The following is a 288,358-nucleotide window of genomic DNA, read 5'->3' on the forward strand; positions in this document are numbered from 1 at the left end:
TCCACAGAAAATAGCATTTAATAATAAAGGACTTGTATGACAGAGAGAGACATCTGCTCCTGGTAGCACTTCCAGTCTAATTATGAGAGCATCAAGAAACAAGTGTGGTAGAATAGCCACTAGACTGAGGAACTTATCTCTACTGCTGATGACAGATTGACCATCCACTATGACCAAGCCTAATACTGAGAAATTGGCTGCCTAGCCTTACAGAGACTGGGTGGGCCAGACATTCAGGATTCCTGCTTCACAGAGCAGTCTGTCAGATGGTTTCGGGCCAGTGGACTGAAGACTGGATGCCCTGATGATGGAGAGGAACCTGTGACTGCCCAGGCAGTCAGCTCTCTCTGTCCTGTCTATACTTTTGGAAGTTGCTTGCCTACACTTCCTTCATATTAGACAGTATTTTCTTCTGGGGTCTCTAATGGTGTTGAAGGCTAAGATAGCCACAGTCTTATTATAAGCTTCAGTTTAAAACAAAACAAAGCAAAAACTTTAGACATTAGGATAAGACTCACTAACATAAAATAGATAGTGGAATAATTTCTCCAAGACTGTCAAATACAAATGGACTGGTCCTTCTTTGTAAATGTGACTTTTACTGGACAATTCTTATAGTTATTGTATATAGTTTATTATATTTAATAGAAAGAAGGAGATGAAAAGGAGATACACCTGTTTTTGTTTTGATCTCAAGTGTGGAAAGGGAAAGAGAGCAGGAGGATGTTTACTACTTAGATGTGAGAGAACAGAATGTTTTTCAACTTAGAAGTCGAACCACTTCATGAGGGAGCTTGGTTGTTGCCAGTTGAAAAACATGCTTGAACAGACTGAGAGGATATATATGTGAGCCCAAAACAGGAGACAGGGCTTTTTGTTGGGAGTTGGTTTTTGGTTGTTCAACCCTGCCCTCCAAGAGACAATCCTAGAGAGAACTGCTCCAGGGAAGGCTTCAAGGCTTTGGACTCCGGCTGAGGCTTCAGGTTCCCGTTGCTCCTCCAGATTCCAGCAGCAACTTTGATGGACTTGCTGGTCTGCTGAAATCCTGATGACAACGCCAGGAGAATTGTTCCTAGGAAATGATATTCAGGTTTCATTCTTGTTTTCCTTAATCTCCTTTCCCTCTTATTTAGGCTAGTCAGGTTGTAAGGCAGGTATGCTTGTTTAATAAGTTCATAATAAAGTGTAATTATTAAGGAAATTGAGCCTAAAGGGAGTGAATGTGTTTGATTTGATGGGACTAGGATTGCCAGGGATGCTTCATTTACATGCAGCAGCACAATCCTATTATAAGAATGGGAACTGGACAATACTTAATTATCCTATGGGCAGTGCTGTGTGTGTGTGTAGAATTCTAGGTACAGTTAGAGGTATAAGAAAAGGTCTTTGGCTGAAAGCTAAGATACAATGCATAGGAAAGGTATTTCCAGGAAGCCCCAGGTCCATACTGAATGGGTTTCTTAGTGGGAAAGGGTTGGGCCTGTAATCTCCCTGAAAGCTATGTGACACTCCTTAGAGGTTCTGAGGTTTCCCCAGATCAGGCAGAGAGGAGGGAACCCAGCTGAGGAAGGAGTCCATCATTTCACACTGAGCTCAGGAGCTTCCTGGCAATGCCAGATTTCCATCTTAACAGCAGGGGCCAACAGACACTTTGTAGAAATTACCCTGAAGTGGGATGGAGAGATGGCTCAGTAGTTAAGAGCACTCGATGCTCTTGGAAAGGACCTGGGTTCAATTTCCAACATCCTTATGGTGGTTGACAACCACCTGTTACTCCATTTCCAAGAGATCAAAGGCACTTTGGCTTCTATAGCTCCTGTATGCATGTGATACATGTAAAAGGAGGAATACACAAGCAAAGCAGAACAGAACTCCAGAGGTTTGAAGGCATTAGAAATGAACCAACAGAGTCAGAAGTTCACCTTAAGAGATCTCAAAGATAAAGAGCCTACAGGAGACACTGCTCAGAGTTTGTGCTGATTCCCCACTACATTCCTCCCCTTCACCTTGAGAGAAAAAATTTCTAGTCCAGCAAAGAGCCGGAGAACTCTTAACCTACTGCACTCAGAACAAAAGCCAGATGACAATCCAGAGGTATTATGGTTTCCTTTGTTTGGACTGGCAGACAAATTTGATATTACTCTCACCACTTTTATAATACTTTAGCTACATTGGGTTTCTTTGTGACTCTGTTATACCGAGATCTTCCAGATCGCAAGACCCCCCCAAAAGACCACCAGGACTCAATACCGATGCAACAAATGCAGGGTCCTGTATTACAGGCTCAGAGCTTCAGATCACAATCCTTCCTGACACAGCAGGATAGGAGAGTGACCCCTAGCTTCAAGGGCAATGGGCTTATAAAGGGAAGCAGGGATTATGGGTCCCAGGAATGTTGATCTTTAGGCAGGTTGGGTGGATGCTGGATCTTCAGGAAAGTTGTAGCTCATAGGAATGTCAACCTTCAGACAGGTTGGGTGGAAGCTGAGTCTGGAGGGGAAGTCTTTTTATCTCAGAGGAACATTGAGATTTAATTGTATGTAACCGCTCCAGTGAAGTTTCTGGGGACTGCTGGCAAGTGTCATTCCCAGAACGCAGGGAGGAGGGTCACTTAGAGGACAAGTTCTCATACAGACCATCATTAATTGCAGAATATACATTAATTTTGCCTTTACAATTCTGCCTATTAGAAGAATGAAATGGGCACAATAAACCAAAGTAGCTGCCCTATGGGTGAAAAAGGAAAAGTTTATTCCAAATTCCCAGGGTTGTCTCTTGAGAAAGCAGTGGACAGTGATGGGGAAGGGGTGTGTGTATGTGTGTGTGTGTGTGTGTGTGTGTGTGTGTGAGAGAGAGAGAGAGAGAGAGAGAGAGAGAGAGAGAGAGAGAGAGAGAGAGAAATATTGGATTTTGTCCATATGCCAGAGGTTGGGAAAAGAAATTTCTTCTAATCTGACATTCCACAAGAAGTTCCTCCTTAGCTGCTTCATAGAGAGGCTGAGTAAGAAAAGCAAAGTTAAGAATTCAGATTTTAAAGCACCCTGCCAGGCCAAGGAAGGAGAGACTCTCTCCCATAATGGCTGGAGATGTGAGGGACTACAGGTACTGTCTATGGTCAAGAGTGAGTTTATGATGGGCAGTGGTGCACACCTGTAATCCCAGAACTTGGGAGGCAGATGGATCACTGCATGTTCAAGACCAGCCTGGTCTACAAATCGATTCCAGGACAGCCAGGCTGCACAGAGAAACTCTGTTTCAAGAAGGAGAGAGAGAGAGAGAGAGAGAGAGAGAGAGAGAGAGAGAGAGAGAGAGAGAGAGAGAGAATGAAAGAAAGAAAGAGAGAGAGAAAGACTGTTGGGGGATAGAAGAAAGCCTAGGTACTTGACTTGAGAGACAAAAAGTTGAGCTATGGAAAGGGAGACTCTGAATCCTTTGTTTCCTGGAAAGTTAAGACACTGAGGAATGTGCCTCACCACTCCAGGTGAGGTTTTAAGTTTGAACAAAGTACGTAAACACTTTGGTGAAGCTAAAGGGTCAGCAGAGAAAGAACCAAAGTGCCTTTCTATCTGTGAGAGATCGGCCAGAGAAAAAGTGACGTCTACATGGAGGAGGCCATTGGGACCAGCCACTTCCCTGAGAGTGTAAAGACTCCAGTGCAGAAGCTCCATTGGTGAAAAAGGGAAAAGTTTATTCCAATTGCTAAGATTGTCTCTAGAGAAATCAGAGAGAAGCACTGGGGTGGAGGTGGGTGTGGAGAGGTGGGGGGCAGGAGTGGGAGGGGGATCTCCAGGGTTATATGGGAATGGGTACCTGGGAAGAATGGAGCCTGTGAACTGGAATGGAGCCTTGTGAGTAAGGTCTGAGGGAACCTAGAGGCTAACATTGTCCTTGACATGCTAGCAAGCACCATAGTTAAATGTTAATGGAGAGCTACCTCTTTTTGCCAGAAATAAAGAGAATGATTGCTTTTAACAAGCAGGAACTATTTTCAAGTCCATGAGGGAACGCTGGCTCTTGTCTAAATGCCAGACTTTGGGGAAAGGAATTTCTTGGGCCTTGACACTACGGTAATTTGAGTTTTCTCCTTGCGATTCCCTTTGCCTGGATTCAGTCCTCCTACTTTCTCTTTTGATTTACTTTAATCCATCCTTAAGGGATGGCTTCCTCAAACTTTCCTAACACTCTCCCTAACATCACCTTCTCTCAGAACCCACTTATTGTACATATCCATCTTACCATTGTATTTGCTAACAAGTGAATGAAAGGCCATTGGAAGGTGACTTTTGCCTCAAAAGGCCACACTCTGGATAAGATTCTGTTTCTAATGATCTTGAATAATTCCTCAAAGGTTTCTTTGTCTCTAAAATAGATATAGTACTTGTCTTACGTAGTCAACATGGTTTCTGTAAAGTAAATTAAATGAGAGAAAACTATGCTTTAAGTTTGAGTGAAAATAAGGACATGATTGCTTCAAGATATGGTTGAAGGGAAGGGTTTTATTGTAGATATGAAAGACAGAATAGCTACAGGCATCTGGAAGGGTCCATACTGCATGAGGTTATGAGAGGAGTGAGAGAGGATGAGAGCAAGAGAGAAAGATAATAGAGAAGGGCAAGAGATGGGGTGAGGAATAAAGAGCAGAGGGGAGGGAGGGAGGAGGGACACACACACACACACAGAGAGAGAGAGAGAGAGAGAGAGAGAGAGAGAGAGAGAGAGAGAGAGAGAGAGAGAGAAGTCAAGAAAATACATAAGCTGAAATGGGAGAAAGACCTGGAGGAGGGGAGGGGAAGGGAAGGGAAGCCCAGCCTCTGGGCTGGAGAGGTATAGAGTAGGGGGTCCGGTAAGAAGTGCTGGGAGGAGCCACAGGTGAGACTTAACCCGTGTTTCTTTGGGACATGACAAAATTCTTCATTATTGTTGCAATGCTACAGTTATTGCCACTGCCAGCAGTACAGTGCTGAGGTTTTATAGCTGAAAGATAAATAATTACAGGTGAAATTTTGTAAAATGGTTCCTATGCTGGCATAAACCCATCTTATTTATATAGCAAATGCCCCTGAAAGGCATTATCTTTTGAAAAGACTAATTTTAGATCCAAGATCTAAAATTTAAGGGCGAGCTAATACCGATACTCTTCAAGCTACTCCAAAAGATAGAAATGGATGGAAAATTACCAAATTCATTCTATGAGGCCATAGTCTCATTGATACCTAAACCTCACAAAGACTCAACAAAGAAAGAGAATTTCAGACCAATTTCTCTTATGAACATAGATGCAAAAATACTAAATAAAATACTTGCAAAACGAATACAGGAGCACATCAAAGATATCATTCATCATGACCAAGTAGGCTTCATTCCAGGCATGCAGGGATGGTTTAATATACGGAAATCCATCAATGTAATCCACCATATAAACAAACTGAAAATAAAAAACCACATGATCATCTCCTTGGATGCAGAGAAAGCATTTGATAAAATTCAACACCCATTCATGTTTAAAGTTTTAGAGAGATCGGGGATACAAGGCACTTTCCTCAACATAATAAAGGCTATATACAGCAAGCCAATAGCCAAAATCAAAGTAAATGGTGAGATACTCAAGGAAATTCCTCTCAAATCGGGAACAAGGCAAGGCTGCCCACTCTCTCCATATCTCTTCAATATAGTACTCGAAGTTCTAGCCAGAGCAATCAGACAACAAAAGGAGATCAAGGGTATGCAAATGGGAAAGGAGGAAGTCAAATTATCCCTCTTTGCAGATGATATGATAGTGTACATAAGTGACCCTCAAAACTCCACCAGAGAACTCCTAAAGCTGATAAACACCTTCAGCAAATTGGCTGGATACAAAATTAACTCAAAAAAGTCTGTAGCCTTCCTATACACAAATGACAAGCTTGCAGAGGAAGAAATTAGGAAAACCACACCCTTCACATTAGCCACAAGCAATATAAAATATCTAGGAGTTACCCTAACTAAGCAAGTGAAGGACTTGTATGAAAAAAATTTCAAAACTCTGAAGAAAGAGATTGAAGATGACCTGAGAAGATGGCGTGATCTTCCTTGCTCATGGATCGGGAGAATTAACATAGTAAAAATGGCCATCCTACCAAAAGCAATCTACAGATTCAATGCAATCCCTATCAAAATAACTACACAATTTTTTAAAGACATTGAAAGTTCAATTCTGAACTTCATATGGAAAAACAAAAAACCCAGAATAGCTAAAACAATCTTGTACAATAAAAGATGCTCCGGAGGAATCTCCATACCTGATCTCAAATTGTACTATAAAGCAATAGTACTTAAAACAGCATGGTACTGGCACAGCAACAGGCTGGTTGATCAGTGGAATCGAATCGAAGACCCAGAGATGAATCCACACACATATGGTCACTTGATTTTTGACAAAGAAGCCAAATCCATTCAATGGAAAAAGGATAGCATCTTCAACAAATGGTGCTGGTCTAACTGGAGGTCTATGTGTAAAAAAATGAAACTGGACCCATATTTGTCACCTTGCACAAAACTCAAATCCAAGTGGATTAAAGACCTCAACATAAAACCAGAGACACTAAGCCACTTAGAAGAAAAAGTGGGAAAGAGCCTGGAACATATTGGCACAGGAGACAACTTCCTGAACAGAACACCAACGGCCCAGGCCTTAATGTCAACCATTAATAAATGGGACCTCATGAGGCTGAGAAGCTTCTGTAAGGCAGGAGACACTGTCAAGAGAACAAAGCGACAGCCTACAGACTGGGAAAAAATCTTCACCAACCCTACATCTGACAAAGGTCTAATATCCAAAATATATAAAGAACTCAAGAAATTAAACACCACCAAACCGAATAACCCAATTGAGAAATGGGGCTTGGAACTAAACAGAGAATTCTCAACAGAGGAGTATCAAATGGCTGAGAAACACTTAAAGAAATGCTCAACCTCCTTAGTCATCAGGGAAATGCAAATCAAAACAACTCTGAGATTCCATCTTACACCCATCAGAATGGCTAAGATCAAAAACTCAAGCGACACCACATGCTGGCGAGGATGTGGGGAGAGAGGAACACTCCTTCATTGCTGGTGGGAATGCAAACTAGTACAGCCACTTTGGAAATCTATCTGGTGCTATCTCAGAAAAATGGGAATAGGGCTTCCTCAAGACCCAGCTATTCCACTCCTTGGAATATACCCAGAAGATGCTCCAGCACACAACAAGAAAATTTGCTCAACCATGTTCATAGCAGCCTTATTCATAATAGCCAGAACATGGAAACAGCCTAAGTGTCCCTCAGTAGAAGAGTGGATAAAGAAACTGTGGTACATATACACTATGGAATACTACTCAGCTATTAAAAACAAGGAATTCCCGAAATTTGTGGATAAATGGATTGAGCTAGAAATGATCATAATGAGTGAGTTAACCCAGAAGCAGAAAGAATCAAATGGTATATACTCACTTATATCTGCATACTAGCCCAAGGGGCATGTCCCACGAAAGCCTTCACTTACCAGGAAACTGGGACAGAGGGGAAGGCATCCTATTAGGACTCTAAATGAGAGACGCATGGGAGAACAGCAAAATAAAAGGATCCAGAGGGTCCTAGAAATCTACAAGTAGAACAATATGATAGGCAGATTTGGGCCCAGGGGTCCCGCTCAAACTAAGGCACCAGCCAAGGACAATACAGGAGGTAAACTTTAAACCCCTTCCCAGATCTAACCAATGGTCAGAATATTCTCCACAGTTGAGTGGAGAGTGTGATACAACTTTCTCACGTACTCTGGTGCCTCACATTTGACCATGTCCCCTGGAGGGGGAGACCTGGTGGCACTCAGAGGAAGGACAGCAAGTAGCCAAGAAGAGACTTGATACCCTATGAGAATATATAGGGGGAGGTAATCCCCCTCAGGAACAGTCATAGGGGAGGGGAATAATGGGAAAATGGGGGGGGGGAGGAATGGGAGGATACAAGGGATGGGATAAACATTGAGATGTAACAAGAATAAATTAATAAAAAAAAAAAAAAGGAAAAAAAAAAAAAAAAAAAAAAAGAAAAGACTAATTTTAATGGGAATAGTATAAAGGTAAGGTTGATCAGCAGACATTTGTTACCAAATCTGATGACCTGCGTGGTAGTAGGAGATGCTCACAAGCTATGCTTTGAGTGCCACAGAAACACTCAATATGGATGCCTTCCAAATAAATAAATAGATAGATAAATGTAATTAAAACTATCCTGTGCCTCCCAAATAAATAAATAAATGTAATTAAAACCCTTATAGTGTAAGTATACTTTGAGTATAATATCTCGTATAATGGAGGTCAACCAGCATTTACTAAGTGAATTTCTTTAACATTTTTTTCTTTAGCATCTGTATCTAATAATAATTCACAGCCAAGATTTTTTCATATTTAAGCCACTTGTTGAGAGAAAAAACATAACAGGACTTCAATATGGTTCCAGTTTAAGGGTTTGGTATGCATACAGGTTGTTTGGAAGAGTGATTTTGAAATTTTGAAATGAGAGGCAGTCTAGGTACTGCTAACATTTCTATACTTGATCTTAGCCAAAAGGCCAAGAAGTGATGCTACTAACATTTCTGAAGGAATTGTCCTGTGCTCATCGCCTGCCTTGCCTTGGACAGTTGGCAGGTGGCAGCAAAAGACCAGACATTGTGCTTTGTAACTAAGCACAAACTAGGTTTGTTTTTCAGATGGGTTTCATTGAACACAGGCTGGGCTCAGTCTTGCAGTGATCTTCCTACTACACTCTCCCTAGTTCAGGGGTTAAAGGCTTGTACCACCTCACCCAGTAAGAAGGGTTCTTTTTAGTGTTATTGTTTCATTAATTTATAAAAGTACAACAGGATATCTGCAAATACAGTCGGCAATAAATATAGACAGTTGCAGCTCTCTCACCGAATTTAGGCTACTTTAGCCCTTGTCCTGTAATATTTCAACAAATTGTTTTTCAAATAGGTAGAGGGTTAGATTTAGTATTCTTTACTCTCCTCTATAATCTACCCCCGGGGTCTGGCTACAAAACCCAAACTGGCATCAAATTCCTGATTCTCTTGTTTTGTTATTCAGAGAGCGGGGATTATAGGAAGGTGCCAACTTGCCTGGCTTTTTGGTTTTGTTTTTTGTTTTGTTTTGTTTTTCATCAGTTTTATTTTGCCTGAAATCGTTAATGCCTCTTAACTGACATGTGAGTGTCGCATATTTGAATTTCCATTCTGTTTAATTTTTTATCTTCTTCTATTGTGAAGTTTTTGCCCCCAAGCATTGCACTGGTTAAGGTTTAAATTAAAGTGTGTATATATAGATCAGAAATGAGTTCAATCTTTAATATTAAGTGGCCAATAGAGGTTGCTGGAAGGGCTAAGGAGAGAGGCTCTGGGTCGCTTGCTCCCAGTCTTAGCTTTTTCATGTCACAAGCATATAAAATACCAGTTCTGGAGTTCACTGCCGATATGCCAAATCGACCTTCACTGGAGAACTGTGTCATTCAGGGAGCTGATGATCCTTGTCATTCAGTGAACTGCCTAATCAGAGGCTGTTGCTCCAACTGCTGCATTTAAAATGAAGCTTCCTTGCTGCCACGGGAGGCTGGCATTAAACTCCAAATTCAGAACCCACCATCCTGGATGTGCTTGTCAACCAGTAAAACAGATTCCTGCACTCTGCCTCTTGGTACCCTAGAAACTACAGAAAAGACTGAGCTCCTTCACCACTCTGTTTCTTATTGCAGAATCACCACCGTGGATAAGCCTTGCTTGTGCTCTCCTCTACATGGCCACTTTGCTGATAGAAACTATTTCATATGGAATCTAAATTGTACAGATGCCTAAATGCTATAGTTAACACTTTCCAGCCCTACAGACAGTAAAGACAAAATACAAAGATTTGAATGGATATGTGCACCAACCCACTTTCCACCACAGGGACAATAAGGAGAAGCCTAATGTCACACTTGAGACTTGCTCTTTCAGGTATTTAAGGCTGTGTATGAACATACATCTGCGTAGTGTGTGTGTGTGTGTGTGTGTGTGTGTGTGTGTGTGTGTGTTTTGGGGTGGGTAAGGAATCAGGATTTCCTTTCTCAACAGGCTTCTTTCTTCCTTTCTTTTGTAGGGAAAGCAAACCTGAAACCTGCAAAGTCTATCCTTGGGGTCTATCAGAGAGGGGAGGTTTGTTGCTGTTTACTAAGTTGGTGTCTGCCCCACCCCTTTCCCAGTATTTGTGCTTAGAGCCATACTTTACTGTTTGTCACTACATATATACAAACTTTAAAAAGTATACTTAAAAAAAAAAAAAAAAAAAAGAACTTCAAACCCCTACCCAGCTCTAGCCAATGGACAGGACATCTCCACAGTTGAGTGGAGAGTGGGGTCTGACTTTCACACGTACTTTGGTGCCTCATATTTGACCATGTCCCCTGGAGGGGGAGACCTGGTGACACTCAGAGGAAGGATAGTAGGCGACCAAGAAGAGACTTGATACCCTATGAGCATATAAAGGGGGAGGAAATCCCCCTCAGTCACAGTCATAGGGGAGGAGAGTAAGGGGAAAATGGGAGGGAGGGAGAAATGGGAGGATACAAGGGATGGGATAACCATTGAGATGTAACAAGAATAAACTAATAAAATTAAATTTAAAAAAAAAAAAAGAAAGGGTGTCAGCAGGGTGGTGGTGGTGCACGCCTTCAATCCCAGCACTCCGGAGGCAGAGGCCGGAGGATCACTGTGAGTTCAAGGCCAGCCTGGTCTACAAAGTGAGTCCAAGACAGCCAAGGACACACAGAGAAACCCTGTCTCAAAAAACCAAAAAAGAAAAAAGAAAAAACGGAAGGGTGTCATACATCCCAGGATAGCCTCAAACTTGCTTTGTGGCTAAAAATGACCTTGAACTCCTTCTCATCCCCCTGCCTTCACATCTCAAGAATCTCGAGTTTTAGGAGTATACCACCACACCTGGCCTAACCAGCAAACTTTTACTTTTTAAAACAGTTTTAGATTTATACAACAATTGTGAAGTCAGTACAGAGCAACTATATACCACGTGCTCTACTCTTTTCACCACTCATGTCTTAGCATGGGTGTCAAATGGCATGCTTGTACCATCAATCATAATAGCAACACTATTACAGGGCATGGACTAATGCTGAGTCCACACTCTGATTCTGATTCCCTCAGTTTTCATTTGGGCTTCTTTTCTGCTTCAGGAGCCTATCAGGGATACTTCATTATGTTGGGCATCATGTCCCCTTGGACATCTGAAAGTGGTTTTTGCGGTGGTTTTTGTTATTGTTGTTGGTTTTGTTTTATGACATTGACAGTTTTGAAGATTTTGTTTTGGTTTGGCTTGGTTTTGGTTTTTCGAGACAGGGTTTCTCTGTGTAGCCCTGGCTATCCTGTACTCACTTTGTAGACCAGGCTGGCCTGGAACTCACAGCGATCTACCTGCCTTGGCCTTCCGAGTGCTGGGATTAAAGGCATGTGCTACCACGCCCAGCCAGATTTGAAGATTATTAGTCAGGTGTTTTGTTTTGCTTTGCTTTGTTTTGCTTATTGGGATAAGACCTTTCTATGTAGACCAGGCTGGCATTGAATTCACAGAGCTCCATCTGCCTCTGCCTCCCAGGGCTAGTATTAAAGGCATGCAGTACTATGCCTGCCTCTTAGGTATTTTACAGTATCCCACTGAGTATTTTTTTTATGTTATTCCTTTTTATAAGTTTCAAACATATACAAAACTAGAGAATAGTACAATGAAACCTCATATACTCATAACCCAACATTAGAAACCATCATCAATTTGTCAAGATTAGCCTATCTAAACTGTCCAGGGCCCCACTCTTGAGGACTTAAGAACAAATGCCAAATATATTCTAGTAATCTTTACTTCAGCATATACCACTAATATTTAGGTCTTCTAAAGATACCTGTTTGTTTGGAGCCAGCCCGAGGTCATTTAAGGCTAAACGTCTACTGGCTATGAAAAAATACTGATGCCCCGTTCCAAAGCATGACTTTCTTCTTTCAGCCTCTGCATAACTTCCTTCTTTCAGCCTCTGCATAACTTCCTTTCAGCTTATGCAGATGTTGTTTAGCAGATTAGCTCGGGACTTCCCGAGAGATAGTTAGCTAAGATAAGATAGAAACTGTTCCCCTGACCTGATGGTATTATCTGGAGACATTCTCAGGCCCCTCCTACTGCTTAGTTCCTGCCTCCACCCCATATAAGCTTTTGCTTTTGCTTCAATAAACAGACCTTAATAGGAACACTACTTGGTCTCTCCTCTTTCTTTCCCATCTCATCATTTTAGGTATGGCTCCCCTCCCGACCCCGTATTTAGTTGTCCTGCTGGACAGGACAAGTGGCGCCTATTGTGGCCACGAGGTACGAGCCCTCTACCGTGACAAAGACCCTTCGTGGGCAAAAGTTGGAAAGCCGCCGCGGTCAAGTTTCTCACCGAGGTCAAACTGAAAGAACCTTCGATCGTCTCCAGTGCGGGCCTGCCGCACACAGGACCTCTGCACTTAGGTAAGTGTTCATCTCTGTCAATATGATGGGTAAAGTCTCTCAAAGGAAGCGTAATTATTCGCCACCTTAAAAGTTGTCTCAGGGAAAGAGGGGTTAGAGTTAAGAAAAAAAGACCTTGTACGTTTCTTCTTATTTGTTTCCCAAGTCTGTCCTTGGTTTGTCATTGATGGTCCTAATATTAATCCTGACCATTGGGACCGTGTTCGTCGAGAGTTAGATTCCTATTCTTCCCAACATGGTCCTGAGACGATTCCTCTTCAAACTTTTAATTACTGGACTTTAGTTAAAGATCTTATCTCTTCTGATGCCCCTGACATTTCTTCCGCGGTTGCTTCAGTGGAGGCCTTCATTCAGCCCTTATCTCGTTCTGCCTCCTTGGCCTCCCTGGAGTCGCATGGCTCCAAGTCGTTACAACCCCTAAAATCCCCCTGCCCTTCTGTTATCGTAGACATGGGGGATAACCCTCCCGCCTCCAATAAGCCTTTATATCCTTCCCTGTCCAAGCTCTCTTTAGCAGATGATGCCCCCACTAGCCAGGACCCTGCAACCCAGGCTTACCCTGTTGTTAAGACAGTCCCCACCTCGGATGATTTAAGCCCCTCTGAGGAAGCTACCTTAGAGGAAGAGGCCGCCAAATACTGTAACCCAGATTGGTAGCCCCTTTCCTGCCCACCCCGTTATCGGCCCCCTCCCTTTATTGCCCCCGCACTTCAGCCTCACCTTCCCGGTAAATCCTCCTTACATTTGGTTAAACCCAACTTAAAACTACAGATTCAAGACCTTAAAGAGGTTCTTACTCTTCAAAAGGAATACTCTGAACTTTCTATGGAGGTCCAATCCCTCCAAGATGCCCTCCAAAAAGCTCTTCTACTGCCCTCACCCATGACAGGGGCCACAATTCAGCGTCCCAAGGCCCCCTCTAAAAAACGCCCTATGCTAGCGTTTCCTGTGATGACCCGGCTTCAAGCCAATTCCAACGAGTCTTCTGGCTCCAAGGCCTCTACTGAGGATTCTCCGCCACAGGGTGACGAGACGGTCAATGATTTAGAAGTTACTGATGGTCATGGCTCAGATGATGAGGAACAGGGGGGCTCTGACCCCTCCCCTTCAGACCCCAATCCAATTTTTAAGCCCCTAAAATTCAAGATTCTAAAGGAACTCCATAGTGCAGTTAAAAACTATGGGCCCACTGCTCCCTTTACTCTTTATCTGCTCGATTCTTTTGCCCCTGAGGGCTACCTTGTCCCAGGAGAATGGCTCAAACTTGGCCAATCGGTCCTCCAGCATGGACAATATATACTCTGGAAAGCTGATTTCATGGACCACTGTCAAGAAACGACAAAAAATAATCAAAGAAAGTCCACTTTCTCTTCCTGGACTTTTGATAAATTAACGGGGCAGGGTTGTTATTCTTCAGAAACAAAGCAAGCGGCATTACCTCCCGGGCTTCTTGCCCAAGTTAAAAATGCAGCCATGGGGGCATGGCGTGCTCTACCAGGGAAGGGCTCTCTCACCACCCCGTTAACTAAAGTAGTTCAGGGTCCCCAAGAACCTTACAGTGATTTCATTGCAGGTCTATTTGAGACCGCAGAGAGAGTCTTGGAGCCAGACGAATCTGAAAATAAGCTTTTAAAACAGCTTGCTTATGAAAATGTTAATGGTGCATGTAAAACCACCTTGCACGGCCATACAAGGGGTACGGATATTAATGATTATATCAGACACTGTGCTGATGTTGACCCCTTTGCCCATAAAGTATCCCAAAGTGTACATCTGGCAATAGGAGCCGCCCACCAGGCAGCCCATTCTGGTCCCAAAATTTCCTTACCCTAGACAAAAATCACAGATCAGCAGGGGATCACTTATGGCATGCTACAACCTCTCAGACTTATACCCAAGCCTTATGGAAAGATCCATTCACCTCCCGGTGGCAGGGTCCCAACCCTATTCTTATTTGGGGAAAGGGACATGCCGGTGTCTATGACTCAAAGGAGGGGAATGCCCGTTGGCTACCTGAGCGCCTACTTAAACAGATTGATTCACCCAGGGAAAAATGCCCTGAGGAAAGGCTTTAATTGTGCTTTGCTGTTTCCTGCTCCTGGCTTGCCTCGGACGCACAGCCTTGTCTGCCTCCTATCAGATGTACAACTATACCTGGGTAATTATGAATGGGGCAGGGGACATCGTTAACTCCTCTTCCTCTACCACTCATCAAACACCCTGGCCTACTTTGGAAGTGGACTTATGTATGCTGGCCTTGGGGGCCTGCGAGGCCTGGGGAACCCCTCCCATTATATGCCCCAAGATAAGCCATTGGATCTCCAGCCTAAGAGTGTCCAACCAGGATGTGGTGGACAAGTGCCAAGGTGCTTTTTGGGAGCAATACCCATTTATGTGTGTCCTGGGGGGACACAGAGACCTCTCCCTTGGTCACAAATGCGGCTTCTCTAGTGACTTTTACTGTGCCGCTTGAGGATGTGAGACCATGGGAGATACCTATTAGAAACCTTCATCTTCTTGGGATTATATAAATGTTAAAAAAAAGGACCCCTCTGGCACGTGTGACTGTAGTAAATGATGTAACCCCCTTGTGATTACCTTTACTGACAAAGGAAGGAAGGCCACCTGGGAGGACCGAGGCCTAGAGTGGAGACTTAGGTTATATACAATTGGATATGATCCTGGCATCACATTTAAAATTAAACTACTCAAGACCATTCCCCATTCAAAACCAGTGGCTATTGGCCCAAATCAGGTCTTACAGAACCAGCGGTCTGTTACGGGTGCACGCCACCCAACAGCCACTGTTACACCCCATACCACCCTGTTTTAACCCACCATACCTCCCGGTCCCTCATCTTCTGTTAATATTATCCTGACCATGGCTAATGAATCCTGGTCTGCCCTGCACTCTATTTGTCCCAACCTTGCAGATGATTATTGGTTATGTTACCATGCTTCCCCCCCTTTTTATGAGGGCATTGCTATCCTTGGCGATCTTACCATTACTAATGACTCCTCCCTGGTTCGCTGGAACCCGGAAGCAAGGGAAGGCACAACCCTGGCCCAAGTCTCAGGCATGGGGCTCTGCATCAGGGGACCCAGGATGCATTTACCCTCCATTATTTCCCCTTTGTGTAATCAGACCCTTGAGTCAGTGGTGGCTCCACCTACCTGGTAGCCCCAAATGATACCTATTTGGCATGTTTCACTGGCCTAACTCGTTTATTGTGGTACAGTCCTTTCTACAACAATATGATTACTGTGTGCTTGTTCAACTACTTTCTCGATTAACAGTTTATTCTACAGATGAATTTCTCAACTCTGGACTCCTCCGGATACACCATCCAGGGTCAAACGCGAGCCTATTACGGCTGCAACCATTGCGATCCTACTGGGGCTTGGGGCTGTCGGAGCCGGGACAGGCATTTCCTCTTTAGTGATCTCCAATCAAAACTATCACCACCTTAGTGCAGCCATAGATAAGGATATTGCTGAAATACAGGTTGCTATGGAAGCTTTAAAGGAATCGCTTTCCTCCCTTGCAGAAGTGGTACTGCAAAATTGGAGAGGGCTAGATTTGCTGAAGGAGGATTATGTGCAGCACTCAAAGAAGAATGCTGCTTCTATACCGATAAAACCGGGATCGTAGAAGATAGCATGAGAAAAGTGAAAGTTTAGAAAATTGTAAGCGAGAGCGAGATAGAGCTGAATTCTGGTATAAAAATTGGTTTTCTGCTTCCCCTCTTCTGACTACCCTCCTCCCTTCGCTGCTGGGACCTCTTATAGGGTTCTTACTTTTGGACCTCTTATAGGGTTCTATCTTTTGGACTGTGGGTTTTCAGAAAGATTACTGACTTTGTCAAACGCCAGATAGACTCTGCCATAAAGTGACCCACCCATGTGGAAGTTCATTACCACAGGCTCGAACAACTCGACCCCAAGCCGGATGACCATGCTGCCCCTGATAATGCGGCTAAAAGTGGCCTCGACTTCAACAAGCTGAAACCTAAGGGCTTGAGTCGATTGTTCATTTGAGAGGTTGGGAGGCTAAGCACTGCCAGACACCTCGGTAGGTTCCTGAGGAGCACGCCTGACTGCATACAGGCTGACACGCATAAAGGATGTTACTATCCTTTTCCTGTCCCCTGCAAACGCGTCTGGGAGGTTGGGGACATGTGAGACTTGAAAAAATGGCCACGCATTGACCTCTTAATGCAACGCCCATTTTGAGGGGTGTCAGGCCTCTACTCCCCCATCTCTCTCTCTGCTTCTACTTAATAAAGAAGGGGGACCTGTTCGTGTGCCAAGGTTGTAGCTCAGCTTGCGAAGTGTTTGCCCAGCACATACAGTGCTCTGCACTCAGCCCTTAGAACCACAGTACCACCAAGCCTGATGAACTGAATTTGATCCCCAGATCCCACCTGGTGGAAGGAAAGAAGCTACTCCAAGAAATTTTTCTCTGACCTCCATACACACATACAAATATGTGAAGAAGGTGGGCAAAGAAGAGAAGCAGCAGTTGTTCAAAGCTATCTTTGGCTATAGAGCTAATTTGAGGCCAGTCTGAGATACATAAGATAGAAAATATATCTCAAAAATTAACCCTAACCAACCACACCAATGCTCACAATGGTTTATTTTTCTTTCTTTCTTTCTTTCTTCTTTCTTTTTGTTTTTGTTTTTGATTTTGTTTTTTCAAGACAGGGTCTCTCTGTGTTAGCCTTGGCTGTCCTGGACTTGCTCTGTAGACCAGGCTGGCATCCAATGCTCACAATGGTATTGCCACATGTAATAAGCCATGTGAGATGGATACTTGCAATTCCAGTACTTGAGAGGCTGCAGCAGGAGGACTACTATGAATTTAAGGCTACATGATCAGACCTGGTCTGGCCAACAAAACAAAACAAAACACCCTAAATACCTCCAAACAAATAAATAAATAAAAACAAAGCTGATGACGACTCTGTTGTATTAAGTAGTCAGCCTGTGTTCAAATTTTTAACACTCCAATTGGGCTCAGACAGGTTCTGTTCAAAACTTTGCCTCCATGGTAGAGCCTTGCATGCATAACACACTGGCCTCAGTTCCTGGCATTGCCAAACCAGAGACAAAAAAGATTCCTAGTCTGTTAGCACATCCAACTTAGGATCTGAGTATGGCTTACTTATTCAATTTAGCTAGTTAGAGAAAGGAAACTTTTAAGTCCATTTTGGGTGAGACCTGAAATAGTAAAACCACTGTTATACTTCAAGATGAAGTGCCACATGCCCCTTGGAGAACACAAAAGGATATTTAAAACCATCTGTAAGGTTGTTGGCCAAGTGCCCATCTCATGCTCCAGAGGGTCACTTTGAGGACTCACTAAGGAGCTGTGTGGGTGTGGTGTGGCGAGGTATTTCCCTTTATCCCAAATCAGTTAGGGGCTCTTTAAAAGAAGCTCTGTGAGAGCTTGGTGTTAATTCTTAGGAGATAGAAGAGACTAGTAGTTGGTTCAACTTAAGGAGAGAAAAGGCTGTGACTGGAGAAGCTGAAAAATGCCAGCAAAGGTAAGGACCAGTTAAGGAACCCAGAGCAGGCTGTGCCTTCATCCATGATACAGCACAGAGTACCCAAAGTCATAGCTCTTCAACTTTTGATATTTGCCATCCTCAGTTCTTTCTAATGCTCAGTTAGGTAGTAGAACATTCAAGAAAGAGGGAGGGATCAACCAAATCTTTCAAGCTAAGCAGTACTGAGTTTTCAAAATTAAATGCAATTGTGATAAAGAAAAAATCCTTCAAATCTGGGACAGAGTTTCCTTCTGGGGAATAATGCCTTCTTGATAATATGCTTAAGCAATTTTCTGATAAATTGTTACAAGAAGAAAACCTTACTCAGCAGACTGGTTGGCATCTAATGATTTTGAGATTAATTTAGTAATAGTTTTGTAACTATATTCAACTATAATGTATTCTTCTGCAAGGTAATCATTGATTGGCTCATTTGGGCCTCTTCACACGTGGATGCTGTTGAGTCTGCTCTTTCAATGATGACAAAAATATTTCAGGGATAGAAATACTGTGACAGTAGAGGCAGTCATTTTGCTTACTTGTGTTATCAGTTATATTTTAGTACCAAACTTCTCACCATCCACTATAGGAATCTCTCGCAGACATTTTGTGGTGATAAGATGATCCTCCTTAGGTCAAATGGTATGTGAACATAGAGATTGCATTGTCTATCGTTATTTTACAGGTTCTAGTATCTGACCATGTGGTATACTTACACTACGGGCACATTTTCTTTCCTGGTAGTTCCCTAACATGATTCTACACCACAAACAAGTTGCTTTTCTTTTACACTCTACAGGCCTCCCTCGTCTCCCTTCTCAACTTCTCTCCTCTCCTCCCCCCCCCCCCCACTTTCTTTTCCCTTTTGACAGGTTCCTTTTATACAGCCCAGGCTGGCCTCAAATTCTACTAAACTAACCTGCTCTATCAGTTACTTTTCTCATTTCTGTGACCAAATACCCAACAAGACACAACTTAAGGTATGTGGGGGGTTCGCTTTAGCTCAGGGTTTGAAGGAATGCTGTGCATCATGGTAGGGAAGGCATGGTGAGAAGCAACTGTAGCTAACAACATATGGCATCTGCTTGTTCACACCTCAGCTGAACAGGAAGTAGAGACATGGAAGCAGGTCTGAACTATAAACCTTAAAGCCCTCCCTCCAGGTTGGCTCCACTTATTGAAAGGTTCCATAAACACACTAAACAAGTGCCTACCAGGTGTTTAAACACATGAACCTATGAGGGATGTTTCACCTTCAAACCTTTAGTGTCTGACATACTAGGATTACAGGGGTGTGCACAAAAATTCCTTTTAAGAAAATCCTGCCAAGGACTGGTTCAACTAAATATTAGTTTAAATGTGTACTAACAGAGAGTCTATCCGTTCCCTATTTATTCTAAAGCTGTTGCTCAGATCATGAAATCCAAACTTCATATAATTTAATTCCACCTATATGTAAAGATTCTGGATACATTTCTTTGTATAATGAGTCAATCATAAAAAGGACTGGCAATAGTCTGTTAGGTACCAAGTTAGGTAGAGATCTTATATAAAACATAACTCAGTAATATGTATTAACAATAAACACAGGGCTAGAGATACGTCTCAGTGCCTAAGAGCACTTGCTGTTCTCACAGAGGACCTTGGTATATGCCTTCAATCCCAGCACTTGGTGGCAGAGGCAGGCAAACCTCTGTGATTCAAGGTTATCTTGATCTACACAGTGAGTTCCAGGCCAGCCAGGGCTATATATTGAGATCCTGTCTCCAAAACATAAATAAAATAAAAATGAAAAGAACAATATTTTAGACAGGATATAGTGGCACATACCCACAATCTCACATTAGGTAGGCTGAGACAGGAGGATTGAGAGTCTATGGCCAGGTGGGTTGCACAGTGACACTTGTCTTCTGGCTACCCTAAAAAGAAAGGAAGCTACATACATATTTCTTTTACAATATTTTTATGATGGTGAAAAATGAGAAGCATCCTGAATGTGCAATAACAGGTGCTTTGTAGGTTAGTCTACAGCTATATACACTTAATAAAAGTATTAAATTATTTATTAGAAAGATTGACATGAAAAGGAGAAAAACCAATGTATACTTAAAGCATGTATGATTTATATTCATGTTATAGTTGAATTCATGCTGTATGGACTTGTATACATACATATGCACACACATGTACACACACTTACACACATACATGATATATATTTATCAGAATGTAGCAGATGTGTTGAGATTATGGATGACTGATTTTTTTTATTCTCTAATTTTTTTCTAATTCTTTCTTATTTAAAATTTCTTTATATTAGAAACAATTGCTCACCATTCTAAAGTCTTAGAATCACATTTTATTTAGCAATCCATGCTGAAATGGTACATAAAGAATTCCATTTGCTAATGTTCAGCTTTTGGCAGAGAAAGTACACTTTTCAGCTAAGCAAATGTCAACTGTTGCCATAGCACTTCTAACACTAAAATACAACTACATAACAGCTGGCAGAGGTACTCCTGGGTAAATGTGGAGAAGAGTTAAGAGTTGACTAAGAAAATGTCATCCTTCCCCGTTGTCAGTGATCTGTGAGACACAGAACCAATGGGGAGGAAGCACAGAATGGGTAAGAGGAAATCTGACAAGCATATGCAAAGGCCACTGAGGAACAGAGGGGAGATCTGGGAGTGGCTGGGGCATTCCAGGTAAAATAGGTTCCAGAGAAGAGCTTTTACTCTATTGTACTGAGAGCTCTCGGCAGTGGGTCATCTTCAGGACATAGGGAAACATGCGTTAACCGGTTAGCGGTGACTGGAGACCTTAGGTTTGGTTCGTAGTGTAATCAAGAGAATTTAAAGATATCTAAGGATGACTTAAATCTATGTTGATTCCATTGCCTTCATAAATTGACTTGGGAGATGAGAGGAAGAGTTAAATTGTGAAGTCTCTGCAATGCCAAGACCTTTATTAGGCAAATGCATCCAGATTAACACTTCTAGACCATATCTTAAGTGGGGTCTGACTTTCACACGAACCCTGGTGCCCCATATTTGACCTCCCCTGGATGGGGAGGCCTGGTGGTACTCAGGAAGGATAGCAGGTACCAAGAAGAGATTTGATACCCTATGAGCATATACAGGGGAAAGACTTGGTCCCCCTCAGTCACAGTCATAGGGGAGGGGAGTAAGGGGAGAATGGGAGGGAGGGAGGAATGGGAGGATATAAGGGATGGGATATCAATTGAGATGTAATATGAATAAATTAATAAAAAGTATATATATTTTTAATTTGACTAACCCATTCTCTGTCCAAGTTTCAGAGCACTTACTTATTTTGATGCAGGGTCTTACCACATAGCCTTAGCTGGCCTGCATCTCAGTGTGTAAACTAGACTAGCCTCATACTCACGAGAGATCAGCCTGCCTCTCGAATGTCGGGATTAAAGGAGTATGCCACCATGCCTTGCCCTGATTGTGTGTGTGTGTGTGTTTCCAGAGAGAAGTAGCACACAGTATTTCATCAAGTTGTAGTTGATTCTTCAACATGAACAGAAACAAAGAAATACGTAAATGTATTGAGGCCAACAAATGAATTGAGAAATGCAAAATCTGACATGTAAAAAGTATTTGAAGTTTAGAGGGCAGATTATCAAAAGTTCTATCCTAATTATTTGGAGTGATGGGTTAGTAGAAGGTAAGACTTTAAATAGCTCACTAGGAAATATAATTCTCTAAATATAAACTGACTTAGTTGTCCTAGGCAACTGAAATGTCACTGAAGACAGACCTGTGTAACAACAGTTAAGATGAATACACGTCTTTCTGTTTCCATTAAGTGAAATTATTAAAATTTCTCATCCTACACAGTACTGCATCTACTTGGAATAGCGACTGAGGCATAAACCTTCCTGATTCAGCAGCCCGAATGAAAAAGTCAAGGCTGATTTATGGCTTAGCTCACTATCACCATAGATTTGGCAGTTGCCAGAACATTACACAATTAATTCACTGTCTTAGTTAGGGCTTCTATTGCTGTAATCAAACATCTTGACCAAAAGCAAGTTGGGGAGGAAAGGGTTTATTTGGCTTAGACTTCTACAACCATGTTCAAGATAGGAAAGGCACTCAAACAGGGCAGGAACCTGAAGCTGACTCAGAGGCACTGGGAGAGGTGCTGCTACTACTGGCTAGCTCTTCATGGCTTGTTCAGCCACTAGGCCAGGATTGGCTGGGCCCTTCCTCATCAATCACTAAGAAAATTCCTTACAGCTGGATCTTATGGAGGCATTTTCTCAATTGAGGTTCCCTCCTCTCAGATAATGCTAGCTTGTGTCAAATTGACATAAGACTAGCCAGCATAGCCAGGCAAGGTCCCAGCACTCTGGAGGCAGAGGCAGAGGGATCAATGTGAGTTCGAGGCCAGCCTGGTCTACAAAGTGACTCCTGGATAGCCAACGCACAGGGAAACCTTGTCTCAAAAAAAGAGAAAAACAAAACAAAAAAGACTAGCCAGCACATTGACCAAATACCCTCTGCCAGTAAGTTAAGCAGGTCCTCCATTTCAAAGGCCAATCTCAGACATAAGTGAGGAGGAGTTGGAAATTCAGATATTGTTTCAAGGACAAAAAATTTATTCATTTGAGGTGGAGACCATATTTACATAACGGTGAGTACAGTTAAGAATGATATATATTTAAAAACTGTTGAGATCTTAGATGAAATCAGATGTGAGATGAATGCTAATTAGCTTGAACTAATCACCTTACAGTGTACTTAAGAGAAAAACACCTTAAACTTAAAGCAATTCTTTGACATTTTATCCTTGAATAAAATGGATTTTGGTAATTTCCATTCCCTATTACCCTCTTTTACCTTGCCCACTCTAGCTCTAACCCTTCCTCTTCCCAACAAGTGCCCTTATTTTCATCCTTTAAAAAAACATAATTTGTGTGTGTGTCAAATAAACGTCAGTGGGTAGATGAATATTTTAGTTGGCTTAATCCCTTCCCAGGACCTCGAGCACTAACTAGGTCCTGGGTGTGCAGGGAGCGCGGTGTCCTCCGCCCTCACCGCCGTCCTCTGCGTGACCCGGCGCTCTCGCTCGTGTCCCCGGCCGCCGCCGCCGCCGCCGCCGGGCGCCAGTCCCAGAGCTCATGAGCATCCTTCCCCGGGCTGCCGCCGCAGTCTCCGCGCCGCACACGCCGATCCGGCTGCTCGCGAGAAGGTTGGCCGCCATGGCGGAGCCGCTCAAGTCTGTGGACTACGAGGTGTTCGGGAGAGTTCAGGGTACGGCCTGACCCTGGAGGCCGAGACTGAGCTGTGCGAGGGAGGGGAGAAAGCTAGCGCCATCCGTCTTAGGGTTGCCTCTTCCCTCTGAGGCAGGGACTTCCGCTCAGCCATGACACAGCAGCCCCGGGTGGGAGGAAGGGCAATGCGCGTGCGTGGCATGGCAGTGGGCGCTGTTGGGGGCGGAGGGAGGTCACCCGAGGTACCCGAAGGGGCGGCTGCCAGCCTAGTGGAAACCGATGAAGTGGGAGGGAAAAGCAGAGGTTATTGGTCGGTCACAAAGGGTTTTCGGGCTTGTGTTTAGCAAGGGTACCCGAATGATACTGGATGGTTTACATTGTCAGAGGTTATGGTCCCTCGCCAACTTATTAGCAGTTTTTCCTTCCTGGGTTTTGGATATTCAACCTTTCATATTTATATAGATTTTTGCATTTGTGCACTATATCACTGAACGACACCACCTGGCAGTTTAATTGAAGTTTTCAAATTTTGTTTGTTTATAAGCTTAAAAAGCACAGAGTATAATGTCTGACTTATTGTAAAATCTTTATATTTATAAATTAAAACGTTAAAACATTCTTAAATTTTCTAACGGGGCTTGACATGGTAGCACACACTTTCGTTAGGCAGAAGCTGGTGGACCTTTGAGTTCAAGGCCAGCCTAGTCTATATACACTTGAAAACATTATCTAATGGAGTAGATAGAAATACTGTAATTATTTAATATAGATCATTATCCATTTAAAAGAAGAAAACTTTTGAGAGTGGGAGCGTAGCTCTGTTAGTAGTAGAGTGTTTGCCTAATATTCACCAAGCCGTGGATTGAATCCTGTGCACTGCACCAAGGGTGTCGTGGCATATGCCTATAAGCCAGCTAGCATTTTGAAGGGACTACATACTGAGATGAGGCCAGTCAAGGCTCTAAGACTCTGGCTTCAAATTTTTAAAATGCTCTTTTACAAGGATATAAATTCCTGTTTCAGTCTGATTTCTGTTCTACCTCTTCTACATAATTTTATCCCATTGTTTGGTATGCATGAGAGTTTCCTACTGTTCATTTCATCCTCCCGCCCAGATGTGCTCAGTGTGTGTGTGTGTGTGTGTGTGTGTGTACATATATATAAATTATATATATGTATATATGGAACATGGGATGTTTTCCTTTCTTTTTTTTGTTTTTGTTTTGTTGTTTTTGGGCTTTTTTGTTTTGTTTTGGATTTTTGGATTTTGGTTTTGTTTTGGTTTGGTTTTTGGTCTCTCTATGTAGCCTTGGCTGTCCTGGGCTCCCTTTGTAGACCAGGCTGGCCTCAAATTCACATCTACCTGCCTGCCTCTGCCTCTCAAGTGCTGGGATTAAAGGCGTGTACCACCACGCCCAGCCAGGAGATGTTTTCTTAACCATCGTTAACAATATGCTTTAATAGTAACCATTAGTAGATTTTTAAAGGTGAGTTTGTATTGGAAATTTATTTCTAAGCAGGAAAGCTGCAATTTTAAAAAATGGAACCTTGTTTAAAGGGGGAGGGGGAATATTATCCTTTTATTTTGCTATTCTATTGATATTTTACATTTTGGGGCAGTATATCCAGGGTAAGGTTAAAAATGGACAAAAGTGTTTGTTGTTTCTTTGTTTCTTTTTTAAGATTTATTTATTTATTTACTATGTATACAGTGTTCTGCCTGCTTGTACTCCTGCATGCCAGAAGAAGGCAACAGATCTCATTATAGATGGTTGTGAGCCACCATGTGGTTGCTGGGAATTGAACTCCGGACCTCTGGAAGAACAGTCAGTGCTCTTAACCTCTGTCTCTCCAGCCCCTCTTTCTTTGGTTTTGTTTGTTTGTTTGTTTGTTTTTTGTTTTTTTTTGTTTGTTTGTTTTTGTTTTTTCAAGACAGGGTTTCTCTGTGTAGCGTTGACCATCCTGGACTCACTTTGTAGACCAGGCTGGCCTCAAACTCACAGCGATCCGCCTGCCTCTGCCTCCGGAGTGCTGGGATTAAAGGCATGCGCCACCATGCCCGGCTCTTTCTTTGTTTTTATAAGGAGCTTTTGTTTCAGAGATTTGCTGTGAGAAGAGAGGTAGGAAAGGAAAACCATAGCAGACCAGTGTAAGATCAGGGATAGAAAAGACTGCACAAGGAAGCTGGACATTTGAAAAGTGATTCTTGAGTTTGTACCTTTAGAAAGGACACCAGAAGTCATGGCCAAAGTAAGTGCCCATCTAACTCTTCCTGATCTCAGGAGCTAAGTGGTTAGTACTTTTGATACTCTGCTAATTTGACTACATCTGGAATGAACTAAGACCTAAAAATGGAGAGCCCACCCAAGAGGGATTGTTGCTTAATTTGAAGTGGGAAGATCCATTTCTAACCTGATCTTTGAGGTGAGAAGAGACACCTTTAATCCAGAGCTTTTGAGATTGGAAGCCCTACTTCTAATCTAGGTCATGCTTTCTGCTGGAAGGCATGGAAGAAGGAAGCTTCTTGTCTTTGCCTGTTTGCCCTCAACGTGCTGCTAGCAAGTCTAATCCTTCACTGGCAGTAGAGTCAACTTCTTTGGGATTCTGGTGTATACTGAAGACCAGTTGCGACATCCAGCCTCCCGGACTAAGCAACTACTGCATTCTTAGACTTTCCATTCATAGGCAGCCATTGTTGGACTAGCTGGACCACAACCTGTAAGTTATTCTAGTACATACCCTTTCTACATAGAGAGACTCATTCTATAAGTTCTGTTACTCTAGAGAACCCTGGCGAATGCAAACTTTGGTACCAGGACTAGTTCTAGGACAATAGAAGTATAAGGATGAATCTTTTTTTTTTAAAGATTTATTTATTATTATGTATACAGAGCTCTGCCTGCATGTACATCTGTAGGCCAGAGGAGGGTATCAGATCACATTATAGATGGTTGTGAGCCACCATGTGGTTGCTGGGAATTGAACTCATGACCTCTGGAAGAATAGTCAGTGCTCTTAACTGCTGAGCCATCTCTCCAGCCCCCATCTTTTAAGTGTCTGGAAGAGGCTTTCCCTTTTGCCAACACATACTATTATTGACGCCTCTCCTGGGAGCCTGGAGAGTACTGAAAGTCCATGGTATGAACTATTTTGCAGACTTACGGAGATATATCATTTGATTATCCTGATTCACCAACTGTGCGCTGCAGAGGACTTGGTGATATAAAACTTTTGACAATTTGTGGAAAAAATAAGGAAAATGATGATGTTGGTTGTTGTTCTTACATCTCTGGACACATTGACAAAAGAAAGAAACGAGTGAGCTCTGTGATAAAATCAACCAACTTCTAGCATCTCAAAATATGGTGAAAGACAAAAGTGAACTTAGTGATAAAATTGACTGGCTCTAGATACACATAAATAGTCTAAATATTTCTAAGAATGCCCTAGAAAAGAATCGTCTCTCCATCAGAGACTTTTCTGAAGCTGTCAAGTTTCAGAAAAATCAAACCGAGGTCCTTATTATAAGGTGGCTGAATTACAGCAATAATTCAAGTCCCAGCCTTGGAGGAGTATTAGCGTTGAAGTAAGATAAAGAATGAGGTGCTGAAGCTTGGCATGGGGATATGTGGGTGGAGCCTCATGAAGCTGAAAAGTGTGAACCCTCTGATTTTTCAAGGGTTTATCTTACCCAAGAAAGTATTTTCTCCACCCTCAGCAGATGTATTCACATCCTACCCTCATCTTCACCTTTGATGGAGGAGATTAATCCTTCATTGTTTACTAAACCAGCAGTGACTTTCTCTCAAGGAGATGCCAGGATAGACAACACTGATGTCCCTCAGTGCCCACCAACACTTGCCTCGAGACCTATAGGCAGACTTAAGTAAAGCAGGCTCCTAGAGCAGAGGTAGAAAGTGCAGTCCATGAGGAGGTATGCTACACTACTAAAGAGCTTAATGAGTTTGCTAATTCATTCAAGCAGAAGTATGGAACTATGTGTGGAATTGGCTTTTAAGAGTAAAGGATAATGGTGGAATGAATATAAAACTGGATCAGACTGAGTTTCTTGATATGGGACCATTGAGTGGAGATTCTAGGTTTAATATGGAAGCTCACACAGGTAAAAAAAAGAAAGAAAGAAAGTAAAGAGTTAGTTTGAATGGTTGGCTGAAGCGTTTATTAAAAGACAGCCTACTGAAAAGGACTTGGAGAAATCACATATCCCTTGGCTTAGTATTGATGAAGGAGTTTTAAGGCTCAGGAACTGCAATGTCAGAGTGGGCACACTGTGCATATCCTACGCCCCCACAGTGGGAAGTGTGACTCGCGTTACCGTCTCGCCAGCAAGAACGACGCTGCACACACAGGATCCTTCTGCAGTAAAGCTTTAATGCGTCTTAAGAGGGAGAGCATAAGCTTACGACAAGTAAAATGGAGACCCCAAACAGCAGAAACCCATCCCTTATATAGGAAACTGTTCTCCGCTTAGGATGTGTCAGTCCCTGATTGGCTGTTACTCATCAGGTGATATGACGCCACGGGAGAGGCAGAGCACAAGTGGAAAGTTCCTTCGCACATGCGCAGATTACTTGTTTACCAGTTTGGGACACAGGATGTCAGCGCCATCTTGTAATGGCAAATGTGAGTGCGGCCTCTCACATCTCTCCCTTCTTTTTTAATTAAAGGCCTAACTAAAAGAATAGGTGAAAACTGGCGCCACATCGGGTTCGCAGCTCGCTACAGTTTGTTGTATGGGCAATGAGCTTAGGAAAAGGAAATGGTCCAATGAAGGCTGGAGCATAACTCTGGACCAACTGATCGAGGACCATTTTAGAGGTACCACTCAGTGCCGTCCCGCGTGCAATGGGCAATTTTCCCTGCGGGGTGCAACGGCCACTGGGTGCGCGTAGATATAGGGTTCCTTTCGACGTGCAATGGCAACTAGGCCCAGGCGAGTGCAAAGGCCACGCAGAGAGAAGAAAGAGAGAGAGAAAACTCATTGCCCTTATTTAGGACTTAAAGGCTGCCCGCCAAGCCGCTGTCTCCCCCTATTCCTTTATTTAGGAAGCAATAAGACACCCATTAAAGAGAGTGGAGACAGAGGTAAATAGCTCATATTGCCGCAGAGCCATTTTACTGCAATGCCTCACTATGCAACTCTCCAGGGCTGCTGAAACTTACTCACTCCACCTCGTGCAATGAGCTGAGACTCTGAGGGTGCAGGAGCTGAGCAGCCAGCGACTTATTGCTTAAGCATGGATAGCCATATATCAGGGGAGGTCCCACTTTCTACTGCTGCAAGTGCTTGGGCAATAACCACCTTGTCTCTTTTTGTTTGAGCCCTGAGTTTACAGACCAACCATAGGGTCAACACTAACCCACAGCAGATCGCAGCTCCAAATAATCCAACCCCAACCCATTCCTTAAAGAAGGAGAAAGCCGAAGATATCCATGACGAAAGTCCCTCTGTAAGCGACAGATCCAGGCATGTGGAATTAACTTGAATGATGGCAGTTCTTAGTTCTCTTAATGTTTGCTCGAATTCTGTTGTCCAATTCGGCATCGGGAGTGGGAATGTTGACATGATCCCCCAGCGTTGTTCCCCCTTTGTTATTATCACTTGGGTCATCACCAGGCTGAGTATCAGCATCTTCTGGAACCGTCTGGATTTTTCTGTTAAGTCTTTCTGGTACCCAAAACGGATTGTCTTCATCCTGTGGAAAAACGCACACAGCTCCCCTGGATCTTATAAGAATAGGATTCGGTCCTTTCCATTTGTTACTGAGAACATCCTTCCATTTGACCATTTCTTTTGGCCTGCGGGGCTCTAAATAGTGTCTTTCTGCCGCAGTATGGCCTTTATCATCTAGATTTAAAAAATTTAGGGTAAAGAGTGCCATGGAAATGGCCACTCTTGGTACCGAGGGAAGAACGCTCTCTATTCCCCTTTTTTGCTTTATTAAATAAGATTTGAGTGTGCGGTGTGCACGTTCTACAATCCCTTGTCCTTGAGGGTTGTAGGGAAGGCCAGTCAGATGAGTCACATTCATCTGATGACAGAACTGTTGAAAGTTTTGTGAGGTGTATGCAGGTCCATTATCAGTTTTGAGAATTTTAGGCATTCCCCAAGCACTCCACGCTTCAAGGCAATGCTGTATCACATGTGAGGCCTTTTCACCCGTAAGTGGTGTGGCAAATATAATGCCTGAGCATGTATCAATGGAAACATGTAGATACTGAAGTTTACCAAAGGAAGAGACATGCGTGACATCCATTTGCCAGATTTGTAAAGGTCTTACGCCCGGTGGGTTTATCCCTACATGGGGTGTAGGCAAAAATTCACAACAATTTTTACATTGAGTCACAATGTCTCTAGCTTCTTTTCTAGTTATAGCAAAGCGGTGGCGGAGAGTTTCAGCCGTCACATGAAAGTGCTGATGAAAATTTTTTGCTGCATCCGCCTGGGAGGACAGTGCAGTGGCTATAAGCCGAGTGGCCTTATCAGCCAAGTCATTGCCCCGGGACATTGGACCTGGTAGGCCCGAATGTGCCCTGACATGGGTAATATATATGGGTGTTTTTCTATTTTGTAAGGCCAATTGTATTTGCTGAAAAATAGAGGCGACTTTACTAGAGGACTTAATGATTCCCGCGGCCTCCAATAAATTAACAGCATTAACCACATAATAGGAATCTGATACAATATTTAAAGGCTCGGGAAAGATCCTTAAAACCTCTAAAACTACCAAACATTCTACTATTTGAGGTGAGGTTTCTTGGTAATCTTTAGTCATTATCTTATCATTAACCACATAGGCACCAATTCCAGTTTTTGAACCATCTGTATATACTATTATTCCATCTTTAAGTGGGGACTTAACGGTCATTTGTGAAAACACCACAGCTTGATTTAATGCAAATTGTAAGATAGGATGTTTTGGGTAATGATTGTCAATTCGTCCTGAAAAGGATGTAATCAAAACAGCCCAATCATTGGAAGTAGCCACCAGGGTTTGAACCTGTGCAGCAGTGTATGGTACAATCAGAAGTCTGGGCTTGTGTTTGAGTGGCCTCATACCAGAGAGCCCTCCATTCCATGTATTGACCCATGTCTGGAAGTGCGGCTTTTGCTACCATCTGCCAATCAGAAGGAGTTAAGGTACCAGTGCCAATTCTATCCAACATTATCAGGGTAAAATTTGCATTAACCCCGTATTTGCGGACAGACTCAGCCAATTCTTTAATTAGGTTATATTCGACGGGGGCATGTACTCGTCCCCCGTTCTCTGTTTCAAAAACAGGAAAAAAATTGTGTAATTTTTTACGAATCTTTTCCGGCCAAAAGGAAAATCCAGACCACAGTTCGTAGGGTGGAGGAGCGGTGGGTGTTACCCTACGAGAGGAGTTATGGGAGGGTTTTTTATTATTTCCTCGTTCGTCTGGGTAGTATCTCTTCTCCTCATATTTGGCTGCCTCCTCCTCTAACTCTGCTTCTTCCTCTGAATCAAGAGCCTCATTGTCAGAGGCATTGGGGCTAGAGCTTGCAGAGCTATCAATATTTAATGCCTCAAGTTCCCTTAATGGGTAAAGTCCTTGTGATGTCCCTTCTGGGGAATCAGGGGACTGCACTCCTTTTACAGGAGGGTTCTTAGCTTCTTTCCTTTTACGGGTATCCCTTTTCTTGCGCGCCCAACCTCTCACTACGTTTGGTTTCTGACATGCTATCCTGAACTTCCTCTAGGGCGACCTGTCCTTCCTCTACTGCCCTCTTGCAATTGTCATCCTCTAGGCAATTTTTTACAAGTAAAAAAATAAAAAATATCACTCCTAGAATCGGCCCAAGAAATTCAGAAATATGCATACCTCTCCGAACTTACCTATCCCTGCAGTTCTGAATCCTCCTTGAAGTCAAGGGGTCTCCGAAGGTGCTGATGATGGTGTGGTCAATTTCCCGGGTTTCGGCACCAGATGTGACTCGCGTTACCGTCTCGCCAGCAAGAATGACGCTGCACACACAGGATCCTTCTGCAGTAAAGCTTTAATGCGTCTTAAGAGGGAGAGCATAAGCTTACGACAAGTAAAATGGAGACCCCAAACAGCAGAAACCCATCCCTTATATAGGAAACTGTTCTCCGCTTCTTAGGATGTGTCAGTCCCTGATTGGCTGTTACTCATCAGGCGATATGACGCCACGGGAGAGGCAGAGCACAACAAGTGGAAAGTTCCTTCGCACATGCGCAGATTACTTGTTTACCAGTTTGGGACACAGGATGTCAGCGCCATCTTGTAATGGCGAATGTGAGTGCGGCCTCTCACAGGGAAGGCCTAGACATGTTCTTCTCTAATCTTATAAAACACAAAACAGTGAGAGGGGCAGCAGCACACTTGAACTTTGTTGTCACCGTTTTCCCTGTGCTGTGTCTTAGGGTTAGAGATGCAGCTGCTCACCGGATGAATTAAATGCCGTGGGCTCAATTGGGACAGTATAGCAGGGGCCATCAAAGGCAAGGCCATCTTGGTTATTGCAATGGGCAGCATAGACATAGCAATGTCCATATGGCCTGACCTAATGGGCAGCACAGCAAAGTGAACTTTATGGTGGTGTGACTTGTATGGACCTTTGGTACTGGATAATCAATCATGGTGTTTCCAGGCATGACATAGGTAAGAAGCCTACTAAATTTTTGTTTAATCTCTCTATATGTGGAAAAATTCTCAAACAAACAAAAGAAAAACCACACTGGATTGTGGCAAAAGGCAATCAATTTCTAAACTTGAACCAGTTAACAGACCCAGAACCCCTTGAATGAAGGGATGGCCAGGTTCCCTTGAAGAAGAACCTCGATAAAATAACTACAAGTTTTACTGTTAGCCTTTCTCTAGTCTTTCCCCAAAAGAACATGTGGCCTGTTACAAGGAAAACTGTACACTGGGGCTAAGGAAACAGTGAGATGTCTTGGGGTCTCTTGGAAGCTGATCCTGAATTGACATTGACTCCAGGAGATCCCAAGAAGCAATGTGGCTCCCCAATTAGAGTAGGGGTTTATGGAGGCCAGGTAATTAATGGGGTTTTGGCAGAAGTCCGACTCACAGTAAGTCCAGTGGGTCACCGAACTCATACTATGGTCATTTCTCCAGTCCTAGACTGTATAGTTGGGATAGATATACATAGAAGTTGGCAGATTCTCACATCGGTTCCCTGACCTGTGGACTGAGGATTACTATAGTTGGAAAGTCTAAATGGAAGTCTTTGGAGTTGCTTTTGTGAAGAAAAATAGTGAATCGAAAAGAGTATTGCATTCCTGGAGGAACTGCATAAATTAGTGCACTATCAAGAACGTAAAAGGTGTAGGAATGTGGTTCCCACCACATCTCCCTTTAGCCTCAAGGATATATTAACTCTCCTACCCTGAGCCATAACTTAGAAGGGATCTTGATCGTCTGACTCTTCTACAAAATATAACATTGATGCATTATATTGATGACATTACGCTGATTGGACCAAGTGAGCAGGATGTAGCAACCTCTTTGGACACATTGGTAACACATAAGGGCATTAGAGGATTGAAAATAAGTCCAGTCAAAACTGAAGGGTCTTCTACCTTAGTGAAATTCTTAGGAGTCTTTTGGTGTAGGACATGCAGAGATATTCCTTCTAAAGTGAATGATAAGTTGTTGCACCTGGCTCCTCCCACGACCAAGAAAGAAGCAGAACATTTAGTGGGCCTATTTGGATTCTGGAGGCAACGTTACTTGGATGTGTTACTCTGGCCCATATGCAAAGTGAATCAGAAGGCTGCTGTGGAGGCTGCTGTATGACTTGGACCATATTATCCAGCAGACCTGATGATACTTGAAGTATTGGTGGCAGATAAAGATGCTCTTTGGAGTCTTTGGCAGGCCCCTATAGGAGAATCACAGAAGACAGCTTTGGGTTTTTGGAGCAAGGCTCTACCATCACTTGCAGACAAATATTCTCTCTCTTTGAAAGACAGCTCTTGGCCTGCTATTGGGCATTAATGGAAACTGAACACTTGATAATGGGCCACCAAGTACCCATCATGAGCTGAGTGTTACGTCACTCACCAATTTATAAAGTGGGACATTTATAGCTACAGACTATTATCAAATGGAAGTGGTATATACGTGATCAAGCTAGAGCGGGTTCTAAAAGCACAAGCAAGTTATGTGAAGAAGTTGCCCAAATACCTATGGTTTCTACTACTGCTACAATGCTGTCTGCTGCCAAGTGTGCTCCCATAGCCTCATGGGACTGAGAAAGAGAAGACTAGGGCAGAGTTTACTGATTACTCTGCATGTCGTGCTAGCAGCACTCAGAAGCGGGCAGCTGCAGCATTACAACCCCTTTCTGAGACAACCCCTTAAGACACCAATGAAGGGAAATCTTCACAGTGGGCAGAACTTGAGGCAATAAACATGGTTTTACTTTTTATTTGGAGTGAGAAGTGGCTAGGTGTGTGATTTTTTTTCACTGTTTAATAGTCTGTAGCCACTGGATTGGCTGTATGTTCCGGGACTTGAAAAAGAGCGTAATTGGAATATTGATGAGAAAAACATCTGGGAAAGAAGTATGCAGATAGATCTCTCCAAATGGGTGACAGATGTGAAGATACTTGTGAACAATATAAATGGTGATTAAAAAGTAAGTTCCTCTGAGGAAGAGTTCAGTAATCAAGTAGATAGGACGACAAATGGCAGGCCCCTCACTCCTCTAGAAAAGAGCCAGGATCTGCTGAGGTACTTGCTGAGGGTTGGAGAACTAGAAGAAGGTCGTTATAAATACCAGCAAGATCACATGACCAGTTACAGAACTAAGGATTTAATTGTCATGAGTGTTTCTGTCATATTTTGTTAAGAATGCATTTATACAGATATTTTTATTTACTTCTTTATTGTATGATGTAACAACAAGTAAGAGATTATCAAAGGTTATCATATTTAAGGTTGAGCTACACAAAAAAAGTCCCTGAAGGGACATTGTCACTTATCCTAAATGTATAATACATTTTTAGTTATATGAGCAGTAATTATAGCATGTTAGGTATAATTATGACCTGGCTAAATATATAATACATTTGTAATTGTATATAGAGTAGCTATAATATGTTTAGGCATAATTATGGCCTGGTTATTTTTTTTCACTTGTAAATTAATCATGACATAAGGAGATATGATCGTGTGTCAAGTTGGCAAGGGTAGACTTGTGTTGGCTATTCTTGTTTGTCAGCTTGAGTACATCTAGAACCATGACTCATACATGCCATAATAAGTCATCAAAACACAGTATATAAAACATGAAAGTGGAGACAAAGACCAGATGAAAATACTTGGTTCTGTGCATTCCATGGCATGTATTTAGAGGACTTGGGGAAGTCACATTTTAACAAAGATTTTATTTTATTTATTTTATTTTGCGGGGGGGGGGGGAGTGCGGGTGTTTTGAGATAGGGTTTCTCTGTGTAGCCCTGGCTGTCCTGGACTATCTTTGTAGACCAGGCTGACCTCAAATTCAGAGATTTACCTGCCTCTGCCTCCCAAGTGCTGAGATTAAAAGTGTGCATCATCACACCCAGCTAAATCATTTTATTTTAAAATGATGTGTATGTATGTATGTATGTCTGTGTATGGGTATAAGCATGTGCGTGCAGATGACCTCAGAGGCCAGAGAGGGCACTGGATCATCTGGCCCTAGAGCTGTAAGCGTTTGTGTGATACTGACCATCTCTTCAGCCCTTGGAGTTGCTGGCCCGTATCTGAAAGTTTTGGCATGAGAAGACTAGGTTATAGATTTGAGGACCGCAGAGGTAATGCCCCATTCTGAATGTATATTCCAGGTCTCAGGGAGACTCATCATAGCTCATGTTGACCTTAATCACCTCAGACAGTGTTTGCCAGTTTCTCTGCAGGAAAGTAACTTTAACATTTTCTCTTTTGCCATCTTTTCTTCTTACACATTTCTACCTTCTATAGAAGCTCTGTGGGTTTTGGTTATCTCTGTGAATTTCTGTTACCAGAGCTGGGAGGCGGGGCTTTCATGAAGACTCTGACAGGGGACTGAATCTTCGTTATAGCATTTGTAGCTGTGGCTTGGCTTGTAATGTTTCTATGGATGTTTAGTTACATATCCCCCACAGAATAATAGACTGAAGAATCGAAAAGGAAACTGGTTATCAGGTGATTTGTTGCTTTGTCATCTTTCTGTCAATGCTAACACTCTTAGAAATGCATTCTGGCCATGTCTTTGTTTACATGGGTTTTAGAAGTCCCAGGGTTTGTTTTGACGGAAGTAACTGGGGTTTAGAAAGCAGTAAGTTTATTAGAGTCCTCATATAAATATATTCTTAAAAGTTTGTTTAAGCTGAATATAGTGATACACACCTGTATTCCCAACACCCAGGAAGTTGGGGCAAGAGGATCTCAAAGTCAAGGCCAGCCTGGACTACATAGTGACAGCTTGCCTCAAAGGAAAGGAAGGTGGAGGGGAAGGATATGGAAGGAGGGAAGAGAAAGAAAAATAAACAGAAATATTACATCAAATGATATGGTAAAATAAAATGGTAAAAATAAACCATGATGGATTACTAATGGCCTTATCACATGATTTATATATGTATATCTTTCCTTGTATAGACAGAGAAATAGAAAACCTGCAATTTAGACATTAGAGTATATCAGAGTCAAAAAGTGTGAGTATGCTGCCTCTCACTCTTGCTCACATTTATGTTATTCGATTTTGTGGCTAGTTCTGCTTTCATTAATGCTATTTTCTGTTGTAGTTATTTGTGTTTCCAGGCCGGTGCCTCTCACTATCTCAGGAAGGATAATATTTTGAAGGTCAGGCTGAGGGCTTATTATATTGCCTCCCACAGGCCTGGTGCCTCTGGTGAAGACTTCAAAAGTGTCTTGAATTAAACTGCACAGCAGCGATGGCTCTAAGACAAGGTAGGATGGGGGTTGTTTCATGTGTTTGAAAGATACTGCTGTGGCACATAGCTCCCTTGACCATGGAGAAGGGTTAGGCAGAATTTTGCTCCTTAACTGTTTCGGCAGTTAAAAATGTTACAACTCATTAGGAAGGGGACCAAGTGGGAAGTCAGGAGGGGACAAGAAAGGTGATGAGGGTTTTGGATATGTCCAAAGTGTGTGTGTGAAACCACATGAGCAAACACATTTTATGTAATTAATGAACAGCGTTTTGAAATCACTACAGGCTGATTTGTAGAGCAGCAACAGGCTCACTTCCTGCATTCAGAACGGCATGTGTACTCAGCTCCCAAGATGAAGGCATGCATTACAGTATGCAAATACGTGACGTAAAACGATTCAGGCATTTATACTTATCATATGGTTTCTTTGGATGGCAGTGTTCCCTTGTAGATTTCAAGTATATTTCCTTTGCATAAGCTCACTTATTTCCTCCGTGTCTTTCTTTCCATTAAGTGAGGAACAGGTTGCTGCTGACTGAACTTGACTGAACAACACATTGTACTTGAGTGTTTCATGGCTGAAGGTGCCTCTATCTGTCCCAATTTCCCAGAGCAGTGTGTCACGTCAGCTCCTTTTCTCTTTATCAAGTGAAGTGGAAGCAGGGCGGGGCCAGGGAGGGATCTGTGAAAGCCCAATAGAAGCCTGTTCATCAACAGAGGCCCTGACCTAGGGTGCTCTTTTCTAGCCACAACTGATAAACTACAGGAAACATGTATCCACATTTGCCTTTTGTTTCTGTTTACATGGCTCCCCACTACATGCCTAGTTTAGGCGTCAGGCCTCTTGGAAAGATTCAAGAAGATTCAAATGGGCTATGGAACTTTGTTGATTTCTGCATGGCTCACTGCTTGAGAAGCTTAATGCGCTGGAGCTCCTGAGACCACTTGACACACATTCATTCTAAGGGTTTAAAATAAAGGCCCAAGCTTGTCAGGGCACACCTGTAATCCTAGCACACAGAGAGGCAGAGCTGGGCAGATCTCTGTAAGTTCAAAGCAGCCTGGTCTACGAAGGGCAGCCAAGGCTACACAGAGAAACCCTGTTTTGAAAAATAACAAAAACAAAAAACCCAAACCAAACCAAAAATTCTAATTAAATAGCTATATGTGTATTTGTAATGTTAATAATGAATTGTTACAACATTTTCTTTTCTTTCTTTTTTTAAAAAAGATTTATGTATTATTTATACAGTACTATGCCTGTATGTGTGGCAGCAGGCCAGAAGAGGGCACCAGATCTCATTGTAGATGGTTGTGAGCCAAGTGGTTTCTGGGAATTGAACTCAAGACCTTTGGAAGAACAGCCAGCGCTCTTAACCTCTGAGCCATCTCTCCAGCCCTGTTACAGCATTTTCTTCAACTAACTTTTCTTTTTTTTAATTTATACAACACCTGTGTGCCCAGCTCTGGTCTAGCAAATAGTACTCTTTTGAGATTTACAGTTTACTATGAAGATGGGAAATAAAAGGTGAATTGCCAAGCCAGGTGTGGTGGCACACGCCTTTAATCCCAACACTTGGGAGACAGATGGAAAGCTGTGAGTTCGAGACCAGTCTGGTCCACAAAGTGAGCCTAGGACAGCCAAGGCTACACAGAAAACCCTTTCTTGAAAAAAAAAAAAAAAAAAAAAAAAAAAAACCCAAAAGGTGAATTGCTAAGTGTGTAGCAATGGTATGTGGTAGTCAGTATGATATGCCTATACAGGAATTGTTGAAGTGCAGAGATCATGTCTTCAAACACGTGCAGAAAGCATAGTGACTGACCTGGAAGTGGAGCGAAGCTATAAGTCCTCCATTACCTGCCCCCTACCCTCATGACAAACTTTCTCCAGCAAGGCATCACCTCCTAAAGATCCCATAACACACTCCCTCCAAAATAGCACCACCAATCAGGGGCCAAGGGGTCAAGCACACAAGCTTAAGAGTTTGCATTTCTTATTCACATCATTTTAGAGGGTAATGGCAAGCCGAGAGGTAAAGGATTGGGAAAGACGTGGAGAATGTGGTGACCAGAATTCATTTTATTTTCCATATCATGAGGAGTCACTAGTCAGTTTTAAGTTTGGGAATGAAATGATTGGAGTTTACTTAGGAAATAAGCCTACCTTGCCTTGTTTGTAAAGAGTAAGTGGGAGGCAGAACTGGATGCAAGGAAGCTGGGAGGTTTTTGCTGTGGATGACTTGAAAACACGATTTCTTCTAGAAACAGCTGGAACACAACTCAGATGTTTTTAGTAAGTCTTTGGTACAGGTTGGGGCTGGGATTTGCTTTTCTGAGGCTGTGCACATCTTTGCATGTTTAATTGTGTGTGATAATCCTAGCTTTGGGCCTTCGAGCATATTTTCCATCTGTAATATCATGTTGCTCTCACCATACTAACTATTGCTTTTGAGTGAACTCTGAACTTTCAAAAACTCATTTAAAAATTATTAGTTTATTTTTAAAACTTTTTTTCCTCTTCCATCTTTTCCAGTTTATTTTATTTATTTTGATTGAGTTTATAATGAATTTGTATTTTATAATTGCCTTTGCTTACTAAAACATGTTCCTTAAAATATTTTTATCACTTTCTTCTGAGTTATTTAATAATTTTCCATACATATATCCTTACTATCTTATAAAATAACAAGTTTCCTTATGGCATTTTCATAAATGTTTCATTTTTAAAACAAATTTTTCAATGAATATGTATCAAAGTCAACAAGATTGGTTTGTCTGTCCAGTGTACTCACATTTGTATTCAGGCTTATGGATATTATTGCTAAAATTTTTTTCCTTTATTTTTATTTCTCCCCATTTGCTTATTTTTGTGTGTTGGTGTGTGTGTGGCAGTCAGAGGACAACTTGTAGGAGTTGGTCCTCTCATTCTACCATGTGGCTTCTGGGGATTGACCTCAAGTTGTCAGGCTTGTCAGCAATTGTGCTTACCCACTGAGCCATTTTGCTGGCCCTGTTTTTCCCTTTTGAAGTGGGATTTCATTCCTACCTAGCCTAGAAATCACTGGATAGAACAGGATGACCTAGAATGTGAATTTTCCTGCCTGTCTTTCAAGTATTAAGGTTACAGATATACATTGCCGTGCCTAGCCCCAGCTGTAAATATTTATTTATAGATTTTTTTTTTTTTTTTAAACAGAGTCTCCTGTAAACCTAGGTTGGCCTTGAATTTGCCTTGTAGCCAAAGAGGTCTTGTACTTCTGAGATTACAGAATCACCACACCCTGTTTGTTGTTCTGTCTCTGTCTGGTGTTCTACTTTCCCTACTATATTCTGAGCTACTAGATGCAGAGACAACTATGTCTTGCTTATTTATCTCATCCTTTGTAATTTGAATTAGACCAAATTTTTTGTTATGCAAATAACTAATACTTAATTATTTTCTTTTTGAATATACTTGAGTTGTCTAATTTTTAGATTTTTATCTGAAATAATCCATTTTAGACTATATATGTAATTTCCTTATCCCAACACACATAATCAGTTGGATATGACTTTGTTGTTTTAAAAAGTACTTTTAAAACTACTTTTAAAAGTTCTTTTCTGAGATTGCAAGTTCAAAGCTGGTGCAGGCTACATACTGAATGTGAGATCAACCTGAACTATACGGTAAGAGCTTGTCTCCAAACAACAAAACAAAAACAAAACAGCAACAACAACCTTCTCAAACTCCTTTGCTTTAAGCTATGAGCATCTATCTATCTATCTATCTATCTATCTATCTATCTATCTATCATCACCCATCTATTCACGCATCCATCCATTATCTAATGTGTGTCTTTGTGGTGTATGTGTAAATGTGTGTATAGGTATTTTCACCTGGGCGTATGTGTGTGGAGGCTAGAAGTTAATGTCAGAAGTCTTCCTCTATTACATCCTATCTTATTGTTTTTTTAAGGATTTAAAAATATTTGTATGTGTGAATATATTGCAATGTATATTTGGGAACACACAGAGAGGCCCAAAGAAAATATTTATTTTCTTTGGTACCCTCTGTCCTTTGAGTCAAGGTATTTTTCTAAAGCCAGGGGACTTGCAAGCTCTAGTGATCCTTCTGCCTCTGCTCCTCTTAGAGACACGTGTGGGATGCCTGGCTTTTACATGAGCACTGAGGTCTGAGCTCCGGTCTTCCTGCTTGTCTGCAACACATTTTACTGTGTTTACTGAGATATCTCCTCAGCCCCTGTTTGAGTTATAAGTCTTCATTTCTCCTTGGTGTTCATATGCCAAAAGGATGTTGCTCTTTGCTAGGGCGGAGGTTGATGTGGACTTCCTTTTCCAGGGTGGTAAGTCCTAAGGGTGGAGGGAATAGCCTGACCTTGCAAAATAGCAAGTAATCCAACACCAGGTCATGATAGGGTGCGGCACTTAGGGCTTGCTCTCCACTATCCAAGGCTTCTTGTGCACAACTGACTTGCAAGCTAGTGAGGCAGATGTGATAAGTGAGCGTGTCATTTCTCATCCACAACAACTGAACCACCCCACTGGGAAACCATCACTGGGGCTTGAACCCAGGGCTTTATTCATGCTAGCCAAATGCTGTACCTGTCCTGTAATGTGACTCCTAACCTGAAGTGTGGAAACCCTTCACAAGCCTCCCTCAAACCTTCCTCCCAGCCACTGGTTGCAAATTTCACTGTGTAATAGCAGATTCCCTAGATCTTAGGTACAGTTTCTGTAAATCTGAGATGTTTTTGGAGAGTCTGATTTTTAAGAACCCCTCCCCTCATAAAAGATGGGTGTGGTGGTGCACGCCTTTAATTCCAGCACTCGGGAGGCAGAGGCAGGTGGATCTCTGAGTTTGAGGCCAGCCTGGTCTACAAAGCGAGTCCAGGACAGCCAAGGCTGTTTCGAAAAGCAAAAAAAAAAAAAAAAAAAAAGAGAGAGAGAGAGAGAGAAAGAAAACTCCCAGTGACTGTTGGTTTGTAGGCTTTTGTGGATGTAAGAAAGAGATCATGTTTTTTTCTTATCTTTTTGTGACGCCGAGGCTTGAACCTGAGACCGGTACCCCAGTCCTCCACTTCCTTTTCACTTCAGTTGCCCGTGGTCTTTCCTTTCACAATACTTATACATGAGGTTGAGTATGGTCAGTACAGCCTGGAGCTGCTGGGCTGTGCACTCAGTCAGCACTTCTGTATTCTGAGCCCATGCCTTGTGCAGTAGAACCTACATATGTGGCTTTCTGCTGTTTCCTTTTATACCCACAGGCTGACATCTTTCCCTCCGTGGAGAACAGATTGCTTTCTGGTTCTCCATTTCACTAATTCTTCCCACTCATCATTCCTCCACATTCTATGTGTATTAAAAGAATTTTTTATAGACTCAAAAAATCCCACTGGTGATATTACACTGTCTTTATTCCCTTGCTGCTCTTTTTGTTCCTAGTCATTTCATTCTACAGTATACTGCCATCAGGAAACACTGTGACTTTATAAAATACCCAAACCAAGCCTTCACGTGCTCCTACCCAGGGTCCCCTGCTGTGTGTAAGCAGCCTTTTTTTTTTAACCTCCTTGGAGATTGATTTGGTCTGGCCCCTGTGACTTCCAGATCTCTTTTTTCCTGATTATTTTCCACCCAACGTATAATTTTTTTTTTCAACGTATAATTTACAATTTGTAATATTTCTACTTTTTTACACTCAGTCTTTTTTTGCATGTATGGGGCCACAGAATCACCAGCACAGTTCAGAGGACAGCCCCATCTCTCCAGAAAGTTCCCTTGAGCCTCTTGGTAGCACACTCTTTCCCAGGTCTTGGCACCAGACAATATTTTTTTAGATAGGGTTTCTCTGTGTAGCACTGACTATCCTGGACTTGCTTTGTAGACCAGGTTGGCCTGGAACTCACAGGTATCCACCTGCCTCTGCCTCCTGAGTGCTAGGATTAAGGGCATGTGACACCATGACAAAAAATCTATTTTCAGTCTTTGTAGCTTTGCCTTTCCAGAATGTAGCTTTTTTGTTTGTTTGTTTGTTTTGTTTTGTTTAACATACTGCATTTGGTCCATATATGGTTGTATGGACGTTCTCTCTCTCTCTCTCTCTCTCTCTCCTCTCTCTCTCTCTCTCTCTCTGTGTGTGTGTGTGTGTGTGTGTGTGTGTGTGTGTGTGTGTGTGTGTGTGATGATTTTTTTTACTTGAAGTTCAGGCTGGTCATTTAAAAAACATCTACATATACTTCTTTTATGTATGTAACTGGTGAGTCTAAATGCTATGGTACTTAGTGGAGGTCATAGGACAGCTTGTGGGTACTGGTTCTCTTTTTCTGTGCACTCTTATTGATCAAGATCTTTAGATTTGCAGTTTGGGGAATACCTGAGATCTGTTGTTTAGCATTACCATAATTCCTAGGAAAGATGTACTAGGCCTTCTCCAGTGAGTCCCAGTCTTCAACATACATCCTTAATAATTTGGAACTATTTAGGCTCTTGTTCCACTTCCATTAAAATACCCAGTTCTTTATGTATCAGTGTTTGGTTATAGATACAAAGCATGTAGATATAAAATTAATGGCATCCCTTTTGTGGTGGTGTGTCTGTATGTATACAGGTCTTCATGCATGCTATTCGAATGCCTTACTGCTGAGCCACATTCCCACTCCCCAGCAGAACAGCTTTGTCTGCCACAGTCTAGAAAGAGAAAACATAACCAACATGAACAATACTACCTAACCCACAGGATCCAAAGAATGCACATAATGACAGCTACACCAAAGAGTCTCTACGTATCATTTTCTTTGACATTAATTTTCATTAATGATGAGGCCCTGGAAGCCCGCATGTTGGCTATAACTGGAAACTATTTAAGCTTAAATATAGTTGTTCTACTTAAAAAATTCTAAAAACTGGGGATAGGTAAATTTCGTACAACTACTGTCCACTGTTCACTAATTAATTAATTCAGTTTTGTGGAATTGGGCACTGTCTAGAGCTTTATACATCCTGGGCAAATGTATCTTTGAGCTGCACACATAGGTTAACTCCTCTCTGTTCTTATCCTTACTATGTTGAAGCAAAATTGCCCAGGTTGGTCTTGAGTTTTTTTATGTAGCCTAGACTGGACTTAAACTTGTCATCCCTCTGCCTCAGCCTTAATTTGCCAGGATTACATGCCTATACCACCAGATAACTGTGTTTTTAATACATTTTTAAAAATATGATGAAAGTGTAATTCAGCATTTGATTACATACTTTGGTTTCAAATACTTTTTCCAAAAAGACCCTGAATGTTTCATTTGTTTTGTTATTCACCCTTCAGTAGATGCAAGTTATGACAGGTAATGCATAGTTTGTAAAAGACATACAAACTGACATTTCTTTTTGTCCTTTCGTTTAGGTGTTTGTTTCAGAATGGTAAGTGAACTCTGTCTCTTACTTTTATTATCCTTTTTTAAACTATTGATTTTCATCGCAGAGCCATTTTCTACCCTGTTCTAATGTACTGTTTGTATCCTGTCCGTTATAGCTGATGATATTTTTCTTGAAAAAAATGTATGGTTTCTATTAAAACTGTCTTTAAAGTTTTTATCACAGCTTTCCTGGGTTTTAGTTAACATTTTCTATGAATTCCAAAAGTATTCTGGCATGTGGTTCTAATCAGGCATTTGCCTAGGTATACTGGATACAAATTATGGGTTCTCTCAGGTTTTCTACATAGAAACCCCCTTGGGCCAGGAGCGTATCTCACACTGTAAAGTGAAGAGGGTGCTAGTGTTGCACATTTTAGCAGTATCTCCCTCCTTCCCCCATTTTGGGTTTTATTTTAAAAAACACTCCTTTCCCAAAAGTTAATTGTAGCTTGTATTTTCCCCTCCTCTCTGAGCTGGTATCACTGTTGTAGATATCTAGCTGCTAACCCTGAGAGTCCCACTGTGCCCCATCAGTCAAGCCTCTGCATCTTGGGATAACTCTGTCCATACAGGTCATTGTCCCCATTTTTCTGATTTTCTTCATTTTCAGACTAGCACCTGCATTTGTGCATAGCCAACTTGACCACTGTGTCTAGTCCAGTATTCTTGCTGGTTTTATTTTATTATTAAGATTATTTCTATTTTTATTGACAATTTTTTGTTTGTTTGTTTGTTGTTTGTTCATTTGTTTTGTTTTGTTTTTAGTTTTTTGAGACAGGGTTTCTCTATGTAACAGTCCTGGCTATCCTGGACTCGCTTTGTAGACCAGACTGGCCTTGAACTCAAAACAATCCATGTGCCTCTGCCTCCCGAGTGCTGGGATTAATGGTGTGCACCACCACGCCCGGCTTTATTGGAACTTTTGAAAGGATTCATTGTCCTTTTCTGCCTGTATCTATTTTATGCTGATCACAAACTGGTATTTTTAAATCAGTGATTGAGACTCCAAGGTTCATCAGTCTGTAAAACCTAGATTAGCAATGTAATTCTTCATTAATGGATGTGAGGAAAACACAGTTGAATTTTATGGATCTGAAAAAACAGTAATAGAAACTATTTCTGAAGCAATTCTCACTATTGGTCTATTTTCTCTACTTCTACTGATCTTATGAACAGTGGTATCATTGTAGGTCAGCTACGCAAGCGCATAGACTTTATTTTATTTTATTTTATGTATTGATATTTTACCAGCATGTATGTCTGTGGGCATACTTAGTGCCCATAGAAGCCAGAACAGATATTGGATCTCCTGGAGCTGGAATTACAGATGGTTATGAGCAACCATGTGGGTGCTTGGAATTGAACCCTGATCCTCAGCAAGATGCTTTTAACCACAGAGCCATCTTTCCAGTCCTTTAGATTATATTTTATAAATAAATAAATAAATAAATAAATAAATAAATAAATAAATAAATAAGAAATAAGCAATTTCTGAATACTAGAGTTCTGTTGTAAGTATAGACTTCTAGTGATGGACTTGACATCTCTTGTTTTTGTTTTTGTTTTTGTTTTTGTTTTTCCCTGAAACCAGTACACAGAAGGAGAAGCTAAGAAAAGAGGTGTGGTTGGCTGGGTGAAGAATACAAGTAAAGGCACCGTGACAGGTCAAGTGCAAGGCCCTGAAGAAAAAGTCGATTCCATGTGAGTAGTAAACCCAGCATATCTACAACATTTAGGCAGCTGTTTTATGTTTTAATGCTTCATTGGATAACAGAAGTACCAATGTCCAGATTCAGTTCTCATGGCTTACAAAGAAGCTGGAGTGTCTGTAGGCAGGCCACAGGTAGGTGGCTTTTCTTTGTTGGGAATAGACTTCCTTCTTGGACAGGGTTCAAGAAGAGCTGCTGCATTGCTTCCCAGTCTGTTCTCCCCAGTCTTCCCCAGCATGGGATCCATATCCAGGACCCAAGTAGTCATTATTTCAAATATTATGACAGAGCACAATGCCTTTAGATGCTTCTTGAAGTTCTTAATGTAGTCTTCAAAGCAAAAATATGGCCATCTTTTTTTCTATTGTGTAATAAGTACTTACCTAATTACAATGAGTTGTTTAGCGAGTGCTCTTGTTGCCATAGTACAAGTCCTCACAGTCTAAAGAGAGCAGATTCAGCAGTGAGGGTGACAATGCCCAGTCTACACAATACCATTTTCAAAGGCCTTGACTTTTCGGCTTCACAGTTTATACACCTTTTTAGAGTGCTTTACTTTTAAAATAAAATACCTAACATTTATTGAGCATGTCCAACATGTTGGGGATGAGCTAAAAACTTTGGATGAATTATTATATATAGTCTTTGCAACAAAGCCTATGAGTTAGATACTACATCATAGTTTATTTTATTTAATAATTATCTTTTTTTTTTTTTTACTGTTTTCCTAATTCAAAAGTAATATTTTTTTCCTGTTGTAATAAGCATAGTAAGAGAATAGAGAGATGGGAAAGCAAAGCGAATAGCCTCTCTTGGTTCTATCTGTGAATGTAACCTGTCCCAGGGGCCTTCAACAGCTTCCTCTTTATTTAAAAATGTGCATTCAAATGATTTCATTATCTTATGTGTATGTGTGTTTTTCGTGGGTGTATGTCTGTGAACCATGTACATTCCTGGTGCCCAAGAGTGCCAGCAGAGGGGCTTGGATCCCCCAAAACTGGAGTTGTGCATGGTTGTGAACCTGCATGTCTGTGCTGGGAACCAAATCTTGGTCTTCTGGAGAGGTTTTTAATCACTGCGCCATATCTCTAGTGTCCTTAAAATATATACTTATAATTAATATATCATTTATTATTACCCACTGGAACTCTGGTACATTTTTAGTAACATGTTTTCATCAGATAGACATTTTTACTGTCAGTAGTAAATTTATAATGACTGAATGCTTAGTTTTCTAATTCATTTGTGTATAACTATGTATTTGCATTCATGTGGAAACTATACCCTCCCCTCTCTTAGTGTACTATTGCTGTGAAAAGACACCATGACCAAGATAGCTTTTCTGAATGGAAGCATTTAATTGGGAGGCTGGCTTACAGTTTCAGAGATTTTATCCATTAGCATCATGATGGGCAGGCAGGTGGATGTGGTATTGGACAAGGAGCTAAGAGCTACATCCTGAAAGGCAGGCGGCAGGTTGAGAGCCACTGGGCTTGGAATGGGCTTTTGAGACCTCAAAGCCCACCCCCAGTGACAGACTTTCTCCAACAAGACCACATCAATTCCAACGAGGCCCAGGGTCTATACCTTCTAATCTTTATCGATACCGCCATTTGAGCAAACATGCAAAAACAGGAGCCTATGGGGGCCATTCTCTTTCACAAAATACCATATAACCCTGACCACCAACTTGAGAAATTATGTCTAAAAGTGGTCTTACATAAAATATGAGTTAACAATGAACCACTAATTAACAATAGAATTCTCATAAAATGCAGAACAGATGTGAGACATTGTACAAAACTGGTAGTTACGGGATGAGAAAATGTCAGATTGTGAAGGGGTTTAAGAGTGAAGACTGAGGGGATGGAGGCTCATGTGAATCATGTGGCATTTCTAGTCCTCATTTAAACACGGATTTGATAATCACTTAACCCAAGTGGACTCATATCACCATCCCCTTTTTTTTTTGAACCCTGTACTCTTTATCCCCCTAGCAAGTACTGAGGGCTAGTAAGCTGCTTTGTAACCTTCTGCACTGTGTCCTGGTCACATCCTCTCTTTCTTTCTTTGTCTCTGTCCCTTACAACCAGACAGACACACAGAAAGACAAAGGCTGACATACTTTGGCACATACACATTCAAGAGTTTTGATTAAGGTTTGATTTTTAAAATTATGTCAGGGTTGAGGATTTAACTCAGTGGTAGAGCACTTGCCTAGCAAGCATAAGGCCCTGGGTTTGGTCCTCAGCTCTGGAAAAAAAAAAAAAAAAAAAAAGACAAAGTAAAAATAAAGCCATAGTTTTCTATATCACATTTTTGTCACTCAAGATGTTATTAAGTAAATCCTTCTGGGCTGGAGAGGTGGCTCACTGGTTAAGAGTGCCACCTGCTTTTCCAAAGGTCCTGAGTTCAGTTCCCAGCAACCACATGGTGGCTCACAACCATTTGTAACGTGATCTGATGCCCTCTTCTGGCCTGCAGGTGTACATGCAGGCAGAACACTGTATACATAATAATAAATAAATAAATCTTAAAAAAAAATCCTAAGTCAAATGATGTATATTCTTAATGTCTGCTTAATAGTACACATGCAGGTATACCATAATTTATTACCTCATTGCTTCAAATGCTTGCTTTTGTTACTTGCTCGTTGCAGTAGGAGGATGCTGCCTTCCACTTATTGGTTATTTTGTTTTTATGGGGTAGATTCCCAGAGTTTTATTCAGTGTGTTTCTGGGTCTAGAAGGTGTTGGGCCTCTTGATGGAGAAGCGCGGCTTTTGCTGGCTCTGCAGTGGGGAAGAGGGAACTTGATCTTGGAGTAGTGGAACTGCTTGACAGCTGGTCAGTGGCACTTGCCAGCTGCAATTTCTTTCACCTTCATGATCTGGATGGAGTGTGGTTCTTTTTTTTTTTTTTTTTTTTTTTCCCCGAATTAAATAGCATATTGTGCTATGCCCTAGGTTTTGGTTGGTTTGTTTGTTTTCCTAACTTTTAAAAAGTTTATTATTTATATAGTATTCTGCCCATATGTGTGTTTTCCCACCACAAGAAGGAACCAGATCTCATTACACATGGTATGAGCTTGTGGCCATGTGGTTGCTAGGAATTGAACTGGGAACTTTTGGAACAGCAGATGGTACTGCTAACCTCTGAGCGATCTCTCCAGGCCTGTTTTCCTAATTTTTTGGTGCTTTATTTATTATACTTATGCATTTACTCTATCTGGATATTTTTTTACTCATAATTTTAGATAAAGAACTATTTTCTACCAGTTGAGTGGTCATTTGTGCCAGCATCATTTATTAACTAATTGTGCTTTATGCCACTGAGTTGACATATATTTTTTATCATATATTTGTCAACTAGGTTTTAGCTTTGGATTCTGTTTCATCCTATTGGTCTATTTATCCCTATACCATATCATTATTGATTCAATTGTAGTCACCTGGTAGCATTTTTCCTTTCACTGTTCTTTTTGGAAAAGTTTTTTTTTAATGATTTATTTATTTTCATATTTTTGTGAATGAGTTTTTGCCTCAATGTATGTCTGTGCAACATGTGCATGCAGTGCTGTAAAAGGCCAGAAAACGCCATTGGACCCCTGGAACTAGTGTTACAGACTGTTGTGAGTTTCCCCATGGATTTTGGGAACCCAACCTGGGTCTTCCCCAAGAGCATTCAGTACTTTTAACTGTTCAGCTGTCACTGCAGTTCCTACTTTTTAAAAAATTTTATTAAAAACCTGCTTACTTCCCCCCTCCCTCTCCTTAAGTTTCTTTTTATTAAAAATAGATTCTTGCTGGGTGGTGGTAGCACATGCCTTTAATCACAGCATTCAGGAGGCAGAGGTAGGTGAGTTCAAGGCCGGCCTGGTCTACAGAGTAATTTCCAGGACAACCAGGGCTACACAGAGAAACCCTGTCTCAAAAAACAAACAATAACAACAAAATAGATTCTTTTCTCATATACTACTTTACAATCACAGTTTCCCCTCTCTCCACTCCTCTCAGCTCCTCCCACCTCCTCTCTCCCCCAAATCCACTCCCCCTCTTCTGTTTCCTCTTCAGAAAAGAACAGGTCTCTAAGACAGGACAGCTAAATAGGACAAAACAAGATACAGTAAGGCAAGATAAAAGCCCTCATGTTGAGGCTGGACAAGGCAACACAACTGAGAGAGAGTCTCAAGAGCAGGTAAACAAGTCAGAGCTAACATCTATAACACATGTAGGGGACCTGGTGTGGACCCATGCATGCCCTGTGCTTGCTGCTTCAGTCTTTGTGAGGCCACATGAGCCCTGCTTAGTTAATTTGGTGGGTCATGTTCTCCTGGTGTTCTCCATCTCCTATGACTCCTACACCACTTCCTCCTCCTGTCTCCGAGGGGTGGGACTTGATGGAGAGCTCCAATTTAGACTTTCTGCATAATGTCTGGCTGTGAGTCTCTGCGCCTGCTCCCCTCAGTTGCTAGAGGAAGCCTCTCTGGTAATGACTGGGCAAGGCAACAGTCTATGAGTATAATAGAATATCGTTAGGAAACATTTCATTGAGTTTTGTTTGGTTGGTTTGGTTTGTTTTTGCTAGTCATGTTTGGTATTACCCTAGATCTCTTGGCTATCCAGTTTTTAGTTCCTGGCCATCCAAGCAGTGTCAGGCATGGGCTCCCTCGAGTGGCATGGGTCTCAACTTAAACCAAAATTTGGTTGGCCACACCTATAAGTTCTGTCCCATCATGGCCCCATCAATCTGAAGGTAGGACAGATTAGAGGTGGAGGGGTTTGTGGCTGAATTAGTGTCCAGGCCCCTCATTCTGTAGCCTGCAGAGAACCTTCTCACACCAAAGAGGCTAAAACATGGGGAGGTGAATGCTCTGTGCCCCGTACCAGCTTGACCTCTTTACATTCAATGAGCTGTGTAGATGTCCTCTGCATTGGGGCCCAGTTGTCAGTTTTCACAGAGTGACCTTGTTGTAATTATTTTTATAAAACTGTGCTTGTTTCTTTTAGTTTATTTCTTAACCCTGCTATCACACAAATAATTGAGACTCTTCTATAATGCAAGGCTTCACAACACAGTCTGAGCAGGTTAAGTCTGCTCTTTACCCTCTATGCTATTTTGTCTCACTCCCAGTGAACATCCCAGCAGTACTTGCACTTTGTAGCTTTCCTAGGCTCCAGCTCCTTCTTCTTGATCTTCCTTGGACCTCTCCTGGCAGCCTACTCTCCCCCTGACTCTTCCTCCCGTGGCTGGCAGGAAGTGCTGCCATATTCTCTCCCCTGCTCATTGATTGTCTATAAGCTGCTTTTTTGACATAACAGGAGGATAATTGGGGAGCAGAGTTTACACAACATCTAGACAGAAAATCAGAATTTAAACTACACGATAACCTTATGCTTAGCATAAGTCTGGATTGTTTAGGGATCTCCACAAGGCTTCCTCGGCTGGCACCTCAACCAAGCATAACCCAATCTCACCACTAGAAGAAGCCTTGGCTCGCTACAAGATAGCCAGTTCAAACTCAGTATCATCTATTACTAGGTACTAGTACTAATACCTAGGGTACTAGTGAATATTAGTATTCACTAGGGTCACTCTTATAGATTACAGGAAGTTTTCATTGCACTAGGTTTCCACACCACACCCTCCAAGCGCTCTCAAATCCCAGCTGTTTGTCTCTGCACTCTCCCTGTCCATTCCTCTCCCCAACCTCCTCCCGTTCCGTCCTGCCCCCAGTCCACCTGCAGAATCTATTCTATGTCCCCTTCCCAGGGAGATCTATGCATTCCTGCTATTGATCCTCTCTTTACCTAACCTCTCTGGGTCTATAGATTGTAGCTATAAGTGAATACATGCCATATTTGTCTTTCTGGGTCTGGGTTATGTCACTCAGGATGCCTTTTTTTTTCTAGTTACATCCATGTCAAATTTCATGACATCATTTATTTAATGGCTAACATCCATCTATAAGTGCATACATACCATATTTATGCATATTTATTCTTTGGGTTCTGGATTAGCTCACTCAGTATGATTTTTTATTATATCTATTTTTTAATTAATTTATTCATATTACATCTCAACGGTTATCCCATCCCTTGTATCCTCCTATTCCTCTCTCCTTCCCACTTTCACCTACTCCCTTCCCCTAAAACTGTGACTGAGGGGGACCTCCTCCCCCTGTATATGCTCATAGGGTATCAAATCTCTTCTTGGTAGCCTGCTATCCTTCCTCTGAGTGCCACCAGGCCTCCCTATCCAGGGGATGTGGCCAAATATGGGGCACCAGAGTAAGTGTGAAAGTCAGTCCCCACTCTCCGCTCAACTGTGGAGAATGTCCTGTGCATTGGCCAGATCTGGGTAGGAGGTGTGAAGTTTACTGCACATATTGTCCTTGGCTGGTGCCATAGTTTGAGCAGGACCCCTGGGCCCAGATACACCCATCATAATGTTCTTCTTATAGCTTTCTAGGACCCTCTGGGTCCTTCTATTTCCCCATTCTCCCATGCTTCTCTCACCTATAATCCCAATAGGATGTCCTCCCTTCTGTCCCAGTTTCCCGGTAAGTGAAGACTTTCATGGGACATGCCCCATGGGCTAGTGTACAGATATAAGTGAGTATATACCATTTGAGTCTTTCTGCTTCTGGGTTAACTCACTCATTATGATCATTTCTAGTTCAATCCATTTGTCCACAAATTTTGGGAATTCCTTGTTTTTAATAGCTGAGTAGTATCCTATAGTGTAAAGGTACCACAATTTCTTTATCCATTCTTCTACTGAGGGATACTTAGACTGTTTCCATGATCTGGCTATTATGAATAAGGCTGCTTTGAACATAGTTGAACATATGTCCCTGTTCTATGCTGGAGCATCTTCTGGGTATATTCCAAGGAGTGGAGTAGCTGAATCTTGAGGAAGCCTTATTCCCAGTTTTCTGAACATAACTGAGCAAGTGTCTTTGTGATAAAATGGAATATATTTGGGTATATGCACAACAGTGGTATAGCCCAGTCTTGAGGTAGATATATTCCCAGTTTTCTGAGAAACCACCAAATTGATTTCCATAGTGGCTGTACAGATTTGCACTTCCACCAGAAATAGATGAATGTTTCCTTGCTCCACATCATCTCCAGAATGAAGTGTTATTGATCTTAGCAATCCTTACAAGTTTAAGATGAAATCTTAAAATAGTTTTGATTTGTATTTCTTCCGATGGGTAAAGATGTTGAACATTGCTTCCCCCCCCCCTCCCCCCCGCCCCCTGTTTTTGGTTTTTTGAGACAGGGTTTTTCTGTGTAGCATTGGTTGTCCTGGCCTCAAACTCACAGCGATCCACCTGCCTCTGCCTCCCAAATGCTGGGATTAAAGGTGTGCCAGCTTTTTGAACATTCCTTTAAGTGCTTTTCAGGCATATGAAATTCCTCTATTGAGAATTTTCTGTTTATCTCTGACCTCATTTTTAAAAATTGGATTATTTGGTTTTTAAATATATAGTTTCTAGATTTCTTTATGTATTTTGGGTATTAGATCTCCACTGGAAGTGCAATTGGTAAAGACCTTTTCTCACTCAGCACACTGCTTCTTTGTCCAATTGATGGTACTCTTTGCCTTGCAGAAACTTTTCAGTTTCATGAAGTCCCATTTACTAATTGTTAATCTTAGTGCCTGCCCCATTGGTCTTCTGTGCCTATACATTCAAAGCTGTTTTCCACTTTCTCTTCTATCAGGTTCAGCATATATGATTTATATTGAGGTCTTTATTCCACTTGGTGATAAATATGGATCAATTTGCATTCTTCTACATGTAGCTATCCAATTTGACCAGTACCATTTGTTGAAGATGCTTTCTTTTTTTCCAGTGTGTATTTCTAGCCTACTTATAAAATAAAAAACAGATATCCATAGGTACATGAATTTATGCCTTGGTCTTCAATTCAATTACATTGATCTATGTGTCTGTTTTTATGCCAATACCATGCAATTTATATTACTATAGCTCTGTAGTACAACTTGAAATCAAGGATGGTGGCACCTCCAGCAGTTCTTTTATTGTTCAGGATTGCTTTAGCCACCCTAGATTATTTTTGTTTTCATATGAAATTGGGAGTTGTTCTCTCAAGGTCTGTAAAGAATTGTGTTGGAATTTTGATGGGGATTGCATTAACTCTGTAGATTGCTTTCGGTAGGATGGCAGTTATTATTACTATGTTAATCCTACTGATCCATGAGAGTAAGAGATTGAAAGATATCATCAGATATCTTTTTATTTCTTCAAAGACTTTAAGTTTTTATCATATAAATCTTTCACTTGGTTGGTTAGACACTTTATATTATATTAAGATATTTTATATTATTTGAGGCTATTGTGAAGGGTGCTGTTTCCCTGACTTCTTTCTCAGCCAGTTTTTCATTTGTATATAGGAGGACTACTGAATTTCTTGAATTAATCTTATATCCAGCCACTCTGCTGAAGGAATTTATCAACTGCAGAAATTCCTTGGTAGAATTTTGGGAGTCACTATTGTATACTATCATATCATCTACAAATAACAATACTTTGATTTCTTCCTTTCCAATTTAGATCCTCTTAGATATGGAGATAGTGAACAGCCTTGTCAGGAGATTTTAGTGGAACTGCTTTGAGTTTTTCTGCATTTATTTTGATGTTGACTCTAGGCTTGCTGTAAACTGCCTTTATTTTGTTTAGGTATGTCCCTTGTATCTCTAATAAGTCTCCAGGACTTATATCATGAATGGATGTTGAATTTTGTCAAACTGGTGTGTTTGTTTGTTTGTTTCTTTGTTTTGGCATCTAATGAGATGAACATGTGGTTCTGTTCTTTCAGTTTATTTATATGGAGGGTTACATTTGCTGATTTCATATGTTGAACCTTCCCTGCATTTCTGGGATGAAACCTACTTGATCATGATGGATAATCTTTTTAGTATGTTTTTGGATTCTGTTTGCAAGTATTTTATTAAGTATTTTTTGGATCTATGTTCATAATGGAAATTGGTTTTTAATTCTTTTTCTTTGTTGAGTCTTTATGAGTTTAGATAGCATGGTAATTGTGGCTTCAAAAAATGAATTGGCCAATGTTCCTCCTGTTTCTATTTTGTGGAATATTTTGAGGAGTATTGGCATTAATTCTTCTTTGAAAGTCTGGTAGAATTCTGTTTAAAAAAATCTCACCCTAGGATTTTTTTTTTTTTTTTTTTTTTTTTTTTTGGTTGGATGAATTTTAATGACTGCTTCTTTTTCCCAAGGGGTTATAGGTCCATTTGAATTGTTTATCTTATCTTGATTTAACTTTGGTCCCTGGTATCTATTAAGAAAATTATGTCTTGTTTTTTAGATCTTCCAGTTCGGTGGAGTATAGATTTTTCAAGTATGTCCTTATAGTTTTTGTATTTTCTCATTGTCTGTTGCCTTTCTTTTTTGTTTGTTTGTTTGTTTGTTTGTTTTGTTTTGTTTTGTTTTTTGAGACAGGGTTTTTCTGTGTAACAGCTCTAGCTATCCTGGAACTCACTCTGTAGTCTAGGCTGGCCTCAAACTCAGAGAGGTCCACCTGCCTCTGCCTCTCAAATGCTGGGATTAAAGGCATGTACCACTACTGCCTGGTGCTATATCTTTCTTTTCATTTCTGATTTTATTGATTTGAATATTCTTTCTTTGTCTTAGAGTATGGATGCAACTTTGTCTGTGTTGTTGATTTTCTGAAAGAATCAACTCTTTGTTTCATTGATTGTATCATTCTCTTTGTTTCTATTTTATTGATAACAGCCTTTAGTTTGGTTATTTCTTAATGTCTGTTCTTCTTGAGTGGGCTTACTTCTTTTTGTTGTAGAGATTTCAGGTATGCTATTAAGTTGCTAGTATGAGATCTTCACATTTTTTTAAAAATGTAGACACTTTGTGCTGTGGCCTTACCTCCTAGCACCATTTTCATTGTGTCATATAAGTTTAGGTATGTTGTATATTTATTTTCATTGAATTCCAGAAAGTCTTTTTTTTTTTCATTCTTTATTTCCATCTTGACCAATTTTCATTCAATAGAGAGCTGTTTTGTTTCCATGAGTTCATAAGCTTTCTGTTTTATTGTTGTTGATATTCAGCTTTAATCCATGGTGGTTTGATAGGATGCAGGGGGTTATTTCAGGTTTCTTGCACCTATTGAGACTTGCTTAGTGTTTGAGTATGTGGTCAGATATTGGAGAAACTTGTGTGGTATGCTGATAAGAAGGTATATTCTTTTGTGTTTGGGGGCAACTTTCTGTAAATATCTGTCAATTTTATTTGGGTTATAATATCAGTTAGCTCAAGCATTTCTCTGTTTAGTTTTTATCTGGATGACCTGTTCATTGGTGACAGTCAGGTATTTAAGCCTCCCACTGTCAGTGTGTGAGGGTCCATGTGTGATTTAAGCTGTAGTAGTATTTCTTTTACAAAGGTAGGTATTCTTGGTTTTGGTGCATAGATGTTAAGAATTGAAATGCCATCTTGTTCGATTTTTTCGTTTTTCCTTATATCTTTTGATTAATTTTGGTTTGAAGCCTATTTTGCTAGATATGAAAATGAATACAGCAGCTTGCATCTTAGAATTGTCTTCTTGGAATATCTTTTTCCAACACTTCACCCTCAGGTAATGGCTATCATTAATGTTGAGGTGTGTTTCTTGTATGCCTCAGAATGATAGGTCCTGTTTTCATATTCAGTTTGCTAATGTGTCCTTTTATTGGGGCAATCCATTAATATTGAGAAATATCAGTGACCAATGATTGTTAATTCCTGTCAACTCACTGTTGTTGGTAGTAGTGGTGGTAGCAGTATATACTTTTTGGCCTACCTATGCAGATATTGTCTGTTGGACCTGCGATCTGTGGATCTGAAAGAATGATGCATAGTACAGTCTAATGTTATAGACAATTTTACTTCAGTTTTGGTGTACTTTTATGCATAAATGAAACAAAGAAAGCAATGAGTCAAGGAAGATTGTTTGGATTCAGAAGAACATGATCAGAAAAACATGTAAATACATGCCAGTAAGCACATACTAAATATTAACAAAGAAAACAGAGACATCTTTCCCCAGAACTTTCTCAGGACAGAGCAATTGAAACATAATTGCCTGGCATGTACTATAGATTATATTTGGGAAAGCATGAAAGCAAAGCAAAAGGAGATAACCAGATTAATGCTGCACTGGCCAGACTGGGTTCTATTGCTATGATCTGTCATCCAACAAGAATAAGCATGTCTTATAAACCAAATATAAATGTTTTCCATGGAGGCATAAAATCACATCCAAGAATAATCCAGGGAATAAAATGCATCTGAGGTAAAAGGCCCTCTGCCTTTTTTCCTGGAGCCTCCCTCACATTTCCCCAAGGCATTGTTCACCATGCATCATTCTTTTGACTGTGTTCCAACAGTGGAGTGTGTGTGTGTGTGTGTGTGTGTGTGTGTGTGTGTGTGTGTGTGTCAGAGAAAGAGTGAGAGAGAGAGAGTGTGTGGGTAGGGGCGGGGAGGGAGCGCAAGAGAGCACTAGGTTATTTTTGTATAACTTGTGTTTGCTTCTCAGTTTCTCTCTTAACCTGGCTATTCTCTTATATTGTTTTTATCAAGCTTTACAAGACAATACTAAGGCAGCTGGGTAAGTCTTTATCAAATTATCACTAAGGTATTTATATTGCTGGTGTCTTGTAATTAGGGATGTGGTGCCGAGTGCAACAGAGCTACCCTTAATCCTACCAGCATGGGTGTCAGAATAGGGGCTGCCCATTTTTGTCTCAAGAGACCCCTGTGGATGCATCCCACAGTAACTTTATAATAGGAAACCTGGTGTAAGACATGTACTAATATGCATAGTTCAGGTTCTTCCTCAATGATAAAATGGCTGACAGGTATGAGTGAAAGGATAACAATTGAGATGTAATCTGAATAAATTACTTAAATAAAAACAATGGCTGACAGAGAGACAGGAGTAAGTCCTGAAGTACAGGCAAATTAAAACCCTCTAGGTGCAGCCAGGAGGTTGTTTTTTTTTTTTTTTTTTTTTTTTTTTTTTTTTTTAATCCAATGTAGTCAGAGGCTGTATTAAATGTATACCAGGATTATGACATATTTGAGAGTAAGTGGATAAGGGTATCCATATGACCTAAAACAAGTTTCATTTCCCCAAGGTAAGGGGATGTCCCAGGGACAAGAAGTAGTATCATTGGGGGGAACCAACTTGAGGTTCTGGAAAGGTTTGCAATCTATCACTATTAAACCTATATTGTAAGGGTTTGGGGGCTGAAACTGAGCCACCAGTCTTCCATCATACTAGGGTGCATATTATTCAGAAGCTTAAAAGTAGCTACAACATGGGTCAAAGGGGACCCATGTAACAGATGGGGTTCATGGAGAAGAAATGAGAAAGGGACTATAAAGGGCAAATTTGGGGATGTGGTGTAATGGAAGTTTCAATTTCTTTAAAAACCCAGTTATGTTATGTAAACATGTTTTTGTTTTAATCCCACGAGTGAGATGTGGAACTGTCTTAGATTATCCAGAGTTTATACTTGCCTCCTGTGACTCAGAGAGGGGCATGGTCTTTGCCAGCTGGAGATACTTTAATTCTGGGGACTCAAAGAGGGTATAAATATGAGAGCCCAGGGAGAGAAAGCTTGGAGGGTCTTTGAGGAGACCAACAGAGGAGGAAGAAGGCTGCTTGTTCGTTCTTCTGTGTTTGCCATTGCTGAAGTGCTAGACATCCTGATGACTGAGATTGGTATTTTCCCAAAGAACCCAATGACCCTAACTGGCTGGAACTAGGTCTACAGAGGTCTATGTCCCATTTCCTTTCTAACTTTCTATCATACTTAGTATTGGGGGTGGTTAGAATAGAGGTAGAGGCTTAAGGAACCCCTAATAAAATAGAGCTAAAACAGTGCCTAAGATGTGGTCTGTGGCCCAGAATGGTGGAGACCTAGTTAGGGAGGAGAGCTTTAGGGACTCCTGCTAAAGGTCCAATGGGCCTTAAATGGTATGCCTTAGCTAGCTTTTGAATTGTGAACATGGTTCCTGGGTCCAAAGCTCTGACTCCCCCAGTGTCTCAATCAGTATAAGGAGGAAACAGGTCCCATCTCTTTTAGGTGATGGTGACTGGGTTGCAAGAAGGAGGCACCTTACAGCTAAGGTTTCCTTCAATTTTTATATTTAAATATCCATAAATTCTCTCAGGTTTCCAATCCTTGACCCAAGTAACACAAGGCCAATAGGGACAATAAAACTCTTCTTTGTCCTGGAAGTAGACCATCTCAGCTCCTTCAGTTGGACAGGTATACTATTGGTCTCCTCCTGGGAGCTTTTCCTCCTCAGTGTGTTTGGGTTGGCACCTAGTGTTAAATCTAGACCAAGGAACTGTCCCAAGACCTGGCCATAAATGTCAGAGGTCTACCTTGAACTTGAACTGGGGAGGTTCATGATAAATGTAATGGTTAAGCTCAGCAATAATTTTACCCATTTTAGTGTTTAAAAGCCGCCATAGCCTGGTTTCATGAGTCCTATGCTTTGGCAAGATACCAGATTTAACAGGCAAGAAAAAAGGTTCAGAGGGAGCCATTGGGGATCAGTCTTATCTTTAGTGGGTCCTCTGGATGTGATCTGAAGATCCATTGTCATCTATGTCCTGGTATCTCCGGGAAGCAGACTTCAGGCAGGAATGGTGGATCCAAGTGTGGATTTCTTCAACTTCTACAGCTGTGGATGTGGTGAGGATCACGATGTAAGGTCCCTTCCAGCAAGGGGCTAAAGATCCCCTCCAGTGGCTCTTGATCAGGACCAGGTCACCAGGCTGGAGCCAATGGAGGTCAACCGGTGGCAATTCATACAAATGTCAAACATAGGTGTAGAGACCAGTTTAGCCCCTCTGAAGTGTCTGGGTGGACTTATGAATGGCATGATTAGAAATGTCTGCTAATAGGTCTGCTCTAATATTTGGGAGGATGGGGGAACTCTCCTGAACATTATCTCATAAGGAGCCACTCTCAATATAGGAGGTGTTCCTGTCTTGTAGGAGGGCAAAGGGAAGGAGGGACACCCAGTCATTGCCAGCTTCCAGGGTTAATTTGGTTAAGGTCTCTTTTACAGTTCAGTTCATCCTTTCTACTTGTCCTGAACTTAGGGTATTGTATGCACAATGTAGCTTCCAGTGTATCCCCAGTACTCGCTCAAGCTAAGGCCTGACTAACCTGGGAGACAAAGGCTGGACCAATGTCTGATACCAGAGTTGTTGGAATCCCGAATCGAGAAATTATTTCTTCTATAAGTTTTTTACTTATAATTTGGGCGTTTTCCCTCTTAGTTGGGAGAGCCTTGGTCCATCCTGAAAAGGTGTCAACAAACACTAAGAGGTATTTATAACCAAATTTCCCTGTTTTTACCTCTGTAAAATCTGTAAAGTCTGACTCCCAGTTCAGTTGGGACTGAACTGGTCATTTGAAAACAGTAACAACCAATTTTGTAGTTTTTTAGGCAAGTCTGAATGTAAAACTTTGGGTGATCAAGTCTTTCATCTTTTTTACTCCCACCCCAAGTGGGTGCTTTTGTGAAGTTGTTTAATCAAGGCTCTTTCTAGGGCCCTGGGCAGGGTTTTTCCCCATCTGCTACATGTCTCCACCCTTCTTTAAGATGAGAATCTTCCTGAAAGTAAGTCAGAGCTTTGGGTAAGACTGGGTCAGGCAAGGATATTGGCAGGAACATGGTTAGTTGCTTCACTGCTTCCCTAGCTGCCACATCTGCCCTATGGCCTGAGGCTTCTGGTGACTGTCCTTTTTGGTGTCCCAGGCAATGTGTAACAACCAATTTCTTAGGCAACCATAGGGCTTTCAAGAGGTCTAAGATCTTTTGTTTATTTTTAAAGTCTATCCTTCTGCTGTTAATAGTCCCCTTTTAACAGTATATCACAGAATATGCGCAGTGACAAATGTATAACAGCTATCAGTGTAGCTATTGACCATCTTCTCCTTGTTCAGACTGAGTGCTTTTGTGAGAGCTATTAGCTCTGCCTTCTGGGCCTATGCCCTGCTCAGGAGGGGAGATGCCCACAAGTTTGACTCAGTTCTGCCACTGCCACCCCTGAAAAGTTTGTATGGTCTTCCATAAAGCTACTTTCATTGGTGTACATGATGAGGTCTGTGTTGGGCCATGGATGGTCAGTCAGGTATGGCCAGGTCCCATGTATATGCTGCAGATCTCCAAGCAGTCATTGGTTGGCAGATTGTCCAAATCCGGGTTAGGTAGCAGGGTGGCAGAGTTCAGAGATAAGCTTGGGGCAAAGGTCACTCAGGGATAGTTCAATAATAGTGACTCAGTGCATGAGCCAAGCACTTGAGATCCACCTATTAGGTGGGCTCTAGAACTCTTTCTATGGCATGGGCGTGGTGATTGTCAACGGTTGTCTCAAAGTCATTTTGTCAGCATCCTGACCAACAGGGCAGTGGCCACTATGATTCTCAGATAATTTGGCCAACCTGCCCCACAAAGTCCAATTTCTTAGACAAATAGGACATTTTGTGTCAGTACCCTTTGGCAATGCCTTGGCTCCAGTCTATATACAAATGGAAAGGCAAAGCTAGGGCTGGGGTAAACAGCAATACCAATTTTAAGTCATGGAAGGCTTTCTCAGTATGCTAAGTATATTCAAAAGTTCCCTTCTGTTCTCTAGTGGCCTCACAGAGTAGCTTTGTTACTTCAGCAAAGTCTGCAAAAGCCTGCCTATCCTAAAAACTTGCTCACTTGGTCAGTTCTCAGGTGTTGGGATATTTGAGATGGTTTCTTTGGGAGCTCAAAATAGGCCTCTGTTAGTCCCCTATCCCACCCCTGTTTTTTTTTTTGTTGTTGTTGTTTTTTTTTTGAGACAGGATTTCTTTGTGTAGCCTTGGCTGTCTTGGACTTGCTTTGTAGACCAGGGTGACCTCACAGTGATCTGCCTGCCTCTACCTCCTATAGCCTTCAGAATCACTACCACAGGAGGGAGGTGGGAGGCCAGGCTGGGAAGTTGCTTTCTGCCCATACTTGTAGTACCTCAGCCATTAGTTCCCCTAGGAGTGTAAATGAGGTGCTCTCTCTCCCTTCCCCAGATTTCACATGGCATTCATCTTGCAAAGAGAGGGTGCACACCAGAACCAATTCTGATCAGACAGTTCACCCTTAGTGGAAAATAAATATATACTTCCATTTTAGTTATGAGATCTCTTCCCAGCAAGGGATTCAGGAATCACTAAGAAAGAATGGGTTACAGTCTTTTTGCCCAAGTCCACATACCATTTGGTAGTCCAGGCATAGGGCTTGATGCCTATGGCACCTTGAACCAGGGTAATTAGGGTAGTCATGGGTCCCAGAGACTTTTGGAGGACCAAGTGGCTAGCTGAAAGTCGACTGGGTATCCCCTACTTTCAAGGTTTCTCAGAAAGGGAGGATTTTGAGCCTTCTAATTATGAATGTCACTAGTAGAGAAAGGCTTCTCATTTGGTGCAGAAGGGGGAGCAATGGCACACAAGGGGAAAGCTTCAGTCAAGGGGCCAAAGTGGGTACTCAACCTAGTATAAAGTAGACTAACCGAAGGGGTAAGGAAAGGGAAAAGAGAAGAGAGGGGGCCATTTCCCTGGCTAGCTTTTAAAGGGGAAAACCACAAACAGGTGCATTTGCAACATTTTGCCTATCTAGACAATGCAGTGCTGTCTGACCTCTAAGCTAATTGGCTGAGTCTAATGTCATAGGAGTCTGGGGAGTCTTCAAGACCTGAGATCCTCCCAGTGGGAAGCTTCTAGGCTAGAGCAAGATGTTTTGGTTAGGGCAAGGAACATTCAGTCAGTTAAGGTTATGAGCTAAAATGACAAGAACCGTTGTCAAGCTTAAGCATAACAATACCAAACTGTACTTGTCACTGGAAAAATTATTTGTATGCTAAAAGAAACTCACATAGGATCCAGAAGCACTGTCTTCCTCCATTTCCAACATAGAAAAAAACTTCTTTAATTTCAAAACCCCTCCCCTAAGGACTTCACTTTCTTAGACCCAGCTTTTCTTTTAGACCTGACCAGTTCGTGTGCTTAAGGCTTCTCAGTCTGTCTCTGCTGGCTCCTGCTTCCAGCGAGAAGCTTTTTCTGCTCCTGCTCCATCCTGACCACCCCCGCCCCGGGAAGTTATTGAGTCCACAAGTGTTTACTCCTCCCGCCTGCAGGTGGTTTGGTCCAGCAAGAGTCCCTTCTCAAAGAGATTTAGCTCTGGCCTTGGCTAAGAAAGCCTGGCTTTGAGAAGCTTGCATGTGTTAAAGAACCACTTTTCGCCCAGCAAGGGCTTCCTAAAAGAACAGCCTCTCTGCTTTGCTTCTCTGGGGTTTGTTTCAATTTTTGTTTTTCTGCTGTGGGCAGGAGGCCTTGCTGCATGGCAGGGGTCTAATTTAGGAAGTTGTGAGCTCTTGCCTTAGAAACTGCAGTTGCTCTCTTAATAAACAGAACTAAGAAACTGCTCTGTAGTTTTATATTCTATGTAACTTCAGGCCCGCTTGATATCATTTTTATCAAGCTTTACAACACAATGCTGAGCAGTTATTACTGTATTCTTAACCCTCTAAACTAGTCTGGTTTCCTCCCAGCATACGTTCCAGAGACACTTGCACTTTGTGGCTTTTCTGCTCCAAGCTCCTTTTTCTTGACGTCACTTAGACCTCTGCCACTGGGTGAATTGTTTCCCTGGCTGTCAGGAAGCCCAGCCCCACTCTCTTCTCTGCTTAGTGATTGGCTGTAAGCAAGCTGCTTTATTGGCATATCAGGGGACAATTGGGGAGCAATGTTTATACAACATTGACACAAGAGATTCTCAGAACGATTGCAACCATATATAGGGGGCATATAGACATCAGCATTTGAATTACACAATAACATTATACCTATGAGAGTATAGGGTGGGAGAGGGAGAGAGGGGGGGGATTCCTTTATTTTCGTTTTGCTGGTGTGAGATTATTTCCTGTGTTTTCATGTATATAGCTAACCACCTTTGGTTGGAGTATTCCTTCTAGAGGCTTTTGTAGGACTTGGTTTGTACAAAGACATTGTTTAAATTTGCCTTTATCATAGGACATCTTATTTTCTCCATCTGTGGTGATTGAAAGTTTTGATGGGTATAGTCATTTGGGCTGTATCTGTGGTCTTTTAGAGTCTGTAGAACATCTATCCAAGCTCTTCTGGCTTTTAGAATCTCCATTGAGAAGTCAGATGTAATCCTAGTAAGTCTGCCTTTATATGCTACATGGCTTTTTTTCTCTTGCAACTTTCAATATTCTTTTTGTTGTTGTTCTGTATATTCAGTGTTATGATTCTTATAAGGCAGGACTTTGTTTTTGGTCCAATCTATTTGATGTTCTGTATGCTTCTTTCTTTCTTTTTTTCTGAGGCAGAGTTTCTCTGTATAACCACTTTGATGTCTTGGAACTGCCTTTGTAGACCAGGCTAGCCTCAAATTCACAGAGATCGCCTGCCTCTGCCTCCCAATGGCTGGGATTACAAGCGTGCACCACCACGCTCAGCTATTCATTTCCTCTCTAAGGACCTCTATCATCTTCATATAGTTGGTGCTAAGGTCTTTTCTTGTGGTTCATTCAACTATGTTAAAATATTCAAAGCCTTTTGTGGTAGGATAGCTGAGCTCCGGTGGAGATGTTGCCCTGCTGTTATTGAGTGTGTTTTTGTGCTGGCATCTAGGCACTCGGTTTTGGGGGTTGAGTACAGATCTAAGTCCTGATTTGTGGGTTTGTCTATGTTGGGCAGGTGTTTTTTGTTCCTTGGTTTCTGTGTCCTCTCTGAATTTTCAGAGAGTATATTGGCTAAGTGTTGCCTGTTTTACTGGCCTGTTTGGGTGCTGTGTTCACAGAGAATTTTTACTGGTGTTGGAGCCTAGAGGAAGGGAAGGCCAGCTGGAGATGGTCTGAGGGATCCATAGGAGATGTGGACAAGGGGAAGAGGAAGCTGCCCCTCGTGTTCTGTTGCCGAGCTAGGGAAACTTTCAGGATTGGGTCTGAGGTAACAGAGAGTAGGGAAGGTCTGCAGGCAGCCTACCTGGTGTTCAGCAGGTGTGGCCTAAAAAACCTACTTTTATGCATTATTAGTTCTGAAGTTCAATATACTCTTACCCCTTCTTCTGGAATTATGTTATCTTTACCTTTTAAATGAATTTCTGTCTCGCTGATATGCTTTTTATGTATACATTAGTTTCAGAAAAATTGTGAAGATAATATAGTCTCCATACATTCCTTACCTAGTTTTCTACTAACACTTTTTATTGCTATGATATAGATGTTATAATTAATTAATATTGACTCATATTAGGGGCTGGGCATAGTAGCATCTGGTTCTAATCCCAATACTGGGTATCAGAGACAGGTGGATCTCTGGGGCTTGTTGGCTAGCCAACCTAGCCTACCTGAGGATGTTTGTTCTTGGTTCAGGGTAAATATACTTTATCACATTGAGCTTTGGTTGTTTCTGACCTCAAAGCTTCAACATTGATGTCAGGAACTATATCAGTCAGGGTTATCTGGAGCAACAGAACTGAATATACATTATAATTAATATAGGAATATAATGAAAATATAAAATATATTTAATAACACATCATTGAAATATTTATCCATTGAATTATATCAATATATGGATATGTGAATATATTAATTTAATGTATTAAAATAATAGTATGTTGTTAAAATATATTAATTGTTGGGTTGGCTTACATTATTTTTTCTGGAGAGTCCAACAATAGCTGTCCCATCACATAAGCTGAGAACCTGGTAGAGCTGCTCAGTCCATGGGGCTAGGTGCCTCAGCAGTAATAATTTGGCTCTGAATGCCTGGAGGGTTCCCGTAGAGCTACTTGTATTCATTCTACATTGGAAGGCCAAATATGGGTTCTAAATTCAGTGAGAAATGCAGCAACAGCAACAACAGCAATAAGATAAATGAGCTTGCCAGCAAAAGTAAAGGTAAGTAAGCAAAAGCAAAGCTTTCTTCTTCGATTGTTTTCTTAGCCACTGCAGGGAGCAGCACAATTTAGACTGGGTCTTCCCACTTCAAATTATCTGATCACAAAATTACCTCATAGGAATGCTTGCCTTTTAGTTATCACAGATTCAGGCAAATTGACAGCCATGGTTATTCATCACAAATCTATCCCTTGTCAACTGGGCACAATATAGATTTACATGGGAAGAGGCCAGGTGAGGGATCATCCAGATCAGGTCGGCCTGTGGAGTTGTCTGGATTGTCTTGATTACTTAATTGATATGGAAGGACACAGCCTACTGTGAGTGGCACTATTCCCTAGGCAAGGGATCCTGGACTGTGTTAAATGTGGAGAGGAAGCTGAGCACTGGCCAGCATACATGCTGGTCAGATTGTGTGGAAGGGGTAGGGATGAGTGGAATAGCCCCGGGAAATGCATCTCCACTGAGGAAAGATCAGGAGAGGTGTTCTTACATTCAGACACTCCTCTGGGTCTTGTGGGTTTGTATCTCACTTCGTTTAATCACTACCAGGTAGGAAGTCTTCCCACCTTCTAAAATGTCATCATAATGTCAGATGTTTTGGTAATACTATGTTTCCCCCAACCCAATTTTTAATATGATTTCTTTTTAGTATCTGCCTAGATGCAAAGAACAGAACAAAGAATCAAATGCCTATTACCCTGTTTCAGTAACAGCTTATTTTTGACATGTTGTTTCATCTCAAATATATATATATATATATATATATATATATATATATATATATATATATATATTTTTTTTTTTTTTTTTTTTTTTTTTTTTTTTTTTTTAATTTTTGAAACCAGGTTTCTCTATGAAGCTCTGGCTGTCCTGGAACTTGCTACTTAGACTAGTCTGGCTCCAAACTCACAGAGAGATGCCTACTTCTGCCTCCTGAGTACTGTTCCACACCTAGACCTCCAATTTTTATTATTTATAAATTAAGGAAGTATATATTAGTGTGTGTTTGAGTATGGAAGTGCTTGCCATGGCAAGCGTGTGGAGGTCAGGGGCTCCCACAGGTCAGTTCTCTCCTTTCACTATACGTTCCAGGGATTGAACTCAGGTTTTCAAGTTTGTCTGCAAGCATTCTTACTACTGAGCCATCTTACTAACTCTAAACATTCTTCTCCTTTTGCTGTTGTTGGAATGTTTACAATATCATATTATCTACTTGTCAATTTCAGTGATTGATGCAATAGGATTGATCAATAGGATCTATTCTAATCCCACTCTCCCTAGCCCTCAGGCAAGAATACAATGGCCTGAATAGCTCCCTGTAAGAACTTCCTATTTCTCTGAGTAGTTCCCTGTAAGAACTTCCTTGATCCTCTGGGTGGTTCCCAGTAGGGACTTCCCTACTTCTTTCAAAGGTAAATAGTCCAAGGATAGCCTACAACAGAAGACCTTCTCTGGCAAAGGTCAGCAACTTGAAGGCCACGACATGCAGGCTAAGCACAGGATTTCTAACATGGCAGAATTTGGCATGGCTCCCTACATCCTTTTCCTATTTTATTGTGTTTCTCTAACTAAAAATCTGCTTACCCATCAATAAACAGTCTCAGCCCCACAGCAGATCTGCCTTGAACTGTCAGAGTGCTCCATATGATCTGTCAGTCATGAGTTCCCCGAGGCATGTCTGTTTCTAAGTCTGGGTCAAGGTTGGCCAGACAGCTGTTACTCTGGAACTTTCCTCTGCCCTTTTATTAAGGAGTAGCTTTTCTTAATCTTGAATTTTCATCTTTGTTGTTTTATCTTCTCCTTTTTCAGAAATACAGTCCTCAAAAGGAGAAAATAATTCTTTCAAGGGAAAGGCATGGGAGAGACAGGAGGTTGTATCATTGTGTATGTTCGCTTGCCCCTCTGCTTGATAGAGACACAAAATTCTATGGGCCGACAAGTTGGCGCAACGCAAAGGTCCCTGGTGCCAAGCGTGATGACCCGGGTTTGCTCTCTGGAACTCACATTGTAAATGAATAATCTGAAAGGAATTTTGAAGACATCATGTCATAACTTCTAGTGTTGTTTTTTGAGGCTTGGTGTCATCTGAATACAAAAGTTTAAGAATCATAACTGTTCCTTCTGCTTATTAGATGTTCAATTTATCCCTCTTTTTTTTTTTTTTTTTTTTTTTTTTTTGCACTTTAATATCATCTGCCCTCAGCCATGTTTTAATTTTCTTTAAATATTAGACTCTTGAAGGAGGAGAATGGCATATGTGTGTATACAAGATAACTGGTATATCTATATTGTAGACATTTATTGTTTCTTTGATGTGGTGTAAACATTAAAAAAAAACTCACTACTAGCTATCTTGAAATATACAACCAATTATCAATTGCAGTTATCAAACTCTGCTCTAGAATATTAGAAAATATTTCTTCTGTCCAGCTCACTCTTATATTTCTTTATCCATTCTTCCTAACCATCTTTCCTCTGTACTAATCGATTTTTTACTTAAAAAATAAATTTATTTATTTATTTGTATGTATGTATGCATGTATGAATGTATGTATGTTTGCAAGCATTTGGACATGTTCATGTCATACCATGCACGTGACAATTAGAAGACAACTTTTTGTTTTGTTTTGTTTTTTTGTTTTGTATTTTGAGACAGGGTTTCTTTGTGTAGCCTTGGCTGTCCTAGACTCACTTTGTAGACCAGGCTGGCCTCAAACTCACAGCGATCTGCCTGCCTCTGCCTCCCAAGTGCTGGGATTAAAGGCATGCGCCACCATGCCCGGCCCTTAGAAGACAACTTTTAAGAGTTACTTCTCTACTCCACCCAATGGTTATCTCTGAGTCTTAACATCTGTTTCAATCCTTTGCTGGGTGGGGCCTCTCAGAGGACAGGCAATAGTCATTAATAGTGTGTTTGCTCCCTTGCATGGTGTGGCCAGGCACTAGTTGAATATTCCCTCAATCTCCGCTTTTTTTTTTTTTTTTCTTACTATATCCCTGCACATCTTGTAGGCAGGGTAAATTTTGGGTTGAAGTTTTTGTAGGTGGGTTGGTGCTCCCTTCCCTCTATAGGAGTCCTGTCTGGTTAAAGGTGGCTTCTTCTGTCTCTATGTGGAAGAGTGGGAGGAAGGATAGAAGGACCTGGAGGGAACAGGAGATCCAGAAGAAGACCAACACAGCCAACTAGCCTGGGCCCAGGGGGGCTTGTAGAGACTGAAGCACCAACCAAGGACCACGTATGGACTGGACCTAGGCTTCCTACATATATGTACCCAGTGGGCAGCTTGGTTTTCATGTGGGTCCCCTAATAAATGGAGCAGGGGCTGTCTATGACAAAGACTTTCTTGCATGCTTTTCAATCAGTTCTCCCTGGTGGAGCTGCCTTGCCAGGCCACTTTGGTAGAGGATCTGCTCCGTCCTAATGCGGCTTGATATGCTGGGATGGGTAGAAGGGGTAGGAAAGGGGGATTTGGGGAAGAGGGAGGGAGGGGGCCAGGAGAAGAGGATGTAAAGTGAATAAACAAATAATTTTAAATTTAAAAAAGACCACACATACACACTCACACAGACACACAGACACAGACACACACACACACACACACACACACACAAACACACACACACACACATACACACACCAAGAGTCTCCTTTTACCATGTGGGTACTCAAATCTTGGCAACAGGCACCTTTATCTACTGAGCCATCTTATTGGGATTATATTCTACTTTTATGAAATCAACTTTTTAGCTTCTATCTGTATCTATATCTATCTACCTACCTGTATGATCATATAACATTTGTCTTTTTTAACAAAACTTATTTCACTTAGCATAGTATCCTCCAGTTCTATACATGATGCGGTGTGTGCCAGGATTTCATTGTGGTTTTACAGCTGAATAGACAGCTGAACAGACAGACCTATAAACAGGCCTTTAAGGAAAACTTCCAACATGTAGTTGTAGACATGTGACCTTGAAGGATCCTGCCAGCTGGAAGGATAGCTGACCTCTTATTTGGGGAACCTCCAAGGTCAGGCATCTCAGGACTCAAGTCTTGAGTCTTGAGTGCTATGGTGTGAGATGTCTTGTTCTTTACAATTGCTGTGGGCAAATGGATGAAACATCCTTTGTTTGACTGTGTGCAACTCTTCTATCTGCTTTTCTGTTAATTAATTTTTGAACTCTCTTATTAAGGCTGTAATTTTATTTCAGCTAGCAGTGTTTTCAGCTTCGGGTTAATAAACTATGCTTAAAAGAGATTAATGCCATAATAATTCATTTATCTCAGTAGAATGAAGCCTGGAGATGTATGGTATTTGGTCTTGGTTCAGCAGCTTAGCAAGGTCAAGACCAACATTTCTATGACTGACTTGGACTTTTCCCCATGTCCCAAAAGGGAAGAGTATCCTGTCTACCTTTATGGTAGGGCAAAGGCAAGAAAGGCGACAGGTTGTTCTACTTTCCCTGGACCATTCCCTAAGTCTTTTGTTTCATCGGACCATATAGGATCATATGGCTACTCCCTGATGTTCTACAAGGAAAACCAGCACATTGTTTTTGGATACTGAAGCTCTGAATAGAATTGGTGACCATTTGGCCAAGCAGAATGGGCACTAAGTAGTCAGTGAAAAAGTATCTGTTGTGTCATATTTTGATTCTGTCATTATTATGGGATTTTAGGCAAGGGAGATAAACACGCAGTCTAATTGCACTGTGAAAATCTAAGGAGAAAATCTATTAAAATACTTTAGCATGACACCTGGAAGATAGCAAGAAACCAACAAGCATCTCCGCTATTAAATGACCAGTGTACTCTGCTTTGCACATACTTACTGGCTGTGGGACTGGCTGCCCAGATATGTTCCTAGCTCCTAGCTGTTTGGATTGTCCTTGTAGAACTGGACTAGAGAAATAAATTTGATTGTCATTAGTATGAACAGTTAATTAGGATTATCCAAGAAGAGTTTGTATAACAATATCCAAGCAGGAAGAAGATGACACTGGAAATGTGAATTAATCTTAAGCAACATTATAAATTGTGATGTTATAACAAATGAACATTTTTAGGGGTAAAGAATGAATTTATTTCTATGGTAAGATACACTAAATTATCAGACCATCAAAACATAGTAAGGGACTGTCTAGAGAGGCCAGGCTAAGTGTGGTCCTGTTCACTGTGTCCCATTGTGTTCAAATTATTGAACAAGTAAAAGGTACTCCCTTGAAAGTTCTGTGGCAATGAGGGACAAGTCATCTTGAGAGGCATGAGTTTGCTTCCTTCTTCCAATGTGGACACCTTAGAGCCCAGCAGGAGCCCCGGCTTCAGAGGCCTGGCTGTGCTCCTGCACCCTGCCGTGTTCTCACTGACAGGCTGCACTCCCTGCACATGTCTGCTTGTTTTCTTCTCCTTCTGTGTTTTATTTTCTCAGAAGGAAAGACCAATGGCTTTATTTTGAAAACTGCATTATATGACTCCAATTGCAGAGGTGGGTTCTGCCAATGTTTTTGATAAGAAGCATTTTGAATCTATAGTTTATTAAACCTTCTTTGGGGACAAATTTTTTCAAATGTCCTATTTTTACTAATCATTTTAAGTTAATATACAGAGTTATGACAGTGGACATGAACCTTTTACTAAATCTTCATAGAATGTTTTTCTTAAATCCCAAATAGTAATCTTGTAAAACAATGAGCATTTGTGTTTAGAGACAGTGAGCCAGATTCTAAAAATTACATCTTGATTGCTACATATTTTTAAAGTCATATGTCACATATTCCCCTCCCACACTTGAAAGGATTATTATCTATAGGAGAGAATGATCAAATAGTTCTGTGGTCTGGAAAACTGCCCCTTGACAGCATGCGGGCTATGTAGCAAGAGAAAAATAAGTGCTTCAGGGGGTCATGCTAGCTTCCTTCAAGTGTTTGAAGAACCGATGCACAAAAAAAAAACACATGTCCCCTGTTGTTCCGGAAGACAAACATTTCGGTGGTCCCAATGGGTAACTTTGCTGCATTCAGTTCCCTAGCAAAGTTCCTATAAAGCTCTCTCCTAGTAGAACTGTCTGATTAACTACTGGGCTAGGTCACAGGTTTGCAGCCTCCAGCCTGTGTCTCAGATCTGCCTTACGGTCTGTTTTTACAAGTAAAGATTTGCACAGCCACAAACATTTATTTATGTTTTGTTTACGGGTTTTTTTTTTTTTTCTTTTCTTTCTTTTTCTTTTTCTTTTTTTCTTTTTCTTTTTTTTTTTTTTTTTTTTGTGTGTGTGTGTGTGTGTGTGTGTGGTTCATTGACAAAGTTGAGTTGCTGCAGCAGTCTAGATGATCATGTTGCTTAAAATATTTACTATCTTGGACTTAAAATATAAAAGCTTCTGACTCCTGTGTAGGTATTTCGTTGTGAAAGATCTAACTTACTGCATAGTATGTTTGCCTGATTGACCTGTAGGATCCTGTCCCCCTAAGATTCTGCACTTTGATGCTTAAAAATATATGTGCACTTACATGAGTTCCCGATTGAAACTAAAATTAGAATGTCAGCAGTCACCAGTGTAGTTGTATGTACCTCTTCCATGGACGTGTCGCATTTGTATAAAATATGAAACACAAACAATATTCTGCTTTAACTAATGTATGACATTGTTTTGAGTTTCTAGCTGCTGCAGTAGTAAATTGGAATTAAGTGATAGATTTTTGTGAACAATTAGATGGTGTCTGATTCAGTTATTTAACATTTAAAAACAAATTTTCCCTGTCAGACTGTTTATGGCATGAGTTTCTTCGCAACTAAACATGCTAATTTTTCCAGGATTTTTCCTTTGAGAAAATCTCAAAACACTTTGCTAACACTTTTTTCCTTATTCTATCACTGATTTCTGTTTGTTTTTCATACAAATAGGTGGGGTTTTTTTTTCTTTCTTCCTTTTTTAATTTGTTCACTTTACATCCCAATTGTAGCCCCCTCCCTCATTGCTTCCCAGTCCCACCTTCCCTTACTCATCTCTCCTCCCCTCTCCCCTAGTCCTCAGAAAGGGGCAGCCTTCTGCCCCATCATCAGACCTTGGCCTATCAAGTCTCATCTGGACTGCCTGCATCCTCTTCTTCTGTGGCCTGGCAAGACTGCCCCACCAGAGGGAAGTGATCAACAAATGGGCATGAGAGTCCATGCCAAAGGTAGCCTCTACTCACCATAATATGGGACCCATAAAGAGACTTTGCTGCCTATTCATTTCTCCTGAACAGAGGGTCTAGGTCCTCACCATGCGTAGTCCTTGGTTGGTGCATCAGTTTCTGCAGCAACACTCCCCCCCCCACCCCCATTTGTTGGTTCCATTGGTCTCCTTGTTGAGCTCCTGTTCCCTCCAGGTCCTTCTATCGCCAACTCTTCTATAAGACTCCCTGCACTCCACCCTAAAGTTTGGCTGTGAGTATCAGCATCTGCTTCCATCCCTGCTGGGTGGAGTCTTTCAGAGGACCTCAGTGGTTGCCTTCCTATCCCTTCTCTTCAACCACTTTCTATTCGATGTTCCCTTCTGAATGAGATTTAAGAATTCTTCCCACGGTGCTCCTTGTTATTTAGCTTCTTTAGGTCTGTGTCTTGTAGTGTGGTTATCCTGTATCGTGTGGCTAATATCCACTTTTGTGTGAGTATGTACATTGCATGTTTTTCTGGGTCTGGGTTACCTCACTCAGAATGCTGTTTTCTAGTTCTATCCATTTGCCTGTAAACTTCAAATTTTCCTTGTTTTTAATAGCTGTAAATGTGCCACACTTTCTTCATCCATTCTCCAATTGAGGGACATCTAGGTTGTTTCCAGATTCTGGCTATTACGAATAAAGCTGAATGTAGTTGAGCAAATATCTTTGTTGTACAGTGGAGCATCTTTCAGATATATTCCCAGGAGTGGTATAGCTGGTCTTGAGGTAGAACTACTCCCAGTTTTCTGAGAAAGTGCCAGATTGATTCTAAAGTGGTTGTACAAGTTTGCACTCCCACCAGCATTAGAAGAGTGTTCCTCTTTCTCCATATCCTTGCCAGCATGTGCTGTCACTTGAGATTTTGATCTTAGCCATTCTGACGGGTATATGGTGGAATCTCAAAGTTGTTTTGATTTATATTTCCCTGATGTCTAGGGGCATTGAGCATTTCTTTAAATGTTTCTGGGCCTTCAATATTCCTTTGTTGAGAATTCTGTTTAGTTCCCTACCGCACTTTTTAATTGGATAATTTGGTTTGGTGGTATTTAAGTTCTTGAGTTCTTTACATATTTTGAATATTAGCCCTCCCTCTGACAGATGTCAGGTTGGTGAAGATCTTTTCCCAGTCTATAGACTGTGATTTTGTTCTGTTGACAGTGTCCTTTGCCTTGCAGAAGCTTTTTGGTTTCGTGAGGTCCCATTTATTAATTGTTGATCTTAGAGCCTGTGCTCTTGGTGTTCTGTTCAGGGTGTTGTCTCCTGTGCCAAGGAGCTCAAGGCTCTTCCCTACTTTTTCTTCTAACAGATGTAGTGTGTCTGGTTTTATGTTGGGGTCTTTAATCCACTTGGACTTTAGTTTTGTACAGGGTGATAAATAAGAGACTATTTGCATTTTTCTACAGGTAGACATCCAGTTAGGCCAGAACCATATGTTGAAGATGCCATCTTTTTTCTATTGTATGGTTTTGGCTTTTTTGTCAAAAAGCAAGTGTCCATGGGTGTGGGGGTTTATTTCTGGGTCTTCAATTTGATCCTATTGATACACCTGTCTGTTTCTATGCCAGTACCATGCTGTTTTTATTACTGTTGCTCTAGAGTACAGCTTGAGATAAGGGATGGAGATACCTCCAGAAGATCTTTTATAGTAAAGGATTATCTTTGCTATTTGGGGTTATTTGTTTTTCATATGAAGTTGAGAAATTTTCTTTCAAGTTCTATAAATTGTGTTAGCATTTTGATGAGAATTGCATTGAATGTGTAGATTTCTTTTGGTAAGATGGACATTTTTACTATGTTAATCCTACAGATCCATGAGCATGGGAGATCTTTCCATCTCCTGATCTTCTTCAAATTCTTCAGAGATTTGAAGTTTTTTGCTTTGTTCTGGTGTTTTCCTACAGTTCTTTCACTTGCTTGGTTAGAGTTACACCAAGATACTTTACATTTTTGTGGCTATTGTGAAGGGTATTGTTTTCCTAATTTCTCTCTCAACCTGTTTGTCTTTTGTATAAAGGAGGGCTATTGATTTTTTTTTTTTTTTTTTTTTTTTTTTTTTTTTTTAGTTGATTTTGTATCCAGCCACTTGCTGAAAGTGTTTATCAGCTGCAAGAGTTCCTCAGTAGAATTTTTGGGGTCACTATGTATACTATCATATTATACTTTGGCTTCTTCCTCTCCAGTTTGTATCCCTTTGATCTCCTTTAGTTGCTTTAGCTAGGACTTCAAATACTATATTGAAGAGATATGGACAGAGTGGACAGCCTAGTCATCTTGTCCCTGATTTCAATGGAATTGATTTAAATTTCTCTCCATTTAGTTTGATGTTGGCTATAAACTTGCTGTATATTGCCTATACTATGTTTAGGTATGTGCCTTGTATCCCAGATCTCTCCAAGACTTTTTAACATGAATGGGTGTAGGATTTTGTCAAATGCTTTTTCAGAATTTAAAGAGATGATCATGTGTTTTTTTTTCTTTTTCTTTCAGTTTGTTTATATGATTGGTGATATTGATGGATTTCTGTATACTGAACCTGTATACTGTATGCCTGGGATGAAGCCTACTTGGTCATGGTAGATGATATTTTTGACAAGTTTGGATTCAGTTTGCAAGTCATTTATTATTTTTGCATCAATGTTCATGAGGGAAATTGGTCTGAAATTCTTTTTTCTTTGTTGGGTCTTTGGGAGGTTTAGGTATCAAGGTGACTATGGCCTCAGAGAATGAGTTTGATAATGTTCCTTCTGTTTCTGTTTTGTGGAGCAGTTTAAAGAGAATTGGTATTAGATCTTCTTTGATGGTCTGGTAGAATTCTATGCTGAAGCCATCTGGCCTCATTTTTGGTTGGCATTTTTGGTTGGCAGACTTTTGATGGCTGCTTCTATTTCCTTAGGAGATATAGGATGTTTTAATTTGTTTACCTGATCTTGATTCAGTCTTGGTAAGTGGTATCTATCAAGAATATTGTTCATCTCTGGTGCCTCATATTTGACCATGTCCCATGGAGGGGGAGACCTGGTGGCACTCAGAGGAAGGATAGCAGGGTACCAAGAAGAGACTTGATACCCTATGAGCATATACAGGGGGAGGAAGTCCCCCTCAGGAACAGTCATAGGGGAGGGGAATACGGGGAAAATGGGAGGGAGGGAAGAATGGGAGGATACAAGGGATGGGACAACCATTGAGATGTAACAAGAATAAATTAATAAAAAATTTAAAAAATAAAAAAAGAAAAGAAAAGAAAAAAAGAATATTGTTCATTTCATTTAGATTTTCAAATCTTGTGGCATATAGGCTTTTGAAGTGAGATCTAATGATTCTTTGGATTTCCTTGGTGTTGTCATTGTGTCTCCCTTTTCATTTTTGGTTTTGTTGATTTGAATACTCTCCCTCTGCCTTTTAGTTACTTTGGCTAAGGGTTTGTCTATCTTGTTGATTTTTCTCAAAGAACCAGCTCTTAGTTGATTCTTTGAATTGCTTTCTTTGTTTCTGATTTATTGATTTCAACCCTGAGTTTGATTATTTCTAGTCATTTCCTCCTCTTCGGTATATCTGCTTCTTTTTGTTCTAGATGTTTCATGTGTGCTGTTAAGTTGTAATTTCTTTATGAAGGTGCTTAGTGCTATGAACTTTTGTCTTAGCACTGCTTTCATTGTGTCCCATAAGTTTGGGTATGCTGTGCCTTCATTTTCATTGAATTCTAGGAAGTCTTTAATTTCTGTGTTTATTTTGTCCCTGACCTAGATGTCATTAAGTAGGGAGTTGTTGGATTTCTATGAGTTTGTAGGCTTTCTGTCATTTCTTTTGTTGTTGAGTTACAGCTTTAATCCATGGTGGTCAGAAAAGATGCAAGGGGTTATTTTGATCTTGTATCAATTGAAGTTTGCTTTATGAACCAAGTATATGGTCAGTTTTGGAGAAGGATCCATGAGGTGCTGAGAAGAAGGTGAGGGGAGTAGAGGTGGGAGAGACAGAGTGAGCCAATAAAAGGAAGTGGCTGTAGAGTTGATTCTGGGTGACAATGGCTAATCCCACTCAGGAATGTTGTACCCAAACAACATTCAGTAGCCACAGTCAGTTATCAGTAACCACAGGGAGCTACAGAACGTGGAAGGAAGGGAACAGGAGAAAATCGAAGACTAATGCAAACAAATGTGTTTGGCCTGGGATGAAGGGGGTGAGAGTCCCTTGTAGCTAGTTTCTCAACAGCATGTAGGAGGTCTTTTTGTAGATATATCGGGAGGGGGGGAATGGAATAAATGGAGGTATTATATTATGAGAGCCATTGGGTATAGGGGAAGCTATGTAAGAAGAAGTCAGGTAAAATCAGGATATAATTGACAATTTAAAAGAGAAATAGAATCTTATTTGAGTCATTTTTATAGGATTGCCTAGCCAAGTTCCAAAGACACCGCTTGGATAGTCTGAATAACTCTCAAAGCTGTAGTTTGTTGATAAAGTATCTGGCAACCTCTTAATCAAAGAACATGCATGGCTGTGTTATAGACCTTTGCTTAGAGGAAGAATTGAATGGCAGTGTAAGGACAAGACCAGTTGAACTAGCATGCAGGTCGATGGTGGGCTGAGGTCCAAGGGTTCCCTGTTCACAACATCTTCCTATGTCAGTTCAAGAGACACTGAGCACAGAGTAATTGTTATCTGTCTCTCTGTTTGAGACATTTAGGATATAGGTGCAGACTCTTAAGATCCTCCTCTGGGCAAGAAAATCCATCCTCCTGTCATGTGAGACAGGTGAAGTAATTCATCTTCTCTACAGATAAGGAGGAGTTTGTTCTGGTTTGGCCTACACAGGCATACTGGTTGGAACTGTGAAGCTGGAAGCAGAAGAAGCAGACTTTTGGCAGGTCTTATTTTCTATTCATCCTTATCCTGTAATGAGGAGAGTGTGCAACTTACTAAGGTGAGATGTCACCTCCTTGGGCCTGGAGACATCCTGCCATGCAAATGTATTGTAAAATTAATCATTTTCACTCAAGCATTCATAACCAGTTTTTATATATACCTGATTTCAAATTTTTTTTACATTAAACTTTACATTTACATTTTTTTACATTAAACTTTGTTTTGAGTTGCTTGCTTTAGGCTTAATGCTGAAAATATACACAGAAGACTATATAATAAGATATATAAATTGTCTTTTCCTTCAAGCTTGGCTCTGTAAGTAAATTACATTTGTACTTAGCATGACTCCAAACATGGTTCTGAGTACATTAAAGAATTTAATTATTTATAGGATGACTGACCATTCATTACCTTGTATATCTTAATTATCTTAACAGTTTATATGTTAGTAACTTTTTAAAATTTATAATATTAAGATTTCATAATTGTATCCCTGTTAACTTTAAGCCTTAAAATTTATAATTTTAGTATCAAATAAACTTTAGTATCAAAATAAACTTTAAACAATAAATACAATCAATGAGAGACTAAAACCTCATTTTGCTGATCTTTTTAGCACGTACTTTTACAAAATACCAGTTTTTAATATGACTCAGTTTCTCCAAATAGCTAAAGTTTAAAGTTAGCAAAGACATAAGTGGTTGGACATATATCTTTAAGTCAGTTTCTGTTAGCATGAACAAATCATTATAACATTAGAAATTTATAAAACTTAATCATTAAACATACACTGTTTCTTAGTTCTGTTTACCATAAACATTGTGCATATTTTTTACTCTCCGGACAAAATCATCATACAAATTTTATATTTAGCCAAAATGTCTTTGGGGCATTGGTCTTGCCACCTTGGTCTAATTTAAAAAGAGATACAGTGATAAGCAGTGGGCTTATTAGAACTAGAAGTTCTATGAGTGCTGCCATAGTTTTTTTTTTTTTCCCCCTATGGTCATTAACCCAGATGGTGGTGAAGTACCATGGCTGCTATCATCCTGATTAGGTCATTAGCCAGGGTGATGTTAAGCCACATGCTTACTCTTACTCTCAGGGAGCCCAACTCCCTGGTATGACAAGCCCATTGAGCACATCCATTTTTCTCCTCCAAAGTTACAAATATAATATATTGTAGCAAATTAAATTATACACATTTAATTATTAACCTTTTTATTACAATTTTTAAGCTAACATCTTTTTTTTTCTGCTTGAAATTTTACAACCAATGATCTTATATAGATCCTGTAATAAAATTTTCATTTCAGCAAAGGCTGACCTTGAGTGGGAGAACAGTTTCTGTGAACAAAACCAAGAAGAAGGTAGAATAGTCAGAGAACTAAACATTTGTGACTACACACACACACACACACACACACACACACACACACACACACACAAAACAGAGAGAGAAAAAAAAGTAGTTTACCTTTTAGCTGCTCTTAAGCACATATTGTTCTCCTTCTTCCTGTCAGAGTCAGGATAGGGACTTCAGAGGAAACTTTTAGACAAACTTCCTTAAGTACAAGGTGGGCAAGCCAAATTCCATCTCCAGAGTCAGCTTTCCACTTTAGTAAAACACCATGTAATGATTTTCTGACATTATCTACACTCAAAAGACTCTCCATAAGATTGAACTGAATCTGTGTATTCATAACCTGTTTGTGTGTGTCTGCAGATGGAGGATTTACAAACTTTTTAGGAATTGGAAAGGTAAAAGCATGACTATCAAGGCTTGGACCCAGTAGAGCATTGTGGCTCTGGGTGCAGTTGTAAGCTGGAGCTGAGTGGTAGGGAGGAGAAAGGTTGCATTGAGCTGAGCATTATATTGAGAAGGGGTAGCACAGACCATATAAGATTCCATTTTATGAAGACCTCTAAATCCATTTAGATATTAAAATAAAAAATTCTGAATTTGGGCCAACAGTGGCCATTTGTCCAATGTCTACTGAGACTAGATTTGGACTTATAGCTAAACAAGGGAACCTGGTATGAGGTCTCTCAAATGGAGCTTTTGTGGATTAGACTGCAGCCAAGATAAGAATGTGTCTTTTGGAATGGGACAATTTGGAAAACATGATGGGTTCACAACCAAGGTAAAACAGAGGTCAGAATTCAGCAATAGAAGGGTCCACAGAGTGTCATATTGGCCAAACATGCCTGGAAAATAAGGGTCAGGAGACTGCAGTGACTATGGAAAGCTTTGTCACACTGTCCAGAGGAAAATTCCCAGAATTCTCAGAGCAAAAGTTCTCACAGCCTGTGAAAAGGGCCAGGTACTTTCAAACAAGTGAGTTTCAAAACGAGATATGGGGAGGGAGCTCCTGTGAGCCCGTGAGACCTAAACTGTGGTATCTCCAACTTATGTCCCACATGTTACCATGTCTTTCATTTTGGCTATCTTTGGTCTTGTTGAGTGGAACATAGCCTCCTGCCTAGAAGGTTAGACTGTGTTAGAGACAGAAAAAAATGAGAGGCGAGAAGGGCAGACATGAAGAGTGAAAAGAAGTGGTTGTCTAGGAGAGACCAGTGGCCTTGCTAGACCTACTCAGGGTCCCAGACTGGGTTTACACAGAACACCAATAAAGTCTGTAAAGCTAGAGGCCCCATCTCCATGAGTTGTATCACTCATAGAGATAGAGGCCATAAAAGCCAGAGGTAAATTGGTGATTGTTTAGCTTATATAGTGAACTTGGTCAGATCCCAGGTGTAGGCAAGGACAATGAAGAAATTAAAAGGTCCCAGAGGGGACTTGGAGCTGCCTTATGTTCCAGATGTTCCAGAAGACAGAAAAGAGGCAACTGACCTTTCATAGGCAGGACTATGTTTATTGATGCACCTAGTGAGGGTCCATATACCCTAGCCTGTGGGAAGCTGAGCCAACTAACAGTGGGAAAAGATGCCTGAAACCCTTCATAGGGGGTCAAGTGAGGAGTGAAAATGATTGCTTCATGAAGCCTCCTTGGTCTTGCCTGGCTTCAAGGGAAGTTGAGAAATGTGGTGTTTTATCAGGCAGCTATCAGTAGGACAAAACACTTTTTGCAGTATAATGTTCACTTGTCTAGTTTAAACTGACTCACCCTTACTGAGTGGTACAACAAGAGATTGTTTGGGAGGATCCAAGTCTGTTATTAACCAGCAGTAAGCACATAAAGATTATAATTTTTTAAAAGTGAGAATCCAACCAATTCATACCATTATGAGCTAAGGGAGAAGATCCTGAGGCTTAGGGGATACTTTCAGACTAAAAGAGGAGTTTTATAAATGTTTGGAACCATTCATTGATTTTTCACTATTTATTGAGCACTTGCCATTTAAAGTATTGCACTACAGCTTTAGGAAGTACTTATAACAAAAATGGCAAAGTCCTTAACTTTGAGGAGATTACAGTGTCCTTGACTAGCCAAGTTGTGTCCAATCAAGGGTCCTTGACTGTAAACGCTAATTACCAGTATTTTGCCGGATAGTAAGGAATCATGAGAATGCCCATGAACTGGAGATTAGCTAAGGGTTGAAGAAGTCTAAGATGTGGAATCTGGCTCAGGCTTTAGGATAGTAGTAAAATTTGGATATTCAAAGAGAGGGGAGAATGGCTATGCACCATAAAAGTGGCATCCAGGAATGAACTTTACATGCATATGGGAAATATTGAGTAAGAGCCACTGAACCTGACTTGTTGCAGAAACACAGCCTACTGCAGCACTCAGGAGATACTTTTCTTCCCGCTGCAGTGTGGGCACTCTTTCAGCAGTATTGAAGCTGCATTTCATGCTGCAGTGCTGCCTCCATGTTCATGTCCTCTCCTGAGGGCAGTCTTTAACATTTTCGTAAATTATATTTTAATGTAATGTTTTATTAATTTTTTTGAGAAATGTATACATCCATACAATGTATTTTGTTCATGGCCTCCCTGAATCCTCCCTCTAAACCCTCTCAGATCCATCTCCTCTACTTTTCCTCACTCTCTGTACTCTTTTATATGAATTATGGTGTCCAATTTGTGTTGCCCATAAGCTTATGGGTGTGGGGCCATCACTGGGAGTGTAGTCAACCTATCAGAGGCCAAACTGTAAAGAAAGTTTGGCCTCCTCCAAAAACCATCAAGTATCAATAATCAGATGAGGCTCATGAGTCCCTCCCCTCTTGTGGTAGTTTGAGAATGGCCCCCATAGGCTCATATATTTGAATGCATAGTTATTAGTTGATTGACTGTTTGGGAAGGATTAGGAGGTGTGTTTTTGTTGGAGGAATTGTGTCACTGGGGGTGAACTTTGAAGTTTCAAAAGCCCACACCAGGTCCAGTGTCCCTCTCTGCCTTCTGCCTGTGAATCAGGATGTAAAGCTTTTAGCTCCTGCTCCAGGGCCATGCTTGTCTGCCTCTCACCATGATAACAATGAACTAATCCTCGGGTACTGTAAGCCAGCCCCCAATTAATTGCTTCTGTTTTTAAGAATCACCTTGATCATACTGTCTCTTCATAGCAATAGAAGAGTAACTAAGACACCCCTCCATCAAAGAATGTTGGGTGGTTTGATATTTTCAGGTCTTATGCAGACAACTACAGCTATACGAGTTGATGAGTAGATGAGCCCAGTCATGTCCAGAAGACACTGTCTTAGTCTAGTCCTCTCAAACCTCTGGTCTTAGAGTCATTCTGTGCCCTCTTCTGAAATGTCGCCCTGGTCTTGAGAAGAGAAGGTATGATGTAGAGTCCCATATATGACCAAACACTCCGCCGACACTTATTCTATGCACTTTGACCAACTGTGGGTTTCTGAGCTCACATGGACTCACAGGAGCTCCCTATCCCTGTCCAATAGCTACATGGTGAACAGAGAGAACCAACATCCATAAGCTGTACTCTGGCCTCCATGTGTGCACTGTGATGAGTGCACATGGATGTGGGCATGAGGGAATACTTATACATAGACACAGACACAGAACAGAAAAACCACAAATAAATGCACAAGTGTAAAAGAAGAATGATCTTTTAAATTTTTCATTGTACATGTTGCATATGTATGTTGAGGCCAAAGGTCAATATTGATTATTTTTCTCAGTTGCTCTCTACTGTATTTTTGGAGACATAGTGTCATTGACCACGGAGCTCAAAAGTGCTGCCAGGCTTCTGTGTAGCAAGCTTCAGCAGTCTGCCTAAGCTCTCCTCAAATCTGGGAGCTCTAGACACAGGCTGCTGTACCTGGCTTTTCATATGGGTGTTTGAGATCTGAACTTAGGTTCTTAACATTTGCACGGAAAATGCTTACTGCTGAGCCATATCCCAAGCCCCACAGTTTGGAGTTGTAGGATTATGTATTGCTTATTACATGAAATGTCATGTTCCCTAAGACAAGGCACTTTCACATCTGCCTGTGTAGGTTACTCTTGTTTCTCTAAAGCCTGGGAAGAGCTACAGTTGTTCATTATTCCTCTGAGATGCCACAAGGAAGATTCTGGCTTATATTGTTCAGTCTTCCTTTGAGAATTTACTAGTACTTGAAGATACATGGTTGCCAATTATAGGTCATAGGGAAAGCGTCATCTCCAGATTCCGTCACAAAAATACTTACTAAAGCAGTGTACATCCCACAGTAAACCACAAATCTCAGGTGTTAGAAGCCTGTTCACATCTCCAGCTAGACTATGAAGTCTCAAGGGCAGAGGATATGACATGGTTCCACAGGGAATAGGGAACCGATGGTAGGCAGTGGTGGCATCTGTAATCCCAGCACTTGGGAACCTGAGGCAGGAGGGTCATTAAAAGCTTGTCCGTTCCCACTCACCCCCCACATTTTTCTACAGATGGAATTGAGAAGGAATGTTTAGGATTGGGTAGGCATGGGAAGGATTGATATGGCTTATGTCCTGGTCTCTGTATCTTACTGAGCCTGGGGACTCCTGCAGAACGTGCTGTAGGACTCAGTACTTCTCCACTGACTGACACAGTCAATGCTTTGCCACAGCTGTGAGAGACTCCTCAGTCCCGTGGGAGGAAAAACCAGGATTCACTGGTGCAGCTGCCTCTCTCGGGATAGAAAGGACATTTGGAGGTCTCTGTGCAGGACAGGTTTTAAGCTGCCTCCTGTGTGGTGCCTTGTGTGCTACAGGTCATGTACTAGTAAGTTAAGAGGAAGTATCTGTCCTCGTTAACTTCACATTGACTCTCTGTCTGTAGCCTGTCAATGGCATGAATGTTTGAGGGCTATTGTGAGGTCCATAGGCTGATTTCATATTCCTAAAGGCTCATGCAAGCTTTCCTTCATATCTGTTCTGTCTATCCCCAAATACAGACCCTTTCAAAAATCATAAAATTCCCCAGTTTGCAGCAACACATTAGAGAATGGTATAAACCTGAGTTAAGTAGAACTCCACTAAGACTTTTCATTCCTGATGACTGAGTATATATCCCCTTTATCAAGTAAACTTGCTTGCCAAGAACTACTATGTTCAGGCCGGGTGCTTGCCTCTGCCTCTCAGTACTCAGGAGGCAGAGGCAAGCGGAGCTGTGTGAGTTCAAGGCCAGCCTGATCTACAAAGTAACTGCAGGACAGGCAAGGCTACACACAGAGAAATCCTGTCTCAAAAGAAAGAAAGAAAGAATGAAAGAAAGAAAGAAAGAAAGGGAAAGAAAGAAAAGAAACAAAGAACAATTATCTTCCAAAGTCTATTATTTGCCATTGCAGTGGCATTAGCCGGATGTCATGGATTATAGTATAGCTGTGGTTGTTGAATGTGCTGTTCACCTATTTAAGAACAGCCTGATAGTCTATTTGTTCATAAAGATCGGCTTCCATGAGTAGAAGCATTGCAAACAAAATTAACCAGGGAATGCTCCCCTTTCCTTAAATTAGTGATTCTAAAAATTTTGAACTGGAAAATTTAATAATAGAGTAAGTAGATCTAAGCTTTTTTGGAAGTTGTACTTGTCAGTTCTATTTCGGGTTTCTTAGGAAACAAGTTAAAAACAGCCTTTTAGTCCTTCATGCATTTCTAATTACACTTCTTTCTCCTCTTTTGAAAGGCTTGTTTTCTTTTTTAAAAGATAAAGGTTTTTTTCCCTGTACTAATTGGAATATTGGTTTTAAAAACTCATATCTTCTCCAAGCATGGTCATTAAAAATCTATATATAAATGTTTTCAAAGAGCTGAAACACAGAAGTCAAGTGCTTTTTTAGGCAAAGCTCTTAGGGTTAAAGTTGTTTAGTGTGATCATGAGCATTGTAAATACATTTTTAGCAGCTGAAGTGACACCTCGCATTGGAATTCCTTCTCCTCAAATCACTGGCCACACTGGTTGATGTTGCACTAGGGTGTGTACAGCCTCTTGCAGGGAATGGGGCAAATCCATTAGCTTAGCTTCCACAGCTGGAGAAGGGACAGGATGCTTTTGAGTAGAAAAGGGAGTGTGAATCAGAATATCATCAATCTCTTATTGCCTGTACTGTATGTTTGTAGCTCAAGGGCCTTGCATGTTGGCAGCTTTACATCTTATCCTAATGGATTCCCACCCAGTTGCATCTTTTCTGAGGTACTTTAGTGATGAAAGCTAGGGCTAGAGAACTGGCCAGGTTGGTAAAGTGCTTACCATACAAGCCAAATGATAGAGACTGGATCCCACGGACTCATTAAAAAGTTGGTGCAGTCAGGCACACCTGGGAACTCAGGGCTGGGGGGTGGGTAGGAGGATCCCAAGGGCTCAGTGGTCACCCAGTGTAGATGAATTGGCAGGCTCAAGGTTCAGAAAGAGATCCTGTCTCAAAACTAAAATGAAGAGTGACCAAGAAAGACACCCAGTGTTGATCTTTGGCCTTCACATGTCTGTACACACAAGTACATGCACATGCACACAGATTGACATATACATGCACACACAAAGAGATGAAAACTTGGGAAAGATTTGCTAAGTGATTGTTGCCTCTTTCTGGGGTGTGAACCAAGGAAAACCTTTCTCTCTTAGCCTTCTTCTTTCTGATGCTATCATTTGCGTTGGCCAAGTGGTTATTAATGGCTCTTCAACTACTCCACCAGTTTTCAAAAACAGTTCTGATTAACCATGGCAATCTTTGGTATTGAGGGGTGTACATGTGTACTCTTCTGCCTTCCGTGTCTTGTGCTGTAACACTCCATGTTTGAGGGTCCCTTTTGAGACTTTACCAGGAACTTTCTCACCCAGCTGTCTGTCATTCAAACCATACATAAGCCCAATGCTCTTGTTCTTTGAAGTGCTTTGATTCATTGCTGGACTCCATTTGTGGTGCTGAAACATTAAATACGTATGGTGGAGTCATTTGTAAAGAACTGAGTGTATTTTCTCATCATTTGGGATGCTGTGAAGTGCAAGAGCAGCTTATGACAGGCTCTGTATTCTGATGGGCTTACTCTTGGCTTCTAATGTAGAGTCTTGTTGCACTGTCCTCTGAAGGAAGGGATCACAGTGTCCTCACAGGGTAGAAGGAAAAAGCCAAGAACATTAAGTGCTGCACACAGTCTCTTGTGTTATGAGGGAGGAGCCTAGTTGCTTGTTAAAGTTTCCAAACTACTGAGCATTATCCATCACATTAGCTCTTAAGTTGTAATGCCTGGATTTTGGAGGGGACAAATTCAAATCATAGCATTCGTCTTGTATGTAAAACTTACCAAAACTAGACCTAACATTGTAGGAGCAAGATCATGTGGTTAGAACCCCTCTGAAACCTCTAAACTTGACCTATGCTATACATACGCTTACATTTTATAATTATAATACTGCTTTTTACTAAATACTGTGCTGTGTGTTTTCTACTTGCCTCTCCATATCCACCCTCCCTCCCACCAGCTCTGTCTTAGAAGGATGACCTCCGTGGACTGTGTCAGTGGATTCACTTTATCATATGCCTACCAATTGAACACTACCCAGGAAAACCACTGATCAGGTAGTGGGAGAATAGAAAGACAGAGGTATTTGTTTCTAACACTCTCCTTCCAGGGTGGAGTTTGAGAGAGGCACCATACTACCAAATCTGTAGCACCTGGCATGAGGCCCTCTGCTGTCTGTAGCCACACAGTATTAGAATATTCCTTCAGGCTGTTAGTCCCTCCTTGCTCTTTCAGGCCTAGAAGTGGTAATGAATCACCACTGTTGTGAGCCCTGGGATTCTTTATTTCAACTGTCTTTATCCCTTGTTCATAGCTCTGCAAGTAGTTTGCTCTTCTGTCACTTGGACCAGATGTGCCATCTATCCCTGTCAGACCTGTGACTGACATAAAGATGTACAGAAGGCATTCCCCATTTTGTAAACCTCCTATGAATGCAATTTATATGACCATGGCTCCAGATGGCTTCAACCTCTCAATCTTCCTACTTCAGTCACCTAAATCCTGGCATTACTAGCCTCCCCACCTGGTCCTATTATTTAATTATACTTTTAAAAAAATTCTTGAATTCTTGATCCTTCTTCCTTCCTGTTTACCACTCTCATTGTTGGTGTGAACTTTAAAGAGTACAGCCTAAAAATAAGGCAGACTAAAGTTTCACTCGATGTCCACTTCATTCAGAGCACCAGACAATTTATCCTCTGAGGGTTAAGAGTCACAGGAGTGAAGTGTCCAAAACAACGACACGTCGCATGAGACAGACAAATAAATTACAATATCGAGTTGTAACAGATAATCTAAAGCAAACTCATTTCTATCCACTACACCTAGGAGGAGGAAAAAAAGCACATTCTAAGAACAATTCTGGAGTTTTGAAGAAATTGAGGTCACAAGACTATTTTTGTCTTGTTTTCTTGGGATTTTGTTTTGTTTTTATAAGCACTTAGAATTTCCTTCTGCATGATTCTATTTGTGGACCATATTCCTACACTCTCCAAATAATGGGATTACAGTAATGTGCCACCGACTTTGACTTTTACCTATAATTTTTGTACTGATTGTTATCACAACATATCAAACACTTATGCCATTAAAAACTCCGAATAACATCTTCTTAAAACATGACTTATTATGGGTTGATCATTTACCTCAAATTGTTTATTCAATACTAACAGGGGATTTGTTTTGTTCCATCTAATTTATTTTGTATAGCATAATTTTTTAAAACAATTGATCATTTTAAGAGTGCCACAGAATAAAACAAGGCTGACTCCCAACTCTCTCTCTCTCTCTCTCTCTCTCTCTCTCTCTCTCTCTCTCTCTCTCTCTCTCTCTCTCTCCCCCTGCCTCTCCTCTAAACCTGCCACTTTAAGATCTTGATGTAAATAAACTTTTTAAAAAACTTGTATCCAATATCTTTTTTATTTTTACTAGGCAAGGCTTTGTTTTAACAGGACCCTTTTGTATTCCTGTATTTAGAAAAAATAGAAAGCATTTAATGGAAAGGCTTTGAAAGATATATCGTTGGCTTCTCATACATCTTCCAAAAGAACAGCACCACAGTTAAAAACACTAAAAAACAGTTTTCTAAGGAAACAGGAAGCTAGAACAAAGCAACCCCATGACCTAGCACACAAGCTCTCTTCATCACTCTCTGACTCCTTATAAAATCTTTCTTAATCTTTATGGGCTGATAGAACTACCACAGACTAGGTGATTTGTAAATAACAGAAATTTGTTTCTTATAATTCTATAAGCTAAAAATCCCAGGATGAAGGTTTCAGCAGAGTAAGGGACCTGCATCCCTCCGTGGAGAACTCTTCCTGTTGGTGCTGGAGCTTCCTGTGGCCTATTCTGTAGAGTTACAGCTCCATTCCCAGGGACACCATCTACTTCTCTTAATCACATCTCAAAGATGTCACCTCCAAATACCTTCACAATGGGGACAAGCTTTTAGATATTTGATTGTGGGGCAAAGGTGGGGATACCACAGAGATGTGGGCATGGAGCGATTATTTATACAATAACCACCTCTTTCTTAGGTAAACCTTTCTTCAGTATTACAGATAGACTTGAATAGATTCATTCATCCATCCATCCACCCATCCGTCCGTTCATTCATTCATTCATTCATTCACATATATTCAAGAACTTACTATACTAAGAGCACCAGGATATGGCTGTAGGGGAAAAAAACACTAATTCATAGCAACAGAAGCTCTCAAAAGAGTCATGCCATAAGCCCCAAAAGAAAAGAAATAGGGTGATAAAAGAGAATAAACTCAGCAGGCCCTCTGGATGGGATGGAAGAGGTATATGTTCTAGAAGGTACCATGTTTTCATGAGCTGAAAGATAATTAGATTTAAAGCCCAACTTCATGACCTTCTGGAAGGTCCTCAGTGTCTCTGAATACTGTGACAGCCTAACAAAGAGACAATGAGGATATAATAACTAATAATTCCTATTAATAGTAGTTATAGAATTAAATTATAGAAAAATCATAGCATTATAATCATTATTTTCTGCCAGGCACCAAATAAATAATAGCTTCCCATTAATCCTTCTTAAAGTTATTATATGACTTTAAATCTAAATTCTGGAATAGCCATTCCCTGGTGACCCGACTTCAGGGAAATGTCCTATACATCTTTTAATCAATTAACTCATCAAATATTTATTGAGCACTTACCATGTGCCAGTCTCATCTGATTATTGATCTTATTTGCTTATGACTCACACAGCCATCTTTCCCCTGAGCAGTGCTGACAGTTGTCCACCCCATTAAGATGCACATAGTATGCTGAATGTTTCCTAGAGCTGTGAAAAAAATTGTTTTCTTTTAGACAGGGTTTTGCTATGTTGTCCATATTGGCCTCAGACTCATTGTGTAACACAGACTGACCCCAATCTCAAAGAAATCTTTCCTGCCTTCACCTCCTCTAGTGCTAAGTCTGCAGGCGTGTGCCACCATGCCCAACCTTGCAATAAATTCAATGCATTAATACCAGTCATAAACCTTAAAATCTCAGTCATTCTCTAATGAAAGCCTAAATACTTACTTATGTGATTACTGAAAGTTCTTTAGTTAAAAACTTACTCTTTGACAATTGAATACATGTATAAAATATCTCGTTACAATATTCATCTTTTTGCTCACTATAAACTTCTGTCATTCACCTAGAAACAATAAAAGCACAAAAACATAAGGTAAAATTCCTGGCCACTACATTCTGTCTAACAATCCCACCTGTCCAGGATTGTCTCTTGCTTAGAGGAACAAAGCAGGCATTTGGTCACATAGTCTTAACTGGCAGTGATGCTGTTTAAAGTTTAACAAAATGCAAGCTTTCTGGTTTTGTATTTTCTTATATTATTGTTTGTCTGTGGTGCTGGTCACGCCCAAGTTCACCAGAGCCTGAGACCTGGCCACAGGGCTTTGGAAAGACTCCATATAGAAATGATGAGGAACATTAACATGGTGTTTAGTGATGACTGTTAAAGCGAAATCCAACAGGCTAACAAAGGTCATCACTGCCGTTTACCTGGGGTTGGAGATTCAAGTGCAATAAAATGCAGCATAAGCAATACATTTTATAATGCAGGAGGCAGGTTGTCACTGTATAGCATCATCTATCTAAAGGCCTCACAAGATCGAACTGAACAATTATTAAAAGTAATAAGAGTTCATATAAACTTGTGTGATTCAGTACCAGCCTGAGGATCAGTATGATGAGTTTCATCTTAATTGCTACCATGCTAACCGCCCATCCAGCCCTGGCCCGAGGTTAAACTCCAGTAGAATGAAGACCACATTGGATATAACTGGACTGTCAACCACCACTGCACCCTGACATTTGCTCTTGAGTCCTGCTGTGAATGGGGACTCATACAACTCTGGATTAGATATCTCCCTAACAATTGTAGAGTTTGAAGAGTTATATTAACTCAGGCCCACAAATGGCCTACATTTAAATGTTGACCTTTTTGTCATAGGAGGAGGAGACAACAAAAATCTCATGTACCCTAGGCTGCCCTTGAACTCTCTGTGTTGCTAAGGATTATCTTGAATTTCTAATCCTTCCTTGTTTCCACTTCCCAAATGCTGGGATTACCAGGGGTACCACAACATTTGGCAAATGTTAACTTTTGTCTGTCTGTCTGTCTGTCTATCATCTATTACATTTATCTATTTATTGGTATGTGTGTGCAGGTACTATGCTGTGTATAGTGGTCAGAGGACCACTTCTGAGAGTTATTCTCTCCTTCCACTGGGGATCAAATTCAGATCAGGAATTGAGTTCAGTCAGGCTCAAGTGGCAAGCATCTTTATTCTTGACCTGCAGAGCCATCTTGCTGGCCCCAAATGTTTACTTTTAAACAAATTAACTGTTAAATAAAACATGTCCTATATTGGTTAATAAGCCTTCTACCACAACAAAACTGAAAATATGAACAAAAAAGTTGCAGTGTCTGTATAATTGTAAGCTAGAAAAAAAATTAAAAATATTAGACAAAAGGTGACCAGAAGGACTCAGCAGGTAAAGGTTTGAGGACATATCAGTCCACATTGCTTCCACGGCCATCCTATATCCATGAGGGGAATCTTGTCCCAGTAGAGGGCAGAGCTGGAAGATGTGAGAGGAGAAGAAGGAGGGTTTCATTAGGTCCGTAAGCCATTGGTCCAAACAACCCTGAAATGTGATCTTATCCTTTACTGTTTATGCACCTTAACTGATGATCATTCTCTTAGACACTTCTAAAATTTCCCTAGAAGAGTTAAACACTTTAAATCCTACATGAATTTTAGCATTTAATGTAATACAAATACAAGCATTTAAAATAGAAAAATACCCTAATTCAAGGTATTTATTCTATGACTGAAGATGGATTATTCAGTCAACAGTGCTGAGAACACTGAAACTGCTTGAAAAGATGTTAGTTTCCTTCCTCCTACCAAAAGTCCCATTTGATTAAATGTAAAAAATTAAATTGTTGTAGTAATACTACAGATACTAAACCTTTGGTGTTTCGGTTTGTTTTGTTTTGGTTTGTTTTATTTCAAGACAAGGTTTCTCTTGTAGCTTGGCTACCCTGGACTCACTTTGTAGAGCTGGCTGGTCAGGAACTCACAGAGATCCACTTACCTCTACTTCCCAAGTGCTGGGATTAAAGGGGTACACCCCATGCCCAGCCAGATACTAAACCTTGATAAGCTAAAAGTCAAATAAAATATGAAGGTGAGGCTAATGTTGAATATTTAAAATTTATGATATTGCTAAGGAGTATCATAAGCTAAACTTATAGAATATATTTTGAGATGCATGGTAAAAATATGATATTAAATATTTTAAGTATAAACTTTTTTGTTTTTTGAGACCCTGTTTCTCTGTGTAGCCTTGGCTGTCCTGGACTCACTTTGTAGACCAGGCTGGCCTCAAACTCACAGAGATCTACCTGCCTCTGCCTCCTTGAGTGCTGGGATTTCAAGTGTGCACTGCCACACCTGGCTATAAACCATTTTTAATAATTCCTAATTGAAAAAAAAATATGAGGTGGTTCCCAAAAGAAGAAAACTTGCCATGTATGGTGACACCCATTTGATCCTAGCACTGTCAAGGCAGAGGCAGACAGATCTCTATGAGCTCAAGGCCAGCCTGGTTTTCAGTTAAGCAAATTCAAAGAGAACTTTTCAAAGATTAATGAGAATGCTGCCTCAACACTATGACCACGCCAAGTACAACTGAGTAAACTGTTCTGTTTAATGGGTTTCATTTTGTGTTGTGAAAAACATGTGTGTGTGTGTGAGAGAGAGAGAGAGAGAGAGAGAGGGAGGGAGGGAGGGAGGGAGGGAGGGAGGGAGGGAGAGAGAGAGAAACAGAGAAAGAGCAGAGACAGAGATAGACAGAGACAGACAGGGAGGGAGACAGAGACACTAGTGTTGGAAGTGTATGGAAGAACTGCTGGTCAGACACTTCCATTTTTATTGTACTTGACATGAGCATTTTGCAAGACTATGCAAAACCCTGAGACCATGCAATTTTTTCATCTGTAATTACATTTTAAAGGAACATATTCTTAAAATGAGATACTAATTGATTTAAACACTTATACACTGATGTTTCTTGCAAATCTGCGTGTGTGTGTGTGTGTGTGTGTGTGTGTGTTTTGAGGTATACAGTATGCAAGTGCACATGCCCATGCGTGCTCCCTTGAGATGGTTTCTCACCAAACCTGGAGTACACCAATTGGCTAGAGGGTCTAGCCAGTGAGCTCCCAGAATTCTTCTGTGTCCACCTCCTTACAGGTTGGGCTAACAGGCACAGCAGTGCCAAGCTTTTAATGAGGATGCTGGGGATCCACACTCAGATCCTCCCGCTTGCTCAGTATGCACTTTACCAAGGGAACAATTTCCCAAGGCCCCTGTACACTATTATTGGTAGTAAAAGCTCCATTATGACAAAAGTTAAATCATAAGATTCATTTATTTAATAAAATTTTGCTCATTATTAAAAACAAACAAACAAAACAGCCTGTAACCTAGAAATGGCTGTGTGACCCTGCGCTATCAGAGGAAGAATACTAAGGATTTTGGATTTTGCTTTTTAGTTTCAGATTTTTTTTTTTTTTTTTTTTTTTTTTACTACTAAAACAGTCTTTAATGAGAGCTGTGCGTGAGAGGCCTCTACTCCTGCATCTTCTCGATCGTTTCCTCCTTGGTATTTGTCCTTCTCCTTTCCTACTTGTCGGGACTTGGCTTTCCTTTCTAGGATCTTCTTCCGGTCTTTGTCCAGCTTTAGCCTGGTGATGACCACCTTGCTGGGGTGGATGCCCACATGGACAGTTGTGCCATTAGCCTTTTCTCGCTGCACTCATTCAGTGTAGATGACATATTTTTTCCTGTATACCTGGACCACTTTGCCAATCTGCTGGCCTTTGTAGTGTCCTTGGACAACCTTCGTCGTCCTTCCGGATGGGCATGGACCGGACGTTGTACTTCTGTCTCAGCTCTTTGGAAAGGGGGGAAGACATGATCTTCCTCCGAATGTGAGAGGGGCCATTGAAATGGCGTTTGAGGTTCTTGCTCCGGTCAGAAGTCACGAAGGGGTTGAACTTCATTTTGGCGGCTTCGATCCAGCGATGGCCGCAAGAGGAAAGAGCTCAGATTAAAATTTTTCCCCTTGAGACAGACAGAGTCTGGGTCCTTTTCTTCCAAAACCTGGAAGAAAATGCCTGAGACTATAAGTTCAGTTCCTACTACTGAAAAAGGGGGATGGAAAAAAAGCCCCAAATTGAAACAAACAAAAAACAAATCAACCCCCCCCCCCAAATATAACCATTGCAATGCAATAAAAAGGAAGGCGGAAAAAAAAAATCCTGCTGTTAAAGGTAGTGAGCAGAAAGCTTTCTCCAAAGCCTTCCTGCCAACTTGTCATGAAGTTTTTGCTTATTTGTTTTAATTTGTTGATGTTATTAGCATTGCTTTTATAATTCATCTATATATTGTACAATTCCAGTTTAAGTGCAAATATTAAGATATTTAATTGTATACGCAAGTTATCTCTTCTCTTATCTTAGGGCCTGTAGCTTCTTTAGAGTTCACAATATGGTCTTGTTTCTCCTCATTATAACTGTCTTGTGTTTGGTTAGTTCCTTTGATTCAAGCACTCATATATTTATCTTTACTTCATAGTTTTGCTATGTGATCATTGCTTCTGTGGTGTTCATTGTTTCTGAGAATCCTGGTGTTTGCATCTTGGATCTGTCTTCTGTGCCTTGTCTATTTTCATGTTTTCACCAGTGACTGAAACTGTGTGTGTGTGTGCGTGTGTGAGAGAGAGAGGGGGGGGGAGGGAGGGAGAGACAGAGAGAGAGAGAGAAAGGAGGGGGCAGGCAGGCAGAGAAAAAGAGAGAGACTGGCACTGTGTATGTGATAGGGTCTTACTATGTACACAGTTCATGCTGGGCTGTCCTTGAACTCAGAAAGAACCCCCAGCCTTTGTTTCCAGAGTTCTAAGACTAAAAAGACATGAGCCACTCCCCCAAGCCTCCTTTGTAGTGTGTTTTGTGACATAACTGTGGTTCTGCTTCGTCTCTCAGTACTTGCCATTCTTTCACTCCCTCTCTTCAGATTTTTGTGTTACTAGTCATTTTCTGTGATCATCCCATTAAACATTCTTACTGTGTTTTTCCATTTTCTTGATTTTGGTTGATCTTGGTGGAAATTGCCTCTTCTGCTTACTCTGGATTTCTGCTCTGGACTTCCAAGTTATACACATGTCTCTGAAGTTTCCTTGCTTTCTTAGGTCAGAGGACATGGACGCTCAAGCATCTGGACAGGTGTGGTGGGGACAGTCTAAAGAGCTGTGCTGATTATTCTTTCTTTCTTTTTTTCTTTCTTTCTTTTTATGTTTTTTATTGAAAAATAAAATCATTCATATTACATCTCAATTGCTATCCCATCCCGTGCATCCTCCCATTCCTCCCTCCCTCCCGCTTTCACCCTATTCCCCTTCCCTATGACTGTGACTGATGGGGACCTCCTCCCCTTGAATATGATGCTAGGGTATCAAGTTTCTTCTTGGTAGTCTGCTATCCTTCCTCTGAGTGCCATCAGGCCTCCCCATCAAGGGGACATGGCCAAATAAGAGGCACCAGAGTTCGTGTGAAAGGCTGATTATTCTTATAACTGGAAGCTGAACTAAAACTGTGTTAGAAGCTGGACATGATAGGGCAGGCCTGTAATCCTTGTACTTAATGGCCGAGACAGAGTTCAAGACAGGAAGCCAGCCTGGACTACACAGTGAGCTCCAGGGAAAATAAGATAAAGTGGGCCTCTGTGTCAAAAAATTGTAAGATTGCCTGACATAATGGCACACGCCTTTAATCTCAGCACTCAGGAGGCAAGAGAAAGCAGTTCTCTGCAAGTTTGAGGCCAGCCCTGTCTACATAGTAAGTTCCAGCCCTGCCAGGACCACATAGTGAGAGCTTGCCTTAGAAATATATGTGAGAGTGCGTGCACTAGAGACCCCTTTGGTCTCAGGCATGGTGAACAACTAGAGGAAGTAAGTCAGAGATGTCAGCCACAGAGAAACAGGTAAGCAGTCTACAGTGGAGAACAGGCCTGAGTCCCGACAGGGCGATCTGGTCTTTTCTGTTATTGTCCATTCCTCCCAAAATCTTTACATATCCTATTATGCAATTTATACTAGTCACATTCCTCTCCTCTCATCTGCTTCCAACACACACAAACACACTCATACACATACCTTGCACAGTCACTCACTCACATTCACACTCATACACAGATACATACACATTCACACAATAATACACATGCACAATCATACACTCATACACCCACTCATAGATACACTCACACACATAGACACACACACACTCACATACTCACTCACACACTCACATACTCACACACACATTTACACACACACCACATCACACACACTCACACACTTACATACACACCACACACACACTCCATTCCCTTTCTGAGGTAGCTCGAGCTGCCTTCTCTTTCCACACAGAACCCCTGCACACAGGCACACACCTGGTATCCAGCTCCTCCACATTCTTTCTAAAGTCATTTCAGGTCACCTGTCCAGGTGTGTCCTTCCTAGTAATGCTGCCCAAATAGTTTTGTTCTTTTATAAATTCCTTTTCTAGAAAGTCCTCTGAAACTTAATTCCGTTCTTAGAGCTGCCAATAAATTCAGGTTAACCAGTGTCCCACATAATTGAATCAGGGACACTTAACCTGTGTTAATTTTGTGCTTTTCATGTAATAAAGGCTTTGTAAAGGTTTAATATATAATTGCGATTATGAATAATATACTTATTAAAAAGAAAGCCAGTTTTAGAGTTCCTTGTTTCATAGATATGCATGTGTATATTCTCTTAAACAATTAACTTCCTTTTTAAAGCATCCCCATGCTCACTCAGAGATCACAGACGGCAGTTGTTTGTTGAGCTCACATCCAGTTGATGCTTTCTTTCTGAGCTGTCACATTGTTGAATTTTTCTTGCAGTTTAAATGTTTTCCTCCTGTGGTGGCAAGAATGGAGACCTGTTTGCTTCTTCTTATACTTGAAATGTCCTAAAATTTTTTTAAAATTTACTTCCATGCCCATGAAGACAATTCAGATCCTGGGTCTTGGGCTCAAGATATTGTTCCAATTTATTTGTTTGTAAATAATGTCCTTGAGTAAATGAATAGCAGGGATTAGAATAGGAGCCATGGGTTGCAATGCAGATTTATTTATTTATTTGTATATTTATTTATTTATTTATTTATTTTTAGGCAGGGGTTCTCTGTGTAGCCCTGGCTATCCAGGACTCACCTTGTAGACCAGGCTGGTCTTGAATTTATAGAGATCCGCCTGCCTCCACCTCCTGAGTGCTAGGAATAAAGGCATGTGCCTTATTCTTTACTGGCGTTGGACATACTTAGAAGCTACTTTGAACTCTTTTCTTTTCCTCTTCTCTTCTTTCTTTCTTTTTGTTTTTTTTTGAGACAGGATTTCTCTGTGTGATAGCCTTTGGCTTTCCTGGAACTCTCTTTGTAGACCATGCTGGCCTCGAACTCACAGAGATCTGCCTACCTCTGCCTCCCGAGTGCTGGGATTAAAGACATGCACCACCACGCCCAGCTCATCTATTCAATTAAGTTTTTTTTCCCAAATTCTACACTGTTTGTAAAATCACATTATCATGTGTTTTTGTTTAATTAGGGTGCCTATCTCTTTGCTAAATGTACAGTAAGTAAATGATACTTCTATTGAAGTTAATTCAAGACAAAATGACACTTCCAAAACAAGATAAATTACCTCTGTTCTTTGACAGATGTTAGGCCTCAGTTTTCATGGGTGACAGTCATTAAATGTACTGAGTGGTTGCTAGCATTATAATCTTCCTGGGTTTGGTGCTTTATTTTCTGTTCCCTTGTTCCCTGTTGACCGATTTTCTTTCTTTCTTTCTTTTTTTCTTTTCTTTCTTTCTTTTTTTTTTGTGATATTTTTTATAATTGTAAATAAAATTCATTTATTAGCTTCAAAAATATAAATTGGAAATACAAATTAAGTGTCCCCCTGCAGAGGATATGGTCTTCTTTAAACACTGTATACAATTAAAAGCTATAACCATGTGAGGGACTATAATAGGCTCTGTCCATGTTGTTTAATATAGATCCTTTAAGTGATTAAAAACTAAATTGTAACAAGTTTTCCTCCAATTATAAATCAATATAATTTTAAGATAATGATATTAAAAAACTTTTTTATTAAAAATTTTTATACAATATATTTTGATCATGGTTTTCTTCTACCCCAATTCCTCCCAAATACTCCTCATTTCTTTACCCATCCAACTTTATGTTATTTTTCTTTTTCTTTCAAACAAACACAAAAACAGAACAATAAAAATAAGGAACCTACAAAAGCACCCCTCACAAAACAAACCAAAAGACAAAGAAGACAAAAACTGTGCCAACCGAGGAACATGAGATCAAAAGTCTACAGTTCATTGTGTGTTGCCAACATTGTGTCTTAAAAAATTATTGTCTTTCATCTTATGCCACAAAATAAAACTCACAGTGCTAGGAGGATTACATTTTGTTGAGTTGTTGGCTGAAGGGGACCCATGGAACCACCAAGTATCATAGACTACTGCCAAAGCTATTGGTTACTCTATACAACCTAATGATAAGGTCCTGTTGCCAAAGACATCGCTTATATATGTCATTGAACATAGAGAGTTTGAGCTGGTACCTAACTAGAAGCTTTACTCATACTGACTACTTTTCATGGTGCTAGAAGACAGTCTGCATACTACCAGAGGAGAAGGGTCATCATCAATCTCTCCCAACTACAAACCCTGAGACATATAACAGTGACCTTCCTGTAAGATATACTGATGCAACAGTGGCACAGATGTTATAGGAGTAACCAACACTTTTCTATGTGGTAGAGGAGGCAGAGAGATGTTAAGAGCCATAAATAATGGATGACACCAATGAATCAGTGTCTTCCAGATACAACAGGGCCAATGCACTTATAAATTCACAGAGACTATGACAGCATTCCAAGGCCTGCACAAGTTCAAACTAGATGGGATCCCAGCACTAAGAGGGATGTATGTGTGTGTAGAATGATTTTAAGGAAATGACGTGTGCATTTTTGGGGATTGGCAAGGTAAAGTATATTGGGCAGGCTACCAGGCTAGAAGTGCAGATAAGATTTATTGTTGAAGACTATACACCCAGAATTTCAATGTCACAGTTTGGAGGCAGAATTCTTGGTCTCAGAAGACCTTCCTTCCTTTCCTCACCCATTGGATAAACTTCTCTCACATTGTGGAGACTTTTTTTTTTTTTTTTTTTGACATTAACTGCCAATGTTAGTCACATCCAAAAAGTGCTTCTACATCAAGATCCAGCCTAGACTTTAACAAAACAATTGAGCACCTTAGTCTAGCCAAGTTGACAAAAATTTACCATCATAAGCATCTTATATACATTGCTGTAAATATAGCAGTGGCCAAATTAAAGGGGTATATGGAATTAATTATTGTGTAAATATTAATATAGGAAAGTTTTACAGCAGCAATTTTGCTTACCAGCTAGTTCCCCAATGAGTGATACTCTAGCATGTATCTTTAAATCTGTTTCATTTGGGTTCTAATACCTCTACCTCTCTTCCAACCATTATCCATCCTAATACCTTCCAACCCCCCAATGCTAGGTAGGAGAGAAAGAAGGTTAGAGGGGAAAGGGGAAAAGTATATCTTTTTACTACATTCTGCTGGTTAGGGATGTAGTTCCTTAGCAAGTCCAATCATCAGACTGCATCAACAGCAACCAGGAATAGCTGAGAGGAACACCAGCCATCTTCTTCCCAAGAGGGTCCTGGCTCTCTCCTGGCTCTGGCATTTATACCTTCTCAGAATCCTCAGAATTAAACTACCTGCAGCTGGCAAAGATCACTCTCCTGGCAGAGCTGGAGACAATCATAGTTAGCAGCTGTGGACAAACTAAAGCAGCCCCATTCACCTGGGATTAAAAGAAAAACATGTTATAAAACATAACTGAGTTTTTAAAGAAACCAAATCCTCCACTACATGACACAGAGAGGCTATGATTTATTATCAAGCTGTAGACTCTATGCTGGGCAAATTTTGAGCTATTCTAATCCTACTACCCTTAAAACCCACATAAAAGCCAATCACTTGCCAATCTGATGACTCCAGCATGGCTTCTGCTCCGTTAGTCTGTCCTCATGACACACTTCCCTAGACTTTGTGCTCCTAGTGCATCCTCTGAGCTCTTTCCTCCTTCTCTCTTCTCTCTGTGTCTGTCCTCTCTCCTGCTACATGCTCTGTTCCCTCCTCCTCTTGCCTCATGGTGGTCTCCAGACACAAGCCCAGGAACCTCAGCCCCACCTACCTGTCTTCTGCCCAGTCACAGACTTCAGCATCTTTGTTAACCAATCAGGGATAATTGAAGAGCATTCTTTACATCACACTGATACAAGAGATGGTTCAACATACATAACCATCCCTGTGGCAGGGCAGTAACCAGATCTTAAGCCAGTGAAATCACCATCTGAGAAAGCAGTGCTCAAAGACCCTCCTCCAACATAAGCTTATGATAGCTAGAGTTTTTTCTAACCCGGATTCAATAGTCTATAAAACACTACAGTAATAAAGACGTGGAATTAGACCTTAGTACTCTGAAGCTGAATGAACACTATATGAAAAACAAAGCATAAACCATAATTCTTTTCAGTTTATTCATCATTTTTTCAATGCAGTATAATACTCTGTTCTTTGAAACTTTGGTTTCATTTTTTTTTTTTTTTACATATCCTGTATTGGCCAATTTTATATACATACAATGTGGATTAAAGAGACTAATCAGTTAGCCCTCATGATTTCTGTAATGCTAAAATTATTACAGCACAGAATGTTCCAGGACCTCACACAGATCCACTCTTATCTAATGGGGCATGTTCCTCACATGGTTTATGTCTGCCTCCAGCCCAGGGAAACGTTGTGCCCTCTCTTCTCTGATCCCTACAATCTAGTTAGGGATCTTTTAGGCACTCTCTAGCTTTTTTCCCTCCACATTATTGTCTTTTGTAATTTAACTCATATTTTTAAAATGCCTTTTAGTCATCCTCATTAATAATAATAAAGCCATCCTCGGTCTTATATTTCTTATTTTCATTTTATCTAGAAGTCTTCATCATATTTTCCTTTTAAAGGTTAGTAGTGTTTTCTTTTTAGATCCTTAGAATGGTGAATGGTAGTTATTGTATGTGTTTCTTTTTAATTGCCAGAGTTTGACTTTCATTGGTATGGCACCATGTGACTTCCATGGTTGGGCAGGAAATTAGATTTTGTCCAGAATAGCAAGATACAACAGAAATGGCTTTCTTAGCTTTGACAACTTCTGACTGCTGACGTCTAAACTGAAATTGTGGCCCAGTGATTGACTTAATTCATTAGATAGCCTGCTGATAAAAAATTATGTTTAGACTTTGGAAGAAAATATGTTTTCTTTTTAGGGTTCAGTGTAGATTCCAGTTAAAAGGGAAAGCAGAAGGATATTGCTACTTGCCTAGGGTGGTGAGTAATGTTCCACATCATAAATCAGCCTTATGGGATCAGTTTTTTGTCAGATTGTGTCATCGCCCCTCACTCTATGATGGTGTACATGGGTGAATATGCTTTTACTGAAGCTATTTCTCATTTTAAAAAAAAAGTGTACTGACTTTCACTTTGAATTCTCTTCAAGAATATTAAAGAAGTAAGAAAACTTCAAGATAATTTTTTGGCAAGCTCAGCTTTTCAAACTGTTTGTTTTTGCAGATGTATTTCATCAGTCCTTAAGAATGAAGCAAGGAATGTTTTCTGGCTTCTAGGTTTGTACCACCCAGAAACTGGAAAAAAAAATATGTTTTCACAAAATGTGGTATTTGGTGATGGGGAAGTACAGAATCTTTTCATTTTTTTGTCAACTGTTAAGTTTAAATTTTTAGGTGACATATTTTAAACGTATAAGTAATATTTAAGTATGTCAAGCAAAGTAATACTGTTTCTTGGTCTATACTTAATTCTAGATTGGCTTTTGACTCTCACTTTGGGTTGATGTATAGTTAATAACTTACATGGAAAGAAGATAAAAGTGATTCATGGTTAGTCTTTCCCTGGAAATTTTCAATGTACTGTTCATATCATTTTACAATTGTTCTTATTCAGAGAGGGTGGGTTGATTCTTAATACTCACTGAGACTTGTGGTTGACTAGTCAACAAGTCTGCTTCCTGGAGTGGAGCATCTCTTAAACAGTTACAATGGTTGCTCCAATGCATTTTCTTTGAATTAGTCTAGAGTAATGTGAGTGAAAAGAACATCCTGTTGCGGTTATTTCCTTCATTTGGCAAACACTTCTGTTGAGCTTCCCAGCTGTAACAAGCATTGACACTGGCCTGTCTCCTTAGAAACCGACAGCATAGCTTAAGAAAATGAAAACAACCCAGTATCATAACTGTTACAGAAGTGGGCGTTTCCCTGGCTATGTCTTTTCCATGTCTCTTTGCTGCATTGAGCTTTGAAGTTGGAGAACACATCAGAAGCAAGGACACAGAGCAATTTACTTTGAAATCAAGGAATAGAATTTAAGGCAACATGGCACCGTGCTTCTTTTCTGTTTCTTTATCTTTTTAAAAAAGATTTATTTTATCTTCATTTCTGTGTGTGCATGTGCCTGGTGAGGCCTGAAGGTCCTCTGCAGTTGGAGCTACAGGCAGCTATGAGCCACCCACTGTGGGTGCTGGGAAACTGGAGGACCAGCAAGCACTCTTCACCCCTGAGGCACCTCTCCATCTTGTGTGCTGCTTTTTCTCTACAATCCTTGATAGAGCTAATTTGTGCCACATAGCAGTCGTCCCTAAGCTGGAAACTGGAGGTTGACAACCCTCACTCTTGAGTAATAATACAATTCCTGTGGAGTTCTAGTATTGACTGAGTTATTTTTACTATTGTATTACTTCATTAAATAGGTGAAATGTTAACAAACAAAAGAGGTTAAATCATTAAACAAGCACAGTTGCCACTAGAATAAAGAGAAACATTTGGTTTGTTTGATTTGTTTGTTTTGTTTGCCTCTTTACAGTTGTGCTTGATTCCAACAAGTTGATGCAACATGGTCTAGACAGAAATGCTGCTGAGAGGATCCCCACTCTCTCTGTTTATTTTGACGATAGGCTCTTCCAGCCATACAGATTCCCATGATGTCAGTTAACATAAACTCAGCTGTGCACACAGACTCCTGCCTGAAAATTTCGCTATACTATACACCAGTTGCATGTGGTCATCTGAACAGTATGGGCTATCTTTAAGTTTTAAGATTTTTATGCAACCCTTAAAATTATACTGAGTTCTTTAATTATTCTAATATATTAGCAAAAAGAAAAAGTAATTCAAGCATTGTTTCCTTATTCTCTTTACAGATGGGAAAATTGTAGCTGAAAAGATGAAATGATGTTTTAATTATAATATATTATATTTTAATAAATGATGTTTAAATTATACCATAGTAAATTACAGTAATTATAGTAAGATTACTGTATAAATTAGGGCACATGATAAAATAGGCATCTTTTGGAGGTAGGACATGGAAAAGCAGAAGCATACTTGTTCCTCTTACAGATGATGTTAATTGTGTTGTTTTAAATGAAAAATCTCAATCGTTCTAGTTTACCAATAAAGACTCAGGATCCAGATGCTGGGGTGAAAACCTGCTAGCTCAGAGAGGCAGAGAAAGTACCCAGCTGACCTTCCTACTCAGCTGATGTCCCAGAAGGAAAAAGGCCCAAAAGGCTCACTAGCTCAGCTAACATCCCAGGAGGAAAAGGCCCAAAGCTGGCTATCTCAAAGCCCAAAAAGCCAAAGGCCAAGGAGCTGAAGACCTAAAGAGCTAAAAGCCTTCTTCTAGTTCAACATGCTGTCTTAAATACCCTTCAACTCAAAGTTCCTTCTATTCTTTAATCCCTGTCAACTGGTTTCTTGCTCTGCCTCTGGACCTAGTGTTAACTTTATTAAATCCTAAGTACAGAAAGCTCTTGGATTAAAGGTGTGTGTTAGGGTTCTACCACACCAAAGGAAAGACAGATTTTTACAGTTCACAATCTCAGGGACCACAATGGGATCAAATACCCTGCAACAGAATTATAGTTTCTGTAACTTCAGCATGAGGGAATCTGATATCCACTTCTGGCCTCTTCAGGCACCTGCAGTCACAGATATCACACTGTCATACATACATACACATTTAAAAAAAAAATGAGCCAGATATGGTGGCACATGCCTTTGATCCTAGTACTTGGGAAGCAGAGGCAGGTGGATTGCTTTGAGTTCGACGTCCACCTGGTCTACAAATCAAGTCCAGGACAGCCAAGGCCACACAGAGAAACCCTGTATAGAAAAAAACAAGAACAAAAACAAAACAAAAACTTAAAGAATAGACCTTCTTATCTGCTATAAGACTTTTTAATAGTATGGTCACATTCATTTATGTTAAATGAAATTAAATATATGTGTTTTAAAATCACTTTGATGTTTACATATTACTATCACTTTTATTTTAAATGTGAGTAAATCAGTGTAAGGAAACCTAAATAATTTATCGTTACGGTGGGAAGCATGGCAATGTGCAGGCAGACGTGGGGCAGGCGGAGCTGAGAGTTCTACCTCTTAATCCAAAGGCAGGCAGGAGGAGACTAAATGTGTTTCACACTGAGCATAGCTTGAGCATTTAAGACCTCAAAACTGGCCTCCACAGTGACACACTTCCCCTAACAAGGCCACACCTCCTTCAATAAGCCCGCAGCTCCCAGTAACTCCCTATGGCCACACATGAATCCATGCGGGGCATTCCTACTCAAATCACTACAGGACCCAAGTCTAACTATAAAATTCAGTGTGGCTCATATATACCTTACATGCATAATCTTACGTTATACAGTATTTTAGTGTGCCTGTATGTTGGCTGTGACACATCACAGAAGGTCAGGTGTGGAAATTTCCATATTGAAGCTCAAAAAGTTTAGAGTTTGGAGCATTTTGGATTTTGAATTTTGAATCAAGGATGCTTAATCTAAAAAGTATAAGAATAAAATGTTAATAGTGACTAAAACATTCATAGTTGCAAGCGATTTTTATTGAATTTGTTTCCCTTTGTAAATATCCCACAATTTAAAAGTCAGCATAGATCAAACACTGAGAAGTAGTCTAGTCATGGTAAACAGACTCAATCTCAGCCTTGGACAAACTATTTTCCTCACTAAACCCAGGGGGATCAGGTATTATCTTCCTGAATGACAGGAAGATTTAGAAATCATATGTCGCAATTTTCTGTTGACGATATTGAAGGTTGAACCTATCCTAATGCTTTAATACTCAGTATCACTTACTCCGGACAATTTGTTTCATTATTTTGTTGTTGTATACACACATGGGGATTAAGCTTTGGAGTTGTAGATATGACTCTGTCAGAAAAGTACTTGTATCAGCATGAGACTGAGCTCAGAACCCCAGCACTCATGTAAAGTCCAGGTATGGTAGCACACATCTTGAACTCCCGATCTTTCTGCGTCTGCCTTCCAAGTGCAGGGACTACATGCTTGTGGTACAGCACTGAGCTCTGGTGCCTTCTCTGGGATACAATACTGTGGCCCATCATTTCCATCCCTATTGGCTGGCAGTGTAATAGACTTGACAATTCATGTAGAACAAATCTGTGCTTCCTGGTACCTGAAGCCTGTATTTTGTTCCTTCTTCCTTCTGTCTTTCTTTCTTCCTCCTCTTTCTCCTCCTCTTCTTCTCTCCACCTAATATATTTTTGTCAAGTTGTGGAAGACAGAGTTCAAAAGTAGGAACATAATGTAATTACAGCAGGATGATTGTAATTTCCTCCATAATGCTTGGCACAGTCAATGTACATTATAGGCAAATTAAGGAAAACACAAAGGAAGAGTGAATGAGTTTCATTTACTAGTTTTGAATTTTTTGGTGAGTGCTTGTTTGTTTTTTAGCAAAGTGAATTAGGATTTTTCCATCTGAAGCTTGAGACTTTGTGCACAAATCTTCACAGTGCCTGCACTTTTACTATCACAGAGAGATGCAAGCATCACTTGGATGTGTTCGTTCCTTTGACTAATCCACAGGTGTGAGCATGCTGTCTGGAAGCCACACTGACGGATTGCTTTTCACATTACAGGAAACAGTTCTAGTAGATTGTATAGCAAACCGCGTACAGACTTTCATTTTGCATGGCTTTCAGCTGTAGCTTCAGTTTATCTGCCACCTTGGCATATCCAGTGTGCTCTGCTTTGCCCTGCAGAGCTGACTGAGAATCACCCCATTCGTACGTACAACATGGTAATTTCATAGGTTGTGCTGCTGGCATCAAGAGCACCAACCACTCAAAGACTAGGAAGAAAAGAGCCTTCTTCCCTAGTCTGTAAATAGATCCCTGACTGTGACCAAACATCAAGGACATGGGACAGAGGAGGTTTTGTTCACCCCGTTAGTCATCACTTCACTCAACCGGGCAGCAAATTCCATTTTATAAACAATTGTGTGATCTGTAGCTGCATAGCCTAAATGCAGTCAAAAAGTTAAGTTTGTTTCACTTTGACAAAAAGAATGAATGCATTTCTGTATAGAAATAAGCCCCCTAAAGTAAAAAACAAAAGATTACTTACATATAACCTGACCATTAAAATGAACAATTTAATAGAAACTGGCAATTTTTTTTTTTTTATTCTTCTCACATTATGTCCTGAGCACAGTTTCCTCTCCCTCTTCTAAGTCCTCTCCCCAACCTCCCATCTCCTCCAGATCCACTTCTCCTCTGTGTCCTTTAAAGAAGGAGGAGGATCAGGAGGAGGAGGAGGAGGAGGCCACCTCCTGGGGATATGAACCAAACAGAGCATTAAAAGTTACAGTAAGACTGGCCACAAAGCCTCATATCAAGGCTATAGGAAGCAATCCAGTAAGAAAAAAAGAGTCCCAAGAGCAGGCAAAACATTCAGTCACCTCCACTCCCACTGTTGGGAGCCCCACAAGAACACTAAGCTACACAATCATAACATATACGCAGAGCGCCTAGAGCAGGCCAGTGCAGATTCATAATTTTCGCTTTAGTTTCTGTGAGTTCATAAGCCCTGCTTAGGTGATCCTGAGGGCCTAGTTCTTCTTGTATCCTCAACCTCTCTGGCTCCTGCAATCCTTCCCCCTCTCTTCTTCAGGATTCCTCTGGCTTTGCCTAGTGTTTGGCTGTGGATCTCTGCATCTGTTCCTGTCACTTGCTGGATGATGCCTCTCTGATGACAACTGGGCTAGGCACCAATCTGTCATATCATTAGTAATCATTTCGTTGAACTTTTCTCCTCTCAGTTATGTTTGGTTCTATCCTGAGTCTCTGGTCTGCCCAGCCTTTTGTTCCTGGCCATCTAGGCACTGGGACTCCCTCTCATGGTGTGGACCTTAAGTTGATGCTGTCATTGGTTAAAAATTCTCAAAAGTTCTGTGCTACCATGATCCCAGCACATCTTGGGCAGATGGTAGGTCAAAGGTTTTGTGGCTGGGCTGGTGTCTCAGTCCCACTGCTGGAAGCCTTGCCTGGTTATAGAAGGTGGTTCAGGCTCTGTATCCTTCATCACTAGGAGACTTCTCTACGGTCACTCTCAAAGATTCCAGAGAATTTGCACTGCACTAGATTTTCACATCACCCCTCAAATACCCCCCAATTTTTTGTCTTTCCCAGTACTCTCTCCTTTCACAAAATTCCTCCCATACCACTTGTTGCCATCCCCACCTACCCTGACTCTACTCACAAAATGTATTCTATTTCTCCTTCTCAGGAAGATCCATGTGTTCCTCCTTGAGCCCTCCTTGCTTTTTAGCCTCTCTGGGTCTGTGGATTGCAGCATGATTATCCTAACTCAACTTATATGCAACTACATACCATTTCTGTTAATATGGCCACCATTTTCCTACCCCAAACCTTGTTCTTACTTTTCTGAGTTTATCTTCTTTGTTTCCTAATATCCAGACATATTTACCCTAATCCTCTTTCCCCAATTACTGTCTTACAAATTCTTTTTTAGGCAGTTTTTTCTCATTTATTTACTTAACCACTTTACAACCTGATCCCAGCCCCCTCCTTCCTCTCCTCCCAGTCCCACTCTCACATCCTCCTTGTCCTCTTCCCCCTCTCTCCTCCTTCTCAGAGAAGGGGAGGTCCCCAAGGGGTACAAACCCATTCTGGCACCCCAACTCACATCTCCTCCCACTGAGGCAAGACAAGGCAGCCCAGCTAAGGGAAAGGGATCATAGGCAGGCAACAGAGTCATTCCCTGCTCTAACTGTTAGGGGACCCACATGATAACCAAGCTACATATTTTCTACATATGTGTAGGGGACCCAGGTCCAGTCTATGCATGCTCTTTGGCTGATGGTCCAGTCTCTGTGAACCCCTATGGGCCCAGGTTAGTTTATTCTGTAGGTCTTCTTGTGGTGTCCTTGACCCTTTCAACTCTCTCAGTCCTTCCTCCCACTCTTTCACAAAACTCCCTGAGCTCGGCCTATTGTTTGACTGTGGCTCTCTGCATCTGTTTTCATCTGCTGCTGGATGAAGCCTCTCAGAAGACAATTATGCTAAGCTCCCATCTGCAAGCAGAGCAGAGTATCATTAATAGTGTCAGGGGTTTGGCCTCTCCCATGGGGTGGGTCTCAAGTTGGGCCGATCATTGGTTGCCATTCCCTGAATCTCTGCTCCATCTTTATCTCTACACTTCTTGTAGGTGAGACAAATTTAGGGCTGAAGGTTTTATGGGTGGGTTGGTGTTCTCCTTCCTCCACTGGCTACAAGAAGTGATGACTTCAGGCTCCATATCTCCCACTGCGAGGAGTCTCATCTAGGGTTACTACCATAGACTCCTGGGAATGCCCCCCCTCCTCCCCACCCCTGGTCCCAGAGATGCCCTGCCGCCTCCACCTCTGCCACCAATTTTTATTTTTTTTCCTGCTCCTCCCTACCCCTCCCCATACCTTATCCCCAACCCATTACCCTCCCCACCCCCTCTCCTACCCAGTTCTTTCCTTCCATCTACTTGAGATGTATGTTTTATTTCCCCTTCTGAGTGAGACTCAAGCATCCTCCCTTGGACTCTCCTTGTCTTCTTTGTGTCTGTTGATTGTAGCATGATTATCCTCTATTTTATGGCTAATAACCACTTATAAGTGAGTACATACCATCTATATCTTTCTGGGTCTGGGTTACCTTAGTCAAGATGATCTTTTCTAGTTCCATCCATTTGCCTGAAAAATTGCATGATGTCTTTGTTTTTAATAGTTTAGTTGCATTCCATTGTGTAAATGTACCACATTTTCTTTATCCATTCTTTGGTTGAGGAACATTTAGGTTGTTCCCATTTTCTTGTTATTATGAATGAAGCTGCTATGAGCATAGCTGAACAAGTGTCCTTTTGATATGGTGGAGCATCTTTCAGGTATATGCCCACGAGTGGTATAGCTGGGTCTTGAAGCAGAACTATTCCCAATTTTCTGAGATTGATTTCCAAAGTGGTTGTACAACTTTGCACTCCCACTAGCAATGACGGAGTGTTCCCCTTTCTCCACATCCTTGCCAGCATGTGCTGCCACTTGAGTGTTTTTTTTTAAAGATTTATTTATTATTATTATTATTATGTATACAGTGCTCTGCCTGCATGTACATCTGCAGGCCAGAGGAGGGCATCAGATCACATTAATAGATGGTTGTGAGCCACCATGTGGTTGTGGGGAATTGAACTCATGACCTGTGGAAGAACAGTCAGTGCTCTTAACCTTTCAGCTATCTCTCCAGCCCCCACTTTAGTTTTTAATCTTGGCCATTCTGATGGGTGTAAGATGGAATCTCATAGTTGTTTTGATTTGCATTTCTCTGATGACTAAGGATGTTGAACATTTCTTTAAGTGCTTCTCAACCATCAAAGATTCTTCTATTGAGGAAAGCAACTTATTCTTGATTTTCTGAATTAAAAGTGTTTTTCTCTCTATTGAAAGTGGTACTTAGAAGAAAAGAAAAAAGAAAGAAAGTGGTGCTTAGCTGGGCATGGTGGTGGATTGTTGTGAGTTTGAGACCAGCCTGATCTACAAAGTAAGTCCAGGACAGCCAAGGCCACACAGAGAAACCCTGTTTCATAAATTAATTAAGTAATTAATAAAAATTAAAATCTTATTAAAAAAGGAAAAGAAAAGAAAGTGGTACTTAATTTGTGTCTTTTAAAATTACTATTTGAACAACCAAATAAAAATTACCATTTGGATGCTGGGGTTATACTTAAAATTTCCTAGCATACACTAGGCCTTGGGTTTGACCTTCAGCATGTATGAACTAAGCATGATGGTACATACCTATAATCCTAGTACTCAAGAGGTAGAGACAGAAGATGGTAAGTTCAGGGTCATCCTCAACTCAAAAGCTGTGTTAAAGGCCCATCATGGCTACATGAGCCCCTGTTTGAAAAAAAAAAAAATCGTTACTTAGCCTGACCTGGTGTCATGCAGCTACTTATGAATATATTTTTCCACTATGAGCACATTGTCAATATCCTAATTGTCCCATTGTCTTATGTCCATTGTCACCAATGGCCTAAGTTTTAAGGCTCTTCTTCCTTTAAGGCATTAAATTAATATTTTACTTCCTTCCAATGAGGAAAACAGTAACTTTTCTGAAGATCTGTATAAACAGACTGTTGAAGCTATTTTTATATAACTGTGTTTGTTTCTTAGTTTCTCTCTTAACCTGGCTATCACACAAATAATTGAAAGTCTTTTATATTTGTTTATAAAGCTTTAAAACACAATGTTGAGCAGTTTAAGAATGTTCTTAACCCTCTATGTTATCCTGACTCCCTCTTTGAGAAAACCGCCAAGTTACTTTATTTCTTTGCTCCCGGCTGGATCTTCTTCATCTCTCCTGAACCTCTGCCTGTGGCTGAATCCTCTACTGAGGATTTCTTATCTAATACCTCCTCTCTTGGATAGCAGGAAGTCCAGCCCTGTTCTCTCTCCTGCTCAACAACTAGGTGTAAGCTGCTTTACTGGCATACAAGGGGACAATTCGGGAACCGAATTTATACAACATTAAGATAGGAGATTCTTGGAACAAGGCTTGCAACCAGACATTGGGGATACAGAAATCAGCATTTCAATTACACAATAACCTTATGCCAACAACAGACTTTTGCTCATCCCTTTAGTCAGCACTTAGAGGCACATGGGCATTACTATTTACCAGGGAGTTTGGAAAGTGAGTAATTTTAGCTGGGTACTTTCCATCTAAGAAGAATCAGGATTTCTTTTTAAGAAAGAAAGAAACAAAGAAAGAAAGTTGAATCTTCAATGTATAACCTGGAATATGTGTCACAGATATGAAATTTATGTTTAAAGATATTAGGACTAGCTGAGAATGGTGGCCTATGCTTAAAATCTCAACACTTGGTAGATGGGGAAGCAGACGGATTGGATGTTTAAAGTCATTCCAATCATAGCAAGTTCAAGGTCAGTCTTGGTTACATGAGGCACTACCTCAAAAAGTCAAAAAATAAAAATAAAAAACAAGTTATGATCTACAATATGATAAGACACATGTAAATAACAATTCATGATGGCTGTGTGATAAATTTCATTGGTACAAATAGCTATTACCAAAGATTATAGAAAGACAAATTACTTTAAAGATGGAGGTCATTAGAAAATCTTCAGTTTAAAAGGTGAGACTTGAATAGACCCTTAAAAGAAGGACCAAAGGTTAAACAAAGGCATTTGTATTATTTTTTAATATAAAATAATAGACTAAAGACATATTTTTGAAGCAGTAGATTAGTTGAGCAAGAATAATGTGCTTGTATCATAAAGGAATAGAAAAAAAATCATATAGTAAGGCCTGGGGGCAGGGTTGGCACAGTGGGTAAAGCTTGCTGTGCAAGCACAAGGATCTGAGAGTCCCCAGCATCCATGTAGAAAAGCCAGACACAACCAGCATGCTTGTAAGGTGCAGAGACAAGTAGATCCTAGAAATTCTCTGAGCAGTCAGCTGATCCAAAACAGTGAGCTTCAGGTTCAGTGAGAGATTTCTCAAGGGAATAGGACAGAGAATGTATGACCTTTGGTATTCTCCACTGGCCTCTGCATGCAATGCACATGCACACAAACAAGTTAGGATACGTGCCTACTCCCCACAAGAACATCAGATGAAATAAGTTGGGATCACATCATGGAAGGTTTTGGATGACACCATGCAGTTTGCATCTGAAGTGGCTTACATCAGCTTATCCATTGGAAAGTCCTAGAAAGAGGGATACAGTAAGAAATAGAATACACATACTATGTTAAAGTCTAAAAGAATAATTTACAGATTCATACATTATAACTAATACCCAGGGGTCTCTCTACCCATTAGTGAAATTCATGACTGGCCATTAGCCATGAGGAGGGCTTTTGCTTGGTCGCCTCTTATTTAATTACAGCCTATACTGGCTGATCTGTGGTCAGATTACAGACCTGTGACCATGAGGATGTTAGTTATTTCAAGTCCCTAAACTCAGGATGTTTTGTTATATAGGATCGCTGTGGCAATAGCTGACAAAAGTTATTAGCCTGAAAAATATGTATATATTCTTCAAGAAAAAAAAAAACATGTTACTAGCCTAACAGGTTTGCTAAACTAATTGAAAAAATAACAGTACATAGCACTACTTGAGAGATTCTCTTAGTGGGGGACAGCTGCAAATTCTATAGAGTAAAATGCCTGAGACACAGTACGCTCTCCTTGTTTTTGCTTGCCTGCTTGCTTTTTGTGAATGATCCCATTCATCAGCAGGAGTCATCCTGTAATGAAGTGGCTTGGAGTCTGTTGCTGACCTTCCCACACATGAGGCAGTTGTCAGCACATGTGTCCTGAGCACTGAACTGAGAGATAGGGTCAGAAGAGGGAAGTGACTGGCTCAAGTTTCATAGGTAAGAAAGGATAGCCATAGAATCTGATAGGATGTGTCTCATTAAAGAGATCGCCCCATTATTATAATTGTATTCTTCTTGTTCAGCAGGGTGGAACTCAGGGAAAATGGAGTTCATACAGGTAACTTCTGAGAGTGAGATTCGTGCTTACTTCCCACACACTCCAGATGACATCAAGAATCACCAGAGCATGGTGGCGCACGCCTTTAATCCCAGCACTTGAGAGGTAGAGGTAGGCAGATCTCTGTGAGTTCCAGGCCAGCCTGGTCTACAAAGCAAGTGCAGGCCAGCCAAGGCTACACAGAGAAACCCTGACTTTGGGGAGAAAAAAAAAAAGAAGAAGAATCTCCTCAGCTTTCAGAACTCTTCATGTTCTTACTGTAACCCTTCAACCTTCTTTACCTTGAGAGCTCTCCTCCCATTTTCACTAATTCTCAGGCCTTATTTTCTAACATTGCTTCTCAGTTCCCCAGGATGTGACCTTAACTTGAGCTGTAATAAAAGTGTGGAGACCCACCCTTTCTGGCTCTTACCGACAGCACCTTGGAGCATTTTAGGTTCACTAAGGCTCCTCTTCTTTATGATCTTCCTCACAGCTCTTCCTGCTCGTGGACCTCACTGCCGTCGCCTCCTCAGATCCCACTGCTGTTTTTCTAGAATAGCTGCCTTGGAAGCCTTGTAGTCTAGAACCCAACTTTAGGGCTGACATCCCGGTTGGAGTATCAGTGTGGATGTGCATTCTCTGTGTATCAATAAAAGCAAAAATAGTGAGACTCGTGGGAAAGAGCGTGAGTTGGCATTAGTCTGCTGGTCTGACAGCTTCCACCAAAACTGAATTGCAATTTTAAAATTGAATTGCCTTTAATTTTCAACATTAACTATCTTGTTAAATTAACCTTAAACGGTGAGAAGTGAAGGCGTCTAATGTAAGAAAGTGCTACTCTGTTCCTAGATTAGAAATACTTGATTTTATGTAACTAAGAAAGGGGACTCTTTAGAATCTGCTTGCTTCCTACCTCTTTTCTAAAAATGTGAGTTATAAAAATTACAGAATTGTTCTGGGTGTCAGCTTTTTCTGTAGCTTTTTCAAGACCACATTCCCCACTAGCTATTCAGACTGGATTTCAGGAGCTTGAGAACTGCTTTGTCTGTAAGACCAGAATTTTAGGCACTGACACAGTTTTAAATACTGTGAAGCATGCTGTGCTACAAAGCTCTGAGGTAGCTCTCTGCCTCTGGACAAGCCAGGCCCACTGTCTTGCCTCACAGCATTTGCTACTGAAATTTTTATTTTTGTCAGGGTTAATTTTTTTAATGGGAGAAAGCTGAATAACAATTAACCAAAAGAACTCAAATTATCTCTCATATCTAATATAATTTTAATTTATTCATATTTAATTTAGGGAGCTATTTACCTGATAATTTTATAGGCATTGCTTTCTTACCAAAGGTACTGCCTTAATGGATTTTTGGGAAACTCATATTTTCCTCACATTCCATGTCACAGAGGCTTGGGTTTTTTGACTGAGCAAATACCATTCTGTGTATTAAATAAAACACTGCATTTGGGGATCTTCATAAGGGAGCCAGTGAGATGGCTTAGCTGTTAAGACACTTGATGACCTAAGTTTGATCCCCAGGATTCACATGGAGGAAGGAATCAACTCCTGCAAGTTGCCCTCAGTATTTCATACATGCCTCATGAAGAGGCACACATATACATATACATGCACACACACATGCACATGCACACGTTCACACAGTGCACACACATAAACACCTAAATATAAAAATAAAATAATTTAAGAAATGTTGGTAAGGATCAGATGAAAATGAGAAATGTGACTGCTTCTGGTGGAAATGAAAGATCATTCTCATAGCCCCTCTTGCAGAGTGGCTGGAGGTTGACAGTCCTCAAATTCTAACTGGTTAGAAGATGGTACAGAGACTGAAGAGATGGTTCAAAGCATATGAACACTCACTGTCTCACACAGGGCCTGGGTACTCGTTCCCAACACCCTCATGTCAGATCACAACTGCCTATAGCTCCAGTTCTAGAGGATCTGACACTGTGATCTGTCTTCCACAGACACCAGGCAACCAGGTGATGCACATACATACATACATACATACATACATACAGGCAAACATTAATACTTATATAAAATAAATAGAAATAACTAAACCTATAAACGATGGCATGGCAAAAACCACCAGCCTGGAACATCAGTGCTTAACTGGCCCTGGTGCACACAGATCCCTGCTGTGCAGGTGATATCTGAGTGTCTTCAGTGTGCTCAGCTCTCTGTGACTGAGACACAGAATGACAAGACCCTGAGGTTGGCCTTCCAACAAGTCTTCATCTGGCCATGGATCTAGAGGCTTTATGCAGGCTACACAGGGTGTGGTTTGAACAGAGAAAATGTTAATCCCAACTGGGTGAGAATAAGGCCACTACCACAAGTTTTGACCGAGATTTGAGGCAAGCTTTATTAAGTACTGACCAGGGTGACGGACACTGACAAGGTCTATACCTCGGATTCAGAGAATGGCCACAGATTATGTTAGTCCAGGGCTCATAAGGCTACCTGCTTCCTACGTTCATCAGATTGGGGGCAAGCATAGCTCCTGATATACTTCCTCCATACCTGCGATCAAGCACATCCTGTGCTGTTAGGGCAACTGACCTTGTTTATAGAAGTGAAAACATGTCAGGGACAATCTAATACTGAATTAAATTCCCCACTGTATCTAGTTAAAGTTGCTACTTTGGTGCCTACTGTCAGTTAAATATTGAGAGAGCACTGGACCCATTTGTGAGAAAATGAAATCTTGTGTAAGTATGCTTATCTTCATTGTTTTCTTTGCTTCAGAAAATCTAAGCATGGCACAAGTGTGGTCAAGGTGTTGCTTAAATTCATATCATGTACTGGCTGCCCACATTCAGATTAAAAACTTCAGAATAAGTCTGGACCCATCTTTGAAGAGGTTGAGCACTGGGAATTTTCATGCATTTGGGAGGATGTGGATTTTTTGATAGACAGTCCCTTGTTATTTCTGGCTGCAGGCTTGAAAGGGCAGAGTTAGGAAGGACAAAGGATTTACAGTACTGAACTTTCAATAATGTGTTGATGTCAGGAAAAGAGTCAGAGCCATTTCTGATAAGAAACAAGTGTTAATTTTAAGCAGCTGTGAATGTACTTTCTGTGATGACTCCTGCAAAATAACAGCAGAGTAATTCATGGGCTGTGAGTCACAAGATTAGTTTTAGTAACCAATCCCTAGTGAAACCAAAGAGAGAAACAGCAAACACTGGAGGAGGTGACAGAGGTCAGCCCTGAAATGGAACACAGAGTCTTTTCAACAACCCTGCCCCAGGTTTAAATTGGGTGGTGGCTACTTCCCCTTCAAGTCCTCAGCCCACTCCCATACTGTGAGTCAACACTTATCAGTACTCCTAGAAGAGCATGGGTCGGAATTACTCCTAAATTGGAGCTTGAGAAAAGGTATTGAAAAATCATGGCTCATTCCTCGCACCTAGCTGAACCTAGGACATCCATTTGGGTGCTTAGAGAAATGTGGGGTGTGTGTGTGTGTGTGTGTGTGTGTGTTCTGCCTTAAATATTTTGTCAACATTTCTATTTTATTGAAGGTGCGTATTTTCTGGAGCATTCTGAAAGTGTCAAATGTTGAGTACTTGCTCCAGGGTTTCAAGTTGGGCAATTAGTGTTGGGGTATATGTAACTTTAAATCCTATGCATTTAGAGTCTGTTTTTTTCAAAGAATGAACCACAAGTTCTTGTTTGCCCAAAGGTGTTACCTGAGCAGAAGGTATTGAGGACCTGGAGTCTTGTTCAGCTCTCCTGTATGAGTTTGCAGTTAAATCACTTCTTTATTTTTAATTGTTATTATTCCACATTCAAAACATACACACTAATTCTGCTTCCTTGTTCTTAATGTGTGTGTGTGTATGTGTATGTGTGTGTGTGTGTGTGTGTGTGTGTGTGATACGACCTTATCACTCTGTGATAAGACCTTAAAATATCAGAGGGAAGTGGTATGTCTAAAGCTTTATTAAACCACAATATTGTTCTCTGTGTGAATGATGGTAGAGGCATTGCATAGACTAGAATCATAAAATGACTATTGGTAGCATTTTATCTTCATACAAATTCATATTTTTAAAATGCATCCATTCATTTTTTTGGTAAGTATTCTATGACATGCTAAAGTCTATTGGTATCTTTATTTTTCAGATTTAATCTCTTAGTCAGAGCTTAAAAACTCCAGGATTTAGACCCAAAATGACTGTGTAGAAATGGACCAGGCCAGTACTCAAAGCTACAATCCCATTTTTTCTTTGATTTTGCGTAACTTTCAAGTCATACACTCTGAATGAAGTTCTAGCTGTCTTTCAAGATAAGCCAAGGTGACAGGGTGCCTATGAACATAGTGTGTCTTAAATACAGAGCAGTATGGATGGGCTCGGATATTTGACTATAGCCTCTTTCTTTTTGAAAGAATAAGAAGATAGCTTAAGCAACAAATTACCTCGTTTGATTTGAAAATGGTCCCATTTTCTACACCCGCATTACAAAGAACAGATTTGTATCTTAGAAGCAGATCTGAAGGGAAGCGATCTAGGGGATCAGGAGATCTTCTTCACTAAGCTAAGTGACAGTAATGCAGCCTGTGAAACAAGATAAGTAGGGACCATGTTCACGGCAGCAGCTGACATTTATTGAATGTTGCCTGTTTAACAGGCATTGTAGATTATCTGTATATTTGTGTATGAGGCAGTCTGCCATTACCCTCATTTTGAAAATAAAAAAAGTCAATATGTATAAAAATGTGCACAAAGCTGTACATACATGTCTAGTTTTCGGGTTTGGGGCCTGCATGCAGAAGCCACTCTTAACCAGTGTGCTATGCTTCCTTTAGGAATTTAAAAATTGATTCATTTATTAGCAGAGCTAGTAGCATCAAGCTTTGAGTCTTGTCTTCTAAATTGTTTAGAAAGTAGCCCAAGCATTCAAGTAATTCTAAAATTGAAAGAATGAGTAAATAGTGGTAAGAAGAAGGATCGGTTCCAACAGGCATTGAGTCCTGTGTACTGTTGTGATGGAGTATAAATCCTAACATATAGACTTAGAGCAAACACAGCAAGTGAAAACTGAGGTACAAGGCAAGGACACCTGTCACCATTGACTGGAATGAAATCAGAGAAACAACAGTTCGGGACAGTGGTGGGGAATTCTTGATAAGGGATTTATGTTATTGCTCCTGCTGAGTCTAGTTTGGCACCATCACATGCACGGCTGTACGTCAGGGTTAATTTAATAGAGTCCACTTAGTAGAAGCAAGGGCATCAGGCCAGGTAGGCCATTAGAGAATGCCCCAACTGGGTTAGAGTTCCAGATGAAAGAGTCGTTTTACGAACATTGGATTTTTTCACCATACCTGCTGCTGCAGGACATGGCATCAAGTAGCAGAGACATTAGATGTCCAAGGGCTATGGAATAGAAAGATTAAGTACATATTTTGATGGGCTTGTTTCACATATATGTTATGGCCCAGTTTAGGTTGTTAGTCCCTTATTTTTTTAAACTACATGTTGCATAATACTGACTGTAGATTTCATATGTAGATATTTTGTGACAAATATCAATAAAACAGATTTAATGCCTAAATATGTATGCCCTTGCTTCATCCCATTCTTCCTTCCAACCTCTTATTTTCTGAGAATCTCAAGCAAGACTATTAACTTAGTTTATGATAAAGACAACCTGCCTTTCTTAAAATTGTGCTCTACAACATTACCTTATCAATTGCAACTATGTCAGGAGTCCCCTCAGGAATGACCCAGCAATGGCATTTGGGCATCTCTTTGAAATCAATTGCTTTAACACTCAAGAGGATCCTGTCTATGGCTATTGTAAAGACAGTAAGACAATTGGAGGTCCTCCTTGGATAGCAATACAGAGCTTAAGAGTGTACCTTACTCTTTCTGAGTGCCTTGTTTCTTTTAACCGTCCTAAGGTCTATCTATATTAAATTTTTCTTCATTCTAGTGAGTCTTCAAGTTCTTTTCTGCACTGAAGCCACCACTCCGAGATTTCCTTATCAAGGTCTCTAACATATTACAGGAATTGCCTTAGGCTCTGGAAAGTGACAGTGTGGAGTTGCCTCTGTGACCTTTTTATTTCACCCATATGTTATTAGTAACTATATTGATTGGTTTATTATAGGTTTCTAGGTATTTCTTGGCACTGATTTTTAGTCTGATTCTTTGCTGTCAAAGATTTTATTTTGCATGGGTTTGAAAGCTGCCTGAGCAGTCAAGAGCACTTGTTCTTGCATAGGACCTGCTTTGGTCCCCAGCACCTTCATGACAGCTCACAACCAGTGGGAACTCCAGTTCTAGAGAATCCTGTAAGAGACAGAGGAAGCCCTGAGGCCATGGGTGAATGTGTAGTTGTCAAGGGCATGTCCCTGTCAAGGACCCTAGCCTCAGACTAAAAAGGGGAATGACAAAGCCTGTCCCCACCGCCTTACCTCACCTAAGACCCAGAGGGAAATAACAAAGCTGTCTCCCACCTTGCACCCCCAGGCTCAGGGAAATGCCAAAGCCTTCCTCTGGTCCTGTGTGGATGTTGATAGCATGTACAGAAAATGTCCACCATAGCTTTCTCTGCCAGATGTTTCTGAAGACTGCTGCTCTCTTTCACAGAGTGCTCCTGCAGAGATGAACTAACCCTGCCACCTTGATCCAGCTGCGTACATGAACCCTGCCTCCCTATTTATCTGTATGCAATAACTGTACTTACTTCAGATGTATGTAATAACCCTGTCTGCTCAACCCCGTAAGGTAAATATGCTGAGCTTCCAGGGTGCTGTGGTTTCTCTATCTGAGTGCACAGACTATTTGATCCCAGAATTTCTGTATCTGTGTGTTATTTCTTCACCCCCTTGTCCTCAGCCATGCTGCATACAGCAGGATCCAATTTCCCTCTTCTGGCCAGGAACACACATGGTGCACATACATACAGGGAATCACTCATACACATAAAATAAATATATTTTAAAGCTTTTATTTTATATAAATATAAAGCAATATATGCGTTCTGCAACTTTGAAATAGAGTATACGTACAAATGACTATTGGGTCAAATGTTCAAATCATTTTCATCCTGTAAATCATTTTGTCTGATGTACCTGAAAGTTCCTCACTCTATTTTTTTACTTCTGTTTTGCTTCATTAATATTATTTAATGTGTAACTTTAGGTCATGATATTAGGTGCATTAAATATAGAATTATTATGGCTTACTGTGGAGCTCAACTTTTTACATTGAAATTTTGTTTTGTTGTTGTTGTTGTTGTTGTTTTAATTTTTTATTATTAATTTATTCTTGTGTTTTGTTGTTGTTGTTGTTTGTTTTTCTGAAACAGGATTTCTCTGTATAATAAACAGCCCTGCCTATCCTGGACTCACTTTGTATAACAGGCTGACCTTGAACTCCCAGAGATCTGCCTGCCTCTGCCTCCCCAGTGCTGGGATTAAAGGCATGCGCCACCATGCCCAGCCTAAATTTTATTTACTATTAGTGTGTGGGGTTGTGCAGAAGCTCAAGTGTGTATGACATGTGCGTGAGTGTGGGCATGAGTGTGCTGCAGCACACATGGGGTCAGAGGACGGCTGTGGGGAGGTTGTTCCCTCCCTCCACTGTGGCATCCAGAAACTGAACTTTTCAAATGCCCTCATCTACAAAGTTTTCTTGCTGGGCCAGAGCTCACTGTTTAACTTTAGAATATACCATGGTCACCTTTTTCCGCCCTATATAAACCATATATGATATTGACATATTTTCTTCTAATATATACTTAAAATCTCCTACTATTATAGCAGTTGTAATAGCCACTTAAATTCTGTTAAGTGTTTCCACATATGCCCTTTTCACTGTTCTTTATTCCTTCTTATGTCTTAGCTTCTTCCACTTGGGAGCTGAGTATTCTCGTTAGTATAGAATATTGACAAAACTTCTCTACATAAAGTAAAAATCATCTGCCCAGTCTTCTTCTAAGGAATAATTTGATGGGTGGGGAATTTAGGGATATATGTGTATATGTGCCTGTGTGGTGTGTGTGTGTGCGTTAACAAGTTTAAAGATATCATTCTATTTTCCTCTGACTTCTCATTCTGATTGCACTTATATTTGTTAAACACTTTTGTTAAGATATGAATAATTAAAAGTATGAAAGAGAAAGCTAGCAGCAGTACTTGGGCACTTACTCTCTGGCCTATTTTATAGGGCTGTCTATGTGTATATATTTAGGGACTCATATGACTTTATTTTTTATGGGAAAGAAGAAAACTCTCTGATGTCGAAAAACATCTTTGTAAATTTCCTTCCCTAAATTATAAATCCACCTGTAGTGCTTCTCACAGGGCGTGCGGCCACTCCTCTCCAGAGGGCTCTGTGATCAAAGCTTCTCGGCGAGCATCTGCTAAGAACGTGTCTGACCTCACTGGCGTCCAGTCTTTGCTGGATTCCCAGAGATCAGCTGCCTTGCTGGTCTTCATGGGCTCTGCTGCTGTTCCAGGAATGTCTCAAAGGGATCCTGCTTGAAAGAAAAGATGCCATACTGTGACATTTTGCTGCTTAAAAAGAGAACAAGAACAGTCTCCGTCTTGTTCTTTTATCTAGCTTCAAACAAACACCCTGTTTAAAAACAGAAATGAAGCTGATGAAGTCATCAACCAGAAAGCCTCACCTACCGCTACCCATTTTTATCTCCTTCTCTCTAGAAAGGGTCTAATGAGAAACACTTCCTAGAAAGGTTAAGGAGCAAAGCATCTACCATGTGTGCTGCAGCACACTCATGCCCACATTCATACACGTGTCATACACGCACACTCCACATCCCATTCTCCACCTCTAAAGTTGGATTGCTACTGTCTGATGGAAGTGAGTGGCGTGTGTTCCAGGATGTGCTATGTTTCCCTGTTAGAGATCCTGAGCTCATAATGATTAAGCTCAGAGGGTTGTCAAAGCCACCAGGTTATAAAGAGTGGGTGACCCCACAGATAAAGTAAGATTTAATATGACTCGACCACCCATGGTGACAAGGGCAGGAGGTGTGGCACGCAGTCTCATGGTCAGCCAAAAAACTAGATGTGCTATTTTTATAACAGAATAAAGAAGAATTGATAAATATGTAATTATTGTAAATGTTATTTATTTTATAATTTCTCCTGATAAACACTTTTTTAAAAATTATATGTATATGCATCATTTAAAAATTAGAGTGATTCCTAGAAGCAAGTTGTCCGGGGGACCTGGAGTTTTGTGAAGCAGGAGTTTCTCTTCATAATGAAGTTATCTATGTTTTCCTCTGTGTGGTCAGTAGATGCTGGGGTTCCTGCAGTGAAGGGAGTGGGATGTGGCTTGCGAGAGTTGTCACTACCCTCTCTCAGTGCTGCATTTCAGGCCACACTCACCCAAGTGAGAAAAGAATACCAGCTTACCAATTTAGATGGACCTCACATAGAAACCTATCCACATTTGGAATTAGTCATCTTGTTAAGAAGAGACTCAAAACAGAAAATTGATAGTCTCCCCAAAGCGGCACATCGGACTCTTGTGCCCTAAGGAACTCAGTCTTCTCCACTCTGGAGAGCTCCCCCACTAGAACTCCTATCTTCACCTAACTACGCTGTGCACTCTCATTTCCCAGCACTGAAGTCTTCCAGTTTTACCGCTCTTCAGAACAGTGCATCGTCACCTCTTTCATTATACCTACAAAGAGCTAAAATTTCTAGGCCTGTGGCAAGATAAAACTTCCAACTGCCCATGGATACATTTGGGTAAGCAACAGTTGACATTGCTTCTCATCCTCCACTCCCACCCCCAGCTTCAGTGGCTTAAACTGCAAAATAACTCATCTATGACACGACAGTTTTGGGACCTTTCCTTTCCTTCAGGAGTTTATACAGGTGCTTACGCTGAGTAGGTGAATCTATTTTTGTTGGAGTAAAGAGTTTGGCCCATTTTTTTCTTCGCTTTTTAATTCAGAAGTCATAATTTGTGGGGGGTTTGTTTTGTTTTTTCATTCTTCTTTTGGCTCACTGGAGAGCAAGCGTTACTGTTGTTGTCTAAAGAATATCTTTTTTCTTTTCTTTCTTTTTTTTTTTTTTTTTTTTTTAAGTAAGGAACCCCAGAATATCACTTGCTGCCCAGCCCAGGACCCACATAGTGGTAGGAGAGAACCTACTCCTGCAAATTGTCCTCTGGCACCTTGTCCACCTCCCAAATGCTTGTGATTGAGAAGTAATAAAAAAAGAATTTTAACTAAGCCAATTTAATTATAAATGAATTAGTTTCTAATTTAGGCATATCTTGGCACACTATAACAGATGACAACTGACCCTCATCCAATCTCTGTGGAACTAACAATCATCTAATACAGTATGGTTTTGAAAAATAAATCTTCTACTAATAAAATGTACTAAAGTATGTACTCAGGTGCTCAGCTCAGGAAGTACACTTGAAAATGGTGCACTGAGAAATATTCACAACATCCTGGGCCCTCTCAGACTGCCTTACACCACATTGAGACCTGGGCTATTATGTTGTTCCTCCAGCATCAAAGAGTGGACTGGAGTATAACAGTTCTATTAGTTTTTTTTCTTTTACCTCCTTTTATTTCAGTATGTTGCAATGCAGAGCATGAAATCATTTCACATTGCACAGCAGGAAATAAGTGATGTGTTCTTACCATATGCCAAATAAAGTGTGTATAACTATTGCATGCTTGGGAAAAGTAAGGGCAGGTTGTTGTGTTCATAACATTTCAGTTACTCTGTCCAAGCCCGTGCACATCATTATAGAATTGTTTTCATGGCATAGTAACCATGGCCCACAGAAGCTATAGTTTTGTTTTGTACACAGAATCAAAAAGGATGGAAACAAGCTGAGGAGATGGCTCAGTGACTAACAGCACTTGCTGCACAAACATGAGGACCTGAGTCCAGACCTCTCAGAATCCACGTAAAAAGCTGGCCATAGCTGTACACACCCAGTTCTGGTGGGAGCAGCGTAGAGACAAGAGGGTGCCTGGGGCTTGCTGGCTGCTAACCTAACTCCAGGCACAGTGAGAGACCCTGGTTCAAGACTGCTATGGGGATGGACACCTGACATCCTCTGTTTATCTCTCCATGGGCATGCACAGCTGCACACATACATGTGCACATAAAATATACATTGCAAGAAATTCCTGTCTTCTTTTTAATGCATACTGTGGAATCTTTTTTATTACTGCTCTTCCCCCAATATTGTCTTCTTACTGTGATTATAATAAACATCCAGGCTCTCTTAGGTAGAACTGAGTGCTTCAAGGCTGAATCTTTCTAAAAGCAGCCATTTCTCCTTGTGCAAGTCTTTGTACCATTCATGGATACTTTTGAAATATTCATAAATCTAGCACATTTCTGAAGCATTTCCTCATGGATTCCATCTTTTCCTGCTGCCATTGTCCATGGAGTCATCCCCAGGTCTTCATCCAACATCTGAAGTTTATTGATATCTACATAGTAATTACTTATCTGGCTACCTTACTGTTATTGCATTTGCATATTTTCTTTTTTTTTTTTTTTTTTTTTTTTTTTTTTTGGTTTTTTGAGACAGGGTTTCTCTGTGTAGCCTTGGCTGTCCTGGACTCCCTTTGTAGTCTAGGCTGGCCTCGAACTCACAGCGATCCGCCTGCCTCTGCCTCCCGAGTGCTGGGATTAAAGGCATGCGCCACCATGCCCGGCTGCATTTGCATATTTTCATAGATTATTATGGTTTATTTCCTTCTCTAAACATTTGTATGTCTAAACAATTTTTATAAATTCAAAATACCACTGTTAATTGTTCATCCATTCTACTATCGCAGATATCCTATTTCAGTATATTTGTGTGCAACCCACAAAAGAATTCTTTGCAATTGGCCTTCTCTGATCAACCTTTCACTAACATTTAAATAACAAATCAAAAGGTGGTCTTCCAGTTAGGTTGAAGCCATAGCCTCACCAGTTAGAAGTATTATTAAGTTGAAAATGTGTTTAGTATGTCTCATCTGCCGTATGACAGCACTGCCTTAAATATGCATAGCATATTTCCAATACCTTCAGTTAGGAAAGTTAGCTGCCACATGTTAAACATCTCATGTAATTTATTTAATGCAGTACAGTAATGTTACTGAGTTCTTTGACATTTCTGGTCACAACTAAAGAGAGGATGGTATGGCATGGCACAGAAAAGACGCAAATTCAGCACGCTGACCCTCTGTCCTATCTTAGGGGAGCTGAATGACACCTCTGAGGCCTAAGAGGCTGTGAGTCCTCCTGCAGACTCCTTGGGGGACCTGAGACTGCTGCAGGCTTCTTGTCAGGAAGCCCCAGCCCAGCTGTCCTGTAGATCTCCAGATGTATATGCCAAAGCATAGAAATGGGCCATAAACATGACAAAGTTCTAAGGCACTAAAGGCTTTACAGCCTACAAGAGGAGCTGGTGAGCTAAGGGAAACAAACTACACTAATGAATAAAGCATACAATTTAACCTCATAGAGAATTAAATGCTGTCATGAGGGATGAAAGACAAACTAATGGAGGGTACTGGGAATATATCCTAGAGGAGATGATCAGAGAAGGATGCTCTGGTGACAGAGCTGAGGACTAAAGAACATAAGGAAGGTAACATGGAAGGAGCTTTCTGAAAAGAGGGCACTGTGAGGGCCAAAGCTTGAGCCAGGAGTAAAGAAGGCCAGAGCGCCTGGAACATTGGGAGGAGGGGTGGTGACACAGGTAAATGACACTTGGAAGTGTGACTCCAAAGAAGTGGGGAGGGAGTCAAATTCTATATAATGAAGACATTTTCAAGTGTGGTTTCTATATTTGTTCTTCCTTGATCTCCATTGCTGTGATAACACCGACAAATAGCAGCTTGTGAAGGGTTTATCTGGTTTATACTCTCGGGTCACACTCCACCATTGAGGAAATCAGGGTAGGAAGTCAAGCTGGATCCCAAAGTGGAAGCCATAGAAGAATGAAGCTTGCTGGCTCACTCCCTAACTACCTTGCTTAGCTAACTTGATTAAACAGTCATGGCCTCCTTCCCAAAGAATGCTGTCATCCACAGTGAGCCCTCAGTGAATTAGCAATCTCAGTGCCCCATAGACATACTCACAGGCCAGCCTGGATCTATGGCATCCTTCAGCTAAGGTTCTCTCTTCCCAAGTGACTCTAGCTGATATCAGCTGACAATAAAAACTAACATGAACTTTTACACCAATATAAATTTGAAAAAAATTTAAGTTGAATCATATAGCAAGTTGGAACTGTTGCCACAGTTAAACTATCCTAAGAAGATTAGTCAAGGCTATACAGCTGTGGCCAATGAGTTAAAATCTCTGCTGTTGATATATCACAGTCTCAAGAAGGAAGGAGCCACACAACGCAATTGCACTGTGCTTTTCAATGTGTGGCTTTTACAGGAAGCTGAAAGAACAGAACTAAGGATCTTGACACTTTAAAAAGATCATGTAATGATTTTTCAAAGACTTCGTACTGGAGCTAAATCTTTCAGGGAACATGCCCAGTACTAAAGGCTCCTACTTACCAGGTAGTCCACTATTTCACCTCTCTGCTCTGTGACCCAGGAAGCAGACTGTACAGGTCAGGGTCCCACCATCTCTGGCTTCTGGTCGCTTAAGCTGATTCAAGGAACCAGACCGGCAGCCATTTACTTTCATTACTGACCAGAAGTTAGAGCATTTACCACTTTGCTGTTCTGAAGGGGTAGCAATCTGCTTTCTTTGCTGTAGGCCACAGCTTCTGTTGAATTATCTTTCACAATCTGTTTAAGTCAGAATCTTCCCAGGTTCTGGAAACTTCCCTGGCCTGGTTCTCCTTAAAGGCTAATATGAACACTCATTTCTGATATTCCTAGACTCATGCCACACACCACATGCGCTTAATGTCATTCATACTTTTGTGAAAAGCACCTTCAACAATCCCAGACCCAGTGTAACTTTTAGTATATCCCCATTCCCTTGAATCCTATCTACAAACGCCTATCTAAATAGCCCATCTTATTAATTGCTTTGTTTAATCTCCTGGGCTTTGGGGTGTGCATTCCTCCTTCACAGCTTGCCATTGCTAAGGAGCCAAGTCTGTCAAAGGAGATTTCTAGACAGTGATATAATCCCTTTCCTACCCCAAAGGGCTTCTTTGCTATTCATTTTTCCTGGATAAAGTGCACTGTCTTTCAAATGCTGTTTGTCTATCTGGAACAAAAGTAGAAGCCCCAACTGAGCCACTGAATGCCTGAAAACCTGCTCTGGCTTTGGTGGTTTCTTTAGCAAAGTGGTTTCAGTGCACAGTACATGTGTTACAAGTACTGCAGTATCTACCCATTTGTTTGTGGGTAGCATCCAGACATCAAGAAGAATTTTGATTACAATATGTTGTAATATTTAGGAATTTTTTATTTTAGAAAGCAAGGATTTGTGGCATATTGCATGTAATCCCAGTACTTGGGAGTGACAGGCTGAAGATCATCAGTTCCTGGCCAGCCAGGGCTACATAGTGAAGCCCTATAAAACAGAATAAAACAATGGCTACCCCCAACTCCAAAAGTAATGATTACATATTGCTAATATTGTACTTCTGGTTTTAATTAACCCACTGTCTTAACTTCATTATTACAGAATATCAAAATTAGTAAATCATTCATGTTAAGAAAAATTGTTGTGTGGTCTGAATGAGAACAGCCTCCATAGGCATGTCTTTGAATACTTGGTCCCTAGCTAGTGTTATGGAACTGTTTGGGAAGAATTAGGAGGTGTGGCCTTGTTGGAGGTATGTCACTCGGGCAGGGTTTGAGGTTTCAAAGCCCACATCATTCCCAGTTAGCTTTTATAAGCCACAAATCAAATGCTTTCTTTTATAAGTAGCCTTGGTCATAGTGTTTTGGTTTTGTTTTTTGTTTGTTTATTTGTTTTTTCAAAATTGAAAAGCAAGCAAGACAATTATTGGGAAACTAAGCCAGCTTAGGAAATTCTAAGCCAATTATTATTTGACTAATTTTGTACTGTAAAACATATGGCAGAATTTCTGTCCATAGGTAGCTGTCACACTCTGGGGTCAGAGAGACTTGGATTCGAATTGAAACTGTCCACTTCTAGGATGGGTGACTGGACCCAAGTTATATGCAGTTGAGTCTCTTTGATCATCTGCAAACTGGAGTTAATACTACCTCATGGAATTATATGAGAACTAAAAAAATGCTCATGAAGTCTTCAGCGCAGTGCATTGTGCCACAGAAAGATCAATGTGTGATAGATATTATTGTGGGTGATTGTTAAGGGCTTTAAGAAAGCCTGTTGGTCTCCTTTAACTTACTCATGTGTTGCTTTAGAAAATAAATGTGACAACTTGACTAATTTTGGGTCTATAATTGCTAAGCAGTTCATTTGTCTACATAGTTAGAACTAACATTTGTTAGAATTTAACTGAGTTCTCCATGCTGGCTCCGCTTTCTCAAAGAATTATCTGAGAAGCTGTGTCAATTACTGTTTCTCTAAGTCCTTAAGGGCTAAAGGTATGGGGCTTTTTGTTTTGTTTTGTTTTTTTAGTTGGTTGGTTGAGTTTTGGTTTGGTTGTTTCATTTTGTTTTTTCGAGACATGGTTTCTCTGTGTAGCCTTGGCCATCCTGAACTCACTTTGAAGACCAGGCTGCCCTTGAACTCATAGCAATCTGCCTGCCTCTGCCTCCCATAGTGCTGGGATTACAGGTATATGCTATCTCACCCAGCTCAGCTAAAGGTATATTAACTTTTGATTACCTTTCCTCAGCCAATTGATATCTGTTGCTCATACAAGAAATGGGGCACAGAAAGCAATAGGACCCATTAGTAAGCTCCAGCTCTCATAACTACTAAGAGCGACCAGGAGAGTTTGCACTGGGAGATATGGGTGCTACATAGTATGGGAGCAATTGGTAACAAATGCTGTAAAAACTTAAGTCTACCCATGTTTCAAAACATTTTAAAAACCGTTGTGCAAGTAGGGCATGGCAACACATGGCTTTAATCCCAGCACTTGGGAGACAGAGGCCAGCAGATCTCTGCAAATTTGAAGCCAACCTACTCTACCTAGTGAGTTCCTGGAGAGCCAGGGTGAAGACTATCTGTACTTATAACACAGATTATCTTTATTATCGCTTAGATACTTCGCTGCAGGGAAGCATAGATGATGCTCAAACGAGTTAAATGAAATTATTTTAATAAAGTTCTGCAGATTCTGTTGCTGTTGACACCATAGTCTCCACTGAATGCGCCAAGTGGGCTGCACTGGTTTTACCTCCTAATATGGGGTTGTCTCAAAGAGGGGGTGCCCAGACAGATTTGAAACTTTGCGAGGCAATACTTCTCTAGAAATATAACTTAGAAATAGCTCTGAAGTTAAGAGTGTTTGATGCTCTTGAAGAGGACCCAGCTTGATTCCTAGCACCCTTTTTAGGTGGTTCCTAACCACCTGTAACTCCAGCTCCCAGGGCCTCCACTGGCCGCCACAAGCACCAGCAGCCAAGTACACTTACTCACCACCACCCCGCAACACACACACACACACACAAGTACACATAGTTAAAAATAATCTTCTTAAAAGTATATGATGGAATCAGGTTTTTTAATGTAATGTTATCCTTGTTGAACAGAACAAAATTATTTGTGGGTTTTATGATTTAGTTAGCTAGGAAACTATTCTTTGAAATGGACAATCACAAGAATTACCAGTGAACCATATTCAACTAAATGAGCAGAGCATGGCAAAGGCTGAAAAATAATAAAAATAAAAAAATAATGGTTCATGTCTAGAAAACAGTTTTAGTCTTACAAAATAGATTTTTAGCCATTTGAATGTGGCACAGTATATGATCATATATGAATCTCATCTGTGGACTATTGGCCTTCCCAAAGAGATCTGAAATGTGGTTTTAAGTTAGCTGTCTTCTGCCATATTGGTTGTCAGAAATAGGTCCTTTTGGTATTTCTTTCCTTACTGAAGTATAATCATACATTAAAAAGTGCGCAGAGTTTCTCAGGCTGAATTGTGTTCAACACCTAAATCGGAATGCCAGAGCTCACCAGCTCTACAGAATCCACAACCCCCTAGGTTCCCTTCCACCCCAAAGATAAAACCCCAAGACAATTCTCCATATGCCTTTCACAAGCCCACACATCTCGTGAGCAGAGGCACTGACTGTGATGAGAACTCTTCAGAGCAAAGAACACATTTCCTTGAAAAATAGATGGTGTCTATGGAGCAAGAGACAGGTTTGCTTATTGTTCAGTATAACAATACCTTTCTTTACAGCAAAGGGTAGTCATGCTTACTGCCCATTAGAAAAGATCAAGTTCCTTAAACTCAGAATTGTTTTCTATAACATAACCCAGTGTACAGTTGTCACTTGGTTTTTATGTAGCCTCGTGAAAGTTACTTTTAGAAACTGAGGCAAATATTAAGTTGTTAAGTTCCTGTCACCCAGAATCCACTAGCTGTCTGACTTGTTAGATTGTTGAGTTAAACCCACACCCTTCATTGCTTTTTCTAGTGATCATGCTTCTGATGTCTAATATCATAAGTTTGACTTACCTGTTAATAAACTTCATGTGAAGTGAAGCTATATAGCACGTACTTGTCCTCATGTGTCCCAAAGCATATTTGTGAGATTCATACCTACATAAATATAGGTTATTTCTCACACCTCTCCATTGTGTGACTATTTTTAAAAACTTACCTCCCCCAATATTGGGGCTGTAGAATTGGCTCAATGACTTACCAGTTCCTGCTGTTCAAGCATGAGGATATGAATTCAGATCCTAGCACCTATATGAAAGTCAGGTGTGGTTGTTTGCATACCTATAACCCCAGTACCTATAACGCCCAGATGGGGAAGCAGGTAGAGAAGGGAGAAATGCCAGGGATTGCCACCTGCCAATCCACTAGTAGAGTGAGAGACTTTGTCTCAAAAAAAATAAGGCAGAGGGACAGAGCATGACACCCAACTGTCCTATAGTCTCTAGGTGCACCGTCATACAAGTGCCTACCCCACGTATCTATACCATATATACACATTTCTTCCTACTATTGATGGACAGTGGAGTTACTTTGAGTACTTGGTATTAAAACTGTATGACTATTGGCCTGAAGTGATTGCTCAGCAGTTATGACCTTGCTGCTCGTCAGAAGATCCAGGTTCAATTCATAGCATCCTCATAATGGTTCACTATAGCTCCAGTTCCAGGAAATCAAGAACACTTTATGACTTCCAAGGACACTGCCTGTATGCAATACATACACATACATGCAGACAAAACATCCACACATATAAAAGATATGTTGTATGTATTAGAGAGGGGAGTATCCAAGGTGTGCCACTGTAGGCGGCAGAGGACAACTTGCAGAAACTGATCTTTCTCTTTGTACCATGAAGGTCTCAGGAATGAAACAAGATTGATCATATATTCCCAGAATTAGAGGATATAAATGCTTTTGTTTGTTTTTTCCCTGCTCAAAAAAAAAATTCTGCCTGTCCAAGGCTTTTCACATTTATATCTGCCATCCATCTGGACTTGATTTTTCTAAATAGTGTGATAAGGATTTTGATTTATTTTATCCATATGAATATCTAATTGAGCCAGCCCATGTTTACTGAAAAGAAACTGCTTTCCTGTGTATAGGTTCTTAAATATTTCTGTCTAAAGGGATATAGTTAATGGCCTTCCCTAACTTTAAGGAGTCAGGGAAATGAAATCAAATCCCCACACTCCAATCGAGTGTGGTAAGTACCCTATGACTCTTTACAGAATATAACTTGGATAATATATAAAAGAAGAACAAAGTGTGGCCAAAGAGAGTAACAGGAGAAGTTTATGAAAGACAGTGCAGAACCTCACCAATAATTGACACTACAAGGAGCAAGAGAGAATACATAAGCAGTGCTTTGAATGGGAAACACAGTCATAGTGGTGCTTTAGAGAAGTTAGAGGACATTTGGTCAGCGTTCATCAATAAATTTTTAAATTAAATGAAGTATATAACTTGATAGAAATGCTTAATTTATCAACACTGACAACCATACAGTTGAAAACCTACATAGACCTAGAAGCAATAAATAAATCAAGAGTGGGAGGGAAAGTCCACAAAAATAACATGGCGATTCAAATGATTTTGTAACAAATACTACTAACCTTTTAAGGAACACATAATGCATTTTTGTGTTTATTAAGCATCCAAAAAGTGTTTGTTGTATAACTACTGTGTGCCCATCAGTCTTCAAAAGTATATGTCCATGAACAGAACAAAATTTTTTTCCTCTTACAGTTTGCGTCTTAGCAAGAGAGGAAAAAATTAGCACATTAAATCTTGTAGAAGAAACAATTTTTAAAAAACACACTAAAATGGTAGAGAGCTCCAGTGGTAAAGAACAGATGACTATTGAACTAGGCCTCATTGTCAGCTAAGGCTCATCTTGGACCAAAGCATTCTAAGAGAGAAGAACTAAGCAGAGGTTGCTAGATACACAGGCCTAGAGTATTCAGAGAACAAGGAAATAAAGTGAATGTGGAAGGTTAAATCAACTGGGGATTTGTGGTAGTTCATCTCCACTGTCAACCTGACTAGATTTAGAATCACTGTGTATACATCTGCGTGTGTCTATGAAGGTGTTTCTAGAAAGATTAAGGAACATATGTCCAAAGAGTGAGCAGTGCCAACCCATGGGCCAGGATCTCCAACTGAAGGAGAAGGAGAATGTGAGGCAAACACTAGCACTCATCTCCCCTGCTTCCTGACTGCAGGTACAGTGTGACCAACTGCTCCTACTGCTGCTGTTGTAATGAGCTGTTTTGGTCCTTCCTTCTTTAAGTTGCTTTTGTCTGATATTTCGTCACAGAAACAAGAAAGTAACACAGGGCTTGTATACTACTGTAATAAATTTGGATTTTTTTTTTTTTGAGACAAGGTCTCTCTGTGTAGCCTTGGCTGTCCTGGACTTGCTTTGTAGACCAGGCTGGCCTCGAACTTACAGCAATCCGCCTGCCTCTGCCTCCCGAGTGCTGGGATTAAAGGCGTGAGCCACCACGCTCAGCTCTTGGACTTTATTCTTAGTGAAATGGGAAAACACTACAGGATTTTGAATAGAGAACTCAAAATCTACTTCATGTTTTGAATGGTTCACTCTGGCTGGTGGATAAAACATAGACTATGTAGAAGTAGTGATAAGTCTCATAGGAGTCTTTTAGGAGATGATTCCAGGAGTTGAGATGAAGCATGTGTCTCCCATCAGATGGTAGCAATAGCAGTGGATAGCAGATATGATTCAGGGGGGATAACTGGCATGATTTTGAGATGAACTGGATAGTTGAGTATAGAAGTCAAGGTTGATTCCTAAGATGTTGACCATAACAGCTATAACAATTGAACTGGTAGAAGAAGAAATGAGGAAAGTTGTGATGGACTCAATCTTTGCAGGATAATCCTATGCTTTGGTCATTCTAAGTTAGAGGTGACTTGGGCCATAGGGTTCTGGTGCCAGTGTGCTTATGAGTTTAGAGTTGAGAGGTTAGAGCTGAGGACATCCATGTCAGAGATAATGGGCAGATGTGACCACTTAAGGTCTGAAGTCTCAAGTTATGAGGTCCAGAAGAGGAAGCAGCAAAACTATCTCAAACTGAGGGGTGATTGGGGAGGTGGGCAGGAAGCCAGGAGAGTGTAGTGGGCTGCAGTTAAGTCAATGAGGAGGAGTGAGAGAAGTCACAACTGGATTTTAGAACAGAAAAATCATTGGTGAAATAGTCTTGGTTCCTTTTCAGTTGTGGTAATAAGACACCATGACCAAGGCAACTTACAGATGAAAGGGTTTGTTGTGTGGTTTACAGTCTCAGAAGTCCATAGCCATTGTGGTGGGGATCGTGGCAGCAGATGGGTAGGCATTGTGATGAAGCAATAGCTGAGAGCTTCATCTTGATCCATAAGCAGGAAACAGAGAGGGCAAGGCAATGATATGGGCTTTCGAAACCTCAAAACCAACCCCCAAGTGACACACCTTTCCCAACAAGGCCACACCTTATAATCCTTTCCAAGCAGTCCCACCAACTGGGGACCAAGTGTTCAAAAATATGAGCATATGAGGACCATTCTTAGGGAGTCAATAGTACTTTCAGTGATGTGGTAGGGATTAGAATCCATTTTTAAAGAATGAAAGGAAAGAAATTGGCAACAGTGTATATTGACTGTTCTTTTGAATAATTTTGTTCCAAACATTAACAAAGAAATGGGGTCATGGCAAGAACAGTCTCAGTGGAGGTGACGGTTTGGAGAAAATAGGTAGAGAAAAAGTGAAAAGAACAAATATAACCAATTCTTTTGAAGATTTTTTTTCCTTCAAAGAAATGGTATGATGGTTGATAGAAAAGTAGGTCAAAGAAAGTGCGTTTTTTGGGGGTTTTTTGTTTTGTTTTGTTTTAATGATAGAACAAAGGCTGGTAAGATGGCTCACTAGATTTAAAAAAAAAAAATCCTGTATAACCCTAACTGGCTCAAGTGCAATCCCTGGGACCCTTGAGTAGAAAAGAAATCCAACTCCTGAAAGTTATCCTCTTGATACTGGTGGTTGAGATCTAGGATGGGTATTTCCAGGTCTATAATCTGAATAATTGGAAACTGGGGCTTATAGAAAGTAGCAAGATGAAGCAAGACAACTTTGTTTGGAGCAGAGTGATAGTGAACATTATAGAAGGAGACACTGAAGATTGATGGAGGTCCCACAAATGAAAACACTCACAGGACCCAATAACTGTTTGGGGCCTTTCTTTTAAATGGTTGGAGAGAAGGATGGGTTCAGTTGCTAAGGGGTGTAGTTTGAATGGCTATTTTGATTGATATATTAGGTCTTGCAGCACATCCTTTTCCCCATAATTGCATGCATACCCCTATTACTCATAGGCATAGATGGTAAATGCATCCTAAAAGATTACTAGAGGGCACCGTGCATGTGAAGGAATAGGGCTGCCAAGTGCATTAGTACAAGAATGAAAGATACATAACCCAAAACTAAATGGAGCTCCTGGGTTATCAAACTCTCTCCTATATTTGTCTGCCTCCCTCTGACTAGTGTGGCACACTGATGTAGGAGATGGAAGGAGAATTATTAGAGGAATTCCTTGGTAGATGAGAGGCGATAGAGTCCATGCCTGAATGCAGCAGCGGTCAGGTGATGACTTCACTGCTTAGAAATGGCAGGAAGGCAGGGTGAAAAGATGGGTAAAGAGGTGACAGAAATGATAATTGAAGTCCACGGAATTGTCTCCAGATTGCTTCAGTACTCTCAGAAAAGGAGAAAGCAAGACTGTGAACTAAGCATGAGGAAATGACAAGAGATTTTGCCAATCTAAGGAGAGAGAAGAAAGTGCGACAGAGTTACAGTGAGAATAGATAAGTGGCTGGACTACGGGGTGATGTTCAGACAATATTAAGCTTACAAATTTAATAGTAAGCCCATCAGCATGTTTGTGAATCTTCCTCCAGGCCCAAGCAGTCTACAGGTGCCGTGTGAAAAAGCAGAGTGTATTTAGTTGGAGCTGAAGCACAAACGGGCAAGAGTATGATTACAATCATTGGTTTTAGAATCCAAACTGGAAGGACACGGATGCACCAAGAAGAGGGCCAGTTAAACGGTGGTCTGATTCTGGAGCAAGACCCAGGATGCTGATGGGTTACAAAGATGAAAGGCTGCAGGAGGTTGGTCAGAAGCCCACTCCTCCATCCATGATAGGTTATTGTGAGGCTAGTTGCAGTCAAGGTCATTGCAGGCTGGACACAAGTGAACTGTGAGGCTGGTGTTGGGAGGATCCTCTGTGCTCATATTGAAATCACTAAAAGAGAAGACGAGAGAGAAGCAGGACCAGATCCAGCGCCAGCATTCTTGATAAACATGGGGAACGACATGTGTCTAGCAATAACTCAAAGAGCTTTGACTCACCAGGACATTCAAAGCTGTGTCTGTGTTGCAGAGCTAAGGAGCAGGGCCACAGCTTCTGGGAAAGCATTGGCTAGTAGGAAGGCAGACACCTGGAATATCATATTGCTAATACCACAGACCCAGGTGTACACTATCTTATTTTCTTTAAAGAGCCTAGAAGACCACACACATATATATAGTAGGTCATCAAAACTAGGGACCATATATCCTTTTTAAAATTATAAAAAGGGAATGCTCTTTGAGTTACCTTTTGGGGTTCCATTCTGCTGATGTCCCAGGGTGGAAACAAGGAACTATTGAAAATAACAGTTGCAAACCATAAGGCTGAAACATGCTTCTCGTGTGTTATTATTCCTGTTCTGTTGTTTTCAGAGTTAGAAATAGAAGTAATGCAGAATTGTCAAAGTGTAGACAACAGAAGGAGAATGGGGCAAAGGAGGAAAGAAGGGAGCTTCTTTGGAAGACTTCAGTTGAGCTACACATCTATTTTAACACAGAATTGTTGGCATATTTAAAATCTCCACGAAACAAAACAAAAGAAACATGATGTTTCAGAAGTAAAGCAAATGTAAGATGAAAGAAAAGAGCCTGTGAATTAAAAAAAAAAAAAGGCCATGTTTTCCTTTGACTTCTCAAACAGTGTTACTTAGTTCTAACGTGTTTTGAAAGAGATCCCTCACAGGCCTCTTGACTTCTTTAAACAGTCTTGTTTGTTCAGAACTATTGTTCATTGGACTTGGCCTTTCAGTTTAGGAAACTGAGAATTGAATAGAATGTTGGTAGGCCAGAGAAGAAACGTGTTTTGAATGTTCTGTTTCCCATAGAAAGTCCATTAAACTGTTTGTAAGGGGAATGATTGCATAGAATCCTTAAGTGGTTTCCTTAGTGGCTTTATAGCTGCAGCAGATGCCCCTGCCTCTTAGAAAGATCATATAACTGCAGGGGGGCGATATTATTTGGATTTGGGTACTGGTTACCTTAGGTAAGTTAATAATGATGACCAACTGTTTTCTAGTGTGCTCAAACAGCAGTGCAGGTACCTTCTCCTGAAAATGTAAGACGCTGGAAGTCTGTGAAGCCTTGGCCCAGTTGACTGGCCCCAAGGTGGCAGCGGCTAGCCTAAGTTGTCTATGGGTAGGCTGAGTCACAGACCTGTAACTAGACCTCTGCCCTGACCAGTGCCAAGGGTCTCCCCATCTGAATGCAGTGGAGTAACAAAATGTCACACTCTTAAATTACTCATGCTACATGGTGTTCAAATGTCCTTTTTTATGCCAGTTGTCCATTTTAGAATTTCTCAGAATTCACAAAAGTGTAACTGAATAAACTAAACAATTAATGCTTTTAAAATAAAACAAAGTATAAGTATACATTTAGATGGCAAGTTGTTTTAAAATGATCTATAATTTTGGTTCAGGACAGGAGGTAGGAAAGCTATAAAAGACATTGAGTGCAGTGGGGAAAATGGGAGTTTTGACTAAATATTAGGTTAAAAAATACTTAGGATGTGTGTGTATGCCTGACTAAAAATGCACGTGCACCATGTGCTGTGCTTGGTGCCCAGGGAGGCAAGGGAAGGCATTGGATCCTCTGCAACTAGAGTTAGTTACAGATGGTTTTGAGCAAACATGTGGGTTCTGGGAACTGATCCCCGGTCCTCTGCAAGAGCAGTAAGTGCTCTTAACTACTGAGCCATCTCTCCAGCCCCAGTGAATATTAGGGTTTTAATCAAATTATATGAATGGAGGAAAGGAAAGCAAATATAGTAAATGTTAACTGGCAAGACACACCCATGCATGGCCGCCTGAATGCATTCACACATAAAACACACTGAGCCATTGAATCTGTCTGTTCTTTCTGTCTTTTGTTATATGTATGAAAATTTGTATTCAAATGAGAATAATCACCATTCTCTTTTTATAGAGCAGGTACTTTTACCAACTGAGCCATTTCACTGGCCCAAAGACATTGCTTTGTTGTTTTAGTTTTGCAAGGTGCTGGGGATTGAACCCAGGGCCTGGAGCATGCTAGGCAAGTGCACTATCACTGTGCTGTGTCCCAGCCCCATAATCACTGTACTCTTGGAAATACCTGGATGAGGCAGACGGTGAAAATCGACAGAGAGAGAGAGGAATGAACATGAGTATGGTCTGGTGGACTTCGGGCAAATGCTTAGCCTATTTGATCCTGAGTTTTCTTCACCTGTTTTATAATGCTGTCTGTAAGGGGTGATATGATGATCAAATTGATGACATGCATTGCAGAGACTATGTTATCTGATTGTATTAATTCTTTGTCCCAGAGCCATTCATTCTACCATTAAAGTCACAGAGAAAGAGAGTGAGAAAGGATGACTCTCAAAAGAAGGAGCATAATTTTAGCAATTTGCTACTAAAAATGTAGTCCAACAACCAGCAGCATTGCCCTTACCTGGAGCTTAGTAAGGAAGCACAATTTCAAGCCTTCTCTGATTTCCTTGAATTGGATCCTGCATCTTAGCAAGGTCTTTGGGCAATTCGCCTATACATGAATGCTGAAAAAACTTGGCCCCATGACATGGCTCAGTGGTAAAGGTGGTAACTGTCAAGTCTGATAGTCTGAATTCAATTCCTCTGCCTTACATGGTATGAGAGAACTGACTCCTGTAAGCTGTACTCTGTAGCACATATGTCCCACCCAAATGCTAAGGAAGCTGAGAGATGCAGTAGGACAGCTTCTTCCTGTGTGAAGAAGAAAGTGGAAGTCAGAGCCGCTGAATTTTCCTGTTCTGGGTCAGACTCAACAGAGGGGATCTAGAGATGGACTAAGAAAGCCAAGAGCACATTTCCAGCCTTAGACCTGTGCTCCCATTTTCAAGAGGCAGCAGAGCACAGACAGAGCCACTGCAGTCTGCAGCTGAACAGTAAGAGCCTGAGGTGCCATGCTGAGCTGTCCTTGATTCTCACCGTGAAAAGATGAAGCAACTATAATTTAAAAGCTGTCTAGTAAGCTAGCACAGGGAGGCGGGCTATGGGTACAAACATCCCCCAGCTGGTAAGCAATGACAGTTACTGACTACCAGAATCCAAGAGCTTCCCTAGACTGTGCAGAGGCATCAGGAAAGGACCCCTGGCCTTCATCAGTCAAGGTCTTAAGCAGCAAGGCCACCAAGGCGCCAAAGATCCAGATAGAGAAAGGAGCCCCATGGAGCTCAGGGCTGCTGAGAACCATGTGATTTTCTTCTCCCTCAGAGCCAGGTGATCACTAATCCATTCTCCTCCAAAGACCCAAACACAATCATTGAGAAAGACTGAGGAAAACATTAAACTTCTGACCATTTATCCAGACAAAAAGAGTCCCTTAAAGAGGTTGAGACAATTACAGAACCACAGTGAATTTTCCATAAAACCTGTAGAAAACACAAGGGTAGATAGAACTCAATAGTAGAATGTGATTTTGTCATTCTTAATACATGACAGAATATGAAAAATAAAATGACAACATCAAACACCCGTAAAACAGCAATACAGTTGATTCCGATGTGTGTGCTTCCCACTGTGATGATAATGGACTAAACCTCTGAAACTGTAAGCCAGCCCCAATTAAATGTTTTCCTTTATAAGAGTTGCCACGGTCATGGTGTCTCTTCACAGCAATAACCTCTAAGAATATGGAGAGATTTATTTGGGGGAAGGAAAGGGAAGAGGAGTTAGTTTCTGAGTGGACCATGAGGGGAGAGAGAGACAGTGGCGGGGGTGGGGGGTATGCAGAGACAGAAACAGACAAAGGGAAAGGGAGCAACTCTTAGAGAAAGCATAAGAGAGATAAGAGAGTGAGAGAGGTAAAAGAGAGAGGGTGGCAGGATTGTCCTTTTATAGTCTGGCACACACCTGGTGGTGGGCAAGCAATAATGTCATAGGTTGCTAAGCCGCCTAGAGATGCAGGCTGGTAAAACCACCCACATACCAACACTAACTAAGGCAGAACTTTGTACCAGTATTGCTTTGATAGGCCTGATCATGCTTTTCTTTGGAAGAATGGGGATTTTTTTTTTTTTTTTTTTTTTTTTTTTTTAGTTTTCTGTGAGGAAAACAGTAAAATGCTCAAAGAACTGGTTAATTGGTCATCCTAGTAGGAACTTAGAAGACAGTATTGCTGTAGGTGATTTGAACTGTGGAGACCTGGCTCAAGAGGTTTCAGAGAAGAATGTTAGCATGTGTCCTAGAGACTATTCTTGTGATATTGTGGTGAGGAATGTGTATATATGTTGGAAGTATGTTATGTGCTTTTTGATTTATAGGGGATTATAGTTGAGATTGCATAAATCTCAGAAGAGCCTTTGAACATTGGGCTTTTAAACAGGATTGAGACTGTGATAGACTAGGGACTTTTGAAGTTGGACTGAATGCATTTCTACGTTATGATATGTCTACAAGCTTATAAGGGCCAGGGAGTGGAACGTGGTGGTTTGAATGAAAATGGTCCCCTTAGGCCCATAGGGAGTTGCACTGTTTGGAGGTGTGGCCTTGTTAGAGGAAGTGGTCACTGGGGGCAGACTTTGAGGTCTCAGATGCTCAAGCCACACCCACTATGACAGTCACTTCCTGCTGCCTGTGGATCCAGATGTAGAATTCTCAGCTCCTTCTGGCATGCCACAATGCTTCCACCATGATGATAATGGACTGAAACTCTGAAACTGTAAGTTAGTCTCTATTAAATGTTGTCCTTTATAAAAGTTGCTGTGGTCATGTTGTCTTTTCACAGCAATAAAACTCTGATACTTGTGTGTGCGTGCGTGTGTGTGTGTGTGTGTGTGTGTGTGTGTGTAAAATCTGCTATCTTTATCTACTTCTGTATTACTTGACTTGTTATAGTCCTTATTTTTGTATATTTTTAATTAAGAAAATGTTTTACAATACCCTATAATAATCCCTGGCTTAGAAATATACCCTGTTAAAGTCATTGTTACTCTGCCTGAAAGCTAACTGAGAGTGTCCATTTAGCTCAGTAGGAATTCATCAGCTCTGGAAGCTTGGATGTAAAGGAAAGAGATAAGACAGAGCAATACTACTGGATAACTCAGTGGAAGCCTTTTACTTTTGAATGAAAAAGCCATGCACATTCCAAAGTAAGGAGAGGGAAGCCATGGGAAGGCGAAATTTGGTTCAGGCTGGTGGGAATTACTTTCAGCCAAACAAGGGCCTAAAGACTTAAGGCTTGGGTGCTAAAACCTTCCTAGAAGAATTGAGTTATTTGGTAGAAGGTTAGCAGTGGCTACTTACTGATAGATAAGCCCTGTAGATTCATAAGCTCTGTAAACTAGTCTCCCTGAGGTAAGAAAATATTGAGATCATTATAGAAAATAAGAAGAATTGAGATCCCTATGGCTTAGTGTGTCTACCCAGTTCTAGGGAATGTGAGAATAGGTTTCTGAAGATGAACTAACAACCTTTTCCATTTGTGGCTTGCACTGGTAAAAGGACTGTGGGCAAAAGCATCTTCTAAACCAGCTTCCTTGGTGTAGGTCATAAGGGCCACTAGAGGAGCTATTTCTGAAACTGGGGAAAAGGCTCGGAGTATCTTCCTGGAACTGGTTCTCATTTCAGAGGCAAAAATATCTTTGAAATGTTGTTCTATTTGGGAATTGGGGTCTATTCATTCAAGGGCATCCATCAGTAGCTTTTGGAAATTAGCTGAAATTCAAATAAAGTCCAAGTAAAGCTTACATTACACTCATCAATTTCTAGTTTAAAAAGCATTCACAAGATCCATACTGCAGTTGCTGTCATAGCCTAAGAGATGATGTGGAAAGCCTCAGTTTTCTACTCACCATAGTTACTTTGAACAGAAACCACAGCAGTAAATTGCTTTAAATGCATTCCTTTCCCTACCTACCTGAACTTTGCAACCAAGCTTCATTTTCGTATTCAAAAGTTTAAATATGAAGAATTCCACCAAAGAGTTCTGTGTCTTGGTTTTGTTTATTCCACAGCTTTCTGAGTTGGAATGCAGCCATTGAACTACTGAAGTCATAAATCCTGGGTTGGGTCCATGAGTCTTCTTTGTCTTCATTCCAATTTTATTAAGTGAGGTCTTTGACTTGTGTACTGCAAGGAAACTTCATCTATTCCTCATATGTAACTCCACAAGGAGCCTAAGATGCCCCTGAGATGGTGAGCCATAGTTTTGCACTTTGCTCTAAGGAGAAAAGGAAGTAACAGATGACTCTGTTGAACCCTGTTCCATAGGCACAGGCACCATCGGGAGCACCCAGCATGGAGGGCTCTGGCATGGTGAAAGAGCTAGCACTAGGAAGCTTCTTACCTTTAATAACTAATAGTCCTCATATCTCTGGTTTTACTTCTTGTTCTACCTTATATGTTGAAAAACACAATAAAATCTATAATATATTAAATACAATAAAATGTGTAATGTTCTGCTACAATTTTTATTTCTGAAAAAAAAATATTAATAGTTCCTTATGTTGTTCCTTATGTGCCTAATTCTCACAGTGAGTAGAGTTACTATTAAGACTCTCTTCCCTCTCTAAATAGCAACCTTTTCCCATCTGGGAAATGTGGGCATTACAAATTTTAATGACTACATGGTGGTATGTTGAGTTATAATTTATTGAATGGGTTGTTTACAGTTTTTGCTGCTATGAATACTTGTTTTATACACCTAACTTAATTGAGTTTCTTAAATGAATGGGATATTTTTAATCCTCAGACTCTTTATCTCTTGGGTTGAATACTTTTAAAATTGATTAATCTATCTGTTATATGTGCTAACTTTCTGTGTCATTATGAATATTTTTCAGTTGTGTCTCATTATAATTCAGCTTTCAATATTAAAATTATTTTTCTTGCTGCTTTTGGACAATTTATTTTTTATTTTAATTTACATTGTTATCATAAATTTTTGAAAGATAATTGTCCATCTAAAGACTTCATAAATATTTGATTTTTTCTCTACTTGGAATTAATTAAAGGAAATATTTCACTCTTTAGTCCACTAGGGGCTTGCTTTGCTACCATTTAAGAACTTATTCAAATCATGTCTTTTATTATTTTGTATTTATTATTAGCTAGTTATTCTAGAAATCACTAGGGAATCATTAGGATATTTCTTTTTTAACAGAGAAATACAATTTTAATTATACAGAAAAGTAAACTTGATACAGCTGTAATCTTTCCACCTAAAAATTAGAAAACACTTGAGACAATTGTTCAAACCAGGCACAATGTTCCTATACTATGACATAGTTCCAGCTAAAAAATTTAATGAAAATGGTAAACACAAAAAAAAAGGTGTCTGAGATTTCTGAAAAATGTATATTAAAAACTCCTAAATGGTCAAGATTGTTCTCTTCCTAGAAAACAACACTAGTAGTTAGACAGTGTTAAGGCCATTAAGACAGCGTTGTGAAATGCAGCTTTCCTTATGTCTAGTGAGGGATGTCCCTTCAAAAACAAAGGTAGCATGGGACAACATTTTCCAGAAGAGCCCCCCCCCCTTTTTTTAATCATAGTTTTCTCATCATGTCTTAGCTGGAGGAAAGAAAACTCTTCTGGCTTCTCAGAAAGAATTAGTGGGGGTGGGGGGATCATAATGAATACTTATCTGGAGACCTGTGCTTGCACAGGGTGGAGTGGGGCATCCATCACTTGGGGAGAAGTGTCCCGGTCCACATGACACATCAAACCAGGGTTCACCTGAAAGAGGGGGTGTGAATTGGAAGAGACAGAGACACATGGGGTATGAGGCCAAGATGGATTCTGATCAAGGCCCACTTTATTAAAAAGTGAGTATGGTTTATATAGCAAGGAGGCCACAAGCTCTGTTACAGCCTCACTTCCCCCTAGCCCCAGGCGAGAGTATAATCCTCTGAGCAGTCCCCTATAAGAACTTCCTTATTTCTTTCAAAGTTAAACAATCCAAAGATAGCCTAAACACAAGACCTCCTTCAGCAAAGGTCAACAGCTCAAAGGTCACAGCATGTAGCCTAAGCACAGGATTTCTACCATGGCTGATTTTCTAGCATGGCTCCCCATATCTTACTCTTCTCCATAAATTTATGAAGCGTCTGTCTTAGGTGAACTAAAAACCTTTCTTAGCCATCATTAAGGTCCCCTTTATAATTTTCACAGGCCTCTGTCATAGGTCGATAGGGATTTAGAATCACTCTTACCCGTCATTGGCTGCCTTCATGTCACACAGGGTTAAGGCAGCGCTTCAGCTCTATACCATGCACGTGTGCTTGTATTGGCTGCAATTGCTGAGACATGAGCTGTGTTAGGCAAGGAAGGAAGGCACAGGTTATAATTTGAAGCCCTGCTGTCCCTGCCATACTATAGAATACTGTTAATTCTAAAGAGATTATATTGAATGTGAACCTAGTTGCATCCTACTCAAAAGGGGTCTAGGGAAATCAAGCATGACATTGTAACTCAAATTGCTAACCTCTTAGCTAAGGCATACACAATATTAGTAAAGCAATAGCAAAAACAATAGTAGATACAAGAATAATAACAAAGATTTTACCACTCAACAGTACTCCACAAGGCCCTTTTAAGTTCTCCACAATCCTGCAGATAAAACTGACACTAACAATTAGGGAGGAAAAGTACTCATAAAGCTTAAAATTTGACCTCCCAGAAGGAAAATATTCCAGAGGAGTCTCTGCAAAGCACTTTTTCCAAAATTCAGTCAGGTCTGTAAGGTGGAGGCCTCATAGGTGCTAGAACACTTCAGTTCTCCTTTCCTCATCATACACAAGCAGTAGAGTATTGTTGACATACATTATCCAAAAGAACGGGTTGAAGAAAAGGAAGATCAGGAATGTGTCCAATGAAGCTTCACCTCCAACCTTGGGATCGTCAGCAGACTCATCCATGCCAGCATCCACTTGATGCATAAGCCTCTCAGGTAGCCAGTGTACAGCATCATGTTCCTGTGAAAAAACACAGATAGACCCTCAACCCCATTTTAATACATGGATTGAGTCCATTCCATTGTCTAGTTAAAGGATCCTTCCATGTCACTCTAGTGAAGGATGACTGAGTGCTAGTATGCCAGAATCGATTGGCTGCAGAATTTCCTTTGGCATCAATCAGGAAAAAATGTAAAATAAAGAGAATGTGACTCAAAGCATTTTTAGGTGACTGGGGGTAGAGTTCCCCCTTCTTTACTTTTTGTAATTAGGTACCAGTAATATATTTTATAGAATAGAATCACAAAAAAATTTGAAAATCTTTGTTAACATATCCTGAGCCATTCTCTGTCTTGATAGCCTTAAGCACACCAGTGTAAGAAAAGGCAGACAAACAATGAGCAATAACATTCCTTGTAGCTTCTCCAGTCTGGAGAGAAGCAAGTACACACCCAGAGTAGGTATCCATGGAAACATGAACACATTTTAACCTTTCAAATTCAGGTGAGCTTGCCAGAGCTCAGAAGAAAAAGAAACTTACTTCTCTGTAAGTAATTTAGCATATCAGCAGGGATCATGCCCTGTGAAGACAAGGTTGGAACTCAAGAGTTCTGCCTGTTTTAATCCCCAAGTGCTGGGATTAAAGGCATGTACCACCACACCCTGTTGTTCCTTTATCTCAGTTCCAGTAAAATCTTTAGAAATCTCAAGCAAAAATTAATCAGGGAAACAAGAAAATTCTAAGTTCTAAACAGTTAACTACATTCCCTAGGCTAGTTTAGAAAACTATCAGCCTCCTAGTTCTACCTCTCCAACCAGCCGCATGTTTGTAGCCGCCTCTGCTCTGTAAGAGTTGAGCCCTGCAAGCAACTAGGAGCAGTGTCTATAAAATTATCTGGCCCAAGGACATTCTAGCCCTGGGCTTGTTTAGATAGTTTGATCTAAGCTGGAAACTCCCAGCTGTAAATGCCTGGTTCCAAGGACAAAACTAGTTTATCTCTCTTTAACTCTAGTAAAAATCTTTAGAAATCTCTCAAGTAAAAATTAAGCAAAGAAAAAAGAAAATTATTTATTTGGGGTGGACCTTTTCTAGAAAGCCCTGATAAACACTTTGTAGCTAAGGAGCTTTAAATTAACTCCATTCCCTAGACCAGTTTAGAAAACTGTTAGTCTCTTACAAGCAAAAATTAAGCAAGAAAATTTTAAGTTTTAGGCAATAAACTCCATTTCCTAGGCCTCAGTTCTCCAATCAGCCACAAGTTTGCAGCCATGCCTACTCTGTAAGAGTTGAGCCCCATAGGCAGCCAGAAGCAGTGCCTGTAAAACGTTTTGGCCCATGGATGCTCCAGCCCTGGGCTTGTTCCCCCCCCATGCCCCCCCACCCCACCCCGGGACGGCTGCTGCTGAGCCTGGGTCCAGGCCCCATGAAGGGCGGGCCAGTTCATGGAAGCATGATTCTCATTGCCTCATATGATGTGCATACCATGCTGGGCCACACTGTTTAGAAAATTGGCCAATGAGTAAAGCTTGGCCCTCTCTCAAAGTATAGAAAAACAAAACAATATTTAAACAATTAAACAAATTTACAGATATAGAGATGATATTTGACATGACGATCATAAAGCAAACAAACAGTCTGATAGGCAAGACAAAAAGAGGCAGTTTTGAAACCTTGACAATAAACGGCATATCTAGGGTCTATACTATCTTTAACTAAAACAAGCTTTAAAAAGAAGAAAAGGAAAAAAAAAAAAAAAAAAAAAAAAGGAGCCTTTTTAGGTCTAAAAGCATAATGCCATGTTTCTGCAATTTTTTTTTAACCAATTCTATCCCACATTTTTAAATTAACCACTTCTTCCTCCAGAAACCATGGACATACTTTATTGACAAAATCTAAAAACTTAATATTTTAGTATCAACCCTGACCCCATGTATTTGAAGTGAATTACTCAGTCTCATGCTTTTGTCACTACCTTACCATCTCTCCACGAAGCAGGTCACTCTGGCCGTGAAGCTTTTTTCCACTTTACTTCCTAAGAGTGCTCTCAAAGTGACATTCATCACCTTGTCCCTCATTTTCAAGTCCTATGTTGGGTACCAAATATCCCTTATTTCAGGGACCAAATGTCCCGGTCCACATGACACATCAAACCAGGGTTCACCTGAAAGAGGGGGTGTGAATTGGAAGAGACAGAGACACATGGGGTATGAGGCCAAGATGGATTCTGATCAAGGCCCACTTTATTAAAAAGTGAGTATGGTTTATATAGCAAGGAGGCCACAAGCTCTGTTACAGCCTCACTTCCCCTAGCCCCAGGCGAGAGTATAATCCTCTGAGCAGTCCCCTATAAGAACTTCCTTATTTCTTTCAAAGTTAAACAATCCAAAGATAGCCTAAACACAAGACCTCCTTCAGCAAAGGTCAACGGCTCAAAGGTCACAGCATGCATCCTAAGCACAGGATATCTAGCATGGCTTATTTCCTAGCATGGCTCCCCACAGAGAAGCAATGAGAATGGTTTCCTTAAACTTCCTCCTTCATTAATTAGGCAATTTCTAAGTAACTGTTTTCTCTACTATGACTACAAGACATATACTAAATTTATTTCTGTATGCCTCCCACCCCTCCAGACTGGGGATTGAACACAGTTTTATGCATGTATAGGCACACACTCTTCCTCTGATCCATTCTCAGTCATGTCTTATTTATTTAATTATTGTAGTAATTAGTGTGCTTTATGCCAGGATTTTCAGGGGGCTAAACTAACTTTAACTCATAGTCTTTTGTTAATGTGTAATTTTATTATTTAACAAATACTAAATAACCTGGTGAAAATTGATTTCCTGTTAACAATGTTGTATACCTAAATTTTCTGTCATGATTTATATATTCCAATAAAACTTGGCAGTTTTACTTATGCATAGCACATAAATTTTTAAAATAATATTTTATAAATGTCATATGTAGATTATCTCCCTATTTAGATTGCTTTTTACATTATGTATATGAGTGTTTTGCCTACATGTACATATGTGTACTGCATACATGCTTGGTGCTTGCAGAGGTTAGAACAGTTGGGTCCTCTGAACAGGAGTTGTGGAGGGTTGTGAACCACCCTGTGGGTACTGTGAACCAAACCTGAGTCCTTTGCAAGAGCAACTAGTGTTCTTCACTGCTGAGCCACCTCTCTAACCCCTATTTTGCTAATTTAGAAAATTGTTCTTAGGGCTAGAGAGATGGCTCAGTGGATAAGGGCACGGTCTGTTCTTCCAAAGGTCCTGAGTTCCAATTCCCAGCACCCACATGGTGGCTCACAACAATCTATACTGGAATTTGATGGCCTCTTCTGGCCTGCAGGTGTATGTGCAGATGGAGCACTCATACATAAAATAAATAAAATCTTTAAAAAAGAAAATTGTTCTTAGCCTTTTTATTGTATTATTTAGTTGGTGGGTATTATGATAAAGACCATTACACTAAATTTATAATAATGCAATCAGTTTTACAAACTAATAAATTTAATAGATGACATAGGATTTCTAGATATAGAATACTGCAGATAATCATGTTCTGTCTTGTCTTTTTATTGCATTACTCCACTGGCAAACAGTGAATGCCCAATGGATGGCTGTGGTCCTTGTTTGTGTTCTGGAAAGAGCACTAGACTGAAGGGTCAGAAAGGTTGCATCTCGCTGTCAGTCCCTTACCTGAAGAGGTCATCTGTGAAATACCTCTTTTTAACCTGTGGGTCAGGCACCATACTGGGCACTCTGTATAAGCCATCATGGTTACAGGCTAAGCAAGCGTGAAGTACATAGACATGCCCTTTGTTAGAATTTTACAAATTGGAGGTTTGTGGAACCTTGATTCAAGTAAGACTATGAGCACCATTTCCCCAAATGATATATGCTGTGTGCATGGTATGTTTGTGTCTTGGTGTGACATTTTGACTTTGTTTTTACATGTATATGTGTTTTGCATATATGTGCACATGCTACAGTGCATATGTGGAGATCAGAGGACAACTTTTACGAGTGGGTTCTCTCTTTCAACCATGTGTATCCTGAGCATTGATTCCCAACTCACCAGGTTTGGTGGCAAGTGCCCTCACTTACTGACATCTCAACAGCCCCAGTGAAACATTTTGATAATTCTCAAAATGCTTCAGTTTTTAAAAAATTATTGTTATATCTGTTATGATGATCAGTAATCAGTGATTTTTGGTATTACTATTGTATTAAAATAATTAAATATCAGAGTAAAGAAAACAGAAATTAATAGGTGTGGCCTGCCCATGATAAGACCAAAGAAACAATAAGAAATGGAATACTGAGGTGTCTCTCTATGTTGGCCTGTGTATGGCTGTGGCTCTATGTTTACCTGCTGTTGCTCTAGACTTCTGTGACCTGGTAGACTTATTAATTCCCAAAAACTCAAGTGACCTTGAATTTTGCTGGTGTCTGTTAGGAACTAGGGAATGACCTAGGAACTGGACCAGATAACCTGCATTCTTATTTTATACGCACATGTCACTTTCTTGATCTCAGTAAATTTAAGGAAGACAGTCCTGAAGGAAGAATGCTTTCTACCTGTCCTTGCCTTTACATAGTAACACATCTTTGAAATATCAGTGGATTAAGTAATTTGTCCAAAATTATCTAAAATGGCTGGCTCTGGGTAGCCAGTAGAGTCTATATTCTGATTATGTCATGCCTGTGACATAGTTTATCTAGGCCACTTTATTTTCTTAATATGCTTATATTAAAGAGTTAAGCAAGATAATCCAGTTTTAACAGACAGATCCTGATGCTAAATGTATGTTCTGCACATCTTAAATATTGCAAATTGCTTACAACAGCCATTTTTTCCTTATCTTGAGTTGTTCCTTTTGCTATCACCTGGGGCCCAAGAATGTTTTTGAAATGTTATGAAAAAAAAAATCCAAAGGAAACACAATTTATCTCAGCCATCCTTAGTAAATATTGCCCAGTCTTTATTCTGAATACTCCTGGCCATATGCCATCCCTCTGTTTCATCCCTAGTCAGTAGAAGCAGGGAAAGAAGGGATGTTTTGCCAGCAGTTACAGCACTATTTTAGGAATTTAAAAACAAGAATTTGCAGCACACACAAGTGTTTGGTTTTGTCTATTGAGCTTTATCAAGATCATCGTACTGAGACCATAAATCATTGTTCAGGGATTTAAACATTTCTTGTTAAAAATGACCTAAATTTAGGATATCATTTTTTTGCTACTGAACTCCTGCATGAAAGGATGGATAATAGGTGGAGCAATAAAGGATCAAGCTGTTTCACATAAGCCACTTCATATGTGGGAAGAGGAAACATTACTCTGCCAGGAGCAGAGTCTAACACAGACACAAAGGAGGAGGATAGCATCACAGAGATGTGCTTCCGCAGGGATACTGCTTTCAGGATCATGAGACAAACTGAAATACTCAAAACAACTTGACAATGGTTAAAAACAAATGGATTTAGTCGCAAAACTTGTTTACCACATTCTAATGGGTTAAACATTCTTGTCTAAGAGTAGGAAAAGAAAAAATGTGGTCATTAAATCTGAATAATAAGGTGGTTACAATGTGGACCAGTTTTATGTTTTCCAGTTTTATATTTTCAATGTTATTTTATGGTACCAAACAAAAGTACAGAGCTTAGCTATTTAAAAATAATAATAGCACCATAGCAACCTGAACTGAAATGGTCCAGAATTCTGTAAACCATACTAAAGGTTCCTAATATTATTTTAAGGTTCTCTGTAAGATAGGACACTAAAAAGAAAATAGAACCTCCCTACCTAAGTAACCTTGATTTTACTAACCGCTGTAATCAAATGTGTTCTGACTTTGATTTGAAATGACCCAGCTCTACTGGATGACTATAGTGTAGCCACTCTTCCTGGATCTACTGAAGTTAGACTTTTGTAAATCCTTAAATTGCAGACCTGACGATGCATGCTTATAATTACAGCACTTAGGAGATGGAAGCCAGAGAATCAGAAATTTAGATTGGCCTTAGCTTTGTAGTGAGTTCAATGCCATCATCGGCTAAATGAGACCCTGTCTCAAAACCAGACCGACCAAGAAACAAAAGGTCCAGACTACTGTTAATCATCATCCGAACATATTTTCCCCAGAACAGTGGGAACTGATGTGGATAAGCCCAACAGCTGTTAACCCTGAGAGGGGAACAGTGTGACTGGACTGCTTCTAGCTTCTGGTATTAAGTCAATAGAAAGGTTTTTTTTTTTTCAAGTTTCCCTAAAATTGTGGAGTAATTTTAGAGTGGCAAATTCTGTGCTTTCTGTCAGCACTGGGGGCTGTGCTGCCGGAGAATCTGATGACTGTTGGAGTTCTAAGCACAGCGATGATGGTACAGATTTACAGCACACTAAATGTACATGAGTGTGGGCTGTCAATATATACTGCTTGGTAGTGAGCATCTAAGCCATGTTTGGCTTGCCTAATAGAATATTTGATAAGAGCAAATAAGTTCTGTCTTACTATAATTTTTTTAATAATTAATCTGTGTATTCACTTTACATCCCAGTGGTAGCATTCTCCCTCTCTCCTCCACTCTCCCTCCCCCACTTCCCCTCCCTTATTCCTCAGAAAAAGAAAGGCCCCCCTACCCACCCGTCTACCTGAGCTCATCAAGTCACATCAGGACTCAGCTCTTTCTCTTCCCCTGTGGCCTGGCAAGGCAGTCCCGGCAAGTGGAGAGTGATAAAGAAATAGGCAACAGAGTCCATGTCAGAGACAGCCCTTTCTCCCCTTACTAGAGGATCCATATGAAGCCTGAGCTGTCTATTGGCTACATCTATGTTGAGGACCTAGGTCCAGACCATGCATGTTCCTTGGTTGGTGCTTCAGACTCCACAAGCCCCTCTGGGCAACTGGCTCTGTTGGTCTTCTTGTGGAGCTCTTGTCACTTCTAGGTCCTTTCATCCTCCCCTGCCCCCCTTCACTCTTCCACTGCTTTGACCAATGTTTGGCTGTGAGTCTCAGGATCTGTTTTGAGGTGCTGCTGGGTGGAACCTCTCAGAGGACAACTCTGCTAGGCTCCTGTCTGCAGCATAGCAGAATATCATTAATAGTGGCAGTGGTTAGCTCTCTTCCATGGAGTGGGTCTTGGATTGGGCCAGACTTTGGTTGGACATTCCCTCAATCTCTGCTCTATCTTCTCTATCTTTATCCCTGCATGTCTTGTAGGATCAAGGTTTTTGTGGGTGGCTTCGTGTTCTCCTCTCTCTACTAGGAGTCTTGCCTAGTTAGAGGCTGTGCTGTCCTCTTCAGTCTCCATGACTCCTGCTGCTAGGAGTCTCAGCGAGAGTCCCTCTCATATCCTCCCAGAGGCTCATTCTGACATAGGTCTCCAGCTTGTCACAGAGAGGCCCCCCCCCCAACCTGCATACAGTTTCTCTTTTCTCTGCAGGCCTTCTACCCTTATTTTTCTCTGCTCTCCTCTTCCTACCTTGTTCCGTTTCTTCAACCACTACCTCTCTGTACTCCATTTCCCCTTCTGAATGAGATTTAATCTTCCTCCTTTGAGTCCTCCTTGTTACTTATCTTTGAGTCTGTGCATTGTAGTATGTTTATCCTGTATTATATGGCTAAAATCCACTTAGAAGTGAGTACATACCATGTATGTCTTTCTGGGTGTGGGTTACCTCACTCAGGATGATCTTTTCTAGTTCCATCCATTTCCCTTCGGATTTCATAATTTCCTTGTTTTCAATAGCTGAGTAGTAGTCCATTGTGTAAGTGTACCACAATTTCTTTGTCCGTTCTCCAGTTGAGGGACATCTATGCTGTTTCCATATTCTGGCTATTACAAATAAAGCTGCTATGAACATAGATGAGAAAGTCTCCTTATTGTATGATGGGCAACTTTTGGGTATATGCCCAGGAGTGATATAGCTTGAGTTTTCTGAGAATGTGCCAGATCGATTTCCAAAGTGATTATACAAATTTACACTTCCACCAGCAATGGAGAAGTATTCCCCTTTCTCCACATCCTCACCAGCATGTGCTGTCACTTGAGTCTTTGATCTTAGCCATTCTGACAGGTGTAAGATGGAATCTCAGAGTAATTTTGATCTGCGTTTCCCTGATGACTAAGGATGTTGACCATGTCATTAAGTGCTTCTTGGCCATTTGAGATTCCTCTGTTAAGAATTCTCTGTTTGGCTTTGTATCCCATTTTTTGATTGGATTATTTTGTTTGCTGGTGTTTAGGTTTTTGTTTTGTTTTGTTTTTTAAGTTCTTTCTATAGTTTGGATATTAGCCCTCTATTGGATATTGGATTGGTGAAGATCTTTTCCCAATCTGTAGACTGCCATTTTGTTCTATTGACAGTGTCCTTTGTCTTATAAAAGCTTTTCAGTTTCAAGAGATCTCATTTATTAATTATTGATCTTATGGCCTGTGCTGTTAGTGTTCTGTTCACGAAGTTGTCTCCTGTGTCAATGAGTTCAAGGCTCTTTCTTACTTTCTTTTCTAATAGATGTAGTGTATCTGGTTTTATGTGGAAGTCTTTTATCCACTTGGACTTGAGTTTTGTGAAGGGTGATAAATATAGACATTGTTTCATTTTTTCTACAGATAGATATTCAATTAGCTCAGACCGTTTGTTGATGCTATCTTTCCCTGCCCCCCCCCCCCCCCCCATTTTCTGGTTTTGGCTTCTTTGTCAAAAATCAAGCGTCCGTTGGTGTTTGGATTTATTTCTGGGTCTTCTATTTAATTCCCTTGATCAACAGTTTATTTCTATGCCAGTACCATGCAGTTTTTATTACTGTTTCTCTGTAGTCATGATGAAGTCAGGGATGGAGATATCTCCAGCACTGGTGTTATTGTATAGGATTGTTTTTAGCTATTCTAGGTCTTTCTGTTTTTTCAATATGAAGTTGAGAATTGTTCTTTCAAGGTCTATTAAAAAATTGTATCGGTACTTTTATGTGAATTGCTTTGAATATGTAGACTGCTTTTGGTAAGATGGTCATTTTTATTATATTAATCCTACTGATTCTTGAGCATGGGAGATCTTTCTAACTTCAGATATCATCTTCAGTTTTTTCTTCAGCGACTTGAAGTTTTTGTCATACAGGTCTTTGACTTGCTTGGATAGAGTTACACCAAGATACTTTACATTATTTGTGGCTATTATAAAGGGTATGGTTTCCCTAATTTCTTCCTTAGTCCATTTGTAATTTGTATGCAAAGGGACTACTGATTTTATTGAATTAATCTTGTATCCAGCCACTTTGCTGAAGGTATTTATCAGCTATAGGAGTTCTCTGGTGGAATTTTTGGGGTCCCTTATGTATTTTATCATATCATTTGTGAATAGTGATATTTGATGTCTTCCTTTCCAATTTGTATTCCCTAGATCTCCTTTTTTTGTCTTATTGCTGTAGCTAGAATTTGTAGTATTATATTGAAGAGATATGGAGAGTGTGGGCAGCTTTGTCTTTCCCCTGATTTTAGTGGGATTGCTTTGAGCTTCTCTCCATTTAATTTAATGTTGGCTATCAGCTTGCTATATATAGCTTTTATTATGTTTAGGTATGGGCCTTGTATCCTTGATCTCTCCAAGCCTTCTATCATGAAGAGGTGTTGGATATTGTCAAAGTCCTTTTCTGCATCTAATGAGATGATCATGTGATCTTTTTCAGTTTCTTTATATGGTGGATTATATTGATATATTTTCATATGTTGAACCATCCCTGCATCCCTGGGATTTGTTTACGTACTCACTTATTTATTTATTTAAAGCCAACTTGATCATGGTGGATGATCTAATTGATGTGTTCTTGGAGACAGTTTCCTAGTATTTTATTGAGTATTTTTACATTCATGTTCATGAGTGAAATCGGTCTGAAATTCTCCTTCTTTGTTGAGTCACTGTGTGGTCTAGGTATCAGGGTGACTGGGGCTTCATATAATGAGTCTGGCAATGTTCCTTCTGTTCTGTTTCTGTTTTATGGAATACTACAAGTATTGGTATTAGCTCGTCTTTGAAAATCTGGTAGAATTATGTGATAAAACCATCTGGCCCTGGATGTTTTTTGTTTGATTGGTTGGTTTTGGGTTTTTTGTGGGGGTTGTTGTTGTTGTTGTTCTTTGTTTTCAGGGTTTTTTTTTTGTTGTTTTCTGTTTGTTTGTTTTGTTTGTTTGTTTGTTTGTTTTGGTTGTGAGACGATTGATGATTGCTTCTATTTCCTTAGGGGTTAGAAGATTGTTTACATGATATTGGTTTAACTTCCATAGGTGAAATCTATCCAAAACAACCATCCATTTCCTTTAGATTTTCTACTTTTGTGGAATATAGGCATTTGAAGTAAGACCTACTGTTTCTTTTGTTTTCCTTAGTGTCTGTTGTTATGTCCCCCGTTCATTTATGATTTTGGTAATTTGGACACCATCTCTGCCTTTTAGTGAGTTTGGCTATGGGTTTGTCTATCTTGTTGGTTTTCTCAAGGTACCAGCTCTTTGTTGCATTGACTCTTTGTGTTGTTCTCTTTGTTTCTAATTCATTAATATCAACCCTGAATTTGATTATTTCCTGCCATCTACTTCTCTTGAGTGTGATTGCTTCTTTTTTTTCTCTCTGTCTAAAGCCTTCAGGTGAGCTGTTAAGTTGCTAGTATTGGATCTCTCCAATTTCTTTATGAAGGCACATAATGATATGAACTTTCCTCTTAGCACTACCTCCATGATGTCCCATAAGTTTGAGTATGTTGTACCTTCATTTTCATTGAATTTTAGGAAGTTTTTAGGTTTTTTCTTTATTTCTTCCCTTTCTCAATGGTCATTGATCAGGGAGTTGTTCGGTTTCCATGAGTTTATAGATATTTTGTTATTTCTGTTGTTTTTGATGTCCAGCTTCAATCCATGGTGATCTGATACTTTTCTTGTATTGATTGAGGTTTGTTTTGTGACTGACTCTATGGTTGATTTTCAAGAAGGTTCTGTGTGGTGGTAAGAAGAAAGTATATTCTTTTGTGTTTGGGTGAAAAGTTCTGTAGATATCTATTAGGTCCATTTAATTCATGAGATATGTTAGTTTCGTTATTTCTCTATTTAGTTTCTGTCTTGATGATCTGTTCATTGGTGAAAGTGGGGTGTTGATGTCTCCCACTACTAATATTTGGAAATCAATGTGTGATTTAAACTTTAATAATGTTTCTTTTACAAATGTGGTACCTTGTGTTTTGAGCATAGATGTTCAGGATTAAGATGGCATCTTGGTGGTTTTTTTGTTTGATGAGAATGAAGTGTTCTTTCCCATCTTTTTTATTAAATTTTGTTGAAAATCTATTTTAGTAGATATGATGGCTACTCCAGCTTGATTCTCAGGTCTGTTTGCTTTGAAAAATCTTTTCCAGCCCATCACTCTGTCTATCTTTGTTGTTGAGATGTGTGCAGCAGAATGTTGGATCCTGTTTACACAACCATTCTGTTAGTCTGTGTCTTTTTATTGGAGTGTTGATTCCATTGATGTTAATAACTATTAGGGACCAATGATGTTAGTGCTTTTATTGTGGTGTTGATGGTGATAGTGTATTTGTGTACTTGTCTTCTTTTGAGTTTGCTATTGTGAAGTTATCTATGTCCTGTGTTTTCTTGGGTGTAGTTGACTTGTAGGGTGTAGGGCTGGGTTGTGCATAGATATTGTTTAAATTTGGTTTTGTAGGAATATTTTGTTTTCTTCCTCTATGGTGATTGAAAGATTTGCTGGGTATAGTAGTCTAGGATGACATCTGTGGTCTCTTAGTGTTTCCATGACATCTTCCCCGACCCTTCTGGCTTTCATAGTCTCTATTGAGAATTCAGTATGATTCTGATAAGTCTACCTTTGTACATTACTTGACCCTTTTCCCTTGCCATTTTTAATATTTTTTCATTGTTCTATAGATTTAGTGTTTTGGTTTTTATGTGGCAAGATTTTCTTTTCTGGTCTACTCCATTTGGTGTTCTGTAAGCCTCTTGTATGTTTAAAGGCATCTTTTTCTTTATGTTGGGCAAATTTTCTTCTATCATTTTCTTGAAAATATTTTCTGGTCCTTGGAGCCTGAAATCTTCTTTTTCTTCTATTCCTATTCTTCTTAGGTTTTGTCTTTTCATGTTGTCCATGATTTCCTGGATGTTTTGTGTCAGGAATTTTTTCTATTTAATATTTTCTTTGACAGATGTATCCATTTCTTCAACTGTATCTTCTAAGCCTGAGATTCTGTCCTCCATTTCTTGTATTCTGTTGCTGATGTTTACCTCTGTGGTTCCCGTTCTCTTCTCTAAGTTTTCCATTTCCAGGATTTCTTCAATTTCTGTTTTCTTTATTGATTCTCTTTCCATTTTCAGGTCTTGAACTGTTTTATTCATTTACTTTACCTGTTTAATTGTATTTTCCTATATGTCTTTGATGGCCTCTATTTGTTGGATTGTATTTTCCTGTATTTCTTTGAGGGATTTCTTTGTTTCCTCTTTAAATGCCTCTAACAACTTCATAAACATAGACTTATGGCCATTTTCCTATGTTTCAGCTGCATTAGAATATCCAGTGATTTGTTTTGTTTTGTTTTGTTTTGTGGGGCAGAGGGAATGGTTATTCTGGTGAAGCCATATTGCCCTGGTTTTGGTTGATTGTGTTCTCATGCTGGCCTTCAGCCATCTGGTTGTCTGTGGCATTGGCTGTTTGTTCTTAGAACCTGCTGGGTTTCTAGGCCTTTGTGAGCCAATGAGGTCCTGCTGGTCTCTTCAAGACAGCTAGTAGAGCTATGAACTGAAGGCTGGATCTGCATATCTCTCAAGTCCAGAGTGGCCTTCAGGATAGTAAGGGTAGTCAAGAAGTTCAAGGTGGTAGCATGTGTGTCTGGCAGCCAGGATTCTCTCCCCTTTCCTGGGTACAGTGTTTGTGTTTCAGAGTCAGTTGTGCATGGACTTCTTCCCCAACCCTGTATGCTCTTATAGTCCAGCTGGTCTTCACAGGGTGACTGGTAGAACAATGGAATGGAGGAGAACAGGGACCCTGTTCCTGGTATCCCAGGCACGGCCTTGGGGAGGCAGGAGGAGTCTGAAGTCTGGATGCTGGAGCAGTTCACCCCTGGAATTGTGCTCAACTAAGTATAAAGTACAAGGTGCTGCATGCCGAGGACCATGCATGACTCCTGGATCCAGGAGTCAGCCACAGGGGAGAATGGGAGGCGGGACCTGGATCTGTGCATCCTCAGCTTCCAAGATGTCTCCTCCCATTCAGAAAACACAGGCATCAGTGTTTTGGAGTTAGCTGCAAGATCATTCACCCAATCTACAGTCTCTGATCTTCTGCCACTCAGATACAGTCAATATAATTTCTTATTAGTTAATACATAACCAATAAAATGCAACATTAAGCATATCCTTAGCTATACATATTACAGTAGCTCATGAAATAATTGCTATATTGCATATCTATACATATGTATCTTATATGTTTACATTTATACAGCATATATCTTTTCTGTAAGAAAAGTGAAGCTGAAGCTTCAATGACTTACATGATCCTCCTCCCATTTTTGTATGCAGAAATCCTTTTAAAAAGTTACAAGCATAAATTCCCCAAACATATTCCTTGTCTTCAAATGTCTTATTTGTCCTCTACAGGAATCCTAAGTTTTTATCCCAAAATAACAGTCTACCAATCTAACTTACTGCATTGAGGAGTAACACCTTGGAGGAAGCTCCCAGAGTTCAGACATGGCATGCATGCTTAGTCATTGTACTCATCTTACTGAACTGTAATCATGTGTCTCTCTCACCAGACTAGAGATCACTGGTGATAGGCAGTCTTCCTGTTTGTCCTGTTTGCCTAACACAGAGTACAGAATAGGTATTTAATAACTGTTACAAAGTAGCTTGCATTTGATGTATCTTCTAAGATAAATTTTCACTGCAATAAAGATAATATACAAATTGTGATTTACAGTTTTTCCTTCATTTCTCAGATTCCACTATAACCCACTGAGATCCAGCAATAAAAGATGTCCAGAGCCAAACACTGGTAGGAAACACACAAATCTCAAATCACTCATAGCACCTGCTAAGATTGCCTCAAGTCATAGAAGCAAGTTTAATTTATATTCCTGGCAAACAGATAAGAGCCAGACATAAGTAAGGAGTAATAAGGATGAAAAAAGAAGTGAGAAATCAAAACCAAATTCAAATCAAAGTTGATTGGCTGTGCAAGATAGCTAACAGACTATAACTACTGAGATTCTGTCAGGGTCCAGGATGCAAGATGGCACATGGGTAAGAGGTGTGTGATTGGGGAGAGGCATGGAAGCAGTCAGAGGTGGTGAGTCTGAACAACCAGTGGACTCCGTGGGCATATGTGTATCTGAAACTTTCATGCTAAATCATTCAGAGAGTAAAGATGGAGACAGACTTAAGCCTAGAGATCACCAGAGGGTATCAGTAGAGTACAAAGAACTACCACTAAGAAGGATCGTCTGGTGCCACAGAGTATAGTTATGATTAACCTTGTCACAGCTTAAAAGGAAAGGTTCAGTTTCCTAAAATCTCATGTTTCACATGTCAAAAAGCTTCCTACCTAAATGTACTCAATTTGTCAAATTGAATAGTCTATGTAAAGTATGTTCGTGGTGGTACCGCAGTCCATACACACAGATGTGCTGTTATGAGCAATATAAATATCTGAATGAGTAGACGATGAGATGTACAACTCCCAAGACTGGTAAAGATGAGTTGACAGTGGAGGCTACACAAAATTTATCTTAGAACTAGAGCAGCAAAGACATAGGTGACAGCTGTCATGGGAGAGTTGGAGAAGCCCTTGTGTTCAGTTTTGTGACTGGGAGTTAATTCTAGACTCTGGAACTATGGAGTAAATTTTAACATGAAAACAAAAAATAGAGCCGTATTCTTACAAACAAGAGTTGTAATGCCTGGTGAGAAAGCCAGGAAGATTTTGATGGAAAAATTAACATGACTGTGGGAAATGCTTCAAGTTCTGCATTCCCCCCACCCTGCACAAATTCAATTAGCTCTATTTGAATAAAAGTTATAAAAATAGTAATTATGCCCTACATGCTAATTATTTTCTTTTTTAGAGTAAGTGAGTTATAACAGAGGCAAGCAAACTTCCTTTTTATAGTTTCCGTTTATATGTTTATTGATTTAAATCCTATGTCTTTCTACAAAGGAGCCAAAATTAATATTGCTATGAATTTGTAGTGTTTTTATTTATACTTTCTACCCAGTAGACCCCAGTTTCCCTGGAAATGAAGCAAATGTTAATGGGGTGGTTTTGTCTCAATGTTAGACTTAAATTGTGTTTTCAGTATTCTATACATTGGGAGCTCAATCTGACACATTTGGGGCAGAGTATGACATTTTTGTCCCGATATATGACACATTTGGGGCTGAATGAATGATTGAAAATAAAAGGATAAGTGTATGCTCATATGATTTTATACAAACTGTTGGGACATAAGATTCTAACTAAAGGGCCAGTGAGATGGCTTTGCACACAAAGGCACTTGAGCTTTTCTTCTGATTCATTTGTCCACACACTATTTTCAAAGTGATTGTCAGGACATGCTTGCAAACAGGCACACCCCCCTCGGAGTCAGTCCAGGCTGACTACCCCTTACTACATATGGGGAAACCATACCTCACTCCAGGGACCCTGGACATCAACAAGATTGTAGTTGCAGAGCCCGTTGGCCTTAAGGTACATATTTTTGTGATAGAAGAACACTGTGCTCCTTCCTTTAATAAAAAAGGGTTTCTAGCCAAGTTGGTAGTAGAACATGAGTCTATAGATAACCTGTCTCCTGTAGTTCCCATTGAGAAAGTCACAGAATTAGTATCAGGGAAGGAGAAAAGATCACAGCTTTATATATTTATTATACTGTGTTTTGTTCCCTACAGAATTTAAAATGATTTGTAAGAACAGATTAATCTGCTAACAAGAGAATGGACATTTAAAAATGAAAATAAGGGTGGAGCATAAGATAGAGCCAGGAAGAAGGTCATAAAAATGCTTACAATAGAACCTCTGCTATGGGTGGGTTGGAGCTTGGCTCTAAACTGTCTAATAGCCCTCCATCTGCTAATGGTATTACCCTCAACGGATTAGGAGCATTTTTGAGGGAAATGGAAAAGTCAGGGTAAAGGGTGAAAATACAAGAGTGTCTGGCCAACTCATTTTTCATTTGGCTTCCTGTAGGAATAGATCTTAACATATTTGGAGCACAGAACATGCTGAACTGTGTGTCCTTAATACAGCCTTCCTCAGTACACTCCTGAGACAGGATGTTCATAAATATCCAAAGGTACTGAATTCAAAATCTAGGCTGGCTGGGCTGGCCATCATAAAGCTCTGTGAAGCTCTTCTGTCTCCCCTTTCTCAGTTAGACATCTCCAGCTCAGTGCCTTTCTCTGTGCTCGCTGTCTCCATTTCTTGTTCCACAATACCCCTAAAATAGTCCTAACATGGCCTCTGCTTCACCCAAATCACTAATGCTGTCTTATTGAGGTTTCCTAGCTACTTTTCAGTTTACATTTTACTTGGCCCCAGCAGCATTTTGAGGTTAAACTTCTGTCCCCTTAACGTTCTCTGCACCCATTGTTTTCCTAATGCCACACTTTTGCCCTTTTGTCTGTTCCTTCACCTGTGTGTTTCTGCTCTTCTTCTGTTGGCACAGAAATGCTGGTGTTCCTTCAGATGAGGAAATAGCTCCAGCAAAACCATAGACTAAAATCGTACACTAGCCACAAACAAAAGAAATCTCCCCCAATCCGAGTCCCATACCATGTGCCTTTGGTAGTTCTTGTTAGTTCTGAACAACACTAACAGAGGAGGGTATGGTGTGTTAGCCTGGTCAACTTCCAGTCCAAACCAGAGTTGAGAGATACATGTCCCTGACTTGCCTTGAAGTTAAGATTCCAAATGTAACTTATTCTTTGCGCAGTCAGTGACAGCTAGTGAAATTTGAACTTTGACCTGAGTTATATGGACCACTGGCAGTGATGTTGAGATGTCCATGGTTCTGAAGCTAAGAGTTCTGGTGGGAGGTTCCTCCTATGCCCATGTGGTCTTTAAATTATGTCAGTGGCTGCCTCTTCACTCCCTGTAGGGTATGTTTCAGGTGGATTCTAGTTATTCCTTGCATTTCCATGAGGATCCCAACATCTACTTTCATTGCTACTATGCTAGCACCTTCTTACTACTGCATAAAAGAAAAGTGAGGGCGTATATGTCACTTTGCCAAAGGAGAGAAATGTTATAGTCGAAGCCTCACTTGTTCTACCTTCTCCATTCTTAGGCCCTTTGACTGGTGACAGTTTCTCAGAATACTGGTAACAGCCCATGCCTGGGATACTTTCCCAGACTTAATCGTTTGAAGAGGTTGAGTGGTGTGACATTCTACACAACAGCTGAGAAGCACTTCTGCCAGGACTAAGATGCCTTATGAATGGAATTTCCCTAGAAGTATGTGACTCTGGGGATCCCAGGGTTTTCTAAATGGGCAAAGGCAGAGAAGAGTTACACTGAGGTAACGGTTATCAAGAGCCTATGATGTGACCTAGATGGTCCAGTAGAAGATTTGCAGCCAGCCATCCTCTTCAGTCTTTCAGGCACTCTGTGATGACAGGAAAGGTATCCTCTTTTTAAAGATAAGGACTTTGGTCTCCAGTTACCAATGCGTGACCTGGGGTTTCCTGGATAATCAGCTGACAAATTTTTAGACATGCTATCAAAATACTATTTGAACATTTGTTTTTATAGTAAAGTATTATTTGTCCACCTATAGCTGAATAAAGAAACCTGTTTGAGAAAAGAGAATAGCACAAATGTCTTTCCATTATTAATGCCAGCTTAAAAGCTTGAGATTGGCAAGCACCACATTAGCTTTTAATTCATTCCCTGTCTTTTCTTACTGTCTGCTTCCTCACTTCAGTCTGTGCTTTATACCAGTGCTGCAGAGATATCTGAAAGGATAATTCCACCCACTTTAGTCCCAGGAAATTGAACTGCTATGAATTATTGATAGTGTTGGCTTTCTCGTGCTCTATTTCACCTCTTTGTTTCAGTCAAGGGTATTAGTTATATAGCATTTTATATCATGCTAGGAACCCCCTCTCCCACTTTCTGCAGGCAGTACTGACTCGAATTGCAAGGGAAGCAGTGCTGCTGATTTGTTTCCATATATGACTTCTCTGGATATTCTGCTCTCTGTGGCTGTGCTCAGTGGTCAGTCGGTAGGGCAGTTTTCAAACTGAGTTTCTCAGAGCCCTTGGAATGCCCCTGAGATGCTTGAATTGTAACTTGAGGGCAGTAAAGCCTGAGGTAAATGGGTTTCCTACATGCACGCACTCACACACGCATGCTTGCACACTCTCATACTCCGTTTTCTTGTATCAAAGGAAAAACACTGTGATGTAGAACATGAAGCTTTCACATAAAATGTTGGAAAAAGAAATCTTGTCTGTCAAAGGCTTGAAAATCCTGAACTTATACAGTAAATACACCAGTGGATGTTTATGTATCTGTTGAGATACTGAGGAAAGTGCCCTAGGAATTTTTGCATCAGCTTTAACAGCCATGCCCTGTTCTTAGAAGATGGCAGCATGCCTGTGACTGGGCTTGCAGGGTGAACTTGTTCCTATTGCCATCCTGTGAGAATCACTCTGGACACCAAGGAAAGTCAGTCAACATGTTGTCGGGTCCCAGCCCACAGGAAATAATTGAATCAGGGTTCACCTGAAAGAGGGAGTGGGGATTGAAAGTAGGATACAGAGATGCGAGAAATAACAAATCAAGTCAGGAAATTTCTGATCAAGATTCACTTTATTGCCGACTAGCAGGAACATATATAGAGCAAGGTCAATAGGATCTATTCTTATCTCACCCTAGCCCCCAGGCAAGAATGCAATAGCCTAAATTGCTCCCTGTAGAACTTCCTAGTTCTCTGAGTAGTTCCTTGTAAGAACTTCCTAGATCCTCTGGGTGGTTCCAAGTTAGACTTCTCTACTTCTTTCAAAGGTAAATAGTCTAAGGATAGCCTAGAACACAAGACCTCATGGTGAGGTAAAGGTCAGCAACTTGAAGGTCACAGCATACAGCCTAAGCACAGGATTTCTGACATGGCAGAATTTGGCACGGGTCCCCACACCATGTTTATTTCTATCCTGTATAAACTCAGTCACAAGAAACACAGCAAAGTTGGAGGAGCTGATAAAAATAAGTGAACCAATTGCAATGAACCATCTTGCTTCATAGGCTTAGCTGTGCGTCATTAGTCAGATCCCAGTGCCTCCAGCTCCCTTTGGGAGAATGACTGTGCCATTACTTGTGTTACTTCATAGAACAATACCATGGACCAAACTTTTTATTTTAGTTTTCAAAAAGTACTTTAAAAGTTAAGTTTTTGTTTCATGTGATATAAAATCAAAGTTAAGTCTATACTCAGTGTTTCTTTCTGCATGTGAATGGTGTAGGGCCTAAGTCACCCTCTCAGGCATGGGAGCTATAGTCCAGAAGAAGGCATACAGGCTGGCAAAGATTCATTCCTTCAGTACGTTACTATCCACTAATGACATCATTATCTAGTAATAAGACTGAGCCTGTCTTAGAACTTGTATACTAGTGTCGAGGCACATCAAGAACATAGAAGCAAATATATAAACATAGCAATTTACAAACAACATTGCCATGACACACTCAACACAGTGGAGGCAGAGTCCTCTCACATTGACCCGGGGAAATCAGTAGCCAAACCTCATTACCAAAGGCCACAGATGGCTGCTCTGCTGCTGTCAAGCCTGTGAATGTGTGGCCCTTACATTATCTGATGGCTAAATATATACCATCAGCCACAAAGAATTACAGAGAATGTTACAGAAAGTCCAGCAGTGATTGCCTGAATGGTCACACACACATGCAAACACACACACACACACACACACACACACACACACACACACACACACACGATGATGATGATGATACATAGCAGCTCTAATTTATTACACAAAGAGATCTTTCCTCAGTCATTTGATAGTCACCAACACTGTGTTTTATTTATTCATAATGCAAAGATGGCCTGAAGGTGCTTAGAAGTTATTCATGCAATATCATTGTGGGTTTTCCTTTCATAAAAAAATTCTTTACACAACATGTATAGTGCTCATGAAACATGTAAGAAATGCAGTATAGTGCTCATGAAACATGTAAGAAATGCATCCATAATGAAACCCTTCTTCTGGTGCTACTGTATCATTATTAAGATCATTATGATTTTGATAAATAAATAAAAAGAAACAAACATTAGCTTCATTTTTTAAACAACACAGGACATTTATAACACATTTAAAATATATTACCTTAAAAAATAAAATTTTTAAAATTAAAAATTAAAAATATATATATTACCTTGGAAGGAGATATATGACTATCAAGTAATATGATTTTGTCAATAAATTTTTTTCCTATTCACATTCTTTTTTTTTTGTTGTTTTTATTACTTGGATTTGGGACATTCTAAAGATCCTAACAAAGGGTAATGTTTCTTGAATAGAAATGCCTGAATACATGTATCTGTGAATAGATTCAAATTTATAGCCAAAGTGTTAGACTTCAGTCTCAGGAGCATAGAATTCACCTGCCCATCCAACAACCCATTCAATATTTAGAGTGTTTACTACCCTAATGGATGAACTGGGAAGGCACCAGAATAATGTATCCTGGCTGTGTTGTCCACTTGTCTCTGCATGTTGACCAAGCCCTTTCTTTCTCTGCATAGTCACTGCAGCAGTTCTTTAGAATGCAGTAAGGGGGAATATCTAACCATTACATAACTTTACATAATTCCTCAAAGACTAAAGGTGTGCTTTTTGTTTGTTTGTTTACATTTCCTTACTGTGTAGGGGAGCAGGCAAGTCCAGGTGCTGTGGGACACACATCACAGCTCATATGTGGGGGTCAGAGGATAAATTTGCAGGAGGCATTTCTCCCTTTTTACAAACATGTAGTTTCCAGGTATTGAACTCAGGTTGTCTAGCTTGGAAGTGAATACCTTTACCTGCTTAGAGCCATCTTGCTGGCCCTAAAGGGGCAAATACAAAGGACAAAACCATGCTTTAAGGATGTTACATTTTGAACACATGCATTTACTCCTACATAAGCTCTACTTAGTAGGAACTTCCACTTATTTGGCAAAATGATTTCCTTGGACGTTTCAACATCCATAAGGACTAAGAATAGGCAAGAAAGTTACAGCAACTTTGAAAACTAAAAAGCATTAGAGCAGGTGGTAAGGTAGACTTGAGCTGCACACCTGTGTGTAAGACAGTGGGAATTCCACAAGACTCAGCCCACAGGCATATGCATGAAGGAAGGGCTAAAAATAAGACTGGCTCCAAATCTTTTTTTTTTTTTTTTTTTTTTTTTTTTTGGTTTTTCGATACAGGGTTTCTCTGTGTAGCCTTGGCCATCCTGGACTCACTTTGTAGACCAGGCTGGCCTTGAACTCACAGCGATCTGCCTGCCTCTGCCTCCCGAGTGCTGGGATTAAAGGCGTGCGCCACCACGCCCAGCTCTGGCTCCAAATCTTAATGGTAAGCACTTACTCTACAGACCATACTAGCTGTTTCTGGGGATCCCAGAGGAAATCAGAGCTTTATGTCCTGGAGTTGGTCCCATGGGGCACAGTTGAGGATGATATAGGACTGAAATAGAAATTCAGTGAAAGTAAATCATTGAATGCTGAGGTCTTGCATTACTCAACTCTCTATTACTATAACAAAATATCAGAAATTATTCCAGCTCCCTCGGTCTAAAGTGGACTTTTCTTCTAGCTTGTCCGTTGAGTTGTCGTGTGTTGATTAGAGTGAGCCAAATAATCATTTTCTTGGCAAGTATCTGATGTTGTTGGTCTCAGAATGTCTTTTCTCTTGGATCTATTTTATTCTCCAGGAAAAACACATCAAATCCCCTGCCCACAGGGGATAAATCTGGCAAGGTTTAGGTTTATAAAAGGTAAAAGTTTGTCTTGACTCATAGTTTGGGGGTTCAGTTCATAAATGATTCGCACCATTATTCAGGGCCAGAAAGAGATGATGGCCCCGCAAGCTCTTCCAGGTAAGTTGGTTTCTCAACGCTCCACTGTCCCCTGCTATCACCAACCTAGGGGAACACTTTAATGAGTGGACCTCTGAGGAGATGCATACGATCCAATGTGCCTGTTTTAGTCAGAGTTTCTGTTGCTGTGATAAGACACTATGACAAATATCAAACTGGAGAAGAAAGGGTTCATTTTTTCTATAACTTGTAGTCCATCCTCCAGGGAAGTTGGGGGAGGAGCCTGAAGGCAGAAACTGATTTGGAGGCCATGGAGCCATGCTGCTAACTGGCTTGCTTCTCCTGGCTTGCTCAGCCTGCTTCCTTATACAAATCAGGACCACTTGCCCACTGATAGCACCATCCACACAGAGCTGGACACTCTCACATCAATCATCAATCAAGAAAATGCACCATAGCTTTGCCTACAGCCCAATCTGGTAGAAATGTTTTCTCAAGCAAGGTTCTCTCTCCCCAAAATGATTCTAACTTGTGTCTAATTGACACAAAGCTAGCCAGCCAGCCTTAACCTTCTCCACAGACTCCGAGAGCAGGCATTGCCAGATTTATCCCCTGTGGGCAGGGGATTTGATGTGTTTTTCCTGGAGAATATAATAGATCCAAGAGAAAAGACGTTCCGAGACCAACATCAAATACTTGCCAAGAAAATGGATTATTTGGCTCACTCTAATCAACACCCAACAACTCAGGGGACAAGCCAGAAGAAAAGTCCACCTTAGACTGAGGGAGCTGGAAGCCTCATACAAAAATATCTGATAAAAATTTTAAATCTCCCCTCACATGGGTTGCCCCTGTTGGGAAGTTATTGGCCCAGACATTGACCCTGGGCTTCATTGGCTTTGACCAGCTTTGAGGACCAGCATCGAAGGAAGCACAAACGGAGCCTTACGGCCTCTCATTGCTCCTTGTATTGCTGTTAGCATTTGTTAACTGGAATACGACAATCATTCCGTCTGTTTCACTTAATCCCTCAGCTCTCTACCTCCCTTACGCTCAGGAAATTATCTGAACTCTCACATTGCTGTGGTGGAGGCTATTTCATGTAAGTGACTCTTTGCATCCAAATTCCTCTTCAATTAAAAAAAATTGTATTCCTTTCTGAAAGGACAAGATGTATCTTCTTTATTACCTAAAATGTGGGCTGACAAGATGGCTTAGTAGGTAAAGGTGCCTGCTGCCAAGCCTGATGACTGAACTAGGGTTTGATCCCTGGGACCTACATGGTGAAAAGAAAGACCTGACTCACAAAGATTGTGCTCTGAACTCCACTCACACGGGTGCCACAGCTTATGTATGTATGTATGTATGTATGTATATGTATTTATTACATATATTTATATATGTACATATATCTGTACAAGTAAATAAGTGTTAAACAAAGATAAAACCTAATGAGCATGCCTATCTTGTTTTATCCAACTTTTCCTAGGCCTTGTCCTACAAGTTATCATACCTTTGTCCTTCCTGCTCAATCATGCTCTTAGCCCCTGAGCTGAGGACATACATAGTAGAGGCTACAAATTGCCACTTATATTTCCTCCCAGGTGCTGGCAATGCTCCTGGAAGACTGGCCTCTCTCATCACCCTCTTCAGACACGGCCTCCATAGAACAGTCTCCTGAGTAAAGGCTACATCCCTTTCTCTGTACAGCACCCCTAAAGGGTCCTTCTGGCTTTAGAGCTCCATGTTGGATAAGCTGCTCAGCATCTCTGTCTAGTTCTATCTTGTTTCTTACTCCCAGGAGCTGTTAAATCAGAGCATACCCTAATTAACATGCTAGTCCCAATCTCAGAGTCTGCATCTGAGTGCATCCTCCCCATGGTGATGTGTCTGGGTAATGCGCACATTTCATCATTGGTTAGGTAAAACCAAACTGCTCTAAACAAACAAAAATAGTACAGACCTGTACTTCTAACAGCACCACAGGAAAATCTTTGCCCGTAGCCTAACTTCCAGTACAACATTTTTTTACAGTTAAGTTCACATTTAAGTGGGAAAAACTTGTTTTGGAACCTACTACTGCCACTTTCTAAAAGCAGTTTAATTCCTAACTAGTGGATTCGAAACACCCCCAGAGGTATACGTAGCTCTCACCTGCCTCAAAGAAGTTTCTTTTTGAAGCAGATGGAGACTATCACAGAGTTCCACACACATGTTCAAAATGCAGAGCACAGCTGACCTCGGGTCCCATCCTCAGCTGATACACCTCAGGTCTAGGGAGCATCTCAGGAGAAAGTGTGGGAAGACTCTGAAGTGTCAAAAGCTCAAGCCATCTCCACTCAGCTTTCTCTACCTCATGCTTATGGATCAGATGTAAGCTCTCAGCTACTGCTCAAACACCATGCCTGCCTGGCTGCTGCCATGCCTCCTGCTATGATGGTCATAACTCCAACCCTCTACACAGTGAGCTCCAAATGAAAATTCTTTCTTTTATAAGTTGCCTTAGTCATAGTGTTTTATCACAGCAATTAAAAAAGTAACTAAGACAGTGCAAAATTTCCATTTTTAAGGTTTTAATTAGATGAGTAAAAGAAAAGAAGTCTGTAACTGTTGTTGATTTAGCCTATTGGCTGGGAGGGGAAAGCAAAATTAAGCTCACCCAGATAAAGTCACAAGAGCCAAGTGGGTGGAGCTCAAAGCATAATGGCAATTTGAGTCATTAGAATTCTTCTTTTCCCTGGTTTAAGAGTAAGACAATCAATTTGACTCATAAAATAGTTTTTTTTAATCCAAGCTTCAATTCATTATGAGATTACATTGAATAGCACAATTCAGTGGTGGCTTCATGGCAAGAAGTAACTTCAAGGATATGAGGAAACTATTTTCTACTGTATCAACTGCTCAAAGCCATCACTTGTATAACACAACCTCATTATTGTGAGGTGGGGTTGGGGGAGGTTGCCTGCAGGCATGAGGACTTGAGCTCCATACCTAGAATCCACATGCAAAAAAAAAAGCTAATCATGCTTTTCCTGGTAATAATCCCAGTTCTGGGGAGGCAGAGACTGGGGCTCACTGGCCAGCCAGGCTAGTCTATTTAGCAAGTTCCAGGCCATCTATAGACCTTGCCTTAAAAAAAAGTGTATGGCACCTTGAGGAATAACACCCAATTGCTTTCTAGACACACACACACACACACACACACACACACACACTGAATCCATCACTTTTTCTCATTGCTATGACAAAAGCAACTTTATATAGGGTTTATTTTGCTTCGAGTGTGAGGGTACAGTCTATCATGGTGAAGAAGATTGGGTGGTAGGGACTTGAAGCAGCCAGTGACACTACATTAGCAGTCAAGAGGCAAGGAGAAGGAATCCTTGTGCCCAGCTAGCTTGCTCCTTTTCATGAAGTTGGAGCTCTAGTCTGTGGAACGGTGTCAGCCACATCCAGAGTGGGCCTTCCCACCTCAGCCTAATTTAGATAATTCCTCAGACGTTCCCAGAGGCTTGTCTCTTCTAGATCTTCTAACATGATAATGTTAACCATCACAACCACTGAATCAGTCATCCCAATTTTCTGGAAAATGCGTAACAGTGTTACCTGAGGTATCCATGATATAGGGGAAAGGTCTGCACTTTGAAGTAAGTGGTTTAGTTAAGTACTTGTCTTAGTTAGGGTTTTATTGTTGTGAGGAGACACCATGAACTTGGCAACTCTTTTAAAAGAAAGCATTTAGTTGGGACTGGCTTATAGTTCAAAGGTTTAGTCCATTATCATCACAGTAAAGCATGGCAGTATTCAGACAGACATGGTGCTAGAGAAGCAGCCAAGAGTTCTATATCCAGACTGGCAGGCAGCATAAGACAGTAGGGGACAGTAGGCCTGCCTTGAGCATTTGAAACCTCAACAGCAACCCAGTGATATACTTCTTCCAACAAGGCCACATCTCCTAATAGTGCCACTCCTTCTGAGCTAATGGGGTCTACATTCATTCAAACCACTACAGTACTCAAATGCGTAAATTAAATCACAGATATTGCTAATGAGTTAAAGATAATCATTAATAAGCTGAATAAGCAGAAAAATGTTCTCAGAACAATTAGATTATTTCATGCAAAGCAATAAGTTTATATGGTAAAATTATGGTATACGGTAAAAACAGAAAAGTTATAGTATATAGTAAAGCTATGGTATATAGTAAGAACACTACTCAATATATAGGAAAAACAGACCATCTAATTTTATTTAATGTTTTACAGAAAATATGTCTATTCTTTTTCAGTAATGTTTTCTATATATATAACGTGTATATACTGTTGTAATATATAAAAAATGATGCCATGCAGCAGATCTGATACAAAGAGGTTTATTGTATGAAGGCAGAGAGAAAGACAGAGATACAGAGATAGAAGACAGGGAGAGGGAGAGATAGACAGGGAGAGGAAGAGGGAGGAAAGTAAGAGTGGGAGAGAGAGTGTGTGCACCAGGTGGCAGGCTAGTTCCTATCTCCCATGCACCTGGCACAGGTGATGACATAGGACCAAGGTGGTGACGTAGGACATTGTCAGGACCCTAAAGGCTCCTGGGGCCAGGCCACTAGAATTGCCTGCACACCGATATAACATTTCTCCATTTTTTTAAATGAGGAACTAGGAAGGGGTAGCAAGGCAGTAATGGGGGCATTGTGTTCAGAAAAGACTGTTTCCCATGCAAGACAAGTTAAAATATATAAATGTAGGTTCATTGGAAGTGGCTCTTGGCTGCCATGCCTGGCTGGGGACAGAGGGTGTGGAGAGAGAGGGAGAGAACCAAAATGCCTGGATTATATGGTAAAGGGGAAGGGAAAGCCACTGCCCTGGAAAGTTCAGGGTAGAGGGCATGGTATGCCACCCATGCCCTGCAGCAGATAGGGTCCAAAGAATGCTGGGAGAACCTGGAGCTGTTTGGCCCAGGTCTAAAGCACATCATTCTAGCCTGTTGTTGATAATAAATGGATAAGGGGTGAAGAAATCAATCATCTTTGGCTACTTCCCGCTGACACTGGAGTGGCAATAGGGGACAGCCAAAAGGCTTAAGTGTTGTCCAAGACTTGAAGGAGCAGGCTGTTGGAATTTCTGTCCAGGATCTGAGAACATCTGTGACTGCAACGGAAATGCAGGTCCAGCTGGCACAATTGTGAGGTTAGACTAGAGCACCCATGGGTAGCTACTCTGGTGCTGTCTTGGATGTAGCAAACATCTGGACCTGACAAGATGCTGGAACATATATATGGGCAGAAGACAAAGTTAAGTAGGTTAAGGAGAAAAAAAAATTTGGTGTGCATTTGCAACTTTAGGGAGAAGGAGCAGAGAGAGAAGGTTTGGAGCAAAGAAGAGGAAAGAGGATGAACATAGGGGACCTCCTTCCATTTACATGGTCACTGGCATTAATTTAAGTTGGATGTCATCTAAGGGATATTGAGGCCAAGTTTGGTTGCAGAGGTGTGTAAGCTTAGAAGCCCTTAAAGCAGGCACTAGGTATAAGGGCCTGAAATTCTCCAGAAACATCCCAGAAGGGAACCTGCAGGGACAGGCAAATGGACTTCCCCTGGGGAGAGTAGAAATCAGTAACATGCCAAAGTGTCCCAAGAGCTAGATTTGACTTGAGGAAATTCCTGCAATCTGTCCCAGTGGCCAATGATCAGAGACCAAGCCCAGGCAGATACAGTTCACCTCGTACTAGTATTTTCGGCAGTGTGTGAGAAGGGGAGGGAAAGACGAAACCATGCTGATAGAAGGGAAATCTCACACAAGGGAGAAGGTCCTAGGTGAAGGATTCAGATGTAGGTTAGTGAGAATGGTAGGAGGCATTTACACCAACCAGGAGGGAAGACTCACAAATTAGCCAGTGTTGGGGGCAGGCATGTAATGATCAGGTAGCCAGAAAGTGAGCCACTGACAGGAAGGCTGGAAATAAGGTTCCAGGGGTGTGATTTCAGCCCACAAGCCAGGAGAGCCTACTGAGTCTTGGTGCATATTTGAAACTTTTGGACCCAAGGTTTTGGTAGTGGGGAAGGGAGTCCCAAAACCAGGGAAAGGGGGAGGAATCCAACCCTGAGGAATAGGCGATAGGTGGGGAACTCAGGCTGTTGATTGGCAGTGCTTGTCTGGGGTCCATCTGACCTGAAAGGTGTTCCGGTAGCTTACAAGAATCCTTTTTAAGATTACAAAGAAGATAAGTTTTAAACATGATAACATCAACACTGGTTGTACTCTGCAGTGAAATATACATTGTAGAAAAGGCGGTAGACATACACCACATATGTTAACAGCGTAAACACTCTGTTTATGAGTGTTTATGAGCTCAGGGAGGCAGAAGGCTTCCGTGAAGTAGAAGGGCCAAAGCTCACTTGATCTTGATTTCTAATGTGACTACACATCATGGAAGAGGGGCTTCTTCCCTTTATCCAAAGGACTGTAAGTAAGACTGTATGTAAGTCTAGCACAATGAGAAACATTTTAAAATCTATACCTAAAAGACAAACCAAAGGAAATTTAAAATCTTGAGCTTGGAACTATGATAGTGGGCCATATAGAGGATTTTTTTTTTTACCAGAGTTATGTTAATAAATCAGAGCTACACTGATTAATGTTAAAACTCTGAGCAGCCTTAATACCACAGTAGCATAGCAACAGGGAAAAATCTGAAGCGTCACAACCGAGGCTTTTACTTGTACTTGTTAACCTTAAAACACCTTCTTAGACCCTAAAGTACTTTTTTAAGTCTTCATAACTTAAGCTTCTGTATTGTTAGGACTTTTCTCTATTTTCCATGAGACACAGATGAAACTGCTGGGACCAGTCACTGTCCTTCAGCTAAAGGAATGGTAAAAGGTTACATCTGAGACCTACCTTTTGAGTCTGGTAATGAGGTAGACTGTGTCTAGACCTCATGGTAGCATCTCTAGGAGAGTGAGGCTTGTGGCCTGATTTTTAAACATGAAGAGGACTGAGCCGGCATCTGAAGCCTGTTTATCTTTAACATGAGGTCTGTGAGGAAGGCAAACCTGTTTGCCTTTTAAATAAGGGAAATGGTACTGAGTACTTTTAAGTAGCTGATGAATTAACTAATAGACTACCCCGGTAGATTACTTTGGAGTAAGGAGCTAAGTGCTTGTTCCCTACCTATCAAGCTATCGTTAGCTTAGCAGTCAATGTGATCAGAGACCTGAGAAGGATAAATTGTAATCAAAATGAATCTATGTATCCGAGATAATTAGTCAGCCCACAGTCCACTACCTAGATAATTGTCCTAGGCTCCTCTGCCTTTCATCACAACATGTACAGACAGTCTGGCTATCAGTCACAGAGGACAAGAGGCTTTTTCTGTGGGAGAGGAACATGGGAGAGACTGACCTCATCTCATTTTCAGCAATGTGAGACAGTAGCTCTCCAGGTGTCCAGTTTGTTCACAGTTCAGGCTGGACCCCTAGCCATGGGGCAGTGTTTCCCAGTAGTTAGAGTACCACAATACAGGATTGAAATGATCACTCATGCCCAAATCTTCTTGGAGAACTTGGGGACCTACTGTTTGTCATGATAAACTTACATTTTATAAATGTCATATTCAGCAAATCTCTGAAAAACTTGAGGGGTAGCAGTCTTTGTCTTTCTTTAGTTATCTGCTTTAAACTACACCTTACAAACATAAAACAGAATGTTATGATCTATAATTATGGCATATTGTGAAGAGTCATGGTACCAATGTTGTAATATATAAAGAATGATGCCATGCAACAGACTTGACACAAAGAGGTTTATTGTATGAAGGCAGAAAGAGAGATGGACACACAGAGGCACAGAGAGACAACGAGAGGGACAGACAGGGAGAAGGAGAGAGAAGGAATAAAGTAAGAGTGGGAGAGGGTGTGTGCTAGGTGGTGCAGGTGGTGACATAGGACATTGTCAGGACCCTAAAGTCGCCTGGATGTAGGTCAGTTGAATTGCCTACACACCAACATAACACATGCACCTACACACACACACACATACACATACACACATACACACAGCATGAGTCTACCATATATTTAGTAATGAAAAGAATGGGAATGACCATTTTGTAAAGATATTTTGAAACTTAAAAGAGCTAGATGATGATGATCTTGAAGTGTTTGTTTGTTTGTTTGGTTGTTGGTTTTGGGAGAGTGGGGAAATAACCCTAATATGAACTAAGTTGCTTAAATTACTACCTTTTCTTTTTCCATGGGTAGCTATATATTATACTTTGTAAGCAAATTTGTAAGCAAATTTATTTGTTTATTTTAACTTAGTTTTGGTATAAAAAGTAATGTATTTGATTGTGACATTTTCATCTGATTGTAAATCAATTTATAAAACACATTATATGCAAAATTTACATTGCAAATATGAACTTCCTTATGGCATATTTTAGCAACTCTGTGTGTGCTATGTGCATTCATTTCTGTTTGTTTCTGTTTTGTAGGAAGTCCTGGCTGAGCAAGGTTGGAAGTCCAAGTTCTCGCATCGACCGGGCAGATTTTTCTAATGAAAAAACTATCTCTAAACTGGAATACTCTGATTTTAGTATTCGGTACTAATGGAGGAAAAATATCAATTGCAGTGCTTACATTGTAGAAAACAAAACATATTCTTCAGTTTATAATAAATAGTAGGCAAGTAGGATTAAAAATGGAAACTTTCTGTTCTGGAAACTATAGAATTATACATTACTAAAATATCTGAAACTGAAAAAGTATGTACTTACCTATGCTTTTTAGCAAGCAGAAACTAAATATAATTTAAAATGTCATAAAATATCTGATATGAACATTCAAGTGAAATGTTGACTTATAGAGTCTCCCTTTCAGAAAACATTGCAGTATAGATGTTATTTGGCTAGACATGAAATAAAATTAACTATCTAAAATTACCTTTGTGTACTGCTGCCTAGTAAGTCTGAATTTTAATGTCCTCTGAATAATAATTTATTAAAGTTGAGTGATTTGTATTGTTATTGACACCTTTTTGTTTTGTTTTGTTTTGAGACAGGGTTTCTCTGTGTAGCCCTGGCTATCCTGGGCTCCCTTTGTAAACCAGGCTGGCCTCAAACTCACAGTGAACCACCTGCCTCTGCCTCCCAAGTGTAAGCAAATTTATTAATTTTAATTTAGTTTTGGTATAAAAAGTAATGTATTTAATTGTGACATTTTCATCTGATTGTAAATCAATTTATAAAATTTATAAAATTAAAGGTGTGCGGCACCACACCCAGCATTATTGAAGTCTTAAAATGATTAAAATAAATTTGTGTGATGATCACCATAACCAAAAAGTAATAGTAATAGAGAGTTAGTGTGTAAAATTCTGGTTACATCCAAGGCTGATTCAATACTAAATTGGAGTTGTTTAGTAGCCTTAATTTCATGTTTTAGTGGATTGGATAGGCAGGCTTGGTGACAGCAGCTGGAAGAGCTAGCTTCAGAATAGCAAGCTCCAAAGCTTTTAATCTACTCCCTAAAACCACTGAGAGCCTAAATAAGTCACCTAAATTTGGACTATCACTTGCGGGTCTTCAAATGATAATCAGGCAACAAAGTATTTGAATAAGTATTGAAATTACAATATGTTTTAGGAAAGACCTTTAACAGAAAATATTGTAGGTAGGCTGGAGAGATGGCTCAGAGGTTAAGAGCACTGTTTGCTCTTCCAAAGGTCCTGAGTTCAATTCCCAGCGACCATATAGTGGCTCACAACAATCTCTAATGAGATCTGATGTCCTCTTCTGGTGTGTAGGTGTACATGCAGGTGTGCAGGTGTACATGTATATATAATAATAAATAAATCTTTAGAAAGAAAGAAAGAAAGAAAGAAAGAAAGAAAGAAAGAAAGAAAGGAAATACTGTAGGATTTTAGTTACACACATATTATATATGTTCTTCAATGATTTCTCTTTGGGGGGTTGGGTTTTATTGCGGTGGGAGATGGTTACAAGATTTCTCTGTGTAATAGCCCTGGCAGTCCTGGACTCCCTTTGTAAACCAGGCTGGCCTCGAACTCACAAAGATCTGCCTGCCTCTGCCTCCCAAGTGCTGGGATTAAAGGCATGAGCCACCATGCCTGGCTTCTTCAGTGACTTCTACTCTTAACATTTGTATTTATTGAGTAGATGCATGTGCATTTCATTGTGAATGCAGAAATGCATGTACCCTGATGTGTGTGTAGAGGTCAAAGGATAACTTTTTATAAGTTACTTCTCTACTTCTACCTTGTATGTGGGTACCAGGCTATCAGGATTGTGTAACAAGCACCTTTACCTCTGCAGTCTGACTTTCACATTTTTATAACACTATATTAAAACACAACTTTCTGTAGAGTTGAGTATATAAAAGAAGCTAGTTGTTGTTTTGTTTTTAGCACAATTGGTGTGATTGAAATAGAATGGAGACGTCCCTCATACTTGGCCTCTCTCTCTCTCTCTCTCTTTTTTTTTTTCTTGGTCAATTTTAAATTCCTTGGGAATGCAGGTTGAAACCTACCATCCTAGCACATCTTGCAGGGAAGGCAAATTGTAGATCAGAGGTTTTATGGCTGAGCTGATGTATCAGTCCCACTACTGGAAGTCTTGCCAAGTTACAGAAGATGGAAGTAGTGGGGTAGAACTTGTAAGAATGACCCACCAATGGCTGGTCCAACTTGAGGGCCCCACCAACCATGAGAAGGATCCTATGCCTGACACTGCCTGGATGGCTAGGAACCAGAGGCTAGATAGTCCAGAAACCTAGGATAGAACCAAACATGACTGAGAAAAATAATAATAATTCCTCATGAAATTCTGCTATATTAACAGATATGTGCTTAGCCTAATTGTCATCTGAGAGGTTTTATCCAACAACTGGTGGGAGCAGACACAGAGACCCACAGACAAACACTAGGCAGAGCCAGGAGAACACTGAAGAAGAGCAGGAGGAAGGATTGTAGCAGCCAGTAGAACAAGACCCACAGAGTCAACTAAGCATGGCTCACAGGGACTCACAGAGACTGAAACAACCAGGGAGCCTGTAAGCGTCTGATCTAGGTCATCTGCATATATGTTATGGCTGTGTAGCTTGATGTTTTTGTGGGACTCCTAATAGGGGGAGTGGGGGTGTCTCTGACTTTTTTCTGCTGTTGGGACTTTTCTTCCTACCGGTTGCCTTGTCCAGCCTCGTTATGAGGATTTGTGCCTAGTCTTTCTTTGGTGGTTGATTGGTTTGTGGTTTTTGGTTTTGGTTTATTTGTTTGTTTGTGCCTAATCTTATGGTAATTGGCTGATGTCCCTGGGAGATCTGATCTTTTCTGCAGGGAAATAGAGGAGGAGAAGATCCTGGGGAGAGAGTAGTTGGAGAGTGAACAAAGAGGAGTAGAGGGAGGGTAAACTATGGCTGGGAGGTAATATATGAGAGAATATATTTTAAAAATAAAATAAACTTCCATTTCATTAAAAAAAAAAAACAAAAAGAAAAATAAGAAAGGAAACTACTATCCTATCTATGTGGCAACTTCCTCTGCTTTGTAGACAAGGCTGGTCTTTTTTTTTTTTTAATTTCAAACAGAAAATGAGATACTTACATTTAATAAGGTAATAATTTACAAATATAAAAAGTATGTAGAAGAATAAAAGTATTGATAATGAATTAAGGATAGTTAAATACAATAATAAAACAAATATTTAAATCCATCACTAAATGCACTGGTGTAAAATATCAGTAAATTCACATCACATTATCCTTTTATTAGAAAATACTATTTAAAACTTCCTGCTTATTACTGTTTTCCTCCTAAAGGCAGATTTAAATGTACACTTATCACTAATATTTTGGTTTACTTCTATTAACCACTTGAATTACAGATTCTATTATATTTAAATATCTTCTATATGCATAGCAGCTTAAGCTTCTAATTCATGCATTTTCAGGGAAAATGGGTAAATGTACAACAATTTCTTAATATTCTGTATTCATAAATATTGTAATTTCCACTTTTACTTAATATTATTAATTAGAAATAATATTATTAGAAATAATTATATCCATGGAAATCCCCTTCCATGTTTCATTCAACTGGACATCTATTAATTTTGTCTTTAAATAAGGCAAGTATTGTTTATATTATCAAATTCCTTCATGAAATGGCTACAGCTAAAGTCCTACTACCTATGTATAATGTTTCCTTCTCTTCAACATCAGTAATTCCCAGCAACCACATGGTGGCTCACAACCGTTTATGATGAGATCTGGTGCCCTTTTCTGTCGTGCAGGCAGAATGCTCTATACATAATAAATAAATCTTTAAAAAAAAAAAAAAAGAGTGAAACCTTCTGGGTATTAGTTCTCAGGGCAAATCCTTTGGTGTAATTCTCTGGGAATCTAGCAGATCCTCTACCTGATAGGAAGCCACAGTCTGTGGACCAAACCTGCCATCCCAGCAGGAATGCCTTGATCCTCTGTCCCTCCTGCGTGTTCCTCCTCCTCCTTGATGGTCCATTTTGCAATACAATAGCCCAGCAGGAGTCGCTGGCCCCCGTCTTCAATCCTGGGCCAACAGAGCTCCTCTGAGTCTATCAGATGCTTATCAGTCTGTAGAAACAAAACCTCAGCGGGGTAGCATCTGGAGGCTGCCTTCACCCCACCCCACCCCACCCTGCCCAGATCAAGGCAAAACCACATTCTCTTCACACATACTCCTATTGTTTGAGACTAGCATCATGATAAGCAGTATATTTGTTAGATAGTTTAATCTTACTCATCTCTAATTCCCTATTCCATGTTAAGAAAAATAGACATGATTTTGTGTTGCCTTTCTTTGGGGAGGATTTTTTTGATGCCAGGTGTATCTGAAGAAAACGTTTCTTCTAAGGTTTTATTTTAAGAGAGCATTGCATTGTAGATATGGAGAAAAATATATGCTAGGTTTTCAGTGGGTAAAAGAGAAGCAGAAATGCAAAGGATTATCTCAGACTTTGGAAATGGCCAAGAGGCTACTCTTTTCCCCTGTCATGAAGATCTGTACCTTTCTTCCTGAAACATCTCTAAGGATGGTGAACCCTCAGAGGGGATGGGTGGGGTGCTAGAGTTAGGGTCTCCTTACTGTAGCAAGATTCCTATACCCAAAGTACTCCAAAGCATGTAGGACCAGAGCAAACAACCTGGGATGCTTTCTGCCCTTAAGGCCTCTTGAGTGTTCCTTCTGTGAAAGAACGCAACACACTGTGATAAACAAAAGTAACTGCCCAGCACACAGACAGGTTGAGGATCCATTTAGTTTAGAAAGAGGAAGATAGGTATGTCTTCCCATTCACACTTGGAATAAAGATGTGTATTTCTCTATACAGAGGAAGGCTCAATGGTTTTAAAAATATGTATATATGATCAAACATGACACTGATACACTATTTATACCCTTTAGTATTTCTCTTAACTCTAAAAAGAAAAATTACACTTTGCTGGAACATTCTTCTAACTGCACAAAGTAAATCATACTAATGATTAATGTATAAATAACCTTTACTGGTGGATAGAAATGTTATAAATAATTATTGAAAAATGAATGCATATGAATGGGTAGAAAGCAAGATAAATAGGATAAAGCAATGTACAAATAGGGTATGGAAACAAGACAGAACACCTTAAATTTTAATTTGTCACATTTCATACTGAATATATACAAGGATTTTTAATTTATATGCAATATCTTAGATATTATAATAAGAAAATGGCTTTTTGTGAGAATTAAACATTTTGAAAACCTAGAAAGAGTTAAGGAAAAGATACTTAATTCAATGACTTTCAGCACCCTTCATACCCGTACCCCCTGCCCCTTAAGCAACAACCAGAATTCCAAGTGGTATGCCTGACAAAAGCATTGAAATCATTTCTTCATATTTATATAAAAGTTTCAGCCAAGGGCCTCCAGCACTAGCAATGGCTCAGCACTTACTATGCTTGTGGCGGATCTAGGTTCCGTTCTCAGCATGCACATGGCAGCTCAGAACTGTCTGTAACTTCAGTTCCAGGGACATACACACAAAACACTCAAATACATAAAACAAGGAAAGCTCAGTATGACCTTGTTGACAGGAGGAAATATGATAAAGAATGGTTCTTAGCCAGCAGGGGATATGCAAGGAACAGAGGAAGAAAGTGCTGGGCTACTTCTACTGGGGGAGGGGTGCAGAGGTGCTTGACCATAGGATTTAGATAAACTCAAGGTTCATCCTTCTAAAACTGGATCTTAAGATCAGAGGAGGATGACCTTACAGCTGGAAGAACCTGAGGTGCCTTTTGTGTTAACATAGGATAGATACACAGCAAAGAAGAGAACTAGCAAGCATAGAGAAGCCAGGCAGCAATGCCCACTAATTTAACTTTGTTGACTCTGCTGGTCATTATGACTTTGTTTTTTTTGGAGACTAATTACATCATTTCTCCCTTCCCTTTCCTCATGCTAAACTTGCCTATGCATCCCTCCCTCTTCTCTCTTCCAAACCCATGACCTCTTTTTTCATAAATTGATGTTACATAAAACATGTTATAACTTTTTTGAAAGTATGTATGTTACCAATATGATTTATATGTTAACTCTCCCCGTGACTGCAGATACAGGTATCAGAGAATGTTCATTCCTCTGTAAAAAGAAGACTTCTCCTATGTGGAACTCACTCTAGGAAATAAACACAGTGTGCCTCAGAGGGAACTTCAAGAGGGTCAAGAGACCTGCATTCATGGCCCAGCCCATCTGCTAGTTAGCAGTGTCCTGGGATCCTCAGTTGCAGAGTCCAGAAGTTAGGTAGTGACCAGATACAGGTGAGCCAAGAGATACCCAGAGGTAGTAGAGGGAAATCACAGAAGACCCATGCAAAAGATGTATGCAGGTTGGTACTTGGCCCCCGGGCTGATGGAACCAAATAGCACCACCCCTCATCCCATCGATGTGTTAGGATTGCTCCTGACATCTTGTAAGCCAATCATGGCCTAGGGGTGCAGCTCAGGTAGAACAGTTGCCCAGCATGTGTGGGCATGAACCCCATTTTCAGTACTTCAAAGAAACAAAGCCAAAACAACAAGGACACAGGGTTTAGTAATGTAGCTTCTGTCAGGCTGGCATGGTATGTAAACTGAACCATAGCCACTGGCATCAAGAACACACATGCTATGATAAAAACACCACAGCAAATAGATTCTTACAAAAGCTGCCATAAAGACTCATGTCTCCAAGTTCATTTTTCTTTTATTTTTTGTATTTATATTAACAAAAGTGGGAATTATGCAAGGAGAAATACAAATATGTAATTAGTGGTTAATTTTGAATTTATAAATTTATAAATTTGTTATTGTCATAGCGATTCCTCCTATTTAGAGTCCTCGATAGGAGGTAGCTTTTCCTCCATGCACAGGTGTCTGTGGGGAATGTTGATTTTTCTGTTTGTTTTATTCCTTGCACATGCTAGGTAAGCACTCTACCATTGAACCATACCTCTGGCTATGGTTTCTGATTGAGAATAAAACCAAGTTCTGATAATTTTTTAAAATAAGGTTTAAAACTCTAGTTCTTATGTGAGCACATCAGCAGGCAGAAAACCGTTTACTCTCCCCTCTTTGGAGAACCTGGTGTATCCTTTCTCCTCTGCTAGAAAAAAAAATCAGTGTGCGTTCTTGGTTGGCTGTCCCAGATGCGTCTTTTATCTTTGAAGTACATGTTTATTTTATGCATTTTATTTCCACATTTCATGTTAGATTCTGAAAGTGACAACAAATACAGTCTCTCTCTCTCTCCCTTCCCTCTGCCCCTGCCTCACCATTCTGCATCAACACTGACAATGTCTGGAGGGAGAGTTGGAGGATTCACTAGACCCACTGTGTCACTGCTGAGTTTCCATTTCAGCCTGCTCAAAAAAGTGAGAATCACCACGATTGCCCTCTGTAAGCATGAAGGCATAATTTCTACCAAGATTTTTGCAGGTCCATTTGAATGAAGAGCATGCCTCCAAAACTCAGTCAGGAAATCTGTGAAACAGTGGGTCTAGTGAATCCTCCAACTCTCCCTCCAGACATCGTCTGTGTTGGTGCACACAACGAGACTTGACCTCTGCAGAAGAAAAGCAGAGAGCCTTTGGAGAGCATGTGTACAAGGTAGGGGTAAACTAGATTAAGAAAATTAGCTGAAGGTGGGGCACAGGGGTACTGCACGAGTTACAGGTCATCCAGGGCTACATAGAGACACCTGATCTCAAAAAACCCACAAACAAAAAGAGATGTAAACAAAACAGAAAATTAACTGAGGTGTAAAGACTATACCTGCAGCACACACACTTAAAATATAGTCAAAGTCCACTGTGGAATTATTAAAACAAATATCAAAAGACTTTACCAGCACAGGACTGTGCCTGCCAAACCAGCTAATCATGAAAAGTATGGGGATGGTGGGGGTAGGGGGACGGGACTGGACCCAAGCCAGATCATGCTGTTCCTTAGTTCAAAATGTTCTTAGTGTCATCTCACCCTCTGTAGATGTCAGAATTGGGTTCCAAGTACCCACCAGGCCTACCTTGAGCTTCACACTCATTTCTTGCTCTGTCTCAGCTTGTTCATGCTATTCTGACCATAGAAAACTCCTAGTAAGGTTACCACCAAGCTTTTCTACTTTTGTGTGAATGCTTTAGGAAAGTAAGTGCAGGCATGGCTCGCTTGATTTCTTCTGTCACTTTACCCATGTGGCCTCCCTGATCACCACAGTTGAATGTAAAGATTTACTCTTTAGCCTCTTATCTACTACTTTACTTTCCACATGGAGCTTATTTATTGCTGTAGGATTAAAAATCCGAGCCCACTTCTAAGTTTGAAAACCTACCAAAACCCACCAATCCCTGAGCCTGACAACCTACCATTCCCTGAGCTCATAATGGCTCCCCATTGGGATGCCTTTTAGAGAACCTCCAGCCTCTCCTGGCCTCTCTCCACCTGGCACCCAACCTGAAGGACCCTAAATTTGTTTACCTTTGCAGTCAAATTTGGTCTCAAACTCCTTTAGATAATCAATCCGAATGGCTAGCTAGCGGCACCCTAGATCGCAGTATTATTCAGGACCTTCACAACTATTGTGAGTAATCAGGGAAATGGAAAGATTCCAAACATCCAAGCTTTCTCTTACTTCTGCTCTAAGCCTTCTCCTGGTTCTTCTTGTTCCCCCACTCAGCTCTTTCTAGCCATCAAGTCTGAACAAAATCATTCTTCTGCTACTTTTGATCCGGTTAATGAACCCTCCTTATCCCACAAGCCCCTCTCCTGGTTTCCTTTTTTTGGTTTCTCTTTCTCCCTCCTCATTGACAGGCTGCCCAAATCAACACTCCCTACTTTCAGATGACCAGAAGCCCACTAGTGCTCCCACTACTCATTACTGCTCTGCCATTGGACATTGGACCCTCTTTACCTCCCCCTGCCTGGCCTAAATGAGACAGGAATTCTCCCTTTGTGGGAGGTTGTCAGGGTGGACAGCTTGTTCAGGGTACCTGTCCCTTTTCACTAAGTGATTGAGGTTATACACTGCTAATTCTTCCACCTATATTAAAGAATTCCAGTATATTACTCAATCCTAAATATCTACTCTGTCTTCAAAACCTCGGGAAACTTAAACCTCTTATCTCTTACCTCTTAAGGAAAACGCCTTCTTTGTCCCTCTTCTTCCCCCTTTAATACTCCCTGGTTTAAAACAACAAAGCAATGGTTCTCTGACTGATCAACTCAGCGGTGGTTCCTGGTCACCCTTCAGTATCCAAACCCCATACTCTCTCCCATCCCCTCAGAGACCTCCCATTTCTCTGACCTAGATATCAAGGATGCCTTTTCTTCATTCCTCTTATCCCCCCATTACAAAATGTATTTGCCTTTACTTGAACTGACCCTGATACTCATCTTTCTACCCAACTCACTTGGGCCATCTTACCCGAGGGGTTCTGGGACAATCCACATGTATGTGGCTAAGGCTCTAGCCTCTGACTTACTCTCTTTGTCTCTTCCTAAACCCAATATTATATAATACATAGATGATCTTCTCCTTTGTAGTCCATCCCTGCAAATTAGCCAGGCTGGTGCCTCTATCTTATAAAATTTCCTATCTGCCAGAGATATAGGGTTTCACCTTCTAAGATACAACTGTCCACTCTTCAGGTAGCTTATCTGGGACTATTACTCCAACTCACAAGGACATTACTCTAGATAGAAAGCATTTAATTTAGTCATTCACAATCCTTACCACCAAGGATGAAATTATATTCTTCTAAGGGATGGCTGGCTCCTTACACTCTTGGATTCCTTCTCTCAATCGCTCTCTCTCTCTCTCTCTCTCTCTCTCTCTCTCTCTCTCTCTCTCTCTCTCTCTCTCTCTCTCTCCTCACCCACCCCCTATATAAGGTGGCCCTAGGCCTTCACACAAACCCCTCCCTGCATCCATTACTAAGCCCTTTTGCAAGCTTCAGAAGGCTCTTCTCCAGTCCCCAGCCCTACACCTTCCAGATTTGACTCACCTCTTCTTGTCTATGCCACAGAGGAGAGATATCCCTTCAGGGTTCTGGGTCACCAACTGGGACCTTTCTTTGAGCCTGTTGCATACTCATCAAGATATTAGATGATACTATCCAAAGATGGGCTCTTTGCCTGCATACTCTGGGCACAAACAAGATTCTTGTGTCCTAATTAAACAAGTCTTCTCTCTTCACCTCCTGCCCCACTTTATAACATACAAGGGTCTCCAAACTCTTCCCAAGTTTAATCTCTTCAGGTGGCATTGATAGAGGATACTACACTTAACATCCAGGCTCACCTCTTAACATTTCAAAGCTACCAGTTCCAGATTACTTCCCATCTCACTCTCTTGCATTAAGACCCTAGAAGAGCTACTACCTCATTCCACAAGTTAAACATGAGGGAACACTACCTCAAGCCACCTATACGTGGTATACAGATGATAACACCTCCCTACATGAAGGAGTCCAAAAAGTGGGATATCTTGTGGTTAATTTACCAATATGGTCTAATAATGTTATTATCAGGCCTATAATTATTATTACAGCAGTATTTTCTAACCCACTAGGAATCATCAAGACACAGACAGACATCTTTTACATTTTAAAATAGGCTTAGTTAACCTGGGTCAGGACAGATATTAATCCCCTAAACTACTTCCCATAGTGGGGCAGGTGTGGGATCCCTGTACCAATCCCATGCCATCTGGTTCTAATAATTTCTATCAAGCGACCTCCCATCCATAATCCTATATACTTCCTAATGTTCTTCATCTAGGCCAAACCCTATCCATGCCAGCCATGCGCTTCTCCTCCACCTAACCCATGTTGGCATAGCCTCCTTCTCCTCTCCTCTCCTCCAGTATGTCTCCTTCCAAGATTCTCCCTCTCCCCCACAACCCTGGAACCTTAGCCACACCTATCCCATTTGCCCTGCCCCAGGTGTGATGGCCTTTTATTGGTCAAACAAGTTAGGCTCTTAGGCAAGGTCCAGGTGGGTCACAGAGACAGCAAGCAGTAATTAGCATCGAAATACATTAGACCAACCTCCAACAGGGATACACTATTGTCTCTGACACTATGGTTGTTGAGTCCTGAATCATGAACCAACAGGCTGAATTCATGGCTGTTGTTCATGCCTTTCAACTAACAAAGGAACAATCCCTAAACCTTTATACAGACTCCAAGTATGTTTTTCACCTTCTCTTGTCACATGTAGCTATTTGGAAGAGTACAGAATACTAACAACAAAAAAGGGGCCGTAACCAATTCAGACCAAATCTTTCTCCAGCCGTGGTATTGTTCACTGTCAATCACACCAAGCAGACAATTCCATTGTCTCCAAGGGAAATAACTGAGCTGGTGAAACAGCTAGAGCTACAACTCTCAGAGATCTATATCTCTCTCACATAGGACAGCCTCACTTTATAGCCTATATGATCTATATGATCATTCTCAGACAACTGAGAAATTTTATCTGCATCAGCTCTTTCACCCTAACATCCAGGCTTTGTCTCATTTTATTGAAACCTAGTTACATCCCACCCCTGAAGATGTGTCTTTTCTAAAAGCTATCAATGCTTTTTATAAAATTTGTCAAACTTCTAATCCCATCTCTGGGAATCAGAGCCCCCCCACCCCCCTTGTCATACTTATCAAGCCAGGAGACCCCTCCCCAGGTCACTGGCATCTCAACTTCACCCCCATGCCCACAGTATTGCAGACTCCCGAGGAACACATTTTATGAGTACACTGCATTCCTCATACTAGAATACCTTGACCTGAGCATGGCCACACAGCCCTTGTGTCTGAATATTCACAATGCCTCAATCCTCTGCTGAGAAACTGTAAAATTGTAAAATTATAAAATGTAAGACCTGAGGCTTCTCCCAGTTCTCGTTACCACTAGCCTCAGGAGTTCCACCCTAGTTCCCAGAATAGCTACATGCAAGCTCCCAACCATCAAAGGTCCCATACAGTTTCCAGTAACCGCCCTAGGGACCCACACCCAAGTCCCCACAAGAGGTCTCCCAACGCTAATGTCCATATGGTCTAACTTGATAAGCAACCCCACCTGCTTTGTGGTTTTAACCTTTAAAAACTAGCCTGTAACAGCTACTCGGAGTCCTTCACCTCCCGAGTGCTGAGGGACCCTGACACATCAACAATTGGGACTTCTGATGTGTCAGTAATAAATTTTACCTATACCTCCAGCCTGTGTGACTTGAGTGGTCTCTCGCGGCAACCCCCTTCCTGAACTGGACTTGAGGGTCCAACACTGCATCACTCAAGTTTAGTACTCTCTACATGATGGGCATTCCCTGATGCTCCTTTTCCCCAAATTAGGAGTGCTACCAGGTAAGGAGCCCTTGTCAGCCTCCATCAAATGGTTTATCGTAACAAGGCATAACAAATGAATTCTTCAGTTCCTGACCCTTTTTGCAGTCCTGGGAATGACTTCTGACATGGCTATTGAAACAGCAGGACTAATAACTTCCCTCTCTGTAAAATGCAAGGTTTTTTTTTTCCATGCCTGTCCTAGCTCTGAATAATAACATGGATACCTTTATATTTATTAAAAAGCTTCAGGCACTATAGCTGGGCAGATACTCAGCTATTCTAATCCAACAATTCTGATCTAGCCTACTTCCTGCCATGTGTACTACTACCTACCATCTTAGTCTTGCCCTGGCTGCTCTTTCTTCATTCACGCTCCAATAATGACTCCCTGCCTTTCCCTCTCTCTGGTTCCCACCTTGGACCCCTCTCTCTTGCCTGGAAGTCCTGCCTTATTCTCTCTTGCCCAGATATTGGATGTTCAATTATTTGTTTAACCAAGCAGAAGGTGATGGAGAACAATGCTTACAACTTACCAATGCCAAAGTCTGGAATGCAACCAGATCTCTGGTATAGAAATAAGCATTTGAATACACAATGCACAGAAGCATTCTCCAATATATCCTTCTTTTAGTCCAATAAAAGGTTCTTTCTCTTACATTAATAAACTATATATAATAAGAACAATCATGAAAAGTATCAGGTAAGAATTACATTTACAATGTCCGGTCCATTTGTATTTGAAAACTTTAGAGAAAGTGCTTTACTATTTATCCTATCTTGGAAACTCCAAAGTTCAGTATTTAAATCACTTTCTATCAAAGCATACTAATATCTTTTTAGACCATAAAACATTTTCTTAAATCCTAAACAACTTAAGATTAATTATGAGACTATAACTATCTAGTCTTCAACCACATCAGAGACCTGAGGTGGATAAATATTACCTGAGTAAACAGGAAGTACAGAGCAAGAAGTCTCCAAAACTATAGAAATGACAGAGACAGCTAGATGCCTGTATAGTCATCCAAGCTTCCTCCACAATGTTGGAGTATCCATCTTCAGCCTTCTGGCCCATTGTATAACAGACTGTTTTGTGAATCAGGAATTATGAAGGACATGCCTAGCTTGTCCTTGCAAAGTTCATCAGTTGACTTCTTCCATGTTCTGTTTGTCCGCAGCTTGGACTGCATGCTGTCTGCAGTTGACTCAAGGGAGTTTTTTGCCCAGTGGCATCTTGACATATTTGAAGCAAACTCTAAGAAAATTGGGATATTTGTCAAATACTAAGAAAGCTAGTTGTAACACTTGCTATTCAGTCTTTGTGTGATGGAAAAGTGCAGGGCCTAACTGAAATCCTGGGTGGAACACTCTGTGAGGCTGGACCATCTTAGCCATTTTGAAGTTGTTCTAGATGCAGATTTTTGAGGAAACAGCTCTTAATGCAGTTTGTAAAGCTGGATCACCTGGGATATTTGTCTTGTTTTCTTTGGTGTCTGTCCTTTTGCTTTGTAAACATATAAAACTTTCAATGGTAATAAACATTTTGGCATTAACATATGTATGGATTGTGCAGTGTGCACTATTCAGCTAAAGATGGTTTTCTCTTCTTTCTTTGAGCAGGTAAGAGACATCAAACTTTATAAGTCTGTTTGAACTATAGAATCAGGCTATCATGTAAATTTCCATCCATGCTACATGAAAGGATGGCATGATAGGTCCTGAGGATCCTGTAACAAAAAAGATTTATTGGCTATGCAAAGACATTCTCAGGCAGTCTCAGCTGTAGCAGGATCAGTAATTCAGGTTACCTGTTTTGTTGTTCTTCTTGGTTTCCTTCTTGATTTTTGCAGCCAAGATTTTCAGGAGGTTTCTCCCAATCCTCTTCAAATCTATTTTTAATTAATTTTGGAGGAATCCACAATTTTTTCTTTCCTGTTGAGACAAAAGCACATTCTCTCCCCCAATGCAACATATTTCCTGATTTCCATTATTAGGTTATTACATATATAGGTTGATCTAATTAATTGGTATTTTCTAAAAATCCAGTGTATTTCAGTAGCTGTCTCACTGACATTTAAAAAATTAAAAGTCAGTAAAGCATTATTTAATCTATCTCTGGGAGATCCCATAGCCCCTTTCTGTTTTATGAGCATTTCCTTTAAAGTCCTGTTAGCTCTCTTCACATCTGCTTGTCCTGTAGGGCTGTAAGATATGCCTATAACATATTTCATGCCATAATGTCTTTTTAAAAATGTTTTCTAATGAATAGATGTGTTGGAGCATCATCAGCTTCCATCAACAAATGCATTTCCAAGATTGCCATCACCTTTAATAAATGTACAATCTCAGTGTCATCCTTTTCAGAATTCAAGGCAAAAGCATATTGAAATCCTGAGTATATTGTATGATATACTAACATATGTACATATTTTAGTTCTCAAAACTCTATAAAATGAAACATATAAGCTATTGCATGACATTGTTCTAAGGTGACATTATTGGACAGAATCTGCATTTTTAACTCAGCATAAAGTCTTTCATCTAGTAATTGATCCTTGAGAATATAAATATAATACTCAGTTTGACCATGTTTGTTTTTAGCTGAATCTTTTTTATGAAGCATCTCTATGGTCTGCCATTCTGTAATCTCTTTAAGCCCACCACTGAAATTCAGGATGCAAACTGGAAACTATCGCCCTAGAATTCTATATCTAGTGAAATTTAAAAAAACAAACAAACAAACAAACAACACCTTTTCCCAGATGTACCAAATCTGAGAGGAAAAAAAAAAAAGGTTTCTAACATATCTGTGCTGTAAGAAACCTATCATTCCCCCAAATGGCACCAAATATAAATTCCTTACAAATAAATAAATAAGAAATCAATGGGTGTTTTTCTCATAAAATTTAAAAAAAAAAAAAAAGACATGTTTTAAGACAAGAGAGCTAAAGCGCCATAGATGGTGGGTTCCTGCACACTGGAACAATTTGCACTACAGTGATGGAGAGTCTGAGGATGCTATGTGCACAGCTCAGGGTCCACACAGTGTGCTAACAGTGGTTCTCAACCTGCTCATATCATATCATACTCATGACTAGCAAAATTACACCTATGCACTAGCATCTAAAATAATTTTATGGTTGGGGGTTTCACCACAAGAAGAGGAACTGTATTAACAGTTGCAACATTCGGAAGGCTGAGGACCATATAATGTGAACTCAGACTATGATAAATTCAAAGAACCCAAAAAAATTTTTAAAGAAAAATATAATTGCTAAAGTTATAAATGTAGATGTCACATCAAACAGAGTATTAGATGAAGAGAACATTAGTAAGACTGAAATGGATCTGGGGAAATTGTTGAAAGACTGTGAATGAGATTAGAAACTCCATCAATAGAATTCTGTTATCAATTTCTCAGAAAGAAAAAGATGAAAATGGTCACAGTGGTGGGTAATTCTATGAAACTGAACTCCCAACCTCTTACCTTCCCAGAAAGCAGAACCGCAATGTAACACTTGCAGGTGAACACAGTGTGATGATGTAAGTAACAGAAAATCTTTAACAGTGACTCAGGCACAGACCAACACTGGGGTCAAAGTGGACATCAGAGAGCAGTGAGGCCATGTCATTTTTCTTAAGAGAAAGTGACAGTCAACCAGAACTTTTAAAGTGTGAGATGACAAAGAAATATGACATTCTCAGAAAGCTTAAATCTGGTGTTATGAACCCATATAATGGGTAAAAACTCAGAGCATACATCCTGGCAGCTGTCCAGAAGGAAAATGGGTTTCCCATCCTTATTGAGCTTTTGAGGATGGATAATGACAGAACCGTCTCTTCTGTGGCCACTGCCTTGAGGAACATGGTGCTGGATGTTCGCAACAAGGAGCTCATCAGCAAATACGCCATGCAAGACCTGGTCAACAGGCTTCCCGGTGGCAACAGCCCCAGCATACTGTCTGATAAGACCCTGTCATCTGTCTGCTGTGCTCTGCATGAGGTCACCAGCAAAAACATGGAGAACACCAAAGCTCTGGCTGACTCAGGAGGCATAGAGAAGCTGGCAAATATAACGAAAGGCAGAAGAGACAGATCCTCTCTGAAAGTGGTGAAGGCCACAGCCTAGGTCTTGAATACATTATGGCAGTATCAGGACCTCAGAAGCATTTACAAAAAGGATGGTTGGAATCAGGACCATTTTATTACACCTGTGTCCACACTAGAGAGAGACCGGTTCAAACCACATCCTTCTTTGTCCACCACCAACCAATAGATGTCACCCATCATTCAGTCAGTTGGCAGCACTTCTTCCTCACCAGCACTATTAGGAATCAGAGACCCTCACTCTGAATACAATAGGACCCAGCCGCCTATGCAATATTACAATAGCCAAGGGGACACCACACATAAAGGCCTGTACCCTGGCTCCAGAAACCCATCATCAATTTACACCAGTTCCTATTTCTCCCCAGCAAGAGAACAAAATAGAAGGCTACATAATCAACAGCTTTACTATCAAGATGACTCCATCAGGAAGAGCTTGGATGCATACAGGTTGTACTTTCAGTCTCCTTGTAGCTATGAAGACCCTTATTTTGATGACCGAGTCCACTTTCCAGCTTCTACGAATTACTCAACAAAGTATAGACTACAGACAGAAATGGAACATAAATTACATAGACCTCTATTCCACTAAACAAACGTCCTTCTTGCAGAGCCAAACAGCACCCAGGGTGCCTGGACTCTTGGGTGTAGCATCAAGGTGCCTGCTGGAGGACTGCTTCTAACTTTGCTTGGGCTGAGGTGGAAAGTTCGTCTTGCTGATTTTATGATGAAATGCGAAGGTAAAATGGAAGGAATGAGTGAAGAGGTTTTTTCCTTCATCGAGGAATGTTCAGGGAAGTGCAGAGGATTTTCTAAGCTCTGTGTGGGTGTTAGGTCTAACAACTTGTAGATTCTAATGGTGAAGGTGTGGGTGATGTGATGAGAGGTTTGTGAAATGGGTGAAATGAGATGGGGTATGTGTAGGTCAAATCAAATTACAGATGATTTTTTATGTGAATTTGTACAGAAAAAAATTAAAATAGATGTCCTTCATGTTTTGTTGCTATTACTAAATGTCAAGATTGTATGCTATTATGTCTTGTAAAAATTTCTTCTGCTGATATAAATATGGAAATACCACGATGGTTAAGTGTCATCATTTGTAATGCAATGTATCATTTAAAAGGAAATTTGAAGAACTGATAGCTTAAAACACAAGTGGGAAGCTCAAAGAACTGTTAACACTTGACAACAAACTCTGGTATCCTCTGTGTTCAGTGGTTAGTGAACTCTGCAAGCACAAAGTCCAGTGTGACAGCAGGGCCATGCTTATCCGCCTCCTTCACAGGACACGTTGCTGCCATTTTCTATGCACATGGAAGACTAATAAATGTGAAACTTTCATCTGAGAGAGAGAGAGAAAGAAAGAAAGAAAGAAAGAAAGAGAGAGAAAGAGAGAAAGAAAGAAAGAGAAAGAAAGGAAAAGAGAGAGAGAGAGAGAGAGAGAAAGAAAGAAAGAAAGAAAGAAAGAAAGAAGAAAGGAAATGCCCCACAGTTGGAACTATGAGACATTTTTTCAATTAAGGTTCCCTCCTCTCAGATGGCTCTAGTTTGCATTGTTGACATAACAGTATCCAGCACAAATGTAGAGGAGAGAGCACACACACTCCATGTGGCTAGAACTGCAGGTCCATGATGATAAAATGTGCTCTGTTCAGGCTGGTGCAGCTACTAGCTGTGCATGACTACTGAGCTCGAAATGTGGACTTGACTTTTTAACTCATGTCAATGTACATAGTCATATGTGGCTAGTGGTTATCATGTTGGACAACATAGCACAGGTTTATGGGAGAAAAACAGAATAAAACATACTCATATTGAGCCAGAGTGACCTCTAGCTAGGACACTTGTTGGCTTACATGCATGTTTCCCAGATTATTCTGTAGTAAGCATATATTTCTTTATAATATAAAAATAACTCATTGAAAACTTTTCATATGTTCCTAATGCCTAATTTGAAAGTAACTATTTCACTAGAATTTTTAAAAATTAAACTCTACCAGAATATAAACCCAATTAACACTTAATCCCTCAAAGGTGTGTTTATTTCTAAATGCTTAACAAAACCTCTACAATCATCTAACTTAAATGCATTTAAATTAAAGTAAATTGCTTTTACAATCTTATGTTGGATTTAAATAAGTTCTTTCTTTTTAAAGTAGTTTCTTTTTTAAGTTTTTTTTTGTTTGTTTGTTTGTTTGTTTTTTTTGTTTTTTTTTTAACATTTAAAGCATATGTGTTTGTGTGTGCCGGTGTGTCACAGTGAACATGTGGAGGCCAGAGCACTGCTTTGTGGAGGGCTGTCTTCTACAATATGGGTCCTGGACCTGAAAATCAGGTCACCAGGCTTAGTAACAATTACTCTTATCTGCTGATCCATCTAATTTGTCCATTAGTTTCTTTATAACAATATTTTAGTATGATGAATCTAAACATGATGATAAGTCAGACATGACCTTTTACCCCAAGGACATAATGGATATTTTTTTCTGAAGGAAAAAAAAAAAAAAGAAAAGAAAATAAGTTAACATGTTTAAATTTCTATTAATTTTAACAGGAAAGGATTTGGTTTTGTGGTTTTATACAGTTTAACAAGTATATCACTAACACAGAAAACACAATCAGATTAATTTAAGTTCAAACAAATGAAAGATTTAACATTAGATTCTTTAAGAAAAAGAGAGGTTGTACAATAAAGACTCTGATTTGTCTATGCCCTCTTTCTTACTAGCCTCCCCCATACCAATTGTTTTAATTTAGCAACAGTAAGGAGTCTCTTCATGGGCCCCATTAGGGCTTACAGTGTGCACAACACATCTGAGGTATCAGCATACTCTATTGAGGCTGTAGCTTAGCTCTGATTAAAGGAGGAATGTCAACACTCTGTCATTTTATTGTTTCCCCAGTAGTTTAAAAGCAGAGAGTTGGGAATTTTTGCTATTCTCAGATGTCAGCAAAGCAAACCTGGGCAACACTGTCTGCTCTGAGCTGTCAATCCTCAGCACATTGTAGGATTTAACCCAGTCCGGGTGTTTATGGCCATCACTGTCACCCGAGCATATGAGGTCAGGAGTGTAAGTTAAATGCTGCCTCACACACCCTTTAGAACTAACCATGTCACATTATTTTTTGTAGCCATGTGCAAAGACAAAGGTTCAGCATATGAAATGCTATTTTTATGACTAGATTTTGAAACATCTCAAATATCAAATGATGTATCAAAATGAATCATTTAATTGTTAGTTGTGTTTTTCCAAACCACAATGGTCATTGTTTCTAAGTAGGAGACTTAAATACTGACTATCTCTGAGTACTCTACAGTTCAGAAAACAAGATATTGACAGACACACCTCAAGTAAAGCTCCAAGGCAATAAATAGATGATGCTATAGGCAGCCATTAGTGTGGAGTGAATCTGAAGTTCTCTTCCCTCTAATTCTGTCCCTGAAGAGGAAAAGATCCTCTAGGCAAATAGTCTTCCTCATTCAAGGACTGTATGTTCTGCCTGCTTCTCACTGTGTAGCAGGCTTCCACTCCTTGTTAGCCTCAAGAGTCACTCAAACAAGCTAACCACATCCTCTATTAGAAACCTGTCCCCTCCCCCCATCCCTTTAACACTGGTCCTGCTTTCCATAGCTCCTGGCTGTTCATCCAGGTCTCGTGTACAACCCTCAAGTAGTGTCCTGTTCCACACCCCTACGAGTGCATGTGGCTGTGAACTGAGCCAATCTCATCTGCTCAGTGCCAAAACGGTGTGTGATTGGCCATCTCCATAACTCCACAGCAAGAATCTTCCACTTCTCAATGGGGGAGCATAGACCATTGAAGTCAGGGCTTATTTCTTCATACTATAAGAAGTTTAAGGAAAAGATTCATAGAGCATGCCTTAAAAAAAAAAAAAAAAGTAGGTCAGCCTGAATGGAGAGTGGTACTAGGGACTTGGTGTTTCTTGTGAATTCTGTCTTACTTTTAGACTTCTTTGCGGAAGGATTCTGTAAACTAGAAATTATAGTCAAATAGCAAACAAAGCTCTGATTTCCTTAGCTGGACAAGAACTCATCTTAAGAATTGAGATTCACACCTTTAATCCCAGCACTTGGGAGGCAGAGGCAGGCAGATTGTTGAGTTTGAGGCCAGCTCTTGGTCTACAAAGTGAGTCCAGGTCAGCCAAGGCTACACAGGGAAACCCTGTCTCGAAAAACAAACAAACAAAAAGAATAGAGATTCAGATGGAAAGATGACAGGATGTGAGTTAGTGTAGAACAGAATGACCTCTCCTACTTTTTTCTTTTATAACCTGTACTGTCCCTCCAAATCTCTAATAGCATGAATATGGCTCCTCAATGACACCAGTAGACAGAATTGAGATCATAAGGCCAGCTGACCGCCCCCACCTGACAATCCCTTTAGAAAGTACAATGTAAATGTCCATCACCTCTGAACACTGCCAGTACCCTACATTAACACAGTCCCAGTCAGAGTCCAGTGCTGCCAGGTTTATTAGTTTGTTCCCCATGGATAGAAGTAGCCAGGCCTTGGGAATATAGCTCAGTTGGTTGAGTGCTTTCCTTGCATACTGACAGCTTTGTTTCCATCCCTAAGACAGCATCAAACTGGGTATGATGGTACAGACCTGTAGTCCCAGGGTGTCGGAGGCAGAGGCAGGAGTATCAAGGCCACATGAGATCTTATCTAAGAAACAACAAAAAATGTAGGTGGTGAGAGGGGTGCTAGAGAAGGAACCCCAGTTTCCTTCCAATGCTACTAAGGCTGCAATGTGTCAGCACAGTAAAGCTGGAATGAGGATGGTTTATGGGAAAGAACGCATCATCTGGAGCCAAAGATCTCATTGGGAGAGATGTGTGGGCCTTTCAAGGCAGAAAGGGCTGAACAGCAGCCAAGAAAAAAGACAGCCTTGGGAGGAAAGAACTTTTTTTTTTTTTTTTTTTTTTTTTTTTTTCCTATCACTAGGGCCTTAAGGTATCTAGGCAGATACTGGAAGATATATCCATTGGACCATTCATTCAGGAAATAACCCCTGAGACCAGTACTATTCCTGGAGCCAGGCCCAGAAGGGAGGAAAGAGACCTTCTAAGCTCTCAAGCATATTTTGATGACAGCAGCTGGTGATGAGCAATGAATGAGCCCTTACTATTAGCTAGGTAGCACACCAGAGCCATCATGCCTGAGGCCCCTGAAAAACCTGTGGGAAAAGTCTACAGTTAGCATCAATTGGCAGATAAGGAAATACATAAAAGGCACTCACTGTTTTTTATTTTCATTTAATAATTCAGATTACATCTCAATTGTTATCCCCTCATTTGTATCTTACCATTCCTCCCTCCCTCCCTCCTTCACCCTATTCTTCTCCCCTAGGTCTGTGACAGAAGGGGACCTCCTCCCCCACCATATGGTCACAGCCTATCAAGTCTCATCTTGGTAGCCTGCTTATCCTTTCTCTGAGTGCTACCAGGCCTCCCCACCACGGGGAAGTGGTCAAATATGGGGCACCAGAGTTCATGTCAGAGTCAGTCCCTACTCTCCACATAACTGTGGAGAATGTCCAGTCCATTGGCTAGATCTGAATAGGAGTTCAATGTTTCCTGCATGTGTTGTCCTTAGTTGGTGCATTAGTTTGAGCAGATCCCCCTGGGTCCAGATCTGCCCGTCATGATGTTCTTCTTGTAGTTTTCTAGGACCCTCTGGATCCTTCTATTTCCCCATTCTCCCATATTTCTCTCACCTATAGTCCCAATAGGAAGTCCCCACATCTATTCCAATCTCCTGGTAAGTAAAGACTTTCATGGGACATGCCTTTTGGGCTAGTGTCCAATTATAAGTGAGTATATACCATGTGTCTCGTTCTGAGTCTGGGTTAACTCATTCGGGATGATCATTTCTAGTTCCATCCATTTGCCCAAAAATTTCAGGATTTCCTTGTTTTTAATAGCTGAGCAGTATTCAATTGTGTAAATGTACCAGAGTTTCTTTATCCATTCTTCAACTGAGGGTCATCTAGGTTTTTTCCAGGTTCTGGCTATTATGAATAAAGCTGTTATGAATATGGTCAAGCATATGTTGTGTGGTGGAGCATTTTTTGGGTATATTCCAAGGAGTGGAATAGCTGGGTCTTGAGGAAGCTCTATTCCCAGTTTTCTGAGAAAGCACCAGGTTGATTTCCAAAGTGGTTGTACAAGTGTGCATTCCCACTAGCAATGAAGGAGTGTTCCCCTTTCTCCACATCCTTGCCAACATATGCTGTCATATGAGTTTTTGATCTTAGCCATTCTGATGGGTGTAAGATGGAATCTCAGAGTCGTTTTGATTTGCATTTCTCTGATGTCTAAGGACGTTGAACATTTCTTTAAGTGTTTCTTAGCCATTTGATATTCCTCTGTTGAGAATGCTCTGTTTAATTCTGAGCCCCATTTCCTAATTAGGTTATTTAGTTTGGTGGTGTTTAATTTCCCGAGCTCTTTATATATTTTGGATATTAGACCTCTGTCAGATGTAGGGTTAGTGAAGACCTTTTCCCAGTCTGTAGGCTGTCGCTTTGTTCTGTTGACAGTGTCCACTGCCTTACAGAAGCTTCTCAGCCTCATGAGGTCCCATTTATTAATTATTGAACTTAGATCCTGGGCTGCTGGAGTTCTGTTTAGGAAGTTGTCTCCTGTGCCAATGAGTTCCACTCTCTCCCTCACTTTTTCTTCTAACAGATTTCATGTCCTTGGATTTGTGTTGAGGTCTTTAATCTACTTGGACGTGAGTTTTATGCATGGTGATAAATATGGATCTAATTGCATTCTTCTACATGTAGATATCCAGTTAGACCAGCACCATTTGTTGAAGATGCTATCCTTTTTCCATTGAATAGATTTGGCTTCTTTGTCAAAAACAAGTATATGTGTGTGTGTGTGTGTGGATTTATTTCTGGGTCTTCGATTTGATTCTATTGCTCAACCAGCCTATTGCTATGCCAGTACCATGCTGTTTTAATTACTGTTGCTCTATAGTACAGCTTGAGATTAGGAGTATGGCAATTTCTCTGGAGGATCTTTTATTGTACAGGATTGTTTTAGCTATTCTAGTTTTTTTTTTTTTTTCATATGAAGTTGAGAATTGAACTTTCAATGTCTTTTTAAAAATTGTGTAGGTATTTTTTATAAGGATTGCATTGAATCTGTAAATTGCTTTTGGTAAGATTATCATTTTTACTATGTTAATTATCCCGGTCCATGAACAAGGGAGATCTTTCCATCTTCTGATGTCATCTTCAAATCTCCTTCTTCAGAGATTTGAAATTTTTTCAAACAAGTCCTTCACTTGCTTGGCTAGAGTTAATCCTAGATATTTTATACTGTTGTGGATATCGTGAAGGGTATAGTTTCCCTAATTTCTTTCTCTGCACAATTAAGTAGAGAGTTGTTTAGTTTCCATGTGTGTGTAAGCTTTTTGTTATTTCTGTTGTTGTTGAAGTCCAGCTTTAGACCATGGTGATACATGGTATTATTTCAACCTTCTTGTATCTGTTGAAAAGACATTGTTTAAAGGACCCAGTGTGTATCTACTATGCTGAATGAGAAACAAGGAGGAATGTTAAAAAATACAGAATAAGGTTTCAGTTCTGTGTTATTCAGTTCAGGGGAGAAAGGACTGCATTTAAGCAAAACTAGCATAAACTTCTTCAGAAAACATATACTAAAAAGTCTGAAGAGAGCAGTAACCATGGATTTTAGCACAGATCTCAAATTACCAAGTAGGAACAAACGTGATAGAAAAAGTTTCTGCTACAACTCTGTGAATTATGACTAAAATGAAATTATGTGCCCTCCGTGCAGCTCAAATAACCTCAAGCATTCATTAGGAAAGTAATATACTTAGAATCGTTATATTTCTCTATTCTCTTCTCATCCAAACTAATGAAACCCATATTGAAATAAAAACAAAAGTCTAAAATGAGTTACTTGGTTCTATCTTCTGTATGACTCAGGCTCATGTTTAGAGAGAAGAATCTGAGTCTGGAGTAGATTATATTGGGAGGGAACTGCCCTCAGCCTTAGATTCTTGCAGCGGTGATATCTAGTTGAAAATGAGGATTAACAACAAGCTCAGCAGACAGATAGAACCTAAGACATAAACAATAAGCAAATGCTGGTTCTGCAGGTCAGTGGCCCATCACCATGCGCATGGATGAGCACGGACATGGGGAGCCTTCCTTGTGCAAGTCCTGCCCAGGAGTATGAGATTAAAACACCAGAACGGCCTCAAATTCGACTAAACAAATGACACCACGTACCTCAGCGAAAGCAGTGTGTGTTCTGCAGCATTATCTTCCAAGCCAAACTGTGGCTGTCTTCAGGAATGCAGCTGGACCTGCTCACAAAAGATCACCACCACAGCATCTCTTCCTGTGTGTCGACATTCTGTCATTAAAGGAGTGGGGAGGGTTGTGGGATTCCACGGAGCATTAAGCCAGTCCTCCCAAGCAGTTTCATATGCAATTCTGCCCTAGTTGCTCATGGTCCGGAGAAGGGGCCAGGCTGGGGAAGGATAAGGAAGGACAGGAAGGACGGCTCCTTTTATGTGTCAATGTGGGATTCATTATCTATGCTGGGTGCAGGCCTTCCCTGTGGCTGCTCTGGCCTATAACCCCTCACCCGTAGCTCTGCAACTAAGTCTAATAAATTCATTGCTTCCCTGAGGGTGAAGTTTGGTGGAGTTGTATCTCGGTTTGTCTGACCTTCAGAGGTTGCAGGGAGAGGTAGATGTTGCTTACATCTCCCCCAGCAAAGGAATTTTAGCAACAATTTCAGAAAGCTCTTCCCCGTGAAACTATTTCCTGAGCTTTACCCAGACAGGCAGGTTAAAGTACAGCACCCCAGTGGACAGTAAAGCCAAAAAGGCTCAGAGGAGTCAGGTTTGCCGGTGGTCTCGGGATAACACACAGGAAGAGCAGTCTGAATTAGCGTTTCCACCAGGGAGGACGCACCATCCTTCACTGTGGCTGCTGACAAAGCTTCCCTGCAGACCCCACTTGACGGTCGCTAACGCAGGGAGCAAGGGCTGTCTGTGATGCTCCCCACAGTGATTCTGTGAGTGACAAAACAAAACACACAGACACACACACACCTTCCTGTTGTTTTGTTTTTGTTTTTCAGGACAGGGTTTCATTGTGGACTTGCTCTGAGGCTGGCCTCTAACTCACAGAGATCCTCCTGCCTCTGCTTCCCAAGTGCCGGAGTTAAGGTGTGCATAACACCGCAACCGCGTTTCTAAGATTTCTTTTCCTGAATCTTATAGCCAATTATTAAATCCTCACTGGTTGGCAGAGAAAGCAACAAAAGGGGCCGGTGATGCCGGCCACATAGTTTACTTCAGGCTTATTATAAGAGGATTAAAATCATGGCTGAGTTTTCAAACTCTGGAGAAGCGTATAAATGCTGCAGTAATTAACTTCAGCCTGAAACACACAATTCCATTACAGTTACATAAAGGAGAAGGGGTAGGGGAGAATACTACTTTAAAAGACTTGGGAAAGCTTAATTTGCAGTGATATTTGCATTGGCCATTTAAAGGTACACATACTACTAATCAAGTGTCTCCCCTTTTCTTCTCAAAGCTCTCAACTGTTAATTCTTTTTTTAGGCATGCTCAAACTTTTAGGCTTGTTTTTTCCCCTTAATGGAATCTTGCTATCTCTCAACTTCACTTGTGCTACAGAAGAAAAGTATCTACCCACACATATCAAAATTGTCACTATTGTTTGCCACCTCAGTGGCTGAGTCTCAAACTGTGGCACCTAAAGTCACAAGCTGGAGTCTCCTGACTACAGGCTTTGCTTTTCTTCCGCTGACTAAAGGACCTGGGTATCTGTAAGTTCATCAGAGCTCATTGTGAATGGTGGCTTCCCACAAGCAGATGCAGCCACTTAATTAACCCTTTGCATCCATCACCAAATAACTACCCGCCTCTACTGTCTCAGCCTTCAGGCCATCCACTAGTCACACAATTTGATTTTAACTGTTCTAAATCTATGATTAAACTGATTTAAAGCTGAATATCACAATACTGTGCTCCTATTATTACCATGGTTTAAAACAAAAGGCAGGGGGCTGGAGAGATGGCTCAGCGGTTAAGAGCACTGACTGCTCTTCCAGAGGCCATGAGTTCAATTCCCAGCAACCACATGGTGGCTCACAACCATCTATAATGTGATCTGATATCCTCCTCTGGCCTGGAGGTGTACATGCAGGCAGTGCTCTGTATACATAATAAATAAATAAATAAATAAATAAAGGCAGACTGTATATATGCATGAGAGGAATGAGGCCTAAAAGGGAGAAAACTGGTGCAAAAAGCAAATGGTGATTGCTTCACTTTCTCATGGGCAGCCTTTAGGCAAGGGTGACAGCAAGAAATGTTCATTGAGTACTTATTTGTTTGGCTTTGAGGTGTGGTTTTACGTTTTGTGTGGTTTTGCATGTAGCCAGTCTTGTGCCATGGTGTATATGTGAAAGGCAGAGGACAAATTGTTGTCTGTGTAGCCCAGGCTAGCCTGAAACTGTCCTCCTGAGCTCAGCTTGCCAGGCCTCCACCCAGTGTTCTGAACACTGCATTTCAGGTGGAAGCCTTGCTGTCGGCTTCCAGGCTTCTTTTGAGTCAGTTGTTTTGAAAACATCATGCATCAACCAACCCTACAAGTTTTTTTTAATACCTTTGATTTTAAAATTATTTTATTTTGAGTAAGCACTGCACCCTCTGGCCTTGATTTTTTTTTTTTTTTTTTTTTTTTTTGACATAAGGGTCATTTAGCTCAGCCTTGCCTTGAAGATGCCACTATATAACTCATGCAGGCTTTGAACCTTTTGCCTTCACCTCCCAATGTTGGAATTAAAAACATGTACCACTATAGCTAGATAAATTTATTTCTTTTTTGGTAACAACCAAAATATTCAAAATTTAAGTCTGGAAGAATATGAATAACTTCTTCAAAGACACAAAGCAAGGATTTCAAACAAGTCTAATATCAATATTCAATAAATAGGAGTTCTCCTCTAGAGAGTACAGGGATGGCATATTTCACCATCAAAGAAAGGACTCAAAGTAGTTTTTATGGGCAGGTATTAGCTGAACATAAGTTGTTCAGCTTAAAAGAGCACTTAATTACCATGTTTAAAATGTGGAGATCCTCTAAGGAATACAAGAAGAGTTTTTATGTGTCTACCCAAAAAACACTGAAAATTTAGAGGCTGTGTAGATTTGGGAGGATACATACTTTCCTACAAAGTAAATGAAATGAAAAATAAATATCTGCAAAAGAAAGGATTTTTCTAAGCCAGTCTATTCAAGGTGTTTTGTTTTTTGTTTTTTTGTTTTTTTGTTTTTTTTTTTTGGTTTTTTTTTTTTAATTACAGAGACTTCTTTCTAGGTCCTTAGGTCTCAGAAGAATAAACAAAAGCCTCACAGTCCTACGAGGATCGATCATAAAGCAGAAGTCGCTTAATAATTGGACAATGAGGCCTTGTAACTGCTGTTACCCTCTGGAATTCCTCAGGCATAACAGAAAAAAAAAAAAACAGCTTTAAAAATACCAAAAAATAACAAAACAAAAGAAAAACCAACAACAACTAGAAGTCAGGTGCAGTACTGCATGCCTGTAATGCCAGCATTCTGGGAGGCAGAAGCAGACAGCTCTGAGTTCAAGGCCAGCCTGATCTACAAAGTGAGTCCCAGAGAGTCAATGCTACACAGAGTAAACCTTGTCTCAAAAGAAATGAAAAAACAAAGCTAGGAGATGCAGAATACCTTTAAAACCTTAGTGAATCCTAACCTAGGTGTCATTTACAGCCTGCCTTCCTCAGGCAGGTTAGTCCTTCTTCACCCATTCCTTCTACACCACTCTATTTACCTTTGGTACCCAAATGGCCTTTTACACATTCTGATCATTGGAGACTAGCTTTTTATTTGCCTTTGGATTATTTATAGCATCAATATAGGTAATTGTAGTTAGGATTATTTTTAAATGAACTTTGAGTCATGAAATGATAGAAGTAGCTAGAACCATTCCAGATTATAAATGCAAGTTTCTCTCTTTAATATGATGGATTTCCAAACTAGTATCTTCTAACAATAACTTTCACAGTAACTCATGTATGGTAGTTGTTATTTCTAGAGATTTAATACAAGATTTTAGGCTTTGTTTATATATCAATATGCCTATCGTCACGCAAACATCCTAATGCATACACAGAGAACCATTGTACCAGAAGTGATCTATTTTACTCCTATGCCAGAAATGATATATTTTACATTAGAAGTTCACCTTGTAAGAAATGTAACAACCTGTCTGTGTGGTGGTGGAGCACACCTTTTAAGCCCAGCACTTGGGAGGCAGAGGCAAGTGACTCTCTAAGGTCAGAGCCAACCTGATCTACAGAGAGTTTCAGAACAGCCAAGGCTACACAGAGAAATACTGTCTCAACATGCCCCCCTAATTAAAGAAAAAAAAAAAAAAAAAAAAAAGGAAAAGAGAGAGACAGACAAGAAGAAAGAAAGAAAGAAAGAAAGAAAGAAAGAAAGAAAGAAAGAAATGTAATACCTCATATAGCTTTGAACTTGATCCAGAGGAAGACTCTGGAACATTTTTCAATCTATGATTCACTGAGCCAATCTATTCTCAAAGAAAAGCCACTCTTTCTTATTTCCATTGCCTTAAAACCAGTCTGTTTTGGTCATAAGACTCTTATAGTCCAAGTTAATAAAGTAAAATCCAGGTAATGCATTTACTTTTGTAGAAGGAATCCCTTGTGCCTGTATGGACGCATCATCTGTTAATTAAAAAAAACCTATAGGAAAGTATAGAAGGTAGGACACCCAGCAGGCATAAAGGATTCTGGGATAGAGCCAGGCATGAGAGATTAGACCTGTGAAGATGTGGAGGACAGATGATAGTACCTGAATGTACGAATGTAGATTAGAAAAAGTGGGCTATTTTAAGTTATGTGCTACTCAGAGAAGAGCCTGGCTATATGGCCTATGTATTTGTAATTATATTTTGAGCCTTATGAGTCATTATTCCATTGGGCCAGGAGGAAAAATCACCGCAACATTATGCTGTACCATAGGTGAAGCATAGAATCAAAACTAACCTGATAAAAAATCCCTAGGCAGAGGCACAAACCCTCCCTGAAAACAAAACAGCTTCAAAGCTCTGCCTCTTTAAGAGTAGAGGCTATGAACATAGGTACATGCCCAGGAGTGGTATAATTAGGGCTTGGGGTAGAGCTAATCCCAGTTTTCTGAGAAAGCACCATTCCAATGTGGTTGTACAAGTTTGCACTACTACCACCGGCAATGGAGGAGTGTTCTCCTTTCTCCATATCCTTGCCAGCATGTGCTTGAGTTCTTGCTCTTAACTATTCTGATAGGTGTAAAGTAGAATCTGAGTCATTTTGATTTGCATTTCCCTGATGACTAGCTACATTGAGCATTTCTTTAAGAGTTTCTCAGCCACTTGATATTCTCTTGTTGAAAATTATGTTTAGTTCTGTACCCCATCTTTAAAATTAGATTATTTGGTTTGCCGATATTTAATTTCTTGAGTTCTTTATATATTTTGGATATTAACCTTCTGTCAGATGTAGGGTGGGTGAAGCTCTCATCCCAGTCTGTAGGCTATCAATTTGTTCTGTTAACAGTGTCCTTTGCCTTACAGAAGCTTCTCAGTTTCATGAGGTCCCATTTATTAATTGTTGATCTTAGAGTCTGAGTTGTTGGTATTCTGTTCAGGAAGTTGTTTCCTGTGCCAAGGAGCTCAGGGCTCTTCTCTACTTTTTCTCTAATAAATTTAGTGTGTCTGGTTTTATGTTGAGATCTTTAATCTACTTGGACTTCAGTGTTGTGAAGCGTGATAGATTTGGATTTATTTGCATTTTTCTATGTGTAGACATCCAGTTAGGCCAGGACCATTTGTTGAAGATGCTGTCTTTTTTCAATTGTATGGTTTCTGGAAATTATCTAGCCCTCAACCAAAGAATGGATAAAGAACTGTGGTACATTTACACAATGGAATACTACTTGGCTATTAAAAACCAGGAAATATTGAAAATTTCAGGGAAATGGATGGAACTAGAAAAGATCATTCTGACTAATGTAACTCAGACCCAGAAAGACACCCATGGTATATACTCACTTATAAGCAGATATTAGCCACATTATATAGGTTAATCACAATACACAGCCCTAAAGAAGTGAAATAACAAGGAAAACCCTAGGGAATATGCTTTATTCTCATTCAGAAGGCCAAAAAGAATTGACACCAAAGCAGTTGAAGAGAAGGAACAGGACAGGAGCCTACCACAGAGGTCCTCTGAAAGACTTCACCCAGTGGGGGATCAAAGCTAATGCTGAGACTCACAGGCAAACTTTGGGGTGAAGCACAGGGAGTCTTATGGACCTGGAAGGGACAGGAGATTCCCAAAGAGACCAATGGAGCCAACAAATTGGGGGTGCCGGAGGGCTGTAGCAGAGACTGCTGCACCAATCAAGCATCATGCATGGTGAGGACCTAGACCCCAATTGTTCAGATGTAGTAGACAGGCAGCACAGGCTCCTCATGGGTCCCGTAATATGGAGAGTAGGCTTTACTTCTAACATGGACTCTGGTGCCCACTCATTGATCACTTTCCTCTGGCTGGGCGGCCTTGCCAGGTCACAGAGGAAGAGGATGCAGACAGTCCTGATGAGACTTGATAGGATGGGGTCACAAGATAGGGAGGAGGGCTCCTCCTTTCTGAGGACTAGGGGAGGGGCTAAGGGGGAATGACAGAGGGAGGGTGGGACAGGGAGGAGATAAGGGAAGGTGCTACAATCAGTATATAGAGTGAACAAATATAAAATAAAAAAATTTAAACAGAAGAAGAAGAGAGACCTGGTCACTTTAAGAGAGCAAAACCAGACTAGAACGGAGCCTCAGGCACACTGCAAAGTTAAAAAGTTTCCCAGAACAGTGGTGCAAAATGAGCCTGGGGTACAAACTGAGAAGCCTCAAGTGACTGGACTGGTAAGGTATTGAGTTTGGAAAACAACAAAAGAGAAAGGAAGCTAGGTACTAAAAAGTAATCATAGGAAGAAGTGTTTGGTTTGAATATAAGAAAGTAAAGTCCTTAGGGAGTGGATTTAAAATTAAAAAGGAAAAAATTATATTTTACATAAAAATGAAGGAAGACACAATGAGAATGTATCTGAATTTCATCTGAGTTTGTGTCTCAGCATATAAATAATTTTTTCAATGGCAATTGCAGTTTTGTATATCCTCTTTGGGAGAGATCAAAATAAGCAGACTTGGAGAAGAAGGATTGGCTACCAAAAACCGGAAATTTTTTAAAAAAAGAGTACCAGATGAGAATAGTCTACAAAGGCTTAAAGAATGAAAATGGTAGCCCATACAGATGCTAGATAAAAAGACTTCAGTTATAAACCAACATGGTCAGACAGATATTATAGTGTATTGTCATGGTTCAATTACTGGATGTAGGATTACATGCTAAATTAGAAATGCAGATCCTCTTTGCTTTGCCTTGGAAAAGGTCATACAATGTCTTGTATGCTTCATGTTACAGAATTTAAAGAGCTAAAAAGTGCCATAGGTTCATACTCAGAATTCCAATGGGCTTTTGCCTTGAATTCTGGGGAGGATGATATTGAGATTTCACATTTGTTGGAAATGCCTTCACAGATTAGAGCTGATGGATCTTTGACATGTATATCCACTGTGATACAACAGGTTTTTGTTTTGTTTTGTTTGACATTCTGACAGAAAATGTTACAGATATAACTTACAATCCTACAATTCAAGCAATTATGGAGAGTCCTAACAAGAATTTAAAAGAAGTCTCATCGAACAAAAGAGAGCTAAGAAATATCACAGGGATGGATTAAATGGTACATTACTGACTTTGAATTTTTTACAACCCAATAGTGCCGGTAATATAGCTGCTGAAAAGCATCGGATTTTAGAAAGGATTGCTAAAGCAGATCAGACTTTCTTTCCACAGGAGAACAAAAGCTATGTATTCCATCCAAACTGTTGGAAATCAGATTTGACATGGGAAGGCCTCCTGAAGATCTTGGCTATAAACAGACCAACAAAGCAAGTAACTTGTACTGCTGATCTCGCTACTTGGGAACAACTTTGAGACTGGCTGAGATGTGAATGCCTTTGCATTGCCAATAAATCTTGTTGTCTACAGAATGTAACTTTTTAGTACATGCCATCCTTTCATATGGCATGGATGGAAATTTATAATGTAGTTTGGTTTTACAGTCCAAACTAACTAGCTTATAAAGAAAAACAGATGTTTTTCATCTTTTCAAACAAGGAGCAAAAAATTATCTTTAAAAGATCCATATACCTTGCACATCCCATGCATATGTAATTTCAGAACTGTGTATTACTTATGAGAGCTTTCATATTTATAGAGCAAAAAGACCAAACACCAGTGAAGTTGGAGTGCGTCTGACAAGACTTATCCTGGAGGATGCTGAGATGCCAACACATTTATCCCAGCTTCCAGGTTGATCCAGCCTCAGACTGTTTTAATTGCTGTTTTATTAAAGATTGCTTCCAGAACAGCTTCAAAGAAGCTAGTGATCCCAATTGGTACAGTTTTTCAGAGTATTTAATAGGACTTCATTGAAGCCTGAATTTTCACAGCAACTAGAGACCGGACAACAAATATTGCTGTTAGATTTTTTTTAACCATCTTCCCAATTTTCTTGGACCCCCAAAAGGGATACTATGCCCTAAATCAGCAGAAAGCAATATTAAGAGAATGAGTCCCATTCCTTTAAGGAAGACTGAGTAGCTTTTGGTCATTCTATTGGGTGATGGATGCTTACTATTAAAAAGGGGTTGCTTAGAAGTTTTTAATTGACCTTGATTGGGGAGGAAACTAGATTAGGAGTTTAGTCTCGGTGATCACTCTCTTTCCTTTTTTTTTTTTTTTTTTTTGGTTTTTCGAGACAGGGTCTCTCTGTAGTCTTGGCTGTCCTGGACTCACTTTGTAGACCAGGCTAGCCTCGAACTCACAACGATCCACCTGCCTCTGCCTCCCAAGTGCTGCCTTTCTTTTTTTTATGTAGGAGGAGACGGGTTGAAAAGAAAAAAGGGGGATGGTGAGATATAGACATGATATAGGAATAATAAGGATGAAAGGGTAGGTTATAGAATCTATTCTTCAACTATAGAGCCATTGTTATTCTCAAATATTTTTACATTGGTTTAGATTATTGTATATTGATACAATTTTAAAGTTATTTTTATGCATATATGTTTTAACTCTTATATAAGCTATTGGACCCATACAACTCATTTATAAATACAAGGTTTACGTCCAGTCCTGTAAAAGCTGCTATTACAAACAGTTTAGAATTAATATTTAGAGTTAGTATTTAGTCAATCAAACTTGTGCTCATGTCAGATACTAGTCTAGTCTATTACAGAAATATAAATCCTAGGTTAAAAGGATAGTAAACAGCTAGAAACAAGCAATATTTGCCTATTCAGATTTACTATAGATAGATGATAAGTAGATAGATGGATAGATGATACACAGATACATAGATGAGATAGAGATAGATAAACAGATAGATGATAGACAGATAGATAGATGATAGACAGATAGATAGATAGATAGATAGATGATAGATAGATAGATAGATAGATAGATGATAGATAGATAGATAGATAGATAGATAGATAGATAGATAGATAGATAGATAGATAGAGATTAGATGGTCTTTAAAAACATGAGACACATGGGGCTGGAGAGTTGGCTTAGTGGTTAAGAGCACTGTCTGCTCTTCCAAAGGTCCCAGGTTCAATTCCCAGCACCCACACGGCAGCTTACAACAGTCTGTAACTCCAAGATCTGACACCCTCACACCAATGCACATAAAATTAAAAATTAAATAAAAATATTTTTAAAAATGAGACACCTACAGGATAGAGTATTTAAAGATGTTTTTATTAATTTAATGTCTTTCGAAATTGAGACATTGTCAGCTCCTGGCAGCACCCCATTTGATTTAAAAGGAGATGATAAGCATACAAATTCTACTTCAGGAGTTTGCTTCAAAAGTAGCAGGTTGCAAAAGGGCAAAGGAATCCCCTGCTCCCGGTGAAGACCGTTTGCTGTCTGAGTTGAGCAAACCATGGACTCAGCCAAAGTCAACTGCCAAGCTCTGCTAAGACAGAGTAAGCAAGGCTTTTATAATTGCTGCTTCACAAAAAGGTCTGTCAGATATTCTGGGACAGAAGGCTGAAGATGATGCTCCAACAGTGGCTGAAAAGCTTGAGTCACTGTCCAGGTAGCCAAATGTCTCTGTGATTTCTTTGTTTTGGAAGATGCTTGCTCTGTACTTCCTACAAACTGAGATAATATTTATTCCTTATCAGGTCTCTGATGGGATTGAGAAGTAAATAGTTTAGTCTCACAATTAGGCTTAAGTTGTTTAGGATTTAGAAAATGTTTTTTAAAAAGATATTTTAGGGGCTGGAGAGGTGGCTCAGAGGTTAAGAGCACTGACTGTTCTGCTCTTCTTCCAAAGGTCCTGAGTTCAATTACCAGCAACCACATGGTGGCTCCCAACCATCTATAATGTGATCTAATGCCCTCTTCTGGCCTTCAAGCACTGTATATATAATAAATAAAATCTTTTTTTAAAAAGATATTTTAGGTCTAATTAGAATTTTTACATTGTTAAATATAAGCAATAATAGAAAATGATTTAGGTATAGAGCTTTGAACACATCAAGATAGAATAAATAATAGAATACTTTCTCCAAAGTTTTCAGTTGCATATAGACTAGACATTGTGAATGTAAATCTTACCTAATATTTTTGTTGTTTCATAATTGTTATTATTGTATATAGTTTATTATTGCAAGAAAAGGAGTGTTTTGTTGGACTGAATGGGGGTGGGGTGGGGGGAATGTAGAAGGAATCTCATGTCTTACATCACCTGTCAATAAAAACCTATGGCCTATATGAAGGGAAAGAATAGAAGGTGGGACATCTGGCAGGCAGAAAGGATTCTGGGATAGAGGCAGATGTGAGAGATTAGTTCTGGGAAGGTTAGTTCAGGGTAGACCTGAGCAGAGGTAACTAGCCACATGGCAGAATGTATATTAGAATAAATGGGTTATTTCTAAGTTATTTGCTAGTCAGAGAGAGCCTAGCTATATGGTCTAGGTATCTGTAATTATATTTTGAGTTTCATGAGTCTTTATTCTAGGAGCTTAAGGACAGGAGGAAAAACCACAACATACTTTTTTAAAGCTTCCATCTCAGTAACCCATAAATGTAGGAAGAATATTGACTGCTAGCTTTGAATGTGTCACCATTTGCTTGGCCAAGTTCTATAACACATGTGTATGAGGCAAATAAATTATCTGAGTTTTTAAAAATAATTTTAAAATTTTTTTTATTTAATTAATTTATTCAGATTACAACTCAATTGTTATCCCATCACTTGTATCCTCCCGTTCCTCCCAATTATCTAGTTTTTAAAAGTAAAATTCAGGCTAGCTATTGCTTGGGTCACACGTTGGAGACCCTCCTCTATATCACAAGCACACTGCTGGAGAAAAGGAAGTGTGTCTTCCTCAGCTGCAGTTTTAAGATGAGGATGGGATACAGCATCACTCAATATTTTTAGCCCTTTGTTGTGCTTAAAAACAATGTTGACAATTTTCTGTATCTCTAACACTGTGGACAGTTGCCCTCTCCTATGGTTCTTCACATGTGCTATGTTAGCTCTGGTGTTTTTAACTTGACAGTACTAGTAAATAAATGGATTTAGATTATTCTTTGTTGAAAAGTATTTCTCCCACACCAAAGGAAACTTCCGCCATTTAGGCTAATGGCCACTGATTTTCTTGGGCATAAATTTCCAACAGAATCACAGTGTCTTGTACCTAGAAAAGGTTGTAAGAATAGTAATCTGTATACCTCTGGGTTTTTTTTTTTTTTTTTTTTTTTTCTGTATAAAAAGTCAATAATCATTATCAAATCCATAATGTTCAGTGTTCTAAAGAGAACACATCAGGATTAATTGGAATACCATATTATTATCAAGACTGAAATGTAATACCCATAACTATACAATTAATTATATAATATTGTTTTATATCCTTGCAGCTTTGCTGTCAAAGTTTTCCTATCTGAATGTTTTAGATCTCTCAAATTGTGACTACCTTGTGGTAGGCTTTCTTTCTTCCTTTTTACTTTTCTTTCTTTTCATAAAGTGGGCTTGGAGGAGATGGCCCAGTGGGTAAGGATGCTTTCTGTGTAAACAAAAGGACCAGAGTTCAAATCCATAGCACCCATATAAAAAAGTAAGGCATGGCAGTACATGCCTATATCCACAGTACTGACAAAAGTGGAGACTGGCAGACTCTGGGAGCCTTCTGGCCAGCCAATACCCAAATCAGTGAGTTTCTTCTTGCTCAGTGAGAACCCCTGTCTCAAGACAATAGAGCCGGAAGACATGGTAGAGGGAGATACAGGCAGGCTTCTCTGGTCTCTGCATGTGAATGCAAGGTCACACACACACACACACACACACACACACTTTGTTCAGGCTTACTGCATATTAAACATTCCCCCCTGTACCTCCTCACCTCCTTCTTATCATCCCCACACTGTCCTCCGGACAATTGTATTTCTACTTTTGTTTTATATATTCGTGCCTTTGTCTAACTGTATAAAATCTAAGAACTACAAATGAGAGAAAATGGATAATTTTTATCTGAGACTGGCTTAATTCACTTATTATATCTCCCCCTGCCTCCATTTTTTCCTTCAAACAATGTAACCTCATTCTTTTTTATGGCTGTAAGGTCCACTGGCACGTGACATACAGGTCATGTGTCTCGATAAAGCAGTACTAGCCAACGGCGACAAAGCATCTACTAAGCATCAGACACTGCTCGTAGTGCACTATACCTATTAAATCATCTATATTTGACAGTTACCCTAGGTGTTTTCAGATTTTGTAACTGAAGAACTTCAGGCTCTGAGACAGTAAATGTCTTCCTTATGTGCAAGAGATGAATCCATAAGGCAAACACCCGCTGCTCTCAAGGTCTATGTGCCTAATCAGTTTGAAAATTAGGATAAAACTAGGTATATCCGTGTGGATACAGGATCCAACGAATGCCTGGCTCAGCAAATGTACATGATGCCCGCTCCATTCCTAGCTTTCCAGTTCTCCAACCCATTTCCCTCGTATTTGGTCACCCACCCACTCCCTCCTCCAGAAACACACACACCATCAAACGTTCACGCATTCTCCCAGCTTTTTAGCAACAAAGTCCACATTCAAATATATAGGTTGCTGGAAGTCAAATCTATCCACAATCTCTTTTCCCTGACAGGACTTTAGGACATATGTACATAGGTCAGGCTCCCCCAGCCCGCATCTGCTCCAAGCGAGTATAAATGTACAAAGACTTTGGCTTCCCGTACTTACGCACACTCCTCTTGGGCTCAGTTCAACAGAAACCTCTCTAATCCCATTTCCTTTCCTATGCAGGAAAACACTTATCACACGTGCCAAAGACACTTACTTGGCTTTGGTAGTGGAAACTGGGAAGCAACGGTAAAATGAAGTAAGATTTTCCAGGGTCGAGGTGAAGAGTGAGTTCCTAGGTCTTTTCCCAGGAGCTTGAGCTTTGGGGGAAGCGCAGGCAGGCAAGGCCAATTCTGCCTAAACTTGAAGCCCACCCCCACCCCCGCACCCACCCTGAATCCTCGCTCAGACCAGGCAGGTGCACGAGCCACAGGGAGCCTCATTTGCAGAGGAGCGATCCTTTGTTCTGTTTTAAAGCTCTCTATGAGTCTGGCGGCAGAGATTCCGTCAGAAACCACAGAAAAGTGACAGCCAAGCTTCCCGGTGGCAATCACAGAAAGCGGGCTTCCCAGGTAGCAGGGGAGGCCTGGAAGCTGCCCTTGCTCACTCCTCAAGATTAGCGGGGCTGACTCCTCGCTAGGGCTAGGACTCTACAAGTTCAAACTCATTGTCCAACCTTAGGGTAGAGTTAGGAACAAGGGACTGGCTCGCTCTTTCCGGGGCCAGACGGCCACGCCCGGCTGCAGAAGCACACTCGTGCGCCATTACTGCGCCCGCGCACTGTCCCCAGCTTCTTGCAGCTTTTTCCTGAGGCTTCTGTCGCTTAGCAACACTGGAGTCACAGTGGCAGCGCTCTGGAACCCTTTCCCAGCAAGGGTAGGTCAGTGTTCTCTCCTGAAACGCCAGGCTGCCACGTGCCAGGCCAGAGGGGGCCATGGAGGCAGAGAAGCAGCAGTAAGTGGCAGGGTTCTGCTTTCTGTTTCTCATTCTGAAAACTATTTCCCTTCTTGCAAAACGTTAACCAAGACCCAAGGAGTGGCTCAGGACCTATGATCCAGGCCAAACACTTCATCCAAGGTTTTTTTTTCTCCGCTGCTCTCCAGGGGTTGAGTGATAACGATGTCGTTTTTTGTTTTTTGTTTTTGTTGTTGTTTGTTTGTTTTTAATGCATCGTTTACTGAGCTCACACCGTGTGCCAGGCTGGTGCTTAAGATTCTTGATGCCATCTTAAAATAATCACTTCTCATATCCCACATTTAGTGCTTCAGCAAAATTTGCTTTAGTGCTGAAATTATCTGGACTCTACTTTTCATTGCTTTCCTCTATAGTCCTCACCTAGTCTCAAGTACCAGCTTTCCATGGATACAACCACCACTTTGTTTCCCTAACCTCTCTGCAACCTTGTCCACGGAGCCTCTTAAAAAATGTTTCTCTCAGATTGCTGCACAGTAAAAGCCAAGGCGCCTCCTACAAGAGTACCGCTCCTTCCCCCTTCTTGCCTCACCTACTGCCTCGCTCTGGCAAGCTCTGCTCACTTGCAGTCACCTGTAGTGATCCTCAGAGTGACCCTCAGATAAGCATCAGCATCACCGAAGAACGAGTGGAAATGAAAGGTCTCAGGGTCTCCCCACACCAATCTGTGGCTTAGCAAGGCCCAGGTGATTCCGGACAGCCTGAACCTTTTGTGAACTGTGGGATGCAGGTAGTATAGCTAGGAGGCGTGATGTGGTGCCAGGGACACCTGCTTGCAAGGTGATATTTCTACCGTTAGGACAGTGGTTCTTACTGTGGGACAGCTAGAAAACTAGCTGAAACAAGTTTCTAGGAACAAGCCTCAGAGACTACAATACTACTACACCTACAGATTTGGGTTTTGATAAGGTCACTACTGACGCTACTTCAGATGGACACATTTCTGTTAGAGTTTTTGACAGTTACAGTTGGCTCTTTTGGAATGTTCTTTCCTCAAATATGCACTTAGTTTGAGCTCATTACTCCTCCCTTTCTTTTTTCAATTACCACCTTCACAATACAGCCCCCACCCTACCTACCAATGCAGCCTCTCCTCTCACATACATGCATGCCTTTTCCTCGCCTGGATATTGTCCTTACCATGTGGCACCATCTAACAGACTATATATGTCCCTTTTTATTTCTCTTCTGCCTTCACTAGAATATAAGCCATGTGAAGACAGGAATTTTCAATTGTTTTCTTCCTGCTCAGCAGCTGGCATGTAAACACCTGCTGAGTGAATTAGCCAGCATTGCTCTTTCTCTCACATCTCCACAATAGCTATTATTGTTCTTTGATATAAATACGGGAATGGAACCTTAGATGTTAGATGGATTAGGGTTCCAATCCAAGCCTGACTGCGTTTAGAGCCTATTAGTATTCTTGCGTTGTTGCTGTTGTCTGCACTGCTCATATAGAACCCAGAGTCTCAGGCACATTAGTGTTTTATTTGGACAGTTTCTTTGTACAAAGATGTCACTACAGAATCATGTATTTCATATTTATTTGTTATCTATAGTCATTAATACCATGAAATGCAGAACAATGTAAATGGATAAATGTGTAAACCAACATCCATAGTCCTTTCCTTCAAGGATCTAATTCCAGTATAAATGTGTTTGGTAGGTTACAAACTATGAGAAACAGATGGAGAAAACTGATGCCAAGGAGTTCACAGTGATATATTAATTGACCAGAAAGTTACAATTTTTAAATAAATACAGATCTCTATGAATGTACTAGAAATGTCTTAGAAGTCATTTACACTTTTTGTAGAAATTAGTTTTTCTAAATCTTTGCAGAGAGACATTTTTTGGTACTAAGATAACAGAGTATAAATAATGTTTTTATGTGGGATGGAGTCAGGGTTAAGAGTATACAGCTAAGCTGGGTGTGGTGGCCTTAATCTCAGCACTCAGGAGGCAGAGGCAGGTGGATCATTGTGAGTTCAAGGCCAGCCTGGTCTACAGAGTGAGTCCAAGACAGCCAAGGCTACAAAGAGAAACTCTGTCTCAAAAAAAAATCAAAAACCAAACCCAAAAACAAAACAAACAAAAAAAAGTATACTGCTAAAGCAAAACCAGAGTAAAAAAATAATTCTAGTACATTCACCTGAACTACATGAAACCATTTACCTAAACTAAACAGGACACACTCACTCACCTGGGTGTCAGGCAAACAGTGATCAATAAAATAGGGTGTTTCTGGTGCTTACTAAGAACAAATAACTAGATGCATATGATCTGAGTTTTAGTAGGAACCATAAAACGAGTGGACAAGCCTACAGAATCATGGGAAGGGGAACCTGGGAGGTGACTTGGCAACTGACACCATCATAAATGATGCTGAAGAGTTGTTCAGGAAGCTAGGAAAGAACATTGGTCCTGGAGGAGGAAGTGCATGAGCAGATGCCCTGAGGACAAGAGAGAACTGAAGATGAGGACAAGGAAGCTTGAATGAGGCTGAAGAGATTTGATGGCTCTGGCCACACTAGGTATGATCAGGAGACTAGATTTTATTGTAAATGTAGTAGAAAGCCATTTGAAAAAATGACACAATAGAAAGGATGGGTTAGCTTTGATTTGAAATAAGGTAGTGGGCTATGAATATGGCAAAGCAGAATTCCTGCCAGCTCTATCCTTAACTTCCTACCTACCAGCATCATGTTCTCTCATACTATTCCTTTTCTTATCTTTTTTTTTTTTTTTAACCCATTGAATCCATTAGTGTTACCCAAATACTCTTGGGTATAGGGCCTGCCCTGAAGCATGGTCATTCTACCAGGGTCACACCATCTTAAAAAACAAAACAAAACAACAACAATAAACAACAGCAACAACAACAAAACCCTGACTCTTCTATCCTAGTAGTTATCATATGTCAATAGCTCCCTGGGTAGGGGTGGAGTTTTGTGCCCATCTGCCCCCTTCCATGCTGGTAACTGCCTGGCTTAATTTTGCGTGAGTCTTGTACTTGCTATGAATTCATATGTGCAACTCTCTGGTTGTGTCCAGGAAGCACTGTTTCCTTGTAGTCACCCAACCTTCTGGTTGTTGATAATCTTTCAAATACCTATGAAGATCCCTTAGCCTTGAGTGGAATAGTATGATATAGATGTCCCATTTAGGGCTGAGTATTTTAAAGTCTCTTATTCTTTCAATAATGACCAACTGTGGGTCTCTGTGCTATGACAGCTATTGCAATAAGTAGCTTCTCTGATGACAGATGTACAGATCTATGGGTTATAGCAACTAGTCATTAGGAATCATTTAACTATTATGTCCATTTAGCAGAATAATAGGTACCCCCAGGGCCTATGATGTATGTAATCATATGTCCTTGGCCCCATTAATGGGCATTAAATCCAACCAGAAAGTGGTCACTCCTTATGTTAGTTACTTTTCTACTGCTATGGCAATAAGGCAACTTCTACAAGAAAGTATTTAATTGGTCTTACAGTTTCAGAGGGTTAGAGTCATTGATGGCAGAGTAAAGGCATAGTTGTAGAAACAGCTGAGAGTTCATATCTTGACCCACAAAGTAAAAGGCAAAACAAGAGCAGACTAGGAATGGCACAAGTATTTTGAAACCTCAAAGTCTGCCCCCAGTAACATGCCTTCTTTAATAAGGCCACACCTTCTAACCCTTTTCAAACAGTTCCAAACAACTGTATACCACATATTCAAGCATATGAGCCTATTGAAGCCATTCACACGCTCTTGTAATGTGTATGCCCTTGAATCTGTGGGCATACCTTGACAAGACAGTCATTGTGGCTCATGGGATTTGCAGCTGGGTGGTATTCATGATTCCTGCTCTCTATAGTGTATATAGCACCTTTCAGCACTATGAAAGCTAGCCAATAGAGATAAAGCTGCAAAGCCAATACATAATTTCTCTATATTTATGACTCAAGTATGTGGTATCTTGAGCAATAGGGTCTTAAAGTTCTGGAGGATAACCAAGAGTAATGGATATAACCTGTAATGCTTGAGGGTCTATGCAATCCCATTGGTGAAAAAAATTTTTTAATGAGAGAATCCATCACTGGTACTGGAGTTTTTTTTGCTGGCATGTGGTGTCTAGTTGGGTCATTGTTCTATCATTATAGGACAATTTCATTTAAACTCTTATTAGATGTGTGTATTTTTGCATGCTTCCACAATGGTAGTGTGCTGGTTAGTTTTGTCAGCTTGACAAAAGTATATTCATCTAGGAAGAGAATACTTTAATTGAGGAAATGACTCCATTGAATTGGCTTGTGGTCATGTCTGTTTGGGTATTTTGTTGATTAATGATTGATGTAGGAGAGCCTAGCTCACTGTGGGTGGGTGATGCCATCTTTGGACAGATGATCCTGTGTTGTATAAGAAATTGGACTGAGTCATGGTGAGTGTCTTAGAGTTTCTATTGCTGCTACGAAACACCATAACCAAAAAGCAAGTTGGGGAGGAATGGGTTTATTTGGCTTACATTTCCAGAACATGGTCCACCACTGAAGGAAGCCAGGACAGGAACTCAAGCACAGTTGGAACCTGCAGGCAGGAGCTGATGCAGAGGCCACGGAGGGATGCTGTTTACTGGCTTGCTTAACATGGCTTGCTCAGCCTGCTTTCTTATAAAACCCAGGATTACCAGACCAGGGATGGCACCACCCACAATGGGCTGGACTCTCTCCCATTGATCACTAAGTCATTTGTTGTTAATGGTTTTGGTTTTGGTTTGTTTGCTTGTTTGTTTTTAACATTAACTATTTTAACTGGGGTAAGATGATATCTCAAATTAGGTTTAGCTGTCTAAAAATGTTGAACTATTTTTTGAAATGTTTCTCAGTCATTTGCATTTTATCTTTTGAGAACTGGTTAATTCCTTGCCCTATTTTTAAAATTGGGTTGTTTATTTTCTTCCTGTTTACCTTTTCAGTTCTTTATATCTCCTAGATAATAATCCTCCATCAGATGTATAGCTAATAGAATTTTTCCCATTCTGTAAATTGCCTCTTCACTTGAATGATGGTGCCTTGTGCTGTACAGAAGCATTTTGTTTCATGTCCTGTTTGTCAGTTGTTGTTCCTAATGCCAGTGCTACCCGAGTCCTCTTCAGAAAGTCTGTTCCTGTGCCACTAAGTTTAAACCTATTCTTCACTTTGTCCTCTGTCTAATTCAGGGTATTAGGTCTTCTGTTAAGGTACTTGATTCATCTGGAGTTGAGCTTTATGCAAGTCTAAAAATAAATAGCTCACATATTTGATCCCAGCACTCGGGAGGCAGATGCAGGTGGATCTCTGTGAGTTCAAGGTCAGCCTGGTCCACAAAGCGAGTCTGGGACAGCCAGGGCTGTTACACAGAGAAACCCTGTCTCAAAAAAATAAAAAATCTGGTTTCCTTCTCTCTTCTACATGCCACTATCCACTATGACCATCACTTTTTTTTTTTTTTTTCAAGACAGGCTTTCTCTGTCCTGGAACTCACTCTGCAGACTAGGCTGGCCTCAAACTCAGAGATTCGCCTGCCTCTTCCTCCCAAGTGCTGGAATTAAAAGCATACACCACCAGTGCCAGGCTCAGTACAGTTTTTAAATGGTACTACCTTTTCTTCTGTGTATAGTTTTGACCCTTTTGTCAAAAATCAAGTGGCTATAGGTATGTGGACTTATATTGTAGTCCTCAATTCTATTCTATCAATCCTGTCTGTTTTTATAACAGTGCTATGCTGGTTGTATTACTATAGCTCTGTAGGATAGCTTAAAATTAGGCACAGTGATACCTCTAGCAGTTCTTTTATTGTTCAGAATTTTTTTACTGTTCTGGTGTGTGTGTGTGTGTATGCATGTGTGTGCATGTTTCCATACATATTTTAAGATTTTTTTTTTTTTTTTTTTTTTTTACTTTCTGCAAAGAACTGGTTTGGAATTTTGATGAGGATTGAATTTAATCTGATTGTTTTTTATAAGGTTGCCATTTTCACAATATTAATCCTGCCTGTCCACAAGCATGAGAGAGCTTCAGTTTCTTTATTCAATATCTTCAGCTTTTTCTTCAATATCTTAAAATTTTTTATTATACAAGTCTTTCACTTAGTTAGATTTATTCATATATTGTTCTACACACAGATACACAGACACACACTTACACATGCACACAAACACACACATACACATACACATGCACACACACACACACACACACACACACACATATACAAAGTAGGAGAGTAGTATTGCTTCCCCGATTTCGCTCTCACTATGTTATCTGTTTGTATATAGAAAGGTTCCTGGTTTTTGTATGTGTTAATTCTAAATGTGTTCATCAGCTTTAGAAGTTTTCTCATCGAGTCTTAGGTGTCTTTCATGTATAAAATCATATCTTCGAATAAGGCAACTTTGACTTCTTTTTTTGATATCCTCTCCTTCACTTATATTACTGCTCTATCTAAGACTTCAAGCCCTGTGTTCAACAGGGATGGAGATAGTGGTCATCCTTGTCATGTTCTTGATTTTAGTAGAAATGCTTTGCATTTATCTCTAACTTAATGCTGGGCAGACTTGTTATATAATACACAATAAGCCCCTATATCCCTAGATTCTCCAAAACATTTGTCATGGAAAACTTTGAATATTGTCAAAGCCCTTTTCTGAATCCAATGAGATGCTCACTCAGTTTTTGTCCTTGAGTCTTTTTATGTGGTGGATTACATTTGTTTATTTATTTCTAAGCTTTGCTTTTTTTGAAAAAGAGCCTCACTATGTAGCTCTGGTTGGCCTGAAACTCATTATAAAGACTAGTCTCCATTAAAAAGTCAGTTGTTGCTGGGCAGTGGTGACACATACCTTTAATCCCAGCACTTGGGAGGCAAAGGCAGGCAGATCTCTGAGTTTGAGTCCAGCCTGGTCCTGGTCTACACAGTGAGTTCCAGGACAAGCCAGAGCTACACAGAGAAACCTTTTCTCAAGAAAGAAAAAAAATGAAAGTCAGTGGTTGTTCCAATGTCCGTGTTTTTGTATGTGACTTGGCTTTTCTCCCTTGCAGCTCTCAATGCCCTTTCTTTGTTCTAACGTATTCGGTGGTTTATTATGTGACATGATGGAGTTTCTTTTCTGGTGCTGTCTATTTGGTATTCTGTATACCTTTATTAACGTATCTCTTTTTTTAGATTTAGTAATTTTTTATGATTTTATTTAAATATTTTCTACGCTAAAGTTCTTCTAGGTTTCTGTTCTAAGTTTTTTCTCACTCTTTTATACCCAGCAGTTCTCAATATATAGATTGCTACCTCTTTAGGGGTTGAATGGCCCTTTCACAGGGATCTCTTAAAATCATCAGAAAACACAGATATTTACATTACAATCTTAACAGTAGCAAAATTAAAGTGACACAGTAGCAAAGAAAATAATTTTATGGTTGGTGGTAACCACACCACATGAGGAACGGTATTAAAGGGTCACAGCATTTGGTTGGAAACCACTGTTCTATTCTTACTATGAATGCATTTGTTCTCTTTATAATAACCCAAAGTCTTGCAAGATGGATTTAACATTCCCTTATACTGCGTGAGTTCCTCTACCTTGTCTTCAAGACCGGATACTCCCTTTTCCATATGGTCCAGGGGTTAAGCTTTCCTCTGAGCCTTTTGTTTGACTTCCTGAGTTCTAAAAGTTTTCAGTTTGCTCTTCTTCAGAGATTCTACCTCCTTATTTAATTCCCTTTTCATATCTTGAATTGTTTACATTATTTTTCCAGCAGTTTGTGTTTCCTAGATCTTCTTTCAGGCATTTATTCATATTCTCTTTGAGTTCCTTGAATATATTTATAATTGCTATTTTGAAATCATTTCCTGTGTATCAGCTACACTGATTTTTCTTGGGGGATTATTATTATGGGGGTTCTAATTTCTAGAAGAGGCCTATCATCTTGGTTGTGTATGTTGTCTGTGTGCTTGCAATGGCATCTAAGTATCTGGAATTTTGTCAATGGGGGTATTTCTTGATTTGGATATGTGACCATTCTTGAGTGAGTGTTTGGATCTTTCTTGTTGTTATCCCAGCTTTGTTGTTGACCTTTCTTGGTTTTCAGCCTTGGGACCACTCTGTGTTGATGTACAAGTTGAGTTTCAGAAGTAGTTTGAGTTCAATTAGGCATAGGCACAACTTCTCAGCCTAGGAGAAAATCTTCCATAGGTTTAAAAGATTCTTGCTGCTGATTTTCAGGTGTCTATGGAGGGCTCACTAGATTCTTCAAGTGGCTTTTGAGTGACAGAGGATGGGGTCATAATGAAAATGGATGTACTCCTTGGGGACAGGGCACAGGATTCTAAATGTTGTTTTTATTTCCTCAGATGGTGAGATGAGATGAGAGCCATACCTAAGCTTTGTGAATACATGGCTTGTGCAGAGCCCAGAGTGTTTTTATCTAAATGTCCCTAGGGCTATGCCTAGAAGCTTCAGGCCCTCATATAACCCAATCTCGTGAAAGCCCAGACCTTGAAGGCTTCAGTTTCCAGCCTCCGTCTGCTAAGCTAGGCCTAAAATGTGCTCAATATCTGAGACTTAGTGCTAAATAAACTTAGCTTTTTCTAGTTCTTTTTAAACTCTGCCTGGCTGGTTCAAATCAGCTGTTCTGGCTCAAAACTCCTATCCAAGCTGACTGATTCAAATTGGTATCTCTTGGCTTGTGATTGTTCTGCTTGGAAAAGCTGCCTCCTCTGAACTTCATGAATACACTGAACTGCCTGCACAAACTGCCTGCACTGAACTCAGCCAAACCACACTCAACTGTACTGTACTGTGTGCACAAACTCTACTGTATTCTTGTACTGTGCCACAAACCCTGTGTTCTCTCTCTCTCTCTCTCTCTCTCTCTCTCTCTCTCTCTCTCTCTCTCTCTCTATCTATCTATCTATCTATCTCGTTCTCTCTCTCTCCCTCCTCCTCCTCCTCCTCTTAAGTAGCTTCTCTTTTCTATCAGTTCTTGTGAGAGTTGGGCACATCCTATCTCTGACTCATTCTATCAATCTTTCTCTGTCACTTTGCCCCTCAATTAGATGTTACTGTTACTGTTTGGGATTAAAGGAATGTGCTAAATTCAAGCCAGAGAAATTAAAAATGTGTCGTGTCTATAATTCAGCCAGAGAGATTAAGTATGTATATTCCAGCCAGAGGGATTAAAGATGTGTACTAAGGGTATGTCTATATTCCAGCTGGATCCAGTCCTAGGTCTTCAGATGTGATCCCTTGCTGGAGAAGCCATGTTGCTGGATTAAAATTCCTCGATTTATGATGCCACACTATCCTCAGATAGTGAGCAGTTGACTTTCTTCTCCTCTTATGCATCTTTCACCTCCTAGTAGCTGCCAAGATTTAAGCTTGTCTCCCTCTTATTTTTCTTTCAGACTCTAATGGTCCTTGAGGTTAGAAAAGTTTTTTTTCTATGGCTTATGAAACATTTTAAGCATATCTTTAATTTTCTTTTACAATAAGTTTTTGGTGTTTTGAGATAGTAGCTCTAACTAGCGTGGGTCTTGCTGTATAGACCTGACTGGCCTTGAACTCACAGAAATCTACATAACAGGTATGTGAAACCTCATCTAGAATTGTTTGCTTGTTTATAGCATAATTATTAGAAGCAAGGAACACTGAGATTGAAATGATTGTTTAACCTGCATAGTTGTCCTTTCTCAAAATTATAAAGATGGTAAACATTTGGTTATATATTTTCCAAATGCACTTTCAAAATTAAGTAATTATCATTGTCCAGATGCTTGAATTATCTAGGCATAGAGTGTGAAAGGCTGCTTGTAACATAGGAACTTTTCACCTTTTTTCATCTTTCTGTCTGTCTGTCTATCTATCTTGTATGGGTTGTATGTACCTATGGTGGAGGCTACATGTGCTAATGTGGAGTGATGCTGGGTACGGTGTCCTGCCAGTCTCCGCTTTCACTGACCTGGAACTAGGCTGGACATCAGTGACCCTCCTGTTTCTACCTCCCACAGCTATGTGGGAGTGATGTTGGGGTGCCCTGTCCTGCCATTCTCTGCCTTCACTGACCTGGAACTACCCTGGCCAGCAGCAGGCCCCAGTGATGCTCCTGCTTCTACCTCTCACATCTAGGGCTGCAGATACTTGCAGCCACACCTTGTTTTTTACATTGGTACTGAGATTTGAACTCAGATACATGTGAGGCAAGTGCTCTTACCTGTTCTTTCCCATTCAGCCATCATCCAAGCCCAATGATAACACTTGTAAAGAAGGTATGTTCAGATTAGCATGTAACCTACCATGTGCATAAATACTTCAAACATGATTTAAGAGCACAAGCAAGTCACTACTCCAAGAAAATGATAGTTTGTTTATTATACTAGTATATCATGATGAATATTCACTATTAACAGATACCTTTATTTCCTACATGATTTAAAGTGAGTAGATATCCCAGTTTTAAATTTTAATAGCATAAGGCTATCAAAACCATTAATAAAACCTAAATTGTCTTCACTAATGCTTGAAATATATTTAGAGCTTATTTTAATTATAATTACTGAGATGCTTATTGGGATAAATGATTTGCTACTTAATTATGTTTTTCAGAGAGCATAAAATAGAAGATGCTGGTATAGCATGCATAACTGAAAAAAAAGAAGAAATCAAACATGAAAAAAATCCGGGAAAAAGCACAAAACACTCAAAACCATGTGTGGACCGAAGACGTGTAAATTATGCTAAATTCATATACACAAATGAAAGAACATACAATGAGCCAGTTCCCTACATTGACTGTAAGGGGCCAGAAAAGCAGGTTGGGATGATGTTTGTTATGTAAAATATAGAGTTAGACTGACTCGGAAGCTGTCTTGCAGGGCAATTTGATCATAGTCTATTTAAAGGGCATGACACATCTCATAGTATGCTGTTGTAACTAGTGGTTACAGCAGTAACCTGGAGCTTTTCCGGCAAAGAGCCAGGCATCTACGTTCTATGTGTGTTTTGGGGGTGCAGGGGGAGGGGAATCCAGCCAATCATGTTTCCAGAGCATCACATTGTAGTCAGTAAGTGCTGCTGGAGGACTGTAGAAGGACCTTCTTCGTGGGGTTGTGTTTGTGCCATGTGCTAACACAGCACTTCCCAAGACGTTCAGATGGTCAGACTTCCTATAAAAGACTAGCTTCCACTACTTAATTTGCATAACTTTCTAGGAATAAGCTAAATTTTTGTATAAATTGTATTCTTTAATCTTTACAACAATTTCTATGATGTATTATTTGAAATATCTTACAGATAATACTCCAGGGCAGTTACATAGTAAACAGATAATCCAGTCTTCTTTCTGACCCCAAAACTATTGGCTTGGCCACACGCCTCTCACTCTATCTACTGTACTAAATATAGTACATTGTTTTTAAGTTGGGTTTGTTGAAGGATAGTTTGTTGTATCCGTCTCCTATTGCTGTTGTTATCAGTTACGAGCTTCAGTACTGACTTGGAGCAACACAGGTCCATGCTCAGGCAGTCCTGGAATTGGGAAGTCCCAAGTCAGTCTCCCCGGCTGTTGGCAAGCTGGTTCTTTGAGGGTCTGCTAAGGGAGAGACCCTGTTCCTGCCTTTCCCAGTGTGGGGAGGCTGCCTCTATACATTGGATCATAGCACTTTCCTCTTCAGAGCCAGCAGCAGCACACCTTCAAATCTTTCCTCTGAATAGCTATCCTACTTTCCTAGTGAAAGGACCTTTGAAATTACCATAGGCCCATCCAATACTCCAGGAGAATCCCCCATCTCAAAGCGCCTGCCTCGGATATCCTTTTGCAGTGTGAAGCAACCATTTGCAAGCAAGGAGTCTAAGACATAAGCATATTTGGCTGACTGTGGTATTTACACTGTAGATCTACCCATTGCTAGTCACCCATCACACATGTCACACAACACACAGCCAGCTGCGAACGCTGTGTCAGCCTGCAAACTTCCCCTGAGCTCACTCGTGCCCACTCCAGAACAACAGTTACAAAACTGACCTGTTTCCTATGATTTTTTATTTTCTAGGGAAGCATACAGATTAATTTGTACACTGCGTGGCTTTTTAAAAAAATCTCATATACTGCTTTCTAGATTTTTCACTCTTTCTCTGTTGTTGTATATTTTCCATGACTCTGGGCAAATAAGCTTTGCTTTCCTCATCTGTAGAGCAAAGATAGTAATCTCTCAGAGGGTTTTTATGAGGATTTGTTGTGTGACAAAATGTTTTCTGTTGAGATGCAACACACACTCATCCCAGATAGGGAACCCATGACAGACTAAAGTATAGACACTAACTTAGTTAATCAATGAGTTTTATTGGGGTTACTTAGAGGAGTATGGGTGAGAGGTTAATTATGGGAGTAGAAATGACTCAAAGACAGCTTCATCACCAAGGTCCACCCCAGCATGGTGACAGCTCAAAAGAACTAGGAAATCTGGAATATACTGTATAACCAGTAGAAGCTCAAAGGCTTGGAGAGTATCCTTTCCAAGTGACTGCTTTAAACCTCTTGCAGGCAGCTAGTTTCAGGCTGACTTTTGCTTCCTCCAGGCATCTGGTCTGGTCACAGAGGGATTTTTGTTTGTTTTGTTTGGTTGTTCGGTTGGTTGGTTTTTTTGTTTTGTTTTGGGTTTTTGTTGGTGGTGGTGTTTTTTTGTTTGTTTGTTTGTTTGGTTGGTTGGTTTTATTTTGTTTTGTTTTTGCAGCTCAGTCCCTTCTGACAGGGACTATCAGCAGTCTTTATTGCTTACTTTGGCAGGGAGGGGCCTAGTAATCTGGTCGGTTTCAGGGACTTCCTGAAGCTATGTTGAGTTATTTACCTTCCTGTTGAAGTTTCTTATAGGACGGAACGTTTTAATCTTTGAGTAAACTGTTACACAACAGTTGGTCATGCTCTTTTGCAGATTCATCAGTGAGCCAAACAAATGGGGAAAGTGCTCTGACCTTAGGCTGCTTATATTTTAATGGAGGAATGAGCAGCGTAAATAAACTATTAGCTGTTGAATGGCCTGGGCATAGAGGACAGGAAGGACTGCTGGCCATAGAGTGGCAACTTTATTTTTCTTTTAGTTCTCTCTCTCTCTCTCTCTCTCTCTCTCTCTCTCTCTCTCTCTCTCTCTCTCTCTCTCTCTCTCTGTGTGTGTGTGTGTGTGTGTGTGTGTGTGTGTGTGTGTATGTGTTGCAAGGTCTAATCTCTTCTTCCATTGTCTGCGCACTGAGGGGAGCAAACTCATTTCATCAGACTGAGTGATAGGTGTGTTTACTTTCTGAGCCATCTTGCTGGCTGAGAACTGTAGTCTTAAATAGATGATCAGAGAATATCTCATAAAGAATACTTGAGCGAGGAAGTGACTACCATGTAGAACATACATGGTACACAAAGGAAGCAATTGTTCTTAGTGGCAGATTCTGTTGATCTGTGCAGCCCTGAGACTGAGGAGCCCACTGTATCCTACTGGCAGCTGGATGCTGTAGTAGGAGACCTAACACAGTGTTGAGCCCAGAGACTAAACAACAGATGCTGTTGCTAATCTGCCACTGCACAGATGTTGGCAATTTCTCACGTATGTGTTTTCTAGCATTCCATTTGTGATAGGAGAAGTGTGCCATCTGAATGGTTTCATACACCTCACCCTGTTCCATTTCCTTCCCATCTCTGGTTAGGTGGCATTCTGCTCTCACATCATATTTAAATGGAGATAGTCTGGACGAACCCTCCATACTGATGCCATCTACCATTCAGTGTTGAATTTAAGCCATCTTTCCCTACAGTGGAGACATTAAGAGAAAGAAACTGGTTCAGAAAATAGAAAGAAGACAGGTAGAAGCTTTAAAGCCTAATCCCAAATAATTTACTCTACTTTATAGGTATTGTGAGCAATAACAAAAACTAAGGACTGCTATCAGCGAGGGTAGCTGACAATTGAAGTATACTCATGGTTGTTGGTACTAGACCATTAAGAATCAAGCAAAGTGAGTCTGAAATGCAGTAAAACACAGATGAGGTAAATGTTCCACTGTGAAAGAGGGATTGGTGTGCACAGTAAAGAGAATATTCATATTTCAAAAACAAAAGGAAAGCAACAATGAACTTGCAAATGCCCTCACTTCAAAGAACCTAAAAAATGTCCAATTTGATTTCACATGTATGTAAACTTTGTTCTTTTACTCAAGAGGACATTTCATTTTAAAAGTTAGCTTAATTAAAATATAGTAATTCTGGCTTTAAAATAAAATTAAGCTGCCTAAATATTTTAACTGTTCTCTGCTGGTATGATAGTACATTGAGATCTCAGCACCAGTTGTTTGACTTTACATTTTCTTTGGTTTGTTGGTTAGTTTGGTTGGGCCTCTAGGTAGGATAGTATCTCCCTATGTAGGTAACCTAAACCTTGATCCTAAAATTCTCCCGCTTCAGATTCCTGACTGCTGGGATTCCAGATATGTCTTACCACGCCTAGCATTGAGTTTTATTGGTTTACAAGATTTTTAAAGGAAAGGATCATATATACAGTTCTTCCTAAGGACATAAAATTGGGGGTGCTAGAAATTGGTTCACTGCTGCTATTGTTTTTGTTTGTTCTTTTTTAAGTTAGTCCAACAGTGAAAAAACATTATTTTTAATTTCTAAATATTGATACTGAAAGGAAAAGTATCAGTCCAGGACCACCAAAACCAAGTTCTTAGCACAAAGAAGATTTATTTTCCCTAGAGGGACAAAGGGCAATGTAGAGGAATTTTAATCCAGCAACATGGCAAGGGATCACATCCAAAGACCTGGGTCTCTATGATCTAGCTGTAATGCACACCTTTAATACCTCTGGCTGGAATACAGATAGGACTTTAGTACACACCTTTAATCCCAAACAGTGATGTCTAATTGAAGGGCAAACTGATGAATCAGAGAAAGATTTGCCTGAATGAGTCAGAGATAGAGATAGGATATGCCCAACTCTCATGAGAGAGAGGCTACTTAAGAGCAGGCAGAGAGGGGACAAATGGTGTGGTACAGTGGAGGAGTAAAGCACAGTACAGGAATACAGTAGTTTGTGGAGACATTACAGTACAGTTCTGTGCAGTTCAGTCCAGTTGAATTCATGGAGTTTTGTTTGTGGAGTTTAGGTACAGTTTTTCCAAGCTGACCAATTCAACCAGAAGCACAAAAAAAAAAAAAAAAAAAAAAAAAAAAGGTACTTTGAAACAGTCAGCTTGGAGAGGAGTTTGAGCCAGAACAGCTGAATTGAACCAGGCAGAAAAAGCTGGAAAGGGTGAGTTTATTCAGCAGTAAGTCTCAGAGACTGAAAACATTCTAGGCCTAGGTTAGCAGATGGAGGCTGGAAGCTAAAGTTTTCAAGGTCTGGGCTTATAGATTATATTACATGAAAGCCAGAAGCTTCCAGGCCTAGGCTTAGGGATAGTTAGACGAAAGTGTTCTGGGCTCAGCCGAAGCCATATATAAGTAAAGCTTGGGTACAGCTCTCTTCTCATGCCCTCATGTGAGGAAATAAAAACAACATTTACAGGACAGGGAATAAGAGACAAAGACAGGAGATAGAGAATGAGGGAGAAAGAGAGGGAAGGGGATATCCTGCCCTCCAAAGCTCTGCCACTTTTCCTGGTTTGGTTTATTTCACCATAAAATAATTTCCATGTCAAAGCCAGTGAGCCATGGAACAGTGACTTCTATTAACCTTTCACCTGAGAGTGAGGTAAGAGGACAGGAAGCCTCTATCTATTTCAATAATCTCATAGCATCTTGTGAGAAAACACTTAAATCAAAAGGCATGCACATATACATAGGTGCATACATGTTCTCATGACAACACTTCACAGGTATGAGGAAGAGAGCCCCCAAAAGAACGTAACAAGGGTGCCACTGAAGAGAAGATGTGTTTACTATTCATGAAAGTGCTCTAACCACAGAATCCTAATTCACTAATCAGACTTTAAGAAAAAGTGTTTATTATTTCCTTTATACTTATAAAACTAAAGAGATAATTTTGGTAAAATTCTTAAAGAGCTTTGCTTGAAGGGGAACTCAAGATCTCTGGTTACATTATCCTCCGGGGGTCCAGGCATTCTCTAACGGCTTCCTTGCCCATAGTCACTTTTCCAGTTACTTGAGTAACTGCTCACCAACAGTGGATGATATAGGTATATGCCTTACAATCATAATATAAGAAAACTCCATCAGGGCAGTTATAGTTACAGTTTCAAAGTCTGTCTCCTCTAAAATGTATGTTGAAATTTAAATGTCACCACCTGGGTTGAGAGGTGAGACCAAGGCCTTGAAGGTACTGCCCTCGTGGGTGGGCTCAGTTCTGCCCTAAAAGGGCAAGGCTGGCATTATCAGGCCTTTCTTTTCCCTTCCACCCCTGACTCCTGGAGAAATGGAGACTCCTGCTGAAACTAAAGTTGCCACACCTACCGGAGCCAGTCTGTCTGTTTATTATACTTCATAGGCTCTGGAATTGAAAGCAATGAACTTACATTATGAATTACTCCATCCATGGAGGTCCAGCTCCACAGCACAGATAAGACATTTAGTACTTTGAGATGACATGATTAACCTTGTGCTTATCCACCTTAGCTGTGTTGGGAATAAGCACAGGGCACAGAATCCAGGGTGGCTGGAGGCTGGTGGCCAGTGCTATACCTGGAAGCATTTCTTAATCTCTCTATACTTTTCTCACCTGTAAAGGGATACGCCCGCCTCAGAATTGTGCTTAAAGTAAGGCATTTATGTTCTAGCTTGGGCATAACAAGCGCTGCCATATCGTGGAGTAGAGAAGAGCTATGAGAAAGCAGGCCATCCAAGACCCAGTAGCAAATGACTATTTTTAGCCAGATAGTGAGAAGGCACCATCTGCTTAGTAATCTGTTCTAGAATTTTCTTAAGACCTATACCAAGTAGTCTTAACTTAAAAATCCTTGTTCCAGCTCATTTTGGAAATCTAGGACTTCAGTCAGCTTCAGCCTATTGTCCTGAATGTCCTAGTTCCTCACTTGCTGTGAAACCTGCTTAAAACTGCTGGTTATTTCATTACTCTTGCCTGCAAGTTGTTGAAGCTGATTTGACACACTGAGATCTACTCCCTTTGTGTCCTGTACAGTTTCTAACGCTCGGGTAAGTGTGCATGGCACCTTGCACCACTTGGAGCTTAGGAGCAGCACCTTTAGCTCAGAACAGCGCTCTTCTCCAGTATGGCTAGCCATCCTTCATTTCTTGCTCCCCCCCCCCCCCCCGCACCCCACCCTCCCTACACACACAAAATAGGATTTTTGCTGTCTTTGGCATTTTCACAGTTTTATCCTATTTCTAAACTTCTCAACAATCTGTCGAATTGAGCCAATATCCATAGAGTACACACTCCCCCCCCCCCCACATGCTTGTCCTTTTAGATGCTAATCTCATTTAAGAGCCAAGTCCCTGTGGAGCTCTGTGGGAGGGACCTGAGAATGCCTCTTTCTGTGTGCATCAATGGAGCCTCAACCGTCAGTAATTTACATACTCAATCTGCTTAAAACATTATAGACATCTTTTAGTATAGACTCATAGCGTTTTTTTTTTTTTTTAAAGACATGTACTTTATTTTTACTATTTCTATGTCTGAGCAGGTTAGAGTGCTGTAGTGCATGCGTGGAGGTCAGAGGACATCTTCAGGAGACAGTTCTAGCCCCCTACTGCTGGTTCTGGGGATCAAACTCACGTTTCTAGGCCTGCTTTATTAGTTACTGTTCTATTGCTGTGACAAAACACCACAACCGAAAGTGACTTATGAAAGGGTTTATTTTGGCTTATGGTTTCAAAGGTATTAAGAGTGTATTGTAGGCAGGGAAGCAGGGCGTCAATCACGCATCAGGCGTGGCAGCAGGAACAGAAGAGCACAACACAGAGGGAGCAAACAGGCAGAGCTCCAGTAAGGCAGCCCCTCCTAAGCCTCCCCAAACAGGATCATGGGGGCGGGGGGGGGGGCGCATTGTCTCTTAAACTGCCACCTTGGATCGTGTTTTCACACCCTGAGCCATGTCGGCAGTCCAACATTTACTATCTTATACCCAAGATCATAATGGTGCGTAGTCAGACCCCAACATTCCAGGTGTGGCGTTGCTTTCCTTCAAGGCCTCTCCTTGATCAGCTTTAGTGTTTTCATCGAGTTGAATAACAACAGTTCGTTGCTCTCTCAGTTGCTAAGGGCTGAATAGTTATAGATGCTAAGAACCTATCAATTCTCTTCTCTACTGACATTTTAGTAACATTGGAGATAATTCCCCTTAGGGCAGTTTTTTCTTTTTTTTTTTTGATTCAATAATACAGGTTTATGAATTAAAAGCCAATGTGTGCTGTGCTCAGAAGTGTGACACAAAATAGAAGAAAAAGCAGTAAAATAGACTGAGTATCCTGAAATAGTCTTAACAAAATTGTCATTCCAGTTATGTTTCACTTTTACATACGTGTAGCATTACATGTTTTTGTAGTATGTAAAACGCATTCCATGATGTGGAGTGGATCATGGAGTAACAACTTTGCAAAATATCATTTTAGATAATACATCATTTGTTATGTTATAATAAAAAGAATAGGACATAATTTTAGATTAAATCATGTTAACATATGTGTGTGGTCTATAAATAAAATAAATATTTAGCATTGAAATATAACTACTGTGTTCATTTTAATGGCTTTGTTACTAGAAGGTAGTATAGTAACCGAGCAGATATATTTTAGCTAAAATATATGACCAATTTTAGATACCACTTATAAGTTAATGTCTTTGTGAAAATATTTATTCTATATTTAAGAATCCCAGCTCTTATTCCCTTTCTCTCTTACTTCTTACCCTCTTTCTCTCTCATCTCTCTCACCTTTCTCCCTCCTCCTCTCTCTTCCTCTCTTCCTCTCTCTCTCTCTCTCTCTCTCTCTCTCTCTCTCTCTCTCTCTCTCTCTCTCTCGTGCCTCTCCTCCTTTCCTTCTCTCCCCATGCTCATTTAATAAACCTCATGGATTATTAAAAAAGAAAGAAAGAAAGAGTGCTAGTGGACAGTCTCCATGAAGTGTGTGTTACCATGAGAACCTGAGCTTGTGCCTGTGATACCGAGACAATGGGGTCAGGATGGGAAAGGAGGAGGAGGAAGCAGATGAGATAGGCAGATCTCTGGAGCTCAGGAGCCAGCCGGCATATCGCAGGATTAGTAAACTCCAGGATTGTTGGTAGACCCTGTCTTACTAAGCAAAACAGAAGTGCAGCTGAGGAAGACACCCAATGTCACATCCTCCATATGAATATACATGTACAAATACACCTTAGACACACACTACACATGCACAGGGTGAGTAATATTTTATTCTAGACTAATACCTTGTTATATTAAATCATTAACCATCAAGTGAAAATTTTGATCATAATTTGACAGCACATTTTCGTTCTTTTCCTGTGAAGAGAAAATGGTGGTTACATAGTGAAGCACCAAAACATGTTTTCCAACCATCTTATGACACCAAGAGCACCCAGCGGAGTGACTTCCAAAAGCCAGCATGCCCACTGGTTTCCCCAGTCAAACACAGCAGCATGCAAAAGCCTTCTTCTGGAATAGGTAAGGTGATGCGTTTTAAAATTTTATTACTCACTTCTCCTGCTATTAAATTAAGACTTAGTCAGTGTGTGGGCCCCCTTCTGAGAAAATGACATCTCTACAGAAGTTGAAAATACAAAGACAGCCCTCTGGATGCTTGTTATATCTTCCTAGTGGATATCCTATCTCCAGACACTATACTGATCATTGATTACACCAGCTCCCAAGTCAGAAATGTAGGAGTAGTCTGCTCAGTTTCCCCCATCAAATTCTAAAAACTGCGTCTACTAAGATAGCACCTGACCCTAAGTGGCAGTATCTCAAAGCATACGCTGCGGGGCACTGATCGCTGTGGTTGTGGAATGTCCCTCGTAAGCCTGCACACTCAATCCCCAGCCAGGGATGTGTTTGTAGAATCTTTAAGGTGTATACTCCTCTACACGCAGGACAGTCCAACCCACTTCTTATTCTCTCTCTGCCTCCTCACTGTCACTGCAGTGTGACTGGCCAGTGTCAGATATCTGCCAGCATGCCTTCCCTGCTGTCATGGGCTCCATTTCTCCAGAACTATAGACAAAATGAACCCTTTTTCTCTTAAGTTGCTTTACATCAGAGTATTTTGTCACAGAAACAGAAAAGGTAAACAAGATGCTAATTGTTAATGATCTTTATAGATCATGCTTTTTTAAAAAAGCAAAAATAGTCAAATAAGTTTTATGAAGCATGAATTTAAAAATTAAATTTAAAAGTTGACCTGTAGAATAACCTTATTCTAAGAAAAAGCATAATGATTTCCAAAACATGTCTTCCTGACTTTTATCATCTCACTCTTATTTTATATCATGGCTTAAATTATGTAACTTGGAAATATATATATAACTTGAGAAATAATAATACAGAAATCATTAAATATTTTCAGATCTAAAATTATTTTACCTGGCAATGTCATTATAATAAACTGAGTCACATTTTATTAAAACCACAATGCTAAAAGAAGTTAACAATAGATTCCTTTTAGAAACCATTAATACAACTACAAAAACCAAAACAAAACAGATGTGGTGGCACACTCCTTTAATCCCAGCACTCAGAAGGCAGAGGCAAGCAGATCTGTATGAGTTCAAGGCCAGCATGGTCTACAAAGCGAGTCCAAGACAGCCAGGGCTACACAGGGAAACCCTGTCTCAAAAAATGAGAGGGGGGAAAAAAAAAAAAAGAAAAGAAAGAAAGAAATTATTAATGCTCCGGACTCTGTGCTTTGGTCAGCCTAGCTGGAGATACATAGGTCAGTTAGACTGCAGGTCATGGTACTAGAAAATAGAAAATGATTGACCACTATGATCACAGATGACTATCACATTGGTCATTTTGGAAAATCATTCTGGTTCTTATCCTATTCTTAATCATTAATGGGCAGGAAAAAAAAAAATAGAATTACACCAAGGTCCAGGACTGTTAACTGGGTGGAGAAGAGAGACTGCCCTGTAAGACACCACCTGGTCCCAGTTCCTGGAGTGACAGTGAGAATGAGACTTTCCATCTGCTAGAGGCAGGACCTGTTTACATTGAAATTTTATCTCCTTCTCATACAATCATTTTCTATTTTCTAATGCCATGACCTTCAGTCTAGCTGACCTATGTGTCTTTGACTAGACTCACAAAATCACAGAGGTCGGAACATTAATAATTTCTAAAAGGAATCTTTTTGTTGACTCTTCTTAGCACCATGGTTTCAATAGAATGTGACTCAGTTTACTATAATGACATTGCCTGGTAAAAATCATTTTAGATCTGAAAATATTTAACAATCTGTGTAAGGATGCTCCGAATGTTTTTCTTACATCCATCCACACAGAGGATGTCATTATGGCGCTTTGCTCTAATTTGTCTTCATCACTTCCCTCCTCCCCTCTGCACACCCTCTGGCCAGTCCTCTTTCTCCCAAATAGTCCCCATCTTCTGCTTTCAATTTTTGCACTATCTTCTCCACTCCCTCCCTTAAGTTCTCTTCTTTCACAACCTCCTTTCTAATTTTTTTAATCTACATATTCACTCACTCATGCACATAAAAATTTTAAATTTGGGTTACTTGTGTGAAAGAAAGCACATAATATTTGTCTTTCTAAGCTTGGTTTACTTCACGTAATGATTTCTATACCACCCATTTTCCCACAAATGTCATGCTTTCAGTTTTTACATCTGTATGTAAAAACATACATTCCTTTGTGCATATGAACCACACCTTCATCATGCATGCATCTGTAGATAGCTAAACAGGATATGTTATTCCTGATTATTGTGAAAATGCAACAAAAGCATGGACATGCCAGTGTCTCTGTGGTGTGCTGATTCAGAGAACTTTGGGTGAACGCACAAGTGTGAGTCTTATGACAGCTCCATTTTTAATTTCCCTGACACCTCCGTACTGATTTCCATACTGTCTACCATCCTTCAGGCTCTATTAACAAAAATTAATACACTAGAGCAGCACATTTCAGGATGGCATCTTTAGCTAGTGCAGAATTAAGTAATTTGCTAAAGGCCACACAGCAGATAATCAGCATTCTAGCCCAGGTAGGTGGCTCCAGTGTCTGTGCTCATAACTAGCCTCTACTCAGCCTGTAAAATGGTAAGAAAATCTCCCTTAAAAAGGCATTGAAAGGGAAAGACACATCCCTGCATACCATGAAATAGCAAAACAACAGTTATGAAGAGAAGATCTGCAAACTTTCCATGAAAAGTCACCATTTATGAAACATTCATGTGAACTCAAGCAACACTGATTTTCATGTATGTGCACAATGAGCTCACATCTGTAGAACCTGGTGCATTTGTGTGGCTTGAGCACTGAACACTTTCTTCAGGGGCACTGGCACTGAATACTAAGAAGGAAAGGAAGGTCTTTGGCTCATAAATGAACAAAACCTATATTTAACTAAGATTGTAGATAAGATTCTAATGAGGTAAGATTGGCACTAGAACAAAACAACATTTATGTTATATAATAACATAAGAACTTTATATATATAATATAAGCTTATATAACAACAACAACAATAATAATAATAAATTGTGGCTTATTTAAACTATTTACCATTGCATTGTACTGTTAGGTACTCAGAATTTGGTTTTTAAAATATGTCATATTTTCTGTCTGTCTGTCTGTCTGTCTGTCTCTGTCTGTCTCTCTCTCACTCTCTGTCTTTGTATGTCTCTGTCTCTCTGTCTCTCTCTGTCTCTGTCTCTCTGTCTCTCTCTCTGTCTCTCTCTCTCTCTGTGTCTGTCTGTCTGTCTTCTTTTCTCTTGCCCCCTCCCTCTCACTCTTCTATGGATATTCACCATTGCTGAGTTCATTATTATAACCTGCACAGTTGTCTTTTTATATAATGACCAAACCTGAGAAAGAGTTTTATTTGGTTAAATAAAGAATATTTAACAAAATGAATATGCAGTCTCAAATGCTAAACTACTGACTATATCTCCTTAGATGAATTCTACATATTACTCAATAATTCAAAGTCATAATGTAGCAAAGAAAAAGCCTCAACATTGCCCTGAAATAATTCCTATATAGGTGGTGTTTTGATATTAGATTAAAATTATTTTTTTTAAGTAATCTGCTGTAACATTTTAGGCTGAGTAAAATCCAGCTGTGTTACCAGCCTTTTACAGCATACAAACTAAGCCAGCATGTGCTGAGGCCAATGAAAAGTCACCTCATCTCATTCCATTCCATTAACCCACTTAATTGCTTCTCATCTTAGGCATTTCGGCAATGCTGTCTTGTGCTAACAATGCAAGTGCCCTTTCTGTCTCACACCACCACATAGTTTCCAGGCTGCCATCCACAGTGAGCTAACAAATGGCCAGGTTTCTTCATGTCCGAGTCCCTGCACGAACCAGCCACTGTTGGACTTATATCATAAAACTTTGTAATTTGGAAAAGTTGATTTAACTGGTGAAAGGTGGCACTTTAACTTGAAAGGAAACCTTGGCTGCTAACTTACTACTTGTACTTTGATGTTCCTTTGAATTACAGAACCTGGTCCAGTGGTAAAATTACTTTTTAAAGATGGATTTTAGTTTGTTGTTGTTTTTGTACCAAGGCATACACTTTTTTGCTTCGCTTATTTATTTTTAAATCTGGCATATGGAGCATCTTAGTTACTTTTCTGTTGCTGTGAAGAGAAATCAATCCCAAGGCAACTTATGGAAGAAAGAATTTGTCTGACATTTTCAGAGGGTGAGTCCATCACCCTCATGGTGGGGGCACGGCAGCAGGCAGGCAAGCATGGTGCTAGAGCAGTAGTTGAGAGCTCACATGTTGAGACAATCACCACAGGCTGAGAGAGGCGAGCTGGAAATGCCTTGGGCTTTTGATAACTCGAAGCCAACCCCCAGTGACAAACATCTTCCAACAAGGTCACACCCACTAATTCTTCCCAAACAGTTCCACCAACGGGCCACCAAGTATTCAGATATATGAGCCTCTCGGGGGTGATTTCATTCAAACCACTATTGGAGCTGGAGGGGCGGCTCAGCAGTTAAGAGCACGTATTGCTCTTACAAAGGACCTGACTTCAGCTTCCGGCATCTGTCTCCTGCGTTCACAACCACCTGCAACCTCAGCACCCATGGAACCTAAAACCCTTCTCTGGCTTCCATAGACACCTGCACACATATGTACCCCACCCCCTACACACACATACACACACACAAACAGACACACTCATGCATACATATACATACAGAAATACTCATGTTCACATATACACAAACATACATACATACACATATACACATACACACGTGTACACATATACACACTGACATACACATACACACTCACACTGACACACAGACACAAACACACACAGACACATACAAACATGCAAATATACACATATGCATACATACAATATACACAAAAAATTAAAATTAAAACATTCAAAAATAAGAGTTACAGTTTTTAACATTTGTTACATTTTTATGTAAGACTCAAATGAATCCCACTGAGAAGGGTACACTTTCCAAGAGGAAAATGTTTATTGATGTTTTCTAAGTAGCCATAAAACATTAAAAATGTTCTCAAACTAAAACTGCTAAATTCATACCAACGTAAGGAGCAAATTGCATATTTGAATAAATCCTGGCTTCGTTGGTGAAACTATCAATGGCTAGATACCAAGCTGTTTAGAAAACTTTTTAAATTAAGTTTCTAAGAGTGGATTTCAATCATTCATTCTTCATGGACTTTAACTTGTTTGTAGTTCTCATTTAATAAGACTTCATTCAAACAATTAGTTAAATCCAACTTAATTAGATTTCTTTTTACTATTTTTAATTATATGTAGGCGTGATGTGATTGCCTGCATGTTGGCATGTGAGTGCAGGAACCCATAGATTCCAGAGTCCTCAGATACCCTGCAGTTGAAGTTATGGAAGATTAGGAGCCTCGTGACGTGGGTACTGGGAGCCAAGCTCAGGTCCCCTAGAAGAGTAGCAAGTGTTCTTACCACTGAGCCATCTTTCCAGCTCTCTTGAATTCTTTTTTTTTTAAAGTGTGTTTTATTTATGTCATGTCTGTTTGCTTATGTGAGTTTATATGTACCATCACACGTTTATATATCCCTGAACTGGAGCTACACATAGTTGTAGGTCACCACATGGATGCTGGGAATGAACTCAGGTCCTCAAAGAGCAGGAAGTGCTCTTAACCTCTAAATCCTCTTTCTGGACCCCAATTTTAATTCTTATACAGCATAATTACCAAGAACCTAAATCAATCTCTCTCTCTCTCTCTCTCTCTCTCTCTCTCTCTCTCTCTCTCTCTCTCTCTCTCTCTCTCTCTCTCTCTCTCCCTCCCTCCCTCTCTTTCTCTCTCTCTCTCTCTCACAGTTACATATTGTCCACTGTGTGAATCTCTAGAAAGTCTTTCATGTTCACACAGTTGAGACCGATAGTCTTGTGTGATTTTACTAAGTATAATGTCTGGGTAGAAGCTGTCCATCTACAGAAGATCAGGGGCATCCCTCTTCTTTTATTGGCCCCTGTGAAGAAATGGATCCTTTCTGAAGTCATTATTTTGTAGGTGTGAAAGGACCTAGATCACTGTTTTCAAGGTGTGCTGGGTTAGTTTTTTTCCAACTTGACACAAGCGAGGGTTTTCTGAGACAAGGGAACCTCAACAGAGAAAATGCCTCTATCAGATGGGACTGTAGGCAAGCCTGTGGGCATTTTCTTGATCAATGATTGGTGAGGATGGGCCAAACACAGCACACTGTGTGCACTGCCACAACAGGGCAGGTGGTCCTGGCTTGTCATCCCTCATGATTGACTGCTAAACTCTTCCCCAAGTGGCTTTTGGTAATGGTCTTTATCACAGGAGTAGAAAGCAAAGTAAGACACAAGGTGATTTGTTCTAATTAACAATTTACTTTCTTCCGGTGTATTTTTATTTCCATATCTTCATAACAAGCTACCTTAAATTAGCTGTTTAAAAGGAGACTCATCTTATTTGCCTAGTGTTCTGTAACCTGCGCCTGTGTTGTGTGATAGCATTCAGTTGACAAAGAAGACTTCAGGATCACACTCAGCTGGCACCCTAGGATGGTTGGTCCTCTTCTCCTGTTGTCTCTTTGTGCCGTTTGTTTAGCAAGGTAGGAGAGCTTCTTACTTGGCAACCCAAGTTTCCCAGAATGCAAAGAGCAGAAGCTGCAAAGCTTTATGTAGTGAGGTTTATGCTGGGTGTCTTCATCATGTCCCTTCTGCCACATCGTTTGGTCACAGCTAATCACAAGGCCTGCACATTTTTATCAATAGTATGTTCTGGATTTTCATAGAAACAATACTTACTTTTTCATTCTTTAGTTCTTGTCTTTTTTGTGAAATACATACATATATATAAAATCTCAGGCATTCTCCTTGATTTATTTCTAGTTTTATTTGAATGCTTCCATGAAAAATTGGTCTGTTTTATGGGAAAACATTTTCAGATTTTCCTTGCCTCCCAAAAATTTTTTTAATTTGAATTCTTAATTTATTAAAAGTTTCATCAACTGTGGAAAGTCAATGTTTAATTCGCCTTCCTTTTTAGTATTTTCAAGTATTATTCAGTCATCCTGAGTACAGTGTTGCTTTTGAAATGCTTGCTGCTACTCTGAGGACGATGTGTCTCTTGGAAAGCTTTGGTAATTTGTCTGTCTTGGGAAGTCTCAGATTTCTCTGAAGAGGTGCTAGCTTTCTCTTCTATACCTCACAGGACTAGGTGAAAGGGAAGTAAGAAAGAAACAAGAGCATTGGGTGAAATTTAAGGAGGCTTTCCCCCTGTACCATGCAGGCATCTCCTTAAATCATGCCTGTTCTATGCCTCCTGTGTTCCCTGCTGTCTTAGCCACTGCTCTATGGCTGTGAAGAAGCACCATGACCAAAGCAGCTCAGAAAGGAAAGCATTTAAGATGGAAGTTTGCTTATTGTTTCAGAGAATTAGTACATGAATGTCGTGGAGAGGAGCACGGTGGCAGGTAGGCAGAGAATTAGTACATGGGCATCGTGGCAGGGAGCACGGCGACAGGCAGGCAGGCCAGGCACTGGAGCTCAGCTTAGACCTTACATCCCGATCGATAGGCAGACAGAAAGAGTGGGCCTGGTGTGGGCTCTTGACCACTCAAAGCCCACTGAACCCCCAGTAACACACCTTCAGGAAGGCCACACCTGCATTCATGTGACTCTGAGGATCAAAGCCAGGCTTTGTACATACTAAGTAATTACTCCACACCAACTGAGCTACATCCCCAGCCCGCAAAGCCAGTTTTGATCATCAGAAGTTGCTGTCACTCTACCAGGCCAGTCAATTGAGGAGTTTACCCCCACCATTCTTAAAATAAAAAGAGGTGTCACCAGGAGAAGTCAATCTCTTATATTCGCTGGGGCAGGCCACAGAAGAGGATGCCTAGGAGGGTAGTGGATACCACTTTTACTAACAATTTGTTCTAAAGGACTTAAAAGCTTAATTACATCTCTCTCTCTCTCTCTCTCTCTCTCTCTCTCTCTCTCTCTCTCTCTCTCTCTCTCTCTCTCTCTCTCTCTCTCTCCATAGCACATACATGGCAGTCAGGGAACAACTACAGGAGTCTATTCTTCTTTCTCTTCACAGTGTAGGTCCCAAGGATCAGACTAAGGTTATCATGCCTTGCAGTAAGTGGCTTTACCCACTGAGCTATCTCACCAATCCTCTGAATGTATTTCCATGCTGGTGTTGCTTTGTTGACAGGTGTTAGCAGGAGGTTAATGGCAGTCCCTGTGGCTCTGCATCACAGTGATCTTCCAGATTCAATGTGGTCTCCATAATTCTCAAAGCAAATTGCAATGTTAGTTTTTACCTGTCAGTGTGGCACAGGTAAAGATAAGTCTCAGTGAGGGGCTGGCTACATCAAGTTAGACCATGCGCATGTCTGTGTGGGAATCTTGGTTGTGTTAGCCAATGTGGGGAAACTCAGCCCACAGTGAGCAGCACCATTCCTTGGGCTTGGGGTCTCTGCGATGTTGACTTCTCTGAAACAATAGGCTGTAAACTTGGATTGTAAGCTGAAGAAGCCCTGGAGTTTGTTTTGCTCAAGGTATCTTAGCAAAGCAAAAAAAAAAAAAAATCAAACTAGAACACAAATTATCTACATTTTAGAAAGGATGAAATTGAACCTGGTGAAATTAAATGATCTCCACCCGAGTCACACATGTGCAGGGAAAGGTGTCTGTCCTCTGCCAAAGCACATGCTTTGGTTTCTCCACGAGCTCACCTGATTAATTCTGCAATGTAGAGGTGCTCCATCTTATCTATATATCGCTTGCTAAGATCAGTGGAAACATCAATGTTCTGATGGTGAAAATACGGTATTCACAAAAGGTTGTCTTACAAGAAAAAATATATAAATTAAGGGATTTTCTCAGTGCTGCAGTTATGTTGTTGGCACCTGCTCTTCTTGCTGTGCTCACAAGTCCTATAGGAAAGACAACTGCTAAGGAGAAAGAAGTGCTGGTCTCAGTTAAAAACCAAGAAAACTTTATCAATTTATATTCTGTTCTGCCAAGCGTGGAAATATGTCATCTATTATTATAAATACTTGAATATTCATCATTCTTGCTACAAAAAAATTGTACCAGCACTCAAATATAAAACTGATTTCATGACTAGTTAGTATTGGTTTTTTAATGCATTTTTAATTCTTATTTATTCCCCCACTTTAGGTCATGTTTGTTTATTTACTTGTTTCAGACAGGGTCTCATTATGTCACTCTTGCTTGCCTGGAACTTGTCATGAAGACCAGGTTAGCCTCTTAGTCACTGAGCTACACCAACCACATTAGGCAACAATATGTCACACTGGAAAAAATCTTGTGTTATTTTATTTTGTGTTGGTGTTTTTTAGAAAGAGTCTCACTATGTATTCCCAGGTTGGCCTTAAACTCATTATATAACACAGGCTGGGCTAACTTGTGTTAGTTCCCCTGTCTGAGTGCCAGCAATTAAGGCATCTACCACCACTTCTAGAACAAAGGTGTGATTTGTAAAAATTATGTTTTGTTCCATTTTAATAGCACACATATATATGTATATATTACATAATTTTAATGCTATAAAAATATACAATCAAAATCTTTCCTCAGCTACACAATTCTCTTCCCTACAGAAACCACCAAAATTAATTACGTACTGTTTTATAAATATGCCAAGGATGTGCACATTTTTATGTCTGTGTCTACATGTGTAAAAGGGACAATCAGAGTATTTTCTTTGTCAGCATCCATCCAGTTCTTTGGTTGCTAGCAGCAGCTGGATGTTGCTCTTTTTCCTTAGCTGCTTCTTGACGATAAGGCCAGTGAAGTTCTAGTTAAACTGTAAACCCACATGCAACAGAGAGACCCTCATCATGAACACTCATACCCATTACCCAGACTAGAGGATTAGTTTAGGCTGCTTCTTAGAAGCTTTAGTCCTCTTGCAAATGAGAGGAAACATCTGTTAACAGGATTGAAGTGTAAAGGCCTTGTGTTTGGCAATGCCAGCCATCCCAGGTGTCCACTGACCTCAGTGCTAAGTTCTTTGCTGGTCATCACAGTCATTCACCCATAGCCACACATTCAGAAGAAGCCTTTTTTATACTCTTTCTAGTTGTCAAAAATAATTTGACAAACAACTTGTATTTTCACTAAGGCATATTGGGGTCTGTTAAAAAGCATATATAATATGAGCTGAAGAAATGGTTTAATGTCTATGAACAGTGGCTAGGTTTTATTCTCAGCACCACATATTGCTCACAGCCTTCTGTAACTCCAGTCCTAGGGGATCTGAAGCCTCTTCTAGCCTTTGAAAGCATCAGACACATGTGTGCATATACAGACATGCAGGCAAAATAAATATTTTTAAAGTATCAGTTCCACACCTGGAACTAACTTTAGTTGTTTTGATTTAGATCTTTTCATGTGGAATAAATGCTAATTCTGTATTTATTATATATAGCTATGGGTAGATAACAAAAGGATTTTCAGTTGACCTTTTTTATTTTCTTTGAGAAAGGGTCTCACCTTGCAGCCCTGGAACTCAATATGTAGAGCAGGCTGTGCTGAAGCTCGCAGAGGTGCTTACCTCTGCCTCTTGAGCTCTGAGACTGAAGGAGTCTGCCACTATGCCTGACATTTTACTGGTGGTTTCATAAAGTATAAACATCACAATATTTATATTTCCATACACAATCTAATTATTGTACTGAGTTCACTGAAATATCCCTTACTTCTCCTAGTTCCACTGACCTGTGTCGGTGTATCAGAAGACCATGAAAGCAATTTTGTGGAATATATTTCTTTTATACATCAATATGATGCCAGGAAAACTCCCAATGAGCCCATCCGGGGAAAGGTAAGGTAGTGTTCAGAACTAATTATTAATACTTTAAGACTAAATAGATTTCTGGGAGAACATTTAAGCCTTTTATTTGTTTGTTTCCAAGACAAGGTTTCTCTGTGTAGCCTTGGCTGTTCCTATTGAACTCACAGAAATCCACCTGCCTCTGCCTCCCAAGTACTGGGATTAAAGGTGTGCACCACCACTGCCTGCCCACTTTCAAGCATTTTAAATCATGTTTGTCTTTCTAAAAGTCGGTCTAAACAAATACAGTTATTAGTAGAATAGACTCAGCTATATGTCATATAAAAAAACCAAGGAATGATGTCATGATTTTGGGTTGTTTATTGAAAGCATATTACTTAAAGTGATAGTGATAAACTTTTAGATGTTCTTAATATATGTCTGCCAGGAGCATATGTGTAAGGTCTAGAAGCTGAACAGAATTGAATAGTAGTTTCTGGAGTGTTTTCTATCATACCATAGTTCATGGGAGTAATCCTTTTGGACATTTGGACACAATTCTCAGTTCTATGAATTGGAGTTTCACTTGTAGTCATAGCAACCTACAAAGGAAAAAAAATTTTGATACACTCCAGTAATAGAAAAGCACAGCTGTTTCTCTGCCTGCTTTTCACTTCTCTACTCCCGGTTATTTCTCCAAACATTCTGGTGCTGGCTTCAGTTTGGGGCTGAAGTGATAGTCAGTGAAGCAGAGAAACAAGTTCCTTTATGAGCAGGACTTGAGCCGACCCACACACTCAGCTATAGTTCTTGCTTCTCTGGTGAATGCCATCTTTGTTTTCCTTTCCAGAGGCACGGAACCTTCGTGCAGAGAAAGATAAAGCCCAGGACTGTGCTGATAGCTCCTAAGGAACCAGAGGTATTATTGAACACTCCAGAGTCAGCTTCATCAGAACAACCCCAAAACACAGAACAAGGAAATTCATCCGGAGACGGAGTGACCTCACCAGGCCTCTGCCAACAGAATCCCCAAGCACTGATGGAGACTTAGAGCAGCTTATCAGACCAGAAGGCAGCCCAGCAGGCAGGCCTAGGAGCCAGGGTATGGCAGAGGACTGAACGCATGTGGCTCTCAACTGTAGGGCAAGCTCTTCTCACCAGGCACAGCCTTTAAGCCCACTAATAAAAAAGTCAGGGTAAGTAAGGATACATTCTGGTGTTCAGATGAGAGTGTAATCCTGGAATGTAGGCAGATTTCCTCAGTATCTTGTAGTTGCTTGGCACTGGCGGCATCGGCGTGGTGGTGGTGGTGATGGTGAGGTTATCAGTAACCTCAGAATATAGAATTTACATAAATAGGGGAAAGGTGGGGAATTAAATAATACACTCAAATTTTAAGTGGCCCAGTGAGTGATAGATCATCAAACACTTTATTTATAAACAAAACAACTTACAGAAAAACAAACTCCTAAAGAAGAGGCCCAGTTTACACAATCATTAATTGCAGCCCTGGAATCAAGCAAACTGGTAGGAATGTTGACTGCACTTCATCAAAAAGTTATGTGTGATCTTGGATAAGTTATTTACCTCTCTAGATTTCATAAAATTGTTGAGCATGAAATTGTTTATATTGATCAAAAAATGGTCATTGTAGTCCATCGTTACTATTTCTACACTTAAAATTTCAATTTAAGGATAATTTTCTAAAATAGTAAGTCATCTTTCTTCTAATGACTTAGGCTCCTCTCTACACAACTGAGAGTGTGAAAATCAAAAGCACTGCCAGTGTTGTTGTACACATACAAAGTGTACATGATTTGGTAAAAATTACTCCTACAGCTTTTCTGGTTTGTTGTGTTTGATGTGCTATGATATACACATGCTGTTTTGTATAAACATAGAATAAGGTGGAAGTGTGTTGTATTGTATGCAAGCAGAAGCAGCTGAAATTTTCCTCTGAGTAGAGTATGGTTATATCTTTATTCCTCCATTCCTTCATCCCACTGAGGGATTTTAATAAACTACAAAATAAGAACCATATTTTGTGTGTTGGTGGCTTCTGACTCTTGTGTCATAATGGATTAATGCTGACTGTGAACTGATGTGTTTCTGTAAAAATTCAGTATAAATTAAACAATCAAATAAAGACAATCATCAGAGAAAGAACTTCCATGTTCCAAAATAGAAAATGCACTTGTGTACTTGTTTCTGCATCAGTGTATAACTTGATGACATTGTCAACAACAACAACAACAAACACACACACACATATTACCTTGTCATGTGACAGCTCTACAGTCGGGGTAAGCTGACTGCATATACAGTATCTACTCGTCAAGTTGTCCTCAGATCCTACCTGCATACCCCTTCCAAAGCTCAACTGAAACAGACTGTACTGATGATGGTGGCAATCTCATAGTCAAAGAGGAACATGCAATTAAGAATGTGAGACACCTCAGTCAGCAAACAGTGTGTTGAATCAGGCCAGTAAAAACTCTGGCACAAAAGGAAAAGGTGACAATCAGGCTTGAAAAGGGACATAAAGACTTGATTTTGAATCTACATTTGAGCAGGTGTGCAACCTTATGGTCTCCAAAGCAGAGAGGTAGAATTGAAAGCTTGAAGCCAGGCTCTCAAATGGCAAACTCCATTCCATTTGCAATGGAGAAGATAGAAGAAAGTTTACATCTGTCTAAACTACAGAGTGGGAAAGAAGGCCTGAGTGTGATTGTACTCTTCGTCACCTTTCAATTAGTAGCAATTTCAAAAGAGAAGAGAGGAAACAGAAGGGATAGAAGTAACAAAAAATATAGTGAAATTTCCTAACACAGGCATGCACACACTTACATGCACACACATGTGCTTATGCACACATACACACATGCAAACATATACATGCACAGGCACACACCACAAACATGTGTGCACACATATACATACGCATATGCACACAAATGCACACACACATGCATAGACACATGTGCAGACATACACATACACATATACAAACACACATGCATACATGCACACACATTCACATGCACACATGCACGCATATCTACATATACAGACACACCCATTTTCAAGGTGTTTTAATTCCACTATCTTCAGTTTTGAAGCTTTCATCATTTTTGAAGCAAATTTTTGCTCTGTTTGCTTTTATTCCTTGTATGATTTGTAATATTTGAGAGAGACCTTTTGGAGACTGGTCTCTCTATGTACCCTAGGTTTGCCTCAAACTTGTAATCCTCCTGCCTCAGCTTCCGGAATGCTAGGTTCACAGACTTGAGACAACATTCCTGGCTCAGGTGTGTAGTTTCTGTTAGTGATTTAATCTTTTCTCCCTATAGGCCATGGGGTTATCTTAGGGTGGGGTTGCATTTTGTGGGGTATCGCAGAAGCATCAGTAGTGGACTTCAGGGTTAGTTTTGTGAGCTATGAGAACCCTACACACACACTCATATTACAATCCGTTTCCTCTCTTCTCTTTTGAAATTGCTACTAAATGAAAGGTGCAACATTTGTGTCTGTCATCTAAGGCTTTGAAATTTTACCAACCTACTTTATAGCTAGGAGAGAAAAGAGGTTAATGGGTACAGAAGAAGTAGAACTTTTCAGAGTCAGTTCCTTGGAGGGATTCCACTCTTCGTCATCAGGATTCTAACAGAGCCAATGACCGGCAGATCAGCAGCTGGAACCTGGAACCCCGAAGCATTCTCTGGAGCATTTCTCTCTAGGAGGGTCTCAAAGCAGAGAGACGAACAGCCAAACGATAGGAAGCAATGCAAAAACCAAAAAGCCAAGCATCTGGTTCGGGCTCATACACATCTCAGAGTCTGTACTAGGATGTTTATCAGCTGGCAAAGACCATTCCCCCCACAAGAAGCAGTTTCTCTTCTAGTGGACAAACACCACATGTCCTCTCACAAGTTTGTTTCCAGCAGACAGACACCATTCGCCCTCACACAAGTCTGTTTCACACCCTGCACTTGAGATCAAAACAAAAACATGTTTACATCCACTACAGTCATTTGTGTCCGTTAATTTTTCTCCCACTCTCCTTCTTGTGGTACTTACTACTTAGTTGTGTACGAATTCCTTTATAGTAGTCCTAAATTGATTTTCAGCCATATTCTTTATTATGCCAAGCTGTCAATTTAAACATAAATAGCATCTACCAAACCTAATGTATATTACAATACATACACATGCTTCCTCAGTACATGTGACTATATTACAGACACGACAGCACCTAGAGTGTTGTAGTTAGCCTTTATGCCTTATATTTGCTTCCTTCAATGTAGTAGTTTTTCTTTGTTGACTGAGATGTCTCACATTCTTGGTTGCATGCTCTTTAATTATGTGATCTCTAGACCTTCATTAATATTATCTTTTTTTAGTTTATTGCTGCCTAGCTTGGGGATGGGGATGAGACACACAGACAAACAGAATCTGAGGATGATTTGACTGATAGGCACTCTGACTCCAGTGGGAAACAGTAACTTCTTAAGCATTGCTCTGCCTCTCCCATCCTACTGCATGACTCAATTTCTGCCATAGCCTTTTGTAAGTCTAAGAATGGGGAAAGGGGATAGTTTTGCTCTTCTGTGTGCAACCCACCAATTTTTCAAACCAAGACATGCCCCAAATTAACACACACACACCTGTCATGACCATTATTCCTAGGCTGATATTCCATCAGGTCAGTGGTTCTTAATCTGTGGGCCACAACCCATTTGGGGGTTGACAACTATTTCACAGGGATCTCCTAAGACCATGGGAAAACATAGACATTTACATTATGATTCATCACAGCAGCACATTACATTATGAGGTAGCAATAAAAATAATTTTATGATTGGAGATCACCACAGCATGGGGAACTGAATTAAAGAGTTGCAGCGTTAAAAAGGCTGAGGACCACTGCATCAAACCTACCACCAGTCATTTGTACCCATATGTTAGGCTTCTGTTTCCTGTAGTTTTACACATTCCAACAATTGTTCTTTGGCAATATTTTTCAAAATTGGTTAAAATGCATTTTTCTATTCAATGTTTTTTAATTCTCTTAAAATGGATTTTATTATTTACATTTATCTATATGTACTTTTATGAACTCCAGGAGGCAACAAGCACCAGATGTACATAATCTGTCTGCCATCTTGAATCAATCTCTAATTCTCTTTTAAGTGAAGTATTTGCAAACTTAGCACATTGTCCATTAGTAGATAACATATTCTCTGTAATAGACCCCATGGTTGGCTGCTAAACATCACTGAGGCTTCTTAAAATTCTCTGACATAAAGACTATGTTTTACTGAAAGGTGAGAATTTGAGTCAATAACCCAGTAGTCAACTATTATTATCATAAGATAGATTGATTCTTAATCTTTTCAAATATGAGGATATCTTCTTGCATTAAAAAAGAAAAATTTATGCTTCCTTACAAAAGCAGTAATTGAACTTTCAATATCCATTGTTTGGGAAATGAATAAGTACAAAAAGCAATGATGATTCCAAGTTCAGTTATGTGTTTGAACTATAAAGGATACATCCATCCAAAATGAGCCCTGCAGTCTATTAAAGTCATAATTGCTTCTTAATATATATGGTATGCTGATAAAAGGATTTTAATTTTCTTATTTGACTTCCAAACAAGGTATTTTCATGGATTGATAAGCTTTATCAGAATATAGATATTTTTATTTACTTATTTTTGGTTTTTTGAGACAGGTTTTCTCTGTGTAGCCTTAGTTGTCCTGGACTCACTTTGTAGACCAGGCTAGCCTCCAGCTCACAGAGATCTGCCTGCCTCTGCCTCCCTGAGTGCTGGGATTATAGGTGTGCACTACCATACCTGGCTAAAATGTAAGTTTTTTAAATTACCCAAACCAAAATCAAGCTTGCAATGTTTCTTATAACTTAACATTTTATTTTTTATTTATTTATCTTTTTTTACAGTTATATTGGAATTTTTTTGCTTTTTTTTATTTTATTAATTTATTCATGTTACATCTCAATGGTTATCCCATCCCTTGTATCCTCCCATTCCTCCCTCCCTCCCATTTTCCCCTTACTCCCCTCTGCTATGACTGTGACTGAGGGGGAATTCTTCCCCCTTTATATGCTCATAGGGTATCAAGTCTCTTCTTGGTAGCCTGCTATCTTTCCTCTGAGTGCCACCAGGTCTCCCCATCCAGGGGACGTGGTCAAATATGAGGCACCAGAGTTCGTGTGAAAGTCAGACTCCACTCTCCACTCAACTGTGAGAATGTCCTGTCCGTTGGCTAGATCTGTGTAGGGGTTTGAAGTTTACAGCCTGTATTGACCTTGGCTGGTGCCATTAACTTAACATTTTAAAATGCTGTAATGAATGTTTTCAATTTTAAGATTGCTATTAGCAATCTTAATTTGTACATTAAAACATTTTTAATCTATTAATTCATGTATCCTTACAGTAAAATTATTTAACTAGGCACCTTCACAGCTATGAAAACACAAGAGATTTCTACAACTGTATTGTTAGTAAGCAATAGAGCTAGGGCCAGAACTTAAGTTTCTCAGTGAGCTATGCATTAATCCCCAGAGAGTAACCTGCAAGGCATGCTGCCTTATTACAAGTTAAAAAAATACAAAAGTAGCCAACTACAGCACTTCTGATAGACTGATTTTTACTACTCTGAGAAGTTAGAATCCTGTTCTACTTTTTATTACACTGATGGGCTAAACTGAAATGAGAATATTTTCATCAATAACCTATTGCTGTGAACAGACACCATGACGCAGGACTCTTATAAAAGAAAGCCTTTAGTTGGAAGCTTGTTAACAATTTTGGAGGGCTATCCCGTTATCATGTTGGAAGGCAGGCAGGCATGGCACTGGAGCAGTAGCTGAGAGCTATACATCCTGATCTGCATGCAGTACACAAAGAGGAAAGACTGGGCCTGGTCTGGCCTGGCACAGGCTTTTGAAACCTCAAAGCCCGCACCAGTAACATACCTCCTCCAACAATGATGGTCATACCTCCTAAGCCTTCCAAATATCTTAACTGGGGCCTAGGCATGCAAATATATATGAGCCTATGGTGAGTATTCAAACTACCACATGAAGGAACTCATTATTCTTAACACACACAGATGCTGGGCAAAATACAATAAAAGCATTTTAAATATACAAATAAGCACTAAAACAAGATATACAAATAGTACCGAAAGCACAGAACATGAAATATAAAGAGCAACCCTCCCAGAATTTTCACCTATAAAGAAAGACTTCTCATCCACAACAATAGATGATGAAAAGATAATGGAATATTGTTAGTGATGGTGAAGACATCGATGGTCAACACACAACTACATGTGTGGATGAGGATGAACTACAAATATCTGAAGTCATACCAAGCACATCTATAAAACAACTGAACAAAGACCTGCCGAACTACTTTGTGTTTTATCTTACTAATCCCTCAGCACCCTTGTGAAATAGCTACTACCCATATCATAGTTAGGGAAGATGAAACTAACATGTACAGGAGTGACTTGGCCAAGGTCACACTGCTAGTGCATGGCCATTTGGGATTCAGGCCCAAGTCCAATGCTCTAGACTCCACGGTTATTTGTTAATCTACACCACCTCCTTGACCAGAAGATGGAACTATCAGGGGCTGGAGAGATGGCTCAGAGGTTAAGAACACTGTCAGCTCTTCCAAAGGACCTGAGTTCAATTCCCAGCAACCATATAGTGGTTCACAACCATCTATAATGAGATCTGGTGCCCTCTTCTGGCCTGCAGGCAAACATGCAGACAGGATACTGTATAAGTAATACATAAATCTTAAAAAAAAAAAAAAAAGGAACTATCTACAAGTCTCCATTGAAGCAAACACCCTAGGATAACATTTAAAAGACTGAACTTAGGGTCAGGCATGGTGGTACATGCTTTTAATCCCAGCACTTGGGAGGTAGATGCAGAAAATACTGAGTTCATGGCTAGCCTGGTCTAAAAATCAAATTCTAGGATAGCCAACAGAGAAACCCTGTCTCAAAAAACCGAAAAATCTAGGGAGGAAAAGTATATACTAATCAGAAACCATATTTGTTAACTTGTTATCTATGAAAATATTCTTTTATGAAACAATTCTCATAACAGGTTTTAAACACACATACATACACGCATGTGCACACACATACAGAGTTAACAGTTCTGTTAGTCTCACCAAAATATTTGGTAATCATCCTGGGCAGATGTCTCCCAAAATCTGGAAATTATTTAACATATTATATAGAAAGCTTTCTAGAAGTAGATTTCCAAGATAAATTAATAATAGAGCATTCTGTTGGGATTTACATTCATGATATAAGAGAGACACACTTAGTAAAGCCATTAGAGAGCTGTGTTTGGGCTCTGCAAAGGCACACTGTAAGTCAGAACTAGGAAAGGAGAAGGAGAGACTTCCTACCACAGAGATGCAGTGCCATCTCATTAAGATTTATGGATAAAATACTTCAGATTGATAAAATATAACAGTAGTTTATAATAGTTCATCCAGGAAAGTAGCCCAGTACCACTCTATGTTCATGAAGTCAAAGATGGATTTTACATGAGAAAAAAACTGTATTTTACTTGCAATATTTTTTTAAACTTTTTATTGATTCTTTGTAAATTTCACATCAGGTACCCCATGCACCCCAATCCCACTCATCTCCCTGTCCCTCCATATCTACTCTCTGTCTTTGCAACCTTCCCCACCCCACAAGAAAAAAAATCAACCTTGCTGTGGACACTGCTTTGTGTCACTGTTTGTCACACAGTTTACCATCTTGCCCAAACAGCTTTAATTGCAAATGTTTGTTGCAATGAGTCATTGGTCTAATTCGGGGCCTCTGGCTTCTGCTATGCTTTCAATAATGGTTTCTCACCAGGACTCCCCTCAGATATTCTGTTGTTTCCCTGTGTCATGAAGATCCTACAGCTTTGGATCTGCAGGACCCTTCACACATGCCAGAAGTTCATAGATGGGGTAGATATTAGGGTGGGCCAACTCAAAGCCCTGGATCCAGGCGTGGGTGGTAGCTAAGTTGGTCAGGCCACCAGCTCTCCCGCTTTGCCTAGGCAAGGGGCAGGGACAGATGTCATGAGCTCTTCTTCCAACTACTCTGTAGATGGAATAGCCTAATACAAACCATGCCTTGATATGCACCAGGCATTAGTCCTTGGACTCCCATGGATGACATCTACAGACATTACGCCTTTTAGAAAATGGCAGTGTTTGTATGCACCCTATGCACATCATCCCACGTGTTTAGGTCATCTTTAAGCTGCTAATAATACCTAACACAAAGCAAGAACTTTGTAAATAGTGGTCATGTTGTGCTATTTAGGAGGTAACAAGAAAACAGTCTGTACACGTTCAGAACAGGTGCAATTTTTAAAGTATTTTTCACTCATCCAATTGAGTCCATCAGATGTAGAGCAAACTGTACTTTACTAGTAAGTAGCTTTATATATCAACTTGCACTGGAAATGGGCCCCAAAGATCCTGACTTCATTTCACAAAGGAAAGTTGTGGGTAGTATATTAATTGTAGTAATAAAGTGACTTGAATTTCCACATTTACTTCTTTTTTTAATCACCATAATTTGAGGATATGTTCTCTGTTTTTGCTTTTGCTTTTGCTTCTTAATAGTAGAAACACAGCATATTATTTGCTTTGATGTGGTAGGAACTGAAGATAGTGGAAAGGTATTTTTATAAGACTGCCACCCCTGGCAATGGGCAAAGATATACCTTGGTGGGTGGTGGTGTTTTTATATCAGCTAAGGGCAGAGTAGATGGCAGTCCTTTGTTCATTCTAGCTTGATGCCTGGCTTGGTGGCTAAAGCTGTCTTATGCTTAGGACTCATAAAAATCAAATCAAGGAGCTGGCTAGATGGCTCAGTGGTTAAGAGCACTGTTTGCTCTTCCAGAGGTCCTGAGTTCAATTTCCAACAACCACATGGTGACTCACAGCCATCTCTAATGTAATTTAATGCCCTCTTCTGGCATACAGATGTACATGCATAAAGCACTCATATACAATAAATAAATAAAATCTTTTTTAAAAATCAAATCAAATCCAAGCAGTTCAATGTGGGAGGAGGAAGACAGAGACCTGTGGACTACTCTGCCACCCACAGACCTGTCCCTTGGCGCAAAGCACAGGTCAGTCATGGACACCCGCTTGCTGCCATGCCAAGCAGCACAGATGGAAGATGTCACCCAGGGGCCCACCAGCCATGTGCCCAGCCTACAGCAGGAGCCACCACAATAAATGGGTATGAGGTGGTCAGATGAGAGAGACAGAGAAGTGGAGCAGCCTGAGCATTATGAAGAGAGATGAAACTGGAGACTCAGGTGAAGAGAAGCAGCCTGTTGTGAGTGGCCAGCCCCACCACCTGGGGCTGTGGTGAAGCCCCACCTGAGCTGCTGCTGAGGGCCACGTCTGGGTCTGTGACTACACAGCAGCAGGGGTCCGTGTCTATGTCCATGGCTCGTGTTATCACTAAGACTATGGGGACTCCCTAGTCAAGGCAGCTGCCGGGGACCACGTGGATGTCCAGAGGCTGTGCATAGTTGTCTCCACCCCTCATTGGCTGTGGCATTCTAGAGAGTTGGCTCCAACTCTCACTGCTGGCAGCACTTGGGAGAGAGGGCCCTGTGCCTTGCCGAGGCAGCACAATGGAGCTGGCCTTTGTGGCCCAGGGTATGGTGAGCTAGCCCTGAGGGTGTGAGTGTGGGAGAGCTACCCTAGCTCTTATCTGCCGTGAGGTGGCTTGGTGCCTTCTTTCCCCCTCGACACCTGGGGCCTTTGGGAGAGCTGACCCAGACTGTAGCACTGCAGAATAGGCCCTGCACCTCGCCTGGGCAGCACAGTAGGTCTGGCCCTAGTTGAGGGGGCATGGGTAAGCCAGACACAAGGACAGAGTGAGAGAGAGTTGGCCCAGCCATTTATCTGGCATAAGGTAGTGAGTGTCGACGTGATGCCCTCCCTCCTTTGCCCCTCACCAACTGCAGCAGTTGGTAGAACTTGCCCTAGGGTCATGAGAGCAGGTAAGATGTCCCTGTCACTCACCTCCTTCAGCACTCTCGAGAGTGGGGCCTGCTCCTCACCTGGACAACACAGTGGAGTTGGCCCTTGTGGCGAAGGCATCAGGCAAAGGCTAGTGAGTCAGCCCTGAGGGTATAAAAGCAGGAGAAGTGACCTTGCTTCCCACAGATGGTAGCACTGAGTGGCCTAACCAGAGCAGTGCTGGAGGGCTCGCCCTGTTGGTGCAGATGAGGGAGAGAGCTGGCACACAGACCAGCTTGGCTGCCACCCAGGCCCAGATCCAGGGCTCTGTGTTGGCCCCCCCCCCCAAATCTATATCATCTGGGGATGTTTGGGACACGTGAAGGGGCTAGTCATGCTGTTCTGGGACTGTAAGATCTCCATGACACAAGGCAGCAACACAACAGGATGACCAGGAAGACCCCTGGTGAGGATATAATATTGACAGGGTCACAGGAGCCAGATATCTAGGGCCAGACCAATGACTCATTGCAATGAACACTTGCAAGGGAAAATGTGTGGACAGAGGGATATATTGTGGGACACACTGTGACATACTACAGCTTCCATGATGAGATGTTTTTATGCTTTGTTTGTTGTTGTTGTTTATTTGTGTGTGTTTTATTTGGCGGGGGTCGGGGGAGTTGCAACAGAGAAGGGCAGATATGGGAGGATAGGGAGATGACCTGGACTAAGATGCATGATTTGAAATTTGCAAAGAATCAATAAGAAGTTTAAAAATTTCTACTGAGGGTCTCTTACCTAGCCCATGGCATCTAGTATATACTTTTGTGTATAATAACGCTTAAATAACACCAAGTCAGAGACAAAGAGAAAATCCTTATCCAATGTCTGTCTGCCCTCAGAATATCCTCCACCTTGCTTCAGTCTGAGGCTATGTAGCCTTAGGACCTGTTTGTGCAGTAAATGATTGGCCTTTCCCAAAAAAAAGTCTGGCCATTTCTCTTGGCTACGAGATAACTTCCTCCTCCTCCTCCTTCTTTCTCCCTCTCTTCCTTCTCTTTTTCTTTCTCTCCTTTTATTTTCTGGAGACAGAGTCTAGTATAGCTCAGGCTAGCCTCAAAAATGACTACATAGTCAAGGATGTGCTTGAACTCTGCCAGGATTACAAGCATGTATCACTATGCTTGACTTCTGTGAAATAACTCCTAAAATCTTGGAATAGCCTTTCAGATAAAAGTGTTGTTGTGCCTGCTGTGGTGGCACACACCTTTAATCCTAACACTCAGTGGCAGGATGCAGAGGCCGGGGAATCTCTGTGAATACTAGGCTAGCCTAGTCTACATAGTGAGTTCAAGAACAGCCAGGGTTAAGTGGAGAGACCCTGATTCAAAACAGGGAGGAAACATGCCTGATATTCCATAGTGATACAGAGGTTCTTGGGCAACACAGCATTAGCTTGTCCTGGGGTGCACTGGAGTCTAAAGCCAGCTGTAGAGGTAACCAACCATGTGGATAACTATGCACACCAAAGCACCAGTCATTTCCGTGATGGATACGCCGTGCATGTGGTCAGTATGGCGCACACATGACTCACTGGGAAGATAGCTGGAACCTTTTCCCCTCCCCATGCCCTTTTCTGCTGTCCTCCTCTGATCCTCTTACTGTCAAAAGTTATAGCAATGGGTTGGGGATTCTGTGAGTCTGTGTCCTTTTAACCAATGGGGGTAGCCAAGGAGATCTCAAACTTGAATTAGGGCCTTAGGCATCAGGCATGTACAGTACACATGGTCATAAGAAACTTCAAGTTTCACAGAAAGCACTCATACCAGCAGCTTACAAAAACTAGCATAGGTGATATATGTTGGTGTGTGTGTGTGTCTGTGTGTGTGTGTATGTGTAACATGAGTTGCTTGACCTATCATCAAACTGTAACTCCTTCTCAGGGAACTGGAAAATTTCCCAAGACTGTGTGTGTGTGTGTGTGTGTGTGTGTGTGTGTGTGTATTAGACAGCAAGGCAGCCATAGAGCAGATCCTGTCTACTTAAACATTGGTTTCTAGTTCCCAAGACAAGAACTATGATGCCATGATTGATAAATACTAAGAAAATAAAGGCAATTGATTTGAAATGCTACAAGATTGGCAAATCAGACCACATGGACTTTAATCTTTGCAGTCAGGATCCTATGCGAAATTATTATTAGTGTGTGTATCTGTGGGCCCTAACTTGCCATGGCACATGTGCGGAGATCAGAGGACAGTTTTGTAAAGTGGGCTCCGAGACTCCAGAGAATAAAGTGTCATCTGCCTGGTGAGCACTCTCCCTACAGAGGCATGGCGCCAGCTCCTCTATGTGCACTTAATAGGCAAATTAAAAGGGTTGTTTAAATAGTGACGACAACTCCTTGGATCTGGTGAAACCCTGTTTTGAAGGAAAGAAAAGGCATACCACTGAGTGCATCTGCTTTTCTGTTTTTCCAGCAGGCTCCTGAGTAGCTTGCGCATCGGTGCTGTGCTGACATTCCTCATCACATCGATCAGGAAATGGTGCTGGGGTTATTGGGAGCCATGGAGGGCGACTCTGGTGCAGATGATGAGTGGGATGTGCTTTCATCTTGCTGCCAGCACAATCCGTGGCTTCACCACAGGACAGAACACTAGTTCCGTACTTCTTTAGCCCTGTATTGTGTGTCTGAATTGTCAGCTGCATTTTTATAAAATTGAAATTGCATTTTCACAAGAGAAAGAAGGAGTTTAGAAATTATGTATTATGGATTACAAAAATGCCTTTAAAATTCCTTTGAAGTTATATCGTGGATGTTAGTCATTTCAGTGATTAAAATTTATAAAACCTAGTAAAATTGAAATGCAGACCTATCACTGCACAGTTGAATGGATGGATTTGGCTTTACTACCCAAGGCTCCTACCCATCCGTGTCTGTACTGGGCAGGAGCCAAGTAAACTTTTTGGGAACTCCAGTCTGTGAGTGGTCCTGCCCACTGTGGCAAGGTGAGGAGGCCCTGTTGGGTTCTTTTTAAAAACAAAGTTCTGTTGTGTAGTTGCAAAGGAAGCCAGGGTGGGGGTGGGAGGTGATCCCCAAGCCAGAACAGAGTTCCTGCTGTTCTCAGGGACTTCCTGGAAGTCTTGAGACTGATACCCCAAAGGAACAGTGTGCTTGGGTTTCTCTGGCTGCACCCAGGGCTGCCTGCCAGCCTTACTGTTGTCATTGTTAACAAATGTCACTCCACCCAAAGCAGGATTTTCAAAGATCCCTCAGATGAATGGGAATTTTTGGCTGCTCCTTGCTTTCTGAAGTGTGTTATGACAGGAATTTGATCTCTTCCTCCTTCATGGTTCAGGAAAAATTCCTCAGAGCCTGGAGGCTGACCTTTAATGGGGAGCAGCAAACATTCTCATCCTTTCTGAGCATATGCAGGCTCTCATGGGTCACTAGACAACTCTTCCCATAGATGGGTCAGTGTTGTGGGCTGTTCAAGAAGCCAGAGGTAACATGCCTCTGAATATCTCCTTGTCTGACTTTGAACCCCCACCCCCCACCTGGAATTGAAAAATGAGATAGGTTGAGATGAAACTCCCAGAAAGCAAGAAGAGCTTCGTTGGTTACAGGAAAGTCAGGCCTGTCCCTATTCGGCAGTCCCAGCATCTGAGCTGGGCAGGCACAGTCGGGCCTGGTGCATTCTCTTGAGCAGTTTCCAGGGAATAGCTGCACTTCGATGTGTCTGTCTTGTGCATTCTTCTTGGCGGTGGAGGAATGGTCGTACCCACTTCTTCCATTCCAGAACAAAAGCGATCGTCTCTGTCTTTCAAACACAGAGGCTGGGTGCCTGCAGGCACACACCTGCTGTCACAGCTGCCTATATCATCCAATACATTTCAGATATGCCCATGGTGGGCGAGGGTGGAGGCAGCTTTGGTGGCATCTCCTGGGAGAACAACATCAATGCCAGCAGCACAGTGGCTTTGCCAGGAGGCTGATCCCCACAGTGTGGGTGGGCACAGGAGTAGGCGCCAGCATGCCCCTATTTGGGGAGCAGCTGCAATGCTGTGGGAGGAGTTGACTCTGTGGAACCAGAAAACAAGTTCCTGAGTCTCCAGCTGTGTGACATTCAAAGTGCTAGCTGCCCTGTCAGGGTCACAGCCCCTTCATCTGTTACAGGATGGTAATTTGAACAGCTACAACAGACGTAGCTGGTGAGAAATAAATGGGATAATATGTATATAGAAATGCTTTGTAAACAGTAATTGCTGTAGTGCATTCAACAGGGCAATGTCTGGTGCTGTAGTAGAAGCCTTAGGTGTCTTAACAGTAAGTAGCTTACTACTGCACTCATTAAGATGAGACAGTGGGTAAGAGGAGCAGAGAACGCACCTCCCATAACCCCATCACAGCAGCAATGTTAAATGTGGGGGCATCTCAGTGTCTGAATTTGCCTCAGACTCCTTCCTCTTTAACCTACGGCCTGGTTTCTGAGACTTGTGGAGTCTGCTGATATCTCCTAGCTGTCCTTTCTTATTCTCACAGTTTGAGAACATTGCCTTGAGCCTTCCGACCCTTCCACTGCATGATGGGATCTCTGAGCCCTCCCTTTGAGTCTCGAGAGCTTTGTGACTGCTTAGAACAACAGAGTAAGACAGAAACAATGATGCAAGATGGCTTAGGAGTCCTGCAGGGCACGTTCTGACAGACTCTGTGGGAAGTTTACTCCCCTGAGGCTGCTGAGGTAGAAAGGCCACATGTGAGCATCTCACCCAGCAGTGCTGGTACAGTTCCCCCTTCTCATCTTACCCACGCAGGTTAGGCACGTGGTGGCTCCTGTAGCCTGCTGTCTAGCTCTAACCAACTGGTCACCCCCTCATCTTACACCAAAGGCCTCAAGAGGATGAAACACACCATACTTACTGGGTAATAAAGTGGGGGTTGTTTGCTTTTGTATTTAGGGTCATGTATTTTACTGTGATGGTGTAAGGGCAAATTTAATGCCATATTTTATACGTAATATATATTCTACAATTAATGCCATGGTCTGTGAGGAGTTGTCCTCCAGGTGATTTCACTACTTCCTGCATTACGGGAAAGACCACGCACTGCCATAAACTAGACCTGCCAGCACTCTCCAGAAACTCCACCGGAACAATTAGATACAATTAAGGCCCAATGATCCTCCGAGATAAAACAACTTCGCTGGGGATTCAGCCTCCTGGACCCAACCTGCCTAAAGGTCAACATTCCTGAGACTCACAACTTTCTCTTGAGATCCAGCCTCCACTCAACCTGCCTGAAGGTCAACTTCCCTGACACCCCAACCCCCAATTACAGTTTTTCCTTGTAAACCCATTACCCTTGAAGCTCCGGTATCATTTTCCTATTCGGCTGAGTCAGGAACGATTGTGATCAGAAGCTCTGAACCCGTAATACAGTACCCTGTGTATGTTGCATCGGTGTTGAGTCCTGGTATTCTTTTTGGTGGGTCTCTCGATCTGGGTAATCTTGGCATAACAATAGATACCTGATACACTTATAAGATCCCAAACCAGAGTTGTCTCTGCCTGCCATGTCTGCTTTTCTGTGTCCCTCTTGTAGCATGTTTATTTCTATGCTGTGTTCAGGGCTTCTCAGGTAGGCTATAAGTACTGCTAGGATTCCATCTGCTGCCACCTTCATCCAGTGACCTCCAAACTAACAAAATGACTCTTCTTAAAACTCAGTCACCAAAGCTGCATGCCTATAATCCTAGCACTCAGGAAGCAGAGGCATGTGAGTCTCTGTGAGTTCGAGGACAGCCTGGTTACAAAGGGAGTCCATGACAGCCAAAGCTACACAGAGAAACCCTGTCTTGAAAAAACAAACAACAAAAATTCAGTCACCAAAACAGTGGTTTTCAAGCTGCCTAATACTGTGACTCTTTAATACAGTTCCTCATGTTGTGGTAACCCCAACCATAAAATTATCATGGATGCTTCATAACTATAATTTTGCTATTTATATGAATCACAATGAAAATATTTTTGGATATAGAGGTTTGCCAAAAGAGTCACGGCGCACAGGTTGAGAACTGCTGCACTAAAAGTTATCACTTCCCAAAATTTTTATCTGATTTCCCCTCCAGTGAAAACAGAACTTCTAGGCATGGTACCTACACACTTTGGACTGAAGAAAGGCATAGTAATGGTCAAATCCAAAGTTTCACAATAAACCAGGTCAGTTTGCACCTGGCCCACGCTGGTATTCCTCTGCTTCTGTCCTCCAGCCTGGTGCCGTCCCCAATATATAAAACACACTCACATGTCTACCTTCATAATCATTTCTTTCTCTTACATAAAGTCCCCTAGCTGGGCACGGGGGCACATACCTGTAATCCCACCATTCAGGAAGGCAGAGCCAGGCAGATCTCTGTGATTTCCGGGCCAGCCTGGTCTACAAAACAAGTCCAGGATAGCCACAGAGAAACCCTGGTTTTTTGTTTTGTTTTGTTTTGTTTTTGTTTTTTTAAGGAAAGAAGAAGGGAGGGAAGGAGAGAAGGAGGGAGGGAGGGAAAGAGAGAGGGAGGAAGGAAGGAAGAAAAAGAAAGTCCCTTATTCCTCTATTCTGTCACCAAGTCCCTGCATCAAGTCTCAGGAATGTCCATGTAGTCATATTTTTTCTGAGTATTAAAATAGCAAGTTCACTCAGCAATAGCAGACTGATAGCTCAGGTTATCAGCACTGGTGTTTTGGTTTAGGATTTGAATGTATCTTTCCAATTACCTTTGTAAAATTAAATTTATTCTTTGACAATTTTACACTTGCATGTACTACTCTAATCACGCTGACCTCCCTCTCTCTCTTCCCCTCCCGCCTTCACTAACCCATTTTCTTTCCTGCAAGTCCCCCTCTCGCTTTCACATCTCTTTGTTTTAGTTCTATTTTGCTCTCCACTGAGTCTAACCAAAGCAGTCCATGGGAGCATGGGCATATAGCTCTATACTGGAGCACGGAGAGACAACCAGTAACTGAACTCCTGAAGACAATGACCGGCTCTCAGAAGCCATCAACAGCAGCCAACAATAAAGTTCCTTAGGGAGGGCGTGAGCTTCTATTCTCTCAATGACTGAATGTTGACAGGTTCAGCCTGCCACTGGCCTGGTGCAAGCAACCATAGCTACTATGGATTCATGCTTGCAACAGCCATGTCATGCCCAGAGAATAGCCCTCCTCCTTGTTATATCCACCCCCGTTACAGCCCTTCTTCCCCATCAGCCAGCTCTTATATTATTTCTACCTCTTCCTTCCATGATGTTTCCTCAGCCTTAGTGAGATGATTTAGTTGTCCCACCTAGAACTGGATACTCAATAGTGACTAGTTCTCAGTACCTGGAGCAGCTGTCTTTCACTGCAAAAAGAAACTTCTTCAATCAAGGTTGAGAATAGTACTTGTTTATTTGTGTAAGCATAAATACTTAGAAAAAAAACTGACACCATGTCCATTTAGCAATCTAGCAAAACTAGATTGCCCCCCAGGATCTATGACCCCCCTAGCCATGCACTTTTGACTATGTTTACAGTCAGGCATGAGCCACCTGCTTGGGATTGGGCCTCAAATCCATCCAGAAGGCAGTTGCTTTCCTCCATAACTGTCACGCCATTACTACAGTAGTGGGCACATCTTGTCTGGCAAGTCAGTATCATAGCATGCAGGGGCTACTGCTGGGTAGGACTGCTAATGACTTTTCTCCCAGACCTTCCTTTAGAGCATCATCAGGCACTATAAAAGCTATTCCAAAGGGAGGGAACATGTAGTTCAATTCCAACTTGATTTCATTTCCTGCAATCCAAGCATATTACTCAGCAATACAGTCTCACCATCCTAGTTCTGGTGGGCAGCTAAGAGGAACAGCAATAGCCTGTGTTCTTTGCGGGAGCCTCCGGGGCTTCTCCAAACAACAACTAATAGGGATGAATCCCACATTTGACAGTGGGATTTTCACTTGACCTCCTATGTGTTTTATTTTCAATTATCTTCATCCTTGACTATGAAACAAAAGATTTGCCTTTCTGCAATGTGCCTTTCTTAGATATTGTATTCTCTAAAGTAAATAATTTTCAGTGCTTTCTCTCTCTCTCTCCTCATCTCTCTATCACACTGTGTGTGTATATATGTGTGTATGTATGTGTCTGTGTCTGTGTGTTTATGTGTGGTATGTGCATGCATGTATGATACACACTGGTGTTCACAGATAGATGCACCTCTGCATGAAAGGGGAGGCCACAGAGCATTGGGTGACCTCACATTCTCTGCCTATTTCTTTGAAAAACTACCATCAGGAAATGGAAGCATAAAGGTTTCATTATTTTAAGCAAAAATAAAATATTGCTTAGGGAAACAACTAACTATGCACTGTTAATCAAGAAGTGATAAATTTCTTTCACAGTGACAGGATAGTTTGTCCCCATTAAAATAAATTAATCAGCTGGGTATGTAGCTCAGTTGAAGAGCACTTTCCTACATTTCTGTCAGGTGTAGTGGCACAGATCTACAATCCCAAAACACAAGCATCTGAGACAGAAGGGTCATAAATTCAAGGCCAGCCTGAGTTACACAGTGAGTCCCAGCCCAGCCAATTCTACATGGTTCATACACAGTATTGGTAAGGATGAGGAGGGAATAATTTATTGCAATCTAGGAGCAAGCTTTCAGAAGGCCAATGTTATAAAATTATCATATTTGTAAATTCATTCTACCATTTGCTCTATTTCTACTTATAGAAATAATTACAAGTAAGCAATGAAATCTCATAAGGACATCTACTTCCGATGTTACATTAATTGCAAGTAATTGAAGAAAACCTCAGTACCCTGTAGCAGGGAACTTGAAATACATTATGGGACAATCTGAATATTGTGTATTCAAAACAAGGCTAGATCTTTGCTTCACTATTGTTTAATTTGTTATGTGGACTTGGATTGATTTAATACCTTTAAATTTTAAGAATACCCAGAAGTCTGCTATGTGGTTGCCTTTCTTGTTTAAGAAATGACTTCCTAAACAAGACCTCCATACACACTAATGAACAGACAAATGGTTTCTATGAAGTATTTATTTTCTTCTCTTTCCTATGCTCACAAATAAACCACATGTAGCTGGTTTCGTTTAATTAGGACATTAGACTGTGTCGATTTACAACAATAGAATGTAGACAGAAGTGTTCGCCATTCCTTGGCTGGAGTGGTCTGAAAGATGTCCACACATTCTATGATACTGTTCCCTGAAAAGAACAGTAGGGCTGCACTGACTTCTGTGTGAGAGTTAGAGTCTTCTGATGATCTCATATGGCAGGAGTGGTCACATACAACTTCTGAGACTGGACCATGGAAAGCTACAACGTCAACTTTAACCCCAAACTGACTCAGGAGGAAACTACCACGTAATTTAGTAATCGGCTTCAATGGAGAGGACCATGTGACAAGAAACTAAACTGACAAATCACAGTTATGTGTGGAAGCCATCTTAGGAGAAGACCCTACAACCTCATTCAGTCCTTAAAAGTGACTGTAGCCAGGCAAACCTTGATTTTAGTTCCATGGGAAACCCAAAGCCAGAACCACCTAGCTATCTTGCTCTTAATTACTGAGCCACAGAAACAATGAACTAATATTTATTTACTGTTTTTAACGCACCAACAGGTCATCTATAGACTCACAGATAACTAATACGTAGGCTAAGCTATAAAATAATACATGTAATATTTCATACAAATTCATTTTTCCTGTTTTTAAGCCTTGAAGTGAATTGGTGCTAAAACTCTAGAATGACAAAAGGGGAGGACCCAACATCTCTCTGTTTCTTGGACCTGAGACCCTGAAGCCACTCCATCACAGACTGGGACATGCTTGTTATAGCAGCTCATGCCTGCTCTCTGGAATCTAGCCTCCTTGTACCTCCCAACACATTCAGTGTTCTTTACTGCACATAGTTCTTTTAAGGAGAGTCTTTGTAAAATTCTAGCCTTTCAGTTGCTTTCTGATATAGAGTTCAGATTAGTGAACACAAGACCCTGGCAGTGTGTGCCAGCATGCCTCAGGGTGGATGCTCACAACCACCCTGTGAACTAGATACTATTGTTATTCTGAGTTTTCTGATATAGATTCTGAGTTGGAAGGAGGCTAAGTTGCTTCAGGCCCAGAAAAGGCCAGGCAGCTGCATGTTCTGGTACACACTGTCAGCCACTGTGCTGTGCTCCCTCTCAGCCATTCCCACACAATGCCCCAAAATTGTCTGGCATGCCCTTGTTGTTTAATTAATGTCCGTCTCTGCATGAGTAAGTGAATGAACAAAGAGCAACAGGAGAGAAAATGTCATAAAAGTTCACAATCAATAATAAAAAATCCTGTTGTCCTAAAATGATTTTGTCTTCATACAAATGGCCCTTTTTAGTTGTGTGCGTCTGAACTTTAGGGTGTCATTGCCTAGAACACATAAAGGGATTCTTTCAGTGGATGAAAATCATGCTTGGAGAATACTAAAAACTTGCTCAGCACATCCACACTTTTAGATCAGGAACCTCAAGTGCTTTGGAACATCAAACAAATTCAGGACTTCCGCAAGTAGGTGGCTCATTAAGGAAAGATGCAGAAACCCGCCAGTACCTTTTAAGGGGTCAGTACAGATGGGTGCTGGGGTCACTAGAAACCCGTATCCATTCCCAGGGACTGTCTGAGGAATCTCAGCTTGGTGACAAAGGCTGAATTGTTCCCTCCTGAGCAGTGTGCCATGCAGGGAGAGAGCGACTGCCTGTGTGCCTAGGGAAAGGCCCTAAATGAGTCCCTGGCACAGACACAACAGGTCAGCCTTGACAAAGATGGGGACAGAGCTCTCTGCCAAAGAGCTCCTCTCAGCTGGCTTGCTCTTAAGTTCAAACTATCACATTCGAACTAAAAACAGCTAAATGTCCAAAATATTCAGCCAAGTGCACCCTGGGAAAAAGCAGAGCTCTTAGTAGAGCAAAGGGTTTCCTTTCTGATCTGCTTGGAACTGGCGTTAGGCTCAAGACGCCATCCTGTTTTCACAGCAGGTTCACCACTATGTGCCAGTTCTCCCAAAAGGCAGCTTAAATTTTCCTTACTGTAGACATTTTTTCTTCCTTCAACTTAAAAGTGCTTTAAAAAAAAAAAAAAAAACAGTTAGCTTTAGGGAAACTGGTGATGGGAACTGGAGCAAGATGTATTGCCCATTCTTCCATTCCTGTACCATTTATTAATTTACTTTGCTAATAAATTCTGCCGCCCCCCCCCCCCCGTGTGTGTGTGTGTGTGTGTGTGTGTGTGTGTGTGTGTGTGTGTGTGTGTTAGTAGACAGCCTTTTGGAGTCAGGTCTTGCCTTCCACCTTTGTGTGGGTTCTAGGGATTGAACTCAGACCATCAGGCTTGTACACTAAGCACTTTAACCTGCTGGGCCATCTTGTCAACCTATTTTATTAATTTTGTTTTTTATTCCTTTAATGGGAGCTGGTCATATGCTCGAGTATGCCAAAGTACACACGCAGGGATCAGAGGACAACTTCAAGAATCTGGTCTCCTTCCTTCATGTGGGTCCCAGGGAGCAAACTGAGGTCATCAGCCCTGGCTATGTGTGCCTTTACCCATGATCCATCTCAACGTCTCATTAACTTTAAACATTAGACTTCATTAAAGTGAGCATTGTGGCCATTTAAGTCTTCTGTTTTTCTATTATTCTGTTTCAAAAGAAATCAAATATTATGTTTGGAAGCTTTAATAACTCTCTACTCCAAAATAACAACTATTGTTACCATAAACAAAAGCCTTACTTCTTAGGGGAAAGGCCAGCTCCTTCAATGTGTGTTCCTTGTAATAGAATGTTAACAGGAGAAATGCACACTTGCATGCACACACACATCACAAAATGTGTTATTATTTTTTCAATTTTAATATTGTTTAAAATATTGTTTGAATAAAACCATGTTTTAAAGTCATACCCAACTCTCCACTCAACTGTGGAGAATGTCCTGTCCATTGGATAGATCTGGGTAGGGGTTTGAAGTTTATGGCCTGTATTGTCCTTGGCTGGAGCCATAGTTTGAGCAGGACCCCTGGGTCCAAATCTTTCTATCATAATGTTCTTCTTGTAGGTTTCTAGGACCCTCTGGATCCTTCTACTTTGCTGTTCTCCCATGCTTCTCTCATCTAGAGTCCCAATAGGATGTCCTCCCCTGGTGCCTCATATTTGACCACCTCCCCTGGATGGGGAGACCTGGTGGCACTCAGAGGAAGGATAGCAGGCTACCAAGAAGAGACTTGATACCCTATGAGCATATAAAGGGGGAGGAAGTCCCCCTTAGTCACAGTCATAGGTGAGGGGAGTAAGGGGAAAATGGGAGGGAGGGAGGAATGGGAGGATACAAGGGATGGGATAACCATTGAGATGTAATAAGAATAAATTAACACAATAAAATTAAAAACAAAAAAACATGTTTTATTTATATTTGTTTTTAATTTCTGCATTGCCGAGGGTTGAAGCCAGGGCCTTATCCATGCTAGTCAAGCACTTTATTGCTGATTTAAATTCTCACCCTTATTACTGTTTTATGTAAGTTTTTTTTTTTTTTTAAATAGTTTCTTACTGAGGAATATTCCCTTCCCACCCCAGAGGACAGTATCTAGAAACACCTTTCTTCATCAAAACTGGGCATGGGGAAGAGTTTCTAGTGATATGTGACTTCTAAGGGACAGAACGCTATTGAATGTCTTTCTGTGGACAGGAGAGCCCTGCAAACAAGTAATTATCTGGCCCGAAACATTAATAATGCTCTTGATATGCACAGATACTGCCATATGGATGTACTGTGTGACAGTACATAGAAAATGCGGCACAGTAACATATAAATTCACTGTGAAGTCCTGCTCACAGCTAGGGAAGGGATTAGGCCTTAGTTGCTTAGCCAGACACATCCCACATGAGGCTGAGATTAGCCAGAGCTGAGGCAAGTGTTTCTACATCATTTTTCCTGTTGTGCAGTGTCTTAATAAATGCTATGATGTGGAGTAAAATAAAAACCTGAATCTTTCTTTTTTCATTTGTTTCATAAATACCTGTTGAATATCTGCCATACTATCAGGTAGCCAGGCCTTTAATATAAGTGCATGGTGGTACACAACTTTAATGCAGCACTCAGGAGACAGAAAGAAGTAAGTGGATTTCTGTGTTTGAGGCCAGTTTACATGGTGAGTTCCATGTCAGCCAGAGCTCAAACAAACAAACAAAACAAAACAAAACAAAGAAACCCACAAAGTTAAATGGTTCTTCAAACATGAGCATTTCCGTCTTAGTCAGAAAGAAAAGTGACTGGGATGCTTCTTAAATGTCACAATCAATATTTTGGCCATGAAATGTCTTTGGAGACTAAAAGGAAACAAGAATAAAACGGAAATGCCTATGCACCTTACAAATTAAATATGCACATAATTAATTCTCTATGAAAAAGCATGGAGTTCAACAGCAACACAAAGGGCTAAAAAGAGAGTGAGTAAGAATCTGGGCTGGGAACATAGGTCGTGGGAGCTTCTAGTTCTTTAAATTTTCTGACTGGACCCTACCCTGACGATCTGCCTCAGAACAGGAGGTTCTCTGGACTTCCCTCCACAGCATGAATAGCCGGAAGGAAGGACGTGAGTGTATGATCCCTGGAGACTGAATTTGGCTCTTCAACTTGGAATAGAGTCACTGGGAAAAGTCCCGACCTGTCCCTCCCTACTCAATCAGGAATCCACCCATGTTTGATTCCTTTATGAACATAAGCTCATGACAATATTTTCTCTTGAAGAAATTGTACCAGGCCTGGTGGGTCAGGCCTGGAATGCCAGCTAGTTTGGGAGGATAATGTAGGAAGGTCACAAGCTTGGGGCCATCCTGAGCAACTAGTTAGATCCTGCCTCAAAATAGAAAGTGAAAAAGAAAGCTGGCAACACAGCTCGGTGGTGAGGCACATGCTTAGGCACCAGACAGGGGGTGGGGTCAGGGTAGGGGACAGACTTGAGCAAGATCATGCTTTCAGGAGTTCTAACACTCACAGCATTATTAATCCATGAATATGTAGACTGGAGAATTAAAATCTTTGAATAAGTGACTGTACTACAAGAGAAGCCTTGGTGCTTTTTTATGAGCCTCTGGGTGACTGCCCATTCCAAGGAGAGCAGGCTCTCCCTTAACTGAGAGGAGCATCACTGTAAACACTTAATAACAGCTTCTTTGGTTCACGATTCAGAAATAATTTTCTAATTAAAATATGTCACTTTTAGGGACAGTTAGAGAGATGTAGTACCTTCTTGGTGCTGGGATGACCAGGCTTGTGCCTCCACAGCCAGCACAAAATGGATGATTCTTTTTGTTTTAATTGAAAATAGATTTTTTTTCATACAATGTATTCTGATTAGCTACCCCTCCCCCACTCCTCCTAGTTCCTCCCCACCTCTCATGCAGATCCACACCCTTTCCATCTCTTGTTAAAAAACAAAAAGGCATCTAAGGAATAATAATAAAACAAAATAAGATAAAACAAAAACAAATAAATCCAAATAGGACAAAACAACCAAACCAGAAAACGAGAAAAAAAAAGTACAATAAATGCATACAGATGCAGAGGCACACATGTTCATCCACACAGGAATCACATAAAACATAAAACCAGAAGCCATTATATATATATTCAAAGCAATGTGGTGGGGGGAGCCTTGACTTAACATTATAAGACAAAACAATCACCAAAGATGGCATTGAGTTTGTTTTGTGTTGGCCATCGATTTCTGGGCATGGGGCCTGCCCTTGAGAGTGGTCTGTATTCCCACTGAGACTTTTTTTTTTTAATGTACAAATGGCTGCCAATTGAAGATAGCTTCTGGGTTAGGGATGGGTCACGTCTCTACTTCCTGTCTCAGTGCTAGAACTCCATCTGGTGCAGACTTGTGCAGGTCCTGAGCATGGTGCCACAGTCCCTGTGAGAAAACATGTACACTGGTCCTCTTGTGTCTAGAAAGCCTTGATTTCTTGGTGTCCTCCATCCCTTCTGGCTCTTACATCTTTCTGTCTCCTCTTCTGTGGGGTTCACTGAGCTTTGAGGGGAAAGATTTGAGGAAGGCATCCATTTTAGAGCTGAATGTTACGAGGTTTCTCTTTGCACACTATCTAGCTGTGTGCCTATGTATCTGCTTCCAACTGCTTCAAGAAGAAGCTTCTCTGATGATGGCTGAGCAAGGCACTGATCTATGAGTATAGAAGAATATCATAAGGAACATATTTATTGTTCCTTTAGCTCAGTGGTTCTCAACCTGTGGGTTGTAACCATTGATAAGCTTCTATCTCCAAAAATACTTACATTATGATTCATAACAGCAGTGAAGTTATAATTGTCAAGTAGCAATGAAAATAATTTCATGGTTGGAGGTCACCAAAACATGAGGAACTTCATTGAAGGGTCATAACATTAGGAAGGTTGAAAGCCACTGCTTTAGTAAAACAGTATCATTTGGTTTTTCCCTAGATCCCTGGCCTATCTAGGGTCAGGCTCTTGGCCACTCAAGGAGCATTGGTTAGGGTTACATCTCATAGAGTGGACTTTAACTCAAGTCAGATATTGGTTGGTTATTCCCATAAGCTTTGTGCCACTATTACACCAGTGTGTTTTGCAGCAGGTCATTCTTGCAAGAGGATTGGTTTTCACCTTTTTGCTTATGGTGGCATGAATGGTACCTTTCAGGACCATGGGTGAAGGCTCTAGGTAGGTATCAGTTCTACTTCTCTGAGGTTCACTGAGTTGTGTAGATGTTGTTTTCAGCAAATAGTACCATACCATAAATTTGTGGAGAGCAACAGCCTTGGCAATAGCCTAGATTGTTTGAGGTTCCCAGGATCTCTTTGGCCAACAATTCAATTAGATATAACCCTGGGAATTGAGTTCTGGTACCAAAACCTTCATTTGTGAGGAAAGATGTCCAGTTTGGGCTCTGTCTCCTCCACTATTTGGCAATTTCATATATTGTTTTCATATGTGTATATATTTTAGGAAGATTCTACTCTATTAGATTTACTATAATCCTTCAAAAATGACCCTTAATTTTAGCTGTCCCTCCCCCATATTCCCTTCTACTTCCCTCTCCCTCCATTTGATCTTCCGGTTCCAGGGCCCTGCCATCTATAACTATCTACTCTGTTTCTCCTTTCTAGGGAAATCCACTCTTACCCCATAGGCCCTTACTCTATTCCTAACGTCTGTGGTTATACAAATTACAGCTTGCTTATCAATGACTTAACAACCAACATACACATATAAGTGCATACATACCACATTTGTCTTTCTGGACCTGAGTTACCTCACTTGGGGTGATTTTTTTTCTAGTTCCATCCATTTATCTGTGACTTTCATGATTTTGTTTTTTAAACAGTTAAGTAATACTCCATTGTATAAATATACCACATTTTATTTATTCATTCATCTGTTGACAGACATTTAAGTTGTTTCCAATTTCTGGCTATTTTGAATACAGCACCAATGAACTTGCCTGAGCAAGTCTCTTTGTAGTAGGATGAAGTGTCCTTTGAGTATATGCCCAAGAATGGCACAGCTAGATCCTAAGGTAGATTAATTCCCATATTTCTGAGGAAACACTGCACTGACTTCCATAGTGGCTGTACAAGTTTTCACTCCCAAAAGCAATAACTGAGTGTTCTTCTTACTCCAGAGCCTTGCCAGCAAGAGCTGTCACTTGTTTTGTTGATCTTAGCTATTATGACAGATGTAAGATGAAATTTCAAAGTAGCTTTGATTTGCATTTCCCTGATGACTAAGGATTTTGAACATATCTTTAAGTGTGTCTTGGCCATTTGAGTTTCCTCTACTTAAATTTTTCATTTAGATTTGTACCCCATTTTTAGTTAGATTATTTGTTTTCTTGATATCTAGGTTTTTTTTAGTTCTTTATATATTTTGGATATTAACCCTCTATCAGATGTGTAGTTGATAAAAAATCTTTTTACATTCTGTATAATTAGTCCCAATGATGGTGTTCTTAGCCATACAGAAGCTTATCAATTTCATAAGAACCTATTAATTGTTCATCTTAATTCCTTGGCTAATGGTGTTGTGTTCAGAAAGGTTTTTTGTTATTGTTGTTTTTGTTTTTGTTTTGTCCTGTGCTAATGAGTTCAAGGCTATTCTCACTTTCTCTTCCATAAGTTTCAGTATATCTGGCCTTATGTTGAAGTCCTTGATCCATTTGGAATTGAATTCTGTGCAGAGTGGAAAGTATGGCTCTATTTGTGTTCATCTACATGCAGACATCCAGTTTGACCAACACCATTCACTGAAGATGCTGTCGTCTTTTTTTCCAGTGAGTATTTCTAGCTTCTTTATCAAAAATTGGGTGTTGGTAGGTGCAAAAACCTATTTCTGGGTGTTAAATTTTATTTCATTGGTCAAAATGTCTGCTTTTGTGCTAGTACCAAGCTGTTTCTATTACTATAGCTCTATAGTACCATTTGAGATCAGGGATGGTGATACCGCCAGAAATTCTTTTATCATTCATGAGTTATTTGTGTTTCCAAATGAAGCTCAAAATTGTCCTTTCAAGTTATGTGAAGAATTGTATTGGAATTTTGATGAGAATTCCATTGAATCTATGGATTGCTTTGGTAGAATGGTGACTTTTACTATATTAATCCTATTGGTCTATAAGTATAGGAGAGCTTAAAATAGCTGATTCTTAAGCCTCTGTTTATAATTACCTTGCAATGAGTAAAGAAAATCTATGGTATAAATGTCCAAAAGAGAAAGAAAAAAGAAAAGTATCATATTAGTCACTAAGATAAAATAGTACATGTCAAAAGATAGAATTGTCATGTAGCTCTCTGGAACTTTATGGTTTGCCTTCAAAGACAAGTTTAATTTGGAAGAGCTTATTGACATCAGTGGACCTTTTCAGGCCTAGTTGAACCCCTGGAGCTGAGGGCAGGCCAGGCCTCACCTGGCTTCTCTACTGGGCAAGAGTCTGAGTAGGATTCTTCCTGGTGTCAGGAACAATCCTGGCTCTTTGAGGTGCCTGGTGTGCCCTGTCTCCTATTCTCTATAGTCTTAGGTTAGTGCCCACGTCCAATTCCATAGGCGACCCAAGTCTCAGAAACAGTTCAAAGCCTTTTACTGTCTATTTTGAGATTTGAGGTTTGTGGAAATAGCCAGATGTGCTGGGGCCATAGGAATAGGTATAGGGCCCAGAAGCAACTAAAGAATTAAGGACCCATGAACTACTCATGTCCAAGGGATTTAGCTAGTATCAAAAATCACAGGGATGCAGCATACCATCTGCCTAGCAGTGTTCAGCCCTTGGATCAGTCATAATAAGTGTTCAGAACCCCTGGTCCCATGCAATCAGTCAAAAACAACTTCCACTAAAAGCTGAAACTTTGGATAAGCCTGCTGACCTTAAGTATGCCTGTGCCAGGCATACTGTGGAATGAGTTAAACTCAGCATGTAGCTTGACTCTGACTCACTCCAGTTTCTTACATGAGAACAAAGAAAACCCCAGAAGCTATGCATAAGCAGTCTGATACATTCCATATGCAGAATTTCCCTTTGCACAGGTTTAATTCTCATCCTTTCTTAAAATACATATATTGGCCTTTTTCTTTACTAAATAATGGATTTACAATGAGCTAGGAAGGAGCCTATGTTCTTTCCAAACATTGTGCATCTATTTATGTGACTATTTATAAGAACTTGCATAGTAAGAGGTTGCTTAAATTCTAACATTTTTAGTTTCTTTGTGACTGTATTTGCTTACTTAATATTTTTAGTTAATATTCTTTTATTAGCCATGTGTCTTGATTTAAAATAGTGTGGGAAATAACTCTGGGATGTTATTAAGGTGGTGTTTATCTAAGTCAGTCTTACATCACTGCATGTTAGAGTGATGTAGAAGTTTAAAATTATGGTCACTGTAGGCCACCTCAGGAATTCCAATGGAGTTGTCATGGGATAAGGGCAGATTAGTCTATTACTGTTAGAAGTTCCTCCAAGTGGCTTGAATGTTCAAAGAGACCTAACGAACAAGAGTATAAGAAATTTACTTTAATTATGAGGATCCAGGACAGTGAAACTCCTAGGCCACAGAAGCAAACACAAACTGGCCTAGACTGGTCCTTTTACAACTTAGTAAAGATTAATATCCCAGGTGTGAAAATGCAGAACACTTGCTAAGTATGGCTCCCAATATCCATTTATAAGCCACACGAGTTAATAAACCAAAGCAAGGGCAAATCCGGAGAGGCAATGAGTGAGAAAAGTCAAATTATTAGAATAGTAGGTAATAAGACAATCTCAGTGACATTAATAAAGATATTTAAAGTGAGTAAAAGGCTTGTTTTAGAAGAATGGATGTGAGGAGAAAGGACAAAATGTAGAGGGAGAAAGAGTGGTTAAAGTAGAACTATGTGCTGGCAAGATGGCTTACCTGGTAGAGGCACCTCCCACCAAGGCAAGCAACCTGAGTTTGATCCTCAGGACCCAAATGGTGGAAAGTTGTCCTCAGACCGCCCCATGTGCACTGGCATAGTGGCATATGTATTAGGACACACATAAATGAGACAAAAAGTCCACAAAATTACCTTTGAGTTTGTTCTGTGTTGGCTACCTGCTCCTGGGCATTTGGCTTAAAGTATGGTTAATATGCCCAAGAGTTTTTCTCCACTGGAGAAAACTAGTTTTTCCTTTGCCAGTGGTTATCAGTTGCAGATAGCATCTTGATTAGAGGCAGAAGCCTGTGTCCACTCCGCAGTCTCAGTGCTGGGACTCTGTCTGGCTTGAACCTATGCAAGCCTTATGCATGCTGCTACCATCTCTGTGAGTTCATATGTGCATCAGCCCTGTTGTGTCTGGAAGAAACTGCTTCCTTGGTGTCATCCATCACCTTTGGCTCTTACAATTTCTTGTCCTCCTCTTCTGCATAGGTCCCTGATCTCTGAAGGGAGGACATTGATTAAAAAAAAACATCTTATTTAGAACTGAGTGCTCCAAAGTCTCTCCCTGTCTGTGCATTGTCCAGTGTGGGTCTCTGTGTTTGTTCCTACCTACTTCAAGAAGCCACACCTTGGAGTTGGCCATGTCTTTGGCTTTACATCCTCTGAACTATCCTGTCAATTGTACTGTAAATATAGCATCCTTGACACACATCCCTAGCGTTAGCATCACTTTTCATGTTCCCAGGGTAGAAGGTCCCTGTGTAAGCCTCAATGAAGGTCAGCTCTAGCTAGCTACATTCCTCACAGTCCCAAAATACCAGATGCAACTCTAGGAGCTTGGTGTAGCAGGCAGATGGTTCTGTACAGTTTGGCAGCTCTTGGGTTCCAGTGAATGTTTCTATATAGTGCTTCATAGCCTGGGGGTAGTCCCTTTCCTGAAAGCATTCATTGCCCTTAGTCTGCTCCTCCAATGCCAAGGCAGAGTTGGTGTAGGCCACCTACTCTTCTTCCTTTAGGATTCTCTCTGCTTGTTGGCCTTTTATAAGCCTATCTGAGGTTTGGTCCTATGTCAGAGACTTGTGGAGATGATGACATCATTGTATTTTTCTTCTTTGGAACAGGAAGTGCCAATTTGGGTACTGTTGGTACTCTTCTCAGTCCTCTCTACCCACTGCAATGGCCTCCAAACTCGAGGACTTTGTTGTAGTCATCCCTTTCAAAGAACACAGCTGCTTGACTGGTTACATAAGTCATGTTAGTCCAGCCCAGTTTCTTGACCCTGTCATGATGCTTGTGTTGAAGTATTTCTCCTTGTAAGCATCATTCTGCAACTGTCTCTTACTCTCTGGAAGGTTGTCTATTGGTTCTGTTTGACCTCCTTTCTGAAAGGAGGTGAAAGAAGGGCACTTGGCAGCCTCTTCCTCTTTATCTGTACTCCCCAAGGAGGACATTGCGTGTGGCCATGATCAGAGATCTTGTGGCTTTGTGCCCAGATTGCATATCACATTGTTCTTGCTGTCAGTTCCTGGTAGATAGTGTCACTAAGCAGTGTCTTTGTCCAGGGACTGGTCTCCAACTTCTGATATAGATTAGGCACATTGAAAGGATTTGTGAGTTTTGCTCTGCAGCCTGGCCTCCATGTTCCACAAGCCTTCTTTGAGTTGGCGACTATTGGCTTCATGTTTTAACTTCTCCTCACAGGCTCTTTTGGCTTCTTCAAGTCAGTTTAAGAACTCAAGACTGCAGCTTTTCTTGGAAAACCTCTGCTTCAAGTGGGCTCCAGGACAATTGGTCTTATAGCCAATCTGCAAAACCTTCTGGTAGTCTCTTCTCTTGGTGTAGGCTGCAGAGAGGCTTCTGTAAAACACATGCTTCTTGGGATCTAGTTTAAGTCTTCAGAGCAGCACTACAAGCACTGACCATGCTCTCAGCAGTGTCTTATTAGCGTTACCCTTTTTTTAATTACCTGCTCCGTAGGAACGTTCTTGTCATTCCCTCTTTATCTGAAGTGATCATAGCCAACCATTGTCTGAAAACCTGGATACAACTTAATTTGTGCTGTTATTTTTTAAATATTTTGTTGTATATTAAATGCTTAATAATTAACTTTCTAAAAGCTTTTTAGGGCAGGAATGGGGAGTAGCCAAGGCTGTCTCCCATTACAGGCTTTTTTGTGTGTGTACTTCTTTTCTGCCCTTAGTACTGAAGGATCAAAGGAGCCACAGTAGAGAAGGCTGGTGACCAAGTGCCATTCGTGGATGGAGACACAGCCTTCTGAGATCCCAGATCACCCACCCAACGGGCCACTACATCAGGCTCTCAATACATCCCCAACATCCGTAGTAACACCCTTCTGGAATATTAATGAGATCCAATCTGACTGCCAGGACAATGCACAAGCCCCAAAGCCAAAATGTCTGCTTACACAATTGGTATGGTATATGTAATTATTTAATTGAGGTGTATTTAATGTATATTTGGCATGTGCCAAGTGACTTCTATGAAAGGTCAAATCCTGAGTTGCATATGAGCAAGCAATGAGGAAATCCACAACCAAAGTGGCCATCTTCTGGGCAAGGAAACTAAGGAGAGGGAGCAAATGGGGCTTTCTGGAACTTTGCCATGCTGACTGACTAGATCCTGGGTTCTTTGCTGCCTGTGCAGTACTCTGAGACCCTAGGCTGCCCTGAGCTCCTCATTATGGACAGAGAGAACATCCTTGGAGACAGTTTACCCTTTTTTAGTCCCATGGTTATATTTTAGCTCTAAATTAAAAATATATAGAAACTAAAATAGTAAACATTTTAGGTAATCAGTTTATTTAAATAGTTTCACAGTGTTGAATATAAGAAAACTTACTTTATGTACATATTAAGTCACTTCTTTCAACAATATCCTGTCAAATCACCCTTTCCTCACCTTTAGTATTAATTCAAGCTGATTTTATGTATCTCCGGTCATTCACTAAAGTTGGTATAAAAGAATCTCATAAGGGATTCAATGCTCTTTTGCCCAAAGCAGGCTTGGGGAGTCATTGGCACGTGTGTTAGATCTAGTACTTGGGGTCAAGCTTTTTTATGGGCAGCTACAAGACTTACATGGGGATGAGGAGACTTGAGTGTATGGCTCATAGCCTTCCATTTGCTTGGAGATTGCCAGTACCACACTGGCTTATGATCTCTTCTGAAGCTGGAGGTCTTTCTCAATACCAGGCCTCCAAGTCTGGGCCAATTATAAATGGTGTGCCCAAGGAAACCTTCTAGAGAACCTGTAAATGTTTTATGCCTTGTCTTCCTTCCTCTCAAGGTATCCACAGGGACACAGCCAGTTTTTCTGTTCTTCTTAAGGCAGAGTATCACAGAGGGCAGACTCTCAGAGAAAACACTACACATCTGCGAGTTTGCCAGGAAAAACAGTGCTGCAATAGCCTGTTACAGGCTTGTTTTTTTTTTTTTTTTTTTTTTTTTTTTTTATCTTGAGATGAATCTGTTCTACTCTAGTAAAGACCGATCAATGAATCCCAATGAATAATTAATATATCTGTATCAAGACTCTTTAGTGGTGAGGTAGCGGAAGAAGGAAAACAGGAAATAGGCTTCACTCATGCAGGAGGTAATGTCTAAAGGCAGAAATGTTCACTCATTTACTCACTCACTCACTCACTCACTCACTCAGAAATGCTGCTCTCCTGACTTATCCCGAGGGGGAAAAGGCATGTCTATTCTAATCAGAAACCCATTTTTGTCTCTAAGAAATAGAGTCACAAATCAGTTACTTCTGGAGGCAAGGTACCTCAATGGCCATGGCTAGACCTTCTAGCCTTCATCTGTCTACGTTTACTTTCAACATAGCTTTCGGTAGTGAGTCTGTGCTAGATTGGCGTGTGTTGTAGGGCTCCAGTTTACCAAAGTCACTGTGAGCATTCTGTCCTGGAAAGAAAGCTATCCTGAAAGACGCCATCATTCATACAAAGCACCCGGCTTGTTTGGCTCTTTGGCCTTGCTCAAAGGCCTTTAATTGAATATAGCTCTTGCCATGGTTTGCTTCCATTCCGTTTAGGAACTCTAAGGAGCTAAGGCTCCATTCTTTGTGAATTTTTATATAATTTGGGTCCTTAGTGTCAATGTATCTGGTAGAAATTGATTTAAGCTATGTTGATCTGGAGATATACTCTGGAATATTTTAAGCACTATAGTACATGCATTAAACCAATTTCAACTCTGTGGTGCTGAGATGGTCAATTATTGATGTATTCTGCATTGTGAAGATGCTTGTAGTTCATGTCAGACTGGTCACAGCAGTGAAATACAGTCAATCTAAGCAGCACGTATTCCTTGCACATGTAGAGGTCATGCTTCTGCCAAACACAGAAAATAACATTCTGAGGGTAATGGAGGCATCCAGGGAGATATTTTCTTTCTTTGCAGGCCAGTCTTCATCAATTAAATAATACATTTCTTTCTTTTCCCCTCTTAGCTTTTTTCATAACATCAGTTCTCTTTCTGACAATATAACCATTTTTGCATTTATATCATTCAGACTAATTAATATTTTTCTTTCTTTAAAATATATGAAAACTGAAATACAGTGCTTCTTGTATTTATACTTATTCAGAGTCTGAGGGGCATTCCTAGTTTTGTCCAGAATGAATCTCTCTCTGCAATCCACAGATAAAATGGGTGAATCATCTTCTCACACAGGAAGCACTGAAATATTTATAACATGGACAGGTCAAGGATAAATACACTTAGGGTAATTATATGCCTCCAATAAGCAAGATGCACAGCCTAATGAGGTATAGGAAAAGTGACAGTTCTTAATGTTATAAGCCTAATTAAATAAACATCTTCCCAATGTGAAATTTTTCAGAATGTCTGTCATTAGCTGTTACACCATGGTAGCTTTTTAAAAAATATATATTTTATTAATTTATTCATATTACATCTCAATTGTTATCCCATCCCTTGTATCCTCCCATTCTTCCCTCCCTCCCATTTTCCCCTTACTCCCCTGCCCTATGACTGTGACTGAGGGAGACCTCCTCTCCCTGTATATGCTTATAGGGTATCAAGTCTCTTCTTGGTAGTGCTATCCTTCCTCTGAGTGCCACCAGGCCTCCCCATTCAGGGGACGTGATCGAATATGGGGCACCAGAGTTCATGTGAAAGTCAGACCCCACTTTCCACTCAACTGTGGAGAATGTCCTGTCCATTGGCTAGATCTGTGTAGGGGTTCAAAGTTTACTGCACGTATTGTCCTTGGCTGGTGCCATAATTTGAGCAGGACGATAGCTTTTAAAATGAACTGTCACTGGCTTATTCGGCCCATCTAGACATGACTCAAGACTGGACAAGATTCTAAAGGCTTCCTTTTAGAGAAAATTTTAGAAGTCAAAACAGGTGAGAGACTCTTAAGAATTTCTGGAACCCAGTGGGCATGGTGGCATAGCCCTGTAATCCCAGAAAGCTGAGGCAGGAGGACCTCAGGTTAGAGACCGGAGTGGACTAAATAGTGAAACCATACCTAGAAACAAAAACAAATTCTAGGAACTTTTGGAGAACTCCACCTTTGCCCCTCCCCCAGGCTGCTAAGAATGGAATGATTGTAGACAGATCACAGAGCAGATGCAAGACCTCACCTTTCCCCCTTGGTGATTGGCAGATGCGCTTTCCCCAGGGGCCCAGAGAAATAACCCAGAGTTATTCTGAATCTCTGTTTTAGTGAGTGGAGAGGGCTCGGTCTCCCTGGTTCTCTCCTGAGTGCCTTCCCACCTCTCATTAGAACAATTTGGTGACCACCTAGTACTTGCAGCTAGTGCACTGCTGCTAGAGACCCCTGCAGAAGCCTCTTCTTGAGGAGGGTTCATGTGCCTTTAACATTTCTAGCTTTGCCCAAAGTGTCTATTAGGGTTTTTGTTTTGTTTTGTTTGTTTGTTTGTTTGTTTGTTTTTTCTGTATCTTCTTTTGACTCAAAATAACTTATGCTGGGTTTTTTAGCTTTTTACAAAAGTTCTTTCTTAATTTCTGACCTTTTAAATTATGTATGTTGTATGTGTTTGTCTAAGGTGAGAAAAGAGTAACAATCGCCTGGCACTGGAGTGACAGGCAGTTGTGAGACACCTGCTGTGGGTGCCGGGAACAGAACTTGGGTTCTTTGCAGCTGCAGTACACATTCTTAACTGCTGAGCCTCTAGGTCTAAGATTTGTTTGTTTGTTTGTTTGGTGGGTGTGGGTAGGTGGGTGTGCGTGCACCCCAGGAAGCCAGGAGAAGGGGACCCTCGTGGAGCTAGAGTTACAGGTGGTTGTGAGCTACCCAATGTGTGTGTTGGGGACTGAACTCTGGTCTTCTGTGATGACAATAAGTGTTCTTAACCACTGCGTCATTTTTTCAGGCCCAAACTTTCAGCCCTTATAGTCCCATCCTAGACTCTCTATGAAATAAGTCAACGTGTCTGATTTCTTACCATCAGTAAGCACATCTGACTACTCAGTTAACCTTGTTTTGTTCTATAGTGGATGCATACTATCTGTGTCACTTTAGCTAAGCTGAGACTACAGTTCCCAGAATTCTCTTTCTTGCCCTATTGGCTTGCTGAGAAGAGAAATAATACTTTTATCCTGACAAAGGTGGTGCACACATGGGTGCTATTGCCACTTACACATGCCATTGCTGATGTGGGCTCCAAGGAAAAGGATGAAACAGTACCTCTAACTGCCACTAGGTCTTCTCCATCAGCTTTTGTGATTCTGAAGTAAAGTATCCTTCCCTCTGTGGGAAAGAAACTACCAGCTTCTTCTGAAAGACAGCTGCATCACAGAAGTTAGAGGTGTGTAGGAAGCTGAGAACCTAGGGTGAGGTCTCACCTACCCTCGTGCCTCCCCATTCCCCTCACGTACTGCGACATGGCTGTGCTTCTTGCACTTTACACCCAGTTTTGCTCCCTGAGTACCTGAGCCACTGACTTCAAGCTCCAGCACCAAAGGCAGAAGAAAAGCAGCAGTGTCACCCATCACCAACACCACCAACTGTATGCTGTTAGATCTGGTATCAGAAAAGCCGTTCTACCTCTCTGGTAAAACTTCGATGGATACACAGACCTCATTTGATTGACTATATTTTGTGAAATTAAGCAAAGAGGATTTAAGCTACAAATAATAAGGTCAGGATTCTTCTGCCTTCTCTGAATAGAAAAAAAAAAAATCCCCAAATGCCTTTTTTGTTAGTTTGTTTGTTTTTTGTTTTGGTTTCTTGAGACAGGATCTCTCTCAGTGTGGAGCCTTGGCTGGCTATCTTGAACTCCCTTTGTACACCAGGCTAGCTTCAAACTCATAGATCTGCCTGTCTTTGCTTCCCTGAGTGCTGGGATTATAGGCATGTGCCAGCCAGGCTCCCAAATGCATTTAACATATGGAGCTGAGCCATAAGAATAGGATGGGAACCAGCAACGCTCTGTCCTAATGCTCAGGGAACTTTCAGCTTTGTCTTGGGTCCTCTGGATGAGTTCATGGATTGTTGGGGGGCCAGAATATCACCCCGCTGCCAGCCCTGCAGAACTGGGCAGTTCTGGGCACACTGAAGTACTTTGGTCTGCCCACTCAGCCTTTCACCACGTGACAAGGAATATTAGAACAGGCCTCCTCATGGGAGGGAGCAGTGATTCCATGAGGCTGCCAACTTGGGAGGACTGATTGGATTCTTCTACATGGGTGGGTCTGTTGATCTTTTAAAGGATATGTTTTCAATTATGAGAATTACGCAGAAGCCACAAAAATACACTTTGGTTGCATGTATGGTTATAAAGAGAGCTGATGGGGCCTGGAACACACTTGAAATTCTTTGTGTTGTTCCTGTGACTAAACTTTCTTAATTCTTTTTTTTTTTTTTTTTTTTTTTGAGAGTTTCTTTTGGATGAAATTTAGGTATACAGATCATGACAAGGTATACAGACTTGTATGGATCTTAAACAACTGCAAACATGGACAAATATGATCTCCTCCCAGGCACAGCTGCTGACAATGGAGACTGCCAAGCTCTTCCTGTGAGGAGAAGGAAAGTGTATTTTCAGAAAACTATTTTCTTTCCTTTGGAGTTTATTTTTCACTCGCTCCAAGAATGAAGACTTATTGTTTTGCTAACTCTAAATATCAGTCCTTGAAGGAATTTTTAATCAGTCTTGCTGCCATCAAAGTTCTTACTGACCCGGCTCTATTCTGCCCAGGTTCAGAGAAAGTGATCAGTTGAGCCAGGCCTACAAGTGATCAATTTCATTGAGAAAGGCTCATGGGAGTGGAAGACTATCATTGCTCAATTAAAGGACAACTTTTTAGGTAATCTTCACAGTCAGTTTTATTAGTGTGAATCACTGAAGCTCTGAGCATCCCAAAGCCATGTAGTTGTGGTACAGGGCCTCACGTATACATGGATATTATGGTGTTCACACAGATAGCCAGGTTTTTGCCACCTTAGCCCAACAAAAACTAGAACATCTGTATATGACACTTTGAGGTGGGTTTTCCATGGCTTGAAGTTATTGTGATCTGAACCCATGTTCTAACTAACCATGTTTTCCCAAAAAGCTCCATGAAGATCTTAGTGGTCACCTGCCACATTGTCCCTTAGTTCCCAGCCAGGCCGAGCACCCAACCAACAAAAGTAGCCACAGAGTCGACACATGGTGGCTACCTTTCCCTGCCCTGCCATCATGCTACAGCACAAACTGGGGCCTCTTCATTCTTAACACTCACATGCCTTTTCACTTCTATGCTTACTGCCCAGGCCAAACCATGGATCCTCTACCTCACTGACAGCCATCACAGAGCGCACGCACCTGGCGTTTATTTTTAACCTGAGGGTCAGCTAACACACTATGTCACCAACCATTTGGAAAGAATAGGGTAAGTGGGATTTAGTAGAGTCCATTTATAACAAGCTATTTTGTTAGCGCTTCTCCAGCCTTCAAGACAATCCATTCTCAGCAAATTCAATAACTTGTTATCATCTTTTAAAAAACCAGATTTGTATTGACAGAAATAGAAGCTTAGTTGAAGAACAGTAGATCAATACAAAAATTACATCCTCACCCCCTGGGTAGTACATTCTCACATCCTAGACTGTTCAATTTTACATAATCGAGTAATAAATGAAGAGAAGCTCGAGGGCATAATGAGAATGAAAAGCTGGCACCAAAACAAACTAGTTGGCTTCCCAAGGCATACACGCTTGAAAAGAATTGCAAGTCAGAGTAGGTAGATTTTTGTTTTTATTTTAATAAGAAATATTAATCAATATTTTTATGCCAAGAAATATCAGCAAATTCATGGAAACTTGCATTAAATAAGTACTTAATGAATTAGTGGGGTTTCATTCTTTAAAAGTATAACATTTTGTTAAATTATCTGTATGTGCTCTGATGCTCACTTTGCGGTTCCTCTATGCTTGGATAGCACTGCATGTTGACAAGTCTTGATTTTGTCTGGCTACATCAGTTAGGATGCATTGACATGCATATTAGAAAACACAATAAATGGTTCAAACTATGAGTACATTTGTGTGTGTGGTTACCCAGAAGCCATGGGGCCATATATCCTTAGGCTCCTTCAGTGACTAGGCAGTGCCATCAAGGTTCTGTCATCCCAGCTTTTCCTTCTCAAAGAATTAATCATGCTGCAGGATGGCTGGCACAACATCGAGACACAGTCCTCAAGGTTAGAAAGCAGAGCACAGGAGACACTGTGCTGGGGAGACGCTCAGACAGGAAAATGTTTGCCACCTGTGCGGACCTGAGTTTGGGTCTCTAGCACCCGTGAGGGCATGTGCCTCTATATCAACACCATGGCAGTGGACGCAGGAGAATCCCAGAGCTTGTTAATCAGCTGGACTAACAGAATCAGTGAACTCTAGGTTCAGTGAACATACTATGATGTCTTTTTTGAGGATTATCTTCCAGTCAGTGTCCATAGTCTGTATCCATAAATATTCTTACCAAATTGTATGTTGTTTTTTTCATTTACTATTGTATTACACTAATTTTCCTATTTTTACATTATTTCAGCAGTTACACTTTAATGGAAGTATTTTTCATTTAGATGTATAGTCACAACTTACCTCTCCACTTCTAGATCATTGAATCCGTAGACTCTATGGCATAGAGATTCCCAACTTTTGGCTACGGTAGTTGATACAATAAGATCAGGTTTGTGTTTATAATTTTTGTGCTAGTAGAATAATTTCAAGTGCAGAAATGCTATGAGTATGGTTTTAACTTCTAAAATACTGCTGAACTCCCATACACCCAGGCTGGCTTGCAGTTTAAAATATTCCTGGTGATATGTACACAGTAGCAGTACACAGTGCAGTGATGCAGTTTAGACTCTTCAAGTTTTTCTGATGCAGCAGCCAGACACATTGCATTGTGTTTCCATTCTTTTCCTGGCAAGATTAATCCAAGCAAAATGCATCTTGCAAGACTAGAGTTGGGATAAGACAGGTTCTAACACAGATAAGCTAAACCAATAGAATCACAGTCATTATCTTTGGAAGCTGTGTGTGAAAGAACTTTGGGTGAGTTTTATTTTCCTCTTTTTTCTACTTATAAAATGAACATATATTTCTTCGGTAGCTAATTATCAAGATTTTTTTCTTTCAATAAGCTCAACTTTAATAGAAATAAGCATATAAAGTAAAGAGGATAGTTAAGCAGGTGACCAGAACATGGAGAGCCTAAGACCAAAGAAGGTGAAGATGGGCCTAATCTAAGGCTCCAGGAGACCAGAGCACAGAGGGGAGCACACCAGCACACAGTTCAGAGGCTCACCAGGAGACCAGAGCACAGCTCAGACACCACACCAGCACCTGGGCTCAGGGATTTTGTATGCTCCTAAAGCGAGATTGCAGACAGGTCAAATCAGTAAAAATCCAGGGAGAGAACAGGTGTTTTTTCTTTTCCTTTGATTGTGGCAAGTGTTTCTATTATTATTAATCTTGAATAAATTACTCTAACACTAAAATATGCCCTTGTAACATAATATTGATTTTGTTTCCTGAAAATATTGTTAACGTGGAGTGCAGAATGAGAAAAAAAGAGAAAAATTCTATGCCCATTGCAAGAGAAAGATTAACTGTTAGAGATAAACTCTGAGAACAGAGCCTCTGAGAGAAGCAGAGGGCTCTCAAGTGAATGTGGGAGAAGATGTGCCTGATCACGGGTCTTTTCTATGGAGTTGGAAGATGAGAAGGATCCAGAAGGTACTACACAGCTCTAACCTCACAGCTAGAGAGAAAAGAACCTAGTGAGTTTGGCTATGGAAGCCCAATGATAAACCGGCCTCACTTAACCGTATCTAATGCTGCTCAAAAGTCCAGCCCAATGAAGACAAAGAATTTATCTGTAGTATGCTTTGGACCTTGCTAAGCATCCAGATGCCTCAAGGACATAAAAAAAAGCCCTAAGCACTCCTAGGAGCCATATCTCCCTGGATTTTCCCAGTGACCCTTGAGGGAGTTTGGCCTCTCGGTAAGCAAGGGCCAGGGGGTGGGTGTGTGGATGTTCCACAGCTTGTTGTCACTGTTTGTTTGCAACAGTTGATAGCTATCATAAAAAATGTTCCAGAGACTGAGCGTTAAATGACTGACAAGTGCAAATGAGGATTAAATGTGTGAGGTTCACATTTTAAACCCTCAATGATGGTGGCATTAGCTTTCACCAGAGTTCTTGTGAGTCTCACTTCATTTTTAGGTCTCATTACAGGCTGTTGCTTAGTGGTGTTCCAATAATAAGTACTATTTTCCAGAAACGATTGAAAGTAATCACAAGCCAAGAAAACTCCATTCTCTTCAGCTGGCAGATAGCCAATCTCCATGATCTCAAGGTCTCTCATCAAGTCAGTGCCTGGATCAAGTGGGACCATGGTTGTTGTCCCCGTTCTGAGTCCTTTCCAGATGGTTACAGTCAAGCTTGTGATTAGGCACCTGTCTGTTCCGTGTCAGGGGATCCACCAAAACTTCAGAACAATCACCACCCCATCTGCTGAAATCTGCCATGGCTCATGGGCCAAACATGTCTGCACAATGGACTCATTTAAGGATTTGGAATACTTAAAGTTGGTTTTTCTTGCTTGTCCTTTTTTTTTTTTTAATTCTTGTAAGCTTTAAGAAGTCGTTTGGGCTTCTAAAGCGTGTAATAATGTCATGATAACATAACAAAAATGTCAAATTCTTCCTTATGTTTTTTGAGGGAGCAAAATCCATGGAGTTAAGAATAAGAATGTGGGTCTGCTCTGCATCTAAAGATGTAGACACATGCTCATTTGTGTCATATGCGTATGTAGAATTGTAAGGGTATTAACTTGGAGATCTCAATATGCAATGCAGTTCTGTGGCTCATCAATTAATATAAATAAACCATTGCGGCCGGGCGTAGTGGCGCACGCCTTTAATCCCAGCACAGAGGCAGAGGCAGGTGGATCACTGAGTTCGAGGTCAGCTTGGTCTACAAAGCGAGTCCAGGACAGCCAAGGCTATACAGAGAAACCCTGTCTTGAAAAACCAACATAAATAAATAAATAAACCAGTGCTGTTTTTCCTTCAACTCATCAATAGCTACATGAATCTTGTATATATTTAGTTATTGAAATAATTTATATCTCTATTGCATTTTCTATAGAGAAATTCTGACCATTGATTTATTAAATCCACAAATATTCATTTGAGAGAATCAGATATATTATTTGTATTTTAAAAATAAGAAAACCTAGAGTGGTAAATATGTCCTGACAACCTATATGAACAGTAATAAGGTCCTTTTCTGCCTTCTCCAAACAACCAATCAATCTTGGAATCTCACCAAGATTCTGAATTTAGTCCTCTGTATTTTCATCTATCCAGGAATAAACACTGGCAGAGATAAAGCCCACTGACTCCTGGTGCTCATATACCCACCACCAACTTCCCCCTCACTAGTGACCACAGGCTCAATCATTGCTTGTCTCTAAGGTCATGTGATGTTCATGGCTACAACAGTAGATCTATTGTGTTTCACTCTAGGATAGCCCTTAATAAATTACCAGTCACTTATAGTCTATCAAATCTTGTTTGAGCAGCTGAGCTGTGCCTCTCTAGAAAACAAAGTAGTAAGAAACAGACAGCAATAGATTTCTGCCATCTCTCAGCCAGATTTCAGTACCTTTTTGTGAGAAGAAATGTCAGATGCTGAGTATATGGAATTTCCTGGAGGAATAACTGGCATCTGGGTAATTATAAGATGATTGGAAGGACTGAAGGAGGTCGCACCTGTGAAGTGCTCA

The 288,358-nt window shown here is 40.6% G+C and overlaps 2 protein-coding genes, 1 non-coding gene and 1 pseudogene across 3 annotated transcripts; 3 read left to right on the top strand and 1 right to left on the bottom strand.

Moving 5' to 3' along the window:
- The first annotated feature begins 23,263 nt into the window (after nucleotides 1-23,263).
- Acyp2 (acylphosphatase 2) lies at nucleotides 23,264-175,637 on the top strand. Its single transcript, XM_051165309.1, has 4 exons — nucleotides 23,264-23,396; nucleotides 43,700-43,716; nucleotides 45,304-45,413; nucleotides 175,109-175,637. The coding sequence occupies exons 1-4, from the start codon at nucleotides 23,264-23,266 to the stop codon at nucleotides 175,221-175,223; spliced, it is 375 nt and encodes a 124-aa protein (XP_051021266.1). The 3' UTR covers nucleotides 175,224-175,637.
- On the bottom strand, nucleotides 93,095-93,566 carry LOC127205967 (60S ribosomal protein L26-like; annotated as a pseudogene).
- A 45,936-nt stretch (nucleotides 175,638-221,573) lies between the features above and the next one.
- On the top strand, nucleotides 221,574-259,536 carry C22H2orf73 (chromosome 22 C2orf73 homolog). Its single transcript, XM_051164695.1, is given in 7 exon segments — nucleotides 221,574-221,599; nucleotides 224,636-224,843; nucleotides 233,497-233,650; nucleotides 244,426-244,541; nucleotides 245,341-245,653; nucleotides 245,656-245,686; nucleotides 259,341-259,536. Coding segments are annotated over 7 exon segments (1,044 nt in total).
- Nucleotides 254,250-254,394, top strand: LOC127206028 (small nucleolar RNA SNORA48). The gene has a single exon (XR_007832723.1). It is a non-coding gene; the product is annotated as a small nucleolar RNA SNORA48 (small nucleolar RNA).
- Nucleotides 259,537-288,358: the final 28,822 nt, after the last annotated feature.

Source organism: Acomys russatus, chromosome 22 (assembly GCF_903995435.1).
Source record: "Acomys russatus chromosome 22, mAcoRus1.1, whole genome shotgun sequence".
In the NCBI taxonomy this organism is placed as follows: domain Eukaryota; kingdom Metazoa; phylum Chordata; class Mammalia; order Rodentia; family Muridae; genus Acomys; species Acomys russatus.

Coding starts and splice junctions, on each gene's coding strand:
- Acyp2 (XM_051165309.1), top strand. CDS start 23,264: ATGAGCATCCTTCCCCGGGCTGCCGCCGCAGTCTCCGCGCCGCACACG. Junction 45,414..175,108: donor GAAGAAAAAGTCGATTCCAT/GTGAGTAGTAAA, acceptor TCTGTTTTGTAG/GAAGTCCTGGCTGAGCAAGG.